General features: G+C 46.3%; 11 protein-coding genes, 1 long non-coding RNA gene and 1 other non-coding gene across 48 annotated transcripts in view; 8 read left to right on the top strand and 5 right to left on the bottom strand.

Moving 5' to 3' along the window:
- Positions 1–4,818: 4,818 nt before the first annotated feature.
- On the top strand, positions 4,819–30,690 carry Atp1a2 (ATPase Na+/K+ transporting subunit alpha 2). The gene is made up of 23 exons (NM_012505.3): positions 4,819–4,937; positions 9,078–9,182; positions 9,372–9,431; positions 11,321–11,524; positions 11,912–12,025; positions 12,238–12,372; positions 13,395–13,512; positions 15,063–15,331; positions 16,146–16,344; positions 16,459–16,568; positions 16,755–16,889; positions 17,581–17,770; positions 17,885–18,060; positions 21,834–21,970; positions 22,422–22,572; positions 22,668–22,836; positions 23,038–23,192; positions 23,521–23,644; positions 23,831–23,976; positions 24,168–24,298; positions 26,359–26,460; positions 26,606–26,697; positions 27,780–30,690. Exons 1-23 carry the CDS (start codon positions 4,926–4,928, stop codon positions 27,806–27,808), a joined length of 3,063 nt encoding a protein of 1,020 aa, NP_036637.1. The 5' UTR covers positions 4,819–4,925; the 3' UTR covers positions 27,809–30,690.
- A 124-nt stretch (positions 30,691–30,814) lies between these two features.
- On the bottom strand, positions 30,815–31,119 carry LOC148001815 (signal recognition particle RNA). The gene has a single exon (XR_015636397.1).
- An 8,550-nt stretch (positions 31,120–39,669) lies between these two features.
- On the top strand, positions 39,670–75,597 carry Atp1a4 (ATPase Na+/K+ transporting subunit alpha 4). Of its 8 annotated transcripts, none has more exons than NM_001429529.1 (23): positions 39,670–39,731; positions 40,007–40,175; positions 40,360–40,419; positions 43,180–43,386; positions 44,056–44,169; positions 47,001–47,135; positions 47,405–47,522; positions 51,302–51,570; positions 52,868–53,069; positions 53,464–53,573; positions 53,770–53,904; positions 57,757–57,946; positions 58,077–58,249; positions 62,540–62,676; positions 63,056–63,206; positions 63,489–63,657; positions 65,029–65,183; positions 65,307–65,430; positions 66,081–66,226; positions 70,273–70,403; positions 70,505–70,606; positions 74,956–75,044; positions 75,301–75,597. In NM_001429529.1, the coding sequence occupies exons 2-23, from the start codon at positions 40,038–40,040 to the stop codon at positions 75,327–75,329; spliced, it is 3,084 nt and encodes a 1,027-aa protein (NP_001416458.1). In that variant the 5' UTR covers positions 39,670–39,731; positions 40,007–40,037; the 3' UTR covers positions 75,330–75,597. The 8 variants fall into 8 exon arrangements, with proteins under 8 accessions (NP_001416458.1, NP_001416466.1, NP_001416459.1 ...); NM_001429537.1 differs by having other exon boundaries at positions 40,004–40,068; positions 74,956–75,047; NM_001429530.1 differs by having other exon boundaries at positions 40,004–40,175; positions 51,308–51,570; positions 74,956–75,047.
- Positions 75,598–79,025: 3,428 nt separating this feature from the next.
- Positions 79,026–88,715, top strand: Casq1 (calsequestrin 1). The gene is made up of 11 exons (NM_001159594.1): positions 79,026–79,467; positions 80,969–81,053; positions 82,043–82,143; positions 82,774–82,885; positions 83,232–83,305; positions 83,630–83,760; positions 84,919–84,964; positions 85,382–85,436; positions 85,647–85,747; positions 86,548–86,622; positions 88,089–88,715. Exons 1-11 carry the CDS (start codon positions 79,189–79,191, stop codon positions 88,248–88,250), a joined length of 1,221 nt encoding a protein of 406 aa, NP_001153066.1. The 5' UTR covers positions 79,026–79,188; the 3' UTR covers positions 88,251–88,715.
- Positions 88,716–91,876: 3,161 nt separating this feature from the next.
- On the bottom strand, positions 91,877–149,204 carry Dcaf8 (DDB1 and CUL4 associated factor 8). Of its 9 annotated transcripts, XR_015635314.1 has the most exons (15): positions 149,104–149,142; positions 147,965–148,037; positions 130,518–130,585; positions 123,701–124,356; positions 122,610–122,750; positions 121,037–121,131; positions 117,268–117,378; positions 111,403–111,475; positions 110,889–110,946; positions 110,320–110,427; positions 107,360–108,806; positions 106,638–106,873; positions 105,082–105,201; positions 104,379–104,495; positions 101,863–103,742 (listed from the first exon to the last, which is right to left on the bottom strand). XR_015635314.1 is itself a non-coding variant. In NM_001429915.1 (14 exons), exons 3-14 carry the CDS (start codon positions 130,564–130,566, stop codon positions 94,517–94,519), a joined length of 1,707 nt encoding a protein of 568 aa, NP_001416844.1. In that variant the 5' UTR covers positions 130,567–130,585; positions 147,965–148,037; positions 148,934–149,142; the 3' UTR covers positions 91,877–94,516. The 9 variants fall into 9 exon arrangements, 8 of the variants coding, with proteins under 8 accessions (NP_001416844.1, NP_001416843.1, XP_087437467.1 ...); NM_001429915.1 differs by lacking the exons at positions 101,863–103,742; positions 106,638–106,873 and adding an exon at positions 91,877–94,564 and having other exon boundaries at positions 108,676–108,806; positions 148,934–149,142; NM_001429914.1 differs by lacking the exons at positions 101,863–103,742; positions 106,638–106,873 and adding an exon at positions 91,877–94,487 and having other exon boundaries at positions 108,676–108,806; positions 148,934–149,142.
- Positions 91,925–101,547, top strand: Pea15 (proliferation and apoptosis adaptor protein 15). Its single transcript, NM_001013231.1, has 4 exons — positions 91,925–92,010; positions 97,985–98,158; positions 99,342–99,497; positions 99,658–101,547. The coding sequence occupies exons 2-4, from the start codon at positions 97,987–97,989 to the stop codon at positions 99,720–99,722; spliced, it is 393 nt and encodes a 130-aa protein (NP_001013249.1). The 5' UTR covers positions 91,925–92,010; positions 97,985–97,986; the 3' UTR covers positions 99,723–101,547.
- LOC148001814 (uncharacterized) lies at positions 105,608–109,215 on the top strand. The gene is made up of 2 exons (XR_015636184.1): positions 105,608–105,673; positions 107,419–109,215. It is a non-coding gene; the product is annotated as an uncharacterized LOC148001814 (long non-coding RNA).
- A 1,370-nt stretch (positions 149,205–150,574) lies between the features above and the next one.
- On the bottom strand, positions 150,575–167,047 carry Pex19 (peroxisomal biogenesis factor 19). 4 transcript variants are annotated; one of them, NM_001134777.1, is made up of 9 exons: positions 166,952–167,047; positions 165,104–165,213; positions 164,534–164,699; positions 163,882–163,967; positions 163,086–163,247; positions 159,866–160,042; positions 159,118–159,162; positions 153,639–153,694; positions 150,575–151,060 (listed from the first exon to the last, which is right to left on the bottom strand). In NM_001134777.1, exons 1-9 carry the CDS (start codon positions 167,019–167,021, stop codon positions 151,051–151,053), a joined length of 882 nt encoding a protein of 293 aa, NP_001128249.1. In that variant the 5' UTR covers positions 167,022–167,047; the 3' UTR covers positions 150,575–151,050. The 4 variants fall into 4 exon arrangements, with proteins under 4 accessions (NP_001128249.1, XP_087436424.1, NP_001100845.1 ...); XM_087580298.1 differs by lacking the exon at positions 153,639–153,694 and having other exon boundaries at positions 166,952–167,033; NM_001107375.2 differs by lacking the exons at positions 150,575–151,060; positions 153,639–153,694 and adding an exon at positions 157,488–158,955.
- Positions 167,048–172,488: 5,441 nt separating this feature from the next.
- Copa (coat protein complex I subunit alpha) lies at positions 172,489–212,874 on the bottom strand. Its single transcript, NM_001134540.1, has 33 exons — positions 212,729–212,874; positions 208,357–208,470; positions 206,540–206,613; positions 204,483–204,563; positions 202,406–202,482; positions 201,309–201,418; positions 196,122–196,231; positions 193,700–193,799; positions 192,395–192,530; positions 191,432–191,514; positions 189,757–189,907; positions 188,541–188,607; positions 187,646–187,721; positions 185,633–185,715; positions 183,940–184,079; positions 183,118–183,203; positions 182,876–183,014; positions 181,879–182,041; positions 181,636–181,782; positions 180,759–180,948; positions 180,544–180,639; positions 179,583–179,671; positions 179,258–179,381; positions 177,730–177,819; positions 177,448–177,557; positions 176,700–176,777; positions 176,470–176,538; positions 175,856–175,992; positions 175,421–175,607; positions 175,225–175,335; positions 174,783–174,944; positions 173,419–173,613; positions 172,489–173,141 (listed from the first exon to the last, which is right to left on the bottom strand). Exons 1-33 carry the CDS (start codon positions 212,766–212,768, stop codon positions 173,082–173,084), a joined length of 3,675 nt encoding a protein of 1,224 aa, NP_001128012.1. The 5' UTR covers positions 212,769–212,874; the 3' UTR covers positions 172,489–173,081.
- A 28-nt stretch (positions 212,875–212,902) lies between these two features.
- Ncstn (nicastrin) lies at positions 212,903–228,913 on the top strand. Of its 6 annotated transcripts, none has more exons than NM_174864.3 (17): positions 212,903–213,076; positions 214,405–214,509; positions 218,979–219,102; positions 219,500–219,621; positions 219,957–220,102; positions 221,451–221,601; positions 221,845–221,954; positions 222,177–222,329; positions 222,853–222,957; positions 223,114–223,191; positions 224,271–224,443; positions 226,011–226,113; positions 226,203–226,298; positions 226,573–226,660; positions 226,905–227,059; positions 227,341–227,553; positions 228,119–228,913. In NM_174864.3, the coding sequence occupies exons 1-17, from the start codon at positions 212,995–212,997 to the stop codon at positions 228,239–228,241; spliced, it is 2,127 nt and encodes a 708-aa protein (NP_777353.1). In that variant the 5' UTR covers positions 212,903–212,994; the 3' UTR covers positions 228,242–228,913. The 6 variants fall into 6 exon arrangements, 3 of the variants coding, with proteins under 3 accessions (NP_777353.1, XP_087436422.1, XP_087436421.1); XR_015635133.1 differs by having other exon boundaries at positions 212,984–213,076; positions 226,905–227,069; XR_015635135.1 differs by lacking the exon at positions 218,979–219,102 and having other exon boundaries at positions 212,984–213,076; positions 226,905–227,069.
- A 7,885-nt stretch (positions 228,914–236,798) lies between these two features.
- On the top strand, positions 236,799–241,997 carry Nhlh1 (nescient helix loop helix 1). Of its 2 annotated transcripts, NM_001436947.1 has the most exons (3): positions 236,799–237,110; positions 237,960–238,062; positions 239,861–241,997. In NM_001436947.1, exon 3 carries the CDS (start codon positions 240,031–240,033, stop codon positions 240,430–240,432), a length of 402 nt encoding a protein of 133 aa, NP_001423876.1. In that variant the 5' UTR covers positions 236,799–237,110; positions 237,960–238,062; positions 239,861–240,030; the 3' UTR covers positions 240,433–241,997. The 2 variants fall into 2 exon arrangements, with proteins under 2 accessions (NP_001423876.1, NP_001099440.1); NM_001105970.2 differs by lacking the exon at positions 237,960–238,062.
- A 24,749-nt stretch (positions 241,998–266,746) lies between these two features.
- On the bottom strand, positions 266,747–270,241 carry LOC134481533 (uncharacterized). Its single transcript, XM_087581883.1, has 2 exons — positions 269,702–270,241; positions 266,747–268,485 (listed from the first exon to the last, which is right to left on the bottom strand). Exons 1-2 carry the CDS (start codon positions 270,116–270,118, stop codon positions 268,405–268,407), a joined length of 498 nt encoding a protein of 165 aa, XP_087438009.1. The 5' UTR covers positions 270,119–270,241; the 3' UTR covers positions 266,747–268,404.
- Vangl2 (VANGL planar cell polarity protein 2) overlaps positions 269,948–282,066 on the top strand; it is a 26,658-nt gene continuing 14,539 nt past the window's right edge. For 2 of the 12 annotated variants that reach the window (XM_087580288.1, XM_087580286.1), the window contains exons 1-2: positions 270,517–270,658; positions 274,847–274,956. The gene's annotated coding sequence lies outside the window, so the exon portion shown is untranslated. Of the gene's footprint in view, positions 270,236–270,516; positions 270,659–274,846; positions 274,957–278,365; positions 278,641–280,421 lie in introns of those variants that run through there. The other 10 variants (XM_087580285.1, XM_087580291.1, NM_001105969.1 and 7 more) reach the window with 9 other exon arrangements.

The following is a 282,066-nucleotide window of genomic DNA, read 5'->3' as shown; positions in this document are numbered from 1 at the left end:
ACACCTGTACCTTACCACCAGACTGGGCAGGAGCAATTGGCCCCTCGTCTCCTCCCAGCCCCGAGTAACTGCAGGCTATTGCTCCCCTGAGCTGGGCATGAGTAAGAGGAAGTAGCCCAGAGTTTGGGGAGCCCAGGAAGTGAAAGGGATATCTCACAGGTTTTCTGGCAGCCCTTGTCACCCGGGAGACAAATTAGGTGACAGTCTGTCCAAGGTCATACAAGTGGCAATGTCATACAAGTGATTGGTGGGCCCACTGGGACCTGACTTTTAGGCAAGTGTCCACTGCACCAGTCCATGATCCCGACCCCAGGAAAGGCAGGCGCACCACCGAGCCTGAGACAGCAGACACGAACATCTTTTTTACTCTCCTTAACACCCCAACCTGTCTGTCCCAATGGAAACCCAATGCGGACCTTTCTGGAGCCAGAGAAGCAAGGAAAACAAAAAGATAATGGGGTCAGAGGCAGGTAGACCAGGAGGCTGCTTCCCCATGACTTTCTCTTTCTCTTTTCTAAGTTCTAGGCAATGTAATTTGAATAATCAAAAAAGGACAAGAAACCCAGCTGGGGAAAAGATTAAAGATGGCAGACAGCAGGAGATTCCAAGGAAAAGGACTTTTAAAGCTACACTGATGGCCTTTTTGGGCGTCAATGGGAGCAGCCCTTGGTCCTGCCAAGGCTCCATGCCCCAGTGTAGGGGAATGTCAGGGTGGAGAGGCGGGAGGGGGTGGGTGGGGGAGCACCCTCATAGAAGCAGGGAGAGGAGGGATGGGATAGGGTTTATGGACAGGAAGCCAGGAAAGGAGATAACATTTGAAATGTAAATAAAAAAAATATCCATTAGAGGCTACACTGAGTACGCCAGAAAGAGAGACTGAGGAGAAGACAGAGGAATCAATATCAAGAAGAAATGAGAAAACCACACAGTCCTTGTAGTTCAGTGGGGAAACTGAGGTAGTTGTGGACCTAGAACAGCTACACCTGTGACTTGGAGCCCAATATTCCCTCTGAAAGACCACGACAGTCTGAGGGGATATGAGCAGAGAGCTAGGAATGAAGGAGGGATGAAGCAAAGCCTTTTGGACCTTCTAGACTCCCAACTAACTTTTCACCCCATGATGGTCTTTCTTTAAAAGAAAAAAAATGTCACCCACACCCCAGAAGGTTCCCAAAGTCTGGCAGCCTTGACAAGACCACATTAGAAAAGCAGATGAGAGGTGCAGAGACCAGGAGAGACAGGACAGCCCAGGAGGCTGGCATCAGGAGAGGCAGGCAAGAGGACGGAGCAGAGGAGTGGGGTGAGGGGGTGGGGGCGGGGGGGGGGGAGGGACGGGGAGTGATGGAACCTCTCCCATCTCTTCCTTCCCACCCTCTGTCCCTCCCACTCTCTTCTTTCCTGATCTTGAAACAACCTTCAAGTCTGGGCTGGAGGCCCCAGGAGGCCAGTCACTTAGGAAACAAAACTGTTTCCTTTAGGAGTCCATCTGCAGCTGAGCGCCCACCCTCCCCCTTACACACTCTCCCATGGACTCTCACGTACACCCACAGTAATGGGCAGCTTTCTCTGTAGCACACGTGAATGCCTGCACACGGACACGTGCACACCACACACTCCTATGCAGGCGACTAATTTGTAATAGATGGAGCACACATCCAAGCACGCAGTGCCCCCGTCCCCGTCAACTTAAAGGTGGGGGGACAGGCTCTCTCATCCTGTCTGAGTTGACTTCTCACACTTGCTATGTAGCTTAGGGTGATCCTCCTGCCTCTACCTCCCAAGTACTGGTATTATAAGCATGTTCTACCGCCCTCAGGTTAGGGGCATTTGGGATAGAAGCCAGGTTTCCGTGTTTCCTAGGAAGTCACCCAACTGAGCCACTTGTCCAGACTGAAGCTCCTTTGGACTTCGTACTTGGTACATTCCTACTCACAGAATTCCAGACACGAGCGTCCCCTTCGGTCATATCTAGCACCCCACCTCCACAATAGTACATATTCCTCTCTCTCTCTCTCTCTCTCTCTCTCTCTCTCTCTCTCTCTCTCTCTCTCTTTCTTTCTTTCGGCTCCCTACCCTCTGTATACACGTTCTTACTTCTCAGATCTCTGCCAACCAAACATGGCTCTGGCCTTTTCCATTTGGTCCCTTGTGACCTCTATCTACTCTGAGTTTCCTGCCTTCTCACCTTCTGCACTCAGGTCTCTCTGTTTGAGTCTGGAACCCCAGGTACCTGGGTACTGGAGGTTAAAGGGCCAGATGTCTCTCTCCACTGTGATCTGGGGTCTGAGACAGACTCCCCTATTTCCACGAAGGGAGTGGTCAGGGAAGCGTGGAGGGGAAGTCGGTTATTGGTGCTCTGTCTACTGTCTCACTTGTTGCGGCTCAAGTACTCAAGCACAGTGTCCTTGGGACTGTGGTCACCCAAATGCAGGGCATGGCAGGGAGCCCTAGCAGGCTTTGCAAGCAGAAGAAGGGCACAACCCTTTCCGTTACTGAGCCTGGCTACAGACAGCAGATCCAGGACGTGGGAAAGACTGGACAACTCTGGAAGGTGCCAGGAGGGAGGAGGGGGACAAACACAGGAGCTCAGAGCCTTGTGTTTCTCTTCTGTCTTACCTTCTATCTTGAAGAGGCTAGGGAGATTATTCAGAAACTCTAGCCCAGGCCTATAGATGTCCCCTAAACCCCAAGGGATCATTTATTCACCCATAAACCCCACAGCTCCAGTAGCCTTTGGATAAATCTTCTAGAACCTTCTTTCCTAGCTTTACATAAGGGACTGTGTTTATTCCCTCTCATGATTTCCCTGTCGCCTCTACTCCAGACCCAAGTCAGAGCCTGGAACAGACCGCAGACCATGAGAGAATCCAAGCGTGCTTATACGGCCCATCCTTCCTGCCTAAGCCCAGGAGGAAGCAGTAGGGGCAGGTAGGAGCTGACCCTCTGATGCCTGTAATGGAAAAATCTCAGCGGCAGAGCCGGAGGTGGCCAGTTATTTAGGGAATTCAGATGTGAGCCCGGTGCTCTGAGAGTAGATTTCCTGAACAGGAGGTCCATAATCCCTCTACAGGGAGCTCCCTCCGGGGCCAGAGGGGGCTCAACCCAGCCAGCCAAACCAGCGGGTACCTTAGGCCTCCTGCCAGAGCCCCATTCCCTCCCTCCTCCTTCCCAGTCAGGGTTCTCAGACCAGCCCCTGCTCAGCGGGTATCCACTCACTCCATCTCTGTGCCTAGAGAAATGGGGACGCTACAGAAGAACCTTGTCCTCTAACTGCTCCTGGTAGATGGGGGCAGAAGTCTTTCTTCTCTCTGTCCCCAACCCCCTTCTGCTCTTCATCAAATGTTCGATAGCAGCACGGGAGCAGGTGGCCCGGTCACAAGTTATCTGTTCCCTTCCTGTTTCTATTGAGAACAATGTTGAAGACGCCTTTGCAGCTGGAGGTGAAGCCCCCTCTCGCTCCCCAGGCCAACTTCTGGGATCTCCCACATCATTACACAGGTCTCTCATAGTGGAGTCTCCCTGTCCCTTTCCTCCCAGAAGGAACTGAGGAAGTCCTTGTTCTTTCTAGCCCACAGCCTTGGTATCTGAGGAGATAATGACTTCCACACGCTCCTTAGAAATGCCACACCTCCCAGATTTGACTTCTCATACCATTCACCAGCCTCCGGATGCAGACTCACCCAGAGCTCCTCTGTAGCAGTGAAGGGGAGGTTCATCTGTTCCACATACAGAACGCAAAGATGCTACCAAATGCCTGCGTTGCTGGACTAGGGCTGCCTTCCTGGCTTTTCATATCTTCTGTCCTTTACCTTCCCAACTGCTTCTACCTGTCTTGCTGAGACTCTTGTAGCCTTCTCTGGGTTGCAGGTGTGTCACAATGTTGCCATCTACAACATTCACATCATCTACAAACCACACTGGACAACTATATAATCACACCATCAAAAACAAAAACAAAAAACCAAAAAACAAAAAACAAAAAACAAACAAACAAACAAACAAACAAAAAAGATCACGCTGGGAGGTGGTGGTGCACTCATTTAATCCCAGCAGAGGCAGCCAGATCTCTGAATTTGAGGCCAGGCTGATCTATAGAGCAAGTTCCAGGACAGCCAAGACTACACAGAGAAAACCTGTGTCGAAAAACAAACAAACAAAAATTGCTATAAAGTTACAAAGTATCAATGTTTGAAGTAAGTTTAGGATGTGTTGGGCCAAATTCATAGCTATTGTGGGGCCGGGGTGGTATATGAAGCAGCCAGAGGGCAGCAAGTCCGACTTGCCTGGCTCAGCACCTCCAGGCTTTGGTCCCTGCAAGGAGCTTCAAATATAAGAGTCATCTGTGTTCTAATTCTTTCTTGGTCACAACGTCCTTGCAGCCTCTACAGCAGACAGAGCAGGCTGTTGCTTCCTCTGGGAGCTTGGATGTGAGCTTGGCGAGATTCTGTCTTATCCACTAAGGTTGCTGAATTCTTAAAGCCTTGCTTCCTCACCTAGAACTATAGGCGGTTAGTCCTAGGACCCTGAGCTGTTAGCTTTCAAGGGGCCACTTCTCGTTTTTTTTTCCTGCTCCCCCCTCCCTAATCCTTTCCCCTTGCTTCTCTCTTGGTTGTAGCTGCCATGGGATGAGGAGCTGAGGGGGGTGGGGGGGACACACCAGGGACAAAACAGGACCATCAGCTGGGCCAGTTGCTAAAGGGGCGGGAGGGGAGGAGTCCTCAGGGATCCAGTTTCAACAAACGTTTCTTTCCCCAGAAGGGGAAGGCGGGAGTGAGGGGGAGAGGGACCTATTTAAAGCTACCCTGTTGCTCTGGCTCTCTCTGCCTGTCTGCCAGGGTCTCCAGCTGCCCCAGACAGGCGGTGTGGTCTTGGGATCCTCCTGGTGACCTTTCCAGCCTAGGTCCCCTCAGCCACTCTGCCCCAAGATGGGTCGTGGGGTGAGTATCTTCCCCAAGATCAGGGGCCACTCTCTGGAGGGTGGAGTAGAAATGGGATGTGGAGAGGGTGAGAGACGCTGACTGAACTGCGTGGGATGGTTTGAACTTGGAACTTGTCTCCCGACTTCACATGCATGTGGATTCATTTCATGGTGCTCAAGAACCTAAAGACTGTCAGGTTCTGCAGCCACCCTGCTCTCTGCCTCTCCCACAAGGAGCCCAGAAACCACCCAAGTGCCCTTCCAGACCTCCCCCGCTCTCCACCCCCTCATCTTCTCTCCCCAGATCCCTCCTCTTTCTCCACAGCTCCTAGCTTCCCAGCTGAAGGGACTTTGGCATTGTTCGTTCGCTGCTGTCCTTGTTACACACCGAAAATATCTATTGCTCTGAGGTCCTTAGCCCAAGAGCACAGGGGCCAGCCTGGGGTCGGGAAGGAGCTGTGAAACACCACACTCCTGGAGCCACCTAGCAGTTTATTACACCAGCTCTCAGAGCAGGGCATGCCAGAGTCAACTGGGAGAGACGGAGCAAAGATGTATCCCCAGCCCTCACCCCAGCACCCCTCCAGATGTCCCCAGCAACACTGTCCTGGGCTCCAGGCCATAGGCTTTGGGGACCTTTCCAAAGGCTGCTGAGAACTGCCCCTGCCCATGGCATTCTGAAGCAATGGATCTGCCAATGAAAAGATTAACAGTCATGTCTGGGCGAGCGAGTACAAGGCTTCCCAATTCTTAGAAATGAAATTCCCATATGAAGCAAAGGGACCCCGAACCCTTTACATACTGTGCTTGGCAGCCTTCCTTCTGTGGAACACTGGCGAAAGAGGGCATGGAGGGAAAGGGCTTGACAGGCCATTGCAAAATGTGAGGAAGACAGTGCCACAGGGGGGCTGTGGGCCAACTTCTGGGTCCAAGGAAGAGTCAGGCAAGGACATGTTGTTGCACTACGCTGAACAGCTGGAAAAAACTCTGATCCTGGACACCAGGGGTCCAGAGCTGGGGTGGGAACTGGAAATAGAAGAGTGTTGCGCTCCTATGCATACGTGCATCTGTGTGTGTGTGTGTGTGTGTGTGTGTGTGTGTGTGTGTGTGTGTGTGTGTGTGTGTGAGTGTGTATGTGTCCACAGCCTCACAACAGCATGTTCTCAGAAGGCGAATTTGCAAATGAAGAAAGAGCCTTTGAGCATACAGGGTCATGAGTGGTGGAGGGTAAGGTGAGGGCTGTGAGCCCACCCTCAGGAACTCTCTATGGTCAATGGGCTTCCCTGAGGAAGAGGCTTAATCAAAATAAGCCACACTGTCCAGGGACCGCCAGCAATATCTTTCCTGCTCCCCATAGAAAGAGCAGATCCAGCTGAGGGGCAGAACCTCTGAGAGGCCAGAGCCAATGAGGTCAGGCAAACCCTACCTCCATCTAAGTAGAGAGAAAGAGCAGACACTCCTCAACCCTCCTCTCTCTACCTTAGAGTAAGGTGGACCCAGCTCACAGAGTTCTATCTACTTGGAAAATAATTTGACCTTGACATCCCCATTCAGAATTCTCCCCTAGTACCCTTGCTGGGTCCAGAACCTGTGGCATTCCTAACCTAGCGGCTGTGTGCGGTGTGAAAAGCTGGGTTAAGTCTGGGAGTTCAGGGTCCTACCTACAAGGAAAGCCCTGCAGAGAACAATCCCACTCCCCACGCTCCACTCCGTGGTCTGCTTCACCTTCCTTCCAGTCCATGGCTCCGTGAAGGCAAAGGGCAGCGTGGGAGCTGGGGGAAGGAATCACAGTAGTGGGAGGGAGCCAAGCCTCCTCCAGAGGCTGAGGTGGGGGTGGGGGGAGCACTGGCTGTTTTCCAGCTACCCCCACTTTGTCCCAGTCTGAAAAAGAACTCTCTGTTCTCCTGCAGCATTGAAGAACCAGAGAGAGGGCCTTGTGCTAAGGGAGGGAGGGGAGGCCAGAGGGGGAGAGAGGGGTCCCCACTTCCTCTTTCTTTCTTCCCTGGGCAGCCACTGGCCCCAAATCTCTGCAGGCTCCTGGCCATGGAGTCTGAGGTCCTTGCCAGGACAGGAGGAGGGGGGAAGAGCAGCTTTGCACTTGTGGGAGAACAGGGTGGGAGCTGGGAAGAGAAAGAGCCACATGGAGTTATTTAGCTCAGCCACAACTCTGACACACCGACATGTAAGGGCCAGCACATTTCTCAGAGATGTGTACTTGTTTGTTTGAGACAGGATCTTACTATGTAGCCCAGGCTGGACTCCAACTTCCAATTTTCCTGCCTCTACCTCCGCGGGTATTATGGGATGTACACATCACCAGTCCCGGCTCCCTAAGTGGCATTTGATTCTCATTTTAACGTCTCTTATTTAATATCGAATGTGCAGAGGCTTCCCTGGGCTCTGCTGTTCGGCCTCTAGCCCAAGCCTCCCACCTCTCAGGCCCCCAAGGACCACACTGAAGTCTATCCAGATGCTTTCTCAAATTCAACCCCTTGGTGGCTTCCTATCCTCTGATCAGCCAGCCTCACCAAGCGTGGTAGAGGGCAAAACATTTCAATTTACCCAACTTAATGAAGCCTCTTGCAACCCCCCAGGGAAGGGAAAGGTAGAAATACTTCTGAGCTTTTTTCAACTCCTTTGGATGACCATTTCAGCTTCCCCCAAGATGCTTGGCCTTCAGAAGCTCAAGACCAGATTGCATCTTGGGTATTTCAGATAGAGATGAAAGCATGACGGGTCGGTCTTCTTTTCTAAATGGAGCGTGTCTGAGTAACACAGTCTCCAAGAGCACTGCATCTTGAAACAAATGCCCACCTTGTATTGTATGTCCCATGCCCAGCATTGCTCTGGATTTCACTGGACAGAATTCTATTACTCAGGGTGCTAAGCTAAAGATTCCTTATGATCACAGCAGCTGCCATAACTCCCAGATGGCTCTGATGTTATTCTGGAGTACCAAGGACTCAGAGGACCACAGCCACATGCTGGTGAAATGGCAGGTCCATACTGATCTGCATTTGCCCCTAGAACATACACTCACTACGAGAGTCAGCCCTGCCCGCTGGGAGATGGTGCTGAAACAATGTATCACTCTAAGGATGTGGGATGCGGATGCTGAGGGAGGGTGTCCATGGGTGGAAGATTCGTGAGAACTTCCTCTACTTTACCCTCACCTTTGCTGTTAGCCGAAAATCTGCTTAAAAAATACCCGACTAAAAACAAAAACACCCCCCAAATACATTATCTTGAAAAACAAAATAAACAAGCAACCCCCTCACCCCCACTGACTCTCCTTTCTACCAGGTATTCATTCATTCTTTATGGAAAACACAAATCATAACCACAGCATCAAAACCCACTCTTAAAAGCTCAGTGTAGCCTTTAAGGCCCATAGAAGAGCCAGAGGGACCAGCTATCCCCAGTCTCCTGAGGGAGGTGGAGGGACATGGAGAGAGACGATGATATTTTGTACACTAACCATAACACCAGGCCTTTCCTAGCCCCTGCTTAACCCCTTGCTCCAAGGCTGTCTCCATTTGAATGAAGAATCCTCACCATCTCCCCAAAGAAACTTCTATGTGACCCTGAAAACCTACAGTGGCCCTGAAAAGAAGGGCAAGCAGGGACCTCAGAAGATTACTCTTAAAAACATCGAGCTGACCTGGACAGATCCCCAAGGCTGACCCTGACTTACATGACTTCTGTCTCTATTTACTCTCATATATATTTCTTGACAGAGGGAACTCAATTATGCTTTGAAGTTGCCTCTGTCCCATCCCGGGCAAGCTGCCCAGCAGGCTGGTAAGGGTTCCCAGCATACCTTGGGCTCCCATTTTACAAACATACTTGAACCCGTCCCTCATAGCTTCTCAGCCCATCATCTCTACCTAGTCCATTTCCACCACCAAGCCTGCTTCTTTTCCTGCCTTCCTGGGACTTTTACTCTACCCAGTCCTTCTCTCTAAAGTAGACAGACCTCCCTACAGAATACCCCAGCCATCAACGCAATCCCTCTCCCCACCCAGAGTCCCCTCAAATCACATAGGATGATCTTTTTCAAAATGTGTGCTGCTTCTAATGGTATGACATCCTGGATGACTGGTGTGAACAGGCTCCCTCCAGTCTCCCTGATTATCTGGGCCCTCCCTTTCTTTTGCAGGCAGGGCGTGAGTACTCGCCTGCCGCCACCACTGCGGAGAATGGGGGTGGCAAGAAGAAACAGAAAGAGAAGGAGCTCGATGAGCTGAAGAAGGAGGTTGCCATGGTGAGGACCACAGTGCTTTCAGATCACAGGGCTATGATATGGAGCAGCAGCCCTGCTCTGGTAGTCACACACCGGCAGCCATGAGCACCCAAAGGAGCTCTGTACCCAGGCCCATGCTCCCCACATAACCCTGTGTCCCAAAGTGTGCCTAGCTCCTTTCCAAAAGTGTCTCCATTTCCCTTTCCCCAGGATGACCACAAGCTGTCCTTGGATGAGCTGGGCCGAAAATACCAAGTGGATCTGTCCAAGGTGAGTGGAGCTATGAGGTGAGAGAGGCAGGCAGCTTCAGGAGGGAAATCCCCAAAACTAGAACACAATGCTCTTTGCAAGTGAGGGAAGCAGCCCAGAGAGGAGAGACTTACCTACGGTCATGGGATTAGTTGGTGGCAAGGCCAGAAGTAGACTTTGGACCTCTGCTTCCCCCTCTTTCCCCATGTATCTGGAATCTAGAATTCCTTAGAACCCAGGGCCCCAGACCCTGGCACGGCTCTGTGCTCCTCCTCAAGCAACTGCTCTCAGAGATGACAGGCATGGACCAGCAAGGTGACTCATCCCTGTTGTTATAGTACTTGCTGGCTCCTGCTACATCATTGGCTCTGTAATAAGATGCAATGCAGACATTTCTTTAATCCTCACCATAGCTCTGTCAGGCACTGTCAGCCCGCTTAGTAAAGCAAGGAGACTCAGGAAGGGAGAATGACTTGCCACATCTGTACCCAGGCCCATGCTCTCCACGCCTCCAAGTGTGCTCAGTTTCCTTTCCCAAAGTGCCTCCATTTCTCCTTCCCCAGATGACCACAAGCTGTCCTTGGATGAGCTGGATTATATAACAAATGCAAGCCACACATCAGATTGCCGAGCTCATCCTTAAGAATTTTTAAAAATTGTTTCTCAAAGCTAGGTGTTCTGGTGCACACCTATTACCCCAACTACTTAGGAGACCAAGCAGGGAAGATTGCAAGTTCAAGGCTGGGGCAGACAACTTAAGAGTCCCTGTCACAAAATCGAAGAGGGCTCCAGATGTAGTAAAATGGTAGGGTGCTGTGTAGCTCGTGTGATGCCCTAAATTCAACCCTTAGTGTAAAAAAGTTATCTTCCAAGTGCTATGGTGGTCAACTGTAGTCTTAGGTACTTAGGAGGTTAAAACAGAAGGAACACTTGAGTCCAAGAGCTCAAGACCATGGTAGACAAGCTATTGAGATCATGGCTCAAACAAAAACATTGTTCAAGCTAGCAAGTCCAAGGCCAGTTTGGGCTATAAAGTAACTTCCAAGCTAGAACAATACCCTGTCTCAAAAAGACAAAAGATACAAAATTTTATGGTCAATATCCTTGACCCACTCCTTTCTGTCTCTCTGCTTAAACTGCTATGCTCCCATTCTTTAACCTTACTTTATTTTCTGTGACACGTTTTCCACTCTCTAGCAACATTGTATAGTTGTCACTGTGGTTTCCTCTTTAGATTGTGGGTGGGTACTTTGTTGATCTTGCTTGTCTGGAGAGTGCCAGGCATGCAGTTGGAGCTCAAGGCTCACATGTAAAGTCGGTGACTGTGCGACATGAAGATCAGTAACACGTGGTTCCTGCTCGAAGTCAGTAGCAAACATTTCAAAGACAAAAACCATACAAACAGAATTCCAGGGCAATATAGTAAGCACCCCTCTAGAATCAAACATGGGAGACTACCTGGATCCAGAAAGAGGCCTTTAATCTAGCGAACCTGGCTAGGCTTTCTTTAAAAAGTCATGGGTGGTTGCCAAAACTGCGTGACACTTAGGGTCAAAGCTGTGGGGCTTTTTCCGGAGCCCTGGAGAAAGGAAGGATCTGCAGGAAGAAAGGAGGGTGGTCAGACAAGGAATCTTTCCGGTGTGCTTATGCATGCTGTCCCAACAAAAACATCTTTCAACCCAAGAATAACCAAGGTGGAGCCACAGTGGGAGTCCATTTTAGCCTTCAAGGCCCTAGTCTCATTATGGACACCAGTTTCTCTGTGTGGTCCCTGGTGTTGGTCCCACCCCTTCTGACCAAGGAAGATGTTTCTCCCTCCAGAGGAATATCATTCTCCAAGATGCCCAGAGGTGTGATGAGGGTTGGGTTTGTTCCTTATGCCCACCCCCACACCTTTCCTCACTCCCCAGGGCCTCACCAACCAGCGAGCTCAGGATATTCTGGCTAGAGACGGACCCAACGCCCTCACTCCACCCCCTACAACTCCTGAGTGGGTCAAGTTCTGCCGTCAGCTTTTTGGGGGCTTCTCTATCCTGCTGTGGATTGGGGCGCTTCTCTGCTTCTTAGCCTATGGTATCCTGGCCGCCATGGAGGACGAACCATCCAATGACAATGTGAGCCCAGCACCTGACCCCTGGACTGGTTCACCGCCCTGCCCCCCTCCCCCTCAATCCCAAATAAAGTGATGGGAGGGTTTAGGAAACAAGATCACTGGCCCAGTACCTCAGGCTGAATTGAGGCTTCTGTTCAGACCCATGAGACACCCTCCAACACATGTGGTCAGCAATGAGAGAGACAGTCCGCCATATTCCTCCCACTAATAGGCTGGTGTGTATCCCTGGGTCTTCACTCCTAGAAAAGCCAGAGCCATGGGAACTCTCTTCTTAACCCCTTCCATGCTAGGAATGTGGGTTAGAAGACTAGGGGTGCTCATCCCAAATGTCACCCACCCCTGGACGTGACAAATGGCAGGTCTTTCAAACTCGCTCTCTCCGTACCAGTTATATCTAGGTATCGTGCTAGCAGCTGTAGTTATCGTCACTGGCTGCTTCTCCTACTACCAGGAAGCCAAAAGCTCCAAGATTATGGACTCCTTCAAGAACATGGTGCCTCAGGTAGATGGCAGGGACTGGCTCCATCCAAGTTGGGACGTAAGGTTTCCGAGATGGTCCATCTCTTTCTGTCTTGTGTTCTGAGGCGGGCAGAAATACCCTTGTCAGCTCTCCGTGCCAGAACCCAGTTTTGTTGCTATGAGATGTGGGGGTTTCTTCTTGGAGAGTAAAGGTAGAAATGAACAGTTTGTGACGGGCTCTTGGCCTTTCCACAGCAAGCTCTGGTCATCCGAGAGGGAGAGAAGATGCAGATCAATGCAGAGGAGGTGGTCGTGGGAGACCTGGTGGAAGTGAAGGGTGGAGACCGTGTCCCCGCTGACCTCCGGATCATCTCCTCCCACGGTTGCAAGGTGAGGAGGTCACCTGGAGCAAGGGGTTGAGTTTGTACAGTTAAGAAAGGTCCACGTGAAAGTTTAAAAGTTAAAAAAAAGGGCTGGAGAGATGGCTCAGGGGTTAGGAGCACTGGCTGCTCTTCCAGAGGTCCTGAGTTCAATTCCCAGCAACCACATGGTGGTGGAAACTGATGCCCTCTTCTGGTGTGTGTAAAGACAGCTACAGTGCACTTGTATACATAAAATAAATAAATAAATAAGCAAACCTTTAAAAAAAAGTTAAAAAAAACCCCAATTGCAAACATCAAGGTCTTCCAGCATATGATGGCTACATGCTACCTCTATGTATCTATTAGGAATGCTCTATGTCCTGGGATTTCTTTGACCTGGCCACTTTATAGCTATTCTATATTGAATACCATTTCTATGATAGAAGCCTTTACCTACACTAATTTCACTCTGAGAGATTCCAGGCCAGCCTGGGCTACAGAGACCCCCCCTCCTAATAAATAAAATTTAAGGAAAGAAAGATGAAGAAGCTGGATGTGGTGGGTCACACCTACGATTGCAACCCTCCACAGGTGGAGGGTAGAATCAGGAAGATGGAGATTGGTTCAAGGTCCACCCAGCCTGGCTACACAGAGAGGGTGTCTGGGAACAGGGGGCATAATTACAAAGGCTGCTATCTGTTGCAGCCCGGTAACCCTGGGAGGCAGCATTTTCACAGACAGCCTTGGTGGTGTCTCTTGAGTCGTGCAATGCAGTGACCCTGCTAACATCCCCCCTACTTTACAGGTGAACAAAGGCCTTGTGGGTTAAGTAAATAACTCAAAGACATTAAAAAAAAAAAGGCAGGAAGACTCAGTCATCCATACCCAAGTCGGGGTGATAGCTGAGTAATGTCATAAATATGTGATGAGGGCAAGAGTAATTTTGTCCCTCTTGTCATGAAGATTGAGGGGAGTTGAACCTGGCTCAGGAGGCAGCTGTGTGCACAAAGTGCTGCTGCCAGTTTAATGACCTCGCATCTCCCTCCTCAGGTGGATAACTCATCCCTGACAGGGGAGTCGGAGCCCCAGACCCGGTCCCCTGAGTTCACCCATGAGAATCCCTTGGAGACCCGCAATATCTGTTTCTTCTCTACCAACTGTGTGGAAGGTGAGAAACTAGCCTCCCGAGAAAACTCCTCATTCCAGCGCGGCGCAGGGAAGGGGCTGACTCCTCCAACTGTACTTATTTGGCTAAAGCGCCATATGTAAAGGTTGAGGGCACAGGGCCCTGATCGTTGCTGTAGTCATCTCTGGAGAGCAGGGCATTGGCCCAGGGCAGACTGACTCTGCTGGAAGTCACCTCTCTACAAGAAAGCTCTCAGTTCTGTTGATCTCCAGACTGAAAGCCTTCTACAAATCCCTCAGATGGTGAGTCAAGATGTCCCCTCACCCAGCTGTTAGGAGCATGGAGGTCAAGTGAGGTCTTCTAGTTGGTGGTTCTGGACCAGCCAGTGAGCTGAGTCAAGGCCGACTCTGGGAAGGAATCCAGGGGTAAGAGATGGTAGGAGAGAGAGGTGTGCCTGGACCACAGACCTCTCACAAGGTGATAAGGAATACCCTCTTGCATTCCAGACCTTCCCTGGCCCTCCTTCTCCTCAATACATTGGTTCTTTGGGCTTATTTCCTTCCGTCAGAGAATCGGAATTACAATAAAAGTCATTACACATTAAATTTCCTAAATGTTTAATGTGCTGCGATTCTGATTTGTCATGCCTTTCCCATAACTGAAGGCATTTGAAAGGTCAGATAAGGTATCCTTATTGCTTATGCAGCTACTAGCTCTGAAGAGAGGACAAGGAAAGAATGCAAGTCACATCCACGCCAGCTGTGTTACAGGCGATAGTTACAGCCCACTTGACTACTGACTCCTAAGTAGGAGTTCCGATGGCATCTGAACCCAGATTTGGCTGACTTCAACATGCGTGCTGTCCCCAGGGTACCACACCTCCTTTCCCAAAGACCCTTATAATGTCACATGTTTTAGATAATCACAAGATTATTTTATAGATTATAAATGTATAGAATAAATATGTAGATATAAATATGAAGGCTAAAAGGTTATTTTAGTGAGAAGGTCTTGGTTTTTCTAATTGAAAAATCTTTCATAAGTGTGTGTGTGTGTGTGTGTGTGTGTGTGTGTGTGTGTGTGTGTGTGTGTAAGTGAGCACACTCACGTCACAGTGTACATGTGGAGGACCTGCAGAACTTGGTTCCAACCTGGGTCATCAGGTTTGGCAGGTAGGAGCCCTAACACACTGAACCATCTTTCTGGCCCAAGAAAATCTTAAAAACCAATAAATAATTTACTTCTGTTTGTAATATGCTTTGGAAAAATATACCTAGTATAAAATTGATTTGCTGAAATGTTGTGAGCAATTTTTATTTCATTTATTGAATCTCTTCAATTTGAACTTCAGTAATACTTGCAAGATGTCTCCTCAGGCCCAAATATAAAAGAAAACAATTCGCCACTGTATTAAACCTAAGAATGGTGGTCTAGGCAGGGAGGTCCATGCCTTGTTTACTAAAAGTGGCCTCCAGGGTTTGAACCTTTGACTCATTTACTTTGTGATGGTTTTGTTTCCTTAGAAAGCGTGAGGAGATGTCAGTCACCGGTGAGTCCGGGGCACTCATCCTCTGCTCTTTTCTTCATGGCAGGCACTGCCAGGGGCATTGTGATCGCCACAGGTGACCGGACGGTGATGGGCCGCATAGCCACTCTTGCCTCTGGCCTAGAGGTGGGACAGACGCCGATAGCCATGGAGATCGAGCATTTCATCCAGCTGATCACGGGGGTGGCCGTGTTCCTGGGGGTCTCCTTCTTTGTTCTGTCGCTCATCCTGGGCTACAGCTGGCTGGAGGCTGTCATCTTCCTCATCGGCATCATCGTAGCCAACGTCCCCGAAGGGCTCTTGGCCACTGTTACTGTGAGTGGGTGAGGCTGATGCCTTCAGTGTCTCTGGCCTTCTCCCTATTCGATACAGACAGTGGCTTATTGCTTCTCAGCAATGTTCTTCTCTTCAGGTCCCTGCAGTCACATCGAGGACGCTGTACACAGAAATTGTTCAGGGCACGCCTCGGAGTCTTAAGATGAAAAATTGGGGGTTGAGCTGTAGCTGAGCATTTGATTTCTCTTTGGGGGCTTGTCACGGTCGTGTCCCTCACCATCTGTGCGCTTGTCTCCTGATGCAGTCTGGGGTTCATCCTGTCTCGTGTGCTATAAAGACTCTTTCAAAGGTCACCAGTGACTAACTAGCAAATCCACTGACATTTCTCGGTTCTCATCCTTAACTCTGCTGCTGAAATGAATACTTCTGTCCACCTTCTTGTCCTCTGTCCTTCATCAGCCGCTGTGATGTGTCACCACCCTGGTTCTCCCATCCTCTGCCCTCACAGCAGCTCAGTGGCTGTCAAGCCCCAGCCTCTGCTTTCTTCCTTGCTGCCCTCAGAGAAAACCATTTTCTTCCACAGTTTCTGTTGTCGCTTCTATGTGGGTGGTTGTCACATCTCTGTATCTGTCCTGGAGTCAGATATCGTCAGCTTTCTTCCAGGCATTTACCACTGATATCCCTAAGAACCTATTTAACACGCCTAAAGTTGACCTGCCACTGTTTCTTGCTAGGTCCCACACAATCTTTTGAGTGGGGTTAACGGAAAAGGATTAGAGCTTCAGAATGGGGAAAGTCATAGACAGCTGTCACTCTCGACTTGGCCGTTCTAATTCTCCTCTCTGTGTCCCAGGTGTGCCTGACGCTGACAGCCAAGCGCATGGCTCGCAAGAACTGCCTGGTGAAGAACCTGGAGGCGGTGGAGACGCTGGGCTCCACGTCCACCATCTGCTCGGACAAGACAGGCACCCTCACCCAGAACCGCATGACGGTGGCTCACATGTGGTTTGACAACCAGATCCATGAGGCTGACACCACTGAAGATCAGTCTGGTGATTGGGTGCTCCAGAAAGGGTGAAGGGAAGTGGATGGTCCTGAGGGAGAGGGAGACCAGGGTGTGAAAACTCTCTAATGGAGAGCCAAGCTTCTCCCTCCTTTCTTGCCAGGGGCCACTTTTGACAAGCGGTCCCCGACGTGGACAGCCCTGTCTCGGATCGCTGGTCTCTGCAATCGTGCCGTCTTCAAGGCTGGGCAGGAGAACATCTCCGTGTCTAAGGTAGGGGGCCAGCCAGAGAGTGCAAACAGATGTGTTAGAGGGATGTTTCCCAAGTCCCCTTGCAGATACCCAGCTTTCCTCTCACATCCCGTAGCTGCCTTGGTGACCTCAACTGACGCTGTCTCCTCCATCCTCCATTCCCTCCCCTCCCCCACCGTGACACTGAACTCCCTCTTCTTCTGGCAGCGGGACACAGCTGGTGACGCCTCTGAGTCAGCTCTGCTCAAGTGCATCGAGTTGTCCTGTGGCTCAGTGAGGAAGATGAGGGACAGGAATCCCAAGGTGGCAGAAATTCCCTTCAACTCTACCAACAAATATCAGGTCTGGCTGGGCTGCTGGGACAGAGAAAGTGGGGGACGAAAGCGGGGAGAGTGGGTGAACGGAGACTCAATAGCAGAAAGAAGGGATGGGGTATGTCTGAGGGACATGCTCTCCCACCTCAGTCCTAGGACAGCTGGCCCGACCGCATCACTCTGTAACAGGCAAACCTTACCTCACACAGCTTAGCACCTTCTCTTCTTCACATAGACCCCATCCACAGGCCATGGTCCTTCAACACTGCCATCCGCATGACTAACGCGCACTTCCGTAACGCTGCACTCCTCCTCAGCCTTTAGACACTTCTTTGTGCCAAGAATAGCCTCAGGTCTATTCTGCATGCACCGTGGAGGGAAAGTCCCCCCATCATTGGAGACTAGGGGACGCTAGTGAAAGCCATCCACCCCTTAGCACAGTGCCTATCCCGACTGATCCTAATGACTATTTGTTGAATGAGTCACTGTTCTATGGAAGTGACTCCATAGAACTCCATGGATTTTAAGACTCCGGATGACAAGCAAACACCCCCCCACACACACACAGAGTTTCTCCTTTGTTGACAGTCTTTGATGGATGAGAGTTAATGTTATTAAGGAAGGTTTCCTTCAAAGCAGCTGCTATCTGACCCTAGGCTAAGCAACAGAGCCACCAAGGTTATATGGCTCCCTCTGGTAACTGCCTTTCTCTTCTCCAGCTTTCCATCCATGAGAGGGAAGACAGCCCCCAGAGCCATGTGCTGGTGATGAAAGGTGCCCCGGAGCGCATCCTGGACCGATGCTCTACCATCCTGGTACAGGGCAAGGAGATCCCTCTTGACAAGGAGATGCAAGATGCCTTTCAAAACGCCTACATGGAGCTGGGAGGACTCGGGGAGCGAGTGCTGGGTAAGGACGCAGAAAGAGGAGCAGGGCTGAGAAGGTGGAGCCTTGGTGGTGTCTCTAGCTGCCAGGCAGCCACTCACTGTACTGCTCTCACTCCTCCCTCTTGCTCCTCCTCAGGCTTCTGTCAGCTGAACCTGCCTTCTGGAAAGTTTCCTCGGGGCTTCAAATTTGACACGGATGAGCTGAACTTTCCCACAGAGAAGCTCTGCTTTGTGGGGCTCATGTCTATGATTGATCCCCCCAGAGCAGCTGTGCCAGATGCTGTGGGCAAGTGCAGAAGTGCAGGCATCAAGGTACTGGCCTCCTTCCTACACACACACACACACACACACACACACACACACACACACACACACACACACCCGTGTCCTTGTATGCCTGGTGCCAGAGGTCAAGCGACTGCAGCAGCTGTGTCCTGAGGAGACACAGGCTCCTGGTGGCCTCCTTCCCACTGACCCAGAGGAGTTATCCATCTGCAGGGAGAGGCGCATGCCTGACAAGAGCGCTCATTTCTGTCTTTTGCGCATGCCTAGCATCTAGTCCAGCTCACTGCCCCATCTGCATGGGCCCCCTCCCTCCCCACCTCATTCAAAGCACCAGTCAACACTCCTGGCATGGATACTTAGTTATCTGACTGCCCCACTACTGCTCAGTCTGTCCATTTGGCTAACTTTTTTTTTTTAAGATTTATTTATTGTATATGAGTACACTGTAGCTGTCTTCACACACACCAGAAGAGGGCATCGAATCTCATTACAGATCATTGTGAGCCACCATGTGGTTGCTGGGATTTGAACTCAGGACCTTAGGAAGAGCAGTCGGTGCTCTTAACCACTGAGCCATCTCTCCAGCCCCGGGTCTGTCCATTTGGAATGGGACTAGTAAGCTCTTGTCTACACCAATGGGCTCCTCTTAGCACTTCATATTCTCCTCTCTCACCCAGGATCCCCCCTTTTCCGCCACTGAATTCTTGTCCAAGTGCGGTCGGTCATTTATCAATGACTACTCTCTTCTATTCTTCTATTTGTTTGGTTTTACTGCTTTCCGATATTCATCAGGCATCTTTGACATCCTCCTTTTCTAGTCACCAATTCTGGTCCCATCGCTTTTACAATTTTTTAAACAATGCAACTCAGCCTGCCCCCCAAAAGCAAAGTCTCTGTATCCCACAGAGGATACAAAGATGAGTAGAAACTGAGCTCAAGATCTCTCTGGGTGGGGGACAGATGCTTCTAAGCACATCACAGAACAGTCACAATTGGTTAGATGCCCAATAGTAAGTCATTTTAACTTTTTACATGCCTCAGACACTACTCTTAAGCACTGGGCATGGCTGTCTTCTGAGTAAGCACCAGCATTTCCCTGTCACAGAGAGAGAAACTGAGGCACAGAGTAGCAAGCCCGAGACTTAGTAAGTTGCTAAGTCAGAATTTGAAACCAGGCAATCTGTTTCTTAACCATCACACCAGGAAGACTCGGTGCTCTGTGTGTGTGTGTGTGTGTGTGTGTGTGTGTGTGTGTGTGTGTGTGTGTGTATGTTGAATGCAATTAGAACTCAGTATGGAAAATAGGCATTATTACCCCCACTGAAAAACAAACACGGAGAAACTCGGAGTTGGTAAATAGCTTGCCCAAAATAGAAATGTCGTAAGAGGTGAGATGGGAATAGGATGCCCAGTTGGCTTGTCTGGGAGCCATCCTCCTTCTGCCCAGTCAGGTGCCTCTCGGCATGATGAGAAATGGCACAGCGGCTGGGCAAGGGCTCTGTGGAAAACCAACTGGGAACTGTTAATTCTGCCTCAGAGAACCAGACAGGGTTTAGCAGAGGGGATGATATTTGACCTGGGCCTTGAAGGCTGATGAAGATTCAGTAGGCTCGAAAGGAAGGGGAGCAAGAACAGTATGTACCCAGATGTGCCCACACTCTCAGGGGTGTGCAGGTCAGCAGGGGGAGAGACGATGGGGGACTCCTGGGAATTAGGACTGAGACACTGGGTCAGGGCCAGTTGGAAGGATTTCCTTCAAATGCCAGACTTGTGTGCCACAGAAGGCCATAGATGTCACAGAGATAGCTTTAAGGCTACCTAATGGAGGACGGACGAGATTTGGGCAAGAGCTGAAGTCAGGGAAACAGGGAGACAGATTAAGACAGATTGAAGATGCACAGTAGCCCAGGCCAAGATGAGGATCTGAACACGACAGCGAGATAGGGAACAGAGACACAGAGTTGCATTTGAGAAGCATTTTGAGAAGTTGGTGAGCATGGGGTGCAAAGCTATGGGAGAGAACAGGACAGAATGGGTAGAACAGATGGTTCTAAGAGGAGGGGAGGAGCCGGAGGGTGAGCTGGGAGAACTGAGTATCTCAGCTTGGACCTTAAGCTTGAAGCATTTCTAAGGGGTGGGGAGGGGGAATGAGCATCTAGAGATAGGAATATAGTTTAGAGTTCAAGAAAGGAGGTCAGGACTGGAGATTTAAATCTCATTAGCACATGAGTTTAGGCTAAAGGTTTATTAGAGTATTTTATTACACTGTTCAGGAAGCAAACAGGAGTCAAGGAATGAGACCCTAGGTCCACCGACATTTCTGAGGAAGTGGAGAAAGAGAAGGGAGGGCGATGGGGCAGTAAAATGCAGCTAACATTTATTGTCTACATAAAGCCAGCCTGGGATGATTGTGGACCACCCCCTCCATTGTGCTGAAACAGAAAACTGGCTCCTCTAAGTTCCAACAGCTGGGAAATGCTCCTGTCCCAAGCCAGGACTTGCTCCATTCTGCCACCCTGAGGAAGCTGACTGAGCACGCAATGGAGTGGGGGATACAACTGGGGCAGAGACGAAGGAGGTGCAGAAACCAAGAGAGTGAAGGGTTTCGATATATTAGGGAGTCAAGGACAATGAGGTTTGAAGAGACACTTGTTTTTCAGTAGGAAGGTACTTTGGGGGTAGTTTCAGGTTAATAATAGGGGTGGGAGAGAAGGCAGTGGGGCCTGAAGACGTGTGTCTTGCTTCAGATCTGTGGGACTTCTACAAGCCCACATATGCAAATCTGTCCTCTTCTAGCTTGGCTCACTTTATGCTGATAATAGCCTCTTCCCAGGCATACGCCCTTCTCATCCCACTCCATGTATTGTGCAACAGTAAGAAAACATTAATTATCCCGGCGAAGGCACGCCTTGCCTCCCCCCACACTATGCAGGACAGTTGGAAGCAGACGAGCGTATCAGCGGTTGGACACTGTGTCCATCTTAGCCCTGCTCTACTCACTGCACTGTTGCAGTGACCACTGGAGACACTGGGGAAACCAAACCTTTGTTCTGGGTTCCTGTGACCCTGAAGAAACCATGAGTGCTCCCAAAACGTTGGTCTTTTAACTGTATTGGGGGGGGGAGGGGCTGACAAAGGCTGGCGAGGTAGCTCAACCGTTACGAGCACTCACTGCTCTTCTGGCCTCCAAGGGCACCAGGCATGTACATAGTACACAGACATACAGACAGACAAAACATCTCTATACACATAAAGTAATAGAAGAAGGAAGAGGAGGAAGGAAGCTGATAAAAAGGAGTGCCTGGCCAGCTCTGACTGTCTCATATCCACGTAGCCAAACTCCTGAAGCAGTCTCCCAGACAACTCAGGCAGGACCCTCACAGTACACACATAATCCCAGCACTTGACAGTCGTGGGCAAGAGGATCCTGGGAGTCTGAGACTGGTGTGGGCTGCATACCTCAAGATCTTGTCCTAGAGAGACTGGAGGAGAGAGAGGGGATGGGGAACATAGAGTAAGCAAGCAAGTGACAGACAGACAGACAGGGTTGGGGAAGAACACAGACTCTCCTCTGCCAAGGGACCCTCATTAACCTGTCATAGATGGTTTTTTTGGGGGGGGGCTTCTCCCTCTGAACACAGTTTGTTCTATCTCTTGCCCTTACTGCCAAACACACACACACACACACACACACACACACACACACACCCCTAGTAGTTTATCTTGACATAATTTGGAGAGAGGAATGGGGAGGGAGAAACCAACATAGCTTTCTCTTTCTGCCTTCTCCTTCCTATCAGGTGATCATGGTGACTGGGGATCACCCTATCACAGCCAAGGCCATTGCCAAAGGTGTGGGCATCATATCAGAGGGTAACGAGACTGTGGAAGACATTGCAGCCAGGCTCAACATTCCTGTGAGTCAAGTCAATCCCAGGTGAGGCCATTACAAAGACCCCATCGCTGGCCAACACATCACCTCCCAGAGAGGCCCTGGGTGTTCCTTGAGCATCTCTGGGACCCATAGACTAAGGTTTTTCCTTTAACAGCCCAACAGCTGGTTCCTCAGACAAGCTTGTGCTCAGGCTGTGTCACCTTGGAAACATCTTGCAGCCCTGAACTTCCATTTTCTCAGTTATGAGATTAAGATGCTGTCCACACTGCAGGGTTGCTATAGGGACAGGACCTGCCTAGCAAACAGAGCCTTATGCTTGCATGGGTAGGATGTCTCCTCTCAGAGAAATAGCAGGACTCGGCTTCACAGAAGGGAGCACAGAAGCAAGATGGAGTCCCACCTCCCAGAGAAACTCAGGCACACAGCGGGCAGGGAGGGGCAACAGGACTGGCCTGAGCGTAGATGGTCAGATGTCTCTGCCCCTACCCTCCAGAGAAGCCAAGGCATGTGTAGTGCACGGCTCAGACCTGAAGGACATGACTTCAGAGCAGCTGGATGAGATCCTCAGGGACCACACGGAGATCGTGTTTGCCCGGACCTCCCCTCAGCAGAAGCTCATCATTGTGGAGGGCTGTCAGAGGCAGGTGAGCAAGACGGCAAGAGGCAGAGACAGGGCAAAGTCAGGAGCCAGACAGACAAGGACTCTTCTCAAGGACCTTCGGTGTCTTCCCCATGCCAGGGAGCCATCGTGGCAGTGACTGGTGACGGGGTGAACGACTCCCCCGCGCTGAAGAAGGCTGACATTGGCATTGCCATGGGCATCTCTGGCTCTGATGTCTCTAAGCAGGCAGCTGACATGATCCTTCTCGACGACAACTTTGCCTCCATTGTGACGGGCGTGGAGGAGGGTGAGAAAGCGGTGTGGGCTGTGTGACATCCAGGATGTCTGAAGCCAGACCTTCTGCTTCCTCTGACTTTTACTCTAAGATTCCAGGCTGCTTCGGGTTTTAAACCTTCCTCTTAGAAAATTGAGCAGCCAGCCGAAGTCCAGGGGCTGGGGTGGGGAGGGTCCCTCTAATCTCCCTGATGCCCTTAGAACCTCTCCACAGGGCGCCTGATCTTTGACAACCTGAAGAAGTCCATCGCGTACACCCTGACCAGCAACATCCCTGAGATCACCCCCTTCCTGCTGTTCATCATTGCCAACATCCCCCTTCCCCTGGGCACCGTGACCATCCTGTGCATCGACCTGGGCACAGACATGGTGAGGACAGAGGGCGGAGTCGAGCCAGACCAGGCAGTCCCACAGAATAGGGGTGGGGTGAGCAGCACCAGGGCATCTGACCAGACCCTGACCAGTAGGCAGCAGATCATCACAGGCCTGGAGGGAAATAGGAAGTTTCCTTTTCACCACACTGCAGTACCGGGGATTGAACCCAAGACTCACTCAATGCTAGGCAAGCACCCCTAAGCTATGTCCCTCGTGATAACAGGATCTTAAATACCAGTGTACTGAATTCTGTTGGCACTTCACTGAGCGGTTTCACAGAGCTCTTCAGATACCTTCTCCTCCCCATGTCCTGTGTGTACAGGTTCCTGCCATCTCATTAGCATACGAAGCGGCTGAGAGCGACATCATGAAGAGGCAGCCACGGAACTCCCAGACGGACAAGCTGGTGAACGAGAGGCTTATCAGCATGGCTTACGGACAGATCGGTGCGTCAGGGCTCGGGAGGGTAAACCCCACCACCACCACCACCACCACCACAGGCTGCTTCTAGTTCCTGAGAGAGATGAGTGACGTTTCAGGAAAGAGTCCAGCTCCATCTCTGTCCCCAAGGGATGTCCCTTTCCCTCTCCTTTCTCTACTCAGGTCCTACCTTTTGCTTATACTACTTCCAGGCATGATCCAGGCTCTGGGCGGCTTCTTCACCTACTTTGTAATACTGGCAGAGAACGGCTTCCTGCCATCGAGGCTGCTTGGGATCCGCCTTGACTGGGATGATCGGACTACCAACGACCTGGAGGACAGCTATGGACAAGAGTGGGTGAGTGGGGCTGTGCAAGCGTGATGCTAATAAGAAGGGATGGGGCTGAGGCCCTGGCAGGAATTGGCTAGGAGCAGCCTGGGGGTAGAAGACGGTCACGTGCTGGGTTTAACAACCGCCTAAAGCATGCTCTTTCCTGGCACCATGCCTTCCTCTCACACTTTACCTTCTCCTGCCTCTCTTCTGCCCAGACCTATGAGCAGCGGAAGGTGGTGGAGTTCACATGCCACACGGCCTTCTTTGCCAGCATCGTGGTTGTGCAGTGGGCTGACCTCATCATTTGCAAGACCCGGCGCAACTCGGTGTTCCAGCAGGGCATGAAGTGAGCACCTATCACGATGAGGCCCTACCAGGCAGAGTCCTGTACACATGGGCACCAACCCTCGTAGGCCAGGATTCCAACGCCAGCTCACCTTAGCTGCCAGGGCTCAGGTTTGCTAAGGAAGTGTCTGGTTGTAATAAGTACTTAATCATGGCTGTGTTTGAAACAGACCAAAAAATGAGGACAGAATGGCAAGGCTCTTTCTACTGAGTTGTAACATTGCTCCGAGAGTTACTTTGTTATCGCTTCCTACCTTCACATTCATCTTCCTCGTTTTCTTCTCACCCTTCTTCCTTCCCCTTCCTCTCCCATTCCCTACTAAAATGGCGCCTAGCCACATCCTCTCCCCAGTTCTGGGTCAAGTCTCCTGTACTCTACACCAACACTTAGCAGGTAGCTGGGTTTATAGCACTCGTCTCATGTGCTGCGTCTGCCCAGGGGCATACTCAGGCCTTCCTACAGTGTGGCAGCGTGTACCAGGGAGTGAATCAAGTGTCTCATTCTAACCTCACAATGGCTCCTCCAGGTGGGTACCGTTGTACACTGTGTGGGCAAGAAGCTCCCCGAGGTTAAATGGTTAAGCTGATCAGCTGCTGATCAGGGCTGTCTGGGTTGGTCTCTCCACCCCACACTGCAGTAGCCTGCCTGTCGTGGGTATATCTGTCACCTCGACCACTTGTGATTTTAACACAGATGGTGGCAGAGTACTGAAAGGGCCAGGCTTTTTTTATTTTTTCTACAATAAAGAAAGGCCACCATTCCCCACGTTTTGTCCTAGGGAATCTAAGAAATTAGGCCCAGTGCTGTACGAGACATTCGTAAGGAAGCATGTGGGAGACGCAGCAAGGTAGAGACAGAGCCAAACTGATTAAGTCAGTCCACAGAGAGGCAGACAGGAACGAAACAATATGACTCTGGCTAAGCACAGGAAGAAGCATTGAGACCCACAAACCCACCTCGCCAGAGGCAGCCTCAGAGTACCCAGGCCTCACCTTCTGTCTCAGCTCACTAATAGTCCTCAGACATACTCTTCGCAACATTTCAAAAAGAGATATGCTTTTACTTACAAGAATCTGCCAGGTTTCCCAGTGGGTCATCCTTAGATAATCCCCAAGAAGACAGTGATGGCAATTAATCCATAATTCTGCTTGGAATCCATGAATATTTATAATATATTTTAATATATTCATCACTAACAAGTATAATTTGGGAGGCAAAAAATCAATTAAAATGTGGGCTGTGTGGAAGAGGCACAATGAGAGACGCATTCCTATGTCCTCCTCAGGCACTGCCTCATGCTTTTTGTAACCAAAGGAAACTTGTCTTCTCTTCCTCTTACTATACGTAGAGAGCAAACACACGGCTCCAAGAAATGAGGCACTCATCAATCACCCAAAGTCAGGAAGGGACGAAGCTAGCCATAGAGTTGACAGATCTGACTCTAGAAACTGCCCTCAGAACTTTGCTCCGTCCTGCTTTTGAATTCTGATGCAGAGAATCTATGGTAACCATCTCCTGTGTGGTCACACGGGAGCAAGCATTGGCTGGGATCAGTTTCTCCCAAATAGCCTCTTGAGTCAGTGTCTGTGATAAGCAACCACTCAGGTCAAAGGAGATGCTGAGAAACAGAAGACATCCATGGGCTCTGTCCAGAGCAGCTTTTAAAGCATCTTGTTGAGAAGATGATATTTTCCCAGTTCACGGGCCTAGAGCAATAACAATATTATATGTTGTCTATGGGTATTATATTAACAATATTGATATTTAACAACAATATTAAATGTTGACTACTATTTCTCTGGCACAGAATTACATAGAACTATTTAACGAGTATATGTATATGTATATAAAATAGACAGTAACCAGAGGTGAACAGAACAAGCAGAAGAAAACATTTGTTTTCTTTGGTTACATAAACCATGAGAAAAGGTCTGAAAAGGACTTGGATGAAGACTGATTCCCCACATTTCCTTGTGCTCCTTCCCTTCTGCCCCCAGGGGAGTCCCTGGAGCTCTCCCTCCAGACGTCCTCCCACAACGCTGCCTTCTTTGTCTCTCTAGGAACAAGATCCTGATTTTTGGGCTGCTAGAAGAGACGGCTCTGGCTGCCTTCCTGTCTTACTGCCCGGGTATGGGGGTGGCCCTCCGAATGTACCCACTCAAGTGAGTGTCTCTCTAGGTGACCGAAGGAGTGGTAGCAGCAGAGAAATCTTAGGCTCCTTCTAGGACCCAAGAATGACTTTAATTCTACCTTTGTGACACTGTGCCGCTCTCTGAAGGTCCTGACACTTCCCTCTGTTGCTTGCAGGGTCACGTGGTGGTTCTGTGCCTTTCCCTACAGTCTCCTCATCTTCATCTATGATGAAGTCCGAAAGCTCATCCTGCGGCGGTACCCTGGGGGTAAGCATGTCCACTCTGCAGAAGTCTGTCTGACCTAAGGTCCCAGCAGCCCTGAGCTACCGCCCGCCCCAGCCTCTTCCTGTAAACTATCTAACTTAAGGTCCTTTAAGGTCTCCACTTTCCTCTAGAGCAGTGGTTCTCAGCCTTCCTGACGGTTTGACCCTTGAATACAGTTCCCCATGTTGTCGTGGCCCCCAACCGTAAATTATTTCCGTTGCTACTTCATAACTGCAATTTTGTTACTGTTATGAATTGTAATGTAAATGTCTGTGAGACAGCAGTCCTTGGGAGGCCTTTGGGCCTAGCCTAGTACTTGTCTTGACCTTCGAGTTTTACTTTGACCTGTGAAAGTGTCATTTGACCCCCAAAGAGGTCATGACCCACAGGTTAAGAACTACTGCTCTAGAACCACAGGTTTTAACTGTCAGATAGAAAGGCCCTTCAAGGTCATCTAATCATCTATACACTTGATGATAAAAAAAGGATGCCCAGAGGTGACTTATCTACTACGAACACAGGGCTCCTGATTCCCAGGCATCAACTAAAATTTAGTTTGTTTTCCCTAGAAATATCATTGAGCATTTGCTGGGTTGAAATGGATAGCCTACAAACCACAGGCCCACATACAGTGTTTGGTGTTCAGTGGCCCAATAGGTTGCGTGTGTGGTTTTCTAATGGGCCCAATAGCTAAACTTTGATATTTTCACATAAAATCTGAAAACTGATTTTTAAAAGAAATAGTAAGGATGTCAGTCTTCGTAGCCACGGTGGGACAGCTGCCTCCAGGAGAGTCTGGGAGGCATTTTCAGCCTCTACTGAGTGAAATACAAGTTTACCCTGAAAACAGACTTGTCCCCTCCCTCCCAGTTAAAACTATATAGCCCACCCAGCAGGCCGGGGGCTGTCCTTTTCCTCTGCCCTACTCTCCTGGCTTCTCCTCGCTGACCTCAGCTATTCAAGCCCTGGTCTAACCTCAGCTATTCAAGCCCTGGTCTAACCCCAACTACTCAAGCTATAGGTGGGGTTGATCGTTTACCTCTTTTTATGCTCCTACTGCAATCTTTATCCCATCTCTCCAACAGGCTGGGTGGAGAAGGAGACGTACTACTGAGCTCACCGACAAAAGGAAGAACAGGGGAGATGGGGTGCTCCAGAGGGGCTGGTGGGTGTTGTGGTGAAGGGAAGGGCTGGGGAGACACAAGGAAGCGATGGTGGCGTGAACTCAGTGGGTAGGCTTGGGTAAATAAACTTGAGGAGACTGCTCCAACTGCTCCATAGGTCCCGCTGTGAACCCTAAGACAGTGCATGTTGGGGTCGCCTCCTCAGATCCTTCCCGTCCCACTCTCCCACATTGTCTACATTTTCTGAAGAACCGGGGGTCGCCCTAGCCCTCCCTGTGTCCCAGTCCTTCACCCTCACCTGCATTATTCCATTATTCAAACAGATCAACACCCAAAGGTTAATCCTGTCTAACCCTGGAGGAAAGCCTGTCAGACCACCAGTACCCACCACTACCACCACCACCACCACCACCACCACCACCACCACCACCACCACCACCACCCCCTGTTCACTCCTCTTCCCATTCTTGCCTTCCTCACCTTCCTGCCTGAGTCTTCCCTTGCTCCTCCCCTTACACCTTGAAAACACAAAATTCTGCTTCTGTGAGTGCAAGAGCCTAGGGCCAGAAAAGGAAGCCAGTTGGAGAGATGGGGCCTGTCTCCCAGCCAAGACCAGTCAGGAACCAGAGGGGAGCTGGGCTGGCAAGTGGAGGTTGGGGTGCACTGGCTGAGAAAGAAAGAAAGGAAGGAAGGAAGGAAGGAAGGAAGGAAGGAAGAAAGGAAGGAAGGAAGTGACCACAGGTGTGTCATCTCCAGCCTTCAGGTATATGGGACAGGCTCTGGATCTGTGAGAGACTTAAGAGACTAGCACACCAGCAGACCAAATTCCCATCTCATCAGACTAGCAGTAAGTGCCACCCAGTGCCCCTCTGACCCTTGGGTAGTGGTCCTCTCTGTCCACAAGGCTCAGATTTCACAGAAGGTTCAGCTATCTCAACCACATACTCTTGGGAACACCCCCCTTCTTTAGAATAATTAGTTCTCTGGGGCCTCGTGCTGTTCTGAGAGCCCCATTAGCTGCCACTTCTCCTCGTGCTCTCTCACTGCCTTCTGCTTCCTACCCACCTGCTGAACCCACGTTATGTCCAGTATCGCCTTGCTTGTCCTGAAAAAGGATCTCTTGGCCATTGGCAGGAATCAGTGTAGAAATGTTTCCAGGACATCCCTGACTTTCGGGAACATGCAGAATCAGTGTAGCTCATGACACAGTCAGAAACTTTAGACACAAGAGAAATTCTTAAGAGACCTATGCACCTTTGACCTCTCAGATTGAGACAGGAAGCTGGCTTCAGGTTCCTATGGCATAGAGTTATCTTTCCTTACTCTCTTCTCAACCTAACGTATTCGCTCTTCAGACAGCTGCCTGTTCTCTAATCCTGGCCTAGAAAGCATAGCATAGATGCACCTGGATGAATGAGGGAAGCAAGAGAGAATCAGCAAGGAAACTGGAAGGCTTGAGGTGGGAATATGAAAGTCAAGACAAGCATCAAGCCAGGCCCAAGGGCCTCCCAAAGGCTACTGTCTCATCGTGGTGGATGGAGTTTTGCCTTACCCTAAATACCTTGAAATTTGTCAGTCATGCATAGCCTTCAGTCGGAAGTCTAAATGGGACACCGTATTTATTTGGGCCTGACTAATTTGAGATCACTGACTTTGAACAAAAGTTTACCTTTGCACAATCAATAAAATCATCTGCTAGGTAATTCAAGAGCATAAACGATACTGCTAGGAGCAGCATAGTTAGTTTCAAAGTATGCTTTCCGAGCACTTTAGCAATCTCCCTTTAGAATCAGGAAGTGCATAGGCTAATTACTATCAGTCCCGATATATTTGTTAAAGGAACACCTACAAGATCCTTACTGGTGACCTTCTGTGAGACACTAGTTTGAGGCACTACATGTGTACTTGAAAATAATAAAGTTGCATTTCTTTATGAATAATTAAGAGCCGTTGCTTCCATGGTTGATTTCTCTACTCCATGTTGGCCTTCCCCTCAAACTGTGGTACTGGAGGTATGCAGGGAAGGACTTGGCTTGTTAGGGAAACTGAAAGAAATGGCAAATGTCGGGGTTGGGGATTTAGCTCAGTGGTAGAGCGCGTGCCTAGCAAGCACAAGGCCCTGGGTTCGGTCCCCAGCTCTGAAAAAAAGAAAAAAGAAAAAAAAAGAAATGGCAAATGTCCAGAGTGGCAGGGAAAGAATCCTGCCACAGACTGCGCTCTGAGGCAGAAGAAGTTAGGTTTCTATTCCCTCTTCCTCATAGCCAGTCCCACCGGGGAGCCATAAGAGTTTGTCCAGGACAGTGAAGAATGGCTATGGGTCTATGAAAGGCAAGAACGTTTCAGTTTCTTCTTTTTCAGACCAAATCAGTCCACTCCCAATCATAGGGTCGTGGACTGGAGGTTTTGTTCTGGGGACACGACAGGCAGTACAACAGTGCTGACCAATAGTCTACACTGTACACAGAGCCATCTTCAGGCAATGAGGTAAAACGCATACAGCTTTGAAATCTACCTGAGTAGGTGCCAGCGACCTTCTTGCACAGTGTGTATGAGATGGGCAGAGGAAGGGACACTGTGCACTGAGGTGAGGACCAGTAGGGTGACGCGCAATCCTGCAGGGGTCAATGGGGATGGGAGACAGAAAGACACTGGCTCTTACAACATACATCTGAATCTCAGAGGAACCATGAGACGTCTGCTTCAACCCAAGCTGTGCACCAGCCCTTTTGTTGTAACTCTCACTGTAGTCATGGTGGTGGCACTTGTCCTAGAGGCTGTCAGGGTGACTGCCACTCACTCAGTGCCTTTAAAAATACCAGTTTTCTTTGAAATGGTTAAGAATAAAACCAGATTAAAGTTTACTTTGACCTCACCTTGGGGCCTTGGTTCTTGATGGATCCTCTACCAAGAACACTTTTCTCTTCCATGCCTGGCTTTCCTGCCTCATTCAGACATTAGCTTAGACATTGAGTTTTCTGGGAAGCACCCTCATAGCTACCCTCAAGATGCTAGCATTCCTGACATTTATTTTCTATTCAATGTGGTTTTATTCATGAACACTAACTCCTGATCAGTGCAGGAGTTTCGACCCACTCTGTTTCTGACCTAGGCTGGTTCCCCCCTCCTTAAGCAAACTGGTGGTTCCCTGCTCCCGTAAGGTCACCATATTGGTGCTGGACTTAGTGTGAACACCTGATTGGCATAGTGCACTATAGTCCAGAACTCTTGAACTCAAGGGATCCTCCTTGAGTCTCAGCCTCCCTAATAGCTGGGACTACAGGCATGTGCCACCAAGCCAGGCCATAAACACTAACTCAAATTTAGGTTATGAAAATGGATAGATGGAAGGATGAATGGTGGACGGATGGATGGATACGTGAATGGATGGATATGATATGTTAAGTTGTACGTACATAGCAGTGGCTGCAGAGACAGCTCACTGGTTAAGAGCACTGAATGCTCTTTCAGAGACGAACAGGGTGCATTTCAGTTCCCAGCATCCATGTGGTGACTCACTGTAACTCCAGTCCCAGGTGACTCAACATATCTTTCTTTTTCTTTTTGCCTCTGTGAGCAGTGCATGCACATGGCACACAGACATGCATGTAGGCAAAACACCCATTGTCCTAGTCACTGTTGTACTCCTGTGAAGAGACACCATGACCAAGGCAACTTTTTCAAAAGGAAGCATTTAATTGGGGCTTGCTTACAGTTTCAAAAAGATAGACCGCTGTCATCACGGCAGGGAGCACGGCAGCACAGAAGCAGGCATGGTGCAGGAGAAGGAACTGAGAGCTACACATGCAGAGAGAGAGAGAGAGAGAGAGAGAGAGAGAGAGAGAGAGAGAGAGAGAGATCAAGCCTAGTTTAGGCTTTTGAAACACCAAAGACTATCCCCAGCCTCTTCCAACAAGGCCACACCTCCTAGTTGTTGACAACAGTCCATCACTGGGAACCGAGCATGCAAATACGTGAGCCCACAGAGGCCAGTCTCACTGAGACCACCACACCCATACACACGAGATGCATGAATATAAGAAAAAAAATGGAGAGACACGTCTGCCTGCTAGAGGATCTTGGCCAATGAATAAGAGATTTTGCTGGATGCAGTGCCAGAAAGTAGGTCCAGGTTTCCACCTCGGAGGAAGAATTCCACACAGCACGACTCCTTTACCAAGAGAACTAGAAAAAGATGACAGGCTGAAGGATCAAAATTCTAAGAACGCGCCCCAAAATGGTAGAAATTCGATAGCTCAATATCAACCACAAAGGAAGATGTTGAACAAAAAGATTGTTATTTTTTCCTTCTGAAACAAGGTCCTCTGTGTGGCTCTGGCATGCCGGAATCTAGAGATGTAGACTACACTGGCTTCAAACTCGGATCTACTTGCCTATGCCTCCAGTGCCGGGATTAAATTTGTGAACCCAATCAAATGAGTCTTCATAAGATATCCCTTGAGCTGGGCAGGCCTGATGGCATATGTCAGAAATCTCGTCATCTGGGAGGCTAAGGCAGGAGGAGCGTGAGTTTAAGACCAGTGTGAACCACAGAGTAATACAGGGTCTCAGCACCAAATGGGCTGAAGAGATGGTTCAGCAGGTAAGAACACTTGCTGCTCTTATGAAGGCCCCATCCTCAATTCCTAGCGTCCACATCCAGAGACTCACAAACACTTATAACTCTTCTGGCCCCTGATGGCACCCGCACACACATAGTGTATATACCTATACCTGAGTGCACATACTCATAATATAAAATGATCTTTAAAAACAACAACAACAAAGACTTTTTTCTTGAATTTTTTGAAGAATATTCTTACATTATTTAAACCCCACTAGACTATAGAAAGAAAACATTTTGAATTGCCTAGCTTAGTTTATGAGAGACAAGTGTCATTTTCATAAAATCTTATAATCTTATAATAACTCCATGGAAATTCAAGGAAGTATATGAGAAGAAAACTCTGAGGAACAATTCACATTGACTGAAACACATACGACCAAATACTCATTTCAACTGGCAGTGAGAAAGCCGTCCATAAAACTCAGTATCTGCTCCTGCTTCAAAGACTGAGGAAAAAACATCCTGGGAAATGTAATTGTGTTCAGGAAAGAGAAGAAGGAAAGAGGTCAAGAAAACTAATAACAGTGCCCACATCAAACCTGATGTCAGCCTTTGAAACCCGGAGTAAGGAAGGAATGCTTTAAAAACTGCAGTCACTGGAGAGACATGCTGGAGAGACACGTGGGTAAAGTGCTTGCCACATAAACATGAAGGATCTGGGTTCAGAACCCCCCCAAGCACACATGTAAAAAGCCAGGCATGGTTGGATGCGTCTGTGATCCTAACACAGGGAGGTGTACACAGGAAGATTCCATTGCTGCTGGCCAGCCAGTCTTGCTGAATCAGGGACTTCTGAGTTCAGTGAGAGATTTTTTTTTTCTCATAAAATAAGATGAAGAGAGATTGAGAAAGACAGCAAACTTCTACCTGTGCGTACACACACAATATGCACTCTAATCTACTTACCTACACATGAACACACACACACACACACATACACACACACACACACACACACACAGAGTAAAGAAACAATGACAAATAAAAAATGTATCGTTTTTTTTTTTTTTTTTTTTTTTTTGGAAGAGCACAACTGCTTCTAACACCGAGAAAGACAGCATGTGGTGGTTTGGATGAGAAAGTCCCACAGGCTTATTACATATTTGCATGCTTGGTCCCCAATTGGTAGAACTGTTTGGAAAGGATTGGGAGGCGTGGTCTTGTTGGCAGAGGTGTGTCACTGAGGGTCTTGAGCTGTCTATGCTGTTTTCAGTTAGCCCTGCCCCCCCCCGCTTTGTGGTTATCCTCTCAATGTGCACTCGCTCCCCTACTGCTCTAATACCCCGCCAGCCTGCCTGACTACCATGATGATCACAGGCTCTGGAACCGTAAGCCCCAATTAACCCTTCTTTCATAGGTCGCCTTGGCCATAGCATCTCTTCACAGCATCAGAAAAGTAAGGAAGACCCAACCCAAAGGAAAAAAAGCCCTGGAAGCAGGAAGCTCAAAGTCACAGAATGCAAAATTCAGTCGAAAGCATCTTCCAAGACTAGAGACAGAAGACTGGGAACAAAGGACTTACCTTTGCAACAGAATCAAAGCAAACCAGGCTTGGGGCTTAGTGTGGGCAGTACATTGTTTCAAAGCAAATTTAAAATAAGGATGACAAAAACAAAAATATACACACACCGACAGCTACTCCTGATGCTCTTCCGGAAGACCGAAGACATGAAGAGAAGCAAGTTACTCTAAAGAAGTCAGTCCAACATCAACCAAAGCCCTCACTGTATTTTTATGAAATATAACAGTTTGTGAAGTTCAGCTGTTTTGGTAACTAGGAAGCACCTGAGGCTTTTTTTTAAAAGAATTATATATTTATTTTATGTATGTAAGTGTACTAACTCTGTCTTCAGACACATTGGAAGAGGGCATCAGACCCCACTACAGATGGTTGTGAGCCACCATGTGGTTGCTGGGAATTGAACTCAGGACCTCCGGAAGAGCAGCTGGTGTTCTTAACCACTGAACCACCTCTCCAGCCCCAGCATCTGGGTTCTGAAAGAGTAAATTAATGAAGTCTGATGCGTAGCCTATTTAACTCAACAGATTTTAAAACACTTCCGGCCTAAGTGGCTTCATTATCAAAGACTAACAGTAATGAAATCTGAAAACTACCGCTCACTTGACTTTACCTCGGGAACTCCTTGTGGACTGGCTGCTCTGAGCCAGGCCGGCTCCACAGGCCTGGGGTGCAGCCAGCAAAGGCTCTGGGGAACAGGCAATTAATGCGTCAACAGATAACAGGGCAGGGACATCTCCGAGGGCGGAGTTCTGTAAAGGGTGGCTAGGACTGGCCAAGGGTCCTACTCTGTTCTCGAAAAGGTAAGCTTTGGGGCTAAGATCTGTGGATCGGAGTGAGCTTTCCAAAAACAATCTGAATGAATTATGTCCCCTCGGTTCTGCCTCCGCACAGTACCAAAAGAGGAACGTAAACACCCTCGTCTCTCAAACCCTATGATCTACAGTGCTCTCCTGCCTGCAAGATCGGCAATGATCCTGCAAGATTCTGCCTGCTAGGGCAATGGTGGCGCAAAGTTTGTGGAACTGACCAATAACTGATCTGACTTAGGGCCCACTCCATGAGATGGGACCCACACCCGACACTGCTTGGGTGACCAGGAACCTAAGACTAGGACCTAAGAATGGTCTAAAATTTTTGAAATATGTGTGTGCGAGTACTTGTGCTTGTGCCTGTGCTTGTGCGGGTGCCTGTGCCTGTGCCTATGCCTATGCCTCTGCGCGTGCGCGTGCCTGTGTGTGTGCGTAAGATGACTCCTAATGACATTCTGCAATACTCATAGATCAGTGCCTTGCTCAGCCATCATGAGAGACGCTTCCTCCCGCAGCAGATGGGAACAAACACAGAGACCCACAGCCAGACATTATGCAGAGACTGAGAGACCTTGGGACACTAAGCCTTAAATGGGACGTATCCATCAAATAAATCCCTCCTCTCAGAGCTCAGGGGACCCTGTGAAAAAAAAGGCAGAAAGACTGTGAGAGCCAGAGGTGATGGAAGACAGCAAGAGAACAAGGCCATCTAGATCAGCATGAGCAAAGCTCACATGAACTCAAAGGGACGAAGCAGCATGCACAGGGCCTGCTGAGAGCAGGAAAAACCAGTTTACTTCAGTGGAATGACACTGGGTACATCAACCAGAAAGTTAGGTTAGGTGGGTATGGAGAAAGAGAAGATCTGGAAGGATTTGCGAGGGGAGAAGAAGAAGATGATGATGAAAATAGATTTAAAATTGAATATAATCAAAAACAATATAAAAATTGTCTTATATAATAAAATATATTTTTTTAAAAAACCCATAAAGACTGTGAGAAAACATTTACAGCGTAAGTGGCAAGAAGTCTAACAATTCAATTTAAGAAGATGAAAACAATGTAAAGTTGAACAAATTATACTATAGTTGGAAAAAAGAAAAAAATGCAGTCCGGAAAACCTACCGCTATATTGAAAAAAACACTCGCACAGACAATAAAGAAATGTAAATTGGCCAACCCCCACCCCTCAGAAGCCAAGGTCACCCTGTGTAGAGTGTGGACTTTGTTATCTTACTGCTGAGGTCCAGGGCAATGCCCTTTTAATAGCAGTTGGCAGACTATCTTAAGATTTTAAGTGAGCTTACCATATGATTCAGCAAAGGAAATCGATTCCACAGAAATAGAGGCTAAGGCCACCTCTAACCAGTTTGCTAGCGTGGCAATGTTTTTCACGGTTAAGAAAGCAAATGGAAAACAGCCTCTCAGCGTCTCCGCTGCGGGAGTGACCGCACAAGCATGAACATTACAGACTACATAAGGAAAGCCTACAGGAGCTGACAGAGCCTCGCCCACCCGCTGAGCTAACGAGTGAAGGAGGCTTGAATGGTCCTGTGAAGACTTGGTTCTCTATATGAATAAACACAGGAGAAGCAGGAGAGCTGGGCAGCATATTAATACCTCTTGCGGGAAACTTCGGGAAGGGAAAGTGGATTTCTGCCTTTTATTTTATACTCTTCTTTTTAAATACAAGATCTCACTATGTAGTCCGGGCTAGTTGCAAACTCAGGGTTCTCTTGGTTCATCTTCTGACTGTTGGCTGAGACTATTACTTTATTGAATATATAGCAGAGATGTGTGTGTGTGTGTGTGTGTCTGTGTGTGTCTGTGTGTGTGTCTGTGTGTCTGTGTCTGTGTGTGTGTATGTCTGTGTGTGTGTCTATGTGTGTGTGTGTCTGTGTGTGTGTCTGTGTGTGTGTGTATGTCTGTGTGTATGTCTGTGTGTGTGTGTCTGTGTGTGTGTCTGTGTGTGTGTGTATGTCTGTGTGTGTGTCTGTGTGTGTGTGTGTGTTTGTAGGCCAGACATTGATGCAAGGAATCTTCTATGCCTTCCACCATATTTTTTTGAGGCAAGGTCACACTGAAAGGCCATCTCACTGATTCAGCTAGCCTGGCTGGCCAGCCGGCCCCAGGGATCCTCTTGTCTCCCAGGCCTGTGAGTACAGACAGGCTTCACCACAGTCAGCAGTTAACCTCGGTGCTGCGGATCTGTAACGGGGTCCTTCGACTTTTACTTATTTTACTCTTTTTGCTAAAGAAGGAAGACGATCTCTGAAGGAACAAGATGAACCTCTTTTTTGTTTGTTTGTTTATTTGACTGTTTTTTGGGTTTTTTTTTTTTTGTTGTTGTTGTTGTTGCTGTTGATTTTTGTTTTCCTGTGTGGTCTTGGCAGTCCTGAAGCTCACTCTCTAGACCAAGCTGGCCGAAAACTCAGAGAACCGCCGCCTCTGCCTCCCACATGCTAGGGTTAAAGGAACGTGTGGGCCACCACCCCTGCCAGGAGACTGACTTCTGTTCCATCCGGGAAGGGAAATAAGTGGGAGGGACCCCATTAGTACAGTGATAGATGTCTTCAGGTTCCGTTATAATCACAACCACACCCAGTCGGCCAAAATGCAATTAAACAAATACCAAATAAAAGAAATTTATGTGATCCCATAAACGAAAAAAATAGAATTGACAGAAATATGTAGCCGCTTCAGATCCTTTTGAATAACACATTAAAAATATAATTACCACAATGCAGTAAATAATTAGTGGGGGGAAAAAAAGAGGCCAAGAATTTGAAAGAGAATGGGAGGGGCAGATGGGGTTCTAAGGGGGGAAAGGGGAGGGAGTATTAAACATAATTACCACATAAATGTGAAGGCGCTTAGAGCAAGTGAACAGAAGGGCTAAACGTGTCATTGAATTTTGTGTGTGTGACGATCAGAAGACATCTTGTGGGAGTCGGTTCTCTACCAACTCTTCTACCGCATGCGTGGGTCCTAAAGATCAAACTTGGGTCATCAAGCTTTCCAACCAGTGCCCTTACCTACTGAGCTATCTTGCCAGCCAATACCGTGTACAGTAAGGGACTACTGTATATCATACAGGGCGGTTTAATTTTCACTGAGAGCTGTGCATCCAGGTGCATGTGAAACCGCTAACAGTGAATCCAAACTACTCATGGAACACAGACCACGGACTGCCAGGAGTTACTCTTCGTGTGGAGCGCGGTTTCTTTAAGTGTTCCACCTGTCGCCCCTTTTCTCCCGAGATATCGTTACACCAATTTACATACTAATAAGACGGGTGTGCTCATTTATTTTTATATAAAGAATTAAACCTTGGCTGAATATTTGATATTACCCAGCAACATTTTTCAGAGTTGATTTATTATTATTATTATTATTATTATTATTATTATTATTATTATCAATCACTAGTGCTAACGAAGGCATTGCCCATCGATATGTAGTGCAAAATAGCGGATGTGTATTTCAAAAATTGTTGTAAATGTTATCCTAATCCCAAGCCAAAATTCATTTAGTGATTTTTTTTAATACAATTTTAATGAAACTCAAACCATCAAACATTCCTGCACAATTCAACCCAAAATTATAATACTTCTACGACAAAGAATCCTGGGACGGGAATACTAGGGGTCATTTTCTGTCACGTTTCTGTAAGGACAGAAAAGTTTGTTTGTACAGTGAAAACACCAAGGGGGAGGGCGGCTCGGCAGTAAAGGAGCTGCTGCCCAAGCCTGAAGGCCTGAGCTCTCGACCACTGGGACCCAAGGGACAAAAGAGAGAATGACTCTCACGAGTTGTCCCCTGACCTCCACACATGCACTGTGTTGTATGCATGCATGCAGCACACACACACACAGAGAGAATTGAGCTAGAGTATTTCTGGCAACATTTGTTGCACCCACACAACAGTGCCAAGTGTGCACGGCATGTGTTTAAAACCAAGGCTCCATGACATAACATGAGTGGGCACTGGCAGCCACCCCTCAGATTCACCACATGCTCGATTTCAAACTAATCTTTTGTTCTTTTGCATTAAGAAACTTTTTATTGTTGCCAATTTTTGCTCACACTCACACACACACGCACACACGCGCGCGCACACACACCCATCTAGCTACTCAACCGTTTATAGGGTGGCCACGTACAGTTTGAGAAGCTAGGACATAGAGCACCTCGCTTTAATTCTGGCTATTGCTTCTTTACAAGGTAGACAGTGTTAGTCTAGACAGAATAGGAAAGTACAGAAAGGGCAGTGACTTTGTACAAAGTCACACAGATGTTAGATGAGGACTCAGTATTCGGACGCAGAGTTCACCTCCAAAACTAAAAAACTAAATAAATTCAGTATTGCTCAATAGCTGAGCCTGGGTAGAACTAAAAAGGCCAGCTCACAGCACTAACCCCAACACTCAGGGGATGAAGAGACAAGAGATCATCCTAGCACAGAGCAAATTCTAAACCAATGAGGGCTACATTCTAGGCTACATACACACACTACTGTTTTGTTTTGTTTGGTTTTGTTTTGTTTGGTTTGGTTTTGTTTTGTTTTGCTTTGCTTTGATTTGATTTGCTTTGCTTTGATTTGACGATTTGATTTGATTTGATTTTGATTTGATTTGATTTGATTTGATCGAGCCACCTAACTGGAATATTCCTAGCCTCAGAAGTCCCAAGACCATGCACACAAAGACTTTGTTCTATCTAACATTGCTGTCTGATCTAAATTCTCTCTGTGACCGAACCTGCTCCAATCCTCACCCAGAGGAGTGTGCGTTCTTGACTAGATCTTTCATGAGCCCATTATGATGCCACGCCTAGGCTGTTGCCATAGAACCCACAGGACCTAAGGCTGGGAGTACCAGGCCTGCCCAGAAGCTCACTCTGACCTCGGCTCCCACTGCACTTCCCACCTGCCGAGCCCCTGCATCTTCATCATTCAGGTACACAGGTACCCTCTAGGCCAATCTCTGCCCTTTAGCCCAGCCTCACTTTCAGAGTCTAGACTCACTCAGGTTGGCGCTTCCTTCTCCAGCCTTGCCACTCAGACTTTGCACCCCTCTTCACCGTTCCTTTCCCATGGGTACAGACCTCTCTCTACCTTCCCATTCATTGGCCAGCCTTTGCTCTTTTCACCACACTGATATCACCCCCCAACTCCTCCCTCCACTCACTCTCATACCCCCTTAACCCTCTTTTGCTTTCTTTCCACCAGTAGAGCCAACGCACCTATATCTAGAGATCACATGATGGAGCCTGGAAAAGAGACAGCGGCCACTAGTGAGCAGAAGCCAAGACCCACCCTTAGGGCTTCAAATACGAATAGACAGCCGAAAGTGAAAAGAAGGAAGAAAGATTTAGAGGAGTTGAAGAAGGAAGTGGTTATGGTGAGGATGTCCAAAGCAAATTGCCCTTGAAACACCCTCCAGCCTCCTGCCTGATTGTCTTCCACACCGGTGCTACCTGGAGAACAGAAGCACACTGCCAGGACTACCCCCTCCAATCCCTCCTTCCTCCCTGCACGAGACCTTAGGTCACTATCTCACCTTGATGACCCTTTTGTTCCCTCAGGACGATCACAAGCTAACGTTGGATGAGCTGAGTGCCAAGTACTCTGTGGACTTGACCAAGGTAAGAACTGCTTGAAGCAGAGGTCCTCACTGATTTGAAGCCACTGGGACAGTGTAGACGCTGAAAGTGACCCCCACCCCCAACTTCAAATCCAACTTTGTACCTCTTACCCTCAGCCCCGCAAAAGCTCCACATAACTCTACTTGGAAGTAAATGATCACGGTAACGACCCGAGAAAGAGGCTATGGGTGGTTGGACAGTGTGGGTGGTTGGGAATATGCCCTTCTTTGGTCCTCTAGACCTGTTTATACTCTTAGGATTCATCAAGGCCCCCAAAGAGCTTTTGCTTAGGTAAAAATAATGTTATTGGTATTTGCCATAGTAAAATTTAAATTGGCAAATTTTAAAAGTATTTCCTAGTTCTAAATAGAGTAGTTGCTGGAAATGTGGCTCAGTGGTAGAGTATCTTCAGCCTGTTTGATTCCCAGAGTCATGAAAGAAAGAAGAGAAGGAAAAAAAATGGTTTATTATAAATTAACAGCAATAATTTTTTAACCAAAATAAGTATACTTTTCAAAATAAATTAGTGTCATCTTACATTTTACAAATCTCTTTTAATACTTAACTTTCTTTCTTTTACATGTTTATTTTCTCGAAACAAGGTCTTACTATTTAGCTCTGATTAACTTGGAACCCACTACTATATAGACCAGGCTGGCCTTGAACTCATAGAAATACACGTGTCTCTGCCAGGATTAAAGGTGTATAACACTATGGCCGGCATTTAAAGTCTAGCTTTCTAATGGAAAAATCTGAATTCTCATAGCTTTTGGTATTAAATCTATTGGGATAAATCACGACATCTTTGGAAAACTTGAAGCATTAGCTTTTTTTTTTTTTCTTTTTTTTTTTTAAACATCTTTTTTTTTTTTTTTCGGAGCTGGGGACCGAACCCAGGGCCTTGTGCTCGCTAGGCAAGCGCTCTACCACTGAGCTAAATCCCCAACCCGAAGCATTAGCTTTCTATCAGTGTGACAAAATATCTGAGTCTGTGGTGTTTGGACGAGAAGGGTCCTCATAGATTTATGTTTGAATACTTTGTCCTCAGTCGGTGGGACTTCTTGGAAGAATTAAGGGGTATGGCCTTGTGAGCTCTCTCTCTGCCTGTGCCTGTGGATCAGGATGCATGCTCTCAACTACAGCCTGCCTGCTGCCATACTCCCTGTCATGATGGTCATGGCTCTCACCATCTGGGACTGTGAGCCCCGATAAACACGTTGTTGTGTAGGTTGCCTTGGTCATGGTGTCTCTTCACAGCAATAAAAAAAAGTAATGTAGGACAGAGACAAACAATGCAAAGGAGGAAAGAGTCGTTCTGACTCAGAGCTTTGAGGGTTCAGGTCAGGGTCTCTTGGCTCCACTGCTCACATTTCATCTGTGGGGAGGAAAGAAGAAGCCATGTGATGGAACAAAATGGCTTACTTCATGGCCAATAGGAAGATGGAGGAAGAATCCCAACATACCTTACAAGGATACCTTCCAGTAGTCCATTTCCTCCCCTGAACCATCTCCTGACAGCACCCTCACAACACCACCATCAGCTGGGTATCAGGTAATTTGGGGAATATCTAAGAGTCAAACCATGACATTTACCATACATATTCTTTTTGAGATCGGGCTGTCCTGGAACTTGGTGGCCAATCAACCATCACCAAGGATGAGTAAAGAAGACAATGATTTAGTATTGTTATTAAAAGCTTTAAATGCGGGGTTGGGGATTTAGCTCAGTGGTAGAGCGCTTGCCTAGGAAGCGCAAGGCCCTGGGTTCGGTCCCCAGCTCCGAAAAAAAGAACCAAAAAAAAAAAAAAAGCTTTAAATGCTTGAGAGGTTGAAGGCCCCTTAGGTTTGTTTTGAAGAGAGGCTAAGGGAATAGCTGATAGGCTTCAGTAGATTCTATTATCACATAAAATCAAGGAAAAAATCACAGAAATATGTGCATAAGGATAGAATAAAATCTGGATGTTGGTATCTTCAGTTTGATCGTTCCCTAGTTTCCCAATTGGAAAGCCAAAGCATGGACGCCGAGATGTTACCAGCATCATGGATCATAACCCCAGTTAGCCTAGTATACTGTAATCATTTCTATATGTTTGTTTCCCAACTTGAACTCCCTAAGAATAAGGCACATTCTTGAATTTCATTTATTCGATTTATTGATTGATTGTGAACACCTCAGTTTATGGGTGGAGATGTGATTGTGCCACATCATGCACATGGAGGTCAGAGAACCACTTGTGGAATTCAGTTCTCTCTACCACGTGAGTCCAAGAATTAGACTTAGGTTGTCATACCTTGCTGCAACCACCCTTCCCAACATGCCTTCTCAGAGTCTCTGCGTGGAATTCATCCCTATTGATGATGATATTCTCAGCTCCTATCACATGACCAAGCCCCAAGATACGATATTCAAGTTCAAAAGGTTTGTAAACCAATCCATACACGAATGAGCAAACAATCAAAAAAGCCCTATATAAGTAAGCATTTTTTTTTCCGGAGCTGGGGACCGAACCCAGGGCCTTGCGCTTGCTAGGCAAGCGCTCTACCACTGAGCTAAATCCCCAACCCATAAGCATTTTAAATGAAACCCCATCTACAAAACGAATTCTAAAATCCTACCTTATCAGAAAGACTCTTCAGAAGGATGTTCCAAGGCTGCTTTGGGGGTAGGCCTGTCCTGAGGCTGTAACTAGTAGGTCCTCTTTCGCTGTAACTGGTTCTTTGTCACAGCTTCCTCTCCATCCTTATTTCTTCTCCATACAGGGTCTTAGCGTCACAGATGCCCAGGAAATTCTGACTCTAAATGGACCGAATGTACTAACCCCTCCTCCAACCACTCCAGAATGGATCAAATTCTGTAAACAATTATTTGGTGGCTTCTCCCTCCTGCTGTGGACTGGTTCCTTGCTCTGCTTCCTGGCCTATGGCATACATGTATCTTATTACCAAGAAAACGCCAACAAAGATAATGTGAGCTTGCTCCCTCCCCCCAAACTCCGAATTCTTCTGGTCCAAATCCCCAATAGTTCAGAAGTGTCTGGGGAAGCTCTTAGTCCATCTTGGTCTCCTGCAAACTCTATCTAGAAAGTTTCTGGTTCAGCTCCCTAAGAGGCATTATTCTAATCAGTCTACTCACCAAGTGACTTGTGTTTTGTGGTCTCCACTTCCACCTTTTTTGAAAGACACCTTCAGACTGTAGCTGTCTTCACACACACCAGAAGAGGGCATCGGATCCCATTACAGATGGTTTTGAGCCACCATGTGTTTGCTGGGAATTGAACTCAGGGCCCCTGGAAGAGCAGTCAGTGCTCTTAACCACTGAGCCATCTCTCCACCTGCAGTCCCCCTTTCTTACTCAGAACACTGACCTCTTCATTTCTTGCTTTCCTTGGCTCACTGTCGTCCACCTGCCTATAGAGGGAGATAAATATTCATATTCTCTGGGAGTTTTCTGACCACTCAACCCATAGCTTAGGTCTTCATTACCAGGAAGTCAAGTGTGCCAACACTTCCCAGATCCTCCTCAGCCCTCAGTCCATGACTTCCTCCAGCCAGAGGAAGTTGTTCCCTTGGCAGTCTGTGTGAGGATGCAGAAGCGGGGAAGGATGTGCTAATGGCACCTTCCTTCTCTGTCTTCAGCTGTACCTGGGTATTGTACTATCTGCCGTGGTCATCATCACTGGCTGCTTCTCATATTACCAGGAGGCGAAGAGCTCAAAGATCATGGAGTCTTTTAAGACCATGGTGCCTCAGGTAGGTAGGACTCATGTGGGAAGAGCTGGTGGGAGGAAGTGCAGATTGTGACCAGTTGTATAACTGCTCAGTAGTTCCTGGAGACTGTCACACACAGTGGGTGCCCTGAATGAGGCTGGTGATGAGGGAGCCTGGGAGTTACCAGGAGAAATGTAAGCAAAGCTCCAATGAGGATAGCCACAAATTGTCTAGTCTGAAAGTGACAATGAAATGAAGAATGACCCTCCACAACTTAAATAAGGACATCTGCTGAAAGCCAAGCCAGTGGGGAGGCTCACATTAAAGGCAATGAACCTGTGGAAATGTTCCAGTTTTTAAAAAGCTAAAAAGATATGGTGATAGGTCTCGGGCCTGATGTTGTGTTGGGAGGCAATGCCCTAAAGCGACATTTTGGGTCAAGTGCCAAAAGCTAAAATGTACACAGTAAATGTGAGTATTGCATCAAAATCACACCACTTGAAACTCATCATTGTGTTGCCAGAGAAAAAGAATAATCTAGGGGCCAAGAGATGGATCCGCACTTAACAGCTCTTGGTGCTCCTGGTGGCTAATCTTATGTCAACTCAACACACGCTAGAGTCATTTGGGAAGAAGGGATTCAGTTGAGAAAATGTTCCCACAAGTTTGGCGTGTGGGCAAGCCTGTGGTACACTTCCTTGATTGATGATTGATCTGGGCGGCTCCAAATCACTGTGGTCAGTGCCACTTCTCAGCTGGTGGTCCTGGGTGCTATAAGAAATCGCCTGAGCAAGCCTATGGAGAGCAAGCCAGTAAGAAGCACCCCTCCGTGGCCTCTGCATCAGCTCCTGCCTCCAGGCTCCTGCCTTGAGTGCCTGAGTTTCTTGGATAATGGACTGTGATGTGGGGGTTGGGGATTTAGCTCAGTGGTAGAGCGCTTGCCTAGCAAGCGCAAGGCCCTGGGTTCGGTCCCCAGCTCCGAAAAGAAAAAAAAAAAAAGAAAAAAAAATGGACTGTGATGTGGAATGTCTAAGAGACATGAATCCTCCCAAAGGTAATTTTGATTGTGGTGTTTATCCGAGCAACAGAAACCCTAAGAATCTGTTCTTGCAGAGGACCTGGGCTCTGTTCCCATACCCTAATGGTGGCTTACAACCACCTGAAACTCCAGTTTCAAAGGAGTCTCGCCTTCCTTCTTTTCTGGTCTCACAAGGACCAGGCATGGAAACAGTGCATATCTATACATACAAACATACATACATACATACATACATACATACATACATACATACATGTGTGTATGTATGCATAAATATGTATGAACATGTATACATATGGGTGTGTGTATATACATATGTATATAGATATGTACATATGTATATAGTTATGTATATCTATACATAAAACAAGTCTTTTTTAAGACAACAAAGATTATGTAGTTCTTTGGAAATGCACACACAAGTGTTTAGGATAAATTACCGTGATGCATATAACTTAGAGACAGGAAAGGGTAAAGCAACTGAGGTGGAAAGTTAGTGGGTGAAGACAGGTGAAAGTTTTATAGATGTGCTTGTCACTATTCTTATTACTGAAATTTTTCTGAAATTTAAATTTTATTTTCAAGTCGAATGTTTTTTAAAGTATCTGGAAATAGTATGACGGCAGATTGGAGTTCCTAAATACAGGCCTAGAAGCTTTAGAAAATACAGTCTCCCAAATCATGAAGCAATATTACCATGCTCTACCCTCGCAGCCCAAGATTTTCTTCTACCTTTAATATCAACATAAGTTAAACCTTTCTTTGAGTAAGAGTTTTGACTAGGATCCTGGAGATTATCAGGTGGCACTGATTGCCTAATATACCACCCAAACATAACTTTGGTCACAATTTTGTGTCTGTGCTGCTGCTCTGGTCTAAGCTGGCTTCAGCTTGCTCTAGGGAGAAATATAAGATAAACTTATTCAGTTGTCAGCTGAAAGGATTGGGACGCTTGGGGCTCTGGTTTGTTCCTGGGAACAGAGGGTTTCCCAGGAACAGCAGGGCAAACCTTAATATGAACGATTTTTCTTAAACTAATTTATTTATTTACTTTACATTCAGATCCAAAGCTTCCCATCCCTCCTCTCCTTCCGGTCCTTTCCCCTTCCCTCCCCACCATCCACTCCTCCTCCCTTTCTCTTGAGAAAAGGGTAGGCTTCCCTTGGGTATCAAACAACCTTAGCACATTAAGTCGTAGTAAGACTAGGTGTATCTTCTCCAGTGGAGGTTAGGTGAGGCAGCCACTTAAGGGAAAGGGTCCCAAAGGCAGGCAACAGAGTCAGAGACAGCCCCTGCTCCCACTGTTAGGAGTCCCACACGAAGACCAAGTTACACAACTATAACATTTGTGTGGAAGGCCTGGGTCAGACCCCTGCAGGCTTCCTGGCTGTTGGTTCTGCTCCCTATGGGGACAAGTTGATTCTGTGGGTTTTCTTGTGTTGTCCTTGACCTCTCTGACTCCTACAATCTTTCCTCCCCCCCTCCATCAGGATTCTCCAGGCTCCACATAATGGTTGGCTGTGGGTTCATGAAATAATCTTTTAAGCCTTTATGCTTACTACATTTGCTAAAATCTTCTGGGCCATAAATACAAGATCGATTACATGGTCGATTCTACATTTAGGGACAAAGAGGTAGATCCCACGTCTTAATAGGAAGGCCATCGAAGTCACACTGCAAAGGTTCTGCAGACAGCAATAGTGGAGATAACACAGAAGGACAGAGAGGGCTGGAGTGGGACAGGAAGTGCAAGAGGAGTGGGACAGGAAGTGCAGGAGGAGCGGGACAGGAAGTGCAGGAGGCTGTATGTCGACCATACATTATCTTCCTACAGCAAGCTCTGGTAATTCGAGATGGAGAGAAAATGCAGATCAATGTAAGAGATGTGGTTTTGGGAGACCTAGTAGAAGTGAAGGGTGGAGACCAAGTCCCTGCTGATATCAGGGTTATCGCTGCGCAAGGATGTAAGGTGAGGAGAAGCTATAGGAGGAGGGAGCCTACGGCAATGTATGGCTCTAAGGCATGGTGAAGACCTGGACTTAGTCTTAATACGATCTTATAATTCAAAACCTTGAGACAGAGATGAGGGTGGTTTGGGGGGAAAGAAGATGAGGTGCTGGGAGTATGGCTGCCTATCTCTGCATGTTAATGGCATGATGGTTCTGACAGATAAGGTGGAGGTGCTGCCTTCATCCATGAATCCGTCCTTTGTCCTGAGACCTATCCTTCCCACCCCAGGTAGACAATTCCTCCTTGACTGGGGAGTCAGAACCACAGTCTCGTTGCCCTGATTGCACCCATGAGAACCCTCTGGAGACACGGAATATCATCTTCTTCTCCACCAACTGCGTAGAAGGTGAGTATTGTATCATACGCAGCACAGACTCAGAAAAAGAAGAAAAAAAAGAGGTGGAAACACATGGCTTTTACAACCTTCTGTTTTCCAAAGGGTCTGGAGTAGGAAGACAATACCAGGTTGGCTTCTCCATCACTCAAGCGCTTAGTGACTTCTGGCAAAAAAATTAAAACCATCCTTTCCAAATCTGCATTCTGTTAAAACTAAAAACTGCTACCCATGGATTGCTTATGGACTAAATGACGTAAAACACTTAGCACAAGGTCTAATACACTGAGAGCGTCCTGTAGTTGTGACAGTGGTTTGAACTGGTGGAGAAACCAGTTAATGTGTTGGAAATAGCACAGAATGCAGAAACGTTATCCAACCCTGCTGGGTCACCCTCCTAACTCCTTTTACCTTCCAGAGGAAGAACCAACCCCAGAAGCTTGAATTCTCAAAGGTGCCCTTCGAGCTCTGTCATTCAAGCGCTGGCTTTGTCCCTAGAATGAAAAGAAGACACTTTTGAACCAGGATTTTTGTCCCTCTCTCCTTTGCCCTTTGCCCTGGAGGAAACCTAAACTTATCCCAGATGCACTTGCAAATCATTATTAATGCTTAAGAATGAATGTCTTATTGTCTAAAGATAGATGCTTTCTGACAAATAGATAAATGCACCTAACTGTAGTGTGTCAAGTGCTAGGTTTTTTTTTCCCTGACTCACAATGCCACACACGAAACTCTATAAAGTCCCCAGAAATTGCATGCTCACCATAGTTTAGACAATGACCCAACAGAAAAGAGGAAGATTAGAGATTCTAATGAAAGTCTGCCTCCTCTTCCCAGGCTGCTTGCTCTACACAGAGAGTGCTAATGACCTCCTCTCATTAAATCACTTCACTTGAAGGTGTCTTAATAATGACAATAATGTTCAACATGCATGAAGAATCCAACCAGAAAGAAATTATTTGATCTGTACATGATCTATGAAACATAATTATTGAATGTACAGAAAAATGCAAATTAACAAGGTTCCTCTAAAAATGCTGTATTTTAGGAGAAAATTCACTTAGGTTTATCTTTCCGAAGCATGTGCTGCTGACAAGCAAACTCGGCAAGAGTGGGGGAAGGCACTGCAGTTGAGACAAGGGTCTATCTGAGAGACAAGGGATTTCACAGGAGACAAGCACAATCCAAGTGTAGCCAAGAGGTTGGAACTAGCTAGATTAGGCTAAGGGGTCTTGTTTTGTTTGTTGAAGCATGTCAGGTCTCACTATACAGCTCTTGGCTGTCTTGGAACTTGCTACGTAGACCAGGCTGGCCTTGAACTCACAGAGATCCTCCTGAGTGCTGAAGCTAAAGAAGTGTTCTCCCATGCCCAGCACACTAAGATTGTACAGCTTGCTGAGTAATAGCATCTGCCTTAGACCAGTTTTCCCTCTAACCTTCACGCTAGACCAATTTACAAATCAGTAACATAAATACAACTTTATCCTTGTCTCCCAGCGGTCAGTGCTACGAGCTTGACAGGCAGTGGCACAAACCCCTCTTTGTGTTTCCATGTTTTTGGGAGCCTGATCTCTCTCTGACAACACTACTCCATCTCTCGACACACAGGGAGCACTTGTTACATTTAATCTTTTCGAGCTAGATATATGCACAGAATAGATTTAAATGACAATGTAGCCACCTACACCCACCCTATCAAAAATATAAAATCCTTTCAGTTATTATTTTCATAAAGGTTCAGAGAACCCCTGTCAACCAGCTCAAAGGTTGTCTGTAGAGTGTTTTACATTGCGACCCTTTCTAGAGTCTCCCTCCCCATACTAGCCTAATCCATCTAAAACCTCTACTCCTAGATTCTTTTTTGAAATAGTTGTGTGTGTGTGTGTGTGTGTGTGTGTGTGTGTGTGTGTGTGTGTGTGTCTGCATACTTGTCCCACATAAATTCAGGAGCCCAAGGAGGTCAGAAGAGGCAATCCCTCAAACTCCACTTAGAGATGGCTGTGAGCCGCCATGTACGTTCTGGGAACGGGAACCAATCCAAGATGGCTCTTAACCATTGAGCTGTCTCTTCAGCTCCATGTCCCTTGACTGTTGCTGAACACAACTTTAGACTGGAGACCTCCAACTGCTCCATGCCCCTGTACTTGTGGGAGCTGCTCCCACTGAGACACATGAATAATTTTATACTGACTCTTTAGGTAATCTTATATTTACCTAAATGCCAGAATAAAGTTGAGTGTCTACCATATCCAGCCTTGTTCTAGGCTTTTTTTTTTTGAGACATTTGATTTCACAGCTTTGTGGATTCTTTGTTGTTTCTCTTCCTCTTCCTCTTCCTCCTCCTCTTCCTCTCCTCCTCCTCTTCCTTCTCCACTCAGCCTCCCCAATACTAGATTTCACAACCTCTGTGCTATGCTTCATCCCATGTTAACTATGAGGAAACCATAGTCTCAACAGGCGTGGTACTTGGTCTCAGGGAAGAGAGCTATTTGTTTAAGAAGTTGATGGTTCGGCCCTGTGCCCTTCTGCCTCTGAAATAAACATTCCTTCCATGAGTTCCTTTTCTTGGAAACTCTATGACTTGAATGGTAGGGGTGACAGGCACTATGGTGAAGTAGAAAAAAATGGCTTTAAACGATCTTTTTCAAAGTTCTGGGTGAGTGGATAAAGTCAACCACAGTGTCCTTCTACATAGGGAGCAGAACTGGTGGAAAGAAAGGGCCCTGTGCCCTGGTAAAGCACAGGGCACAGGTGTCATGGCTTGTGCCACCCAGCAGAGGTCAGACTAGCTCTAGTCAGAAAAGCAGGGAGGGGGCTCCTCAGGCAGAGTTTCTGGAGTCCTGACACTGAGGACTGGAGAGGTCTTTGTTGTGAGTGAAGAGGAGGACTCAGTGAACACTGTAGGATGTTTAGCAGCCTGTGGCTTGCACCCTTATTTTTCCTGTCTGCACAGAATCCCTATGTCTTACCATAGGGATTCCCCATCAGTTCCCCATAATTCAGTCAAACTTTGACACTAACTACCTCAAAATAGTATCAGATGAGGGTTCAATCCCATGAGAGTCTTCCTACTTCAGTCTCTCGTCCAAGCAATAGGCTGTCATCCATACTTGTGACAGAGTGGCTGTGAACTGGCATTCCCATGACTTTTTCCTTAAGGCTCACAGAAGTCAGGGAAGCACTTGGCCTACATTCTGTGCTTATTACAGATGGCAGGAGACAAGTGAACAGGCAGATGGGAGACAGGCACAGGGCATGGGGTGTGAGCAGGGATGTGGAGTTTCTGTATCTTGGGTATGCTATCCTCCAGACACCTCCATGTGTTTGCCAGCCTGGAAGCTCTCCAAACACAGTTGTCTCGGCTTTTTAACGAGTGTTTCATTACACAGATATGGCTGATTATATCACTCGCTGTTGGTAATCAACTCAACCTTCAGCCTCTCTTCCCCATCCCTTGTAGAGCTGAAAGCCCACCTGTAATCACATGGCTGGTTCCCCTGGCAACTTTCTCATCCTATGGCTACCTAAGAGCCCACCAAGAGATTTCCTCATTAAAGCAAAAGGTTCTCTTACCACCCAGGAATTCTATGGAATTTGGAAGCTTTCTGTGCGATATTCCTCTCATGCCAGACATTATAAAGTGTCAAGAACCAACCATGATAACCAAAGATTCTAGCAATACAACCAAAATATTTTAGAAGGTCTGTGTCAATAACTGGGGTGGCAATACCCACCCACGCATTTCTTACTCTACCACAGTACCGTGTTATAGCTTCTTCCTTCACTCCCAGGAACAGCCCGGGGTGTTGTGATTGCTACAGGAGACCACACAGTAATGGGCCGGATTGCTTCCCTGACATCAGGATTGACAATGGGCAAGACCCCGATTGCCACTGAAATCGAACACTTCATCCATATAATCACAGCTGTCGCAGTCTTCCTCGGTGTCACGTTTTTTTTCCTCTCACTTATCTTGGGCTATACCTGGCTGGATGCTGTCATTTTCCTTATTGGCATCATTGTGGCCAATGTGCCAGAAGGGCTGCTGGCCACTGTCACTGTGAGTAAACAAGGTTGGGGGGATGTGGGAGGGGTGAGCTCTGGGCAGACAAGTGGCCCCAGGGAAAGGAAGTCCTTACTATCACATCTGAAGTGTGGGGGTATCCCTGAGACGCACATACGCATCAGAAGCAATTTAGTTCCCAAGACACAACAGAGAGAAAGAGTGTGCTCTGGTCTCAGGTGCACTGGCTGTTAAACTCAGCCAAGATCATTTAAGATGATCAGGCCTCGAGCATTCACTAGTTTTTAAAGATTAATTTGGGATTACAGAATCCTCCTGGAAAGGACGCCAAGGCCATCTAAAACCGACCTTTGGTCAACACGGGATGTCCTCTATAAAATCCATGGAAGATAACTGTGGTTTGTTTCTGAGGATGGCGGACTTCACTCCTTGGTCTCAGCCTGTCTTGCTTTTCGTTTACTTAGTTAAACTGAGCAGAAATAGGCCTCACTGTTTCATCCCAGTTTTCCCAACCCCAATAGGTTGGTTCGTTGCCTCCTAATGGCCTAAGCCCTCTGCACCTCTTATGGCAACCATCGTGTCCCCTCAGATTCTCCAAGTAATCCCTTTTCCCCTAAACGTTCTTCCTGTGACACGGTCTCAACTCTGTCTTGCTAATAACTTGCTTGAGTATGCTCTAGTTTTTCAATATTCTTCTTAAAATAGAAATAAGGATAACGTTTGGGATATGCTTGGACTAGTTTTAAAATGCTGGGACTAGTGATATAATGTAAATAAATTGGAATTCCATGAATTGGAATTCTACACTTACATATCCATAGCACAATGGTTTGTTTATTTTTAAAAACCTTACCTTCAATTTATGATCTTAAAAATGCTCTGGTTTAAATGATCTCCCAGGGGCTTTTCAATACTGTGACATCCTTTTCCAAAGTCATTCCCAGTTCCTCCTGCCCAAACTTTTCTGAAACTATTGACCAGATGCCCCATGCGTACATAGCACTGTATACCATAATAAAACATGACCCACCGATGTGGTCCTTGAAGAAGTCGATCTGAAAGACAGGAAGTGGTCTAGGAGGGAAAGAGGTGTCTGAATGGAATATCTGAACATGTCCAGGGGAAGGAGCCTGTGCTCTGTGACAGACATCTGAAGCAGGCACACACTGAAAACTCTTGCCCTAAATCATTTCTTTGGTATCCTTTACGTAGAACACAGGTGAGATTTCTAAAGATTAGGTTAGGATAAAGAGTAAATAAAAATAATCAAATTCCCCAAGCAAAATAACGTGGCCCCCGCTCAATCCATTCTTTCTCCTTTCGGTGGCCTTAGGTGTGCCTGACGCTGACAGCCAAGCGCATGGCTCGCAAGAACTGCCTGGTGAAGAACCTGGAGGCGGTGGAGACGCTGGGCTCCACGTCCACCATCTGCTCGGACAAGACTGGCACCCTCACCCAGAACCGCATGACGGTGGCTCATCTGTGGTTTGATAAGACTGTGTATGAGGCTGACACCAGCGAGGAGCAAACCACGGGTAACTAGTAGCCTTGGTAGCCAAGAGCAGAAGGACTTGGGGCGGGAATGTTAGGCGAATGATGACACCAGGCAGACAGGAGAAAGCTGGAGCACAGAAGGAAAGGAGGTGTCTTACGAAAGAAATATCATGCCGGGCGGTGGTGACACACGCCTAGTCTCGGAAAACCAAAAAGGGAAGAGAAAAAAGAAAGGGAAGAGACGCTATCTCTGTGCAGTGTTTGGGTGCGAAGGAGAAACTGAATAACCCCTGCTTAGTTTATTGGATCTTCAACTTCTTATGTCGCTGAGAAAGATCTTGACCCTCCTAATCCCCTGACTGACCTCCCTGTCAAGGTCTAATCCCTTGTTTTAAACTCTGTGTGTTTACAGCTCTCCCCCTTCTTCTTCCCTAGGGAAAACATTTCCCAAGTCCTCTGACACCTGGTTTTACCTGGCTCGAATTGCTGGCCTCTGCAACCGGGCCGACTTTAAGCCTCATCAGGAGTCTCTTCCCATAACTAAGGTATCAAGTCGAAGTGGAAAGAGGGCGGTCATCTCAGTGACTAGTATCACCTGTCCCTTTCAGAAAAGTCTGCTTCCCAGTGGTTTTCTACACACGCCCTTCCCTCCCCGTTCTGCCTCTCTGCTTGAGACCACAGATAAATCCCATGCCTAGATGGTATACCCCTGAGACTTACTGTACGATCTTTTCCTTGCAGCGGACAACAACAGGGGATGCTTCTGAGTCAGCCCTCCTCAAATTCATTGAGCAGTCTTACAGCCCTGTGAGTGAAATGAGACAGAAAAACCCCAAGGTGGCAGAGATTCCTTTTAATTCTACCAACAAGTACCAGGTACAGAACTGACAAAGCTGGGTAGGAGGACGGTGTAGGGAATGGACTCGCCAGTTGGGGGCGCTATGCCTTTGCCTCCAGCTGTACTTTGGAGCAGGTCACTCGTTCAGGAGAGCCGGCATCCCAAGTAGGAGGAAGGCTCAGCTCAAGGAAAGTGACAAAGCTGAGGAGAGGAGAATTAGGTGATAAAGGGAGAGGGTCCAAGCAGAATGCTGACACATGTTGCTTGCAAAGAGAACACATCATAAAATGCTAAGACAGATAGAGGCAGCTGACGCTGTTAGTCTAAACCAGTGTCTGCTGTGAAATTCGCCACTGTAGACACTAGGCTGTGACTGTAAGGCACTCTGTTTCCTTCGCCATCAATTAAGCCTTTTCCCTCCCTAGTGCAGCCATCATGAGACAGTTAGGGGTTGACAGCACACGTGCCATGTTTTCCTCTTTTTTATTTTTTGTTGTTGTCGTCTGTTTATTTGGAGACGGGGTTTCTCTGTGCAGCCCCGGCTGTCCTAGAACTCATTTCCAGGCTTTCTGTGTTTCATTTTTTCAAAAGCATTGCTTCATTATCTAGGGAGGAGCAGGTAGGAGAGGGTGAGTGATGGCCAGGGATACAAACAATGAAATCCAGAGAAGCTATGTGTGGTGGCCATGCCTATAACCTCGGCAGCTGGGAGAGGGCTGAGGCAGGAGGATTAATCTGAATTTCAGGTAAATTTGACCTGTAGTGTGAGAGATCTTGTCTTTAAAAGAAGGAGGAGGAGGAGAGGGGAGGAAGTGGAGGAAAAAAGGGGAGGAGGAGGAGGATGAAGAGAAGGAAAAGGAGGAAAAAGGAAGAAGGTGGAGGAAGAGGAGGAAAAAAGAGGAAGGAGGAGGAAGAGAGGAAAGAGGAAGGGGAGGAAGAGGAAGGGGAGGAGAAAGGAGGAAGAGGAGGAGGAGGAGGAGGAGGAGGAGGAGGAGGAGGAGGAGGAGGAGGAGAAGAAGAAGAAGAAGAAGAAGAAGAAGAAGAAGAAGAAGAAGAAGAAGAAGAAGAAGAAGAAGAAGAAGAAGAAGAAGAAGAAGAAAAGAAAAAGCAAGCAAGGAAGGAAAGTCCATGGGGGAAGGGGGGATGAGGATTTCAGTAGAAAGTAGAGAACAGCCTTGCTGTGGCTGTGGCTGGAGGCCGACTAGGCCAGTTTGCTCAGACAACGGCTCCTCCAAGTACTTGTATTTCCATGAAGACCAGACATTTTGAGTGTGTGAAACAGGGTTACGAAATAAGACTCCTAAGTCAGTTTTGCCTTTCTGTCTTCAGGCATAAACAAAATGACAGCCTGTATGGATTTGAAAAACCCAGTTATTTGTACTCTGATGGAACACTAGGGATAAGTAGATCCACACTTCCGGTCTAAACTTGCCTTAGTCACTGTGATAAAATAGAGCTCCCAGATCTGCAGATAAGCTACAAACTTTGTTCCTACTTTTTTCTGACACTTGGTGGCCTCACTAACCAGACAGGAATTCCATGGCTTGGCAGAGGCCTTTAGATGAATTAGGCACCTTTCCCTCCATGTGGTTAAAAATAAAAGTCAAACATATTCATGACATTGTTGGAATGTCTAACAAGTAACCATGTTCCCCCAAATTACCATATGAGTGCTTCTGAGCTACTGAATAGCATTCAAGCAGCAGGCCTCGTCTCTGTGGCTCACTGTGTGGGACAAGCCAGCCCCACTAGCCTCAGCTCCAGCCGGCCCCAGCTCTGACAGGCTTTGAGTGAACTACTATAATTAGCTTGCTCCAAGGGCAGAGACTCCAGTCTTTGAAAGGAATGTGTCTTACTTAGCCTGTTAGTCTCTTACCATCTCTGAAATAGATTGTAGTCTGAGTATTTCTGATCTCTCTCTCTCTCTCTCTCTCTCTCTCTCTCTCTCTCTCTCTCCCTCCCTCCCTCCCTCCCTCCCTCCCTCCCTCCCTCCATCTTCTTTATATCTTTATAAAATCTTTGGAGGGGGTGGTGGTGGTAGACAAGGGTCTCACTGTGTATCCCTGTATGTCTCTGTAAACCGGGCTAGCCTCAAACCACCTCAGAAACCACCTGCCTTTGCTTCCTGGGATTAAAGGCGGGCACGACTACCACCTTGTTCTTTCTGTAATCTTAACAACAGTAACAACAAAAATTTGTTTGGATAAGTGTGGAGGTATATGCCTTTAATCCCAAAACACAGGAGACAGAGCCATGAGGCTCTCTGTAAGTTTGAGGCCAGCCTGGTCTACAGAATAAGTTCCAGACCAGCCAGGGCTTCATAGTGAAACCTAGCCAAACAAACAAACAAACAAACAAAAAACCCAAAACAACAACAAAACCCCCACCTATTTCTTTTTCCTTTCTTTCTTTTCTTTTTTAATTTTCGAGACAGTGCCTCTCTACATAGCCTGGATCTCATCATGCAAATCAGGCTGGCCTTGAACTCACAGAGATACACTTATCCCTGCCTCCTAAGTGCTAGAATTAAAATAGTGTGCCACCAGGCCCAGCCAAAACCCTTTTTTGGGGGGAGGGCATGTCATGGATTCCCTGCAGCAGCCAGAGGACAGTCTGTGAGACTGGCCCACTCCTTCCACTGTCAGTCCAGAGAGCAAATTCAGGTCATCAGATTTGGCTGCAAGCACCTTTATTTGCTGAACCATCTTGTAAGCTCTGTCTGTAGTCTTGTATCAATATTTTTATTCCCTGTGACCAAGTTAGTAGAGTAAGGAGCTCTCGTGCTCACTTGAGCCGTTTTAAATCATTCAGCCAATATTCACTGATCACTGAAAATAGTGAGCTTTGTTAATCTTACAGCTTCCTCCTTAAACCACGTTTTCTCCCTTTAACGACTTGAGCATATGTTCGACATAACTGATCATTCTTTAACAAGTCCGCTGTAACCACATTTTACGCGTCAGTGGCTCACCCCACTCAACATTCAGGAAATGCAGTCTGGTCTCCTCTGTGTTCAGTTCCTTTCAGTTTGCTGATTCTGTCTCCAACTGGGGCCATAGCAGGCAGTTCCTATAAGTCAAAAAGAGGAACTCTACGGGGTGCCTTCTCATAGACAGAGATCCAAGGAAACGGCAAACCCAAGCTGCCTGATTTCTCCCTCTGCTTGCTCCAGATTCTTTTCATGAACATACATACACACCTTGCCTTCCGTCATCAGACATCCAGCCCGTAGACAGTGTCTCTCGGTGGCATCTCCTGCCTGTAGGAGAATGGCTACGGGACTTCCGTGCTTCAGTGTCAAACCCTGGGTTTTGATTTTGCTTGGCAGCTCTCATTAGAAAAACAAACAAACAACAAACAAAAACAATAAAGGGGGCTGGAGAGATGATTCAGTGTTAAGAACACTGGCTGCTTTCCCAGAGGACCTGGGTTCAATTCCCAGCACTCGAATGACAGCTCACGAGTGTCTGCAATCCGAGTGATCTGATGCCCTCACACAGACACTTGTAGGCAAAACACCAATGCACATATTAAAAGTCAATAAATCGTTAAAAAAAATAAAATAGCCAAGACACGGTATTTTTACTTTCTATAGAATAGTGTATGGGAGCTGAGGTCTTGCAGGACTTAGCTGAGATCTCAAAGCAGATAAAACATGGATACTGGCTCTAGAACAGTGGTCCTCGAGTTCATGTGAGCCGTCCCGTCAGCAAGAGTCAGGGAGAAAGAGTAGCTGCTGTGCCCTCAGAGAACTTCTGGGCAGACGAGGAGCTGGACCCAGTCTAGAGTCCAGCCTGGTGGAGGGTGGAAGGTGTGTATGAAGCCGGTTACTGGTCTCTTGCCCTGCCCCCCCTCCAGTCTGGTTCTATCACTACATCTCCTCTCCCTAGATGTCTATTCACCTTCTGGAAGATAACTCAGAAGCCCACGTGCTGCTGATGAAAGGTGCTCCAGAAAGGATCTTGGATTTTTGCTCCAGTTTCCTGCTCAATGGGCAGGAGTACCCTATGGACGAAGAAATGAAGACAGACTTCCAGAATGCCTACATAGAACTGGGAGGTCTGGGCGAGCGTGTGCTGGGTGAGGAGCTGGGGAGAGGGCTCTGAAAGGAGGCCATCAGGATGACTATTTGTGGGGTGAACAGTTCAGAATGTTGGGGCTGTGTCGGGTGACACACTGGATGACAGCTGAACCCTTTGTCTCTCTGCAGGGTTCTGCTTCTTGAATTTGCCTAGCAATTTCTCTAAGGGATTCCAATTTAATACCGAAGAATTAAATTTTCCCATGGAGAATCTGTGTTTCGCCGGCCTCATATCTATGATCGACCCTCCTCGAACGGCTGTGCCTGATGCTGTTAGCAAGTGCCGAAGTGCAGGGATTAAGGTAAATCCCTGCCCTTCCCCAAAGTCCTCCACTTGTCACAATGGAAGGAACTGGTAGGACACTCAGTCTAGAGTAGGCCCCATACCCTTGGTCTAATTGACTGCCGCCTCCTTGAGCTTCTGGTGTCTACTCTTCGGAGATGTCAAACAGGAAGTTCCTTCCGGACGCCTATCTCGAATTGAGTGTTAAAACCACCATGGAAGTTTGAGAAGTCGGCTTTCTAAACCAAGCCCCAGACCTTAGGAAGACTCTTAGGCATCAGTATCTCAAAAGCTTCAGGAAACTCTGAGTATACAAGTTTGAAACTTCTGTCAAGCACAGTGCTTCAACCGTGTGTGAATGACCTTTCTGTTTCTGCCTCTCTGTCCCTGTCCCTCTGTGTCCTGTCTCTCCTCTTCTCTCCCTTCTTCTCTTCTCCTCTCCCCTGCCCTCCCCTCTCTTCCTCCTCCTCCCCCCTTCCCTCTCTCCCCCTCCCCTCCCCTCTCCTCCCTCTCCTCATCTTGATTCCCTAGCTGTGACACTGGAGAACAAACTCCTATACTGTGTTACCGCTGCTCTTCCAACTGTAGGAGGAGCTAATGCTGGGCTGGGTTATGATCCTACAAAGCTAAAGCACCTGGAGGCTGGAGCAGACAACAGTGAGGCTGAGGTTATAGAACTGGGGAGCTCTCCATGGGTCTGACTTGCAGCGCACAGCTGCAGTAACAGGCATAAACCTCCGACCCTGGAAGGAAAACTAGAAACTAAGAATGAAAGTCCACTGTAAAGCAGACCCAGGAGTCGAAGTCTTTGATGAGGTGGGCCTTGAACTTCACAGGGAGGTAGCGATGGGATTTTTCCAGTTCCGAGATTCTGTTTATTCATGTTTCTAGGTCAAAGATTTGTATCTTTTTTTTTTTAAAGGTTGAATCATTGTGCGTGTATCTGTAGACACGTGAGTGTGGGGACACACAGGCCACGATGTTCACGATGTTCAGAGAATAACCTTTGGAAGTCAATTCTTTCCACCTTCTGGGCTTCAGGATTTGAACTTGGGTGGGCAGGCTTGTTCAGCAAGCGCTTTTACTGAGCCACCTCATTGGGCCAAGATTCACATCTTAACAGATTAGATCTTGACACTTTCTGCTCCTACCTTATATTCTGGATGGCCTGCATCTAAGCCTTGGGAAGAGCTGGCTACAGCAGGGGAGTTGCAGTCACTTAGGGGCGTTGGTGCTCTCAGTGGGAGCTGCTCTTACAGAAGATCTTAGTTAAATGACGGTTAGCCGGAGTGGAGACTAAAGAAGTGATACGGAAAATTACAACGTATCAAATGTTTAATTACCACCTTAGAAAACCTCTGAGGCAGTGAGTTCTTTGTGGAGAATATCTTTATTACAGAACATCTCCATAGAATAACCAATGCTGTTTCCCAAAAGCACTGGAAGCCACATCGTGGAAGAAGGCAGCCAGTCATCTGCCGTCTCTGAGCTTTGAGGTAGACTCTTAGAGTGAGGAGAGACATTGTGAGTGCAGTCAGCTGTCGTAAAGCTTAAAATTCCAGCTGCCCGTATAAAAGAGACACCGTCCAGGTATTTATTTACCAGCCGGAAGCCTGGACGGGGCAGTCTGGAGCTACTGTAAATTATTTCCCACCATATTTTCCCTTCTTGCTATTTTCCCTGGCCACGTGCTCAGGCTTCACCTCCTCTCCTCCACGTCTGTCTCCTTTCTTCCCTGTATTCAACTTTATTTAAATTCCTTTCCCTCCTAGTGCCTAAGCACACCCTCAAGCATATTGCACTTGGTCGAGGCGGTCTGAGTGGCCGCCCATTCTCCCGTGGGAGCTCCACATTGCCAGGAGACAGGCTGGCTGCTCAGAGTAGCTTGAGACCCAACTTCACGTTAGCTCTCACTAGCTTAGCTTTAACAACCCTGCCCCACCCCCAGCTCTGGGTCCTTACATTGGCGAGTAGAATATATCTTTCCTAGGGCAAAATGCTTTTTGGCAACAGGAAAAAAAGCATTATCTTTCCAATCGAAAGTAAATCTACCTTGTGTGGATAAATATACCTCCATTGGCGATTTATCTCACCTGGGGATTTGTGGGTCTCTTTGGCGAGCCACAACAGGTGGGGAGCCCCAAAGAAGTAAAATGAGTCAGGATACCTACCAGATTAGGGTGTCACGACAGCTGGAGGCATAGCTGGCTCATTGTAGTCGGTGAGGACTCAGAGGGCTGGCTGTGAGCTCGGCGAACAGCGTCATTTTTCAAAATGTACAAAATGTAACTGACACATGGGAGCTTGTTCTGAAGCAGAACCTTCCAGAGTCAAGCTCCCTGCCCCGACGCAAGTGGTGATGACACACAGAAGACTGATGACTGTTACAGACTACAGAATAAAAGAAGCCATATAATTGTTGCATGGCCCCAAAGCCTTTTACCAGGGAACGACTGGAGGACTGAGCAGGTAGTCCAGGTCTTTGAAATAAATGTGATTTTAAAAATATTTAAAAAAAAAACCACTTCCACCATATTTAGCACTAAAGATTTCAGTAGAATGAAAATACTTGGTGCATTATAAGCCTGGTTCTTTCTACAAAGAAGCCAAGCTTTGAAAGTTATCCTGGGGACATAGCTTTCTTACTTTGATGGTTTCAGATGGTCTGATCTGGAAGAAGAGTAGACGGGAACACAAAGATAGTTGGTACAACTCTGTGAAGTATAAGGCAGCACCAACATGTGGGAAATCAAATCCTTCCAGAACGTAATGAATTCCAAGAGCAGCTGGATACCCTTTATGTCAAAAGGAGCTATTTTTTTGCTTCTTATACTTCTGCTGTATGAGTGTGTCTCTTACAGGAGTACCCGACTTTTGTAACATTGTGTCAAGAAGCTCACTCTTGGGACAGTTAGCATTGTGTTGTTATTTCCCTGACTGTATGAAGTGCACCTTATACATGAATATCTGAGTGTTTTGTAACACTGTATCAAGAAGCTCACTTTCAGAATAGTTAGCATTGTATTTTTACTTCTCTGACTTGGCCTGGTGGTGGTATGGTGGAAGCCACTAGGCAACAGTCGGTGTAATTGTCAAACATGGTAAGAGACTAGGAATGCATGAGGAAGACAAGCATGCCTTGTGAAGCAGGTCCTAGGCTACCATGGATGAGCCCCTGGGAAGTTTGCATCGTCTTGTAATCCAGAATCACCTCACTAAGGGTTCAGTCTCAGCCACATGTACAAGGTAGTTCCTCTTATAGTTGTTCCTTTTTAGCGCCTCACTATCAGGCAGCCCTAGCCTGAGCCTCTCTCTGGTGATCTATTGTCCTGCCATAAAGCTGAATGATCAACATCAAAGAGTTGGGTACCAGCTCGGTGCAATTGCAGCTTAGCTAGCACTTGGCTGCCTTCTTCCACTAAGTCAGGGGTGCTAGTGATGAGGAACGATGGGGTCTGTGAAACCTGAGAGTCGAGTTCTTGGAGAAAGTCCACTTCAATGGGTGTTTCTACACCTTGAAAGCAAATAGATCTCTTCTGGGCCTTTGTCCCTGAAAGCAGTGAATTCTGTTGCCATCTTCAGATATTTCACTTATCCCTCCTATGAAAGCTTGAAAAATTGTGTGGATGCCTGGAGGACAGCTGGGACCTTGAGAAGGGACTTCCCGTCAACCCTCATCCCAAAATTATTTGTGGATGACTTGTTCAGTGCAGGACACTGTGGTGGGGCAAAATGCAGCCCCCTCTCCTCAAAGCCCTCATTCCAGTGGGGAAGAGGTCGCTACACAGAGAAGTGCTAAGTGGTAGCACGTGGAAGGAACAGGATGCTAAGAGAGTCAAGAACACAAGGACCTCATCTTTGGGTAGGAAGAGGATGCAACGAGCTTCCAGATTAAAAGTGCAGGGCAAGGCAAGGGGCAGAGTCAGGCTCTATATGCACTGAACCTTGATGAAGTTTTGTTAGGTGACATATTATTGTAGGCATCCCTTCATAATGTTTGGTATGTATTTCCATGTTCTTGCTTGAAATTGCAAACGGCTTCTGGAACAAAGTGAATAGAATTCTGAATTTTGTAAAACTTCCCAGTGACTGGCTTCTTCCTGGCCAATCTAGAACCTGAAGCATCTGTGTCACATCGGCTGATGCCCCAGCCTCCAAGGAGTAAAGCCACCGTAGCACAGCTCTTGACGTGGATGAGCTGTGCTTGGAATTGATCTACTAAATGGGCTATTATGGGGTGGGGGGGGGGGCCATAAAGAATCCGGAGCTCATCTAAACGTTCTCCTTTTCCTTCCTCCTCCCAATTCAGGTAATCATGGTAACAGGGGATCATCCCATCACAGCCAAAGCTATTGCCAAAAGTGTGGGCATCATTTCAGAAGCTAATGAAACGGCGGAGGACATCGCTGCTCGGCTTAATATCTCCATCAGTCAAGTCAGTAACAAGTGAGTCCCCTAAAGAACTCAGATCTGACAAGCGCACCTCCACCCTCAGCCTGTCCTGCCCAAAAAAATCACTTCACGAAGCTCCTGGGGTCTCCCGCAGCAAGTAGGATTGTGGGGTTTACACTCTGCCAAGTAAAGTATAACAGAAAAGTAACTAGGTAAGTAGGTCACTGGGTTTTCAGAGGAAACAGGAGACGAGAGAGAGCCAAAGGCAGGAGGGGTTGACAAAGAGGGTCAAGGAAGGGATGAGTCAATCTGAGGACGGTACACACCGGGAACAAGGAGAGTGGGCAGGGAAGAAACCAGAACTTAAGAGATGGGTCGAGGGTCCTGGAACCTGAGGAGAGTCCTCTCAGCCTTTGGAAACGCCTTCCCTTAGGTCTATTAAAGCCATTGTAGTGCACGGCTCAGAGCTGAAGGACATGGACTCAGGTCAGCTGGACAATATCCTCAAGTCCTACAAGGAGATCGTGTTTGCGCGGACCTCTCCTCAGCAGAAGCTCATCATCGTGGAGGGCTGTCAGAGACTGGTAAGGGAGCCGAGGAGCCCTGGGGAGCCTGACAGAGTCCAGCCACAAAGCCAGCAGGGCACACGTGGAATGTAGAAAGGTACCCGAGGGAATCCCATCTTGAACCTCATCGATAGCCTTCGGGTTGAATGCTCTCTGAAGGCTTAAATAGCTCAGAGAACAGAATTCACGGCTGAGCACAGACAAACACGACTGCAAGATGCCGGAATCGAGTTGACCTCTGGTACTGATCCTGACTCTAACACACATTTTTTTTTTCCACTCTTGTCTGGATTTTACCAGGGAGCCATTGTGGCAGTGACTGGTGACGGGGTGAACGACTCCCCCGCGCTGAAGAAGGCTGACATCGGCATTGCCATGGGCATCACTGGCTCTGATGTCTCTAAGCAGGCGGCTGACATGATCCTTCTCGACGACAACTTTGCCTCCATTGTGACGGGCGTGGAGGAGGGTGAGGACGCAGGACACCTAATGGTTTGACTTTATCCTTTGAGTGGGGCTTAGTGTGCATTACCTTCTTTGCCTATGGTCACCACCCAACCTCCTAATCTGGTATGGACTGCAAGACATCACAAGACAAAGCCTTGAAAACTCCATCAGCTCGGGCTGGAGGAGCATGGCTGGTAGACTACTTATCCAGCATAAAGCTTACGTCCCAATACCACATAAAATACCTATTTATGTGGTATTCCGATGAAGGAGGCAGGAAGATCATGAGTTGAAGGTCAGACATCCTTGGCTACATAGCAATTTTGAGGCCTACCAGTGAAAAATGAGAGACCTTATATTAAAAAAAAAAAAATCAGCTAATGCTTAAGTGTTCTTTTTAAAGATGAAGTGTTGTCCAGATTTGCCAGGGAGACTGAGACTCTGGCATACATCGTATCTTCTTTATGGTCTCGCTGGGATCCAAATGTATTTACTTCAATACATTTTTCAGAGGTAGCCGTACCTCAGAAACTGGATGCTTCTGTCCTCAGCAGGGCCCCATAGAAACTTGTTCATCTGAATGATGCAGACATGTTAAGACCAATTGGAGATGATCTGCAAATGAACTGGGTGAACTCGGCTGCCCTCCTTCCAGAGAATTCTGGAAGAGAATGCCCGTTGGAACAGAACCCCATGAGGTTCCACATCTGGTTCCCTCATTTCTGTTGCTCATTGTTTTAAATCTATTTAATTCGATAAATTTTTCTAAGCACCATGTGCAAGATGACTATCCCCAAGTGCAGGAGACAAAGACACAAATTCCTGCCCATGAACAACTTTCTTTGTAGTGAAGAGAGACAGACAATGAACAAGGCAGATTTCACAGTATGTTAAAGCAATGGGGGGCGGGGGAGGATGCAGGGAGTTAAGGGAAGAAATGACAGCCTGTGGAAGAGTAGCCAAGGCTAGACCCCGCCATCTTGCACTCTGAGGGATAAGCAAGGTCACAAGTTAAGGCAGAAAAATCAGATTCAAACCTAAGCCTGGGCTCTTTCCACTCAGTCTTAATCTTGCAAAGACTTTAACGCTGGTATTTTCAGACACCTCCAGGATTAACTCTGCCCAACTCTGCCTAATTTTCAGAAATCAGGTAACACTAGCCATGGTGAATCCAAGAACAAAGAGTACAAAGTCTTCCCATGGCTAATACATCATGGCTATACTTGATGGGCACACGATTTGCAGACAAATCATAGACCCCGCCCCCAACCCCACTCCCACCTCCAAGGTCTGGGACTCCCTAGCATTTTCATGGACCAATCCTTTCTAACGATTTCTCTTCCCAGGAGTTAGTTTATCAGAGGTGTGTCCCCTGGTTGCTTCTCCTCTCCAGGTCGCCTCATCTTTGACAACCTGAAGAAGTCCATCGCCTATACCCTGACCAGCAACATCCCTGAGATCACCCCCTTCCTGCTGTTCATCGTCTTAAGTATACCCTTGCCTCTGGGTACCATTACCATTCTCTGCATTGACCTGGGTACTGACATGGTGAGCACCAGGCCTCACTCTGGGGATTCCTAAGATCGATCAAGTGTAGGGAAAAAAGCTGTCTTAGGATGGGCAGTACTGAGCTAGAGTGATGGACTCTGAACTCCACCGTGCACCCTCCAGGTCCCTGCTATCTCCTTGGCTTATGAGACACCTGAAAGTGACATCATGAAAAGGCTTCCACGGAACCCCAAAACTGACAATCTCGTGAACGACCGTCTTATCGGCATGGCCTATGGGCAGATCGGTGAGCCCAGGGAAGTGCAAGGGGCAGAGGGGTGATGGGAGTGGCTGTGGCTGGCCACTTAGACACCTCTATTTAGACGTCAGGGAAATAGTTTTTCAACAGCAAACTGTGGGACCGCAGAGAACTGTTGATCTCTGAGATGCCCTTACAGACCAGCAGTAAAGGGGAAAACCTACACAAAACAATAGCGCCCCTCTCCACATGTGAAACAAGGACTAAAGAGGTAACAACGGTACAGTAGCTCTGAAGCTCTCTTCTGACCTCTGTAGGCTCTGTGCTTACATACATACATACCCGTCCCCTCCCCCTCACACATACGCATGATTAAAATTTAAAATATGTTTCTAAAGAGAGTATAGGATTCAAAGATGACCCTATATGGCCAAAGCAAGACCAAAATCCAGCGAGGCAAACTCCAAATCCTATATAGCTCTCTGATTCATGCCAGAAGGCTTAAACAGCTCTTCTCTGCAGGCTTAGCATGGTTAGAAACAAATGTCAGGGTTTTGGAAACAGAGATGGCAAGGTCAGATCACCATGACAAGACTCTCCATCGTTGTGCAAATACACAGCCCCACAACTGTTAGGATCCGCCTTTTGGGACCACTCTCTGAGCAGACTCTCCTCCCTGATGCCTCCATCTCTCACAGGGATGATACAGGCGCTGGCTGGATTTTTCACCTATTTCGTGATCCTGGCGGAGAATGGTTTTAAGCCTCTTGATCTTCTGGGTATCCGTCTATACTGGGATGATACAAACCTAAATGACCTAGAGGACACCTATGGGCAGCAGTGGGTGAGTGAAAAGGGTAGACTCTGAAGAGGAACTAATGAGACTGTGGGTAGTAATCCCAGCACTTGGGAAGCTATGGTAGGAGTACCACAAATTGAAGGCCAACCTAGGCAACATGGTAACTCTAAGATTAGCCTAGGCTATTATGCTATGAGACTTTGTCAAAAAAAAAAAATGTGTGTTCAAATCTTAGTTGTTGAAGAGAGATACTTTTTGTACACCTGTGGCTTCGGCCAGTTGAACCTCATAAGGCCATCAGAAGAAGTCCACATTCCCATGCTCTAGGAGTCAGTGACGCCCAGAGTCCTTACTGTTCACCACACCAACATCTCCCCAGCCCTCAACTCCAGCCCCTGATAGTTTAAATTCTTCATGTCTTCCCTACAGACAAGGCATGGTGCGATACCTATTTATAATAGACTAAGTCTATTTAAAGATAATTTCACATGACAAGAATTTCCCTTGTATACTGGAGACATATAAAGTATTATAAAAATGGGTTGATAACAGCTGTCTGGCACCTCCCAACATTTTGGGGTCCTGTGCAATTCAGGCTTCACTTTCACAGACTCATACAATGGCCTCTCAGGGCTTTTCTGCATGGACTGCCTTGTCACATGCCTGGCCTCAGTGGCTCTCTGTAACCATAGAATATTCCATACTCCCTTTTGTGTCCTTCATGACCTTAAAGCCAACATCACATGAATGACAACTTGGGACAAACCCCGCCCCCACTTGGATCACATTTGCAGCAGCTTCTGTTACTGCTTTATAGAAGCAGGAAATTCCTTAGGCCGCTTCCTTTTGCAGGGTGGATGCTTCGTGTCATGTACGGTCTTAGGGGCTAACAGTAAACTTCCTGATAAGCCTTTTCTCCTCAAACTGTACATTTTCTATTTCTTCCCCCCGCCCCACTTTCTCTTTGTCATTGTACAAAAAAGAAAGAGTGACTACTAATAATTACTAATAAAGTCAATATTAGGCTATCTTGAAAGCTCCCCTGCCTAAGAAATTAGTCCGTTACTTCTAAATTTACTTTTTAGGATGAGAGCAGAAAGCAGCCACATTCTTTGCCAAAATATCCCAAGAACAGTGTCTGGTCCAGCAGCTAATCCCCTTGACCTGGGCCACTGTGATCCACATAGACTTTGACCCACTACTGTCTTCCAAACTTCTTTGAGATTGGCCCAGTAAGCTCTGCTTACAGCATTCAGCCAGTTTTCTAGTCCAAAGTACCAAAGTTTTCATTTTGCCTCCAAGAAAACCACGTGGTCAGGTCTGCCACAGTGATCTCTTACTCCTGTTACCAACTTCTGTTTTAGCTACATTTCTCCTCTTTTTCCCTCCATTTATTTTATGTGTGGTTTTCCTTGCAGGGTCTGTAGAGGTCAGAAGGGGTCATTGGACCTCCCGGAACTGGCGTTAAGCTGGATGCGAACTATCGTATGGGTTCTGGGAACTGAACTTGGGTTCTCTGCAAGAGCAGCAACTGCTCTTAATTAACTCCTGAGCCATGTCTTCAGCCCTTCAGTCACTATTCCATTGATGTGATAAAACACCATGACCGGGCTGGAGAGATGGCTCAGCGGTTAAGAGCACTGACTGCTCTTCCAGAGGTCCTGAGTTCAAATCCCAGCAACCACATGGTGGCTCACAACCATCTGTAATGGGATCTGATGCCCTCTTCTGGTGTGCATGAAGACAGCAACAGTGTACTCACATATATTAAATAAATAAATCTTTAAAAAGAAAAACAAAACAAACAAACAAACAAAAAAAAAAGCACCATGACCAAGAAAACTTAAAGGGAAAAAAAAAAGTGTATTCTAGGCTTACAGTTCCAGAGCATTAGAGTTCGCGATGGCCAAGCTGTGAACTCTCCACCCAGAAAGGGCAGTACTTTCAGTCCTAAAGTAATAGTTCCTTATCTTTTAGGAAACTCATTAATCCTACTTATCACAACTTATACTACTACAGGACCTTGGGATATGACAGTAAGGCAAAATGATCAAGTCATGAGCTTCTTCCCATGTTCACCAAGGATGGCCTCTAAGTCATCATACCTGCCTCTTGCTTCAGCCTCTCAGGGCTGGGATTAAAGGTGTGCTCTACCACACCCAGCCTGTAAGCCACAAGTCTTATGGAGTTTACTCTAGTTATGGGAGGAGAGGAGGTGTGTGTGTGTGTGTGTGTGTGTGTGTGTGTGTGTGTGTCTCTGTGTTGTCTGTGTGTGTCTGTGTGTGTCTGTGTGTGTGTGTCTGTGTGTGTGTCTGTGTGTGTGTATGTGTCTGTGTGTGTCTGTGTTTGTGTCTCTCTCTCTCTCTGTGTCTGTGTGTGTGTCTGTGTGTGTGTCTGTGTGTGTGTGTCTGTGTGTGTGTGTCTGTGTGTGTGTGTCTGTGTGTCTGTGTCTGTGTGTGTCTGTGTGTGTGTCTCTGTGTGTGTGTGTGTCTGTGTGTGTGTATGTGTCTGTGTGTGTCTGTGTTTGTGTCTCTCTCTCTCTGTGTCTGTGTGTGTGTCTGTGTGTGTGTGTCTGTGTGTGTGTGTCTGTGTGTGTGTCTGTGTGTGTCTGTGTTTGTGTCTCTCTCTGTGTCTGTGTGTGTGTCTGTGTGTGTGTCTCTGTGTGTGTGTGTCTGTCTGTGTGTGTGTGTGTCTGTGTTTGTGTCTCTCTCTCTGTGTCTGTGTGTGTGTCTGTGTGTGTGTCTGTGTGTCTGTGTGTGTGTGTGTAACACATCAGGTTAACAATTTTAAATAAGTCCAAGGGAGACCAGGAAATATTGAAATTGAGATTCTGGAGTGAGATCGAAGGGTAAACATGAAAGACAAATACGCCTGAAATTTAAATTGCAGAAAAACTCTAGGTTTCGCAAAGGGTGTAGGATAGTGTCTACAGCCTAGCTGTGAGAGCAAGCTGCCTACTTAGAGTGTGGAGGATAACAGAATTAGAGGGGATAAAAAAAACTGGGGAGCCATGGTAATGGAAGATTCTTCATAAATATGAAATTTAAATAAAAAAAAAAGAGGCCAAGAGCAGGAGTAGAGTTAACAGTGAACCAGACACTAAGGCCTCTGGCACTGGCAGGGGCTGGCACGGGTGGTAGTGAGAGCTCTTGGGCACACAAATACGCTGGCTGGGCTTGGCCTGTGTTCCTCGTTTGGCTCAACAAGTTTTTGTCTGTTGTGTTTGCTCGTTTGTCTGAGACAACGTTTTACTATGCAGAGCAGACTGGCTTGGAATGTAGGGGGTCCACCTGCCTCTGCCTCCCAAATGCTGGGGTTCAGGGGGTACACCACCTTAACCTTAGAGTTCTGGTCATTTAAGGCTTTTTCATTTCTATCCAAATACAACTTGAGGTGCGTCCCAGTGGCTTTACCGTTAGTATCTTAACAGGGTGCGAACCTACCTACTAATTTCTTATTATCTAGGTTTAGAAACATGATGGTTTTAGACTTGGGGTCTTTCCTCCCGCTTTTCCCCCCAGTTCCTACCGTGCCCTTGGCTCCTCTGTTATGACTTATCTATGGTACTACCATTGTTAGCATTGTTATGCCTCCTGCCAGATTCCAAGTCCCTTTCTCATACAATGCAGGATTAATGAGGGAGTGCTTGCCTTCTACAGGGCAAGCATGCACTGTACAACTGAGCCGCAGCCTCAGGCTCCTGTCTACCACTCCTCTCCGACAGTCCTCCCTGCGCTGTGTTCATAGTGCCCTCTGGTTCTCCTTCTTTTCTGACTTATGACCTCTGGACTCTGATGGCCTAAGTCCACCTCCTTTTAATCACATTCCTAATTTATTCAGTACTTACTGAGGTGCGCTATATAATACTTAATAGGCAAAGTGTGGTGAAGGGATCCAAAGCACTTCCAGTCAGGTAGGGAAAACACACAAACGCTGTAAGAGAGACAGCTATGTGCACAGCGCTGGAGGCATTCAGAGAAGACAAAGCTCAGACTCTGGGTTCAGAAAGGCAAGAAAAAGGAGAAAATTTTGGGTATATCTAAACTTCTGTCTGACCCAGATGCCACCTTTTTTGCTCATCCTTCCCCCAGACCTATGAGCAGCGGAAGGTGGTGGAGTTCACATGCCAAACAGCCTTCTTCATCAGCATCGTGATCGTGCAGTGGGCTGACCTCATCATCTGCAAGACGCGCAGAAATTCACTCTTCAAGCAGGGCATGAAGTGCGTGCCCGAGAATCCCTACCAACCCTCCCATGCTCGAACTCGCCCTTTCCTCCCCTTTTCTCCCAGTGTCTATCACACCCATCACTCTTTCTTCCCAGAAACAAAGTCCTAATATTTGGACTCCTTGAGGAGACGATCCTGGCAGCTTGCCTGTCCTACATTCCAGGCATGGATGTAGCCCTGAGAATGTACCCACTCAAGTGAGTAAGGGAAGGGGCACCAACCCAGGCAGGACGTTTGGGAAGACATGGGAGAAAAGGACAATCGCCAGGTGGGGGGACTGCCCAGTGGAGCTACCCACAGTGACTTGCTAGGTTCTTTCACACTCGTACACGGCCTCTATTTAGGGCAGCCTCAGAGACTGTGTCAGGAGACAAGCTGCTGGACTTGCAAATTCAGCAGACTTAGCAGTGTTTAATTGAGTGGAATTTTATGACGGCATCTGACAGCTGGGCAAGGATACATGTTTCTTGGTCCTAATATAATCATGGCAATAGTCTAATTACCAGGTAGAATGGCACATGCCTGTAATCCTAGGACACAAAAACAGAGGCACCAGGAATTCAAGGACATTCTTGGTGACATTTTAAGTCTGAGACCAACCTAAGATAGAATCCTGTCTCAAAACAAAGCCAAATTTATGACTAGCTTACCTAACTAATTCTTTTGGTCTCTTTCTCTCTCTCTCTCTCTCTCTCTCTCTCTCTCTCTCTCTCTCTCTCTCTCTCACACACACACACACACACACACACACACACATACACACACACACACATCTGTTTTTTTTTCTTTTTCTTTTTTTTCGGAGCTGGGGACCGAACCCAGGGCCTTGCGATTGCTAGGCAAGCGCTCTACCACTGAGCTAAATCCCCAACCCCAACACACATCTGTTTTAAGGTGTGAATGTTTTACTAGATGAGATTGAATAACATATCCATCTGTTTCAATATGTGAACGAGCACTCTGAAATCCTCAATGCCTGATTTCTTGTCTTATTCAAGTCTCAGACTGTTACTCTGTATACTTTGTTTTAACATTAATGCATACCCATGGAATTTTTTGAGCAGGGTCTCATGCTCACGGCCCAGGGCTGGCTTTGCACTTACTGTGTAGAGAGCATGACCTTGAACTCCTCCCACCTCAGTCTCCCAAGGATGGTAGTTGTGTGCCACCTCGCTCAGCTTTCCTTTGGAATCTTAGAATTTACAGAGCGACTGCGGGTGTAGCAGTCAGGGAGGGCTCGCCTCCCATGTTCAAGGCCCTAGAGTCTATCCCCAGGATTGAAAGAGTAAATCCAAAATTTACTAAGAAAAAAAAAAAAAAAGTACCTATCCTATAGCCACGGTGTCACCTGCACTAGAACGATTTAGTGTGTGTTCTTCTAACTCATTGCCTACGTGTTCACATGGCTGGCTTACCTATCCCTCTCAGTGCAGTCTCACGGCTTCACATAATATAGGTGCTCAATTAATAGTTAATGACAGAAACGGCCTTAGACATCGGCAAACCTAAGTTTGAAGTTCAGCTCTTTATATTTTGCGACTTTAAAGAGATATGCCACTATTCTGAGCCTCCGCCATCAGCACACATCTGCCGGGGCTGGGTGTAGAGTGTAACGGCAGAGCACAGGCGTAACACGTGTGGAACTATGTGAGACTTCTTGTATGTGATTAAATGCTCTGGCTCTGTTCCCTGACTAGCTCATGTCTTAATTACCCATTTATTTTATTCTAAGTCATGCCATGTGGCTGATTACCTGGTCCTCGGTTTCACATGACTGTCTTCCTTTGTGTCTGGGGAGAAATCTCCCATTCCTGATTAGTATTCCAGAATTCCCCTCTCTCTGCCAAACTCCCCACCTCCTATTTCCGGCCTCAGCTCATTGGCCAAAGGCTTTTTTATTGACAGGTGAGTGCTTTTACACAATCACACATATGTGAGGCCCTGCGTTTGTGCTCTAGCACTGGAGAAAAGATGGAATCCGGCAGAGCGTTGCGAATTACATGGAGAACTGGGTTCTAAGCACTGGGCATATCTGGAGATGGAGACCGTTTTATTAATGGTGTCAATGCTTTTGTTGCTGAAGGTGTCAATAACAAATGGAAATGAACCGACTGCACTCTTGGACACACACTTAGCACCTAGTATTATTTTGTGGACCTAGTCAGCTCTTTTTGCTGATCTCTCTGAACTATTCAAGATAAAGGAGCATCACTGAACCATTTTTATTTCCCCAATACCTTACACACACCCAGGGTATTCAGAACTGCTGTTCAATGAGTGGAAAGGTATTTGTATAGCAAACAAACGCTGGCCTATGTCTGTACTGTTCAAGGTGGTTGCTGCTCTCCATGTGTGACTACTGAGCTCTTGAAAAGTATGACTACTGCGCGTGAGATGTGTATTTGTAATTTTAATTTCAACTCAAGGTTAAAAATTAAAGCAAGAACCGGGCGGTGGTAGTGCACACTTTTAATCCCAGCACTCGAGAGGCAAAGGCAGGCAGATCCTCTGAGTTTGAGGCCATCCTGGTCTACAGAGTGAGTTCCAGGACAGTCAGGGAAGGCTACATAGAGAAATCCTGTCTCAAAATAAAAACATTACGTATGTCTATAAACACGGGTGGTGCTATAATCTGTAATTGCAGTTTTATAAGAGATGAAGACTGGAGAATCATGATTTTTGAGGCCAGCCTGGCAACCTAAGACCCCATTTCAAAAAAAAAATTAGAAAAGAAATGAAAGGAAAAGAAGGACACAATAATTTTATTCCTTTAGGTGACGTTTCCTTTTAGCCATTGGAACTCATATTCTAGAGTGTGGCCGGATGCGTGCCTGTGATCTCAGAAGGATCATAGTTCTGCCCGGCTACACAGCAAGTTCAGAGCCAGTCTGGATGATGAGAGCCTGCAGAGGGGGGTGGGAGTGGGGGAAACGCTTAGCGGCTGAGTCAAGACAGGTGAGCAGAACACGGACACCCACCAGATCTCCAAGATTTAGTATTAAAAGAAGCATTTAAACTATCTGATTAGTCATGTTTATATTGATTAGCATGGGAGTATATGCCTGCATCTCAGCACTCAGAGGCTGAGGCAGGAGGATCATGAGTTTGATGGCAGTTTGGGCCATGTGGAAAGAGTGTGTCTTAAAAACCAAACAGAACAAAACAGTGTTTCTAGTGATTACACACATGTCAAGATGGTATTTCGATATATTGAGTTATATTGGGTTAAATACATTTATATATTGAGATATATATTATATAAATATATTTATATATTGAGTTAATGTATTTATATGTTATACAACATATATTGAAATATTGATTTAAATAATAAACATACATTTTGATATATTGAGTCAAGTAAAATTATTAAAATTTATCTCTTGTGTTTCGCTTACCTTAATATGGGTATTAGAGAACTTTAAAGTTTACATGTGGCTTGCATTACATTTTTCATTTTTTTCTGTGTGTATGCATATCCATGTGTGCATATGATGTGTGCTCCTACAGGAGGGCAGGTGCCCATGTACCACAGCATACCTGAGAAGGTCAGAGGACACCTGCTGGTCTTTGCCTTCCAGCTTGTTTGAGACAAGAGTCTCTCTTGTTCACAGCTGCATGTACTAGGCTAACTGGTCTACCTGATACCGGAGATTCTCTTGCCTCAGCCTCCCATCCCCCATTAGGAGGTTATAGAGGCTGTGCTTCCTCACCTGGCTTTTACATTCATCCTAGGGATCCGAACACAGGTGATCAGGCTTGTGTGGCAAGCACCTTATCCGCTGAGAAATTATCTCCATCCATCTTCCAGCCCTGGCATATTTGCACTGAACTATTGAACAGTGGTATTGATTTATACCCAGTTCTCTATGTCACTAAAGGGCATAAAACTCGTTAAATCCATTTTCCGTTCCCTAATTATAGAAGAGGCACAAAGAGAAAAGCGGACGTCCCTTTTGCAGTATGGAAGCACATGTAAACATGTGAATTAATGTATAGATTGCATTCTTTAGCCACAAGGCTTCAACAGTGCAGAAAAATGCAGCAGGAGGAAGAGGGGACTCTCAGCAACTCATTGCCAGTTGGCAATATTTATAAATGCTACATCAGGGGCTGGAGAGAAGGCTCAGTGGTTAAGAGCACTCATTGCTCTTCCAGAGGTCCTGAGTTCAATTACCAGCAACCACATGGTGGCTCACAACCATCTGTAATGGGATCTGATGCCCTCTTCTGGTGTGTCTGAAGCGAACAACAGTGTACTCACATACATAAATCTTTTTTTTTTTAATTGCTACATTAACTCTGAACATGACGTTTATCCTATGGCCATTGGCATTTTACATTTCTATCTTGTGTCTTTCCTCTCTGCCCCCAATCGCTTAGCATTAGGGCTCTCACCTCCTCAAGGGGAAAATCAGGTGTATCTCAGTTTGCCTTCCCATTGTCGGCACCCACTCAGTCTCCACAGTTCCTCCGCCCCATTGCTGCTCACCCTTCTTTGGCTTGTACCTTTCGAGACACACTGACCAACTCTTGCTCTCTGCAGGATAAACTGGTGGTTCTGCGCACTTCCCTACAGTGTTCTCATCTTCATCTATGATGAAGTTCGAAAACTCATCATCCGCAGACGGCCCGGTGGTAAGGCTACCTACCCTGGACTTTGCCCTTAAGTAGTCACTGGCCTTCTAATGAGCTTTCCCATCCCACGCACTGGCTCTCCCTACCTCCCTGTCTGTCCTTTGCTCTTCCTGGACCCTGGTCCTCTACTCCTGACCTCACTTGTTCCTCCCAAGGCTTGGACCCTGTTGCTCATGGCAGCCTCTCCACCTGCTTCTTGTCTGCGTGGCTCCCCTGCTACCTTCTCTCAGCTCCCTTTGTCTCTTCTCCACAGGATGGCTGGAGAAGGAGACGTACTACTAATTGCATCAGAGAAAGATCTTCACATGACATCAGTCTCGAAGCCAAGACTGAGTATAACAATGACATCTGAGATAAAGCTGAGCAGGGGGCGCGATTGTATGGGTTGAATTTACTTTGGATGAGGCGAGTTCTGGGGCTGGAGCAAGAGCATCTGGTAGGAGATGGAGTGGAGAGGAGGCCCAGCCTGCTCTGCCTGGGGCCCAGCGAGTAGGTGCAGTTTTGTTATATCCAGCAGCCGGTGGAGAGTAAACACTTGGAACAACCCTCACATCACTTGGTGTGCAGAAGTCTGATTTGGAGGGAACAGGCAGGGTTCAGTAAAGCTCGCTTCCTACACCTGCATTGTAATTAGGCAAGGGAGACCTCCAGGGACCTGAGAAGAGTAAAAATGTCCTAGAATCCAGGATCTGGGGCTTGGTGTGAGGGCACATCCTCTTAATACCAGCATTTGGAAGGCTGTGAATTTGAGGCTAGCCTGTCTGCATGGTGAGTTCCAAACCAGGCAGGGCTACATCGTGAGACCCTGGCTTTAAAAACAGAAGATCAGGGATACTTAACCCTGAAGGGTATTCCCCATTTTAAGATCAATCTCTGATATTCTGTCAGTTGTAAGGGACGAAGAGCTGCCCTCAAAGTCTAGCTAGAACCAGATAATGAAAGAAAGACAAGACCGGCTGAGCTATATCTCACAGGGGTACCAGAGCACTTATACCTGTACCCACACTTGGGGCTTGTGGGCTTAAATAATCTAGACCCTGACTTGGATTTTCTCAGACCAGACTACAGACCATAGCAATGTGGTTCAAAAGGAGACCTAATAACATCAGGTCCAACAAGATCCAATGACTGGGGAATGGCAGGGTAGGGATAGGGGGTTCCCTCCTCTTGTATGGTAGACTGTGATTCCCGCCCTTTAACCCCATCATCAACATTTCTACACTAGTTAGCCCACCTTTAGCCTTTTCTCTCTGGTATAGCCTTGAAACAGTTGTGTGCATGCTAGGCAAATGCTATATCACTGGCCTACATCCTGGGTCCTGGACCTTTATTGATCTGGTCTCAGTAAAGAGGTACAAGAAGCCACTCCCCTATCCATGCTCCTCTCTAGATTCTCCCTCCCTCGTCCTGCCCCCTCTGGAACTCATTTCTGCTCAGTGAGCCTCTCCTTTGTCTCTGACTCTCAGTTCATGTCAGGAACCTTTTAGAGAGATATCTGGCCAAATGATAGAGGAATGCTGAGGAAAACCGTGGAGGGGGTGGGCCAGCAGCTGTTACCAAAATGCCACACACATCCCGACCCCATGCAACTGCACACTTTCTGGCATCGGGCCAAGGACCAAACCCACCATCAGTTCTCGGCACCATGTTTCCTGCGTGCTGGTTCATAGACGAAACCAGGGGCCTTATTCTGAAATGTGTACCCATAACCACTTTTCAAACTGGTCTTACAGTGGTAACTCGGACCAAACACAGTTACGAACAAGGCTAAATAAATACATACGTAAATAATACATGGGACACTGACTGGTAGAGTTCTGTGGCTCACAGAAGACAAAAGACAAGAAACTTTCCCACTGGAAGTGTAGCTAACCCCTCTTTCTCTGCGTTAGGCCTCTTCCTCAGAGGTTTCCTTCTACTCCCTCCCTCTTCTCACACAAGGTCTCCTGGGGACAGAGCTATATCAGTTTGGGGTCCACCCCGGCTGCTGACAGGGCTGAAACAGACCCTGGAAGATGGAAGCAGGGTGGGGAGGTGTGTGAGTGAGGTGGGGAGGGGGAGGCGGAGGGGCCAGCTCCTCAAGTTTCAGTAGTGAGGAGCTTTGAGTGTCTGGTGGGTTAAAAATACAGACGCCCCAACTCAGGGTCATTTGATACGGGTAGCTGAGGCGTGTTAGATCCAGAGGCCTGCACTCAGGCAGCCTGGAAGGAAGGGGACTGAGGAGAAAGCAGAAAGCATAGCATGAGGAAGGGCTGAAGTGGTCAGGGTCACCACAGAGTCCTGTCTCACTCCAAAGGTCCAGTTCACGATGGAAGAGGTCTTGTGCTCCAATGTCTGTTCCGATATTTCCCTCTCCCCAGAACCCTGCAGAAATAGACACTAAAGCTAGACCTTCTAAGGAGCAGGCCTCTGCCTGGCACATCAGTCACGCTCCTGGGAGATGAGGAGACGGGGTTCTGAGATCTCCTTAGCTCCAGTGCCATGCTCGGACTATCTCTGGCCTCTCCTGCTCCAGTGACAAGCTGTCCCTCTTGGACCCACTCCTGTCACGTTCTTAAGAATGTTAAATTAGAAAAAAAAAAAAGAATGTTAAATTAGCTGTGTTAAGTTCTACCCCATGGGAATGCAAAAAGTTATTTTGCTAACATAACTTTATACTTCTACCTAGATGCGAATTAAACACCATCCTTCTAGAATGAGAAATACATTGCACTGTGGACAAGGAAGTCCTCCACATGATCCCCCTTGAGCCTCAGTTTACCTATATATAGTATGAGTCCTAGAAGGCCATGAAGGAGTCCTTGCTAAGTACTCAAAGCTTAATTCAACTCTTTACCTCCAAGCTAGGACCCCAAAATGACAGCTTGCATGTGCCCAGCTCTGCTTTAGGCCTCAGGTGCACAGAATTAATCCACAGCCTCCCGGTAAGGGCACATGGCCCACCTCTTCCTGTTTACTTCATGTTAACTTTTTCCCATACTTATAACTGATCATCTGTGCCTTGTCAAAGACATAGTGATGAATTGTAGCTATTAGCTCTCTATAGAACCATGCAGCCTGGGGAATCCTCCCTGCCCCCTGTGCCCTAGAATCCGAGTCCCACAGGATCAGGGCAGAGCGCTTGGAGGAGCAGCAATGAGCAGTACAGGCAGAGAAAGCCCAAGTCGCCATCACTCCAGGATGGAACTCAGGCCAGCCCTGTCCTTCCCCCCTGCATTCCTGAGTTGGGACTGTTGAGTGAAGCAAAGGAAACTGACTGGAGCTAAGCCAGGTTTCTGGTCTTGGACTCTGCTCCATCTTTTATTCAGAGAATGATCTCATCCTCCGGCCGGCTGCGTTCTTTAAAGGGAACTGCAGGGGGTTTCTTTCCTGGAGCCTGGAAGGTGCTTTTATTGCCCACTTCTTCTAAGTAAGATCAAAGAAATACACTTTACCTATTGCAGAGTGCCAGATGTTAGGAGTTAGAAATGCCACATTCTCTCCCTGTAGTATCCGTTTAGCCTCTAGCCCTAACAGTCTCGCCCTCTCTACCTGTACTTCTGATCGGCCTTGTCCTACGCTGGGATCCCCGGCCACCCCTCCATCTCCCCTCCTCCAGCCCCAGCCTCACTTACCCCTAACTCATCGCGTCTTATTTTTAGATCCGGCATCTCTCTCTCTCTCTCTCTCTCCCTTTCTTAATATGGCGATGAGCTCTTAGGCCTGCATGGGGCCAGGGGCTAAGGAGTCCTGGACACTGGGGGAGGGGGAAGGAACCAGCTGCTGGGAGCCTAGGTACAGGAGGTGAGAGGATTCGGGCTCTCATGGAGCTGTCCTGGCCTCAGAAGGTTACCCATCTCTCTTGCCAACCACAGGGACATATTTAGACAGGACCAGGTGGGGACGGAGGGGTGCCAGTTTCAAGGGGCAGCTCCAGTTCCCTCCCCGCCCCTGCTCCTATTCCTCCTCCTGACCCTTTTTCTCTTGGCTCTGTCAGCAGTTGCTCCAGGACCCAGCAGTGTCCACTGTCCACTGCTCTGGCCCACTCTCTACCCCACCCCCACCCGGAGCCCCTAACTCAGGACTCTGTATCCGGGGGCTCCTCCCTATTCCAGCTAACCTCCTCTGGACCAGGAGAGCAGACCCAGCTCGTACTACCTCCATGAGAGCCACTGACAGGATGGGGGCCAGGGCAGTGTCCAAGCTGCGGCTGGCACTGCTGTTTGTACTGGTGCTAGGGACGCCCAGGTCAGGGGTCCAGGGGGAGGACGGGCTGGACTTCCCTGAATACGACGGTGTGGACCGCGTGATCAATGTGAACGCAAAGAACTACAAGAACGTGTTTAAGAAGTATGAGGTGCTAGCCCTCCTCTACCATGAGCCCCCCGAGGACGACAAGGCCTCCCAAAGACAATTTGAGATGGAGGAGCTAATTCTGGAGGTGAGTAGAGAGGAGCAGGCCCGAGGAGCATGCTCAGTCCCCTCGGTGAACCCCGTGTCTGAGGGCAGGGGCTAGGTTAAGAGCAGCATCGCTGGGCCTCTGTCTTCAGCCAGAACATGACTGGAATGTGGCCTTAGCAAAAAGAAAAAGACTCAGGGACCAAGGTCCTACCCTTCTGTTGGTAAGTTTAGGTCAGGTGCTGTAGGGGGCTGCCCTCCATGCCCAGAAGGCAGGGGCACTAGGTTTGGCTGGGGGGGGGGGGGTGAGGGGGGGAGCTTGCATAGTAGCCTGCCGTGCTTCATACCACCAATGTACTCTTCTAGCCAAAAGATCCCCCCCCCCCCACTCCACACTCAGTCAGGGCTGTGCTCCAATCCGCAAACAGCGGAAACGGAAACACAATTGCTATTTTATTTGCCTGCAACTGACTTAATGACTACACAGTTAAGTATCTTCTAGAGGCTTCCCACGGACCTCCCAGCCAGCCTTCTGTTGTCCCTACTGGATCAAACAGATGTCCTCACTAGACAACTCTTATGAAGGCTTCAGCGTGGCTCCCCATTTTTTTCAGCTGGGGGAGAGACCCCCAATCTGACTTTAGGCCCAAAGCAGAGATGGTTAATACAAAAAGAAACGAGGGGAGGTGGCCTTCTGATTGGAATGCGTGGCCACGCACATCCCTAGGGAGTTGGATATATTTGTCTTTGTCTGCACCTCCCTGGCTTGCACACAGAGGCGCCCCACCTTGAACAGAGCTTGGAACATTTCAGAGTAAGACACCAGGCCCCAGGCTTGCATTTCGGTGTGCCGCCATCGGGCTCTGGAAACCGCTGTCTGATTAATGAGTCAAGTATTTTTATCCTCAGTGCTCTGGCCTCTGCCATCCACCTGCCTCCCGCACTCCCATTCCGCTAAGAATCACTGCAGTGCTGGGTGGGGTGAGGCTGCATAGTATGCCCACAGCAGAAAGAACCAGTGGATGGCTGGATGGCTGGGGAGGTCTGTGGGGCAGCGACCAGCCTAAAGACTGGCTAGAAGTCCCATGGGAAAGGGGGAAGTGGGGCCTGGAAGAGGAATGGCTGTCCCTCCAGGGATGATGGTGACCTCTTGACCTTCTGGTCTTTCCTACTCCTCACCCCACACCCTGTCCTCCACAGCTCTCGCTTTGGGAGTTACTTGAGGATTCCAGGGTCCCACATTCCACTCTGCTGAGTTTGGCCTTTGATCAGGATGGAGGGTAGGATGGATCATGGAAAGGGACTCCTCAGCGTCCCTCGGGGACACTGCAATGAGCAATAAATACGCATGCTCTTTTAAAAGGCTGAACCAGAGACAGGCTAGGATTATGAGGTGCCTGGGGATAGTCTGCATCTTAACAGATGGTCAAGGTCAGTGCTTGGGTTTCTTGCACCTCAGTTGACCCCATGATGGGAACGTATTACATGGGGAAGGGGTTCATAAGAATTCTAGGGGCTAATTTACTCTTGACTCCTTCTTCCAGTTAGCAGCCCAAGTCCTAGAAGACAAGGGTGTTGGCTTTGGCCTGGTGGACTCTGAGAAAGATGCAGCTGTGGCCAAGAAACTAGGTAAGGGAGGGCAAGGAGGGCCAAGAAGTAGACTCTGCAAGACCAGAGAGGCCTAGATGGGAACTTGGGGAGATTTGAGGGGCTTGGGAGCCCTTCCACCACATCTATTCGGAGTTGGCCGGGGAACTTGAGATTAGGGACCATTCTGTATAGGCACCTGTACCCCGCTCCCAGCATGAGGTGGGGTGGTGGGGTGATGGCCTTCTTGATGCTCATCTAGAAAATGGCTAAGTTTGGGCAGGGGCTTATGCTTGTGATACCTGTATTTGAGAGGACAAGGCAGGAGGATTGTGGACTCAAAGCTTCCTGGGCTACATAGTGAAACTTCTTTTAAAAAAATGCATGGAGATTCTTTGTATGCTAGCCTAAAAAAATGTAGTTAAAAAAAAAAAAACACAGCTAGGTGTTGGAAGGGAAAGTAAAACTGAGAAATAAAGGCAGAGCCAGGGAGACCTTCTACAAAGTCCTTTTTCGGCTCCTCCCCCTCGTCTCCCTGCCCTCCCCTTCCCTCTCTGCTTCCTCCCTTTCTCCTCTTAGCGGAGCCCAGATATTACACCACCCAGCCACCAGGCGGCAGCACAGGCTGGACACCGGATGTGGATGGGGGAAGGGTAGTTAGCAACAAGTCATCTGGACAGCAATAGCGAAGAATCAGCCACTAGAGCCTTCAGAGAAGCTGGCAGGGATATTCGTCCCTGCCTGTGTAGGCAGAGCAAGGGAGCTGTGTTGCCAGAATCTGAACCTTCCCAGTTTCCTCCCCTCAAATCCTACCCTACCCCCACCCTCACAGGCCCCAGCTTCTCCCTAGCTTTAGCTCCTGAACTAATGGGAATGAAGGGTGTAAAGGGTTGTTGAAGGTCGATGGGGAGGAGGAACGGAGAGGTGGAGGAGGACGGGTCTACCAGAAGTATCAGGTGGGCTGTAACCAGGCGCGACTCAGGTCCATGGGAAGGCTGCCTTCACAGCTCCCCTCTCCGTGTGTCCCCTAGGCCTAACTGAAGAGGACAGCGTGTATGTGTTCAAAGGAGATGAAGTCATCGAGTATGATGGCGAGTTTTCCGCAGACACTTTGGTGGAGTTTCTGCTCGATGTGAGGATTCCCCTGAGCCTGATAACCTTGAAGTAACCAATGCCCCTTGATCCCCACTAATCTACCCTACACTCCTATACACACACCTCAGACACACATATACTCCATTAGTTCCACATATACTGCGTAACAGATATCACATACATATATCACATAGAGCAGACACAATGTACACAAAACATACACATACCACATATATGTGCCCACACATAATATATATATCGCTCATATATATGTACCATATATACAAGACATAATATATATATATACAATGCATACTCATATGTAACATGCATGACATAGCACACATACAGCGATAAAACATGCAACATATACATTTACATTATACATATACCATGTATATCAGAACCATAAATAAACCACAGATACAACATATCACAAACACATACCCCATGCCAAAGAGAAGATACAAAACATGCATACCACACACACTCTACAACACTCGGACTACACACATACACCATTAACAGTGTATAGCACACAGCCCACATACACACACTCTGCAAACATCTAGTTCCTATTCCAGTTCCCTGTCTTCCCCCTATATCTCTCTCTGGGTCCTATCGGTGAGAACAGAAATGGTCCCCTCAATGTTCGGTTTTCTTCCAGGTCCTAGAAGACCCTGTCGAATTGATTGAAGGTGAACGAGAGCTGCAGGCATTTGAGAACATCGAGGATGAAATCAAACTCATTGGCTACTTCAAGAGCAAAGACTCAGAGCGTGGGTAACAGCTCTTTCTGACCCTGCACTCCACCTATCCTCCTTGCCTCCCTCCTTTGGCCAGAGGCTAAGCATGTCTGGTTCTGACCTTCCAGGCCCTCTCCTTCCTTCTGCACCGTCAGCTCCACCATCTGTTCTATCTGCCTGCACTCTGGGGCATTCCCAAACACCCCCAGCATTCCACTGCTTCCTCTACAATTCGATTGTATTTTATTCTCAGGGAATTAGAGCTTCGAGGGGATGGGTCTCGGGCTGAGACTCACATGTTGGGGAGGATCTGTAGAGAAGCCAAGGGGAATGACTCTCTGGCAGACCCTGAACGTGACTGTCCCTTCCTCCCCTTCAGATTACAAAGCCTACGAGGATGCAGCTGAAGAATTCCACCCCTACATCCCTTTCTTCGCTACCTTCGACAGCAAGGTTCTCTTCCCTGCAGCTACACTGGGTCTCCCTACCCTCTTACGTTTCCCTCAGCTTTCCCTACCAAAATGGATGGGGTCTTGGTCCCATTCTTCATGCTGGTACTCCCCACCCCAAACTCATCGTCCTTCTCCTATAGAATTGAAGATGGACATTAGGCTGTATAACCCACCTTTATCATGTTAAACAATGCCCAGAGAAGACACTCGCCTGGTGACCCAGAGTCACATTTTCTAACTCCTTTTCTGCAACTAGTTCCTTTATACTATTTCTCCCTCAGCCCCTGCCTCTCCTATTCCATAACTCGAGTCTGCTTCCTCAAAGGTGGCAAAGAAGCTGACGCTGAAGTTGAACGAGATCGATTTCTATGAGGCCTTCATGGAAGAACCTGTGACCATCCCAGACAAGCCCAACAGTGAAGAGGAGATTGTCAGCTTCGTGGAGGAGCACAGGAGGTGGGGATTGGGCAAGCCTCTCGGTGGAGCAGGCTCCTCCCGGGGCTGGCACATCAGTTTGTGAGGTCGGCTGGGAAACAGGCCAACCTGGAAGCTTCCCTGCACTGGAGATAAATGCACTTGCACGTGTTGGTGTTCGCTGATGCACTAGGAGTTCTGTGTTATATTTTGTACCCCAGCCCTTAGCTCTGAGCCCTACACAGAGAATGTCCTCTGTAAATGTGCGTGGGTTGAGGGGCTGGTTCTGACTTAGGGAGTGTCAACCAGTGAGTAGTGAGTGCCTATGTTCTGACCAGGCACTGTGAGGTACCTTCTATTACTGAAGTTAATTCCTTTAGCATCCTGGGTGAGAGAGGCTTCAGGGGAAGAATCAGAACTGGGATTCAGGCCTTCAATCAGTCCCTTAACCTTTGTCTTTCTGACGCTAGCAGTTGTCAACAGGGACACAGGGTTTTGCCTTTTCAGTGGCTGCAAGGCAATGTTTCCAGGACATTTTTGGCTGTGAGGGGTGCTGCTGGTATTCAGTAATTAAGAGGCCAGAGATAGTATTAACCATCCTCCGGTGTGCACGACACCCCTCCCTCCTGTCTGCAGTGCTGATGCTAGGAAACCTGCCCTATACTCACACACAATTCTCTTTCTTCATTTGACTCCACAACCGGAGATACCCGCTCATCAGTCTAAATACTGCTTACTCTCTCTCACTAGATTTTGGCCTCTTACATCAGGGCACAACAGATTTGCGTGGTTTAACTCTATCCAATGCCTAACTCAGTATTTATAACCTATACCTGCCCCCAACCCCTTCCTGTCCTGGGGAGTGGGGAACCTGGCATACATTAGGCATGTAATTCTATCTTGAGTCCAGGCTGTCAGTTGTACTGAATGAGTGAACGAGAAAATGAATGACTGCTGATATCTGGTTCATACCTTTGCCCCCGGTGTCTCTCTTCCAGCCATCCCCTTCCCACTAAACATTGTTTCGCAGCCATGCTGTGGTCCGGGCCTGATGCTCAGAGCTTAGGTTTGCTAACTGGCTTTGTTCTGGGCTACAAGCTCTTTATGCCCTGGGCCTAACCCAGTGGTGGCTTCAGCTGTGGGGACCTTCTGGAGAGAGGTGTCCTCACCCACTGAGTAGGGGCCCTCTGTCTCTCCTAGATCGACCCTGAGGAAACTGAAGCCTGAGAGTATGTATGAGACTTGGGTGAGTGACTACCAGGCCCAGGCCCTTGGGGAGCAACAGTGGGTAAAGACTTGCATCTTAGAAACAGCTGTCCCTGCTCCTCCTTGTGCCCTCTGCCAGGAAAAACCACAGTGTCTCAGCCAAGGGGCAAGTGGGTTGGTGTTTTGTTTTGTTTGGTTTTGTACCGAAGACTATGTCAGGTCTCAAGCAACAGGCATAACTGAATGACTATGACAAGACGGACAAAAACTCTGGAGGTAATGGGATTGCTAGAGCTGAAAGGGTGACATTAGAAAAATCACCATCATGAAAACCTAAGCTGCCATTTCCGTGAGTCAGACTCAAGAATAGCAAGGAGCAAGGCAGGAGGACAGTAAGCCACTCCCCTCACCCTCCAACCCCTGGCTCTAACCCTGCTCCCTCCTCACCCTCCAACAGGAGGATGATCTGGATGGAATCCACATTGTGGCCTTTGCAGAGGAAGCTGACCCTGGTGAGGAAGGAACATTGGAGTGGCCTGGGGGAAGTTGGTGTATTTGTTGGATCATAGGCCTCACACAGAAGGCATTCCTGGGAGTTTGCAAGCAGCCTAGGGCTTGAAGTGTGTTGGTGTAGGAGGTAGGGAACTAGGTCTGGACTCCTGCTTCCTGTGTTCCTTTCCTGTCTGTTCCACCTCACTTTTCTTACTTCTGTTCCCTCCAAGATGGTTATGAGTTCTTAGAGACTCTCAAGGCTGTGGCCCAAGACAACACTGAGAACCCTGACCTCAGTATCATCTGGATTGACCCTGATGACTTCCCACTGGTAAGAGGCTCTGCTCAAACGCCCCGTTGTCCTAATGTGGGGACTTGGGCTGGGGCCCCTTCTTTGTTTCAAAGTTCCTATCCCTGCTTCCTAGTTGGAGATCCAGAGAGTTACGCCTGCTGCCCGCTCATGAGCAGTGTAGACACAGAGGGTCTCCTGAGCAAGGGAGGAGAAGGGATATAATGTGTGACTCCCAGAGCAGAGGCAGACAGGTAATGCCGAGGTTGAAAGGCAGTGCTCTGGTGAGCAGCTGAGTACGACACTGCACAAACGCACTTTCAGAGAATCAGCAGATTCTGTGTCACAGGAGATGGCTCTGTTTTCAGCCCAATCCCCAGCATCAATGTGTATTGTTGGACGAGGAAACAGAAGTGTGACAAACACGGATGGTTGCCAGGCTTAAGTACTTAGGCTAAGAAATGTAGGACCTGGGCTGGAGAGATGGCTCAGAGCTTAGGAGCACTTGCTGCTCTTCCAGAGAACTTGAACTCAGTTCTCAACACCCATGTCTGGTGGATGTTCAGCTACAGGGGACAAAGGTACAAGGTCAATCATAGGCAGCCTTGGGGACAAAGGAGGGGTTTCTGTGCTTCTCCTCAGAAGGAAGAGGCCTCCTTCCTCATCTTTTTCCATTGGGGTTTCTCTTTCACTGATTAACTTTCCCTACAACCTGGCGCCTGGGTGCTTGGCTACCCTTGCCCTGCTTCATGCATTGCCAGCTCCTCCTACCTTCTTTTATCCCTGGACGACGTGTGTGCGCCTAACTTCTGTTCAGTCCACGTGTTCGGTTCTCTCTACAGCTGGTCCCGTACTGGGAGAAGACCTTTGACATCGACTTGTCAGCTCCGCAAATAGGAGTTGTCAATGTTACGGATGTGAGTCTCCCTTTCCTCATTCCTGCCTAAGTATCAGATCATCTCCAACCCAAGTAATAACCAGATTAGATGGGACTGGGTGAGGTGAGGGTGCTGTGGCCTCAGGCAGAGAGAGCACCAGTGCTTCTCAGCACAGCTAGTTGTCTTACACAACACTGCTGTCAAGGAAACAAGCACGGCCCAGAAGCAGGAGACATCCATCCGGTCCAATGGCTGGACCTGTGGGGTGGCAATGCATGATCTGAACATTTGAATCATCCACTCACTGGAGCCATCTGCCCATTCTTCAGAGTCCAGTTCAACCTGCTGTCCTCCACTACGTTGTCTTTGGAAGTATTCCCCCTGTGGGGAACTTCTTTGGAGCATGCTATCTCTTCTAGTAGGTTTTGAACATTTTGAAGGCAGAAATCTCCTGGTGAGCACATAGCAGATACTTTTTTTTTTCTTTTTTTCGGAGCTGGGGACCGAACCCAAGCGCTCTACCACTGAGCTAAATCCCCAACCCCAGATACCTATTTCTTGAGTTGAACTGAGAAGTGCAGCTTTTGATTTCATAATGTTCATAGTCTAATGGAGTAGGCAAGTATTTCCATTAATTATTAGGCTGACTTTGGTAAATTTTATAATAAATGGCACCAAGTCGGGAGTAGAGTTTAGGAAAAAGCAGCATTACCATGAAGACCATGGAGTGTATGAGTTTTCAATAAGGGACAAATACGTGTCTCCAAACTGAGGAGGAAGGGTGAACATCAAAGGTCAAAGGCAAAGCCAGGCATGGTGGCACACACACTGGAAAGGCAGGGGCTGGACTAATAGCTGTGAGTTCAAAGCTAGCCTGAGCTACACGGCAAGCATGAGAGGCTAGCCAGCCAAGGCTATTAAGCAAGAGCACATGCTGGCCTTGAACTCAAAGATCTCTGCTTACCTCTGTCTCTGGAGTGCTGGGATTAAAGGAGTGAGCCATCAAGAACACACCTCAAAAACAAACAAACAAACAAACAAACAAACAAACAAACAACTACCACCACCACCAACAACAAGACAGCAAAAAAGTGACATCAGGGTTAGGAACAGGCGAGTATTTCTTAAAATACACTTTTAGTTTAGAACTCATTAAAGCTAGCACCAGAAAATCACTTGATGAAAATCCATGACTGTTGAGTTTCTGGCTTGGTTGTGTTGGCCACAAGGAGCCACCACTGCTTCCACATCACGGCTATGGTAGAGACGCATGGCTTTGGGAGCCCAGCACGCAGCAGTAAAGCAGACAGACAGATGGGATGTCTTTGGCCAAGGCCTTTTCTTCCCACACACATCGATCGCTAGTCTAACTCTCGTCTGCACCAGGATACTTTCTCTCACCTTAAAGATGCAAGCAAGGGGCAGAGGACGTACAGTACGAGGGGAGGGGGCAGGTTCAGATCTGTATTAAATTTACCTCCCACCCCCTCCCTGTGCCTGCCCAGGCGGACAGCATATGGATGGAGATGGACGACGAGGAGGACCTTCCTTCTGCTGAGGAGCTGGAGGACTGGCTGGAGGATGTGCTGGAGGGTGAAATCAACACAGAGGATGACGACGACGACGACGACGACGACGATGATGACGACGACGACGACGATGACTAGTTGCTATGGCAACTCCTTACCAGCCCCCCTTGCTCTTTACATGTACCTTCCTACCGCCCATGCACTGCCCCGAGCTCCTTGGGACACTAGGTCATTCTCTACTATAGGGCCAACTGTGGTCTACATGCAGGGTGCTCGAGATCCTGGTCTCCCTCGCTGGAGAAAAGGAGCTGCTTTATCTCCGATACCAGCCCAGTTCTCTCATCTGACTTGTTTCTTATCCCGTACCTTATCTGTATCTACTGTTTCTCTTCTACCACTCCCCATACTTAACGATTTGCAAACTCTTCTCTGTCCCTTCCATCGGTACAGTCTCCCATTACTCAAATCTTAAACCTTTCCGACTGTCCTGACCCTGGCTAGGAGGAAGGGAGGTACTGTGTTAGGGGCTATATCTTAGCCATCTCCTGTTAATGTATTTGGGTCAAATGCAAGGCCTTAATAAAGAAATCTGGGGCAGAATGAGCAAGTGTCTGTTGTTGATGAAGTCTCACCCTTAGGGCAGGAGGGAGGTGACCACTGAGGAGAGTTAAGTGTGGGTGCCTTGTTAGGAATTCATTAGAGGGCTGATCATGGGCTTGGGGCTCTCTCTCCAGGCAGTTGCCCCTGGGAACCCTGGATATTTATCTGCCTCCAGTCAACAAGCCTTTTCTGAACACACGGTGTTTGTCCAGTGCTGCTGTCGGGCTCTGGAAGAACAGGGAGTGCCAGGCCTGTCCCTGCTCTTGAGCTGACTCGTCTGCCTGAAACATCGAGACACGCACCCTAAAATAGCAATATCTAATTGATTATGTGCCGCTTAACAGTGCCCTCCCAGCCAAGTCCGACAGGTCCGCTCTCTTTGAACATGAGGACTGAGTCCACTGTCCTTTCTTAGTGCGGTCACCCCAGACTCCGACGGTTCCACTGTCTGTCTCCTTCAGTGGTCCCACTGCCCTTTCTGAATAGCATTCTTGAACTTAATGCACCAATGCGCCCGTTAGTTCTTCAGTTCTACGGCTGCTGAATTGGGTCCTGAGGGCAGGAACCCGGGCTTCCGTTCTATTTTCCTACGGCCCGGTACATAAAGAACTGTCCTGTGTTTGTTTAATAAAGGATGGAAAAACGAGGTGGATGGGAGGAGGGGTAATGGGCTTGGAAGTCTGGATGACGGTGGAGCACACCTCTAACCCCAACACTCCAGAGGCAGAGGCAGGTGGATCTCTGTGAATCGGAGGCCAGGCTGGTCTACAGATGGAGTTCTAGGACACCAGGGCTACATAGAAGAATCCTGTCTCAGAAAATAAACAGCAACAAACAAACAGCAAAATGGGCCCGGGGACTTCCACAATGGAAACAAACCTTCTCCTGGTTTTGACTGGAGGCAAAGGAATTAGGACATTCTAGTCAAAGGAGCGAGCAAACAAAAGCCTCAAAGCATCGGCAGGGCGTGTTTGTCATAACAGAGATCTGAAAAGTAAAGAGAAATTCAAGTTGTGGCCATGAGGTTGGGTAAGCATAGTGGGGTTGTTTTGTAGAGATGTCTGAACTAAATCCTATGAACCGGGAAAGGCAAAGTTTCATTTGGCAGCAAAAGCCACGGTGGACTTAAGGAGGGCAGGTGATGTCAAGAGGCAGGGGCAAGGAGCCCTGATCCTTGTCAGAAACTGTTTAATCAGAGTAAGTTCGGGAGACTCTGGCCCTGTGTGGTGACCGTGGTAACGGGGTGGTATTGCTGTTTGAACCAAGAGCATCTCCTAGACGTGGACCTGTCGGACTTGTCTGAAAAGGACGTGTGCGATCCCCAGGACAGGCTCAGGTGTGAGTAAACACATTCAAGTTGGAAGCATGAAAGGACCAAATCCCAAACAAGCGTCTAAGGAAGCAGACACAGTTTGATGCTGTTTCTAGAGAGGCTATCGCTATGTAGCCCAAGATGAGAATTTTCCTGCCTCAACGTTCTAAGTCTTAAGATGACAGGCGTATGTATACCACCGTGTTATACATGATATGAGCTTTTGGTAAGGCAGTGTAAAGTTATTTGATATCTACGTATAGAAGAATGAGCCCCGAGATTAGAGACGTTTTCACTCTCCACAGTCAAATCTAGGGAGTACTGCTAGAGACAATTGCAGAAGTCTATAAGGCAGAAACCAAATGTTTAATCAGCCTATTCACATGTACTGGATAACTAATAGGTAATTGGGTATTAGGTTACATCATAAAAATATTATGGGGTTTGCTTCATATAGATCAGCAAAAAATACTAAACTTAAGTGACTTTGACTTTCTTTTTTGCACCCATCTGGTACCAATCCCTAAAAGCTTTTTATTCCTGATTCTCAGAAGAACCCTATGAAGACAGCATTGGTAGCCTTAACTTTATGGACTTAAACTGTCTAAGGAAACAGAGTAAGTATAAAGTCCACATTCTCTGTGTCTTGCTCTGCCTGATTTCATTTATACAGTACATGTCTGTGCACAAGTGTGCCATCACTCTGGGTCTCAAAGATGGGTCAGCCAGATAGATTACAGCACAGAGCGAATAAGAAGCAAAAGCAAATTCTGAGGGTTATGTTCGTTATTTTCAAAGGGGCAATGGGCAGCCACGCCGGGGGAGATTAGCAAAGAGAAGTGCTGTACAGGAAACCTAAGGTGCAGGACCAGGACCTGCTTCTCCCAGAAGTGTGGCTCCGAGAGAGAAAGGGCTCATCTGAGAATGAGAAGAGGGGTCTCTGGTCAGCTGGAACTGAAGGCAAGATGGGGTGCTCCTGGTGGTGCAAACACTGAAGACCCTCTCAGGGTCAGACACTTCCAGAGCTGAGCTGAAACCCCTTATGCTTCTCCAGGTCTCCCTTCCCTCTTTCAGCCTGGCTGAGAATCTGGGGGAGGAAAGTCCCTGAGGTGTAGGGGAAGTGAGAATTATCACACTGGCCTAGGCAGAAGGACAGAGCTAGGAGACAGCTAAGTGTGGCTTTGTTGTCTATATTTGCATGCTGAGCTCATGGCTTTTTTCCCCAGAAAATAAAATTACATCATAGTGTGTGGGGGTGTGGGGGTGTCGGTGTGTGTGTGCGGGGGGGGGGGGTATATTTGGGAAAGGCAGGAGGAGCACAGGGGTCCAGCTGCTGTTATATAGAAGAGATCATGGCTCCGGGCCAAGTAAAAGCGATTCCCCTGTTGCTGCCTGTGCCTGCCCCTGTCCCATTTCTATCGGAGCGTGGATAAACTTGATCGTTTCCTACTGATTCTCTCTCTGATCTATAAGGCTAGGAAGGAGGTTTTTCTAAATACTAAAGCAAAGTAGCTAAGAGAACCCCAGAGGCCACAGGCCTTCCAAATCCCCCAATCCAAATTGATTTGCCTTCTGGGGGTCCTGGCCATCGTGGTCATCCAGAGGTCAGAGGGCAGGAAAGTGACCCACTAGGAAAAAAAAAATCTTCCCACAGTTGAAGGGGAAGAGGCAGAGTCCATACCATCCCAGTCCTGTCCCCATCCTAGGAGCCTTCCAGAACCCCAGTCCCCAGTCCCTGTCCCCTCCTGCCTCCCCTCCCCCTTTCCTCACCGCTCCCCGCCCCCCGCCCCTCCCCGGCTCTGACATCACCGGCCAGTCGGGTGGGGTGAGGCGGTGCTGGGCTCAGGCTCTGCTCCACGGGCGGAAGAGGCGGCGGCGGCAGGATCGGCGGCAGCGGTGGCCGGAGCCAAGGAGCAGGCTCCAGACGCTGCTTAGGAACCGGGGATCCGGGAGTGCCCGCACCCTGAGCTCTCAGCTCCGGAGGCGGTGAGAGGGGGAGAGGGGAGACGTGTCGTGGGGAGGAGGTAGTTTGGGGGTCTGGGTTTGGAGGGTCACGATCCCGGACGCAGGGGACAAATAGGGGAGCTTGAGAATTCAGACAGGTCCACGGTGTCAGGCCCTGTGGGGTCCGTCTCTGTCGATGATTCCAGAGACGGGTGTGCTACAGGCAGCGTGGCTTCATCCGCCCATTCCGTGCTGAACAGCAGTTTGGGAGTCCGATGGGGCCTGAGGATTAGGATGTAGCCTGCTTCCCGCCCAGCCGGCCAAGCCAGGCCAGCTCCCGCCCCTCCCTCCTCGCTTTAGCTTCGGACTCGCCTCTGCAGGCGTCCAGGCTCAACTCAGCCCTGCCTCAGTTCCTCCGGCAGCTGGCAACTGGCGGGCAACTGGTTCGGGTACTCTCACGCCCAGCTTACTGCGTCGGAGGAAAGTGGGATTGGTGGAAGCTTGCCTGTAGGAAAGGAGCTGGGGGGCATGATGTAGGCATGATGTAGCCAATATAAAGACCCTAGTTAATTTTTAAAATAATCCGTGTCAAAACCGACAGGGGCACAAACACACCTTTAAGAAAAAAAAGACAGCCAACCACACAGTGACACACACCCATGTGACTTACACACATCCTCTCATACAAACCAAATCACAACATCCCTGCACTATGCATCCACCCACCCACCACAGCCCGTTTGTTACCTCCCATGTGGAGTCTCCTTGACCAGCACCACCTCTAAGACATCAGTCTTAACAGGAATGGATGTTCAGTAGTGGGTGGAAAGGGCCACTGTCCACAAACACACCTAGATTTTGTAGTTTTAGTGGCAATACCTCAAGGACTGGTGAGCCCGTGCTCTCACCTGGGTGAGGGGCTTCTTGTAACCTTTGTTGCTGACTGAAAGTTTAGAGTGTACGGTACCTGGGAGTGGCTAGATTCTGGACATCAATAGGGCCAAAGGATGGAGGAGGAGTAGAAGCCAGGGAGAGGGTGAAAAGAATGAGTCAGCTGAGGATGGAACCCGAGTCAGAGGGAGATGAGAATGAGAGGAATGTGAGAGAAGAGAGAACCACAGAGAAAAGGAAAGAGGTGGCCAGGGGAACAGGAAGAGTGCTGGAGAGGAGGCTAAAGAGAATCACAAGTTAGGGAGGGTGAAGGCAGGGAGGTAGGAGAAACCTGTGAAGATCGGAGTCTTGCTTCTCTAGGTTATGTGTCTGGCCCCCGGGCTGGACATTGCTTCTCTAGGTTATGTGTCTGGCCCCCGGGCTGGACATTGCTTCTCTAGGTTATGTGTCTGGCCCCCGGGCTGTAGGAGCGATTAGTGTTAATTGCCCTTCCCTTTGTGGTTAAACACTCTAGAGGGGAAACTGCCAGCACGCCTTAAGCTGCCAGCATCCCTGGCTGCCTGCTACTTGTGTGACACCTGTGCTCGGCAGGTGTACATACACTGTCATACAGAAGGGCACAGAGCCACACTGTTCCTCACACACATATCTTCATGTACAATGTCACGATGGCCATCTCCGTGAGCTGAGCTGATCCGTAGCCACCCAGCATGCACATTCAGTTCCTCCCAACCAACCTTTCTCTTTTTCCATTCTGAGGCTCATCCCTTCCCTATGGTAGCTCTGGGTATTTAGGTGGGGACACTGGGTATAGGAAGTTCAAATGTATCCATGGCTACCCCCAAATGGGGTGAATGAATAGAAGAACTGGAAGGTCTGAATGCCCATTAAAAGAATAATAAAAGGGGGTTGGGAATTTAGCTCAATGGTAGAGTGCCTGCCTGTCAAGCCCAAGGCCCTGGGCTGGGTCCTCCAAGGTGGGAGGGGGGTGGGAGACAAAATTACAAAAAAAAGACACACACACCCCAAAAGGGTAGCTGAGATAGAAAAACTAAAAACGACTGGGGAGAGAGGAACTAGACGAGGAAAGGAAAAGCTGGGAAAGATGTGAACAGCTAGCTAGTCTGGGGAGAGTCACCCAGGGCCCATCCCTGCTCACAACCACGAAGCCTGCTCTGCCCTGTCTAATCCTATGCCAGCTATCTCTGGCTGCCTCCATCTTGGGCATGACCTTTCCCTTCCCAGGGGCAACCTGTTCTTCATTTTAGATGTACATTTTGGAGCCCTACTCCCGGGCTGACCTTGGGACCGTAAAAAACTTCGTCTTTGTTACAGGAAGAAAGAAGAGTGTCTGCTGAGATACCCAAAGCTAGATTAAAAGGCTGGGGGAAGAAGCCAGTTAAGATACTGAAAGAAACACTCGCTGGCTCTCTGGACTTGAGGCCCAGGTAGCACTGAAATCACAATAGCTGCGGCCTTGCTCACGCCCTTCCCACCTGTTTCCGTTGATTACTTCCTCCAGTTCCCAACTTCAGACGAGGCTGGCTGACTGGAGTGAGTGCCTAGGAATCGACCTTCTAGTGTCTGCGGCTGCAGTAGCATGGCTCCTCCCCTTCAGCCTTTGGCAGCTGTGCAGATGTGGAGGAAGGGGTAACATTTACTCCTCAGGCTTCCTTTTCACATTTCCTATCTGGAACCGAATGCTCTGGAAAAGGGGATAATCTACTAGCATTTGACACTACCATTAGTGTCAAATGCTCAGGAATTCTTCTGGTGCTGCCACCTCCACCACAGGTGGTTATCTGTGTTAGGCTGCTCTGAGGCTAACACTCAGGGCTCGCATCTGCCTCAAAGGCCCCTTCTCCGGCATTCTGGCTATGCCTCCAGGCAGCTTGGGAGAGGTAGGTGTGAGGAAGCAGTGAACAGAACGAAGAATGAGATGGGAAGGAACTAACTTCCTGGCAGCCTGAGCTCCGGTTCTCAGTTCCTGCCCTGGTATCCTGTCCCAAGAATGGCCTCAGCCCAGTGCTCCAGAGATGGGCATTTTTTAGAGCCAGGAGGGCAGACTTCTCCTTAGGCCCTTACAGATCCTAAATCTCTGTATGGTATCGTGAGCCCCACCATAAGCAGACTGACCAGCCAGGGATGACAGCAGCTGGTTAGTAAAACCTCAAAGTCATGTACAGGAGATTCTGCACCCTAAAACATGCTCCCTAACTCCTCTGCCCATGCCTCTTCCACAGCTGGCCATGGGCAGACAGTAGCTTCGATTCCTTCACTGCTCCCTAAGAGCCCCATTCCTATCCTTTCTGGCCCCTAACACTCCTCACACTTCCCATGGCAGTGTCATTGTTCGGATGACTGGGGGGTGGGGCACCCTGAATGAGGTTGCTATGGTAACAGCTGAGTGGAGCCTTCAGCCTTGTGGACTCCGTGCTTAGTCCCCCCTACACACACACACACACACACACACACACACACACACACACTCACTCTTTCTCTCTCTCTCTCTCTCTCCTCATGTGCAGCCTTTCCCAAGGCCAACTCTCTTCTGTCACAGTGTAGGTTCCCCTGGATGTAAATGTTCTTGCCTACTCTTAACTGGTCCAAATACAAACATACAACTCACATAAGCTCGAGGCTAGTGCTGCACTGATCTCCATTACCAGAACATCCAAACACACCTACGGCATCTTCCACATGGCTGTTCTCACCCAGTGACATTCAAGTGCGCGCACCCGGGTGTGTACATCCACGGGTGTGCACACCATCTCTCCGTAGCCCACCTTGTACATTTCTGCCCACAGTCCCCATAGGGCCTTTTTGTATGTTTTACTCTGGGAACGCTCCTACCTACTGCCCCCAACCTTTGTGGGTGTGTGTGTTATACACATTAATCCCTTCCCGCCTACCACCCCAGTAGAACTGTGTTTTAGATCCAGAGCCCTAAATCTTTAACTCCTCCCAAGAGAGTCACTCACAGCACTCCACACTTTCCTCCCACAGCAGCTCTCATATTTACAAACTCTCCTTCCCTGTGAAATCAAGGCAGTGTGACCCCCTTTCCAAAGAGGGTTTGGTCCTAGTGCTTCATTTGGGGCAGGGTCTTCTTGTCTCCATCCTTTGCTACTTTTCCAGCCCCTCCCCCACACCCCCTTTTCTGCCCTAGGATTATCAGTGGAGGCGGGGCTGGGCTCCAGAGCTGCTGTGACCTAGATTTCCAGGCAGAGATGGTTCCTGGTGCTGACAGTCAGAGAGCATTGTCCCTGGCCCTGCCTGGCAGGACCACTGCTGGGCCCTTCTGTCTGGTGGCACCTGGGTGTGCAAGTCAAAATGTTCCCTGCCGATTCTTCTGGGGGTCGTGCTAGCCCTGCTGTCTGGCTTATTGTTTGTGTTTGTCACGGTGCCTGCCAACAAGGGTGGTTTGTTTATTCTGGTCAAAGTAGGGGGTTGGGAATAAGGACTTCTGGGTCCATGCTTACTATGCAATCTTCATGGCTTTGCCTCAGTTCCCCTACAACAGAGGCTAGAATGGAGGAAAACAGGTTTGTCAAGCTGGCCCCTTTGATCTGCCAGCTTCAGCTCAGAGTTGGGTGGTGCATGGGCAGCAGCGGTCAGGTTTAAGGTCATTCGGTTTCTTGCCCACCTTTCTGTCTAGCCACAGAATGTTTATGATATAGTTTACTGTTTCAGTGCTTTAATTTTCTGACTATAAAAAAGTGGACTCGTTGCAGAAAACAGGTCCTTATATGAAACAAGATTTTGCTGTGTAGTCCAGGCTGACCTTAAGCTTGCAGCAATCTTCCTGCCTCAGACACCTGAGTCCTGGAATTAGAGGCTAAGTTACTATGCTCAGATCTCTGAGTTTAGCTTACCACTGGAGTTTTACATTTTATCAAATCCATGGTCCAAGGGTTTTTTTAAAAAACAAAAAAACAAAAAACATCGGTGTTTTGCCTGCACATATATGTCTGTGTGACGGCGTCAAGTCCCCTGGAACTGCCAAGTGTAAAGTGCCATGTGGATGCTAGGAATTGAACCCAGGTCCTCTGGAAGAGAAGCTAGTGCTAACCTCTGAGCCATCTCTCCAGCCCTAGGTCTGACCTTTTTATTTTTGCCATAGTTCCTATCTCAGCGAAGAGTGTCCTTGGGTGTTTCCTTTCTCACCTAAGGATCATGAAAGACATGGTACAAAGGCCTAGGTCAGATCTAGCCTTGCCTGTGGGAGGCCAGACTCAAGGTAGTATCGAAGGATGTTGATAAACGGTTAGCAAGCCCCCTTGCTGCCATACTCTGAAAGCTACATCTAAACTCCCCTCCCCCTATCACCCAGACTGCCTGGGAACTGGGCAGGGGGCCAGAGCCAGCCGCTTGGTATTCTTGGGCGCGGGGGCTGCAGGCACAGCACAAAGGCTAGTAGAGGAGGCCGAGTTGGGGCCCAGTAAACTATCAAGGGAGAAAATGGGTTTCACAAAGGGGGGTGGCCCACTGCTCCCTGCTACCCTAAGACCCAATAATCTAATGCAGAAGCAGGCATGGAGGGGCCATCCAGCCATCGGGTCGAGTAACCAGGCGCACATCCAAGATCATCTGTGGAGTAGTGGGAGGATGTGATGAGGGACCCCCTTTGCTTCTGGGGAAGAATGGTGGGACACATGGGCTTGAACCAATCCTTCCAGCTCCTTTTTAGTGTCTCACTGCCAGGCAAGCCTGTGACAGGGGGAGGAGTTGTAGGTAGGTGGGGCTATTGGGGAGGGGGTACTTGGGAGACTGCAAGAAAGTCTGGAGAATAGTTGCCATGGTAACCGCCTCCTCAGTCAGGGGAGCTGTTGCCAGGGTTACTGTTAAGGGAGGGAAAAAGAAGAAAGATTGTGTATGGGGTGGGGTGTGTGTGACTTATCACTCTAGGCTCCATGCTGGCTCCTAGTTTTCCAAAGTTTCTTCCTGCTACACAGGGCTTTCCTTTTCTCCCTCTCCTAAATCTCTCTCTGTGAGGCTCTCTGGCAGGACAAAGTGTATGTGCAAGTGTGCATGTTGCTGGAGTCCCTGGTAAGTACTTGAAGTAAGTGACAGACCCCACAGAAAGCTCAGGCTGCTCACTCCCTTCTGTCATCCTCCCCTCCAGTCATGGCAGAGTACGGGACTCTCCTTCAGGACCTGACCAACAACATCACCCTTGAAGATCTGGAACAGCTCAAGTCAGCCTGCAAGGAGGACATCCCCAGTGAGAAGAGTGAAGAGATCACTACAGGCAGTGCCTGGTTTAGCTTCCTGGAGAGCCACAACAAGCTGGACAAAGGTTGTGGACGGGGCTCTGCTCATTCAGCAAATAGGAGCGAATACAAAGGGAAACCCTATGACCAGGCCGGGTGCAGTGATCTGCTCTGAGAGTGTGCAGGGCCCTAGACAGTCGTCGTCAGACAGGTTTCTTTCATGGGCCTTATCAGGGCAAAGCACTTTTCAGTGCCCCTGTGCTATCATTACAAGCACAACAGCACATGAAAACAGAATTTAAAGGTGGTAAAGCCACTGTTCTAACGATTTCTTACCTACTTTTAGAGGTGGGAGACAGACACTGGATTAGAGCAATACATGCAGCTGGGGCTTGCGGGGTCAATTGGTCTGTAAGCGAGCCAGCCCAAGTGCCAGCAGGATAGCAGGGAAAAGTACTCGCCATGTATGCTTAGCAAGAGGACCCAGGGCTCAAGCTGCTGCTGCTGCTGCTGCTGCTAATAGGCTGACCCCAATGGCAAATGGGATGTCTAAGGTAGAACCCAGAGCCTCTGAAGCAAAAGAACACAGTCCACATTAGCTGTGCTAAAAATATTGGGTCTGATTAGAGGCAGCTGAGTTACAGGTGTGTGAAAGTGAAGTTACCCTAGAGTCCTTCGTGTGAACTAGTCTGGCTAGAGTCCGACAGTAGGGCGGAAAGCTGAAGGAGGACCTATTACAATTCAGACTATTGCAACAATCAGGACAGGAGCCACATGATCTGATGGCAATCTTAAGCCAGCCTGGTGGTGTCCGTGCTTTATCTCAATTAAGTAACTTTCCTTACTAGGCTTGGAGTGTCTCTTTGACTGGCTATAAATCTCACCTCCCTGTTCCAGGTGGTGTCTGGGATTTCTCCCTGATACTCATTTGGAAGGAAAGTGGGAAAGGGACAGGGTGGATGTGGGTTAATTTTGAAGGCAGACTTTCTGTTGTCCCTTCCCCCAGGATGGACTTGATATCTAGCCCAGAGTCTGTATTTCCCATTTATACCCTAGAAAATCTCATTGGCTAACGGCCTGTCCTCTAAGGAGTAATCCTCCAAGCTGTTTGGCTGCCTCAAACTTTTCCTGGCTTGGTGGCCCATTCTTTCACTGTTGTCCCCTCCAAAAGCCAAAGTCAGCAACTCAGACATGGTCCAAGAGTACCAGTTTGACAGGGTAGGCGCTGACTTCGAAAGCCTAACTCTGACGAAAGCTGCCTTCCTCCAGACAACCTCTCCTACATTGAGCACATCTTTGAGATCTCCCGCCGTCCTGACCTACTCACGATGGTGGTTGACTACAGAACCCGTGTGCTGAAGATCTCTGAGGAGGATGAGCTGGACACCAAGCTAACCCGTATCCCCAGCGCCAAGAAGTACAAAGGTAAGAGGCCATACCATTGGCACAGCTCTACTTCTGCCTTTTCTGTCTGACTGACTTTCTAGAGTGGAAGGGTGTTTGAATTTGGGGAGAGGAGGTTGATACTCAATGGGCCTGCCTGGCAACTTCCATGCCTGGGCACACCCCCTCTTTGTTTTTTTAGACATTATCCGGCAGCCCTCTGAGGAAGAAATCATCAAATTGGCTCCCCCACCAAAGAAGGCCTGAGCAAGGGGGAGGAAGAGGAGGAAGGTTGGATCTTCATCAGACCACTCCCTTCCCCATCCTCAATGGGAGGGGCTAGGGCAACACCCTGCTCCGTACCCACTTACTAACTTGGTCCTAACCCTTACTATGCGCGTGTGTGTGCGTGTGCGCACGCTCTGGCTGTCTGTCTGTCTAGCTCATCTAGTTCCTCCTCCTCATGAGGGGATTGGAGTCAAGGGAGGGGGGCTTAGCTGCCCCCACTGTAAGGGGAGGTGGACGCTTTTTCTATGTAAACAGAAACTGGCACACTCCTCCTCCTCTCCTCTCCTCCACTCTTCCCCACATCTTTAAAGTATGGAAGCAGAAAGGGCCTGCGTTTTCCCACACTGAGGAGCTATGGTGAAGATGAGGTATGGCGGAGATGATTAGATCTAAAGAAAACCAGTGGGGAAGGAAGGTCAAGAGGCTACCCAACCTCCACCTGAAGGGGCTCCTGAGTGCCAGCGGGCCCTCCTTTATGCCCTTGTTACGGGCCTGGGATGTGGATAAGCAGAGATCCTAATGAGAAGACCACTAGCTCCTTTCCTGGTCCCAAAGATCAAACCCCAGTGGAGAAGCCAGCTTTTGATGTCCCCAACTTCTGCTCTGGAGAGACTATGCTGGGACCATGCACTGCTGAGCCTGAGCCAGGGATGCAGGCAGAGACAGGCCCACTCTCGCTCCTCAGTTTCTAGATACAGACTGTTGGGATATACTGACCCGGAGCCTAGGAATTGGGGAATGAGATCCCTTAGGTTTTAACCGCAACCTGCAGAGTCCCAAAATGGGTATTGTAGGCAACCTTTCCACTTTCCAGTTCGGAATTCTCCAAGCAAGAGATAAGTTAACGACAGTGTTTCCTTTGCACTGACTACCACCCCATTCAATCCAGGAAGGGACTGGTCACCTTTCTCATTTGGGTTTGTGAATGCCACACAGCCAAGCCACTAGAGTACAGTGAGTGAACCCAGCCTCCTCCCTGTCCCAAGATGCCCTTCCCCATCTTGACCGTGCTAACTGTGTGTACATATATATTCTACATATATGTATATTAAACCCGCACTGCCATGTCTGCCCTTTTTTGTGGTTTTTAGCATTAACTTATTGTCTAGGCCAGAGCGGGAGTGGGAGGGGAATGCCACAGTAAAGGGAGTGGCAGAGCCAAATTGCTAAGTAGTCAAAACAGAAAACATTTCCACCAATCACAACAAACATTGCATTTACATTTGAGCTAAGAGACAATTTAGAAAAAGTTGAAGGTAGGAGCTTTTAGGATGTGGGAGCAAAACTTCACAGGGAAGGGAGGACCAGCTGTCAGAAGAGGGCTCTTGAAGCCAGACTGGCTAGAGCACCCTCACTTCCTAGCTGAGCCCAGTTTGCCCATCTCCTCTGGCCACTGCTGCAGACACCTGCCTTAACACACACACCTCTAAGACTCCAGTTTTGCCTTAAAGGCCCTTCCTAAGTCTCCCTAGTCCTGCCTGGCATCTCCTTTGAGACAAGAAATCCTTGTACAACTGGGAGAAAGGAACTATGGGCAACATCCTTCCATCTGGGGTGTTACGTGAGAGCAGGAGTTAAGACGGAGGCTTTCCTTATGAAGACACAGGAGAGAGAGAGGGTGCTTCTCAGCAGTTTCTCTGTAAGGCAAAAAACACAAACCTTAAACACACTAACCTGCCCTAATACACTCACCTACCCTGCTACCCTCGTGCTGCTGTGAGGTTGCCCCTAGCCTGTGTTCCTCTGTCTGCAGCGTGCACGGCCTTGTTCTAACCCTGGAATAAAGGTGACTGACTGTACTGAATCTGACTGATTCAAGAATCTCTGTGGGTCCCTGAGACATTGGGAAGCTCTGAATGACTGGGAGGGATGTGTAGTCATGTTTCCCCCATTATCACTTACTGCAGTACAGAATAAGGAACTAGAAAACACCCCCAAATAATGTGGCCCCATCTCTCTAAGTACCACCGATATCAACAGACCTACTGCACATACAGCATTCTTTTATAGCTCAAGCACTGGAAAAGGGGCCATCCCAGGCTTTAAAGCATGAGCAAAATCACGCGTGTACACTGAAAGCACTATATCACAAATAAATGGACCACATACCACACAAAGCAGCAGTCAGGGGAAAAGCTTTACTGAGAAAAAATACAACAAATTCCAGAGTGCATGGTTTTAAGCCCACCTCATCATCCCTCTAGCAGTGAGGACATAAGACTACTCAGTTACCACACACTCCCCTCTCACGAAGGAAGACCAGCAGCTGGCATCTGGTCTGCGCTGCTGGACGGGGTCAGGAGGAAAGTGTGTAGGGCATCACCCTCCACTCTCCCCCTTCCTCCTGGCCCAGTGAGGTCAAATCCAGCCATCCCATGATGCAGGATTCCTGACTGGATCTTGTGAACACCATGGGTATAGGAAGAGTAGTGCAAGCATTTAGGGTAAGAGTTCCACAGGGACTTTCATACTCAGTGGCCAGTGCTGAAGACAGGTGTCTAAGCCCCAGTCACCAGAATAAATCCTTCAGTTACTGGCTTGTCCCTTGATTCCCGGAAGTTCTCCCTTCATCCTTCCATTAGGAAGGGAGCTGGTGTGGAGTTGAATGCTTAAAGAATCAAGCAGCTAAAGGGAGGGCGAGAGTGCTTTCTGTCATCTACAGAACCAGGAGACAGTCTGTAGCAGTGATGCCCCTTCCTGAAGTCACGCTTCAGTCATGTTTTAAGGACAGGCCAGCCTCTAATGAGAGGAGCAATCTTGGGAGCCTCCACAAGACTTAAAAAAATTAGGAGACCTGAGGCAAAGTTGAATTTGTTTTTCTAAAGCTCAGCGCTGAGGCCGAGAAGGGCACAGCTGAATAGCCTCCCATCCTTAAGCGTTGTAAAAGCTCCAGGGAAGCCCTAGGCTCTGCCAGCAACCATGATGGTCAATCGGCTGGCCCACCCCACCTCTACAGCATCACTCTCGCTCATTCGTCTTCCAGCCCCTTTATTGCATTGTGTTCATAGAGAATATATAGGTATTTAAACTTCTGACAATAATTTTAACTTGATACATCCAAGTTTAACTTGCTTTTTAATATATTTATAGATATAAAATTAGGCCTCTAACAGTGATAGGGACAGGGAAATTGCTGCCACTGAACAGTTAAAAACAAAACCAAGAGGTAACTTTTCCTGTTCTTCCACCTCTTGACCCTCCCACATCTCCAGTCTCCATCCCAGACCCCATTTAGAGGGTGACGGATGAAGAGAGAGCAAAGTACTGTGGTAAGGACAGAGAATTAAGTGTTGTGGGAGGGAGAGAGAGGGGGTGCTGGGATGGCTGGGGGCTCTTAAGGATTTCCCAGAAAAACAGGATCCTGGGATGTGCTTGCTCAGGGGCAACCCCCCCCCAAAAAAAAACAAAAAAAAAAAAAAACAAAAAAAGAAAACAAACAAAAACCCCCCTAATGCAACTGTCAGACTTCTTAAAAAACAAAGGGAAAAAAAGGTGAAAACCCTAAACCAAAGAGAGCGGCCTTCCTACCCTTCTCTCTGGCCCGTTGGTACTACACCCCCCACCCTCCAAAAGAAACAAGGGAGGTTAAAGAAAAAGAAGAAAAAGAAGCCAGTTGACGAAAGGCTTCAGGGAAAGGCCCACTTCTCTGAGTCCTTCGCACCTTCCATGGAACCTCATTCAGGGCTCGGTCTCATCTCTCACTTCTAGGGGTTCTCTGCTGGCTCAACCTCCCGTGCTCTGTCCTCCTCAGATAGCTTTCTTTTATTTAAACAAAAAGTCCAAAGTGCATTTCTGTTGAATGTAAGGGCCTGGGGCTGAAAAAGAGCTGCCCAGGCAGGAGCGGGTCAGCAGCCCCGGCCCATCCCTCCCAAGTTTGGGGCCTCAGGATGGCATGCACTGCACCCGGTCAGGGCCCTCCTCCTCGTCCGATGTGTCTGAGGAGCTGGGAGACTCATCAGAGTCCGCATCTGTGGCCCCAACCCCAGGTTCTCGCCAGCGCTGTAGAATGGGAAATCCTTGTTAGTAATGTCCCTGGATCAAGGACAAAACTGTTAGATCTAGATTGAGTCAGGGGTCAACAGAAGGTTTTTTTTTCCCCTAAATTAAAAAACTCAGGGTGACCTGGTTACTACCAATCCTACCCCAGCCTCCCTGGTAGCCAGGCTTATGGTGCTTACTACTGTACCTGGCTCAGATTTTCCTTAAAAGGCCAGACAGGAAATCTTTTAGGCCATGTGGTCTTTGTTGGAACTGTTCAGCTGTCTCTGCACCATGTGAGCAGCCCGAGGTAATACAAAAAAAATAGTATGGCTGCATTCTCAATAATAATGTGTTTGTTTGAGACCTGCCCTAGACCTCTTTTAACATGACAGTTAACACAGTCACCCGAGCAGTGGTTTCTTCTCTACTCTCCCCACCCTCCATAAGCTAGCCCTCTGCATATACGGTGACAGGACAAATCACACACCACCTCCTTTCTACTAGTTCCTCTCATGCGGGTAAAGGCCAGTGGGTGGGACACCCGACCAAGACCACTCCATTCCTCTGTAAAGCAGTAAGGAAGTGTGCCATGAAACTTTCAGCTTTCTGTGAAGGAGCACAGTCCGTGGGAGCTCACTTCCAACTGAAGCTTACCCGATGATGGCGTCTCTGTCTCAGGTGGTGCATAAGGAACCACAGCATGTGACTATCAAACAGGTCAGTGTGATGCAAGCTGTCCTCATCCCGCTCTCGCTTGTTCTTCTTGATCACCTGGAACCCAAAACGGTTGGGGGAAGGTATGTGAATAGAAACTCTGTGCTTCATGCAGACTGGTGCTGCTGTTTGGACGACTGTAACCCAGCATGTGAAGACAGAGTTAGGGTTAGCCTGAGCTAAGCATTGAAAGTCTATCTCTGAAAACCAAGGGTTAGAATGTAGCTCAGTGGTAGGTCATTTGCAAGGCATGTGTGCGTGTGTATGCATACACGCGTGTACACACACACACACACACACACACACACACACACACACACACGCAGACTGTGTCTTCTGTCCCAATAAATTGTTCTTTCAGTTATCACTAGCTAATGGAGAGCTAGATTAGACTAGCAATGGACGCCCAAGGTCAGCCATTGAGAAGGTTGGATGCTTTAATGTAAAACAGTTTTTCTGAGGATGCTTTCTACCTTCTAACTAGAAGCATTTCAGAGGTCAGGACTGCCCCACGGAAGCAGGGAAGAAGGCAGAAGATGGTGTGAGAGCAATGCCTTCAAAGAGCTGAGTAACAGTTGCTCCTCCCTATGATGTATGAAGGCTGAGAGTTAATAGACACCAATGTCTTCAGGTAGCCACTTACATCCTTTAACCCTGTTAGCTCAGTGGAGGCTTCTGCTGTTGGTGCCCAGATCTTCACATCATGGTCTAGGCCACTGGTTGCCAAAACAGGTAGGTGAGGATGGGGCTCAAGACAGTTTACCTGGGTTAGGAGAAACGAGAGCATGGGCTCAGGATCATACATATACACACATGGGAGTATAGCTTAAAACATGAGAGCCACCTTGAGCCAAATTGTTGCCCTTGATAGCCCTGGCAGTAGAGGAGATAAAAACTGGGTATAAAATCAGCCTGTCTAAAACATTTCCAATATACAGAGGAGGGGAGGCTGCATCCTTAGATATAGCCCCAAGAGCAGGCAGAGACTGGACATGCTTACTGCTGGCTTCATAAGGTAATGAGGTACAGACCCCATTCACTCCAGAATCTAAAGCTCCAACTTGCCCAAGGCTGGAAAACAAAAACAAACAAAAAGTAACCAAAAACAAAACAAAAAACCTCTTCCAGTAGTTTTTATCAAGTGACATTTTTTCCCCTCTCAAAATTAGGAAAGCAGCAGCTGTCACTGCACTCCCAGAGAAGATTCAGAGGACAATTATATGCACACAGCACTGGTTAGTAACTGAGGATGTCAGGGCTGGGAGGAAGATGAACTGGGGCTGGGGATCAGAAGGGGGTCTGTCTAAGAACTCTGTTATCATAGAGGGCAACATCTTGCTCCCTGCTCCTCCAAGGGCACAGTAAACGCTGCTGCAGGAAAGCACAGGTAACAGCAGACTCTGCACTGACTCACTCTCAGCCACCCTCATCCACTGAACAGTGGAAAACACAGTGGACGGCAGACATTGGGTCTCAGACAATTTCCTTTTGTCTGAAAACACCCATGCCCTCTGCTGTCTGACTTGAAGAAATGAGCTTCCAAACAGGGCAGGGCAAGGCAGGGCAGGGCAGTTCCCATCCCCACCGGAAGAGCCAGTCCCAGATGTAGCTGCTAAAGCATTTTTAGGCGTTTAGTCAGATGAGGAACTGATAGAAAAAGCACCCGCCTTGCAGCTGCTCTACAGTCCAAGAAAATAAACCCTGGCAAAAAGCCTGTTCTAGTTCTCTCTGGACCAACCTTAGCTGCTGTGCCTGCACATTCAGACCACAGCTAAGGAAAAGACAAGACAGGCATGGAGTAAAATAAAGGTGACTTCATTTTCTTTAGCTTTGAATTTACAAATGAAATAGGTTAAAGAAGGCCAAATCTAAGTCTGAGTTTGAGAGCCCCGTATTCCTCTCCCATTTCACACGGGGGCTCACGGCAGTTCCTTTGAGGCTATGTACTTGGGAGCCTGAGGAAGTACTAGAGAACAAACTCCAGTAGGAACGTTTTCAACAGATGACCTGACAATTTATACAGACAAACCTGACCTCATTCATCCATCCATTCACTCATGAAATCTTGCCCAAGACCTGCCCTCTTGAGCTACCTCTGCTTTATCAACAAGTGGGTAAAGGAACAAACAATTCCTTGGGACCTAAGCCTGAGGACAAAGCCAAAAGCAAGAGGATGAAAGAACAAACTTCATACAATACCTGAAATGGGGCCTGCAGGGGAAGCAGACAGAGAACCTCTGGGCCAGGGGGGCCAAAGGGCCTGGTCACTTCACCAGACCTGTCTCAATGCCAGCACTTACTCTGTCAATAATGCTTGCACAGAAAAGAACCCTGGCCTCAAGACTGGGCGAGGGGTGTAGGGAATGGGCCAGAGCATGGAAGGGCTCTTGGGACAGTAAAGAGTTGCTGTGTGGCATCGTCTCCCACTCTTGTTCCTGTGAAGATGAATGGGGACAAAGAAAGGACCCCAAAACAAGAATTAGGAGACCTGAACAAGGTGGGCAATAATGTCTAAGATTCCTCTGATACTAGCGTTCTACTTCCTGATGGAGAACGCTTCATCATCTATGCCTAGACTGGAGCCTGGTAACCTCCGCTGCTGGGAGGTTGTAACAAATCCAAATGATCCTACAGAGAACTAGGTAAGATCACAGGGATCATTCTCCTTACACAAAGGCAAAAACAAGTAAAGAAACGCTCTTCAGGGGTCATCACTACATCTCTTAAAATCATAGAAACTCTGGCCTAGGACCTAACCACCCCAAGTAGAGGCTCTTCCCCACCTAGCACTGGATTAACCAACGAACCCTGGTGCCAGCCAAACTGGAAGTACACTGGCCAGCAGAATGCTTTGCTTCTGGAGCAGAGTGCAAGACAAGAGTTTAGGATCAAGAAAGACTCACCAGTCCTTTTGGACTTACTATGTGCGTACTGCAGACTTTTCATTAAGACTCCAATGTTTTGAACTTGTTACCTACAGGTGAGAGGAGGGACCTCTGAAGGAATGGAAACTGAAGCGGAGAGAGAGCCTCTTACATTCAGACTATAGAAGATGTAATCTATATGTCCTAGGTCCAAACAATTTAGAGGAAACCAGAATTAAGTATCAAATATCCTCAGAAGCAGACCAAGGAAACAAGAAGAAATGGGACCCTGCCTGCCAAGGAAGCACCTTCAACTCTAAACCACTCTCTGGTAAGCAGCAGCACTGAGTCATAGCTGGGCTGAGGCTCCAGCCTGCAAGACTGAGAAGGATGGGGACAAGCAGCCCCAGCGTTTCTTAGAGGACTCAGGTAACCTTGTCTTCACTGGTAATCAGTAAAGAGGAATCTTCCAAACTCTCTACCCTTTCTTCAGTGGCTCAAAACCCTTGTTTAAACAAATGGTGTTTAACTCTCTCCAAATGCTGGAAGGGAAGAAATAAGGTCATTGAGATATATCCTGAGAGCAGATCATTCCTCAGTCCTTGATTTGTGTGATTCTTTCTTGACCATTAATACAGAGTGTGCTTGAGAAACTCAAAGGCCAGGCGGACAACAATGTAACCATATTACCTAGCAGGCTACTCAGCAGTTCTCTCCAAGAAATATATGAATTATTACATCTGCTTTCCATTCTACACACACACCGGTACATTAGCTGTACTTGTATCCACTTAACAACAGGCATGGCACTTTAATCCCTAAATACAGCATGCATCTGTTAAGTACAAGAATATTCTCTTAAACAGTACATTAAATAAGTTTAGTATTGAATACCATGTTATCTAACTTACAAACCTTACTCGTATCTCCCCAAATATTCAAAATGTTTCTCTCAAGTAAATGTGCATCTAGCTTTTATCTGTTGATCCAGGAATCAGCCAAGCTCACTGCTTACCTTACTTAAAGGGACCAGGCCCAAAGACATCTTCTTTTGACATTGTATAGAAGGTTTGTCCCAAACTAATGTTTTCTTTTTTGGAAAAAGCCCAAGCTTAAGAATTTTGCTCAGGCTATAAATTCTTCCAAAACCCTTTCTTCTTTTCAATAAACTATTCTTTATAAGGGACGAAGGAAGGAATAAAGTATTCCATTCAAAATCTCAGCACTCTCAAGGCATAACTCCTTTCCTTTCGCTATGTGGAACTCTAAAATATGGTACCATATAGTGACAGTGAAAATTTGGTGGCCCACGTAAGACCTATCTTACTGACCTGAGAAACTAGGGGACAGCCAGTCTAACACAGCATACTCACCACACCTCCCTTGTCCCCTTCCATGAACTGAATGATCTGGCAAGATGACTTCTCCCAGAGGAAGATGTGACCACAGTCACTACCGCTCACCACAAACTCACTCTTGGGGCCATAGAAATTGACGCCTTTTACTGAAATGATAAATGAGGGAAGAAACCACATAAGATTTGGCACTGGGCCTGTATTTATTTACCTCACTGAGAATTTAGTAATTTAGTAACTCTGAGTCAGCTGAATGCCAAATAATTCTTTTCACTGCTACAAAACAAGAGAGTGTGTGTGATAGACAATTATTAGAATCACACCAGTTCCAGGCAGTATTTGCACTCTCTTAAAGTGCTCTGTTGGATTGCCAAGTGCAGCAGTCTGCTTCCCTGGGCAACAGTCTGCTTCAATTACACTTTTTCAGGAATAGACCTCCAAATAATAGCCTATCTGTAATTTCAGTTCTGCCCACCCTGGGCCCTAAGATTATTCTTGGTATGTATTTTTATTTATTTATTTTTTTTTAACTTTGAAAAATGACTTTTATCTTCTATACATTGGTGTTCTGCCTGCATGTATGTCTGTGTGAGGGTGTCAAGATTCCCTGGAACTGGAATTACCGACAGGTATGAGCTGCCATGTGGGTGCTGGGAATAGAACCCAAGTCCTTCGGAAGGAAAGCCAGTGCTCTTAACTGCTGGATTTTATTGTTACTCAGTCATAAGTTGATCTGAGACTGACAAAGGTATGTGGCACAGTCACATGCACCAGACGCACATGAACAAGAAATCGCTACAAACTAAGTAAAAACACCCAAGTCCTTCGACTTTGTCAACGACAGGGGTCCACCTATTAAAGCCAGTGCCACATACCAGCCACAAGACTGACACTTTTCCTTTTGCTTGACCACGTAATGAAATCCAAATACAGAACCCTGCCCCTCTTTCCTTCTTACCTGTTCAAGAGAAGTAGTAAAGGTTTTAATAGTGTTTCAGGATCAAATGGTGACACGCAGCTCAGAGGAGTGGTACCAACAAAGTGCAGGAATTCCTTGCCTTCTCTACACTAGAACCAGTTAGGATACTTTTCAAACATCCCAATGTTCCAGCTGCATCCAGCATCGATTAAATACAATGTGTGTGGGAGGAGGCAGGCATCAGTGCTTTTATTAAAAGGCGGAGGTTAGTCTAGTGAACCCCAACATTGGAGAACCAGACACAGAACTCAAAAGCCAAACTTCATTGGAAATAGGCCAGATACTACCACTGTTCCTCCTCCTCTGCTTCATGCACAAGGATCCTTCCCTTCTCCCCCTAGACAACTCACCCGCACCTACAGGACTACATCAGCACCACAACTTTCCGTGGCTTTCTTAAAGGACCCTGTGCCTACGCTACAGTATGTGAAATTGCAGAAAACAAACAAGTCTAGCTTCATGCTTAAACCAACTGGTGGCAACATCACGGCAGTGCAGATGCTACTGAGCGCTCCCTGAATCACAGTGAAAAAAAGAAAATACCAGCCCAACTAGGGACAACCCTCTCACTGCCCAAGTTGACACAGGCAGTCTACTCAGGTAGCACCCATTTATACAATGAAGTTAGATAATGTGGGCTGTCACTGTGACCTGGGTCACAGAAACATAGGAAGGCGACTGACCTGTAGCATTATTTCTATGACCTTTATATCTCTTAATATACTGGGCCCCATCACTGTGAGAAGAGTTGAAAAGGTAAATGTCTTCATCATTGTAACTGGCCAGGAGCTCTGCCAAGAACAAAAACACAGCAATGAAGGCAAAGGCTGACAAGTGCAGGACAAAGAAGTCTGGGGCAAAGGGAGACTGTCTAGGACGGGGTTTCCTGTAGGCAGTGTGTCCGTCCTCTTAAGTGCCCAGATATAGCATCCATCCATCTTAGTTAGGTACAGCAGGCATGGAAGCTTATGTAGGGTTTACGAGGAGCACATCAGCAGCCCAGGGGCAGCAGAACACCAAGGAGCTCACCCCCTTTAACTCTGCCAATGATTGAAAGTGTAAGGACAAGCCCGTGGGCCACCACTGCCAGCATTTCCCAGGTCATCTGCTGTGGTCTCCCATCGGCGACTGTTTCCAGCGGCTCCACCTGGAGCTATACAGTGGTGAGCCTGGGGAGCACGCGCCTCACTGGTTCAGCAGCTCCCTAGAACCTGGAGGCATCCAGCCTAGGAGCCAGGCCCTGCACACATACCTGTGCCGTCGTGGCTGTACACAAGACAGGTGATGTTTGCTTTGGACTCACTGTTCACCTGCAATGAGGAGCAGATACCGACTGATACCCCCACCCCATTTGTTAGACCACCTTCAGGAATAGGTTTTTCTAGAAATTCCCCTATATCGTTTCCCAAAGACAGATAGAGATAAATAGAAACAAAGAGGTAGGGGCAGGGTGAATGAGTGAGGGGTCTGTAACCGAGGAAACGTATCCACCTCATAGCAGAGTCTTAGTGTGCCCTGTCTTGGCTCTCTCTGGTGTGCTAGCCATTTCAGTTGCATTATCTCATTAGGCCACACCATGATGGGACAAACCTCCTTTTTGTTGCTGAGAACATTAGACTAATAAAGGTCAACTGGCTCCAAGATCATAAAACCTTTTAAGTGAGAAAGCTAGGATTAAAATCTCTTCACATTATGGCCAGTATGTTTGAAAGCAGCTCCGGATAAAGTCAAGGAAGGCAGGAGCCACTGCCCTTCATGAATCTTACCAAGTGGTGAGGACAGAATTTTTTCAGGACACCATTGTTCTCATTCTCATCAATTTTCCTCTGGTCATAAATCCTATAATGAAAGAAGCAATCAAAGCGTCAAAGCGCACAGTGGTCCACCCCTGCAGAGTTGTAAGACAAAGGCTCTCCCTAATCAAGCCTTTGCTTTGTTCTTTTTAGCAGAGCTGTTCCCCTCCAATCCACTTCCAACTCTACCTCAGCCAGGTACTTTCCACATCCTTTGCCCACAGAGCTCAGCAATCAGACTAGACGCTGACAAGTGAGTTCCGGGATCCTGCTGTATCTCCCTGTCCAGCTCCATCTGCAAGTATCAGCCCCTCATGTTCAAACTCAGGTTCCGTGTCTGAGAGCTGCGTACTTTATGGAGGCCACGCTTTAGAGAAGGCAATAGGCCTTAAAGATTTTTTATTTTTGTGTATGAGTGTTTTACCTGCATGTGTATATCACATGTTTAAGTATAGTGTTGCAAAGGTCAGAAGAGGGCCCCAGGTATCCTGAAACTGAAGTTAGAGATGGTTATGAGCTGCCTTGTGGGTACGACAAACTGGACCCAGGTCTTCTAGAAAAACAGAAAGCGTTCATAACTGCTGAGCCACCATCCCATCCCTCCTTCCTTTAACTTTTTTGGGCTAGTTTTTTCTCTCATAAGTCACAAAAACTATCACCAAACCACCAATGTCCTGAAGTTATCTACAGTCAACTACAGTCAAAACACTGAATGAAAAACAACAACAAACCCAGGATACTAATGTTACATAGCTTCCATTACTGTGCTTCTCTAGCAACCCACTTTACTATTAGCCATTGCTGCCACTGAACCACTGTGCCTAACTCGGACACTTCCATAGGTTTATATCACACACACGCACACGCACGCGCACACGCACGCACAGCACCTTCCAGGTTCAGTACCATGCAGAGGTTCAAAGCTAACCAGGGAATACATCCTCTATAAATCAGGGCAATTACTGTCCTTTCTTCTGTGATAAAATTCCATTTTCATGCTTTACCTGCATCTCCTGACATCCGGAAATCTACTTTAAATCTGTGTCTCTTACTCTGTGCTTTAGACTTACATGTACTTAACAGATACTGTAAAAATCGGCTGTCCAAAAGCAAACTCATTTTCCTTTCAAAACTCTTTCTAAATCATCCCTGTGCCTTCAGTCTGTCAGTGACACTATCCTTACCACAGATGAACAAACCAGATATCAGCTGCTTCATGCACAATCTCTCTTTCATCGAGATGCTTATTTTGTGAGTTCTTTGGCACTCTCATCCATGAATTCACGATCACGTTCCTCTCCCACTCCTCCTCGGGTATTTTCTGTCTTTTATAACTAATTTACTTCTTGCCAGCTCCTCTCCCTGGGTGCAGTGCTCTGGTTATATCTGCTCCTCCCACGTCCCTCCATCATACTCTGCCTCCACTACTATGGTATTTCTTCTGATTTTCCTATTCATGTTGCCATCAGAATTGTATCCAAAACGCAAAATGTCATATGAGTGCCCTACTTAAATCTCTTCACTAATTTCTGAACACTACCGAAAAACAAAGTTCAAACTTCTTAGGATGGCTACCTATAGCTGCCTTAAGGCCTACACATTACACACTCAACAAGCCAAAGGCAACAAGTCTATGATCAAGCTACGATGGTGACCCACACTTCCAATCCTAGCACTGGGGACATAAGGTAGGAGTAAGAGTGTATAACAACAACACAGAGTACAAGGCTAGCCTGAGCTACATAAGACACTGTCTCAAAATTTAAAAAAGGAAAGTCTCATCATTACTGCCATACCTCTCCCTACATTGTTCTTTTTCTCTCAAATACTAATTATCCAACTGTCTTTAATACTTTCTGTATACAAACAAAAACTGCAACATAGTGAAATGCTTTCCAGTGTGTTTTAGTTTGACTTGAGTTCAAATAGTCACTTGAATAATACTGTGTAAGTTACAGATACCTTATATTTTTTCCTATACCACAAATGCTAAATAAATGAATAAATTGATATGTTCCTGACAATATCTAAATACTCTGCATAAAAAGAATATCCAGGAAAATGGGTTATATTACTCCTAAGTAAGTTTATTAACTGTCAACTTTTCTCTCTTAACTAGTTAAGTCTCAATCAACAGCTCTTAAAAAACTGTAAATCAGGGGCTGGGGATTTAGCTCAGTGGTAGAGCGCTTACCTAGGAAGCGCAAGGCCCTGGGTTCGGTCCCCAGCTCCGAAAAAAAAAAAAAGAACCAAAAAACTGTAAATCAACAGAGCTCAAACCCATTCAAAAGTTCAGTGACTAGCCAGGCATGATAGGTAGCACATGCCTGTAATGTCAGAACTCAGGACGCAAAGACAGGAAGAGCCCCCAGTCAGGACTACAGTGAGACCCTGTCTAAAACAAACCCAACCACCAGCACCATCACATTAAGGTTAGTGTCAGCAACTGAGCAAAAGTACTAAATACTCAGAGCCCATGGGGTGGTGTGTGTGTGTGTGAACTACTCTGTCCCTTAGCACCCAGTACTCTTTATTCTTTGTTTTTTGTTTTTTAGGCAATACTTATTTTTCTTTTCTTCTAATCATAAAATAGGATGCCGGACTAGGTAGGGGCTGGCAACTGTTAAACAGACAGAAAACCCTGGCAGGGCACCAAGCAGCCTGGCTGAACTCTTGTCATCAGAGCACTGATATGCTGGTCGGCAACACGGAAATGATTAGTCATGGTGGGTTGGGGATTTAGCTCAGCGGTAGAGCGCTTGCCTAGCGAGCACAAGGCCCTGGGTTCGGTCCCCAGCTCCGAAAAAAAAAAAAAAAAAGAAAAAAAAATGATTAGTCATGGCTATGTTCCAGTAAAACTTTATTTTTTAAAAATATCTTTAATTGTGCATATGCCTGAATATGGGTATGAGCATATGAATGCAGGTACCCACAGAGGTGAGAGCGCTGGATCCCTAGAGTTGGAATTGCAGGCAGTTTGAACTGTGATGCTCTCTCTGCCCATCCAGTGGTGGGTCTATGGTCTCTGCCACAATGCCCACCTAGTTCTATGGGGGCACTGAGGATCTAAATGCAGGTCCTCATGTTTGTGTGTAAGTCATACCAACTAAGCCATCTCTCTAGCATCCTTCTCAAAGCCTTCTGTAAGCTTTCAGGCAGCCTCTGATTTGTTACCCTGGACTGCTTACCCCTGTTTGACCTTACTCTGATGTTCTTCTAATGTGCTATTCTCACTCTAAGGAGAGGGGCACTATCTACCAACTGTGCCACCTTAGGAACCAAGGCCTAGCCCAAATCTTATAGTAGTAGGTTAACAAGACAGCCAACTAAACTACCAATTTACCAGTAAAGGATTCATCCCTGATACTCTCCTTTCTAGTGCTAGGGCTCTAGCCAGGGATTCAAACACAGTAGACAACTGCTCTTACACCATGCTCCTCCAAACTCTTAAATCAATCTATATACAGTTTAATCATAGGAACTCACACTTTATTGTCTCCACTTGATAATTTCTCTTTTTTTCCACTTGTTAATTTCTTTTCCTTTTGTCTGCTTTGGCTTTAGATAAAAATCATGTCTCCCTAAACCTGCCTTCATTCCTAAACCTGCCTTCAAATGCTTTTTTCACAACCCTAAAATAAAACCCAGCAATAATGATGTGAAGTCCTGAGGCTAGTTCTCTGTATTCCTTTTCTTTCTTGAAAGGAAACTGCAGGAACTCCTTCAGGCCAGTAGTAAAAGCCACGGTGTTATTATACCACATGAAGTATTTAGTATGTCTTCAATCTGTACCAGAAAATAAAGATTCCAACAACATTCAGGAAGTTAGACTGAAGAACTGCCAGCGAAACTGAGATGAGCATAACTCCCGCCAGAGATTTGGGTACCAAAAGGACTCTGTGCTCATGCAGAATCAGTGTGGCTCAAACACGCATATGCACTCCTGTCAAGGAAGCAGGCTGCCATCTGCTAAGGCACCAGGGGTGCACAAAAGACGGAAAACATCGACGCCAAGGAAAGGAAAGATCCGAGTATTTTATTCCTTTGTGCACTGAAATGCTAAGATCAATTCTCAGCCTTACTTTGAACCTTGGGAAACGATAAGCCGTGGAACAGGGCACTGGGACTTTATGCTCTGTAAACATCTTGATCCTCATGGTTAAATTCTTCATAACAGACTTTTCAAGCAATCTATTTCTTCAAGGAAAAAACCCAACTAGAAGTTCAGTGACTGTATGGAGCTTAACCCAGGAAAGTTCTGACAACAGCCTTTTGATCAACAGTATCTTACATAAAAGTAGTGAGGGGGCTAAAGAACTGTGCCAGCAGCTAAGAGCTCCCAGGACCCACATGTTACACGGTAGCTGACAAACACCCCAGACTCCATTTCCAGGAGATCCACAGCCCTCTTCTAGCCTCTGTGGGTGCCAGGCACACACATGATGTACACACATACATGCAGGCAAAAGACTCACGCACACAATATAAACACATAAAATATTGCTATATATTTAAAGACCAAATACACACATAGATATTTGTTTAAAGACTGAATAAAAGAAATACATTTTGAAAGAGTAACAATTGGGCTGGGGATTTAGCTCAGTGGTAGAGCGCTTACCTAGGAAGCGCAAGGCCCTGGGTTCGGTCCCCAGCTCCGAAAAAAAAAGAACCAAAAAAAAAAAAAAAAAAAAAAAAGAAAGAGTAACAATTGTCCAGAACTCTTGAAAAGGTAAACCATGTTTTCCTGAAAACATATCTCATAATTCTAATGAATAAAGTAATTTCACAATAGTTACAAAAAGGTGCTTTCATTACAAAAGAAGAATTTCAACTACCAGCAGATCAGAAAAGGAAAACACCATCTTTCTAATCATGCTATCCCTCCTTTTTGAAATTGAAATCCCAAATGTAGAAATGTAGTCAAAATACGGCAGCCAGCGAATGTGGGTCAGAAGGAGAACAGCTGGTGCGGTGAGGAAGAAAGAATGGTGTATTTTCCCTGAGTATGTCTCAATACCAGTGTTAAAAACAGATGTTCACAGCAACAAAGATATCACTGCAGATAAAGAACAGTGACTCAGAACAACAGAAGCGAAAATCCTTAGTCCCTCTAATCTGACCACTGTTCAAAGCTGCCAGTGAGGCGCTGTCAAGATGACTAACTGGGTAAGCACATTGGTGCTCAGTGATGCGAGATTCACGGACTGAGTTTGATTCCTATAACAAGTGTTAAGGACGGAGCTGACTTCTGAGTTGTCTCCCGCCTTCCACGTGCACGCTAAATACACTGTGGTATACACACCCTTATCTACTGTATCACAGCCACACAGATTAATACAAAAATTAAATTTAAATTTATCTGAAAAGAGTGCTAGTACAACATCGATTTATCTAGGAAAATAGTGGAAGACACATATGGGTTCATGTCTTAGCCACTATGTGGGACAATCTTATCATTCTTTAAAGTGTGATCATTTCTTTAAAACACGATAATCCCAGGATTGGAAAGACGGCAAATCATCAATGCTCTCTCCTCTGGCTTCCTCAAACACCACTCAAGAATGTGCTGCTCAGTTACACATATGCAGACCTTCATGCACATAAAACAGATTAACTCTGAAAAGGACACTTCCCCATAACATGAAACTCCTCCGGCTGTTGTAATAGGGAACAGAATGTCTCACAGGTGCTTGAGCAGTTCCCAAAAGGGGAAAATGGTCAACAAGGTATTAAAGGATTCCACAATTTGCTAACTTAGCATTGGGGAGCATCTGGCAATATACAATGTATCCTAAGTCTCAAACTCTCAAACATCCAAAAGACTGATGAACTCACCTAACAAACTGATCGCGTCCACCCACTGCAAACTGGTGGGTATTGGCAGGGTTCACGTAGATTGTATACAGCCCCACTTTCTTCTCCTTCTCCTTTGTCACCACCAGTTTCCTTCAAAAAGTAGAAAAAGTATACAGTTATATTCTCCAAAGACCCAGGGGGAGCTCAGCACCACAGCTCAGATCTGTAATCATGGCACTGAAGAGATTCACTACCTGAATTCAGGGCCAGCCTGGGCCTCAGAGAAATGTCTCAAAAATAAAAATAAAACTAGCACCAACAACAAAAAAACCTGAAAGACCCAAGATGGTCATGAAAAGTGGGGGGGGAAAAATCAACAGAGTAAATGCAGACACGGCTAGTAAATCAAATTCTAATCTGTACCAAAAAAAAGGAGGTGTTTTTGTTTTGTTCTATTCTGAATTACAAAATAAGAAAATGCACTATGCTACTCTGAGGAGTGGGGAAAACACGAAGACATGGTCTAGTGTTGTCTCAAGAGCATAGGCTGGCAATCATCGTGGTGAGTGATTGAGCCAGAGTCATAAAGACATCCAAGACTTTCTTCCATGCAGGGGATGGGAAAGGGAAGGAAGGACAACAGGAAAGAGAAGTGGCATGTCTGTTATCCCAGCATTTAGTCCCAGCCAAAGCATAGCCATGACATCGATCCTTAGCCCCACCTCATCTGGGTAGGTGGCACATAGCTGCGATCCAGCACTCAGAACAGGAAGGAAGAGACGGAGCTGAAGTCATCCTCAACTATCTAAAGGACTAATGACCAGCTCAGGTTACATGAAACTTGTCTTTTAAAAAAAAAGAGATGAGGCAGGGGGTTGGAGAGATGGCTCAGTGGTTTAGAGCACTGGCTGCTCTTCCAGAGGACCTGAGTTCAATTCCCAGCAACCACATGGTGACTCACAACCATCTGTAATGGGATCTGATGCCCTCTTCTGGTGTGGCTGAAGACAGCTGCAGCATACTCAAATACATAAAATAAAATCTTAAAAAAAAATTGAGGAAGATTGTAAAGAAAAGGAAGATGTTTTAGGGGGCAAAGAGAAGAATCTAGAGGTGACAGTGAACAAACTGTATTATATGCAATAATAATCCATCATTTTGTACCATATAGGAAAGCTGGAAAGATGGCTTAGTGGTTAAGAGCACTGACTGCTCTTCCAGAGGTCCTGAGTTTGATTACTAGCAACCACATGGTGGCTCACCACTGTCTGTAACTCCAGTTCTGGGGGATCTAATGTCCTTTTTGGCCTCCCTGGACACTGCACATATGTGGTGCACAGACATCACACATGTAAATATCCATAAGTAAAGAAGCAGCACAGCGACAGTGAGCTACGAAGTCTGGAAAAGTAAGAGTCGATCTCCCAATTTTTAGGGGGAAAAAAAGGAAGTAGATGAAAACCTGGCTTTGGGGTTAAAGAATGGGGTCAGTGAAGTGTCTGCCATCCTAAAACAAGTGCCTGAGTTAGAGCCACAGCTCCCATGACAAGGCTTGACAAGATGTGCACCTCTAATCCCACTGCTACGGAGGGAGGCAGATATAGCTGATCCCCAAAGCTGCTGGCCACTTAGTCTTTACAATTTGGTGAGCTACAAATTTAGTGACAAAAGATGGAGAGCTGGCAAATAGCTCTGTGGTAAGTGGGCTCCCTGCCATACTTAACAACCTGAGTTCAAGCCAAGGGAGGAGGAGAACAGACTCCCCCAACTGTCTTCTGACTTTCACGTGCACACCTCAGCACAAGTGCTATACACATAAACAAGCAAACGAAGATTAATTGTTTCTAAAAAGTGGGCGCAAAAAAATATGACTCAGTGGGTAAAGGCAGGCCTGATAATCTGAGTGTTGTCCTCAGGATTCACAGGGTAGAAGAAAAGAACCAACTCCCTCAATCTAATGTCTGATCTGCACATGTCTACTGTGCATGCGCACACACAAATACATGTAATTTAGAAACTAAAAGGACACATACACATTGGAAAATGAGTTACTGCTTTCTAGAACACAATTCTAAAGAAAACAGCGTCCTTTTCTCCTATGTGAGGCAAATCAGGAGAGGACGGCTTAATTGAGACAGCTACATGCAATGGAGAGCACTTCAACAGAACTGGCTGTAACACAGAAGCATGGTCTTCTGACGACCTTCACAGCATGGGCCCAAGAGAGCCCTAGGGAACCTCAACACCTTGGTTAGATAAGTAGCAGCTAGCCAGCCATAATTTAGCCCATAGTAACAGTAATTTTATAGAACTTCTCCTAGATCTAAGTGTCAATTTGTCAAATATGATATCGTGAAGATTAGTAAGCTTATAGGAAAGACATAAAGAAACTATAAAGGGCCTAACTTCAACTTTTGTCTTTTAAACTTTTATTCATTTTGGAATAATGAAAATGGAAACAAGAAAAAGACAAGCACTATAACAAGTTTCTTTGTAAAGAAATAAGTTTAGTATTTTCTCTACATGATCAAAGTTACGTGAGCCTAGAACTGCTCTGGACATGAGATTCTGATTTTAAAATCTATACAGCTTGCAATTAAAAGAATACAGAAGACAGGCATGGTGGCACACATCTTTAATCCCAGCACATGGGAGGCAAACATAAGATCATTAGAAACTAATGCCATCCTTGAATAAACTGTGAGAAAGCCTGGGCTCCATTAGAACTTATCTATAAAAAAGAGATCATTGAAAAGCAAAAAGTCACATACCGCGTGCGTGCGCACACACACACACACACACACACACACAGGCACACACACACACACACACACACACACACACACACAGGCAGGCACGCACACACACACACACACACACACACACAGGCACGCAGGCACAAATAGCAAAATATAAAAAAAGGTGCTTTGTTCTCCTGTGGCATTACACAGTTAGAAAAGGACTTCCGTGCACAAATGATTTATAGTGTAACAAAACCCTACTGTAGCATCAATCTTATTTTCAAGATTTTTCATTATTAATTTTTTTTCTTTTTTTCGGAGCTGGGGACCGAACCCAGGGCCTTGCGCTTCCTAGGCAAGCGCTCTACCACTGAGCTAAATCCCCAACCCCCATTATTTTTCTATATGTGATTAACTGAAAATATATAGAACCATATCTCTAAGCCAGATTGTAGAGAAATGTGCTTCTTTTGTTAAACTGACTGGTAGGTAACTAAGTGAATGGAGAACAGAAGATCATCAAATTACTAAAGTCTACCTATAAAAATTGAACTTTCTTTGAGAAATAAAGGTAGATTAAGCATTTCGCTCCATGAAACCGACACAGGAAGCAAGAACTCTCCAAAACCTTAAGCGATCTCCTATAATACTTGTGGGAACCTGAGCGGTCAGTATTACGATGGCATGTGGGGCATCTTCAAAGTCAAGGAATACAGTTCCGTAAAGAAAACATGACTGTGGGCTAGAAAGATGGCTCAGAGGTTAAAAGCACACACGCCTCTTGCGGAGAACCAGAGATTGGTTCTCAACATCCATGCTGGGTGGCTCATAATCACCTGCAACTCTAGCTTCTAGGGGATCAGATGCCTTTGGACTCTGTGGACATCTGCATTCAGGTGTACAAATCCCCAGACAGACAGACAGACAGACAGACACACACACACACACACACACACACACACACAATTTAAGACAAATTAAGCCATCATTTCTAGGCCTTTGGCTAAGATTAAAGTATAAAAATAAAACAAACCTTAAACAAAAGAAGGTATTATGGCTAAACTTACGAAGCTGGCCGGTCTTGTCTTAGGTCGATGGTGAAGACAACGGCATCTTCACCAGCCGACAGGAACGTGCAGGGAGAGTCTGGTTCTAGGGCCAACTGAAGGAGAAAGGGAAAGAATATGGCTTCTAAAGATCAAGATGGAATATAGTTCATTCACTTACCTTTAAGAAGGGAAGTGATTAAAATGCCCTAGTAGGCTGGGCATGGAAAAGAGGATCTTTGTAAGTTCAAGGGCAGCCTAATCCACACAGTGAGAACTATATCTCAAAAAAGTCTGAGCAAGTGACATCCAACTTTTTTACTTTGTTACAAAATCATAAGAGAAATAGTTTAAGCTTCATTCACTTTTACTGTGAGAGTTGATAGATAGCTCATTTATTCTATACAGGTCAAAGGACAGGTAATTTGACAGCAAAGGAAAAACATCAACTACTGAGAATTCACTCGAAAGTGGGCAGAGGAGATCCACACCTTTAATCACAGTGCTCTAGAGGCAGGCCGATCTTTTCTGAGTTCAAGGCCAGCCTGGTCTACAAAGTGAGTTCCAGAACAGCCAGGGCTATAGAAAGAGAGAGAGAGAGAGAGAGAGAGAGAGAGAGAGAGAGAGAGAGAGAGAGAGAGAGAGAGAGAGAGAGTGTGTGTGTGTGTGTGTGTGTGTGTGTATGTATGTATGTGTGTGACAAAGAGGGGGGGAGAAGAAGAGGAGGAGGAAAAGGGGGAGGAGGAGGAGGAGGAGGAAAAGAGAAAAGAAAAAAAAGAGTTCATTCTAAAATAAAATCTATAAATAATACAGATGTTTCTCTCTTTTTCAGTCCCCATATTTTAACTCTAAAATATAGAGTTAAATGTTTACTATCTTAAATATAGTAGGTGGGAATGTGACTTAAAAACCAAAGAAGTTAGAGAGGAAAAAAATTCAAGAGGTGGGTCTTTTCAATATTTTTAAGCCTTCCTTTGCATGGTATGGAAACTCTGGTGTCTACCCTGACATTGGGCAGCTCTGAGCGCTTCACTGGCTACCATCTTCACTGCCCTCTCTATATTCGCAGCTCTAAATAAAGCTTCTAATAACATTACTATTTTTAGGCTACTCGTGGAGAGTAGGAAAATCAGGAGTTTCCACATCTGAGGATCTAACCCCCAGCACCTTGGAACCATGAAAATGATCTAAAAACAATCAGAGTAAACTTCAGGGGTTTAAAAAAGACACAGGAACTCAAGGATGTCTCAACTAACCATGACTCTAGCTTGGGGCTAGGTGTATTTTTATTTTGGGGTTTAAGGCTGTCTCACTCCATAACCTAGGCTAGCTCTGATCTCATAAAGGATAAATCCTGCCTTAACTTCGCAAGTTCTAGGATTACAGGTATAAATAAGCCAGCACACCCAGTCAGGGGCTAGGGATAATCAACCAAGTACTGTAAGGAGCTAAGGGTCCCTTAAATGTTTGTTTCTCAGGAACTTTAAGGCAGCTAAACACAACAAGGGACGTGACAGGGACAGAAGGAAAGAATGTACTGGCTGAGATCCACAGAGGACCTGGATTCACAATCTTGGATACAAAGCCTCCTTACCTTGTGGGATGCTCCCTTGTGCTGGGCCACACGCTTGGTGTTCTTGCAGCACTGTGTAGCAGACAGTTCTGCGACTCGGACCTGCCCATCCCGGGCACACATAGCCAGGGTGGAGTCACCACTGTTAGGAAGGAACTTGGCCTGGAGTATTAAAAAAGGAAAACAAAAGAAATTAGAGGTGACTCTCCGAGAAGAACGTGTGAGGAGCCCTTGTCACCTTCTTCCCGTGTACAACTGATGTGCTTCTCCTGCTCTGGGTACAGATGTTTAGGCCCAAGTCCTTCCAGAAGGAAGAGAAAGGAAGTCACTTACGAATACACATTCCAGATGGCTCTGGAAGGATGAACACTACACAATTCAACAAATGAATTGGCAAACTACAATTATGCCTTACAGGGGAAAAAGCAAGAAATAAACAAGGACAATCTTTATCAAACAAATCTAAACTTGCCACAAAAGGAAAGAAACCTGGGAAGAATGTTAAAGAGTTCATTCTTTTGGATGAGCGGTGAGTTATCAGTATGGAGTACAGGACGGAGGTGTAGAAACTCCATAGAATAATCATTATTAGCCAAATCTTACCAAATGTAATTAAATGACAGCAATGAATCTACCTGCTTAGCTTCCTTTACAGTACTGGGGAAAAAAGCCAAGAGTCTCAGCATGTGCTGGATCACAGAGCTACCTTCCCAGTCCATGCACACGCTGACAAGATGTGTTACAAGCCCTGTTTCATAGATACAGAGACCCAGAGCACAGATTAAATACTCGTCCAAACCGATCCAGGGCCAGGATCTGACAACTGAGCGGTGTGGGTCAGGAGCCTGTGCTCTCTACTCCACCGCCTTGTACGATGCACCTTTACGAGTTTCAAGTATCCCATCCACACTCGACTTAATAAAAGTTCTTACATACAAGGAAGCAAAAGGCTGCCATGGGTCTCTCAGTGTATTACCATGAAGTCAGAGTTGGATCAAGTCCTGATATCTCATTCCAATCACAACTTGCTACCATCTTCTGCTCTAGGCAACAACTCAACGATCTACCTCATGCTTGATTTCCTCAGTTGCTATTACGTCTCTATGCCTTACCTGGAAGACATTACTTTTGTGGCCACTCTCAAAGTCCAGTACGGGCTGCCGCCGCACCCAATCCCACACTACCACCTTCAGGTCATCACTGCCACTGGCCAGCCAGGTGCCACGCTGGTTAAAGTGCAAAGTATTGACACAACCTGTATGGCCCTCAAGCCCATGCTGCAGGCGGAAACGCTGTACAAAGACTCTTGCTCCACAAGCCTCATACACAAAGCGGGCACTTGAACCCAATTCCCGCTCCCGAAGGGCAGGAAGGGCTTGCCAGCGAGGCCGGGGTAAAGCTGTTGTCTCTGAAGATACCCAGTCTTCCAGGGCTCGCTCATCATCTGATGAGTCCTGGTCACGGCTGGCCCGTTTGCGCTGGACTCGGTGCCGAGGTTGCTCCTCCTCCTCCTCTTCATCTGAGTGGCCGTGAACTCGGTTTTCATCGTTGATGGAATAATGGCCTGTGTCCTCCATGCTGTCAGAGTCCTTTTCTTCACCTGAGCTCTCTGTGTCTGTGCCACGACTTTCTGTGCTGGTGCGGTTGGGGCCACCATCGTCCCCAGTCAAGCTCAAACTCAGGTCTGAGGCCTCTACTTCAATCCCCGAAGATGTTTCCCTCCCTTCTTCAGCTCCAGACATTTCTTCTGGACTGCTAGACAGGCTTCCTGAATATTAGTGGATAGATGCAGAGAAAAGAAGGAAAGTCAATTAGGGCAGTGATTAGCAAGATTTTCCACCTTGGTCTAAAAAAACCACACTAAAGACCAAGAAACAAATTTCAGTAAATGTGTTTACTTTCCAATGTTTATAAAGAATAATTTCTAGTCAGGCATGCTCATTCATGCCTGTAGTCCAAGTACTTGGCTGATAGAGGCAGGAGGATCCAAGAGTTCAAGGTCAGCTTCAGCAAATTTAAGGCCAGCCTGGGCTACATGTCTCAAAAAAAAAAAGAGAATGGGGGAATTTCTGAGTGGAAATCTTGGTTTTAAATAAAAGATTAAGAAGATCAAAGTTGCACAAGTACTAGGCATGGTGGCACACACTGGTAATTCCCATACTCAGAAGGCAGAGACAGGAAGATTACCCCAAGTTCAAGGCCAGTAAGGGCTATATACACACTCTCAAAAAAGCCAAGTCTCACATAAACCGTAATTTGAAAAGATGCTAAGCACTGGAATACGATCTGAGAAGTGCCTGTAACTTAGGCCTGTAAAAAATACCACATACTCTCTCTTATGTAGAACCCTAGCTTCAAACTTTTAGAACTAGGTGTTTAGTTTGGAGTATCTATAGAGGTCAGGAAGCTAGATAGGGTTTGTAAGGCATACCTCCCTAGGTTATAGTCAAGGGATGATGACAAAGGCTATTGCTGTTGGCTGTCCACCAAAACTAGATGGTAAAAGTCTACCGCTAAAGAAATCATACAGTTTCATTATAGGACAGAAAAATAGAGCTGGAACTAGCCTGGCCATTCCCTCCGTGTTGGCTGGTTTTCACAGTGCCAAAGGAAGAGTGGGTGCTTGGTGAGAAGAAACACCAATGGGCTGAAGACAGCTCAGTGGCTAAGAGCACTGACTGCTCTTCCAGAGAACTTGGGTTTGATCCCCAGCATCTACACATACATCTGTATCTCAGTCCCAGAGGATCCAATGACTTCTTCTTGCCTTTTCAGGCATGCAGGCAAAACACCCATACACATACAATAAATCCCCCTTCCCCAAATTTTAAAAATATACCAATGGCCAGGCGTGGTGGCACACACCTTTAATCCCAGTACTTGGGAGGCAAAGCCAGGTGGAGCTCTATGAGTTTGAGACCAGCCTGGTTTACATATAGTGAACTCCAAGCCAGGCAAAGAAAATAAGACCAAAAAACAAACAAAAAAACCCCCACCACTACTTTTATGCAATGCTGGAACATGGATGCTACAGTACTGACCACAGCCCACTGATGCAATAGTGGTACAACTGTCACAGGGATAACCAAACCCTTCCTGAGGTTGCTCAGAAGGGAACTCTTCATAGGAGGGAATTTACTCGTAATAAACCTAGTCAAAAGGTCATGGCTCCAGCGGCCCATAGGGGAAAACCTATTATTATTATTTCACTGAAGTGTGGACATGTCAAACTACCTTCTAAATACCTGTTTATATTTACGAATATGTGTTCCTTCTTTTTTCAGTGAGCCATGGTTAATACAGAATTATAATTGATCAAGGCACTAAGAATAAATGACTATTCAGTGTTTAATCATAAATACAACATTTCTATAAACTCCCTACCAAGGCTCAGTGACTATCACAAAAGGGGGAGCAAGAATACAAGAGCTGGAAAACGGGGAGGATTATTGAGAACTATTTTCTTTTGGACAAGACAACCACTGCACTCATGAACTCAAAGCAGCCATGGTTACCTGCACAAGATCAAGCCAGTTAGGATTCCAGTATAACTGGGGGAGTGCTTATGAGGTCCTATATTGAACAACCATTGGCAAATGATGGCTGCTGGGAAAGGAAATCACCTTTCTTCAGGGTACAGCAACTGGTAGATTGCCCCCACTCCTGTGGATGGTCCCACATCCATGTGACTGCTAGAAGCACAAACTAAATCTAGCAGGTTCTTTAAAAAAAAAAAAAAAAAAAAAAGACTATGACAGTATGAAGGTTGGAGGAAGACATGTGAAAGGAGTCAGAGGAAATGGGGAAAACGGGTAGATATGATCAAGATATATTTTATGCATGCATGAAATTGTGAAAAGAATAAATTTCTACAATATTTCTTTAAAAAAAAAGTGTGTGTGATGCAACTACCTTAGATTCTGCCTTGTTTGAAACAGAGCCTCCGAGATAACCCTAGTTAGCCTAGAGCTCATGATGTGGACCAGGCTGACCTCCATTTGTGGCACTCTTTTTTTCCTTCCTGAGTGTTGGGATCACAGGTACACACCGGGCACCACACCTGGCTTTAGGCTATGTTCTGTTTCATGAAGATCTATCTCAAATGAACAATGTAGGGATAATCTCTTATCCAACATATAAAGACATGGCATGTTAATAAAGGCAAGAGACAATAGGTAGGACATCCTCCCAGAGAGGAACTCTGGGAAAGAGAGACACAGGAGATTCACCAAGACCAGCCAAATGGCAGAGCTTTAGATTAGTACATATGGGTTAATATAAGAGCTAACTGGGGAGCAGCCTAATTTAAGGGCATAAACATGCAGATAACTCTAAGCCTCTGTATCATTATTCAGAGCTAGGACAGGCATAGAAAAAGACTAAACAGTTACAGAAAAATCTCAGAAGAGAAAATTTCTCAGGGAGGACTGCCACACCCTCCCTTTTGTTTGAAAGATGGTAAATAAATGACAAGAGAACACACTGGCCTCTGTCACGTCCCATGTCAGGAAAGCACTGACCTCCTGCCCCTAAACTGCTTTCTTTCAGAAAGTTTTTTTTTATTACCATGGCATTTATTTATTTGGTGTGTGTGTCACAGTGAACATCTGCCATAAAAGAACAGCTTGAATGGGTTCTCTCCTTCTACCGTGTGGGTTTTCAGGACCAAACTCAGTCATCAACCAGGTGGCAAACAACCTTGTTCATTGAGCTGTATTACTAGCCAGTCTATCAGTTCTTAAAACCCAGGAAAAGGGGACTTGAAGGATTTTAAACTGGTCATTATGATCACTTATGCAGGTTCTCATCCCTTTTCTAGCAAATGTATTTTAACTTACTTCAATTAACTTGTCTTTAGATAGGGTCTCATTATATGGCCCACACTAGCCTCAAACTCAGGAAGATTCTCCTGTTTTAGCTTCTCAACTGAGGATTACAGGCACAAATTACTAAAAATAATAATCTTTTTCTTTTATTCCATGATGTCAGAGATCAAACTTAAAGCCTTGTACTTGCTTAAAGGAGCTCTACCACTGAAGCTACATGCCCAACCCTAATTTAAAATGTTCATACGATTTAGACACATTTTCAGTTTCTTTATTGGGCGATCAAACAGTTGTATTGAGAAACATATGAAGCTGATAAAAAGCAGGCCTACTCTAAGCAGTTCTAGAGAAGTTTGGTATAGTCTGGGACTGTTATATAACTGGGTGACTTTCAGTGCTTACAATTAAATGCTTCACTGTCACCTAGCAAAGAAATCATGCAATGAGCACTTGAACAATGTTTATACTCAATATAAGCACAATCTCCAAGCTAAGGTCAAGGTTTGGAAAAAGGAAGGGAAGAAAGGTTTTAAACCACTCTAAGACTGCTTACTGTTGTCTCCTTGCCTCAGACGAGCACACAGTTACCTGACAAGTAAGTCATGAGAGGAAGGCAAACCAACTGTGTCATCCTAGTATAAGTAAGCTACCTGGGTCCAGGTCTAATGTTTAACGTGCCAAAGCTAGAGCACCTCAGACTGTCTGCTTGTTTGGATTGCAGCAATCACTTGTCAAGTCTGTTGAAGAAATAAAACCTCTTTTCAATGAACTCTGAGGCAGAGCCCAACACAGAAAACAAGTGTTTTGTCTGAAGTAACAAGAGAAGGCTGAACAACACAAAAGCCCCACCAAGGAGCATAATAGTAAGAAAACTGGACTAGAACATAGAAGGAAAGTACGTGTGTGGGGAAAGACCCACAGAAATCTGAACTTAAGCAGCAGACATGCTGAGAAAGTATAACACATGTGGTTGAGTGCAACTGGGCCTAAGCTTCAGGGTGGCAAGAGGGGATAAAACACCACATGCAGGGAGGGCGAGGGAACAGCTCAACGGTAGAGCACCTTTCAATGTGTGCGAGGTTCTGGACTGTCCCAGTACACAACATGGAACAGAGCCCTAGAGGCAAGCAAAAGTAAAACCCCCAAACTTCTGGAATTTACTGTTAAAACTGTGATCAACGAGGGCCAGCAAGATGGCCCAGCAGGTAAAGGCTCTTGACACAGGACAACAGGAATTTTGAGCTTCCAGATCACAGGATTGAAGAACCTGTTTCTACTGAAGTACCACAGCACACGACACTGAATATGTACATGTAATATAAAATTTAAAACGCTGTGACTAACAAATGCAGACTCTGAAGGTGGTGGCACATTAATATAAGGGACAGAGTGTGCCACAAACTTGAAAAGGGGCCCAGGAGTCACTGACCAAGATCTAGCTTAAAATCTGGCAATTTTTCTTCTGTACAAGCCCAGAGGGTAAAAATTTTAAGTATAGAAAATCATTTAGCACTGTCTTAACTACTTGCACAAAAGTAACTCAAAGATAGTACATAAATGGGTATGGTTATGTTTTAGTGAACCTTTTTTAACATACATGTGTGTGGTGTGTACATCTGAGTATATACCAACGGGTCACAAACGTGTGAAGGTCTAAGGTTGACATCAGGAGTCTTACTCAATCACTCTCCACCTTACTGAAGCAGAGTTTCTCGAGCGAACCCAGAGCTTGTTGATACGGTTAATCTAGCAAGCTTCTCACTCAGACTCTCTCCTGTCTCTACTTTCTGAGACTGTAATCACATGGGGGCCATCATGCCCACCTGCTATCTAATCTCCAGTCCTCAAGCTTAGGCAGCAAGTACCCCAACACAACTTTTTACAAAACCAAGAGGCAAGCAGGTTTGGGTTTGAAAACCAGTTTGCCAATCTCCATGGATAAGCTGCAGTTCAAAAATATCCCTGTGAGCTAGGGATATAGACCTGTATCAGAGGAGTTGCCTATCATGTCCACAGCTTGATCCTCAGAATGTGTGAGTGCGTTTATGTGCATGTACACAAGCACACACATACGTATGTCCGTATGTATGTATACACGCACACACACCTAAAATGTCTTTAGAATTCTGTCCTTTTTAACTAAGTAGAGTGTAAAGGGACAGACCCAATTCTAGATGGTTTGGGTTCAACCCTTTTCTTGTTTGCTGTCTGCCCTTTTGGCACTGGAGACTGAACCAAAGGTCTTATGCACTCTATCAATGAGGCACACTCCCAAACCAGTAACTTCATTTCTTATTCTCTGAAACTATTATCTAACATAGAAACAAACATCTCAATTAACAGAGGAACCTCAACTTCCCCTAAACTTCCTCAACCTTACTTTTCTTCTTAGTAGTATTTCATAAGTCTGCCTGTCTGTAAATTTTCAAAATCCAAACCACTTGGGACTTTTAGAAATGCATGTCTACGGGCTGGAGAGATGGTTCAGCGGTTAAGAGCACTGACTGCTCTTCCAGAGGTCCTGAGTTCAATTCCCAGCAACCACATGGTGGCTCACAACCATCTGTAATGGGATCTGATGCCCTCTTCTGGTGTGTCTGAAGACAGCTACAGTGTACTCATATATAATAAATAAATAAATCTTTAAAAAAAAAGAAAGAAAGAAATGCATGTCTAAGACTCAAGAGATGGCCCAGCAGTTAAGAACATGGGCCACTCTTTCAAAGGACCCAGATTCAATTCCCAGCACCCACATGGTGGCTCACAGTTGTATGTAACTCCAGCTCTAGAGAATCTGGTGTCCTATTCTGGCCTCTGTAGGCACCAGGCACAAAAGTGGTACACAGACATACATGAAGGCAAAATAACCACACACATTAGAAAAAATTTTTTAAAGGAAGGAAGTTTATCTCTGTATTGATTTTCTGAAAACAATCAGATAAACTTTTAAGTAGCAGAAGTAGCAGGCAATCCAAGATGATTCCTGTGTACTTTCCCATCCTCAATCAATACACAAAGAGCTCTTTGTCCCACTAAATTCAGGTCTTGAGACCTCGGCTAAGAGTAAAGGGAGCCCCACCTGTTTCCCACGCCTTACCCTTACCGTTAGCCAAGTCTCTTCTCCCATCTGTGCTGGGCCTTTTACTGGACATCTTGAATATGGTAGCCAGCCTGGATGTGGGAAGAAGAGAATAATTAGAAAGCCCTGGGAAAGTTAATAAAATAGACAAGGAGATTCAACAGTTCATAGATTTTACCATTTTCATAAGAATGAATTTTTTTTTATGCGTACACTTAACAAGGCTATTCAGTCGATAAACCCATACCCCAGCTTCCCTGGTTGTAATTCCATAAACATACTTGAGGGGAGGTCAACTGCCATCTCTTTGCTTTCTTTACTGAGTAGAGGAATCGTGTCTTTTTTCAGATGGGAAGGAAGGGGAACTGAACTAAAGCTTGAAACAGCAGCCATATGTCTAATAACATGCTGTTAGCCAAGAACCTCAAATTAACACAGAAGCTACTCAGCACTGCCCTAGGAACAAGAATCCACCGTAGGTAACAGACATGTTTCCACAGACTCTAAGTACATGAGTCATGATTCTGAGTCTCATTTCACACACAAATCAATAGGAGAAGAATCAAGCTACTGGAAAAAATCCTGACCTCCCGTCACTCAGATACATACGGCCAAGCCTATCTAAGCAAAGACTATCAGCAGCACACCTTTGATAACAGCACTCCGGAGAAGCAGAGGCAGGTGGACCTCTGTGAGCTCAAGGCCAGCCTGGTCTACAGAGGGAATTCTGGGACAAACAGGGAGGGCTACAGAAAGAAACACCAACTCAAAAAGTTAAGAAAAAATTATAAGGAAAGATTGAATTTGAACCTAGGAGTATCTTACTATTAAGAAATAACCTTAAGCCCCGACTTAGGAGACAGAGGCAGGCAGATCTGTGTGCCAGACTGGCCATACAAAGGTGTGTACAAGAGAACTCCCATTAAACCATCTCAACTCATTTTACATCGTAGCAAACATCACTTCAACAAATGTTACTCATTTTCGCCAGACTTTGCTCTGTAGCAAAGCCCTAACTAGAAGTAGGGAACACATCTCACTCTTTTATGTTGTTATAACTCTCCCCATCCTCTCCAGGGCCTTACTGCCACCTCCAGCAAACGCCAGAGAGAATAACATTATTCAGGCCAGAGTTTGTTTAGCCCTTTCAGTGTCTTGAACAAAAGGCAGTGGTAGAAGACAGAGTATGATTATGATGCCAGACCAAGTGCCCAGGCACCGTCCTCCAATCTTTCAACAGCCCTTTCATTCCCCTAACAATTACCATAGGAGCCCATCCTTATCTGCTCTCTCTACTTCTCTCCTTCACAGAAACCTATGCGGTTTCATTAAAATACAAAACTTGTTCTCTGCAGAGACAACTGCCCAAAACTACTAGAAGCAGACCATCATGGCGAAGCAGAAACGCTGCAAAAACAAAAAACACCACCAAAAAAGTAAAAAACCCCAGCACTGAACCTGAAAAAGCACCTGAAGAGAATGACAGCACAGTGTAAGGAGGGAAGTGGACAGAATAGGAGCCACTCTGGAGAGGACTGTGTTCTTCCTCTCACTTCTGGTCTGAGACAAGGCCTCACACTGTACCTCAGGCTGGCCCCGAAATCACAGGAGACCCTTCTGCCTCAGATTTCCCAGGGCTTAGATAACAGCTGTGAGCCACCACAAATTGATTTTCTCTTTGATATGTAATTTTAAATAAAGATTTATGTATGAGGTTTTTGCCTGTATGTATGCATGTATATATGCATGCATGTATGTATTTCTGTGCACCTTGTGTGTGCCTGGTGCCTGAGGTCAGAAAGTGATGTTTAATCCCCTGGAAATGGAGTTATGGAAGGTTTGTGAGACACTGTGTGGATGCTTCCCGTGTGGATGTATTCTGGTAAAGTATTTCCCACACAGCTCTTGGATTTGTCTCCCAACAGTCACTATATTCTTTAGCATTTCCGTAATTTCCCCACTATGAATCTACAGTTTAAAAATTAGACTATTGTAAAAGTCCTAAGAAATAAGGAAAGTCATTCCATTACTGGCCATAAAGCGAACCACTGTTATCATGGTAAAGTAGGAGCATTTTCCACTTCTAGAATTAAACTGTCTACCATATCACATCCTCACCCCCACTATTATCCATTTGCAGAGGATAAAACACCAGCTCCCCAAAACTATTCTCATAACTGAATAGCATCAGGAGGTCTGGACTGTGCGGACTTGTCACACTGCTCTAAAGAAGGTATCCGTTTGCCTAGTCCCTGTGATGAAGGCTCTGAGAACTAGAGAAAAGGCGCCATAATGTCCAACTTATATCCAGGGTGTATAGTATAGTCTTTTGGAAGAGAAAATGGCTTAAAGGGTCTTTAAAAAAAGGATCTTCTTTTTGAAGTAAAATTGACAAACCTCATTACTAAACTAAGAACCAGAAAACCCTGTGGTTGCTTATGCAAACCACAGCAGATAGATTCTAAAAACTAAACTTTAGCAAAATCAGTCTCAGACTAAAAAGTAAAAGTTCTCAGACTCTAGGTTGATATCAAGGTGATACATGATTGGACAGTAGAGAGTGGGGCGGGGACAAAGTTTTTTTAAGGCAGGAGAGAGAAGGAAGGAGAGGATCAAGATGGAATCTATGGAGGAGGATGGTTCAGATTTAGGTGAACTAGGGGGTTGGGGATTTAGCTCAGTGGTAGAGCGCTTGCCTAGCAAGCACAAGGCCCTGGGTTCGGTCCCCAGCTCCGAAAAGAAAAAAAAAAAAAAAAAAAGAACCAAAAACAGATTTAGGTGAACTAGGTCGATTTTATCTTGTCTAGGTGGGTGGTTTATATCTTTATCAACTGGCAGTGAATTTACTGTGTGGATGAATTGTGGATTGGGAATTTAACATGTAAATCTAATTGATAAATTACAAGTTTCTGGAACTTTGACTTTACTGGGCTAAAGAGGACAGTGTGTGAAAGAAATGGCTGAGAGACAGTTGGAGCCTGCGGATCTGGTTAGTGCCCCACAAGGAGGGAGAACGTGCAGGGCCCACAGAACGAGATACATGTGGGGTGTGTGCATGCATACGTGCATGTGTGAGGCATGGTAACTACTGCCTAGGGGACCACTCAGAGAAGGGGGCTAAAAGGAGACAAACAGGAGAGGGTGGCTTGTGGACCTTGTGGCAGAGCAGCAGTGGGAGCAAGCAGATCTAGCTCTCGGGAACTGACAGAAAACAAATGTTCTTTGATAATTTTTACTGCAACACCAGGCAGTGGTGGTGCACACCTTGAATTCCCACACTTGAGAGGTAGATTTCTTTGGAAATCACAGGTGGCTCTGTGAGTTCAAGGGCAGCCTGGTCTACATATCGAGTCCAGACAGCCAGGGCTGCACAGTGAAACCCTGTCTCAAAAAACCAACACAACAACAACAAAAAAAAAGTAGAAATTCAAGAATTCAGCAGATGAGTGAATCCAGTAGTTCATTGTACCCTGATGTTCCTGACCCTCACTGGCCCTTGCTGTCTTCATCTGTGAAATATCGGACTGGAAGCTGGACATGGTAGCACACGCCTGTAAACCCAGTGCTTAAGAGGTGAAGATAGGCCTATGAGTTCAAGGCTATTCTCAGACACATAAATTCAAAGTCAGTGTGGGCTACATGAGACCTTGACCTCAAACAACAAACGAGATGACCAAGTATATCTAAGTTTAAGTATTCAGATGCCCCAAATTATAAGCCTTTTTGAGAATTAACAAGATCCTCAGTTTCAAATTTTAGAGTATTTCAGATGTTCATATTATTTATATGCAAACATTCCCGAATCTAGGCTTGAAGTATTTAACAGTAGAGTGCTTAGCCAGCACCTATGAGGCCTGGGCTCAACTCCCAATGCTGCAGCAACAACAATCCTAAAAGCCGAGTCAGAGAATGCTTCTGGTTCTGACCACTTGGTAACGGATATTCAACCCGTATCCCATACTTTAGTAAAATTTTATGCTAAAATATATGCAGAGGGGTTGGGGATTTAGCTCAGTGGTAGAGCGCTTGCCTAGGAAGCGCAAGGCCCTGGGTTCGGTCCCCAGCTCCAAAAGAAAGAACCAAAAAAAAAAAAAAAATATATATATATATATATGCAGAAAGGGGCAGTGATCAAAATTTTATTAATGAACTTCAGCATATAAACTTTGAGCATTTACCCCCAATCTGCATGTATACACATATAATCAGATTGCACAAAATAATAAGACTCATCAAACACGGAAGCACACATTGGTAATCCCAGCACTGAGAAACCAAGGCGAGAGGATTTCCAAGAGTTGGAGGCAAACCTGGATTATATATTAAGCAACAGCCAGTCAGAGCTACATAATACAGCCCTATCCCAAAAATGCAAAGTAGGGGGGCTGGAGAGATGGCTCAGAACACCGGCTGCTCTTTTTTTTTTTTTTCCTCTTTTTTCTTTTTTTCAGAGCTGGGGACTGAACCCAGAGCCTTGCGCTTGCTAGGCAAGTGCTCTACCACTGAGCTAAATCCCCAGCCCCACACCAGCTGCTCTTGAGGATCCAGGTTCAGTTCTCCAAATAACACAACACACCCCAGAGTCTTAACTCTAATCTAAGGGACAGGATGCCCTCTTCTGGGCTCCACAGGAAACAGGAAACTTGCATGAATATGAGGCACAGGCAGGAAAACACCCATACGCAAAATGATAAAATAAAAGTAAATTTTACAAATGCAAAATAAGGCTAGCAAAATAGCTCAGTAATGTGCCTGACCCAGCACCAAGCTTGCAAATCTAAGTTTGACCCCTGGAACGCACTTGGTGGGACAACTCCTACAAACTGTCCTCAGACTTCCACAACCATAGCACATAAAAACAATACGAAAATTTTAATAATAATTCTTAAAAAGTGTGTTATTTTTCTAGAATATATACCAAACAAATATTTCGGCATTTTTTTTCTATACACTACTGGATCTTATATATATATCCTTTAATGAATGTATAAATTCTCGTTTTGGAGCTATTTCTCTAGAAAACCAAGAAATTATGGGCTTAGGAGAGGTTTAGTGGGTAAAATGCTTGCCTCACAAGTGTTAAGAATGCATTCAAATCCTCAGGCCCTACAGCAAAAGCAAGCTATGGGAGCTCACATCTGTCATGCCAGTGTTCCTAAGAGAATGGGAGCTAGAGACTAAGTTAACTCCCAGAAGCTTCAAGTCTAGTTAGCCTGGTGTGCACAGGTGCAAAGACCCCACCACAAACAAGGTGGAGGTGAGGGCAGCCACCTGACGTTGCTTGCCTTTGCCGACAACACTTGTGGCATGTGTGCTCACTTGCTCTCATGTGTGCACGCTTCTCCCCCAGCCCTTCTACACACGCATGCACGCACGCACACACGCACGCACGCGCGCGCGCGCGCGCGCACACACACACACACACACACACACACAATGACAATACAACCACTTTTGAGAGAAGCTCTAAGCTTCAGTCAAAATGAAAGATAACCAGTTCAACTCTAGTGGAAAAGCTACAGTAAACACCTGCAATTCTTATACTGAAAACATGCTCCCAATGTGACAGTGTTTAGAGATGGAGTCTTTAGGATACAATCAGGTCTAGATGAGGTCATAAAAATGGCTATCCTCATGATGGGATTTGTGTTTTTTATTTCTCCCTTTCTCTCTGGCATGTGAGGGACAGTGAGGAGGGAGACACCTACAAGCAAGAAGATGGTCATGACCAGAAACCGTCCACAATGTCGCTCTAGACTTTACCCTTTAGAACTGTTAGAAATAAAGTTCTGTTGCCTAAGGCAGCAGTCACTGGTATTTTGGCATAGCAGCCTGAGCCATTTTAAGACACCATCCAAATTAAAGCAGGCAGACACTACAACTGTGCACTATAACTTAAACACTATAACCACTGTAGAATCTCTTCTATTCACCAGCAAGAAAATACCATTTGATTCAAGACCAAACCATCATTTTCATTTTTCAATGTATTATATAACCCAAAACTCTGTTTCCACTCTGATCAATTAACATGTCAAATCTGGTCCAGAACAAACCATTCTTAGCTGAGAGCTGATGAGGTCACTGTCTCAGGTAGCTGGAGGAGTTTAGCTTAGCTCTCCTGCCTATACTCTAAAAATAACCATGACTCCTGCCAAAGTGAAGGTTAAAGAGTAAATGTTTTGAGCATGAGGGTGGGGTGGGGGTGGGTTATTTCAAGTTCATTGTAAATCCCAGGGATCTAGTTTGTTCTCTTCTGTTTTAGTAATAACACCACCTTAAAATTTTAGCTAACTATATGACGGAATAATAACTAAAATTCAAGCAGAAAAATAACTGAGAATCTCTAATTTAAAAATTGTTGGGGTACACCTTTAGCCCCAGCATTCAGGAAGCAAAGGTAGAACCTCTATGAGTTTGAGGACACCCTGGTCTATAGAGTGAGTTCCAGGGCAGCCAGGGCTACATAGAGAAACTCTGACTCAAAAAAACTAAAAAACAAAAAACAAAAACAAAAACAAGGGGTTGGGGATTTGGCTCAGTGGTAGAGCGCTTGCCTAGCAACCTCAAGGCCCTGGGTTCGATCCCCAGCTCCAAAAGAAAAAAAAAGAAAAAACAAAAACAAAAAACCACACACAACAAACAAACAAACACAATGGAAAAGAAAACAACCAAAGTCATGGCCTCCCGACGACAAACCGCTCGTGCTGGAGTGGCTGGCTTTGGATATCACAATGGACACACCCTCAACCCCTAAGCTGCACCACATCTGCGAGCTGAGAATGGGTGTGGCATGCAGGTTAATGGTAGAACATGTGCTTAGCAACAGAAAGCTTTAGGTTCGATCCCTAACATCCCTCAAAGTAAATAAATCAAAAAATTTTTCACGACTTCACAAAGAAAACCCCAGAGATAATCTTTATACATATCTATAATTAGGTAACTATTTCTTATGATAGGAAACAACCACAAAGTTTTAAAATAAATACTTGGAGTTAATACTGAAATGAAAAGTCTCTCCAAAAGACTAGACAATGAATAGGTAAGCTATATAGACTGTAAAGAAATATCTAGGAACAAATGGATGGCGAAGGACAGCAGGCTGTCCTGTGTAACAACTTACAAGGCCTGGCACAATGGGATACACTTCACGCACTAGGAAGCAGACCTCTGGGAATTCAAGGCTAGCCTGGTCTACATAGTAGGTTCTAGGCCAGCCAGTGCTACAGAGTGGAACCTTCCTCAAAACAAAACCTTCAACAACAAAAAACTTTTTACAACATATAATGATCATTTAAGGAAAGAGTCTGAACATTATTAATAATTAGGGAAATAGGGGTTGGGGATTTAGCTCAGCGGTAGAGCACTTGCCTAGCAAGCGCAAGGCCCTGGGTTCGATCCCCAGCTCCGAAAAAAATAAAATTAAAAAAATAATAATAATAATTAGGGAAATAAACTAAAACCAATGAGACTTCTCTAACCATCTTCAGAATGGTTAAAATACTGTAAGAAAATTTTACTTTATATCTAATATAGACAAGACAGACATTAACTAAAAGTTTCATATACTGTTAGTTGAAATACCAAATGGTATAGTCAATTTATAAATTTTTTTGCAATTTCCTAAATAAAATATAAATTTACTATACAATCCAAGAATCTCATCATCTAGGCATTCACCCTACCTCCAAAACTAAAAATGTCTGTCCACAGAATTAGCAAAACCTACAGCTGGTATGCATTTAAAACACTAAAAATAGGGCTGGAGAGATGGCTCAGCAGTTAAGAGCACCGATTGCTCTTCCAGAGGTCCTGAGTTCAAATCCCAGCAACCACATGGTAGCTCACAACCATCTGTAATCAGATCTGATGCCCTCTTCTGGTGTGTCTGAAGACAGCTACAGTGTATTCTTACACCTAAAATGAAAGAATCTTTAAAAAAAAAAAAAATTCAAAGTATACCCAGCAAGAGAGTATTAACTTGAACTTTATTTACTGATGCTGAAGATGGAGATCAGGGACTTATCAGGCATTATAAACATACACCGCCATCAAGCTACACTTCCATTGCCTTATTACTGACATTTTTGGTTTTGTGACTTCCCTTAGATGCTGCTGTTTAAGTCCTTTGGTGTCTGGGGCCAGTAGAAACTGGTCTGTTAAGTGCACTTTCCCTTGGGCTCGACACGAATATCAGCATCTAAGTAGTATCATGGTAGCTAATGTCCTTCATCCTTTTACTGAGAACTCAGTTTTAGTCAATTTTTTGTATTTTATTCTTTTTTGTTTTGTTTTTTAAAGACTTATGTTTGTGAGTACACTATAGCTGTCCTCAGACACACCAGAAGAGGGCATCAGATCCCATTACAGATGTTTGTGAGCCACCATGTAGTTGCTGGGAATTGAACTCAGGACCTCTGGAAGAGCAGCCAGTGCTCTTTTTTTTTTTTCCCGGAGCTGGGGACCGAACCCAGGGCCTTGTGCTTGCTAGGCAAGCGCTCTACCACTGAGCTAAATCCCCAAGCCCGCAGCCAGTGCTCTTAACCGCTGAGCCATATCTCCAGTCTTTTAGTCTTATGACTTACATTTTCCCAGCATTCTCTCAAGCCAATCCATGTCTCATTCTGCTATGCAGCCAAAAACTCTCCTATATAAACTTCTATATTAAAATGAGGTATGGTTCTAGAATTTCTTCTGAAATCAAAAGGTCATTTTCCAAAAGTTCATTTACTAGTCAGCCACACTGTTCTCAATTCCCATGGAGAAGAAAGCTGTCCATACTCCTCATAACTGAGCAGCTGCTCAAGGCAAATCTCCACCCAAGGCACAGACTTGTTTTCCTAGACCCATCATCATCTGGAATTAGCCCTCCGCCCCTATTTCCAATTCTTGTTTTCAAACAAAAACAGCTCATTTAAAGCTCATTTTCCTGGCTGGAGAGATGGCTTGATGGTTAAGAGAACTGGCTGCTCTTCCAGAGGTCCTGAGTTCAATTCCCAGCAATCACATGGTGGCTCACAACCACCTGTAATGGGATCCAATGCCCTCTTCTGGTGTGTCTGACAGTGTACTCGTGTACATAAAATAAATAAAACTAAAGAAAATGTTTTTCATTTTCTTCTGGTTCTTACATTCTCCCTGTCCTCTGAGGCGATCCCTGTAGGATGATATCATACAGGTGAAGGCAGGTACAAGATAGAAGGCCTGTCATTGGACGAGAAAGAAAGATGGGTGGGAGAGAAGTTTTAGAGAGAGGAGACTGGAGCGTGAGAAGAGAAGTGGCTGGGAGAACATGGAGGCGGATGTTAAGATTCCTCTCTACACCTTTACAGGTTGTTATGAATGTTCTTAAGGGATGGATGTGTACAGGGCTTTGTATGTCTAGATGAGCAAATTATATCTTATCAATTGGATCAGAGGTTATTGTGTTGTGTGTTCTTTCATGTGGTGAATTAAGTTTAAGAGAGTCTGTGGTGGTTGGAGACACTAAGCCGCCATGGAATTGTGATGTATATGTCTGGCATGGTGGCAACCTGCCTTGGGAACTAGATGGGTAGAGAGATTGTTGCCAGGCTCAGAGAGAAGCCATGGCAGTGTGATATGGGATAGAGCAAAGTGGGTGAGAGGCTTTGCTGACTGAGATGAAGGTATCTACCAGACATCTTGGGGCATTGCGGTACCAGACCTAGTGCGGGGTAAAAGACTTTTTTGTAATTTTCAGCAACAGATCCTTAAGCCTTCGGTGCAGGAATTGTGTTGAGCTGGACACCACATGGCTGCTGGTTTTCTATTACCAGATTATGTCTAGAAATTCTAGAAGCTACACCGTCAAGTCTCAGCAGTGTGACTGCACAAGGATGACAGCACAGACGTGCAAACATGGAGCCCTTACCAGGCCCCAGCACAGACAAGAGGAGGGAACAAGAGAGAGTTGACAAGAGAGAGAGAAGGGCGTGGAAGAAAGCCCTCCTCCGAAGGGAAAACACCCCTATCCATTATCCAATAACAAGTTATCCAATACCAAGTGATCAGACCTGAGATCACAAAAGTACAAGTTAGGTTAAAAGGACCCAACAGGTTATATTTATATATTTAGAGATTTGTGTATAACAACAACTAAATAAAAGAGGCCATGAATTTGAGGGGAGGAGTATAGAGAGATGTTGGAGGCAGAAAAGAGAAGGAAGAATATTATATAATTACAGGGCATGGTGGCACACGCCTTTAATCCTAGCACTCGGAAGGCTGAGACAGGCAGAGTCTGAGGCTAGCCAGGTCTACAGAGTTCAGGACAGTCAGGGGTACACAAAGAAACCCTATCTCGAAAAACACTAAAAACAAACAAAATAAAAATGAAAATAAAGACACTTTAAAAAATAAACTTCGTTATCAAGAGGAAATGTTCATTTTACTTACTTTAATATTCTAATATTAAATTAAGTAATTTCATCTTCATAATAAACAATTCTCCAAGCCAATTTTCTACTAATTCTGCTAGACACATTCTAATTTACTATTCAGAGAACTTAACAGCACTGAAATTCAAAGCAAGAAATTCATATTGCATAGAACAGGGCCAGGTGTGCTGGTACACACCTTTGACCCTAGCACTTGAGTGGAGGCAGAAGCAGGGATCTCTGAGTTACAGGACAGCCAGGGCTACCCACTGAGGTCCTATCTCAATAAATAAATAATTGGACACACAAAATGTTAATGGGAGGCAGGACTGTGGGCTACTTTCTGTCATTACATTTTTAAATGGGACAAATAACATCTTCTCCTTTGGTGGGCTGGATGCAGAGCAGAAGGAAAGCTGGTTATTTCTCGTTCAAGGAAATTAACCTCTATTTCCTAATATACAAAAACCTGACAGCACAAGGCAACCCAACTGTACAGAAGTGCTGGGTAGCCCACTCAAAATGTAAGCCCCTGGCACCACCCACTAATCCACTGCATACACATGCTGGCATGTGCAAGCGCAGAAGAATGTACCAGGCCTAAGAAGCTCAAAGTATATTGTTAATTATTTTTTTAAGTAAGAGTCTCAATATGTAATTCTGGCTGGGTTCAAACTCACAGATTCTGCCTGCTTCAGCTTCCCCAGGACTGGGACTAAAGACCACCATGCCTGGCAGAAGCTACAAATATAAACAATGCATCTGTAATCCCTTATCAAGTCAACTAACCAACTAAGAAAAATAACTATACAACTATAATACAAAAGACAACACAAATATCAAGATCATTAAAGATAAATAGAAGAGGGCTGGAGAGATGGCTCAGTGGTTAAGAGCACTGGCTGCTCTTCCAGAGGTCCTGAGTTCAATTCCCAGCAACCACATGGTGGCTCACAACCATCTGTAAATGTAAAGAGATCTGATCCCCTCTTCTGGTGTATCTGAAGACAGCTATAGTGTACTTATATATAATAAATGAATAAATCTTTAAAAATAAATAAATAAATAGAAGAGACTGAGGCTTACAATCATAAGTAACAAGTTTGAGACCAGCCTGGGCTATGCAATGAGACCCTATCTCAAAAAGAAAATAAATAAAATAAATAAAATGTTACCATTAAAGAAAGTAAAGCGCTTTTTTCACTTTTGAGAAGAAAGGAAAAGCTTCTGGGAAAACAAGCCTTTAAGGCACTTTGAAGGCAGAATAAAATTTCAAAGAGGAGGAAGAGAAAGCCAAAAAACAGGAGGACAGCCTGACATTGATATTCTGACAGCCCACCAGGAAAAAGAAAATGGAAGATACAAATCTGATAAATTCAAGAAAAACATTAGTATGCGTTAGTTAAATGTTAAGAAGAGCTGGACAAAAGGAGGCTAACAAAAGGAGGCTAACAAAGAGCATAGGTCTGAGAAGTGTGTGTGTGTGTGTGTGTGTGTGTGTGTGTGTGCACACTCGTGCTAGAGGGAGGTTATTTTGTCAAAAGTAAGACAGTCTGAAATGGAAGGAGAAACAAGTTTAAAGCTACTGTACTGGTGACACATGGAAATAAAAAGGAACAGACATGACAAACACTGGAGGATAGACAGTATTTGGCTTCATAAACAGTTACAAAACAAAGTTAAAAAGACCCATTTTGAGGACAGAAATCAAATGCCACAAATGACAAGCTGGTACCTAGAAGACTCATTCTAAATCATTCTAAAATCAATTTAAATCCTAGCTGACGTATTACAAAGGTAGTGAGAACCAATGCAGTAGATGTGGAATTTATAAACTAGAAGCTGGCAAGATGGATTCCAAAGACCCACAAGGTAGAAGGAGATAATCAGCTCCTGCAAGTTGTCCCTGGCTTCCACATACCACCATGGCAAGTGTCTACCCACACACACACATACACCACGCACAGTAAGTAACCACAGAAATTTAAATGTTGGGAAGAAATGAATGAGAGTTTGATATACACACTTATACATTATCTAAACGGAAGTTCAAACCCAGATACCTTGTAAACTAAACCTTACTAAAACAACTCCATCAGTACCTGAGAGTATCTATGCTCTAAGAAGAATCTTGGGATCCTTAACAAAAGCAAGTGTGGACAGAAAGGGTGAGAGAAGTCAAGGACAGAAGATTTCTAATGGTTCATGTGTCCTCTTACTTCCATTGCAAAAAAATGCAGAGACAGAACTATGAAGAGATCTTCAGAGTGAAGTCAGGCCGGACCATGGTGGCACTCACCTTTATTTCAGCACTCAAGAGGCAGAAGCAGGTGGATCTCTGAGTTCCGAGGTCAGCCTGGTCAACAGAGCAGTTTCCAGGACAGCCAGGTCTATATAGAAGAAACTCTGTCTTGAACCCCCACCCCCAGCCCAAAAGAGTGAAAAGCTATTCTCATGGAATTATCTAGGGAGCACCATTTTGAGGGGGGAGATTGGGGGATGTTAAGACAAGGTCTTATGAGCATATACTGACCTCACTTTGTCATCTGCCTCGGCCTCCAGAGTGCAGATTTAGGATAACAGGTGTGTGCCACTGTGCCCAGCTAAGTGACTCACTCTTATTCAAGGACCCAGATATTTCTCTTCCCCATCCAAAGATGATAAACCACTAGGATTCAGTTAACTCAGTCAAGTCTGTAATGGTGGCTCATACCAGTAACTCCAGCACTTAGGAGGTGAAGGGAAGATTATAAGGTCAAGATTATTCTCAAGTAGTTTGAGACCAGACTGGGCGCCCTATCTGGTGGGCTTGAATAAGACCTATGTTGTCTCTTCCAGGAAAACGTCTGTTGTACAACACACATGAAATATTTTCTTATTTTCTTTTCTTTTCTTTTTTTTTTTTTTTTTTTGGTTCTTTTTTTCGGAGCTGGGGACCGAACCCAGGGCCTTGGGCTTCCTAGGTAAGCGCTCTACCACTGAGCTAAATCCCCAGCCCTTCTTATTTTCTTGAGACAAGAGTTTGTCCATTTAACCCTGGCTGTCCTGGCTTGCTCTGTAGACCAAGATGGCCTCAAATTCAGAGATCTGCATGCCCCTGACTCCCAAGTTCTGGAAATAAAGAGGAACACCACCACAGCGCAGTTGCAAATAAATCCTTAAAAATTATACCAATGTAAGTTCACAGTGTTGTCTCTCTGAAGATACTTTATTACATATCTTAGAAACTATAGCATAAGATTCTTGTTCTTTTCTCTGGGGGCGGGGGGATTGGGGGGACATTGGACTTGAACTCAAAATTCTCTTGCCTCGGGCTTCTGAGTATCTGGTATCACAGGGATATTCCTACCTTTCCCTTCCTGAGAACTTTGCTCTTTTCACTTAAGGAGGCCTTCACAGCCTCTTGTAGCCCGAGTCGCATTTAGCGCTATCCACTTAACACACACTCATGTTTTACCAATTGTTACGAATTTTTTAATTCTGTACTTTACCAATTAATATTTTTATTCCACAGTTGACGAGGAAAAAAAAAATCCAAACTACACATAACAGAGGCTTACTGTTACAAATGGTTATAAAGACACCCAGGCTACCGATTTCATTCACTCAGGTATCTGAGTTCTAAATACAAAGAGTGAATAATAGATTGTCTCTTGTTTACTGATAATCTACTTAAAAAAAAAAAAAAAGACAGATTCAATCTCAAAGATTAAAAAGTCAACTCCATAAATAAACAAACATAAATTTAAATACAACTCTAACACCAATGTTATATAATAAAAACTTCAATTTGGATCCTTTATCAAACAGGGTCTCTCATCATAGTTCTGACTGTCCTAGAACTCACTTTGTAGACCAGGCTGGCATTGAACTCTGCCTGCCTCAGCCTCCAGAGTGCTGGTGATTAAAGGCGTGTGCCACAACACCCAGTACTTGGATCCTTGTTGCTTTTTCATAATCTAGCTATTTCCTGAATTTGGTTAGAATAACTTTTATAGCAAAAACAGTACAATAGTAAATCTACTGAAAGCATAGTTTAACTAGTCATTTGATTTTAAAGGCCAGTAATGTAGAGTCAGGCATAGTCATCCGTTCCTATAATCCTAGCACTCACATAGCAGGGTGAATTTCCTAGTCTGAGTTACACAGTGAGCTCAAGATGAGGCTTGGCTAGTGTGAGACCCTGTCTCCAACAAGTAAACCCAGGACGGCAGAACATGCCTATGGAGATATTAAGAAGGTAGAGACCGGAAGACCAGATGTTCAAAGCCATTCTCTGTTACATACTGATTTTGAGGGCAATTTGGGCTATACGAGACTCTTAAAAAGAGAAAGAAACAACAAAACTCTTGTTCTTTGGCAATATTTATAACCCTGAAATAGTCTGAGACACAAGAATTTTACAGTTGTAATACACAGACTAAGAACATGATTCAATGCATAGATGTCACCGGAAATCTTTCCTGCAAGTTTGAGGAGTGGGTGGTGGGGTATTTATCCAGTACATAAGGAATAGTCAAGTTATTCTTTCAACAGATTTCCTTCTCACCTCCACCCTCTTCATGAAACACAGAAACCAGATCTCATAAAATATAACGCCTAGTTCATGACCACTGCCAAGAGTCTTGTCATTACAATAGGAAATCTAGCCCCTGGGTGATGGTGACAAAAGCTAGTCAGCCCTCACCTCACTGATCTGAATGACATTGCCTTTATGCTGTCCTGTCATCAAACTTAAACTTTTCTGAACCCTCAACTCTTCCAAAACACACATAAAAGAAAAAAGCAAAAAAGATGTAAAATTCTTTACCTGCACTGTCTTAAGGTGGTGCGGCCCTAAGAAGAGATGAGTGTTTGTTTCTAGCCCTGATTCACATTAGAAAATACAAAGCATTTTCTTATCACCTTCTTAATAATCTGTTGGAGAGGTTCACCACAGAGCTCATAACCTGGAGAAAAATGTGTCTCTCTTGGTAGCAAAAGTTAAGCACACAGCGGGCAGCTGCAGCACCAGGTGGACATTAGAGCAGAAGGGAAAGGAACAAGAACGTGCTCTGATAGGCTATGCTAACAGGCCAATAGGAAGAAGTCAAGGAACAAAGAAAGAGTTGATGTTTAGTTTAAGAATGCATTTAGAAACACACATATGTAAACATTTCCGATTCCTACACTCAAAAATCAGGTTTAAAGGCACCCTACAGGACATTGACAACACAAACACATAATATGAACAATAAAACTGAACGAGGGGACAGCAACTGCAGTGCTATCGCAGAGGCCCCGAGTTTAGTGTCTGGAACCCAGTGATAGTTCACCACTGTAACTCCAGCTCCAAGGGATCGGGTGCCTTCTTCCGTTCCAGCCTCCATAGGCACTACCCTCGAATACATAAATTCCCACAGACACTGGCACATAAACCTTAAAAATGAATCTGAGGGTCAGGGGCTTGTGGTTCAGAAGCAGAGAGCTTGCTTAGGTTACCTGAAAACTAGGCCCCAGTTTTTGTTTCTTTGTTTGAGATAGGGTCTCCTGGAACTCACTTTGGAGACAACGCTGGCCTCAAACTCTGCATCTGTTTCCAAGTGCTGGGATCAAAGGCACGCACTACTACCATCAGCCTAGGCCCCAATTCTTAAAAAACAAAACAAAACAAAACAAAACCCCAAAAAAAACCCCAAAAACCCTAGGAAGACCGGTGCAAAACAAACACGTGTGCTATGTATTTCCTATGATTGGTACCTCACACCTGTATGCCCAGTGCTTGGGAGGCCAGGCGAGACAAGTTTGCAAGACCAGCCTGGTGTACATTGTGAATTTCAGACCAACCTGGGATAAAATGAGTTCCTGTCTCAAAACTCAAATAAACAGGCTGAAGAAACGGTTCACTGTTTAAGAGCACTGGCTATGGGGTTGGGGATTTAGCTCAGTGGTAGAGCGCTTGCCTGGGAAGCGCAAGGCCCTGGGTTCGTTCCCCAGCTCCGAAAAAAAGAACAAAAAAAAAAAAAAAAAAAAAAAAAAGCACTGGCTGTTCTTGCAGAGGACCCAGGTTCAATTCACAGCACCCACACGGCAATTCACAGCCACCTATACCTCCCGTTCTGGACCTGACACCCTCTTCTGACCTCCAGCAGTTGTCATGCAAGTGTTGCACAGCCAGCCATGCTGGTAAAACAGCCATATACATAAACTAAGTTAAACTGTGAACGCTGTACCTTTATTCTTAGATCTTACATATATGCATCTGCATTAAAGTTTTCATTTTAGTTCATACTGAGCATTTTCTAGTTTGGGCACCATGTGGAACAAAACTTACCATAGTCACTCTCAAACTTTTCCCAGCACAAATCCTAGAGGAACTAAGGAGTGGCCAAACCTACCTGAGTTTCTCTACCAGTCCCAAAAATGACCTACCCTCTGCTACCAGTAATCTACAAGTCTTACAGAAACCACACTGACAACTGTGTGTTTGGACTCCCTCTTTGGCCCGTGCTGCTGAAATTTGCAAGCCAACTGATAATTTGCAAGCTAGCTACAAAAGGAGCTACTTAAAAAAAAAAAAAAAATCCCACTATGTTTTGAAAATTTGTGCCTCTGAGACTAACTGGACTTAAGGCATCAACTAAATGGAGGCTCACTCACTGCTCCTAACTTCTGGTCAGGAGTAGTTAATTACTCTCCAGATGGCAAGGATGATAACTTTTGGGTTTGGGAGAAGAGATCTGACTTGACAAAAGGCTAAACAGAATTCAGGGAAATCAATCCTCAATTTTTAACAGTCTAAGACATGACCCACACGAAGACAAACTACAATGCAAATAAAGGAAGGAATGAAAAAGAGGCAGAGTGCTCACTCTAGGCTTAAACCATTTGAAGACACACAGCCATAGTACAGGGCAGCAGGTCGAAACACAGCCAATTAAATTTTGTAAGTAATTTAACCAAAATTATAACAAAGCTGTGAACAATATCCAAACTTTTGGAAACGGGGGTAAAACTGTTGAGTTTAGTGGTCTGCACTTACACATCAAGAACAGGTCTTGAATTGAGGAATTAAATGCCTTCAAAGCCACTCACCTTGCTGTTTTTATCGCCGACCGAAGTCTGGCCCACGATCCTGAGAAAACTGGTCTGAAGGTTCGCTGAAGAACTGAGAAAAGTTAAAGTTTACATGGCAAAGGTGTCTCTTCCGAACGTACCCAAAATATTTATGACCACGCTTTACTATTTTTTTTAGTCTCCTCAGAACTATTTAAAACCAAAATAACTTACCGAATTCAATTCTGACTACTGAACAAAACCCATGCCAGTAATGGAAACACAAAGGATTAACACAAGATTTAAACGCCAGGCAAATTATCTCCCAGCTCCACCAACACTAAAAAGTCACTTATGAGGAAAACCTGCATCTTTTCAACTCTAAACCAAACCACCCCTCTCGACAAACTACAGAGCAGTGGGGGAGGGGAGAATCCGGGGGAGAATGTGATAGCTCTAGTGCGGGTTTGTTTACAGACTACACCAACAATCATGAGTCAGAAATTCAAGCCACCAGATGCTTTCCAACTAATAAGGACCAAGCGGGACCGTTCTAAGGTGTCCTAAAAGATTTCGGGACAGGGGCAGGTACGCTAAGAGAACTAGATCACAAAGCACTCAAGAACAGGCTGCCAGTTTCTTGGACCTCGGCCTTCCGTACGAGGTGCTGGGCCTGAGAACTTGGGATGGGGGAAGGGGCACATTGCGCGGTGGCCCTGAAGTGACTAGGAGACACAGACAGAGCCGGGTCCCCAAATTATAAAGGAAGAAGAAATGAGAGTTTACGAATAGGTCACCGGACGAACAAGAAGTCCCTGTGAATCATGGGGGTGCCCTAGGGGGCAACCCAGACTGACCCGGGCAAAGGACAGGTAGTCCTCCCAGCACTGACGCGGGTGAAGGGGAATAAGACCTAAAGTCTGGGAGTTTTAGGAAAGGGATCGGGCCTGTCCTGCGGGAGAGCAGTCAGGGAGAGGGGAAACAGGCCGAGCCGGACTAAACACGGACCCGGTAGGTCAAGGGGAGGGCGTCCGGCTGGGGCAGTTACAAGCACGGGAGCTGGCGAGGCCCGGCAGCCCGCTTCCCATCTAGGGTCATCCTTCTGCCAGCGGATGCTCCAACTGTTCCAGGCCCAGCCGCCCCGTCCACTGCCGCCACCAACGCCGCCGCCATCTTACACTGGCCAGCGGCAGCCACCACCACCGTCTCGGGTCTCCGCGCCTGCGCCTGCGCCGTCACGCTTTCCGGCGGGGTTTGCGACGCTGTGCTGGAGGCGACTGAGCGAGAGCGGTCCCGCGAGCTCTGGGCTCCCAACCCTCCTGGTGGCCGCACAGGGGGCGGAGCCTAAGGCCAACCGAAGCAGCGAGGGGCGCGTGCGCGGGGCGGAGGAGTCAAGTTGTTTTCGTAGTTTCAGAGTGATGGCTTTTCTCCTGGTATTCAAAACACATGCGATTTAGGGGCTCCTTAGCGTTGTGATGGAAAACGAACCTCACTCATTCCAAAGGGACTGGCAGGCAAACTACTAGTCCTCTATGCCTGAGGTTCTAAATCTTGCCACAATTTTTTTCTTGTTTAAAAAAGAAACAAGGGGCTGGGTATTTAGCTCAGTGGTAGAGCGCTTACCTAGGAAGCGCAAGGCCCTGGGTTCGGTCCCCAGCTCCGAAAAAAAGAACCACAAAAAAAAAAAAAAAAAAAAAAAAAAGAAACAAAGCAAAACCCCTTTCCCCTTTGAGGCTCAAGACTGCACTTCCTTCAGTGGTTTAAGAGGCCTTCTGTCGAGGGTCACTTCTGCCTGACAGCACCCATTTGTCCATTTGTTTAAAAGAGCCTTAGTAGGTTTGGGGATGTTGGCCAAGTGTTGGAATGCTTCCTAAGGGTCTAAAAAGTTTGGAAAGTTTGACCCCAGACCTGGGGGTGAGAGTGAGACAGCATAGAAACTGGATTTATTTATTCATTTGAAACAGGGTCCTTCTACACAACTTTGGCTGTCCTGGAACGGTATAGATCTCATAAAGATCACCCACTTGCCTCTGCCTCCCAGGTGCTGGGATTAGGATTAAAGGCGCTCAACACCGAAGAGTTTAATTTTTAAAATTAGCATACAAACTAATAGATTACAAAGTAGCACTCAGGAGGCTGAGGCAGGATATACAGTAAGTTCTGGGCTAGAATACGTCCTTCCCCCACCTCCAAAACACACACACACACACACACACACACACACACACACACACACACACACACACACACCCCATACACACAAAACAAAATAGGTTTCCATGTGGCATTTTCATACATATATGTGTCAATACCTGGTTATTCCTGGTCCCCTCCCACTCATTTTCCCCTTCTTGTTGGTTACCTTCCTCCAATAATTACCATTAGCTTTTGTGATTAGGGTTTACTCCATTCTCTTTTCTTAGCTCCCCTTCCACTCTTTATATATCTCTTCCTTGCCTCTCAGTCTTCCTACTTCTTTGTTAAATATGAATAAGTATGTGTAATTAAGATATCTGTACACGTAAATTTAAACCCAGATTCTGCATATGGGAGAGGACATGTCATGCTTATCTTTCTGAGGGTAATTTATGTTGCTTATAATCTGCAAATACTATTTCACTCTTCATAGCTGAATGATTCCATTGTGTATACGTTCCATATTTTTTATTCATCTGCCGATATTCAGGTTTATTCATAATTTAGCTGTTGTGAAAATGCAGCTGAAATACGGATATCCCAAGAAACTTTGCAGGTTGGTGGCTTCAGGTGACTTTTGTACACAGCTTTGTGCTGACACCTAAAGGAAATCTATACAGGATTCTAGGATTCCAGATTACTCCTAGTTAGCAGGCTGGAGCACCTTATTTATTTGTAGCAGAAAAATCTAATAGAATCATTATATCCAGAGTAGACAGCAAAATAAAACAGTTTTTTTTTTTTCACTATCTAGGGTAGACATCAGAATGAAGAGATGTTTTCTGAGAGTAATTTAACCTTGAAGAAATCCTTGTAGAAATCCGGGGTGTTTTCTCTCATCCATGGGGTTATTTTTCTGAAGGAGCTTTACAGCCTTTGAGTGACTTCTGGGTCACAAGTTGGTCCTGGCACACCTGGAATGTCTTGCATTATCGAGCACTGCAAACAGTACACAGTAAGGACTAAGGTTGTAGGGTGTTTTTCTTCAAGAAACAGAGCTATTATAGGGTCTTTAGTATAAAGGAATTTGTCTTACCCCACCCCCAACAACATTTTCATAATAATAAACATGCTTTGGGGTACCTGTTCAATATTCAGTCCACAGAGGCTGGCTTTCCCTGCTGCCTACAAGGCCATATTTCCTCCTGCCATGTCTCTCTTTGGTGTGACTCAGAACACCAACAGTTGTTGAAGATGTCTTTTTAGATAAGGTCTCCTGCATCCCAGGCTGTATCCCATCTTTACCTCCAGAGTCAGACTACAGATCACTTCTGTAACTACTGCCTCCATCTCCTGAGGGCCAGGCATGTGCCACTATGTCTGATTTTATTCATTGTTGGAAATCAAACCGAGGGCTTTATGGATATTAGGCAAACACTCTATTAACTGAGTTCTATCCCCAGATACATTCTATTCCAAGCTGTCTCTTGTTGACTACTTGCTGAAGTAGACATGTGGTAATTAATACTGTTAACTCGACAAGATCTATAATTAGTTAGGAGGCGAGCCTCTAGGCATGCCTGTGAGAGATTACCTAGATTAGGCTAATTGAGGTGGGAAGACCCACCTAATTGTGGGTGATATCATTCTACAAGCTGGGGGGCTTGACTGAATAGAGAAAGCGAACTGAGTACCAGTATTTTTTACTCTGTTTCATGACTGGGAACACAATGTGACCAGCAAGCCTCATACTCCAGCTGCCATGCTTTCCCCATCATGATGAACTTCCCCTCAAACTATAAGCTGACATAAATGGCTCTGCTCACATAATTTGTCCAGCAATTTGGAAAGTAACTAACACAGCTGGTTTGGGGGGAAAGTGTAGAACAGGAGTTCAATCTGTAACTGACTGAACAATCAATTGAGATAACTCACTACCTTCAAAGCAGCCCAGCTGGTTTGGCTATTTCCATTAGTGTCCTGATGCAACTAAACATAAGACAGCCAGAGTGTCTTTTAAAATGTAAGTCAGGTCATAGTCCCTTATCCAAAACATCCATTACTTTCTCATCACATAATGAAAATCAAAACTATCTGAACTGACGGCTCAGCAGTTAAGAGCACTAACTGCTTTTCCAGAGGCTTCTGTTTCAAGTTCCAACACCCAACATACTAGCTAAACACTCCAGTTTCAGGAGATCTGATGCCCTCTTCTGGTTTTGTAGGCATTGCACACAAATGGCACACAGACATATATGGAGGTAAAACACCACACGTTAAATTTTTTTAACCAAAATTATCACAGTTCTACATTACCTGGTACCTATCTCATTCCTGACTTTATCTCTTCCCATGATGCCTGGATCTGCTCTAGCCTCATTACCCTTCTCGCTATCAGAAGCGCCACATTATGTTCCAGCTCCAGCTTGGTGTTATACCTTGGAATGTTCAGCTATGTTTATTATCCTGCATCTCTCCTAAGTCAGGCCTCTATACCAATGGTCCTTTGGTATAACACATCCTTATCTACATATACAGGTTCTGCTTTTATTTATGAGGCAGGGTCTCACTGTGTAGCTCCAGCTGGCCCTGAAATCACAGAGACCTATTTGCCTGCCTCTGCCTCCAGCACACTGAGTGTAAAGGCATGCACCATCATACTTGGTTCTGCTTTTATTTTTACAAGATGAGGTCTCACAGGTTGAGTGTGGTGGTCCATGCTTGTAATTCCAGTATTTGAGAGGTGGAAGCAGGAGTGTGAGTACAGTGTCTGTGTAAGCCACAGAGGGCATCAGATCCCCCAAAACTGGAGTTACAATCAACAGTGAGCTGCCATGTGGGTGCTGGGTCCTCTGGAAGAGCAGCCAATGCACTTAACCACTAAGCCGTCTATCTAGGCTTCAATTATATATTACAAATCTAACTATATTATTAGAATGTAAGTTGTTGAGGGCAGGAACCATCACTTTTTCATCTCTGTAATGTAATCTTCACCTAGAAGAAGGCTAATGAGCAAAGTAGTCAAAGTCCTGCCATCCAACCTCATCCTTTCATTCAGTCAGCAACCATTCATTGTAGTAAATAAATTGTATAGAGGCCTTTATCTTGGTACTACAGCAGTGAATAAAACAAACCAAGATTCTTTTGTTTACAGAGCTTTTAGTGCACGATTGGGAGTGCAGAGAAAGAGACACATAGAAACTAATATAGAGGCTGGAGAGATGGCTCAGCAGTTAAGAGCACTGGCTCCTCTTCCAAAGGTCCTGAGTTCAATTCCCAACAACCACATGGTGGCTCAACCATCCATAATGGGATCTTATGCCCTCCTCTGGTATGTCTGAAGACAGCTACAGTGTACAGGAGTACGTATGTATACTCATAAACATAATTATTTTTTAAAAATAAAATAATATAAAGTTATGAAAACTATTGTGAAGGGAGACAATGTAAAATAAGTTACTAGGGTTACAGGTTACAGGGCGGATGTGCTCTTTTTTCCCATAGGAGTTTGCAGAGACCCATTTGCTGAGGTATCCTCTGAATAAGGACTACAAATGAGAAAGTGAACAATACTCACCTGGGAAAAAGTGTTCCAGCCAGAAGGATCAGCAAAGACCCTGAAGGTCCAGTGTACTTATAGAGGAAGCCAGATGGTGGGAGAAAAGAAGGTTCAGATCGATTACAAATTTATGAACCAAGAAGAGAACTGATTTTCTTCTACATGTGTGCTAGGGAGTCATAAAAGATCCTGAATAAAGGTGGCATGACCTGATTTACAACGGAAGAAGTTCACAATAGCTGGCTTCTTTAACTGCCCTCAGGGAGGTAAAACAGAAGCTGGCAGACTCGTTAGTTAGGAAGGGATTGTAAAAGACCTGCAGAACTAGTACTGCAGGACAAGTGACAGAAGTGGCTGCACTGAGGTGCTCTCAGGTGGCATAGAGGTGAGTTTGCTAACAGACTGAGCACAGTGTGCAATACGAGGACAAAGCAAGGATGTGTTGGATTGTCTTAATTAAACACACAGTCAATCCTACTGAGGTACACGTGGGAGAAAAGGCGCAGGAGTTGTAAGGGGAAACACTCAGTCCTGCTACAGAAATACTCTCATTTCTTATTGGTGAAGACATGTTGGTTGCAATGGTTCCTATTTTGGTTAATGTGTTTGAGTCTATAGTGATTTAAAATTTACAGCCCAAAGTCACAATTTCTTTTACATCAACCTAATAAAATGGACACTTCAATCTACCCAACCTTATGACTTAGTTGGTGTGACAATAACCAACTGGTTAAATGGGGATTTGGTTAGTCACCTAAGTTGTTTGTTTTTTTGTTGAAAGGAAAGATTTATTTTGGCTTATGATTTCAGAGGATTTGGTCCATTGGTTGCTTGGCTCCATGTGCTTGGGCAGAGCAGTACAGCAGGAGGCGGGGTGGAGACTGTCCTTGGTTTCTTGGCAAACAAGCAGAGAAACAAGATAATAAAGGGAGAGGCCACGTAGATATATAGCTGTAAGGATAGGTAGGGACCTACTACTGCCTCCGGCTAAGCCCCACTCCCTCCAGCCTTTTATCACCCCTAATAATACCATCATATTGTGAATATATTAAGTGAAAGCTCCATTGATTACATCAGCTCCTTGGGATCTGTTTCTGGAAAGCCATGGTATTCACTAACCCCTAAGGTGTTTATTAACATTTTTATACATTTTAATGTTTCCCTTCCCTCAACTCCTCCCAGATCCTCCTCACCTGCCTACCTACCCAACTTTATATCCCCCCTAAAACAAAAAGAGCAAGAAACTCACAAACCCCACAAAAACAGTCAAAACCGTCTAAAGATCATAAGTCAAAAACAAAAGGCAAAACAAAGCAAATCAAAACAAAGTCCACAAGAAAACCATTGAATTAACTTTGTACTGGCCAACTGTCCCTGGGCTTAGGTCTGGGTAGTGACAATTTGGAATTTTGGGTTCTTTAAAAGTACAAAAATATAAGAATGTGTTTTAATTTTAATGTGTGGGGATGTGGGGCTGCTTTGGACTGACTGCAGCAGCTGACTGTGACGTGCCTCACGTTCTAGCAGAGGCATGGTTTTGCCAGCTGCAGACTGTGTCTGCGAATGTGGGACATTTGGAATTCTGGCAACTGTTCAGAGGCTATATAAATGCTGGGCCCCAAAGGTCTGGTTGGACGATGGTCATTCATGGGGGTTGTTTGTGGTGTGTTAGTAATCGTCCCTGAGAGAGGAAGGCCCTCCCTCCTGAGTCAGAAGCGCCTTCCGCACTAGCAGTATTGGCTGCCTGTCCTGACTCTTGCAGATGTCTGTTCACTGTTGTTGCTACCACAAGAGCCCAGCTCCTTCAGTGTCCAACATGCACTTAAGACCATGGCTCTCCAGAAACCTTCTAAGTAGGTCTCCAACACCACTCTGGGGCTGAGGCATCTGGACTCCTCACCTGAACGCTCCCTAGTTCTTAGACTTGTCGTCAGGTTAACAGACACTGCTGGCCTACTTATTACGTGCCATGTAAAAGCCACCTGATAAACCCGTTATAATATATTCATTCTATGGGTTTTGTTGCTCTAGAAAATCCTAATGCTGTTTTTCAACTCCTTTGAATGTTTTTTCCTGAGTCAAGTAAATGGTTCTTTGAATTGATAGTCTGTCTTAGAACTCTTTGTGATTCAGACACTGACCAAAACTTAGGACTTTTGACTTCAATTTTGAAGGCCCTATTTACAGATCTTGGCTGCCTATCTGTCCTGCTCCTAGGAGTACCTGTGTGCTATTAGCAGTTTCCACTCAAGCTGTTACCGTGGGAAAGCTACCAATCTGCTTCTGACAGTTAAGTACCTACTGCCTTGGCTTTCCAAAGGAATATGGCTGTTGTTTCAGTTATACAGCAAACGATGCATTCCCCTTCCTGCATCCTTGTACATTTCTGTATTATCTGCCATGTCGACCAATGTGATACCAGGCTAGAGGAAAGAGCTCAGTGGCTAGGAGATATCTGCTCTTTCAGTGAACTAGAGTTCAGTTCCCAGCATCCACATCTGGTGGCTCACAACCACCTTTAACTCCAGTCCACACACATACAGTCAGATTAATAATAAACCAATGGCCTAGTTTTAGCTTATGGGGCATTGAGAGGATGTTCTGGGGTTTCTGAAAACATTATATATCTTGTATGAATTTGTTTGTTTCATGAAACCATCTACCAGAACACACAGAATTTTGGAAGGGCAGCTCTTGTAAACTGTGAGCACAGCTTAGACACTTCACTAAAGTTTAGCTATGCAATTTATTTCTAGTTATCAAGAAAGAGAAGCAAGCTAGAAAAAGTGCGAGATAACCATATATGAATAGGTGTTTTTGTTAAAGACCATGTTTTTTCTCCACAGGTGACAGACACATGGGAGAAGATTTCAAGTGTAAGTACACATTTGCCTAGGCCCTATGGAGAGCCTAAGGAAAGCCAGAGCAGCATTAGTTCATGAAGGGGTTTGGTTTTAATCACTGAATCAACTTGTGACATTAGGAATCAGAAATAGACTGTCTAAAAATTTTAGTATTTGATATTGCTGTGAAATTCAATTATGTGACCAGTGGGCTTCACCTGTAATGGCGTCTAGACAGTTTAAGTGGTTTCAAATTTGCATGACAGGTTGTAATATAGTCTCAATTACATACCTGTCATGGGCAACAGGTCCATACACTAGATGTTTAAAGATAAAAACTCTGGTCCTTTACCACACATAAGTTGAGAAAGGCTGCCTAGAGCACCAGGTTTTATTCAGCTGTTAAGTCCCAGAGTAATTCAAATGGTATTTAGGAAAAGAGACTTGCTTATATTCAAGCAAAATGAAAATGGAAAAGTCTCAAAAATAAAATCCCTGTCAACCACAGCATCACCAGCAGAAATGAGAATAAAGGACAGCCAGCATGGCACAGAGCACAATTCCAAGGGCAGGTCATTCTTGTTCCTGTCTCCTTACCTGTCCTTGTCAAGTTTTTGTCAGGAGCATCAATACAATATTGGCAATTCAGGCCCCATTCATCATCACAAGTCAGCTGGTACTTTTCCCCTTTCTCAGAGGATGGAGGAATCTGAAATTCAGATCCTGAGACTTCGGTTTGATGAACTGTGCTTTGGGTAGTTCCCAGCCTGAGGCCTCAAGCACATTTCCTTCCATAGAATATGTGGCATCTTTAAACATGGTTTTAACCCAGGGGAGATGTGTTACGAGCTTAAAGTGACTCAAATGATAAATGTGAATTCATTCTTGCCAAGGTTATTTTCCAGAGGGGTGGATATGATCAGACTACATTGTATACATGTATTAAATTCCAAATGGTATTTAGGAAAAGAGACTTGCTTATGTTCAAGCAAAATGAAAATGGAAAAAAAAACAGTCTCGAAAATAAAATAAATAAAAAATATATTTTTAAAACGTTATTTTCCAGGTGAACCAGGACAGCTAGGTGACCTAAAAAGAATATCCATAAACTACATGGCAACCATGGTCCTTAACCCCACTGTGAAAAGGCAGCTCAATTCAAAGTTAGGTAATTTAGAAAACATGTTAACAATATATCATTAGCATCAATTATCTTGTAAAGAGTTAAGACTGAAGTACCAAGGAGATGAAGACAGTATTCTTTTGCTGAAAGTGCAACCTGAGCGGGAGGGCTGGGTCGTGGCAGACCTAACATCACCACCACACACAACTCTTCTGACATCTCTCACTCTTCCCTAGCAGCCTACACAAACTGAGGAAGAGTAGAATAGACCTGGATGAAAAACAGCCCACACGCTCGTCAGAATATTTATTGGACACTGCCCCATGGGGCTTGCAGGAAAAAAAAGAATCTGGCTACACCCCTTTCCCAAGCGCCTTCCTGAACCAAGGATTCTAGGGAATCTGATGTCTTAAATAAACCAAAATCTATCTGGGTAGAATGGCCATTCATGTACCAGATCTGACACCACAAGTATGTGTTGGCCAAAGAGGCAGAGAAGGGTCTAGTGAGAATGGTCCAGGTACTAGATGAAAGGAAACAAGATTAGCCTCCATCCATCACAGCCCTAGTTAAAAAGAGCAGAATAAATAAGACTCTAAAGAGAGGAGGTAAGGATAGTCATGGGGCAAAGCAAAGTCAAGAGCGGGGGGTCCCCTAAATCATGGAGTTGTAGAAAGAACCAGGGTATCAACTTGAGCTCTCAGGAGGAAAGGGGAATTAGGGCGCAGCACCTAAGGACAGGAAATGCCCAAGGCTTTGCTTTCAACCTGCTGACTAAGTGCAAAATTCCTTTCCCTTCGGAGAATTCCAAAAGAAGGCTAGCAGATACTGTGACAAGCCTCCAGCCCCACCCAGGCTACTTTTCTCCTCATTCCCAGAGGCCCTGCCTAAGAGAAGCGCAGTCTTAGGACTTAGCTCTTGCTCCCAGACACAAGGGAGGGAGTAGAAACAAGGCACAAAGTCCCTGGGAATCAAGGGGAACATGAGTACCACCACATGTAACATTATTTTGGAGAGTGGGAAGAAGTAAAATGCCCCACAAGGGATGCCTTCCTTCACCTAGCAAATAATTGGCCCGTTTCTAACAGCAGACACCATAATGGAGTAGGGCTCATAGAAAAGGCCTACAACAGGTCCTCAGCTGGTATGGCACAGTCTTGAATGGGATGTAGAGAGTGTGGGGCAGCAGCTCCCACAGATGATACTCCTGCCTCAGTTCCCAGTGACTCTGTTGATTCCAGATGTTCCCCATGGCTGGGACTCAGGGAGGAAACCGTGTTGTGTTTCACATGATCAGACACTGTTCGCCATTAGCACCTGGTGGGCCCGATAGATTGAGGGCATCCAGGTCAAAGTTGAGGCCAGGAGGCTGGAGAAGAGACAAAGGGGCTGAGAAAATCACTCATATTTCAGGTCAGAGCTTCTGAAGGTCCGTCCTTAGCAGCCACAATGATCACCTTATATGGATTACCTAAGGATTACTGGCTTCTGCAAACTGGGAACTGGGTTAAAATATACAAGACATACTCACCATCTCCCCAGCCAGCTCTTTCGGAGGGTGGCCCAAGTCCTGTAACTAGAAAATAAAAAGAATATAAGAGTAAAAAAAAAAAAAAATTTGAAAATCACAGAAAACACAAAAGCAACAAAAAGAATTGGATTAGTCATCTGATTTTTTTTTCTGATCATGGTATGCAGTCATTGTAGTGACATTTTTGAGAATTCTGGAATTTCGTTGCTTTAAAAAAACCACAGAAAGGGTTGGGGATTTAGCTCAGTGGTAGAGCGCTTGCCTAGCAAGGCCCTGGGTTCAGTCCTCAGCTCCGAAAAAAAAAAAAAGAAAAGAAAAAAAAAAGAAAAAAAAAAAACAAAAACACAGAAATATTTTAAGAGTGTGCTTTCATTTTAATCCCAGGTATGGAGATATGGGGCTGCTTCAGACTGACAGCAGCAGCTGACCACGATTTGCTGCATGCTCTGGCGGAGGCATGGCTTTGCCAGCTGCAGATAGTTTCTGTGATTGTGTGAGGTTTGGAATTCCAGGAACTTTTTTGAGGCTACATAAACTCAAGGCCCCAAGAGGGGCGAAGAGGGCAGGGCTGTTGGTTGTTTAGGGAGGTTGGCTGTAGTTTGTTAGCAGCCGTGGTCAAAGAGGACACAAGAGAAATTAGATTCAGGGACTTCTTTCCCTCTGTTCTTGTTTCTCTCTTATCTCCTGTTAGTGGTGAATCCGGGAGTGGAGGTTGTTAAGGGTGGGAGGCAGTGTAAGGAGGCCTTACCTGCTGCATAAGATCGAGTACCGCCTCAAAGCGAGCCCTGTGAGTAGCCTCGCTGTCTGTGGGCGTCTCTGCCTCGAACTGCTCGCAGATTTTGCCCATGACACTGTGCTGCTGCTGATACTTCTCAAACTGCTCTGGGGGAATAGACTCCTGGTGACTCTGTAGCCATTCTGGATACTAAAGAAAGAGAGGAGAGGGATGGGAAGGGATGCAGCAAGCAAGTTCATCATGAAAAGCACAAAGTACTGTTGACTCCAGCAGATCATCTGGACACACTGGTATACATGGTAACTGCAGATTAGTAAACTATGCTTGTGAAAAGCAAGATTTAGCCTCTAAGGGTTGTTTAGTTTCATTCTTATTGCTGTGATAAAACATCAAAAATAACTTGGGAGGGGAAAGGGTTTATTTCATTTGACACTTTCAGGTAACAGTCCATCACCAAGGGCAGAAACCTCAGTCACCATAGAGGAATACTGCATACTGGCTTACTTGGTTGGCTTTTAGCCGTCTTATATAGTTTAGGCCTACCTGCCTAGGGTTGATGCCACCCACGGTGGGCTATGCCCTCCCATACCAACCATCAATCAAGGTAATTCCTCACACACATGGCCATAGTCCAATCTAATCTGGGCAATCCCCCAACTGAGGTTCCCTCAGATGACTCTGGGCTGTGTAAAGCTGACAGCTGCAGCTAACTAGGACAAGGGTCACATATGGTCTTAGTTAACACTGTTGGGCTATTGTTGCATTAAGATTTATTTACGTTTATTTTGTATTCATTAGTGTTTTGCCTGCATGTATATATTTGTACCATGTGCATAGCTGGTGTACTTGGAAAGAGAGGTGTCAGACACCCTAGAACTAGAGTTATGGATGGTTATAAGCTACCTCGTTGGGCCTGGGAACGGAATCCAGGCGACCAACAGCAAGTGCTCTTTAACAAACCCCTCTGTTGTTGTCATTAATTGTAATTTTAAAAAACTCTTATCTCATTTGTATGAATATTTGCATGTATTTATATCTGTGTGCCTCGTGTGTGTCTGGTCTCTCAGAAGATGGAAGAGGGCATCGAATCCTCTGGAACTGGAGCCGGCCATGGACCTCTGTGACTGCCATGTGGGTACTTGGAATTGAACCAGGTCCTCTGGAAGAGCAGCCAGTGTTCCATCTCTCCCTAGCCCTGTTGTTTTTAAACTTAAAAATATAAAAACCAGGGGTTGGGGATTTAGCTCAGTAGTAGAGCGCTTGCCTAGCAAGCGCAAGGCCCTGGGTTCGGTCCCCAGCTCCGAAAAAAAAAGAAAAAAAAAATATAAAAACCAGGGCTGGAGACGGCTTGAGTGGTTAAGAGTACACACTACTTTTGCAGAAGACCCGAATTACTTCACGTTTCATTCCCGACAACACCCTTATCAGGTGGTTCAGTGCCAGCTGTAACTCCAACTCAAAGGTGGTTTGATGGCTGTGGCCTCCAGTAGGCACCTGAACTCATGTGTACACACACACACCCCTAATTTAAAAACTGTAATAAAAATAAATCTTTTAAAAACAGTGTAAAAAATACTCTCAACTTGAGAGTCAGACTGAGGCTGTACAAACACTGAGAGTCAGTCAGACTGAGGCTGTACAAACACTGAAAGTCAGTCAGACTGAGCCTGTACAAACACTGAGAGTCAGTCAGACTGAGCCTGTACAAACACTGAGAGTCAGTCAGACTGAGGCTGTACAAACGCTGAGAATCAGTCAGACTGAGCCTGTACAAACGCTGAGAGTCAGTCAGACTGAGCCTGTACAAACACTGAGAGTCAGTCAGACTGAGCCTGTACAAACACTGAGAGTCAGTCAGACTGAGGCTGTACAAACACTGAGAGTCAGACTGTCAGACTGAGCCTGTACAAACACTGAGAGTCAGTCAGACTGAGCCTGTACAAACACTGAGAGTCAGACTGTCAGACTGAGCCTGCACAAACACTGAGAGTCAGACTGTCAGACTGAGCCTGTACAAACACTGAGAGTCAGTCAGACTGAGCCTGTACAAACACTGAGAGTCAGTCAGACTGAGCCTGTACAAACACTGAGAGTCAGTCAGACTGAGCCTGTACAAACACTGAGAGTCAGTCAGACTGAGCCTGTACAAACACTGAGAGTCAGTCAGACTGAGCCTGTACAAACACTGAGAGTCAGACTGTCAGACTGAGGCTGTACAAACACTGAGAGTCAGACTGTCAGACTGAGGCTGTACAAACACTGAGAGTCAGTCAGACTGAGCCTGTACAAACGCTGAGAGTCAGTCAGACTGAGGCTGTACAAACACTGAGAGTCAGTCAGACTGAGCCTGTACAAACACTGAGATTCAGTCAGACTGAGCCTGTACAAACACTGAGAGTCAGACTGTCAGACTGAGCCTGTACAAACACTGAGAGTCAGTCAGACTGAGCCTGTACAAACACTGAGAGTCAGACTGTCAGACTGAGCCTGTACAAACACTGAGAGTCAGTCAGACTGAGCCTGTACAAACACTGAGAGTCAGTCAGACTGAGCCTGTACAAACACTGAGAGTCAGTCAGACTGAGCCTGTACAAACACTGAGAGTCAGTCAGACTGAGCCTGTACAAACACTGAGAGTCAGTCAGACTGAGCCTGTACAAACACTGAGAGTCAGACTGTCAGACTGAGGCTGTACAAACACTGAGAGTCAGACTGTCAGACTGAGCCTGTACAAACACTGAGAGTCAGTCAGACTGAGCCTGTACAAACACTGGTCCGCAGCTCCTGCTCTTGCTCTTCGGCCACAGGTTGCCTGTGATGCTGTAGAGCTTGTATTTCTCTACTTCATTTCTCTGGTCAAACTATAAGCTCTTTCAAGCATGAACCATCATCGCTTAAACACTTTCCAACACCACCACTAAATCATGTGAGTCCTTACTGGCGGAATTAGTAAAGAATATAAGAATGAATAAATCAGTCAAACTCAAAGTCTTGAACTCATTTATAGAAAACTAGAGTTGGAAATTTCCCCTTTTAGCTGAGACATTCCCAGTGTGGATAGATGATCAGATCACCAATGTAGCTTAATTCTCTCAGTAACAACTGCGAGAGTGTTTTTAAAAATTGTACTTGCCCACTCAAATTGCCTTTACTATGCATAGTCTGAGCCAAGTGGCCCAGACTATTGATATATTGAAGTGAGGAGAAAAGACAGAAATGGGAATTCACAGACCTTTTCGGTGATCTCCTTCAGGGATGGATACAATACATCCTTAGACAAGAGGTTCTGCATGAGGCTCTGCATGATGGGGAGAATGTTCCCTTCCCCGTCTCCTTCATCCATGCCCAGCCCTTCCATGGCTTTTGTCAGTTCTTCTTCAGACATGCCTGCGTTCTAGACAAGACAAAAGAGAGGTGAACAGGCACACTGCCTTCCTGAAATGCTTACCACACTTTCAGGTGGAAACAACTATCGAAATTTGCCTGTAACAAAAATCAAAGGGGGCCAGATTTGGGGAGATATGCCAGAGCTTTTAGAAGTAGACTTTTTGGGGTTGGGGATTTGGCTCAGTGGCAGAGCGCTTGCCTAGGAAGCGCAAGGCCCCGGGTTCGGTCCCCAGCTCCGAAAAAAAGAACCAAAAAAAAAAAAGAAGTAGACTTTTTTTTTCTTTCTTTCTTTTCTTTTCTTCGGAGCTGGGGACCGAACCCAGGGCCTTGTGCTTGCTAGGCAAGCGCTCTACCACTGAGCTAAATCCCCAACCCTTAGACTTTTTTTTTTAAGTTTAATCTTATTTATGTTTTTTTTTTTTTTTCCGACTGCATGTACATCTCTGTGAAGGTGTCAGAAGCCTTGGAACTGTAGTTATAGGTAAGTGTGAGCTGGCATGTGTGTGCTGGGAATTGAACCCCAATCTTGTGGAAGAACAGCCTGTGCTCCTAACCACTGAGCCATCGCTCCAGCACCGCCCACCTCAAGAGCATCTATTTTGAGAGAATGCTCAGGAAACATCTTATTCCTTTCCCTTTACCTGAAGGTCAGTGGCATTTTTGGCTAGCCCACTTAATGTCTCCTTTAGGCAAGAAGTAAATTCTTGTTGAGAACTTGCATCGCTGCCTAGGAGAGATGGAAAGAACGAGGATTACCTAGGATTTTAACTGTCAGCTTGTCTACACTGCCTAGTTACCAGTCTGGATATAAAGCATTTCCTAGGAAACTACTACCTCTTCCAAATCTCCACTGTTCTGTACTTACCTCACGGTCATGCCGTAAGTCTATATTGATAACGTGTTGGTTGTTCGCTACAGTAACACTCCTTTACAAGGGTTGGTTTGGGAGAATCATATTTATTTTTGAGGTAGCGTCTCACTCTGCAGTTCTAGCTGTTCTAAAATGCACCATGTCGATCATGGTGGCCTCAAACTCACAAGATTCACCTCCCTCTGCTTCTCAAGTGCTGGGATTGAATGAATACGCCACTACGCCTGACTGGAATAACCTTTTTTTATTGCTTCCCAAAACATCTTACCCTTTTCTTTTAGTAAGCAAGCTTCCCATGTCTCTTCCTCTTGCCTTGCCCCACTCTGTGACTGTGACATCGTGACTGTTATCAACTTTACAATCCTGCTATTCTTAAGCGATTAAGAGGTCTGTCCAGCATTTTGTGTTTGGGGCTTCCTCACCCACTCTCCCAGCTGCCTCTGAGAGCTTCTGGAACTGCTCCACCAGATGGGGCTCTTCCTCAGCCAGCTCCTTCATTGCCTTCTCAAACTCTGCGGTGGCTTGGGAAGCCAGCTCACTGTCGAACAGTTCCTGGAAAAATTTCTCTTGGGAGGCAAAGAGAGCATCCTGCAGGGGAGAGGTTTACAAAATTTGCCTCCTACAGCATCACCCTGGGTCTAGCCTCTTACAGGAGCTCAGATTGTAGGTTTTGGGAAATGAAACATCTTCCCCCACAAGCACCTCCACTGAACATTCCATCTGCCTCTTTTCAGGAGGACAGCAAGCAAAGACTTTGGCCATTGAAGGAATAATCTGAGGCAGCACACAAATCCAACCACTTAAAACTGCTCTTTACTCGAGGCACTTCCTCGTTATCCCTGTTTCATAGGAACTGAGGCCTGGAAGTACACTCAGCAGTATGAGGCAAAGGTACCCTCCCAGCCACCCCTCTGGCCCACAGGGGCCTGCCCCACCCCTGCTCTGAACTGCATACCCATCCTCCCCCTCCCTTAAGGGGATAGAATTTATACTTTGGCAGTGTCTCCTGGCGATCTCTTCTGGGGCCCTGAAGCATCGGGGGCCGAGATGGTAGGAGAGGGTGCTGGGGAGGGTTTGGCTTTATCAAAATCATCAAGAGCACCTTCGGAGACAAGAGACATGGTGGGTATGTTGGGGATGGATAAGGCTAGAGAGCTGTGTGATTTGAAGCAAACTACTAGGAAAATGATATAAAGTGACCACTCTCCTGAACTTCTCTCTCTCTCTTCCTGCTCTCCTGTCTGGACCACTCGTCAATAGGCTTCCCCCCTTCCTTGGGAAACATCTAGTTTACTGTGACCAATTGGGAAGAAAACCCTTTTACACAGAACCAGTGTTCACCTCAGAACTAGGAGGAAAGAATTAAATAAAAGCTGGGCAGAGAAATCTTTAAAAGGGCAAATTGTAAAATTCCCTTAAGGGTTGGGGATTTAGCTCAGTGGTAGAGCGTTTGCCTAGCAAGCACAAGGCCCTGGGTTCGGTCCCCAGCTCCGAAAAAAAAAAATTCCCTTAAAAGTTCGACACATTTCGTCTAACTTGAAGAGGGGAGAGCCTTGTTTCTTTTTTTTTTTTTTTTTTTTTGGTTCTTTTTTTTTCGGAGCTGGGGACCGAACCCAGGGCCTTGCGCTTCCTAGGTAAGCGCTCTACCACTGAGCTAAATCCCTAGCCCCGAGAGCCTTGTTTCTTTGAATTCACTGAGGCCTTAGCTAATTAACTTCTTGTAAGAAAGCACAGAATATACCACCCAGCTTTCCACAGGTCTAACTACTAGTATGCATTCTACAGGAAGGTATTAACTCTTAAGTTATGTTCCAATTAGTTCTCAGTAGGCACCTATAGCCTCCTTGGCCTCATATGCAGTATCCATGGGCCAATCCAGTCACTGAGCACTCCTCTTGCTATATCTGTTCATTTTCTACTTGTCTACATCGTTGTGACTGAGCAAGAGATAAAAGGTTCACCTCTGCCCTGAAAAGCCTGTGTTGTAACCAACACTCTGCTTGCCAGGACTAGGGAAAGGGCACTGGCTTCACTCGGGCAGAAAACCGGAGTGGAGTGCAAGGCCAAGACAGAAACGAAGGTCCACCATCTTTTGAGGAAGAAGAAACCGTTTCCTCTGGGACTGGCTCACTTTGTTTTTCCAAAGGATAAAAAAGGATGCCAGGCATTCTGAGGAAGGGACCGGAAAAAATCACAAGTTCAAGGCTAGCCTGCAGTCCTTAGTGTGAGGTCAGCCTAAATAGACTACACAAGACAGGCTCTCAAAATCACACTACTTGCAAGAAAGAACTAAGGGTCTGATAAAAGCCTGAGGGAAAAAAAGACTGTGAGGTAAAAAGGCGTTTCGGGTTAAGAAAGATTCTACCACGTACATATAGAGCTTAAAGGTTATTTTGTTCTGAGAATCCTGCTACTGAAAGGGGAGGTGATTTCAATAATTTACTGAAGCCGATCATGGTGAGTCCAGCCTGTGATCTCGGTACTCCCAGAGGCAGAGGCAGAAGATTGTCGCGAGTTACAGATCAGCCTGGGATATCGAGAACCTTGCCTCAACAACAATCCGACAGTCTAAAGCAAGAGAAGTTTGTAAGGGGGTCGTGAAACAGCTCATTACGGTTAGTTTTCCCCTTCGCAGGGAGATGTACGGTTTGGATAGATCATTGACTAAGGTGAACACCCAGATTCAGCTAATAAAGAGGGCCGGGGTCGAACTCAGACCACCTCCCCCGCCAACCATTGAAGAGATTCTCCCGCCCCGCCCAAAAATCTCAAGTTCACTTAACCCCCATGATGGGTCCTCTCCCCCGATACTTCTGGACTTTCCCATTTTGGGCTCTTACTTTCCAAAAGCTCCTCCAATTCCCGGTCCGCTTCGACCCCAGCACCGCAACCTCCTTCAGCAGCCGCCATCTTGCTGCCTCCGACTTGCCGTAGGAGGTGGAACCACTGGCGCCACCACATGCCCCACCCTCAATCCCGCCCCCATGACTTGAGCAGCCAATAATATCGTTCGACCTGCCGGACCGCCATTTTTAAAGGGACAAGAGACTGGATTTGTTTTTGTTTTTGTCTTTTTCTTGTGCTGGGACTCCAACCTAGGACGTACTAAGCAAGCACTCCATCACTGGAGCTACACGGCCTTGAACTAGATAAATTGCTCAAGCTGGTCCAGAAATCGGGGTCTCCCGTCTCCACTTCCCAAATACTTGACCCACCAAGCCCAGCTGGATTGAGGGGACGGGCAGAAGGGGTGGGAGGGATTTATTGTGTGGTGTTTGTCTCTTTAATCTGGAATCTTTAATCTGGAGAGGTTTTGTTTTCAGGCAGGGTTTTCCAATCCTACTGTCTCCACTTCCCAAAGACAGAGATTACAGCACACGGCTTAGCTAAAATATGAAATCATTAAACGAGCAATTTTTAGATTGAGACAGGATTGCCAGATTGAGGCAATCTTGGTTTCATCCCCAGAGCACACATGATAGGAGAGATTTCTACCATGTACTGGACTCTGACCTCTGCAGTATGCTCCTTGACATACACACAAAACAGATAAACAAAGATTACCGAATTTATTTTTAGCGTGTAGTGAGCATCGTTGTATACAAGCATGCTGAGCACAGTGAAACCTACAAATGAATCAGAGTTGGTCCTACCTGTAAGGGTTGACTAGAAATAGAATTGGAAACACAGATGTTAATTAAGCAGACTAAAAACAAACATGATTCTTTCTTTGAATTATTTCTCTTTTCCTTTTGTGTGTGTGAGCTTGTTTTGTTTTTATTTTATCGAGACGGTTCCCTGTGTAGTTTTGGCTTTCCTGGAACTCACTGTGTAGACCAGGGTAGCCTTGAACTAAAAAATACCTCTGCCTCTGCCTCAAGGGTGGTGGTATTAAATGGGCATGCCACCATACCTGGCTCTTTTTTCTATTCTGTATTTCTAGCATCCTACTTCAATGCTTACTTTCTCCCCTCAGCCCCCATGGATCTTTCTGCCTTCCTAATATAGAGTGGGTACTGATATTATTTTATAACATCCTCCTCCACTTTTTTGCTTACTTCAACTGGGGGCTCACTTAGCCCAGGCTGGCTTAGAATCACTCATTCATCCTGTTGCCTATACCTCCCAAACAGCAGGATCACAGATATGCACCACCAGGCCTTATCCTGCTCATGAAACTTTTCCATACAAGTCCTAAGGACTTAATGGCTCTCCACCACATATTGATTAATCTCAGATTCTTGATTGATATTTACAATTATTACACATACATCCATTCTTTCCCCCAGTTAGATAAACTTCAAGAAGCAGAGATTGTCAACTTTGTTTACAAAACTCCCATTAGAGTGTTTTATACAATTGAAATTTAATTTGTAAACTTATAAAAAGACCATTTTTTGAAACAAGGTCCCACTACATAGCACTGGTTGGCCTAGAACTCAGAGATCTGACTGTCGATATTTAAAAGTATTTCTAATTATTTAAAATTGTACATGCATGCACACATTATGCTTTCAGGGCAAGAGGTGGCAAAGCCCTTTGGGGTAAGAGTATAAGTCGTTGGTAGCTACCAGACGTGGGTGCTGGGAACTGCACTTGAGTCTTCTGTAAGAGCAGTATTTACTCTAAACAGCTAAACCATCTCTCTAACCACCAAGATAGCCACTTCTTAATGTCTTTTTATAAAGATTTATTTATGTATAAGAGTACACTGTCGCTGTCTTCAGACACACCAGAAGAGGGCATCGGATCTCATTATAGATGGTTGTGAGCTGCCAAGTAGTTGTGGAGATTTGAACTCATGGCCTCTGGAAGAGCAGTCAGTGCTCTTAACCGCTGAGCCATCTCTCCAGCCCGAGATATCTGTTTCTTTGAGACAGGGTCTCACTCTTTAGCCAATTGTTCTGCTTCCAAGAATACGAATTATGGGTGTGAACTGCTGAGCCAGATTCTTGCCTGAACTTGAAGAATGTATAAAACTTGAGAAAATGTTCTCATAATATACAAATTTTTGAGAAAGTAGTCTTAGTTTGAGGATTATATTTAAGAAAGCAACTCCTAAATCTGGAAACACTAAAGTCCTGTGTGCTCTGTCCCAGGCACACTTCCCCCACCCACACAATGTATGTTCAAGTTTCTTATTGCAGCAATGCTGATACCTGCAAAAGGTTACAAATAATCCAGAGACTATGAGGCATTTCCATAACTTACAATATACGATGAGAAAAACCTAAACATATACATACACATATATACGTATGTGTATATATATATATGTATGTGTGTATACATATGTGTGTGTGTGTGTGTGTGTGTGTATACTTTAAAATGTGTTGAATGAAAAACAGATTATGTTCCTGACATGTACAAAAGAAAGGTGGGGAAGAACATAGTTATATCTGCTCATACATATATACTTTTTTGAAGGCCATAAAAAAACTGGTAGGTAGTTACCTGTTTGGGGAAAAGTAATAGGAACTGAGTGGCTCAGGAAAAAGGTACACAAGGCAAACTCATCAGAGAACAGTTTTTTGTTTTTATTTTGATTTTTTTCCTCTGAGACAGGGCTCCTCTGTGTAGCCCTGGCTGTCCTGGAACTTGCTTTGTAGACCAGATTGGCCTTGAATTCAGAGATCAGCCTGCCTACGCCTCCCTAGTGCTAGGATTAAAGACATGTGCCACCACCACCGGGCAGTATAGTTGCATATTAATAATTTTTTTTAAAAAGGCTGAGTGAGTAGGTGGGGTGGTACATCCACACCATGATGCTTGTGTAAAGGTTATATGATGAAATTGGGGGAGCAGCTTCTCTCCTTCCACCATGTGGATTTCTGGGATCAAACTCAGGTTGTCAGTCATGTCCCCAAAGTGCCGTTGCTTTCTAGGTCATCTCACTGGCCTGACAGTGTAGTTCTAAAGACTGGTGTTTGAACTTCATGAGTATATTATTAGTTGAAAAAACAGATTTAAAATGGATTAAAATAAAAAACTCAAGTAGTCTCAGCACTAAAGAGCTGGAGACTGGAAGATTAAAAATTCAAGGTCGGGCTGGAGAGATGGCTCAGCGGTTAAGAGCACCCGACTGCTCTTCCAGAGGTCATGAGCTCAATTCCCAGCAACCACATGGTGGCTCACAACCATCTGTAAAGAGATCTGATTCTCTCTTCTGGTGTATCTGAAGACAGCTACAGTGTACTTATATATAATAAATGAATAAATCTTTAAAAAAAAAATTCAAGGTCATCCTTGGCTGCATAGTTCAAGGCCAGTCAAGTCCGTAGGAGAAGCTGTATCAAGAAACAACACAAAGAAACCAAATACATACTTTGTACATCTTTTTCCTGTGGCTATAGAGAGCTTAATAGTAGAAGACTTCCCTAGCATGTACAAAACCCCAGGTTCAATAAAAATAAAATAAATAAACTAAATAAAATGTCTGCATTTATCTGTTTTTAGGAAAGGGGTATACTACCATATGGAGTGCTGGGATTAAACCCGAAACTCTGCACATCTAGGCCAACACCCTACCAATGGAGCTATGTCTCCAGCTGTGCATTTATGGACAGAAGTGCAGGTGTCCATGAAGGTCAGCAGAAAACACGAGATCCCCTGAAGCTGGAGTTACAGGTGGTAGTGAGCCACCTTGCCTGGGTGATGGGAACTGAACCCAGGCCGTCTGGAAGAACAGTACTTGCTCTTAACTGCTGAGCCACCTCACTAGCCTGTTTTGTTGTTTTTGAGATAAGGTCCTTCAGGCTGGCCTTGAAACTAGCTGGCGTTATCCTAGGCTTAGAAAACTGTATTTTTTGTATACAAATGTTTTGATTGTGACTGTATGTAGATCTGTGTACCATGTGCATGCAGTACCTTTGTTTACCAGAAAAGTGAGTTAGATCATGTGGAACTTGAAGTTATGGATCGTTGTGAGCAACCACGTGGGTGCTGGGGAATTGAATCCAGCTACTCTGGAGGAACAGCCAGTTCTTAATGGCTGCTGAAGCACCCTCTCCAGCCCCTTGTTTTGAGCTTTTGGTTTTTTAAAATTTTATTTATTCTATGTATATGAGTACACTGGTGTGTCGGGCACACCAGAAGAGGGCATCAGATCCCATTACAGATGGTTGTCAGCCACCATATGGTTGCTGGGAAATGAACTCAGGACCTCTGGAAGAGCAATCACTGCTCTTAACTGCTGAGCCATCTCTCCAGCCCCTCGTTTTGAGCTTTTGGTTTTTTAAGACTAGATTTCACTGTGTAGCCCTTGGCAGGCCTGGAACTATGTAGACTGGACTAGGTTGGTCTTGAATTCTCAGCCACCCAACTGCTGGGATTAAAGGCACATGCCACCATGCCTGGCTGGGCTTAAACCCTTGATCACATTCCCACCTTGTAAGTGCTAGAACAGATGAAGCTACCAGGCTAGGTCTGGATTATGTATTTTGAATCAAACAAATAATACACATTACTTATCCAATTACTCTTAGAAGCAAAATGCTGACAACTGTGATAGTTCCATCAACCTGACACAACCTAGAATCACCTGGTGGAAGGACCTGAGTCAATGTCTATGAAGAATGATTTTGTTAATTGATACGGAAAGCCCCGCCCTCTGTGGGCAGCAGTATTTGCTAGGCCTGAGGTCCTGAATTTAAAGGAGAAAGCTACCTGCCTCTGCCTCTGCCTCCATAATGCTGCTATTAAAAGGAGGTAGACTTCTCCCTTCTCTCCAGTCTCAGCAGTCCCAGGCCAGCCAGGTCTACACATTAAGCTCCACACCAGCCAAGTGAGGCTCTGTCTCACAAAGAAAGAAAACTGGCTGAGGACTGCAGGAAGGCGTGCAGTCAGTGCCCTCTGCTCCTGCCTGAGGTAGAATGTGACCAGCTGCTTCAGGTTCTACCACCTTCCCTTCCCTGCAATGATGGACCTGCCACTTCGAGTCAAATGATCCCCATCTCCGTAAGGTGCTTTTGTCAGCGTCTTTTATCACCGCAGAAGCTAAGACAACTCTGTACTTACAGTAAATATGTAATTTATTATATACTCATTCTCTTCTATGTGCATATAATAAGTAAAACACGCAGAGCCGTGATGGGCATTAATAGGGGCTCAGCAAATACTGGCTGTAGTTAGAAACGAACAGAAAGTTGCAGTAAACGTGGACTCTTTTTACCAGTCCCCAACAATGTAGACGTTTCACATGTCTCCAAGAAAAACATTACCATTTTCCCCTTGTTGTGAGTATTAATTTAAAATGTATATAATGTATATAATGGTTAAAAAGTGTTCCTGAGGCAAAGAATCTGCTCTGGTGAGATAGATACATCGACATGAGCAGGGTCGTGAAAGTGAGTGTGCAAGAAGTAAATGGCAGCCAGGAGACTCTCAGAAATTTACTTTATTTGGTGAGCAACAGGATATAAGAACAATGGTAAGTTATAAAGGACAGGAACAAATCAGTGAAAACTGGTACAGATTTTGCAAAACTAAATGACTTCTTCTCAGCCTGCAAGTGTGTGGGCCCACATAAAGAAGGAACTTATTTATGACATTAAATGCACAAGAAAAATATGGGATAGTTAACAGTTCGTTTGGCTGAGGAAAAATGTCATTTCTTGCATCCTGCTGCTTGCTAGTGGAATTGGACCAAAGGCGGTAGTTAAGGAAGGAATAAATACTAAAGAATTTGCTAAACAAATGGCCAGCACAGAGTTTTCATTTGTTCCTTGGAAGGCCCAAGCTGAAACGCAAAGTCATCTATGATCACAAGCACAGTAAACTTCAGGAGAGGTCTGCAGGAGCAAGAAAATCAAGCTTGAAACTTCTGATTTGCCAACGAAGAGAAAGAACATGACGTTTTCAGGGAGAACCAACCTCAACAAGTCGAATCGTGGCTGTAGGGGAGAGTGAGGGTTTGCAGCTAGAGACTTTAAAGAACAGTGTGTGATTAACCATGCACGTGAAGGGAGAACCTTAGCGAAACTGAAGAGGACTGATCCTCAGACCAATCACATCTTTGCCAATCTCTGTCACCTGTGAAGTGAAAAACAGCATCAGGTTAGAGAACCCCAGAGAGCTTATTCCCTATACCCGCCGACGAGCAGGCAGAAGGATGCTTGGTGCTGAGAAGTGAGCAGTGAAGGAAGCACTAGCTTTGCAGTGTCACTGCCTGAGGGAGCCGCAGCAAATGCAGGGAGAGAGCCAGCACCAAGCTTCCTTTGCCCCTTCCCTCAATATCCCACACACTTTCTTTCTTTTGTTGGATCCCCACCCCAACCCTGATAGACACACTCTTGAGGACAGTACTTACTGTAGTGACCCTGCAGATCTGCCCTTTGAACTCAGGGGAATAGCAGGCCCCACTGAGTGGACACTTCTCCACTGGTTTTCCACGGTAGATGGGCCGGTAAGATGCAGCACAAATGTCAAAGGGGTTGTGCATGTCATAATTGAGCTGGCAGGCATCTGTGGGGTTTTTCTCACAGGCAGACAAGATTTTCCTTGTCTAAAGGAAGGAAGGAAGGAATATTTACGAGTACAGAAAGCATCATGATCTCCGATGCGATTATACGTTAGGCATGGTGGTTTATTTCTATAATCCCAGCACATAGGAACAGGGGGATCCCAAGTTCTAGGACAGCCTGAGTTATATACCCAGTCTCAAGAAACAGAACACGACAACTAAAGTAACTACGCCATGAGAATACAGGGCCCATCCTCTGTCTAGGATGTATGTGAAAAAATGACAATTGCCACTGTGCTGGTTGTACCAGTACATCCCAGAGCCCAGAAGGCAGTAGGAGGTCAGGAGTTTGGGATACACAGTGAAATCTTTCTCTTTCTCCAACATGGCTCCATGCTCTAAAGCCATAATCCTGTTTACTTCTGGGATTAGATTATCAGGATTGGGCCCCATAAAGAGCTGAAACAGGTTTCTAGTGCCCAAGGAGAATGTTTTTAGGTGGCATGGATCCTGGACTATGAATGAAAGTATAAGAGGTAAAGAGGGGTCACCTGGAGCTGAAGAACAGCTGAATTATCTGCAGGTGCCCGGAGTTTAAGGCTAGGAGCTCACCTGCAGGCCCACTGGGGCTATTCTAGGTTGCAAGGCCACAAGAGAAGGGCTGGTAAGCCCAGCACAAATGTCAAATTGAAATTAAGTCAAAATTAACACAGCACTTGGGAGGCAGAGGCAGGCAAATTTCTGTGAGTTCTAGGACAGCCAGGGATACAGAAAAAAAACTGAAATCAAACTTGGGCAAGGTTTTTACTTCTCACTACTAAAATTTAGTCAAGTCAACTACAGGATCTACTCCATTTAAACATCTATATAGAGTATTTTAGAATGCCATGCACCCAATGCCATATCTGAATAAATTATCACTCCGGTTTCAAGGGGGAAAAGATGCCCCAAGGTAAGTAACCAGAAGGCAGCATTCTATTGGCTTTCTTGGGTGGAGTGCTGTTCTATTGTTTCAGAGAGAAGGATATTGGCTTCTGCTCCTCAATTTTTTTTTTTTTTTTTTTTTTTGGTTCTTTTTTTCGGAGCTGGGGACCGAACCCAGGGCCTTGCGCTTCCTAGGTAAGCGCTCTACCACTGAGCTAAATCCCCAGCCCCTGCTCCTCAATTTAAGATCTGGTTCCCCCAAAGGCACTGATGGAATTCCCCTGTACCTGTTGGGCTACTTCAGGTTTGGGCCCAAGTTCCAGCAGGCGTCGGGCAAAGGTGGCAGCTGTCTTGAAGTTCTTGAGCTTGAAGAAGAGGTTGAGGGCTGTCCTCAGCACCAGGATCATGTGCACAGGCTGCAGGTTTGAGTGTGTGAAATAAGCCGCCATCTAGTGAACAGAAAGGAGCACCGAACAAAGTGAGGTTCAGCTGTGGTTTATAAACAGCTACACAATTATAAAAGAACAAAACAAAACAGCAACACAAAGCCAGCACAGGTAGCTGTAAGACAGACTAGTTCGACCTCTTAAAATATGAGAACTCATGATCTGAGGAATGACAGTGAGAAAAGGAGCACCTCTTCATGGAGATGACTCCAATTTCTCTTCCTCCCCAAAGCCAAGACACTTCCAATCCAAACAATTTAGATGGAGGTCTCACAGATCTTACCTCACAGATGCGCTTCTGCTGGTCTAGGGTCTCCTTAGGTAGCTTCTTCCTTTCTATCTCCATGCACAAACCCACAATGTACTCACGGCAGATGGTGATGAGCTGCTGGGCCTGAAGAGGTTTGCAGAAGACAGTCACGACACAGACAAGAATGTGGAGGTGCCCAGGATGGGGTAAGTGGCCAGATTCCTCCTACCTCTGCAATCTCCTGTTTATTGTCCACCACAAGAAGGGGCACACTGAGTAGGATGGAGCGGAATTTCTCCACAGCGTCTTCAAACTTGCCGACTGTGCTGAGCTGGTAACAGAGCTGCAGCCGCTGGATCAGGTCGTTAAGCTTGAGGCCCACAGCCGGCACACCATTCTTCAGCCCTGCGTCCTTCCTGGAAGGGGAATGATGAAGACAGCAGATGGTCAACAGCAGAGCAGGACTCATGCTCTGCTTCTATCCAACACAATCACCAACACCCTACTGTAGACATAGCTGGAAACAGGAGGGCAGGTGGTGTAAACCAAAGCCCAAAGTAACAAGCTGCAGATCTTCCCCTAGCTCTGGGGAATCCTGTCACTGTGAGAATCATCTGCACTACTTCCTCCGACGGAAACCCACAGCACGGAGAAGGGGACTTACCAATTGCGATTAGGGTAGCTATACATGGAGGGCAAGCAGGGCAGTGCTTGGTAGGTGGTGCGGCCTCGCGCGTATGTCTGTAGAAACAGTTGCTTATAGGGGCCAAACTGGACTACTCCCACCTGGTCATGAAGAAGCTAGAACAAGAAAAAAGAGAAACATAGGGATTTGTTTTCTACCAACTAAAAATAAATCAAACTTAAGCAAGGTATTTTACTTCTCTGTATATAGTCAACTATAGGGACTCCTCCATCTTAACATCTACAGAGAGCATTTTAGATTGACCAAGAGTGACAGCAAGTGTTCATGGCTGTTACGTCATCGTAACATGTGGTACAGCGTCTGCAATAAACACCCATTCAGAAAGAGGTGCTGATTTTACTAATGAAGCAGCAGAAATGGCTGACTGGCAAACACAACCACAGACCAAGTGGAGAGCAGATAAAGGCCTTTATGAAACCAGTCTCTTCAGTAAGGCAGCAGCCGCCTTGCAATGCACACCGTGGGCCCGTGGGTCCGATCATCCCCACGGGGTTAAACAGATGAGTTCACCGTTCTCCCTAAGCCTCTGGAATACACACTCAAGAGGAGGCCAAGGCTTTCAGGAGACTTACCCGCATAGCTGTTTCAAAAGAACCTGCCAGGATGTGATCCACTGGAAGCTGGGAGTTATTGCACCAGATCTAGTAAGAAATAGAAAACATAAGCCAAATGAAAAATTTCCTTTCTCTTTCTAATTCTTCTCCTCCATATCTATTAAAAGCAACCAATATTTTTACACAGCAATCAAATATTAACCAGCCCGGAAGCACTCATCTCTGTGTAATTGTGTTTTCCTGCTTACTTGAGTTGGGCTTGTTCCCTTGGTTGGGGGCACAAAGAAACCGTCTTCAGCACCACCGGCAACCCCAGAGGGTACATCCTAGAAGGAAAAAGAAAATTAAGGCTTTATTTATTGGTTCAAATAAGAGTTTGACAGAGTCTGAAACTCACTCTGTAACAAGGATTGAATCCTCCTGTCTGTACCTAAAGTGCTAGGACTATATAGTCTTTTGTCACCATGCCTGATTTACATATAGTGGGGAATCAAATCAAGGGCTATGTGTATGCTAAGAAAGCATCCTACCAACTGAGCTATGTTCCCAGGCCGCAAATTAAGACATTTAAATAGCCATTCAAGAACTGTGTTCTGATAAACTCAAGATACAACATTTAGATGCTAACCTTGGCTTGAGCCATCTCCCCAAGACCAAAATGACATTCCACAAGATGCCATTTAGATATTAAACACATTCCTCTTTCAAATGCTGGAACCCCCTCTTTTGTGGACCTCAGGATAGGCATACTACAAGTTGTGGGAAGGGGAGGGGAGGGGAGGGGAAGGGAGGGGAGAGGAGGGGAGAGGAGGGGAGAGGAGAGGAGAAGAAGAGAAGAGAAGAGAAGAGAAGAGAAGAGAAGAGAAGAGAAGAGAAGAGAAGAGAAGAGAAGAGAAGAGAAGAGAAGAGAAGAGAAGAGGGAGAGGAAAGAGACCCACCTATTCTTTACAGGGGTGGTGGAAAGGAGAGAAATCCCAGAGCAGGAACTTCACGTACCAGCTCAGGTGGGAGCTCCAAATCTTCTTCTACGTCCCAGCCACCTCCTTCCTCTTGTCCCTTGCCGAGAGTATCCTCCCCCAAACCTTCCGGAGCCTCCACAAACCCATCTGTAAGGACAACCCATGATCAAACAGACTTAGGTGGGAACATCTGCCTCCAAAGACAAAATACTAGGTCCCGCTGGCTCCATGAATTAGAAGCTTGTAGACTGCTCGCTCCACAGATAACTCCTCCCCAGGGCGCCAAACACCTCAGCACAGTCCTAGGACACATTCTTACCTTCGTCCAGCTGCAGCTCTGCGTCCTCTCCCCAGCCTTCAGTACCAACAGTGTCGATGTCAATGTCGGCAGCCAACGCGCCTCCCTTCCCTATCATGGGAAGACAGAGGGAACTTCTCAGAGCTTAGAGGTCTCAAGTGCGACCAATCGCCTCTACAGGCAAGGTATGTGCTTTCAGAAGTTGTGTCCTCAGAAATATGTGCTGTCTACTTAGAAATTGCTAACTGTGGATGTCAGTAAATATGCTTTAGTGTGTTGTTAAATCTCAAAACAAACCAAGCAAAGACAAAAATAACTGCCAAGGTTCTGTCTTGTTCTGCTCTGTGTGTGTGTGTGTGTGTGTGTGTGTGTGTGTGTGTGTGTGTGTGTGTGCGCGCAGTGGTAGTGGTAGAGAGCTTTTCTAGTATTCATAAGGCTCTGGCTTAAATCCCTGTTGAGGTAGGAAAGAACTACCTCCCTGTTACCAAAACCTGGCTGTCCTTGGCTGCCCACTCTTAGAGTTTCTTTGTGAAAACTTTACTAAGTGACTATTACTATAGTCTGTGCAGAGAATGAAGACATGGTGGGTCCAGGAGGCGAGGATAGAGCAGGGCCAGACACAAAATGCTTGAACTCAGCTTAGGCTCTTGCTTAGATGTGAACCAGCAGGAACCAGCAGGAAGATCCAAGCAAACAGGGGGGCTTGGGTGCTGGGGAGAAGCATGTGACGAAAAGGAAAACACAAAGTGGAGATGCCTGCATGTGAGGTGAGCTAGAGACACCGAGTGTTGGAGCTGTCGGTGCAGTGCAGACGCTCACTTGCCGTCATTCTCTACATCTCTTTCTTTTGTGGCAGGGGCTAGAGAGCAAAGGAAGGGTTTCACATGGGCTGGCCAGACCTTAAACTAGTTACTGCTCTGTGATGGCTGGCTTTGAATGTTTTTTCTCCTGTTTCAACTTTCTAACTGCTGAGAACACAGGTATGTGCTAGGTTGAGCTCAAGTTCTCTTTAAAAAGATCTCAAAAACTTTCCTCAGTTTGGAGACGTCCTAGCCTTGGCTAGCATTTTAGTGCTCTGTGAAACTTCACACGGAAAGAAGAACAGGAGAAGCTGGTAAACATTTTTTTTCTTTTTAAATGTAGAATTGGTGGTCAGCCTCCCAGGTGTGGTGGTTTCAGATTCCCCTGGAACCGGGGAGTTGCCATGTGGCTGCTGGGAATTGAACCGGGTTCTTTGGAAGAGCAGTCAGTGCTGCTGAGCCATCTGTCCAGTCCCCTTTTTGTTTGTTTTTAAGAAATAGTCCCACATAGTCCAAGCTGTCTAAAAACTGACTATGAAACCAAGGATGACCTTGAGTTTTTGATTTCTTACCACCATCTCTTTAGCTGGTATCACAGGAGTTGGTCAGTTATGTATATAATGCTGTGGATTGAATCCAGAGTTTTGTACATGCTAAGTAAGCAATCCACTGAGTACAAGTCAGACCCAATTAGGATAGTTCTCTATAAAACAACGTTTAAAACCCATATAGGAGTAATGGGCACTCACCCTTGCTTGCAATGGAGCCTTCAAAGAACCCTTTGGACACAGTCAGTAAGGGCCAATTGGTATCCAATGGCATGATAGGTGCTGGTGGCTGGAGCAGCTTGGCATTAGGATCAATATCTGGGATCTGAGGGGTGGAATAATGAAAATGTTAAACATGAATAGCTCTCATGAATCACACACAAAGGGTTACGCTGTTTCCTCTCAACTTATCTCTCCTTCCCAGTCCCAACTCTGGTAATTAGGTGGTAGAGTAAAATTTATGATTTTAAATTATCCCAAGATGGGAATGGATCCTGTTATCAGAAACATCTGTGTAAATACTCACTGTCTCCTTCTCAGGGTCAAATGTCTCCTTCAGGCTCTCAGCTTCCTCATCTAAGCCATGTGTAGCAGCTGTGAGGTAGGCCAGGGATTCTACAGAAAACATAAGTTTGTGGTGTGGGTACATTTCCAAGAGAATGTTAACTTGGTAGACTGCTGAGGAAGGGGTGACCCTAGCTCCTAGGATGCAAATGCATACTAATACCCAACCAGAAGAGTAGGCTGCGGGGCTTAATCAGCCTCTAATGGACAGAATCTGTCAGAGTTCATGGAATGTCACAGCCGAGAGTGGCTTACAGTAACTGTGGACTCTGTTGTGGGTGTCATCTTGTTAACCTGTCCTGAAGGAACTATTGTGAACTTTGTGATGGCCAAGGTAACATGGCAAGATGATACTGTTTCTCAGACAAAGGGAGGCAAAGACCCAAGGAATGCCCACACCCATGAACGTGGAAATGAATTCTTCTCCTGTTGGGTCTCTGTGTGTCTGCAGTCCTGAGAATACTCTGACTGCAGCTTTACACACACTGAACAAAAGCTAAGCACACTCTACCTGTGAGGGATGTTTGTTTTCTTTATTAAAAGTTTTGTGTATTTATTGTGTGTGAGTCTCACAGTACACATGTGGAGGTCAGAGGACACAATCTGTTGGGAGTATTCCCTTAGTTGTTTGTTTTAAAATATAACTTGGAAAGGAGCAATAGACACCACAAATGTGGCAATCCTCTGAAACAGCCCAAGAAATATGTCAACAAGATGGATTTTAAAAAAGGTAAAAGAGAAGAAATCTGAGGAGCTAACTCAGTCTGAGTTCAGTACAGTAAATGCAAGGAAAACACAGACAGACAGACAGACAGACAGACAGACAGACAGAAACACACACACAGAGTCCAATAATACAAGGCAACTTCCAGAAAATCCTTCCGAAGGTCTCAAAGGACAGGAAGTCCTGGATAAATACTTACTCTGCCCACAGTTCTTCAGGATTCGCACTCTCTCTGACACATCACCCAGGTACAGGGCATTCTGATAATGGCCACTCATGTCCTTTCGGATCTCAGCTGCATCAAGTCAATGAGAAACCTACTTAGGCCTTCTCTCGAAAGATCTCCCTCCTCTATTTACCTTCCTCCTTCCCTACAAGCCCCACACTTCCCAAGCATAGTTTTAGAGAGCTCACCAATCTTCATCATCTTTCGAAGCTTCTCCAGGTTGCCAGTAATAAGGTACAGGAAGGAGAGCTTGTCAAAGTTTTTGGTGCGCTGATAGCACATTTCTACAATCTGGTGATTGCCCTGTAACAGGGCCACTTCTCCCAGCTTCTCCCAGCAGTTCTTGTCATCCAGAGCTTTGGCTGCCTCTAGAGCAATCTGAAGAATTCCCATGGCCAGTGTTTAGTGTGGGCATTATGATTCAAAACCAGCCAAGTTTATCAAAGCATTTGTCTCTAAAATTTCCCAAGGAATTCTCCATGCTTGCAATCACTACTTTCACACTATTTTTCTGGAGAATTCTATCTACCAGTGTGACCCCTCCAAAGGTCGCTAGTACAGTATCAACGCCTATTGGCTGCGGACTCCCCAGAGCCTTAGCTCTGAGGTTGCACAGCAGTTTCAGGCAGGGCAAAGGAATAAGGGATGGAATACGGGACTGGAAAAGCAGCATTCCTAAGCCCTTTTCTCCTTGAAGCAATGTCTGGGCCTCAACACTGCGTGAGTACTTCACCCAGCAAGACCAAGGTGTCACGGAAAATGTGCAGAGTCTTTGCATTTCTAGCTATCTAGCTCTGTCCTAGAACTTCTTAAATTCAGTTTGAAAATGGTAACAAGAGTGGAAATACTGGGCAGAAGAGGAGACAGGAAGATGCAGAAACAGAAACAGCAACAGAAAAATGGTTCAATTTAAACTAAAAACTTCCAAACTTCCACTCTGGCTAAAAATGCAAGCACAGGAGAGCACCTTCTGTGGTCCGGCCTCCAGTACATTGTTAGGTTACACTGGCCCTAAGCCTCCCTTTTCTCTACAGCTACCTGGGACTGATGACTCATTCCTCTCACCTCAATGTTTCCACACTCCAGGGCCAAGCTGAAACGAGTTTTCTCATCCTTTACAAAATGCAGTGCCACTTCAGGATAACCCTTCTTCTGGAGGTAAGCGATGATCGACTGGCCTACTAGTTTGGCGTTCCTCACCATGTGCAGTACCTAGACATTCGGGTTGGTAGGCAGAAAACAGATTACTCCTGAGGAGAAAGGAGCACTGCCCCCTTTAGCACGTCTGTAGGTTGCTTTGCTTCATACCTCATCATACTTCCTGTTGATCAGGGCCAGTTTGAACTTGAATTCGGTGGGGTCAATGGTGAGCACCCGAGGACGACACTCCCTGTCCAGGCAGTATACGTTATTGCCCTTCACTCTTGTGACATAGATGGGCAAATCCAGAGTTCGGATGATCCCATGGTCCCTAGGAAGAGGGGATAAAAGGCACAATTTTCAGAAGGGAGAAAATCCAGCTTGTAAAAATGAATAAAGTTGAAATAGTATTTTCTCATTTTCCTTTCATCAAGTGCTACTTACACACTGATACAGACAAAAAGTGTTTCAAAACGATTTAATTCTTTTCTATGACAGAACATATGCTATGAACCTTTTATTTTTTTTGCAGTTTGAGTTATTGAGTCTAGAGCCTTGGGCATTCTAGGAAAGCATGCTACCAATGACTAGCCTCCCTTCAAAAATAAAAAACTCATAATTATGTATGTGAGCATTCATTATGCAGTATAGATGTGCATGCTGCAGTGATCTGTGGCGGTCAGAGGACAGCTCTTGGCACTCAGCTCTCTCCGCCCACCATATAAGGACTCTGGGGTCAAACTCACGCCTTGTTTTTAACCTGCTGAGCTATCTCACTGGCCCCTCCCCAGTCCTTTACAATGTTTCCCTAAATTTTGAAATTTTTTTATTTTATGTGTGTACACAATGCAGGTGTGTGTGGGGGCTACAGGAAAACTCTCAGGACCTGGTTCTCTCCTGCCATTTGAGGAACCTGGGGATTGAATTCAGGTTGTCTGACCTTAGAGAAACTGCCTGAGTCACTGAGTCAGCACAGAGAGACAGAGAGAGAGAGAGAGAGAGAGAGAGAGAGAGAGAGAGAGAGAGAGAGAGCCCTATAGTACATATATGCCCTGTTGGCTCTTTTATGAAGAAAGTTAACGGAGAACTGCGGTTAAATCTCTTGAGTTAGCACAGTGATCGCAGGAAGCCACCTTCTCCCACTTGTCCCAGATAATTAACTTACCCAGTGGTGACAGCATATTTGATGTGGTTGCTTGTGGTATAGATAAACACCCCACTTTCATCCCAGGCCCCACTCTTGACACGAATGTTCTCATGAATGTTACACAGAGCATCCAGCTTGCGGTTACAGATCACAATGGCTGTAAGAGGCAAAGGGCATGAGTGCTCTGTTGGACAGGGTGAGTGCAGTAAACTGGCAGGGAGGAAGTGGCCTCTAAGACGGTGGATATAATGAAGCCTTACCATGCTTGGCCAGGAGTGCAACATGAGACATGTCTGCCGACCAGATAACATATTTCACCTTGGAAATCTTCACTGATGCCAGAGTTCTGGGATAGCAAGAGAAAGGGAATCATGAATGGGCCTAATTGTGTTGTCTCAAGCTATGACCTATGCCGTTTCCATCTTTAATTAATGCAGAACTCAACTTCTCAATGTAATATCAGAGAAACACTGCCTACGCTGTAGGTCAGTAAGCTAAATGCTTTGGTTCACACTCTGCACTTCCTCTTCCTCCCTCTCTGCCGCCCCGTTCCCTCCTATATTAGGCCTTTGTCTCTATCAATTTTCACCACTGGACTTACTAAGTTCTTTAAGAACAGGAACTGTGCTATTCAACTTTGTGTTCTTCCCATCCCCAGACCCAAACCCATTCTTTAAAGATAGCTCAATGTCTGGTAGCCCTGGCCACGCTGCTAGAACGCATGCACTCGGGGGCAGGATAGACAGGGAAAGGGAAAAGGATCGCAAACAGCCTCGCAGTCGAGTGTGTAAGCAGCAGCGAGGCCATGTGGCAAGATTAGAAAACCCCCCTATTAAAGACCCCCACTCTCGGGCTGGAGAGATGGCTCAGTGGTTGGGAGCACCAACTGCTCTCCCAGAGGTCATGAGTTCAATTCCCAGCAACCACATGGTGGTTCACGGCCATCTGTGATGGGGTCCGATGCCCTCCTCTGGTGTCTGAGGACAGCTACAGTGTACTTGTATATGATAAATAAATAAACCTTTAAAAAAAAAAAAAAAGACCCCCACTCTCCCTCATTACAAGTTTGTCTGCCATGTTACCGCTTCTGCTGGACATCAAAGAGTGTGATGGAATCTGCATCCCGAAGCAGGAGGTTGCCTGTACCAGCATAGAAGATTTCATCACAGTTGGGCACCTGGATTTTCTTGGTGATCTCATTTTTCAGGTTTTTAATCAGAAGCTGAAATGAATATGGGTGGAGTCATGAGAAGTAAATAGATAAGGTAACCACTAATGATGTCCCCCAGCAATTGCTCCTTTAGTAAAGAAGTTTGTCCCTTATCCAAGTCATTTATACATCAGGTTGACTACTAATACTCTCTCCAGGGCCTCACAGTATTCATTCATTCATTCATTTGTGTGTGTGTGTGTGTCTGTGTGTGTGTTTCTGCGTGCGCTCGAGAATGTGTGGGTACATATATTATATGTCATGGTGCCCAAGTGTGTGGGTCAGAGGACAAATAGAAGAACTCAGTTCTCTCCTCTTACACATGGGACCTAAGGACTGAATTTAGGTCATCTACTTTGGTGATAAGGGTTCTTATCCACTAAGACATCTCATTGACCTCTAACCTCTCTCCTTTAGAGAGAGGGGGTGGGGTGGGGAGAGAATCTGGAGAAAAGGTTCAGCAGTTAAGAGCACTGACTTCTCTTCCAGAGTTCCTGAGTTCAATTCCTAACAACCATGTGGTGGCTCACAACTATCTGTAATGAGGTCAGATGTCCTCTTCTGGTGTTTCTGAAGACAGCTATAGTATATTCATATACATTACATAAGTAAATAAAACCTTAAAAGGGGAAGGCGCTAGAGAAATGGCTCAACTGCTGAGAGCACTGGCTGTTCTTCCAGAAGACCCAGGTTTAAATCCCAGCACCCACATGGCAGCTCACAACTATCTGTAACTCCAGCTACAGATGCAATATCCTTACACAGACATACGTGCAAGGAAAATACCAATGTACATAAGATAAGAAGAAAAGAAAGGCAATCCTAAAAGGCTGGGTCTCATAGCGCAGGCCTGTAATCTCAGCCACTTGGGAGGCTGAGCCCTGTCTTGGCTGCAGAGTGAGTTCATTCCTAGTCTAGGCAGTTTCTCACCAGACTCAGTGAGACCCTCAAAATTACAAAAATGAACAAGTTAAAATGAAAGCCTTGCATGAACAAGGCCCTAAATTCAATCCCCTGTACTTAAAAATAAGCAAACAAAATATTCGCCTAGATCTGAGTTTCTCAACTAGAAAGAAAATAGTCAAAATTTAGGCTTTTGTTGAGATTTTAATGGAAGACCCTTGCTTATCTTGCATTGAGCCTATCACAGGTATGCAAGTATGTATGTATGTATGTATGTATGTATGTATGTATGTATGTATGTGCATATTGTGTATGCATTTCTCCTCCCAGGCAAAGGGATTAAAGGTGTGTATCACCATCTGGCTCTCTAAATCTATTACATTTTAGGTACCAATTAGGGGAGTGGGACAAGGAGGAAAAGCTCCCTCTTATCTAATCCACATACTTAAATCTGAAGGTTTTAGCTCCTGCACGTGCAGAAGCCAGAGGCCTACTAATGTCACCCAATCATCAACCTTCCCTCCCCAGGTTAGCCTATGAGTAGGGCTGGAGGGAGACCCAGTACCCAAGGATCACAACTGCTTTGGAGACTAAGGGAAACTGTTCTTTATCTTACAGTGTGGACCACTGTTGCTGTACTCCCTGAACTGGTTTCTACTTACCGAGTGCATTCGATCTAGGACAGCAAACCGATTCCGAGCAACCCAAACCGCTGTCAGGCCCGAGGATCGTTTCCCTTCAGGGGCTGAGGAGAACAAAACCAAAATGTGGGAGCATGTGGTGAGCCACTAGCAGGTGACAGAGTCAGGTGCCATGGAGCTGCCATTTTGGCTTTGCCAGTTCAGCTGCTTCCTAACTAATTCAGCCATAACCTCAGGCTATTGTCAGTGACTTTCCCTATCCTTCTCTCCAAACTCCAGCCCCCACCCCTGCCAAGCCTCTTATCTCTAGGCCAAGTGGCTGCATTTCAGCCAGCACCACACACTGGCAGAAATGCTGCCCATCTTGGGAGACAGCACACTCCATCAAGCTAACGAGCAGAGCCTTCCTAGCCAAGCTGAGGCACAGCAAGCAGCCTGTCAAAGTCTAAGACCTCCTATCTACACTGCTGGAGAAGCGACAGAACCCAACCCCAGGTCGCAGCTGCTCTGCTGCTTTTAACATGCTAATGCAGGCCTCCCGCTCGGGCAGGGTGGGACACAGCACTCCAGCTAAATCTTGACAGGCTCAGTGCTGGGTAACACAGTATCAAGCTGTTGCTCTGTGAATGTCAATTCACTATTATCGCCCTGAGGAGAGCTATAAACTGTTCCTTAGTTTGCAACTGATTAGAATTTTGAAATGGATACTCCACTCTCTGAGAAACTTGTAAAGAATATATTGAAACAGTCTTATCTGTTTTAGCAGTGGAAAACAGAACAGAACATGCTGGCCAGACCTGTTTTGTATTTCTCTCATACCTGGAGTGCCAAAGACTTAACAAAACAAAATTTTGTTTAATTTTGTTAATACCACAACCCATACTACTCCAGCTTCTGCTTTCTCCTCTCTGGTGCTCACCACTAGACAACACCTTGATAATTATCATCCCTCCAAAGGATGGAGAACAGAAGTTCTAGTAATTGTTAACGGATATGGAAAAACAACAATAAAACCCAAGCTGGGTTGGGCAGCACCAAATCACAGGTTTAGTTAAGAAGGCCTAACTGATTACTCTGTGAGGAAGACTTTGCCTTACGGATCCCACACATATATAGGTCTCCTGCTTCTCCCGTCTCACTCCAAGCACACTTATAAGGCTGGAACGAGTTGGCATAATGTGTAACTCCATTACCAAGTGGAACCATGAGTTCTAGGCTAACCTGGTTATATAGAGACCCTGTCTCATACACATACATATCCTCTCCAAAAATCAAAATAAGCAAGAGTACTACAATAATGACCTGTTGTCACTCATAAAGGGAACAGAACTAGCAAAATATTTCGCAGAACTTTGGAAGGCATACAGTATCAAAATGTACTAGTAAAAGGGAAGGCCTGTGGAATAAACTTCAGGCTGGTAAGGCCTGCAAACCCACTAGAAAAACTGCATTGAAAAGAACATAAATGAGATTCCAATCCATCCACAGAATGTTCTGTCAGCAAGTTCTAATAGTAAGGATGTCAACAAGGGATGGTGGTGATGAAAGAGGCAGGCAGGGGTCTCAGCTGGATCCTGGGATCCCAGGTGGGTCATGGGGCTGTGAGCAGCCCCATCTTTTTGACAAGCAAAAGGAAGCAAATCGGATCTGGATATAGATAGAAGAGTATAAATCCCCACTCCCAGGATGAGACACTGCAAGACTGGAGCCACATTTTTAAATAAATGAAACTACCAGGGTGAAAGTCATATCAGCTGACAATAATCTAGGGTAACATGCTGTGCTGAAAGGGAAAATGGAGAGTTTCTAATAACCAAATTATAAAATATATATATCTAGCTGGGGTAATAAAATGGAGGCAGAGCATGAATATTTCACACCACAATTGCCTCTGGTGCAACTGTCAGCGGCACCTGCCAACAGACAAGAGTGATGGAGCCATGGCCTGGGGACGGGATGTGCAAAACTTGAAAAGAAGTGATGCTACAGATGAGGAGAGCTGGGAGCATCGTGGAGGAGACAAACAGCACCTACCATCAGGATTCTGGGAGTCTGCATCTTTGGGGATGGTGTACAGATCATAGGTACTATTCTCTAAATTGCTTGCTCTCTGTGGGGAAAAGAAGAAACATGTTTAGTTGGGGACACTGAAGATACTGTTTTATCCTGACAGAAAAGACATTTCTCCTACTTCTGTTACCTGCACCCAGAGGGTATCTGAGCGATCTTCACATGTAAGAATTGCAGTGCTCTCACCCAAACAGCTAAGCACTGATGGCACTCTTCTCTTTATCCTCTAAACGTGTAAATATTATCTGAATAAAACCCAAGATTTCTCTCTATTCCACAAATTCAAAGATGATGAACCTGATATGTCTCATTTGATTACACTTGTCACGTTAAAAAGAAAAAAGAAAACAAAACAGATCCAAGAAGACATTCAAGAAAATCATCGTGAGAATATGGTAGTGTTAGACACTAAAGGACATTCCATATGAAAAGTTATCCAGGGGACAGTTTTCATCCAGCCACCTGGGTCCTAAAGTTAGAATGCCACTGCTTTTTTTTTTTTTTTTTTTCTTTGCTAATTGTGTGGCAGGAAGCGGGAAGGGCTCTGACAACCCTGAGAGTGACTGACTGACTTCACTTCTAACACAGTTCACCCAAGCAAGACAGAAAAGGCCTTTTCTGCACAACAAACAAGTGCCAACGTTCCTTCTGATCACCTCACAACCCTTAACAGGCTATGACAACTGAAGCCATCTAGTTTGAGCCTCTGAGTGTCTACTGTGTTAGCTCTTTCATGCCCACATGTTTAATTTTCAGTACCAGGAAAAGAAATTTTAAGAGGTCATTAGAGGGCAGTAAGGGCAGTAAAATACTAAGGAAAACTAAGGAGAGCGAGTGCAGAGACCCCACGATTACTTACGGTGCACAGCAGCACGGCGTTCTCTGCTGGATTGTATGACATGTTGAACACTGGGAACTTAGAACCACTAGATAAAGAGGAGGAAAGAGAATGGGGTAAGAATAGAGAAGAGAATTATCCCTTCCACGCCTACATACTCAGGACACATATGCTCACCACTTCTTTATAAGGAAATACAGCTATTGTATTCTTCCTCTTTTCATTAAAATGACTACTTAATCGTTCAAACAACAAAGCATAACAGAAGTTACATTGTCATCAGAGGTGGCGAGCCGTGATGGTTCTTCCGCCTGGTACAAACCGCTCCGCATAATTGCAGTGGACACCACAGAGTAGCATGATATGATTTCTCTGCCTGTTTTCTATCCCTGGGACTGTTCCCATAAACCTATCTTTCTGTCGCAGTGAAGCTATGGGTGGTTATCAACCCAGATGCCAGTGTTTGCAGCCATGAGTGTTTCTGAATGCCGCAGCTGGCATTCCAATGCTCCTTTGACCGGGAATCCCAGGGGTTACCATAGCCTGAGTTAACAGTTCCGGAGACACAGTTCCGCTTTTGAGGGTTGTGGTATTTTGCTGTAAAGGTAGAGTTATGGGTTGGGGATTTAGCTCAGTGGTAGAGCGCTTGCCTAGGAAGCGCAAGGCCCTGGGTTCGGTCCCCAGCTCCGGAAAAAAAAAAAAAAAAAAGGTAGAGTTATGATAAACTGCAACTCTTCTAAAAACTTCATTATTGTCTTATTATTCTGTACTATAGTCATTTAAGGCTATCACCCCTCTCTGCCACAAGGTTCCCGAAGGCATAAATTGGGCTACTTTCTACCAAGAACTTTCTGTAATCTGCAAGATGGTTTGCAGGCATCAGTAGTGGAATGCCCTCACCACAGGGTCACTGGTAGTCCCAAGAAGGGGCCTCTCATTCTTCCCATAGACACCTCTGAGTCTATCATAAAGGGATTTAAACTGAGGAGGTTTACTCTGTAGGGAGTCCATATCTGATAGCTTAGGTCCAAAAGGTTGGTTTAAAGAGCCCTGCTTGAGGGGTTGGGGATTTAGCTCAGTGGTAGGGCGCTTGCCTAGGAAGCGCAAGGCCCTGGGTTCGGTCCCCAGCTCCGAAAAAAAAAGAACCAAAAAAAAAAAAAAAAAGAGCCCTGCTTGAGGACAGGGCGTTATGACAACAGATGAGAAGATCTGGAAAGGAGGAGAAGGTCAGACTCACCTCCGCAACTGCATCACAGCTACATCTTTGGAGCTGTTGAAATCCAGCTGACGGAGGAATCGGTCCTTCACATAATGCAGCATATTGCCATGAACAGCATAGGCTGGACGCTCCCGTTCCAGCTTAAATACAATCATCCCACCATCATGGCCTAGAGAGCAGAACAGACAATCAGCTGTTGGCAAAAAGGATTGCTAGAAATAGGCGATAGGCAAGGATGATTACATTCACATGCTAAAAGGGTAAAGGCATCTGTTATGGCTTGGAGACGCTCGGAGACGGGTTGTGCCTCAGGTTCCTGTGGAGAAGCTCCGTGTGTGATATCGAGGGGGCAGAATCTTTAAGAGATGAGGCTTACTGAAATGTCAGTAAGCCATTAGAGGAGCACTCGGGGATGAATGTCATCTTAGGATACAGGTCAGGAGAATGCTAACATACAGTGAGTATCTTGAACTGTCTCTGGATTGCTGACTGGTCATGTGATCTCTCTCTCCCAACCACTCCTTTCATGATGCTCCATGTCATGCTGTGACTGAGCCAAAGGAACCCTTACCAAAGGACAAGTGGATTTTCAACCTCCAAAATGGTGAATTTCAGATTTATTTACTTTGATTTTATATCCACATGTGAATGCCTACACTCTATGTACACACTGTATATGCTTGGTGCCTAGGAAGGGCAGAAGAGGGCATCGGATCCCCTGAAACAAGAGTTACAGGCAGCTGTGAGACACCATGTTGGTGTTGGGACAGAGCTCTAGTCCTCTGCTAGAGTAGCAAGTGCTCTTGACCACTGAGTCATCTCTGCAGTCCCCCACCCCCATGTCCCCACCCCCTTTTGGTTTTTCTCTGTGTAGCCCTGGCTGTCCTGGAAATTGCACTACAGACTAGGATATTCTCAACCAGCCACCACCGCGCGGCTCAAATCCCTTTTTTAAAAGTACACAGTATGAAGTACTTTGCTACAGCTATAGAAAACAGAATAATACAACAGCTAAATGCATTCCTAAACTCACAGTTTTTAGCACCTTTTCCAAATAGCTCCTGTCACTCTCCTGCCTTTTCTCCTTCTTTAACCCGGGACCTCACACACTAGGAATGCAGCTGGTGACAGCAGTCTCCCTTCTCTCACTCACTTTCACTTCTCTGAATATTCACAATAGACCTGGAGGCCACTGCTGCTGTCACCCTCCTTTTGCTTGACTTTTTATTCAAGGCATCGTCAAACACACCTCACTTTCTATACTTAACGGTTTACGGACTTCTCCCTTAAAGCCCCACCAAGACACGCAACATTTTATGCACTGCCCTGACACCAGCATCCAGAGTGTGGACTGATATTTTATTATGTATTTGACAGATGAATGAATAAGACTTGGCTTCTACTTTCTCAGTCAGAATTCTAAATGTTCAATATTAGTCTCCTATGAGCTCCTAAAAGCACATCAGAGAGAACGAGCTTAACATTAAACAGGTCTTTGCAGTGAAGAGCACTAAAGAGCACTGTCTCCCAAAAGAGAGATAAAAATGAGGAAAGCTTCCGTTAGATGGCTCTGAAAATTATGCTTCTCTTTGTTTTCCTATTACCACTTACGAGAGACAAAGCCAATGAAGAATCAGTTTAAAATCTTACAAACTTTCAACTACACCTGAGGAGTGAAAGAAATGGTCCTTACCTGCTGCAAAGAGGTTAAGGTTGGGATGGGCAGCCAGGACCCAGAAGCGATCATGATCCCTACGGAAAGTCTGAACCCCAGTCCTAGGAAAGCAAAAGGTACACAGAGAAAAACGTTAGTTAAGATGGAGACAGACAGTGAATGGTGTCCACGACCAAAACTAGGGACCAGTGTAAAGTCGACAAGGAACACAGGTCGAAGGCTTCCCCTCCTCATCTCTGACCGTACTTTTAGCTCACATTTCTTACCTCTTTAGCTGAACAATGAAGGGAAGAAAAACATCCTCAAATTCAGAGGAGATAAGAATACATGGAGATTTCTACCTAATAAATATTGTTGATATCTGAGTCTCTAGGGTTTTTGTTGTTGTTTGCTTATTTATATTTTTCATAGTAGCAGGGATTACACTTAGGGCCTCATGCATGATAGGCAAGCACTTTCACCACTAAGCAACATAGTCTTAAAACTTTGTAACACTTCATAGCGTGATTTCTCTTCAGGCTGAGGAGAAAAGGAAATATTCTAAATTTTCCCTTTCCTTTTACAGATATTAGTATTCTATGTGGAGTGAGAAAGTGTGTGTCTGTGTGTGTGTCTACACATGTGTAGAAGACAGAGGACAACTTTTTGGACGATGCCTCTCTTCTACTATAGGTTAGGGATTAAAGCAGGGCATCAGGCTTGTGTGGAAGTGATGTTTCCTCCCTTGCCTGCTGAGCCATCTCACTAGCCTTTTTTTTTTTTTTTTTTTTTTTTAAATTTTTGAGCCAGTGTCTCAGGTAGCCAAGGCTGGCCTCCAACTCACTATGCAGCAGAAGATGACTCTGACCTGCTCCTCCTGCCAACACCCTCTTGCTAACACTATAGGTATGTGCCGCTGTGACTGGTTTCTAATCTAATTTTTAAGACAAAGAAAGGGTCCTTCTCTTGGGTTTGGTCACATGACATAAAGAATTCCCTTACCGCTTAGACATATCCCAGACTCGAATACTCTTGTCCTCAGAATTGCTGAGGATCAACTCTTGGCGAGGGTGAAAGACGGCACAAGACACATTGTTGTAATGGCCCCGGCAGGTGTCAACCTCCCATGCCTTTGATTCTGAAGAATAAAAGAAATTGTTATCACAATTCTCTATCATAACTCTGGGATCTATAAATCCAACATCCTTTCTTTAAAAAAAGATTTTATTTGTGTTTTGTGTGTGTACATCTCTATGTGGGTTTGTGCACCTGAGTGTAGCACCTGTGGAGGCCAGAAGGCAGCCGTGGGTCTCCTGGAACCGACGTAACAGATGGCTCTGAGCTGCCTGACACAGGTGCTAGAAACCACACCCAGAGAGACCGCAGTGGGTCACTGAGCTATCTCTAGTCCCAATTTTTAAGGAGACAAGGTTTTGCTATATGGCTCAGGCTGGTCTTGTATTTGTGATCCTCCTGCCTCAGCCATGCATGCTGATACTGCAAGGCTATACCTACATCATGTACAGCCATGATGCTCTTTTAATGAAGTGCAAAGTACTAAATTGGACAATATTTTTCACATAAGTTTCTTCATCTTTTATTATTTTTTTGGTTACTTAAACCTCCAAATCCTTTTTTTTTTTTTTTTTTTTTTTGAGGCGAGGCAAGGCTTTGCTGTAGCTCAGGCTTTGAGCTCCTAGGAATGCATAATTGTACTACCTCAGCCTCTCGAGTAACCAGAGCTATCTTGGCTCCAAAATTCTATTTTTATGTGCATCTCTGTTCTTTTATTATGTGCACCTACTGACTGTGAAATCCATACTAAGTAATTCTTTAGGCCTCTATTCTGTTCTACCCTCAGAATATAAGTATTATTTGCGGACATTTGAGAATACATATAAACTCTACAGCAGTGGGGCTTTGAGTCACAGTAATACACATAAAGTCCTGAACACAGTCTAGAACAACGCAGTTACTATTTTTCCCAAGAATTTTCACTCTTTTTTTTTTCCCCTTTTTTTCGGAGCTGGGGACTGAACCCAGGGCCTTGTGCTTGCTAGGCAAGTGCTCTACCACTGAGCTAAATCCCCAACCCCAAGAATTTTCACTCTTGACTATGCTTCTATCTCTCAAAATCAAGATACTGCCATAGGGGTGGGGGGGGGGGGGAGGAAGAGACAATGACCATGCACTTAGTAATAGTAGTAAATAATCGACTAAGGTATATGGCAGAGAACCTGACCACCTCCCCTTGCTGGCCAGCAGTCACTTTCTTGGATCTGGCAGCATTGCCAGTGCCTTACTCACCATTCATGCGCCATATCTTCACTTGCCGGTCATCTGCCCCCGATACAATAAGGGGCATAGTCGGGTGGAAGGCAGCCCAATTCACTCCACGGTCATGGCCCTGTGAAAATGAGAGAAAACAGCTTTAAAAACACAATCCAAAGAAAACCATGCTGGTGCTTATAACAAAATGTGTCTGTTTCTTTTTCTGTGATATGGGCAATCAAACTCAGGGGCTTAGAGGCGCTAGGCCAGTACTCTACCGCTGATCTATTTCCCCAGTCCTCTGAAATACTCTTCAAGTAAAAAGGTCTAAGGGACTATGGTACTGTAAAGTTCATGTGGTGGTGTTTTATTTTCATCTGATTTGTTGTTTTGTAACAAACATCTGTTTGTTTTTTGGCTTATTGTAAAACTTTGAACATTAGAATAACCATGTCAATGTTCAAATTCTCATGGGATGTTGCAAACATTTCCACCAGGAAATTCAGCTTTATTTATAGTTAGGTTTTTCCTTACTTTTCACTTGTTTATATGATTTTTTTTCTGGAGAGGTATCTTTTTTTAAAAAAAATCTATTTATTTATTATATATAAGTACACTGTCTCTGTCTTCAGACACACCAGAGGAGGGCATCAGATCCCATTACAGATGGTTGTGAGCCACCATGTGGTTGCTGGGATTTGAACTCCTGTCCTCTGGAAGAGCAGTCAGTGCTCTTAACCTGCTGTGCCATCTCTCCAGACCCCTATATGCTTTATTTTTACAGGGATTTAGCTCAGTGGTAGAGCGCTTGCCTAGCAAGCACGAGGCCCTGGGTTCAGTCCCCAGCTCCGAAAAAAAGAACCAAAAAAAAAATTCTCAAACTATGATCTGGAATCCCTAGAAAGAATCCCCAGAGCCCACTGGAAAATCTGCAAGTTCAAAGCTATTTTCCAAATCCCACTAAGATTTTACTTGCTTTTATTGTTATTATCCATGACTACACAGTGGAATTTTTCACAGGACACGTTATAGGTGATACATCATTGCTCTGACAGCTAATAAAATGTATGCTGACAAAGTCCATGTTTTTAAAGGTTCTCGGGTTTAGGGTGGGGTGTCATTCAATGGTAGGGCATGTGCACAAAACACACACACACACACACACACACACACACACACACACACACACACACACACACACACAAAACAAAAATAAGGGCTGGAGAGATGGCTCATTGGTCAGGAGTACTGACTGCTCTTACAAATGACCCATGTTTGGTTCCAAGCACCCAGATATGACTTATAACTGTTTGTAACTTCAGTCCCAAGGGATGCAGTGCCCTCTTATGGCCTCTGAAGGACCCAGACATTACATGGTACATGGAGAACACATGCAAGTAAAATACTCCTATACATAAAGATAAACTAATTAAATTTTTTAAAAAAAGCGCAAGGCCCTGGGTTCGGTCCCCAGCTCCGAAAAAAAAGAACCAAAAAAAAAAAAAAAAAATTTTTTTAAAAAAGTTTATTTCAAATATGGCTAAAATTGAAAGATATAGCACACATAAATAAACTGAAATTCTTAGGAAGGTTTAGAGTATAAAGACTGAAATGTTTAAGGACACTCCTCCATGATGGTCCCTATTCTACTTACACGGCCTCCTTCATCTCTGATGGCTGTATGGACATGGAAATTTCATTCAGAGATTTTAGGGTATTATGTATGTGTGAAAACATTTGGGTTTGAAGTTGGAGCCCAGGATTTACCACATACGTTTGGACTTTGGGGAACTGTGTAATTTTTCTAAGCCTCGTTTTTTTGTTTTTTTTTTTTTTCTGTGAGATTAAACATTCACATTTCAGCAAGTAGTTTTATGGTTTAGACTTTAATTTTAGAAAACCTAGTTTCTTTTCTTAGGCTTTTCTACTTCTCACCACGAACAAGTTTCTCATAGCTTATCTAGAATCAGTTCTTGGTACTTCTTGATTTCCCTCGGGATCCCTCCGTCTACAAGGCCTAAGGATGGCTTTGCTCTGTGACTGTAATGGAGCTCGTGCCCAGCCTTCTTCCTCCTCCCTCCTGGATTTACAAGATGGATAGAACTGAGAGGACTTATATTCTTCCTTTCTTTGTTGGTTTACTTACAATTCTATTCCTCAAATCTCAAATGGTGTCCGACACTTTAATAACACTTTAATATGTGCTGCAAGACTGAATAAGAATGTGGGCCAGTGAGACGGTGCAGTGGATAAAATGCTTGCTACCCAAGGCACAGTTCAAATCTCGGGACCCACAAAACAACAGAGAGAACTGACTGCACAAAATTATCCTCTTGGACTCCACACGTGCTGTGACCCCCCCCCGCCCCCACACACACACCGCCCACTCATGTAGAGATGACAATTAAATGTCCCTAGAGGGCAGCACATACCCACCAACAGCGACAGAGATAAATACCTCTAGCACATGCTTCACCACTGCATCTGTAGTTCCAAACAGATCGACCCCAGTTATTCCTCTCACATCGGACTCCACCGCACCAGGAGACAAGTTTTTTTTCCTTAGACCTTTGGAGGGTTAAGGAGTGGGATGAAAGATGCAAATATAATGTTATCAATAAGAGCAGAGTGGCAGAATCACAGAAAGGTGCACTGAAAGACTAAGATAAAACGAAATGGGAAAATACAGTTAGAAGGAAGGAAGAGACACACTCACGAGCACCTACTTATTCCTCACTAGCTCCTTCCTTAACACTTCAGACGATCCCTTATTGGGAGCCAACCCAAATTCTGACCAACTAAGTTCATTAAATCTCACCTCAAAGGGCTGTCTATTCTAGGTCAGTAACACTTTGCATTTCTTTACTCTTCTCAAAATGTGGCCTCAAGTGCTAATCATTCAATGTCCACATTCAGGTTCATAAAATCTATACTTTTTCCCCTCACCTTAAAATCTTACTTTTTTATTTTATTTTTACCCTAAATTTTTTAATGTATTTTATTATTCGATGTGTATGGATGTTTGCCTGCATGTACATCTGTATAACACATGCATGCCTGGTGCCTTTGGATCCCAGGAGAGAGCTACAGAGCCCCTCAAGTTACAGGTGGTTGTAAGCTGCCAAAAGGGTGATGGGAATTGAACCCAGGTCCTCCAGAAGAGTGGTCAGTGCTCTTAACTGCTGAGCCATATCTCTAATCCTCATAATAAAAAATTTTTTAAAAAATGCTCTTGGGGAAGATCACACTTCAGTGTTTTCCAAGCTGGAAGCAATTTACAGGAAAGTTCCCGATGCACTGAAGATGTAGACATATCTAACAAAACAGCTGTCTAGTTTGGAAGAACTATTACAAATACTGAGAAGATATAGCAATAAAGTACTAGCAAAGTGTACTCCACTTCCTATTTACCTCCTGAAAAGGGCATGAAATAATTAAAACTGTCATGATTTTTCATGTTCTTACATAAAAGGCTGATTATAGATATGAATATATGTATTTTCCATTAAAATCTACAGTGACTATTTTTCACTGGGAGGAATTATTAGCCCATAATTTTTAAATGATAGGAAAAAAAGACAGCAGGGTAAGTGTCTTATTTGTGGACGACCCATGCTTATGATCCATCTACACATCTTTAAAGCCTGATCACTTGAATTAAGGTGTGGTGGCTCAGACATGAAATTTCTGCACGCAGGAGGCAGAAGCAGGAATACTGCCTTATGTTCAGCCTGGCTTACAGAGAAAAGCCCTATTCCAGAAGCAGGGAGGAGAAGGGGAAAGCTGACTGTGTTAAAACCAGAACCAAAGTTAGAGTACGAGTACCAGTACCATCAGATTTGATTCTGTTGACAACCCTTAAACATAGGTAATAATCATATATAATTATACAAAACAAAATTAAGACTAAGTTCCTACCTTTTAAAATATTTGGGAGCGAAAATGGTAAGATAGAGTTACCTAATACTTGTTGAATCTTTTTAGAAAGACAGTAAGTATTTTAAAGCAAAGACTGAAGAAAACATATCATTGAAACTAAATCCTAAGAAGCTTTGCACTAGAATGTGTAGAGAAAGAAAAGAAATTCAAATGACTCGTTTTCTTGCCAGTGTTGTAAACTACTGTGGACTCTGCTGGAGTAGGTGCCTAATGTCAGCACTGCACAAACCATTTTAATTATTTTATGCCCAATTCAAGAGATGCCTTAGCCACAGGCATAGAGACATAAACTGGGTAAAAAAAAGGGAAGCTTTTTCCTCAAGCTTCATAAATACATGATCACAAGGAAACCTTACACTTATTCCATTTGTCCCTTTAATAGGATCTGTCAACTTTTTCTACTGAGTGAAGTGTATAAAACAGGTTCAAAAAGATACAAAGCCAGACAGCTGTGCGGAGCTCCACCTCCAGTGAGGGTCTACAAGCACATTACAAGGAAAGCTCTTTGACAGAACTGAGGCCTTTGTTGCCCTTGCCTGCAATGATCCAGGGAAAGGGGAAGGCGAAACAGATGAACAGTGACAGGCAGTGAAAAGATACTTAGAGATGAAGTGTTTGAGCCTTCAACAAGGCACTCACTAGGACTGAGCGACAGATGGAAAATTTCTACAGCAGCTACCCAAATCCAGGGGGAGAAGAGCACACTCTCAGAATGGACCAGTTACGTACGCCTCCCAGTGGGGACCAGGGGAAGCAGTAGAGAGAGACGGATGAGGAAAGGATTTGGCAGCATATTAATATATTTTAGCGGATATTTGAAAGAGTGAGCCTGAATTACATGGGTTTGACATGCAAAGGTGTAAGCATATTAAAATAATTTAAGTGACAGTTTACTTGGAAGCACAAGCTAAAACAGTAACCCATCTTCCACAGTTAGTTTTTAAAACTCTTCCCCTTTAAACACATGACTTTTACCAGGCTAACAGAATATTCAGGTTACAAAGGCCAAATCCAAATGGAGAGCTGTTCAGGGGTTGCTCTGCCTTAAAGAGGCCTCTCTACTTTCTCTTGATGCTACCCCTCCAGCTCAGGGTGTTCTTTTTAAAAGAGAGAGTCATTATCAGAATTTCACCAGTATCCTAAATATGGGAGTATTCATCCCCTTATTTAAAATGTACTTTCCTGTCTTGAAAATGTTAATATCAGACCCTAAGAGACCAGAAAGCTGGTTTGTCCTCCTGTGTTCAGACTTACCAGGACTAAAGCAAAATGGACTCCTGAAAACATGCTAATGTTGAGGAAAGGACAATCGATGTGAGTGTAAAAGGCTAACCCCAGAGCACCTCCACTTAAATACCAAAGCATCTCCTTCCACTCTGGTTAAAGGATTTCAAGTCAACAGAGTCAGCAGAGAAACAATAAAGAACATTCATATTAGTAGAGCAAGTTAGCACAGCATTCTCAATGTAACATCTACAATTTATAGCAATTGCAATACCACATAGCAATCCATGCGATTCACACATTCAAGAGCAACACAGACCCCAGGAAGGTCATATTCTCCCTCACACCTCTAATCTAAGACCCTTAATTTTGATGTAAACACATTTTCTTCCTCCAAACGGTGACAAAGGTACTTCTTGCCTTGGGCATTTCATGGCCACAAATGAGAACCTGGGCACCTTACTTGCCCAATTTACATTATTTTAATTAACAGATTCTTTTAAAACGTTATTGCTCAAATCACTTTATCTAGACCACAGGAACATGCTGTGCTAGTAGCAAGTAGCACAAAACAGTAACTTTAAAGTAGAACAGAACAAGGGCCTTCTCAGCCTGGGGATGAACCCCTGGAACCTACAAACAGCAGTTTAGGCATAAAATTAACCTATGTCTTAGGATGGGATTAACTGTACCCATTCCTGGGAGAACTGAGAAAAGTCACTCAAGGTATTTCCTAGAGCAACTTTCTCATGGAACTCAGACTGTTCTACATAAGTGTCCCCGATCAGCTGGGACAGCAGGCGCTGGGAACCAACCTTGTTAGGGGTGTCTCCTAGACAGAGAAGGTGTCTTGAATGTGTGCATGAGACCCTACAGAAAGCCACAGCCAGGTTACGGACAGAGTGTCTGCTAAGCTCCCCAGTACTGGCAGTGAGGAGAGGGCACAAGCTCACAGTGCCTGTACCAAGCTCCTCCTGTTGGCATGGCTGGTCACATCTGGGTGTACTTCAAATAGCCTAGTCAGTCTGACGGAAAACTGCAATGGCAAAGCCCTGGAGGATGAACACCCTATCTCAAAAACAATCTTGCTTACAGCACTGTCTTGTGACTCGAAACTTGTGGAAACTCCAGAGACAGCATGGGACAGTGTTTCTACTGTCCAACTGCCCTCTTGTCTCTTTGGCTCCTTTAATTTATTCTTTGGCTTGGTTCTTTGAGTTGGGTTTCATGTAGCCCAGGCTGGCTTTGAAATCATTGTGTAGTCAAGAATGACTTTGAATCCCTGATCCTCCTGCTTCTACCTCTCAAGTGCTGAGATGATAGCATCCCCTTGGTTTATTTCTACAACACATAAATTGTAATTGCTGTTACCACATCCCAAGTATTGTATTCAAGAATTCAATGTTTTTACTTGCTGTTCATTAATGGTTTATAAAAATAGCAATTACTACACTGCCATACCCCAGCAGTGTTACAGAGAAGTTGGGTAGTTACCACCTTAGGGATACAATGGTGAAAGTTAACTCCTTCATTTCCACAAAGAAGCAGGTAAGGGCCTAGAGGGCCTTCCTGTTTTAGAAAGAAACACTAATTTGCACTTATCACCACTGACTTTCTGGAGAACTCAATCTCTAAGAACTTCTGAGGTGGCCAATAAAGATGATTCAGTGAGTGGTTTTTAAAATAATGTAACTGGGTAGAGAAGCACAGAATTTAGTCTCAGCACAGTCCCTATCCCAAAGCAAAGCTCCTCCTACCTCACAGAGACTCTCAGTGTTTAAATTCTCTGTGGAGCAACATCTGAGATCTCTGTATGGCACTCAAATCTCCACCCTTATCTCAAAATCACCATGTGTGAACTATGACAGGGAAATTAGCCTATTACCCAAAGTCTGTAAAGTCTTAGAAAGGTTATTAAAAAGTTGAAACTTATTTCTGTTCTATGTCCCTTACTACAGAAAAAAAATCTAATAGGTAGACTTTTCCATTTATAAATAAGGCAACAGGGTTCACGAATCCTGTTTACCTGCAAAGTCTCAATTTTTATTTTTTATTTTTGTAAAATATGTGAACAGAAAGCTTGGCTCTTTTTTTTTTTTTTCTTTTCTACCCGGAGCTGGGGACCAAACCCAGGGCCTTGCGCTTGCTAGGCAAGCACTCTACCACTGAGCTAAATCCCCAACCCCTGAAAGCTTGGCTCTTAACCAAGTAACTCGATGTACATATTTTAATGAAGATAACTAAAGAAGTTAAAAGTTATTTAAATCAAATTACCTTTCTAGAGTAAGCCACTTTCACAGAAAATACTCTAACATGAAGAACTTACAAAGCAGATTTGATACCTTCAAAAAGAAAGATGATATTATATTATATAGGGATATTTTAATTTTTGTTGTTCTAAGCCAAACACCCTTGCTATTCTAAGCAATTGCAGTTTTGCGCCAGACATGACTAGATTGTCCCCTGAACTTGGGCAGCTCACCAGAAATATCCCAAACGCGGACAGTCTGGTCCAGGCTAGCTGATACCACCAGGTCTTCAGAGGGGTGGAACTGAGCACACATTACATAATGGTTGTGCCCCGTTAACACACTGCAAAGGGAAAAACATATTAAATTAAAGTTAGAAATCAATAGCCCCCCTAAGCTAAATAAATATCTTTCTTCATATTCAACAAATGCTTATTTAATTGTATTTTTTGTGGCAGCAAGTAAGTCATCCTAACCACTTTGTACCAGTAATAAGCAACCTGTGTTAACAGCTTCTTTTAAAATCACTTTTTGTCCAGGCAGTGCTGGCACATGCCTGTAATCTCAGAACTCAGGAGGCAGAAGCAGGAGGATCTCTGAGTTCAAGGTGAGCCTGGTCTACAGATAGAGCTCTAGGACAGCCAGGGCCACACAGAGAAAGCCTGTCTTAAAAAGCAAAACAAAGGTGTCTTCTATTAGTGCTATTTTCTTATGGGGAAGCAGCATCAGTGAGCACCGTGCAGTCAGCTCTCCCTCCCCTTAGATGGACCACACTCTGGGCGCCAGGCTTGCACAGCGCCTTTGGCCACTGAGCCATCTCTGCCTGTGCAGCAGTTCTCCTCCTGACACTGCTGTTTAATATTTAAAGGACATTAATTTCATGGAACTGAGGTTATACAATTCTCTCAGATTAAAGACATAAAAACATGAAAATAAATGCAATCTTAGTAATTCTTATTGGAAACAGACTTTTTAGAATTTAGTAGGGTGCTTCTGAAGGCTGGGGCTCTACACAGCCTTTGTGAAAATTCCAGAGGACCAGTTCAAACAAAGACTCCCTGTCCAGATCCCACCTCTGTTTTATAGAAACAGGATTGAAAAGCTGCTAAACATCCTTTCCTAAAAGCCTACTGATATGCCTTTCTTCCTGTTAAGATATTACAAAATCCAGATTGATACTATTGTATTAAAGGGATCCTAAAATAGGACCAGCAATCAACCAGCAGACATGGCCCCCCTGGGAAGGAAAATGGCTGACCTGAAAAGCAGCTGACTATAATAATCTAGGATCAAACCAACCCGCTTTTGAGGCTACTGCCTCTTGGTTTACCAGACACAGGTTCTAGACTGCCAGTTCCACACCCGAATGGTCTGATCATCTGAGGCGCTCAGAATCCAAGGATACTCCTGAAAGACATTTCAGACGAGGCTCTGAACAATCTTGTTCTTCAGGCCAGAGCCTTGTGCATGCTTGACAAGGGTTTTATCATCCCCAGGCCTCGGTTTTTCAGACAGGTCTCATTATGTGGTTTAGGCTAGTCTTGAAACTGTGTGGTCACAAGTGCTGAGGTGCTAGGACTTTAAAAGTGTATACTACTATGCCAGTTTAAGAGCGTAACTTACTCTAGGAAAGGCTCTTCAGCAAGTCTTTTATGATAATAACAAATGAGTATTTATATCATTTTATGCTAAGATTTTTTATTACAAACAAACAAAAAATTCCTAGCCAGGTGTGGCACACACCTTTAATACCAGTGCTTGAGAGACAGAGACAGGTGGATCTCTTTGAGTTTGAGGCCAGTATGGCTTACCTAGTGAATTCCGGAACAACCAGAGCTACATAGTGAGTATTACAGGATATTTGATCACACTGTGAACCCCAATATTGTGTTGTTTACTGGAAAAATCTGTTTGAAAGTGATGTCTAATTGAGTGGCAGACAAAATGACAAATCAAAGATTGACAGAATAGGGCATGTCCAACTCTCACAAGAAGCGAAAGGAAAGGGAAGCTACTGGAGGGGCAGTGCGGAGAGAGGAAGAAGGCAGTTTTACCAGGATAGTTAGATGGTGAAGAGAAAACAAGCTAGACACAGGTGAGGACAGAAGATTAGGACTGACTGTCAAAGTCAGTATGAGGCCAAGCAGAGCAATTTAGGAGAAGTCCAGAGAAGCCAGATTGAATCAGTCAGCTTGGAAAGGAGTTTGGGTCAAAACAGCTGAGTTGAACCAGCCAGCCAGAGATCAGAAAGAACCAGGAAGGGGTGAGCTTATTCAGCAGTTAAGTCTCAGAGACTGAAAACATTCTAGAGCTAGATAAGATTGTACAAAGGCTAGAAGCTTTTAGGACTATTAACAGACTGAGGCAGTAAGTCTTAGAGACAATTACAACAGGAGAATAAAAGATAAAATTACAAGTGAGACTATGTTTCAAAAAACAAAACAACCCATGTCCCTCATCTCCACCCAACAGTTGGCCATATTTTAAATTAAGGAAATAAGTAAACTCAATCAGTAAATACTTGTTTCATTGAATTATTGCACTAATTATAGGAAGACTTTGTCATAACAGAATTAGATAAGAGGCCAGGAGTCTCTCTAATTCATTCTCAAACCTACCATATGAAATCAGACAAATGGCAAGACATGATGGCTCTCATCTTTAACCGGTCACTTGGGAGACAAGTCAGTGAACCCTGTGACTTTGAGGCCAACCTGGTCTACATAGTGAGTTCCAAGCCAGATATGACTACATAGTAAGACCCTGCCTCAAAGGAGAGAGAAACCAGACAGACAGACAGACAGACAGACAGACAGACAGAGAAACTTGAAGGAGCATGAGACTGGCTAAGGGAACAGGCTCCACCAGATTCCCAAAACCCTTAGACAGAGGAACCTGATCATTAATACTCCAAAATGTTTATTAGCTCATTTAATAGTGTCTTAATTTTTCTGGACATATCTACTGCTTAATAACAGCACCACACATGGGATTAGCCTACAAACTTTGGTTTGGTAGCTTGGTAAACAAAATATAATCTCTACATTTCTGTAAATGTAGAAAAGCAATGACTTCCTCTTGGAGCCCATTGGATCCAATTAAACTGAATTAAAACCTAGTTTGTCTGGCTCTGTCTCCCCAACACTGAGATCAGAACTGTGTGCCACCAGGCTTGGCTTTGGGGATTGAACTGCTATCTATGCCTGTGTGGAAGCACATACCAACTGAAGGACTCCCCTCAGCCCTACAGCATGGGCTCCTGAGGACAAGGAGACTACTGCCGGGATCAATGGCAGAGGATTTTGCTGGTATTTGTGAGGAGGAGGTCAGTAAGTATGTCAAGTAAGGCATACATATTACTATGGAGAAATTACAGTGCTGCGTAATGAAGGTCAATAGCCACTTACATGATGAAAAAACGTCGTGCGGATATAATCCAAGTGCCCAAGCAATGTGAAGAGGCAGCGCCGAAGTTTGTAATTCCAAACCTGCGAAGACAGAAATTCAACCCAAGAGGAGGATGTAAATGTCTCAGACTTCTTCTTTTCGTTTGCTTGTTTGAGACAGGGGTTTCACATGGCCCAGGTGGTCTCTGAACTTGCTGCAGAGCCAACAATGACCTTGAATTACTAATCCTCCTGCCTCTAAGTCCTGAGCGCTGAGAATTACAAGTATACATACCCAGTTTTCCACGGTGCTGAACTTCATGAACACTAGGTAAATATTCCATTTGATGAGCCCTGTCCTCAGCCCCCGAAGCTGCTGCACTCTTGCACCTTTGCTAAGGGCAGTCCTCACAGAACTGCGTCCATCCCATTTCCAACCTCACCTGACAGTAAGCTACTAGGATTATCAACCAGCTCCTAACGAGCAATCTAACGGTTTCCTCTTAGTCTGGATCTCATTCTGACCACTTTATCTTCCCCAAATGTCCTTCCTCCTTGGCATCTTAGAAAGTTTTGCTTTTCCTTGGTTTATCTCCAAACTATAAAATTACTCTTTCCTATACCAATACTTCTTTTCCTCTCTAGAGTTGGGGTTTAATAAAGATATGTTAGTGCAGACTTAAGCACAAGGGTTAAGAGAAAGAGAGATATTCAAAAGAAAATAAGACATTCCCAAGAACATGAACATAGGCTCCTCAAAGAAAAGTCACAGAATCTAAGACAGATCCACGTGTGGGCATGGGCTCCTCAAGGGAAAGGTGCCTCTCTTTCTATATGATCATCTGCCCATTATTCAAACTGTTCCCCAAGCAGCGTCTTCTTTCTGCACTATGACTTTAGCTCCCTCTTTTTACTGACAAATCCCAACTATCATCAGTGAGTCTCTCAGGTACCTCAAGCATTTCAGAGCCAATATGGAATTATCCATTCCCCTAACTCCAGAAAACTGTACCTACTCCAGCATTGTCTTTCCAAGTTAATGACATCCTCTTAGGGCTGGGGATGTAACTTAGTGGTAGAGGACACGTCTAACACAGGGGCCCTAAGATCAATCCCCAGCACTGACTGGAAAAATACAGCAACGATATCTCATCCACTTTTCTTTCTCATCCCTCAGCGTTCATCACAAATACCTACTCTTGCTAAGCTCCTCTCCGTACCCTTTCTACTTCAGATGGTGCCGCTGAAGTCCAGGCTCTGTTCACTTGCCCATGCACTTCAAGATAATCTCCTCATGGGCATCTGTCTACCTCTCTAGTCCTTCCCAACTCACCCAATACTTCCTTTGTTACCATCTGAGTAACTTAAAAAAAAAAAACCCACCAGGTGGCGGTGGTGGTGGCGGCGGCGGCAGCAAACAACTTTATCCCAACACTTGGGACGTAGAGGCAGGGGGACCTCTACGAGTTTGAGGCTAGCCTGGTCTATAGAGCAAGTTCTGGGACAGTCAAGGATACACAGAGACATCCTGTCTCAAACAAACAAACAAGTTCCATGTAAATCTTATAGCAATTCTATATTTAAGGCCCAGCCAGTACTGGTTCTATGTCTTGCAACCACCGGCGAACTCATGAGCACTGCAAAGACGCTCACGATCTCATCCCTCTCTATCTTCTGTTCCCCGCCCCACCTTCTCCAGATCTTAACTCTCTACAACCAACTGGAGACTTACAAACACTCCAGTGATGCCATGTCCATATCTGCACCTGGCCTGCTCTGTCTTACTCTGAGTATTTATTATATCATTCACCACACTACGCATATTATGTACATTTATCCTCTGTATTAAAGTCTCTTTGAGAATAGAAGTCACTTTGTATTTATCTTTCAATTCCCACACAAAGTAAGTTTCTGATATACAATTAGTATTCAGTAGGCATTTGCTGGGAAAGTGCTCTGGACAATGTTAGAAGTCTAAGTTTGTGTACATGAATTCTGTCTCTCAGTTCTTTCCTTAATTCTCAAACCTTACCACCTTCTCCCATTTATTGCTCCCAGCCGTGACAGATCCCCTGTACCTTAATCTTATAGTCATCTCCTCCAGAGACGAATAGGGGCTGCTGCTTATGGAAGTCAATGCCACGCACTGGACCTAGGGAAGAAGACAAGCAATGTCTGGTTCGGAAAGTATCCTCCAATGTCTTTGTCAAAGGTTTTTTAAAAGTGATTTATTTGTGTATATGTGAGCGGGTGCACATGCAGAGGCCAGAGACAAGCTGCAGTCAATTCTCTCCGTCCACCACTGGGTCTTGGGAATGGAGCTAAGGTATCAAGCGTGGCAGCTACTTTATCCTGAGCCATCTCACTAGTTCCTAAGACTCCTTTCCTTCTAAACAAAAGCACAGAGCACTTTATAGATTTAATTTTCTTTAGTTTAAATCCGGGAAAGGTAGGGCATCACATGGACTCTGTCCAGTGGCCTTCGCAGGAAGGCTGCTTCAGAATTTGGCACAAAACATGCCATTTCTCGGGCCCGAGTTGCTTTCCCCGGACCACTCTGGTTTTGTTTGGTTTGCCCCCAGGAGTCACTGCACTGATTTTTGCTTTATACACATAAGCACATCTCTCTTGGCCAAGTGCGATTCAGTTTCATCTCGGGCATAGACACCTTCAGGTTTACGAAGAGCCCTGTGCTCTTTGGTTTCAGAGACCTCGCTCCTAGCCAGGAAAAGTGGCCTTGCACCACAGCCTTCCTGGTGTATCCGCCTTTTAGAAGTTCTACTTCCAGCAGGCCTCCACAAGCACCAACACTGTGGAAAGAGCACTAATAAGATCTTCAATCTTCTTCTTTTCTCTTCCTCCTCCTTTTTTTTTTTTTTTTTTTTTTTTTTTTTTTTTTTTTTTTTGAGACAAGGTCTCTGTGTAGCCCTGGCTGTCATGGAACTTACTCTGTAGACCAAGCTGGCCTCAAACTCAAGAGGTTTGCCTGTCTCTGCCTCCCAAATGCTGGGATTAAAGATGTGTGCCACCAACATCTGGCCCTTATAAAACCCTTATTTGCTGTCTTGGACGCCATTGGAGAGCAACAACCATAGCCCTGTACTAACCCATGGCCCTGGGCCTCAACAAGGGCCACAAGGTGAGGAGTGGGCTCCTCACCAAGCACACACCACATTCGTGTGGGACGTGATCCAGGAGGTGTGTGGCTTCGAGCCCTACAAGCAGTGAGCCATGGAGTTGCTCAAAGTGTCCAAGGACAAATGCGCACTCAAGTTCAACAAGAAGAGGGTGGCCAGGCACACATATCAGCCCAAGAAAAAAATGCGGGAAGAGCTGAGCCACATGCTGGCAGCCATGAGGAAGGTGTCAGCCAAGAAGGATTGATGAACCCTCCCCTAATACAAGATGGTTCCTACAAAACAAAAACAAAACAAACAAACAAACCCCTCTTATTTGTGCTATGTTTGTTTATTTGTACTCCCTTTTACTTCCACATTCTCTACTTTTAGGGGGAATTTGTATCAAACAAGGATTTTTATTTGGGTGATGATAAATACTTGTCCTTAAAAAAAATTCACGGGGTTGGGGATTTAGCTTAGTGGTAGAGCGCTTGTCTAGCAAATGCAAGGCCCTGGGTTTGGTCCCCAGCTCCGAAAAAAAGAAAAAAAAAATTCACTTTTATTTTGTATATATACACGTGCAATGTGTTCAAGTGTCAGTGGAGGCCAAAAGAGAGCATCCCACCTCTTGAGCTACAGATACAAGTGGCTGGGACCTTTGGATTGATATAGGTATTTATTTGAGTTCGGGGAAGTGAACTCAAGTCTTCTGAACAGAACAGCTAGCACTTTTCACCACTGAGCCATCTTTAATTTTTCCCTAGAAATTAACTTACCATCATGTTCATCAAATTTGTCAATGAGGGTGCACATCCGATAGTCCCATAACTGGATGACCCCATTATGTAAACTGGTCAGGATCCAGGGTCTTTTAGGATGAAAACTAAGGCCTGGGGAAGGGGGAAAAAAGGCAGAAAATTATACAATGAGGTAAGGTCCCTGCTATTTTCTTTTGTCACATATGCATGCCTGGTATCCGCAGAAGACAAAAGAGAGGGTCAAATCCCCTGGAAGTAGAGTTTCAAATGGTTAAGAACCATCATATGGGTGCTGAGAACTGAACCTCTGTAAGAGCAGCAAATGTTCTCAACCACTTTGCCATCTCCCCAGCCCCACAACTACCTTTTGATGTCTTTCTCCCCTGAGTTTTGGATATTTTTCTCACATGCTTGTACCTATCAATACTCTGGCAAACGCTCAAGGGAACCCATACAGACCTCCAACGCTCTCCCTTTCCTGGGATTTCCAAGCATATTCTAACCATCTTTGTTGCCCCAAATGCTGAGCCCTGCTCCTCAGCTGGACCACAGGATTCTTCCCTCTTCCTTCACTGCAGCCTGGCCTCGCTCTCTAAGCACAAACCTAAACAAGCAGAGGATCCACCCTGTTTATTTTCCTTCCCTCAAAAAAGAATTTCCTGTACTCTCTACCGACCAATGTCTGAAAACAACCTAGTCCTTGTTACTCCATCAGAATGACAAAGGGAAATACTAGAAGAAAGCCCTGTTAACAGCCTGAAGTGCTTTATTACTTACGAACATGGAATTATGTTGCTATTTTGGAAACCTTTCTTACTTAAATATCTGATGTAAATCTTTTTATACTTCAGTTAACAGAAACTCATTCTTTTGTACAGCTGTAGGGAACAAGGGCACTACACAACATTTTTAATGATGCTTATTTACTCTGTGTGCATGACAAGTTTTCACGTGGGTACACACAAGCCGCACTGCATGTGTGAGGACAACTTGCAGGTGTCAATTCCCTCCTTCTACCATATGGGCCCTGGGGACTGAACTCAGGTCATTAGCCTTGGGCTAAGCACCTTAACCACTGAGCCATCTCACCAGTCTATCACATTTTAAGCTGATTTGAAGATGGAGATTTACTTCAGTGGAAGAAGATTGGCTTATCTAGCTCTGTGTATGATCACGAGTGTGTGTACATGCACACCCACACACACTCACAAGCTGGGCATGGTACTATACACCTATAATCCCGCATCTGGGAGGCTGAAACAGAAATACTGTGAGTTTGAGGCCACATGGTGTAAATAGTGAGACACGGTCTTTAAAAGACAAAATAAACAATACAAACAACAACAACAACAAAGCCTTACTCTTAGGAAACACTTGAATTCACCTTTAGTTTCTGGCTATTAAAATAAAACAGTTACTGAAGCCAGGTGGTTGTGACACACGCCTTTATTTCCTTGGGAGGCAGAGGCAGGCAGATCTGAGTTCAAGGCCAGCCTGATCTACATAGTAAGTTCTGGGCAAGCCAGGGCTACATAGAGAAATTTTGTCTGGAGGGGAGTGGGGGGGGGGGACACAAACCAAACCAAACCAACAAAAATGTCTACTGAAGATACTTCTATAGATAATATTGGCCAATTGCTTTAATAGTGCTTTAGGCTAAACACTTGAAAACTGAATGGCTATAAGATAGATTATGTCCATTAAAAAATTTGTGTAACATTTACTTGTGGGTGTGTATATATGTTTGTGTCTAAATATGTTTGTGTCTAAATGCACACATGTATGAGAATCAGCTTTCTTTTTTTTTTTTTTTTTTTTTTTGGTTCTTTTTTTCGGAGCTGGGGACCGAACCCAGGGCCTTGCGCTTCCTAGGTAAGCGCTCTACCACTGAGCTAAATCCCCAGCCCCTAGAGAATCAGCTTTCTTATTCCACCATGTGGTCATGGGGAATCAAGCCTTGGTGACAGGCACCCTTACCCACTGAGCCATCAGCCCACTGGCTTAGAACATGTACGTTTAAAGTTTTGGTAATTTGGGGTTGGGGATTTAGCTCAGTGGTAGAGCACTTGCCTAGCAAGCGCAAGGCCCTGGGTTTGGTCCCCAGCTCCGAAAAAAAGAAAAGAAAAAAAAAAGTTTTGGTAATTTTTTTCAAGTTTTTTTCAGAGCTAAAGTTTCTCTGTGTAGTCTTAGCTGTTCAGTGCAGGCTGGCCTCAGACTCAGAGATCTGCCTGCCTTATCGCACCAGGAACATTAGGGTCTTTTACAACATGGCCTCACTTTGTAGTCTAGACTGGTCTCCCAACTTGCAGGGACCCTCTTGCCTTAGTGTCCCATGTGCTGGGATTACAGGTGTGAGTCACCGCAGCCAACTCTGGTAGCTATTGCTTAGCTGTAAAAGCATTAGAGGAATATACTCTAATAGCAAGTTAATGAAAACACTTATTTTGTATGATGTTTTCTTTATTTTTATTTTTATTTTTTTTTTCGGAGCTGGGGACCGAACCCAGGGCCTTGGTTTCCTTTATTTTTATGATATACGTGAACCCCTCCTGAGACAGGCCTCATTATGTAGTCTCAATTTGTAGCAATTCTCCTGCCTCAGCTTCTCACGAGCTAGGATTTACAGATATGAACCACTACATCCAACGTAGCACTTTTATATTTTTAATTGTGGGTACCTGTGCAGAGGTTATGTGCACAGAAATGTAGGTGCCTGAGGCAGAAGAGGGCACTGGAGCCTGTGGAGCTGGAGTTACCGGCAGCAGCGAGCCACATGCCTTGAGTGATGGGAACCAAACTCTGTAGGGACAGTATGCCCTCTCGGCTCTGATCCAGCACTCTTAATGAACTCTCAAGTACTGATTTCCCCCACCCCTTTCTAGTACCCAAGAAGAAAGCTGAAAAGAGCTCATCGAAAATGAAGACTCATTTCAACTACTTAAATACCAGAAGCTGGTTTTTGTTTGTTCTTTTAATTATGTATATGTACATGGAAGTTCAGGTGCCCACAGAGTCCAGAAGAGGGGTCAGGTCACCAGGAACTGGAATTACAGGTGGATGTGAGCTGTTGAACTAGGAACCAAATTCAGGTCCTCTTCAAGAACAGTAAATTTTGTTAACCGAGCCTTCTCTCCAGCCCATAGCACCTTTTTTGGGGGGGTGGAGTGGGGATAGGGTCTCAGTGTGTAGGCTTGTCACTAGATATGTAGACCAGGTGGCCTCCAACTCACAGAGATCCACCCTCATCTGGCTCCTGAGTGCTGGGATTAAAGCCATCATGACTGGCACCAGAGATGATGATTCTTTTCTCTTCTTTCTTTCTTGCCATTTTGAGACAGGGTCTCTCTGTGTAACCCTGGTGGTACTGAGAATTCTTAATGGCACCCTTTACAATCAAATTTCCCATGAGACTTAGAAACTTCTCAGAATATAGTCTCACATTAAATAGCCTCCAGTTTTTGAGGTACTAAGTCTGGCCAAGGCATATCATAATCACATTAATATACTTTCTCATTTTAATTCTCTATAAGAAAATGTTAATTATCCTTATTTTTAAAGATAAGCATATAGAGATTTAGAAGTAGTTAAGTAAGCCACATAAGGTGGCTTGTTTAGATGTTTCAGAATTCCTAAGCAAGTTCGATTGACTCCAATGAACACATTCTAAACCACTTTACTATAATGCATATTACAAAATATTCCAGATATATTTTTATCAGATTTCTGTAGACTTAATTCCCTGCTTTTCTAACATCAACATTTTGAAAGAGTGTGATCTCAGGCCTTTGTCTTTCAGATTATCAAAAAAATTGTTTATCTAGTATTCAAATCTAATACAAAGCATCTTGTATTTCATCGGACAATCCTACCAGTAGCAGGGCTTTACGTTCCCTAATTCCAAATAGGCAAAAAAGAAAAAAAAAAAAAAAGTCCAACGGAAGCGCTGGACATTAAAATGGTGCAGACAGGCTACTGGAGTAGCCAGTGACTGACTCCGGAAAAAGCTACAGTGACAGAAGGTGAGAATCAATCCCCAAAAGTACTCCATACAACATGGTCATCAAAAAGCGTACAAGTCACAAGACCTTAAGAAAAGAAAGAGCTGGAACACACCCCCATAAGAAATGGACGGAAAGAATAGGAAGTGGGCCTAAGAGCTCTCCTACAAAACACAAACGAACCATGACACGAGTAAATCCAAGTCCCAGGACCCACTAAGCAGTGCAGACTGCAGAGACTCCACTAACCCTAACCCGCCTCCCCTCGGTTATTCCTCTGGGCTCTTCCAGTAGGCCCAATTCGGTCAACGGGTCCTCCCATTCTCTCTTCCTTGGTGACAGCACCTCCCCTACCATCCAACCTCCGTAGTTCCCCTCTTCTTCTTCACTACCTTTCACCCGCGCGCTTTTGGTCTCGAATTTGGTTAGCATCCTTCAGGCCTTCGGCTCCCAGGTCAGATTAGCGGATCCCGCCGCTCCCGGTTGCACTCCCAAAGGCTCCACGTCAGCTACCCCAGGTCGCGGCTCCCGGAAGCTCCTCAGACACGAACTTCCGGTTTGGGGAGCGCTGGGCCACAGAGACGATGCCAGCGGAAGCCTAGAGAGACCGCTAAGAGACTGGAAGGGACCCGAGGCTTCCGCCCAGCGGAGAGGCAAGATGGCTACGGCTAGGGGCGGCTCTGGGCCTGACCCAGGAAGTCGGGGTCTCCTTCTTCTGTCTTTTTCCGTGGTACTAGCAGGTGAGGTCACCCCACCCGGACCTCTGATCTTTAAGAGGAACCGTGCGGAACAGCTCGTCGCAAGTGCAAGCGTTGCCCTTCTGGTTCCGATTTCCCCTCTGTCCCCAGCCCTGTAAATCCTTCTTGTCTTTCGTTCCCATGACATAAGTTCCTCCTTTACCTGAACCTTCATTTCTTCTCTCCGGAGGCATGTCGTTTCGCTTAGTTCTCCCCAGCCCTTTTCTGGGTTTCCAACCTGCTTCTCTTCAACCTTATTCGCATGCCTTGTATGCCTTGTTTTATTTAAAGCCCAGCCACCCCAACAGCAATTAAAAGGGACAGGTGTGAAAAGCTCATCCTCTTTCCTTTGGTTTAGTGTTTTTTTAGATCAAAACAGTCTTGTTTTGTGGTCTCCGTGCAACGTTGCAAAATAAGAGCTCTCATTTCCTCCTGTTGGTTCTAGCTTAAAGTTGTGTTCCTTATTCTCTTTACTTATTAAAGTGAGGCTAACGTTAGCTTCGCTGCTCTAAACTGTTAAGAGGAAAGTAATGATTCAAGGAATTTAAGACGTTTAATGTATATGAATATTTTCGTTTTTTCTAATCTAATGTCTATTTAAGTGATCTTGCAATTGTGAATTACAATCAGTAACACACCTGTAATTATTTATAATGCGTTCAACTAAGAGTTAAGAAAAGCTATACTTTTTTGGAAATGTATGGCTTACCAGTTAAGCCCTGAAATGCAACCATTTCCTTGTATAACCATGACTCTATATTTCTCTACACTCATATTGCTTTTGACTAGCTTCAAGGGAGAAACTGTAGCTGCCCCATACTCTAGGTGTGCTCCCAAATGGTCTGATGTTTCATTAACTGAACAGGTGTGTGGCATAAGGTTTCTTCCCCCCAGGTCTGTTCAGATTCTGAGGTGGTTTTTATTGTTGTTAATGCTTTTCTTTGTTTGGTTTTGGTAATCAATATTCTTAAACCAGAGCTCTTTTCATAACTAATTAGTAATGTATCTATACAAATTAGAAAAGCAGATTTGTTTACCCTTGCAACTAGACGCTGGCACATCTGAAGTCAAAGACTTTGGACAATCATCTTTTAGCTTATAGTTAATTGATCACCATGGAGTTCAATAACTTTCTAAGATACACAGCTAGGTAGTCTTTACAACTCTTAATGCTCCAATAATGTGGTCAAGTAGTAAGAAGAATGATCATAACTCTCGTGTTAGACAGTGCGGTAGTGAACAATTTACCTAAACATGAATCAAGCTGATGATGGTAGAGGTTAATACAAATATCTTTCACTTTTGCCTAACACATTTTATCTTCCGGTCAGGATTGTGTGGGGGAAACTCAGTGGAGAGGAAGATCTACATTCCCTTAAATAAAACAGCTCCTTGTGTCCGCCTGCTCAATGCCACTCATCAGATTGGCTGCCAGTGTAAGTTGAACTTGGGATTTGTGTTTGTGGCCATTAATAATTCAGTTTGTATCCTGGATACTCAGAAGTACTCATGTCCTGCTCAGGAGTCCTGGTGTTCAAATTAGAGTAGATGTCTAGGAGGTGTTTATCATCCGTCCAACCAGGCAAGATAATAAGAGGCGGAATTTAGTAAATGCTATTTTTTTTTTTAAGATTTATTTATTTATTATATATAAGTACACTGTAGCTGTCTTCAGATACACCAGAAGAGGGCATCGGATCTCTTTACAGATGGTTGTGAGCCACCATGTGGTTGCTGGGAATTGAACTCATGACCTCTGGAAGAGCAGTCGGGTGCTCTTAACCGCTGAGCCATCTCTCCAGCCCAGTAAATGCTATTTTAAAGTGTGCATTTTATTTTTACCCCTGCAACAATCCTTGTTATTAACATTGTACAAATGATGAAACTAAAACTTGGGGAAAATCGATTAACTTTCCCGGCATCATCACCATGACGGTAAGAAATCAAGCTAGGATCTGAACCTGGCGGGATTCTCAACTGTCTTACCATACAGTGCTCTAGGAAAAGGCAATCCCATATCCTATGGAGTCAGGTCATCACTGTCACTCTGAATGTTGAACCAAAATGACCCCTTTTCCCCCTCTGAGACACAGTCTTGCTACGTACCCCAAGTTAGGTTTGGCCTTCTGCTGAGTTCTGGGACTGCAACTGTGTGCTTCTCTTTGCTAAGTTTTGGCCACACATGTGTCACTATTCGCTGTTGTTATTTTATGATGCTGCTGCTTGAATCCCTCCATCGAGCTAGGATCCCCCCAACCCCCAAATCCACCTCTTCAAGGGCAATAGACTAGCTGCCACAAAGGCATGCTAAGCAGGGTTGGAGAAGGGACGTGGTGATTGAGAGCACTTGTTGCTCTTAAAAAGGACTGGTTTTGGTTCCCAGCATTCACATGTGCTCTCATCCATCCATCATCACTCCAGTTCCAGGAAATCTGATGTTTCTAACCTCCACTGGCACAGGGCATGCCACTGGGCATGCCCATACACACATGCAGGCAAAACACTCATCCACAAGAATATGTTTTAAGTTATTTTTGTTTTCTTAAACCAACTAAGGGCTGGGGACATGGCCTGGTAGGTAAAAGCTCTCGGGCATGCCTGACAACCTGAATTTGGATCTCTATAACCCATATTTTAAAAAAGCTATAGGCATAATGTGACTTCTTATTCTATCACTTCTATGAAGAGATGGGAGACAGAGACAGGAGATCCCTGGTAACTTAACAGGCTGCATAGTCTGTTGTGTACAACAGAAAAAACAAAAAGACATTTGTCTGAGATCGTCTTCTGGAGGGCATTTGCACACAGGAATGTGCACACACATACACACAAACAAGGGCTGGGGATGTAACTAATTGGTAGAGTGCATTCCTAGCAAATACGAAGTCCTGGTTTCAATCCCTAGCACCATATAAATTGTATACAGTGGCACTGCTGTAATTGTAAACTCAGTAGGTTGCTAATGCCAGCCTGAGCTAGACCCTATTGTTCCTCCTGTCTGCCAAATAGTTGCAAGAAATATAAATGAAGTATTTGGATTTATCCTTGTGCTCTGTAAATGTGTTACAAAACAGAACACATGACAACACTATCATTCTCAACACTGTGTAAATTGCTGGACGTGTAACTCAGTGGTAGAACGGTTGCCTACAAGGCCCCGAATTCAATATCTAGGTACTATATATATATCAATAAAATAAAATGAAAATCACAGCTTGTTTTCTGCTTAAGCTATAATCAGATTTTAGTCTTCCATGGTTAGTAGCTCCGTGGGGATATAATTTTGCCGATAAGCAAGGTCTGATCTTGGCTTCACCACCAAATTGATCAGAAACCCAGTTACTGAGAAGTAAGGACTTTGCTCAGGGAGGTGGGTCTTATTTTATAAGCTTACCTCTGAGCTAGCTATAAACTCATTGGCCCATTATCGCCATACAGGAGGTACTGCAAGTAGATTCATTGGTGTCAAACCACCTTAAGGTTTTTGACGGATTTAATTACTTATCTGAGTTGTGGATGAAGGGAAACCAGATCCAGGACAGACTGCGATCAGACCTGACTAAGGACCCGTCTTCCTGAAGCTAGGCTCTAAAGACTCCTGGAGAAGAGGAATTTCACTGCAGGTTCTCTCTAGCAAAGCAGTAACCTCTAGAGATCAAGCCAAGACCAGAGCGGAGAGCGGAGGGGAGGGGCTGGACTCTGGCCATTTCCTCATGAGGATCTTGTTTCCTTCTCAACCTACTTACTGCTTCATCATACCTGCCTATTCCTTCACAGGCAACGCCCTCTTTAATTAGGGCTGGGAGCATAATGAAGCTAAGGGGAAAAAAATGGAACTCTGGGTTTGGTTTTCTGATTCTAATGGCCTACTTCTATGGATCCTTAAAGTCTCAAAGAAAGCTGTGGAACTATGTTTCCCCTCCATCCCTCCTGTATAAGGCGAATGGGCTAGCAAAGCTGTTCTTGCTGAAGGTCCAGAAAAAGCAAACATGTTACTTAAAACTCTGCAATCATAAGCTGGGACCTTGGTGCAAATCTAGGTTTCTCTAGTCCAGAGTTACAATTTGTTTCTTCCCTGTCCTCCCTGGAGCCGAAGTTACCTTTATTTACTTATTTTTAACTCACCACACTAGTGGTTTTTTTTTTCTCATGTCTTAAGAGCTTTAGCAAGTATTTTCTTCTTTTTGTCATTGTTTTTCTGAACACGTTAGTATCGCGATCTTAACTAAAGCCATCCCAGGGGTTGGGGATTTAGCTCAGTGGTAGAGCGCTTGCCTAGAAAGCACAAGGCCCTGGGTTCGGTCCCCAGCTCCGAAGAAAAGAACCAAAAAAAAAAAACTAAAGCCATCCCAGGCTCTGCTACTCTTCTATATTTTATTATTGCCACGGACATGATCCTGTTAAGTATTTACTGTGCATAAGCCATAGGCAGATGTTGTAGACCCTTCTGCTGCATTTACTCGTCAGAGCTCCTGGGAGACGAATCCTGTTTGGTTAGCAATTGTGAAGTACTTAATGTTTTTTAATCTTCTGTGAGTTACAAGCATTTTAGTGCTGCGGCCTAGAAGCCTGGTTCTCAAATCTGATTGTATATATTGAAGAATTATATATGGTAATTTTAGAAAATGCATGTGTCCTCCAAGAGAAGGCCTAAGCATCTGTGTTTTCCTAAAGGTGCAGTGGCTGGGGTACAGCTGTCTGGTAGCAGGGTATTATACATGAGGCCTTTGACTGGGTCCCTAGCACCAAAACAGCAGAGCAAAGAAGACCTTCCATTGTGATTCCATCCCACAGTCCGTTTGAGGACTAGTATCTAAAATAAGTCTTGAATAGCACAGTCTTCAGCGAGGAGAAAATTCTCAGGGAAATCCTAGGATCTCTCTGCATGGTTTCCTAGAGACTCGAGATATTATGTTAAACTCCAGGCATGCCGGACTGTGGCTTGTCAGTCCTCTGAGACAGTATTTCCAAGTCTTGGTCACATCATGAGATGTAAAGAATATTATAATTTAGCATCCTAACACATATAAAAATGGGCACTATTCATAGGCTATCCTGCATGAATGAGGCATGTACTCATTTGGACAACTGAGGGGCTTTTAAAATCTTAGACCCAGGAAGAAGTCAGTGTTCATCAGCACATCTTCAATCCATTCCAGGCCTACCAGTTGGGAAACTCTGCTCTAGAGAGCTCAGAGTTCTAGATTAAAATCACCTAAAACTGGCCAGGGGCAAATAAAGATATTCCCAAAGGAGGCTGGAAAATAGTGACCCAAGAAAGCTACTACTAAGGCCACGGAATCTATGCCTTTTCAAAGGAAGATCAGAGCTGTAAATCTGAGCTGGAATTGTACAGGCTGGCATTTTCTAAAGGAAAATGTAGATTTTGGAACTTGAGTGTCTAATGTTCTTGAATCTTGTGTATATAGGTAAGTGTCGGAATTGGGCAAAAAGGTGAAAATTGCAGAACTTTTCCAGCATCTAATTAAAAGGCCATACGGCCAACACAGTGACAACATGTGAAAGTGCTTAAAACCCCATGACCCAAGTCCAAACTGTTAAAATTTTTTCAGAAAGACCTCTAATGAATCCACTTGGGCTTTTGTTCTCCTTTTCCTGCATTGGGGTAATGCAGCTCTTCAAGTCTAGAAGTGGCGGTGTTTACCCTAACATTTTGTGACATCTTTAGAGATAAAAGATCTGCAGAAGCTGGATATGGTGGCCTTGAATCGCAGGACTTGGAAAGCAGAGGCAGGAGGATCACTGCAAATACAAGGCCAGCTTGGTCTACACAGTCAGTTCAGGTCAGCCAGGGTTACATAGTGAGACCCTGTTTTTAAAAAAAAAAAAATCTGTAGACTTGTCAACTGTGGGAGCTTTAATTTGATCCATTCTATCCTGGCAGCTTCAATTAGTGGGGATACAGGGGTTATCCACGTAGTGGAGAAAGAAGACGACCTGAAATGGGTATTGACGGATGGCCCCAACCCCCCTTACATGGTTCTGCTGGAGGGCAAGCTCTTTACCAGGTGAGAACTGGGTGCCAAGAACACTTCCTGGGACTGTGTGGAAAGAAAGAGTTGGTCCTTGTATCGATGAGAGGCAACTTCTGCTGCTCTGGTTGATAGGGGACAGGAAGCAGGGTTTGTATTCAGAAAAGAGGAGATACCGTCAAAAGGAATCATCTTATTGATCTCAAAATTAGACCTTCAGGGAAGAAGGAGTGGTGTCCAAAATCTCTCAAGGACAAGGTAGATGAAACACCGAACACGGGTTGGACCATAGTTCAGACTCAGAGGTTAAGCCCCAAAGTGAGAAAGAGTGAGTTGGTAGTTCTGAGTCCCTAATTCTCCAGTTGTTTCCATTCTGAGTATCAATCTGTCTGATACCTTCCTGTCTTCATTTCTGTCCTTCTCTCCATCCTAGAGATATAATGGAAAAGCTGAAGGGGGAAACCAGTAGAATCGCTGGTCTTGCCGTGACTCTAGCCAAGCCCAATTCAACGTCAAGCTTCTCTCCTAGCGTGCAGTGCCCAAATGATGGGTTTGGTAAGAGCCTCAAAGATCCCGAGAACCGTCCGTTGCTCCATAATAATTGTTGCTCCCGGGGCAGGGGCAGGGGCAGGGGCGGTCCACACATATCTCTGTTCTCTTTTAATTCCACACTCTGCCCTCCCCCTTCTTTGACACATGCTCAGATACTGAATCTGCCAGCCTAGACATCACTGGTACTGGTTTCTGTATTTTGGCAGGAGTCACTGGCTCTTTTTGTACCCTTACCCTCAGACCAGTGATATCCTAACCTTCCCACCTCTCCTGGTCCCTCAGGGCTGGGTGCCTCAGTAAACCGTTCCCGACACTGCTCCCTGCTTCCCTCCCTCTAGGTATTTACTCCAACTCCTATGGGCCAGAGTTTGCTCACTGCAAAAAAACATTGTGGAATGAACTGGGCAATGGCTTGGCTTATGACGACTTCAGTTTCCCCATCTTTCTTCTTGAAGATGAGAACGAAACCAAGGTCATCAAGCAGGTACTGACTCTGGCAGCTCTAGTGAGAAAGAATTATTTCCATGTTCTTGTGTTATTTGGAGGGAGGCTTGTTCAACTCATACACACCTTGAAAAATGGTTCCTCAAAACATCCAAGGAGTTTGGTCAAGTGTGGAGGTGCACACGTCATTACTCAGGAGGTAGAGACATACCAACCAGGGTTACATAGCAAGACCCTGTCTCAAACAAACAAGAACTTGGAGGTTTCTTATCTAGTGTCCTCACAATCTTCTCTCATCATTTCTTTCTTGTCTGGTATTATAGCAATGGAAACTTTGGACTGGACAGAAATACATGGAAGAAGAATATAAAACAAGGTGTTTAGCCATGGTTAAGAACAAGATAAAAAGAACATTGGACCAGGCATAGGCAGGAAGATGGCCAAAAGTTCAGGGTTGTTGTTCTAGGCCAGCCTGGGCAACAGTGAGACCTTGTCTGATAAAGAGCAAAGCAAAACTAGACAGAGAGAAATGGATTAGGAGTTGAGCTTAGTAAATCCCTGAGGTTCTCTCTCTCTCTCTCTCTCTCTCTCTCTCTCTCTCTCTCTCTCTCTCTGTGTGTGTGTGTGTGTGTGTGTGTGTGTGTGTGTGTACATGTGTGTGGGAACACAGTGTCAGGGCCAGAGGAGGACATCAGATGTCCTGCTCTCACTCTCCACCTTACGCCTGGAGTCACTTACTCCCTGGCCCTAGGCTGTCAGCCTGCAAGCACCTACAATCCTCTTGTCTCCCATCATTGCTGGGGTTTCAGGTGCACGCTCGGCCTCCATGGGTGCTAGGATTAGAACATAGCTCTTCATGTTTGCCCAGCAAACACCCTTGCCCACTGAGTCTTCTCTCCAGCCCCTTGGATGGGTTGTTTGTAGCTCTAATTTGTCCTAATTCTGTCTAGTCTAGCTTCTTCATTTTAAGATCAGTTAAAAGGTCTGTCTTTAGAATGACAAAATGAGTGGCTGGCCAAGCTGTTGTGAATTGTTATTTTTAGCTGATACTCCCTCAATCCAGACACACCAAGAGCAGTGGCTGAACTTGGGCGTGATAACACACACCTATACTGTCAGTGAACCAGGTTTATGAGGTTAGGGCCACTGTAAACTGTGCAGGGATACGTTTATCTACTCCGACCAGTCTGTTGAGTCCATGCCATTTGTACTGATTGAGGAATTTTTCTCTTTGACCTTATATGGTTATCCCAGGACACCTGTAGCTTGGGGACTTAATGTCTCCCAAAAGGGGGTGGCTTAAGAATGGAGCTGGGCCTTCCTCTTCCTGGAAAGCCAGAGAGGGCCTCCACAGCTAGCTGTCTAAGTGGGGTCCGTCTCCTCTCCAGTGCTATCAAGATCACAACCTGGGTCAGAATGGCTCTGCACCGAGCTTCCCACTGTGTGCTATGCAGCTCTTCTCACACATGCACGCCGTCATCAGCACCGCCACCTGCATGCGACGCAGCTTCATCCAGAGCACCTTCAGCATCAACCCAGGTAAGCAGATGCAGCCGTGCAGGTGGGCCAGCCGGGGAGCTCGTGAGATACAGCCAGGGACGGAGTGGGCCCGGGCAGCAGGCGCTGGGCGGGAGACTTCTCAAGAGAGCCAGAGCTAGACCAGTTGAATGTGGAGAAATGGCCCTTGGGGTGGATGAGGACTGGTCTGGAGTATCTTGAAGGCCTTCTCCATAACTCCCTCCCCCTTAGCTCTATCGATCTCATTGTTTGTGTCCTACTCAGAAATCGTCTGTGACCCCTTATCCGACTACAACGTATGGAGCATGCTTAAGCCTATAAATACGTCTGGGGGATTAGAACCTGATGTCAGGGTTGTGGTTGCAGCCACACGGGTGAGTTTTGTCCCTCTGCAGCATGGGCAGGGCTCTCTAGGTCTCTCTGATTTCAGAGTGAACCCTACTGGGGAGCCTTGAAGGAGGGGGAGCTGGGCTGTCAGACTCCCCAGCTCTAATACGTGTCCTGTCACACATGGGTTCTCTTGGAGCAGGAGAAGGAGCCTGGGCTTGGCTCTCACAGTCCAGTTTTTAAATTTAGCCCCCTATCTTGTCTTCCAGCTGGATAGCCGGTCCTTCTTCTGGAATGTGGCCCCAGGGGCAGAAAGTGCCGTTGCCTCCTTTGTCACTCAGCTGGCCGCAGCTGAAGCTTTGCACAAGGCACCTGATGTGACCACCCTACCCCGAAATGTGATGTTTGTCTTCTTCCAGGGGGTAAGGGCTTTTTCCCTAGGGCATGATGACAAAGAGGAAGGGGATGGTCATGGTAGGAGAGGAATTATTGATCTGAGCTGATAATCAGAGTTTCTGCATGGCTTTCTCTATTTTCCTTTGAACCTCCCCCCGACTCCCTTTTTTAAGGAAGCTTCTATTTCCTGAAGTTATGTCTCCTTTTCTCCCCTCGTTGATAAGATTACTTTGAGGCTTCCTTTCTTGTTTTATCATCCCAATCGCTGTGGTGTGACAGCTGGGCTGTAGTATAAGGTTAATAGCAGCCAGAACTTCGAAGAGTAGTAGAGTCTAGAACTCTGTGACAGCTGGTGTTTGCTTTGAGCCCTCACAAAGGCTGCTCTCCCCATGTCTAGTCCCAAGAAATCCCATGATGCATCCATGTGAGAGACAGCTGGTTAAGTTGCTGGTGGGGGATGGTACAGCACATGGCTATAAGATGGCTAGCGACTGAGGTGACCTCAGACTGCCCTATTCCTTGGGAATTTCTCCTATCTCCACCCCTCAGGAAACTTTTGACTACATTGGCAGCTCAAGGATGGTCTATGACATGGAGAACGGCAAGTTTCCTGTGCGGCTAGAGAACATTGACTCCTTTGTGGAGCTGGGGCAGGTGTGTGTCTATCCAACCCCTTCCTTGAACTTAAGCTGTCCGTTTTTATGGCCTGCGCTGCAGGCACTGCCCATCTCTCCCCTTGACGTCTGTCTGTCTCCCAGGCATGGGTCGCAGCAGGAGACAGGTCATACATGTTACTCTTCATCTTCCCAGGTGGCCCTAAGGACGTCACTAGAACTCTGGATGCACACAGATCCTATGTCTCAGAAAAATGAATCTGTGAAGAACCAGGTAATCCACAGAGAAGAGAAAGGGTGGAATTAGGTATTGGCTAAAGATGAACCCCACTGGTGTGTGAAAAGAATCATAAACTCAGTGGTACCCATTGGTTCCCTGGAACAGATAGTTCTTGTGGTCATTCCATACCTGAATCCTACAGCTCATGAAGGATGGATGGCTGAGTACTTGCTCCTTTTCCTTTTTTTTTCTTTTTTTTTTCTTTTTTCTTTTTGGCTTTTGAGATAGGATTTCTCTGTGTAGCCCTGGCTGTCCTAGAACTGGCTCTGTAGTCCAGGCTGGCTCAAAAGATCAACCTTCCTCTGCCTCCTGACTTCTGGGATTAAAGGAGTGTGCCACCACCACTCAGTGTGACTTACTCCTTTTCTTGCTGTCCCATAGACTCAGTTGTCAAGACTGCCTGTCGGAGTCCTGCCTGTACCAGGCTCTTGTTCAAATTGCCCTCCACTTTATTGGTGGGGCACTGGCATAAATTTATTTCATTTTATATGTATAAGCATTTGCCCGCATGTGTATGCACCACATGCATATACATGCACAGGGAGGTCAGAAGAGGGCATATCCTTTGAACTGGAATTGCAGATGCTATGAACCACCATGTGGTACTAAGGATCAAACCTGGGTCCTCTCCAATAGCAACAAGTGCTCCTAACCACTGAGCCATCCCTCCAGCCAATGCCCTTCTCTTCCTCACATGTAGTCAAGGCTCTTACTGCCTGCCAATGCAGCTGTAAGCCTGCTTTTCTCCTTGGAGCACTCCTGTTGCCACTCCAGCCTCTGCTGTGACCCCTGCTCTGGGTTCCTGTAGCTCTCAGAGAATTCCTTACATATTTGACATTCCATTGTTGATTGCCCCCCTTCAGTTCTGCACAACAAATCACACAGGAAAGGCCCACTGTGGATAGGGATGTGGAAAACTCAGGCCCCTTTGTGCCTTATCCTCCTAACACATGGACTGTAGAAAGTTCAGAGAGACTTGTCCAAACTGAAGATTGTTCAGGAGAGCACAGGGCCACAGAGCCCTCCTGCTCCTGTGCCCCGCTCCCAGCAGTCCGCTTCTGTGCCGTTCTCAGGTGGAGGATCTTCTGGTCACTCTGGAGCAGAGTGGTGCTGATACCCCTCAAGTTGTCCTGAGCAGACTAGTCCAGTCCCAGGCCCTTCCACCATCATCTCTACAACGATTTCTTCGGGCTCGAAACATCTCTGGTGTGGTCTTGGCTGACCACTCTGGTTCCTTCCACAATCGGTGAGTCGCCTGACCCTGTATCCTCTGTTTTCAGAGGAAGTCTATTCTTTTTTTTTTCTTTTTTAAGATTTATTTATTTAAATTTAACAACAACAACAAAAAGATTTATTTACGGGGTTGGGGATTTAGCTCAGTGGTAGAGCGCTTGCAAGGCCCTGGGTTCGGTCCCCAGCTCCGGAAAAAAGAACAAAAAAAAAAAAAAAAAAGATTTATTTACTATGTATACAGTCTGCTTTCATGTATGCCTGCAGGCCAGAAGAGGGCATTGGATCTCCTTACAGATGGTTGTGAGCCACCATGTGGTTGCTGGGAATTGAACTCAGGACCTCTGGAAGAGCAATCAGTGCTCTTATCCTCTGAGCCATCTCTCCAGCCCAGGAAGTCTATTCTGTAGTGTGGGAGGAAGACTGCTGTCCTCTCCCACCCCATACGCTGCCTCTAAAAACCTCCAGGAAGTTTGGTTCTTTTTTTTTTTCTTTTTTTCAGAGCTGGGGACCGAACCCAGGGCCTTGTGCTTGCTAAGCAAGCGCTCTACCACTGAGCTAAATCCCCAACCCGGAAGTTTGGTTCTTTACACAGTAGCCTATTCATGGGAGGCCTGGGACCCTGGTTGTTAACCTTTAGCACCTCCTAGTACAATCATCCTCTGAGATGGTTCCACTTTTCCCAGGTTCCTCTGGCACCTGAGTTCCCAAGGACTACTACAAAGGGCATTATCTCAAGCCAAGCATAGGAAGATGGAGGGTAGTTTTTTGGCTGGAAGACAGGAGTGGTCCCTCTCCGGGATCCATGAACAGTGTTTTACTTTGTAAATGTGACATGTTGTTACCCTGTGGTAGTACACGTGACTGAAGATAAGAAGGCACTGCTAGTCACCTCTCTCCTGGTTCTGGATTCCCTCATGCTGCGCCTAACTTGAGGCCAGGGAGAACAGGGGACTTCCCACTCAGGCTAGACGGCTCTCTCCCCAGCCTCCTTGGAGCCAAATGAGGGTTTAAGTAAAAACGTTGAAGCAGATTCTCTGATCCTACCAAAGATCCTTTCTCACTGTATGCAGGGAGTGACAGTTCTAGATTACTCTCTGCTTTCCAAATCTTGTATGATTCTCTTGGTTGTGTTGTTGATTTGGCTCTGTATGGGAGCAATTTATTCCTGCATAAGAGGCATTTGAGTAGGAAGGCTAAGGGTGCTCTTTTAAAGTCCGTCACAGTGATTTGATCCAGAATATCTGTTTGTGGCTGTGAGCATGCCTGATCTTAGTAGCTGACAGTTTCCCTGTATCACTGAGAGCATTCATTAGAACACTCGCACAGGGTGGCAGTTCTCTGAAAAGCCAGCCCAAACAGTCCCTAGAGCTTGGGGATTGCTTACCTTGTATACTGTGTCCATCGCAGAGGCTTCAAAGTCCTTTACCCACCACATTCCTGCTTCCCATTTCCAACTCCTCTTTTCTTTCTCCTCTCCCACTGAAGAGTAAGATAGCAGGTTCTACGTGAGGGGTGTTTAGATAGGAAAGGAAGAGGGCCTGGCTCCCTTCAGCCAGGGCTCACGCTAACTTCCCTGACAGGTATTACCAGAGCATTTATGACACTGCTGAGAACATTAACGTGACCTATCCTGAGTCGCAGAGCCCAGAAGAGGACCTCAACTTTGTAACAGACACTGCCAAGGTAGCACTGACCTGGGCTGGGTGGGAGAAGTACAAGGGAGGTGCCTGGAGACAGCTGAGCCATCCAGCCCTTCTCCTCCCCTGCTGCAGGCACTGGCAGATGTTGCCACAGTGCTGGCACGAGCTTTGTACAAGCTTGCAGGAGGAACCAACTTCAACAACTCCATTCAGGCTGATCCCCAGACAGTAAGAAAAATGGGCCTCTGGTCCGTTCTGTTTCTGTTAACCCGGGCTTCCCCCTTCCCCAACGTCCTAAACTTTGGGATTTAGCATGCCCCTTCATGCCTGCGAGGGTGATACCTCTGGGAGTTCTTGAGTGGCTTGATCTACATCCTTGTGACTGGCCACCGTCTCCCAGCCCCAGTAGTAGAGTTCCTATCTTGTAACTGGGCTCTGTTCACTGTTTCCTTGGTCTTGTGGAAAGTCGGAGCAATTTTTTTCTTTTGTGTGCCAATCCTAGGTTACACGTCTGCTCTATGGGTTCCTGGTCAGAGCTAACAACTCATGGTTTCAGTCTATCCTCAGACATGATCTGAGGTCCTATTTGGGTAAGCATCTGCTGTGAGAAGGGGGATTCCCACCTGATGAACCGTGCAAAGAAAAGGGCATTGTTTTGCTTTAATCTTTTTTTTTTTTCCTCTACTTTCTTTCTGCCTGTCTTCCTTCCTTTTTCTTGATGTTGGTTGGACCCTCTTCTAACATGCTCCCTTCTGGCCAATGCTGGGTTCTTTCTGTTTCTGCCCCACTTGACCTCACCTTCCAAATCCCCCTTTCCCTTTGGCCCGCAATCAGATGATGGGCCTCTTCAACACTACATCGCTGTCTCCAGCCCTACCAACACGACTTACGTTGTGCAGTATGCCTTGGCAAACCTGACTGGCAAGGTGACCAACCTCACCCAAGAGCAGTGCCAGGATCCAAGTAAAGTCCCAAATGAAAGCAAGGATGTGAGTGGCGGTGGGTGTCGGAGATATCCTGGGGCCTCTTTCCCTTGGAGAAGTTGGGAGACTCCTGGGAAGACGGGGGGACTGGCATGGAAAGGCAGAAGGCTAGTCTTAGGAACCTGAGTGTTGAGGAAGCTGTGGCCTGAGTGAAGTTAGGCCACCTGTGGGAAGAAGAGTTGCAGCCAGTTGGTGAAGTTGGTTGAAATATGGTACCAAAGGGGCACAGGGAGCAAGAGAGAAGAGTGTCAGCTCAGCCCTATGCTGTGACCTGTCTTCCTGTGCAGTTGTATGAATACTCGTGGGTACAAGGCCCTTGGAATTCCAACAAGACAGAGCGGCTCCCACGGTGTGTGCGCTCCACAGTACGACTGGCTAGGGCCTTGTCCCCCGCCTTTGAGCTGAGTCAGTGGAGCTCCACAGAATACTCTACGTGGGCCGAGAGCCGCTGGAAAGATATCCAAGCTCGGATATTCCTCATTGCCAGCAAAGAACTTGAGGTAAGCATGGCCTGGAGGGAGGTGGTACACTCCCATGGCTCTCCTCACTCACTGCCTTGCCTCTTGTCTGTCAGGCTCCTTGCTGCTGTTTCTCATTTGTCCTGGATCTGTAGCAGAACCAGTACAGTCTGTGCCTGGTCTGTCCCTGCCTCACATTAGAAGTCTTCTCCACACTGATAGCTAGAATGCACTTAGGAGAGAGCCCTGTTGGACCTAAGAAAGGTCTTCCGTGTCTCTCACTCTTGGCACAGCTGGGACAAGTCAGTCAGATAGTTACTGAGCCCCTGTTATAGTAAGTCACGAACATAAGCAATAAGCATAAGCAAGACAATGCCAGACAACCAAAGCCATGGGTCCTGCCTACCTCAGATCACCTAAACAAAGAACAGACACTGTCACCGAGGAGAGTCTGGTCTGCTAACTGGGAAGGTGCTGCCCGTGGTTGTTGCTAGTTCTTGGGCACTTGACTTCAGTGCTGAATTATGATGGCATTTCTTCCTGGTTACCTAAGGCTATGACGTTCTGACAACCCTTTTCTCCCCTGCCCACACCTTCACCCTCACAGTTCATCACGCTGATCGTGGGCTTCAGCATCCTCGTCTTTTCTCTCATCGTCACTTATTGTATCAACGCCAAGGCCGATGTCCTTTTCGTTGCTCCCCGAGAGCCAGGAGCTGTGTCTTACTGAAGAGGACTCCAGCTCTCCCTGCCAGCTCTGAACTTTCCTTCCCAAACCAGGTGTCTGACTGGGAACAAACCACTAATTTGTCACTGGACTGTCTCTGGGCCTGCTTAGACTGGGATTGACAGGTAGATGGAAATGTGAGTGGAGAGATAACTAAGTTGCCTCCCCTTCTCAGCCCCCCTTTCCCATTCGTTTTTCCTTCTCTAATACCAGGGATTACGACAGAGGCCTGCTGCTCCTGTCTAACTCCCAGTTACCCTCTCCCATCAGCCCTTTCTCGGGATTCCTCCTGTCTTTCATCCTGCCCTGTACTGCCCTCTGACCCCACTGTCACCCGACCCCCACAGCCTCCTGTGTTCAGCCACCTGCTGCACCAGGAAGAGGGTGTGAAAGATTGGGCATCGGCATCCAAGCACCCTGAACCTGAGGGAAGGAATGGGTTCCCTGGCTGAGCCAGTGTCTCTTTCTCACTGTCCTTTCTCCAGGCGTGCAGATGGCATGTTAGTGTGGGCATGCTGTTAGGTGGGTATCCCACCTCCAGCCCACAGTGCTCGGATGTACTTTTTATTATTAAACTATAATATCTATTTTTGTTGGGCTTTTTCTTTTTTTTCTTTTTTTTCTTTTTTTTGTAAATATATAAATAGCAAGTTTCATTAAAATTATCCAATACAATTTGTACTTGTTGTTTGGTATTCTTCCCAGGTCACCATGTCCAGTGACGCTGGACTAGAGTGCAGTGTGTGCTGCTTCGCTGTCCAGAGGAAGACACTGTTAGAACGCAGGCCAAGTGAAGCCCCTCTTAGCACAGCACTAGCGTAGCTCCTGTATTCACTGACTCTGAGCAGGAGCAGAGATGAAGCAGACACTGCCCGGTAGACTCGGATTGCTCAGGGTTGGAGTGAGAGACAAGGACAGATTTACAACTAGAAATAACATTTAGTGTAATGAGTGGAAGCTTGAGATGTGCTCCTTCTGGGACAGGGCACTGGAAGTGACTGTAAGTCAGGATTTAAGAATCACCACACGCAGACGCACAGCGAGCGAGCGAAGGCACACGCTTAGGAAATGATAAGTTACCTGCTGTGCCTGAGCCCCTGGGATGAGCACTAGGTGATGAGGTGGGGGCCACGGCAGAAGGTTCTGTATGGCATGCTAAGGAGTTTGAGCCATCCACTGAATGGCACACGCTTTGTGGGTGAATATAGGAGTGTTTTGGGACTTCTTTAGAAAGAGCCTCAGCTCTTGGATAATGATTCCCCACGTCTTCATGGAGCCAACACTGCAGAGCCGCAAGTGAACGTGGGCCGAGGCTGAGTCAGCTGAGGCCAGGAGAGGAGAACCGGCAGCAGTGGAGTCCTAAGTGGGGCCTTCTCTCCTTGTTGCTAGCCAGAAGGCCGTTGCTCACACATGCCTAAAGACCAGCAGAGCCGGAAACTGGCTGTTTTCACAGTCCAAACACTCCGTGTCCTGTTCACCTTTTTGAGAATCCTGCTGAGAGGAAATGGTTTTTCTCTAGGTTTCTCTCCAGGCTCCCTGGAGGAGGCCTGTTTGGGGTTCTGAGATAGGAAACATACCCTGCTGCTTCCCCTGCAAGCCCCCAGTTGGAGCTGGAAAAGCTGTATGTTGTGCTGGCGCTGGTGGGAGCCGCACACAGCTGCTGCCATAGTCTGGACCAGCTCCATGCCTCCCTTGGCCAACAGGTCTCCCTGCGGACTGAACAGTAAACTCCCTCATCCTGCTGGCAGCCTCAGGAAGTGCGGACTCGGCTGGGTACCAGAGAGGGGGCCAAACAGAGAAACAGGCTTGGGCAGAGTCAAGAGATCTGGGGGGGAGGGGGGGTAAGGAGAACACAGAATCTGAGCTCGTGTTCTGTCTTCCATGCTCCCTCCATATTGCACCATTCCACACCAACCTCCCTGCCAACAACAGCAGAGCCCACCCACTTCATGGGTTTTGCAGAAGTCAGGCTCCGTAGAAAGCACGGCCACCGAGACTCTCACTCCTCAGACCACTGTGCTAGCCCATGGCCTGCAGCATCTTAGGGGCCACACAGTTTGTAATACCTTAGCTGTCCCCTAGACAGGCCTCATCACCCAGTGCCTTCTGGAATGCTTCATTTTCTAGCCCCCTTCCATTCCCTAAGGGCTTCCTTCCTGCCCTGCTTTTGCCGGGTCATATTGACCCTGCTCTTCCAACCCAGGTAGCAAGTTCAGTGAATGACCACTGGGACGCCTCCTCCCTCAAGTCTAACTAGGCTTTCCCTCCTGCTGGTTGAATAAAGAGGTGACTCTTCTTTTTCTAACTTCTCGGTTGCTATCCAAACGGACATTGTAGGAGGAGATATGTTCTTTGTGTGTGCACACGTGTGCCACAGCATGTATATGGTCAGAGGACAACTTTGGGGTGTCGAATCTCTCCTGTCATGGGACCTAGGGTGGCCCAGTCTGCATGGCAAATACTTTTACCAGCTGAGCTATCTACGGTCCAAACCTTTTAAACATCTACACTCTGTTCTATACTAAAATCCCTCCTTATTCGATAGAACTTTGTGCCTTCAAGGGAATGTGTTTGTTTGTTTGTTTGTTTGTTTGTTTGTGGCAAGGTTTCACTATTTAGCCCTGGCTAACCTGGCACTTGCTATGTAGAAGAGGCTGACTTCAAACTCACAGAGATCCACCTACCTGCACTCCATGTCTGCTTCTGCCCTGGGGAAGCTTAGCAGGGTGTGTGGGTGGAATGCAGGCCCCTGGTCCGCAGAGAGTGTACCAGTAAAGGACATATACATCCTGGGAACTGCTTTGGAGAACTGGTTTAGTTTAACTGGAGGGGAGAAGGTGGCATTAATCCCTCTGGGGGGGGGGGGGGCACAGTGTCTGGGGCAAGGTTTGTGTGACCATGTACAATTGGCCAGGACAGGGGTGTGGGAAGATACTTCATCTGCATACTAAGGGGCTGGGGGCTCGAAGGGGGGAAAAATCTTATAAAGCCAAACAAGGATGAGGCCTGATAACTCTCAGGGTAATAAATTCTTACTAGGGTTGATAGTGGGGACGACTTTCTGGCGCCAGGTTGGGGGAGGGGAGGGAGCCAGTGCCTGCTGTCCTCCTGTGACACATCTGGGGTTGAAGCTCTTCTCGACCCTTTCCCCATATATTCTGGGCAATTAGGTCCCACAGGCCACAGGCCTGTACTTTCTGAGTGGTAGGTTTTAAGGAATGTGCCACAGCCAACTTTTTTTTTTTTAAATTAGCATGCAAAGCAACTAGTTGTGGCATTTTCATGTGTGTGTGTGTGTGTGTGTGTGTGTGTGTGTGTGTGTGTGTGTGTGAGAGAGAGAGAGAGAGAGAGAGAGAGAGAGAGAGAGAGAGAGAGAGATCTTCCTCTCCCTTATTAATTTCTTCCATACTCCCTGTATCCAGGGACTTATAATTTCTAGCACCTTAGAAATCTTTTTTTTTAGACATAGTCTTTCTTGATAGCCCAGGTTAGCCTCAAACTCAATCATTCTTGCCTCAGTATCTCAGTATCTTGAATACTGGAGCTACAGGTAGTCACCACCCTGTTCAGAGAATCAACTCGTTTGATTTGATAAATGGCAGCTAGCATAGAGGAGTGAGGCTGCTTGTCCAGGGACAATAGGGAGAGACTGAGATAAGACTAGAATGTCTTAGATCTGTGCCAGTGCTGGGCCTGGCTGTAGGAGTAGCAGTTTGCCCATGCATGGTTAAAGCATAAGAGATATGGCATCTTTTCAAGACTGAAGTTTAGATATAGGGAAGGGACATGACCCAGGATAACCCAGCAAGGCTGTGTATGCTCCGTACCAGATCAGTTCTAGATAAGTTCTACCCGAGTTCAGAGGCCAATGGAGAAAAGCCTCATGCGTTATTAAGAGGTCAGGACCAACCAGAGTTTTTGCTCTGCTGCTTGTGTGACATTGGGAGGGGCATTGCCCCTCTCTGGGCCCCAGTGTTCTTTGTAGAGTGTAGACTTGGACAAGAGACTGCTCTCTAGTCCGAACTGGCTCTGTCTGGTTCTAGGAAGGAACAACTGAGGGTTTAGCCTCCTCTTGTCCCTAAGGCCCTCAGGGAAGGTTGAAAAGATGATCAATTCATGGACTCTCAGAGACAGCACAAGGATCAACACTAGAAAGGAACAATAGAAATTTGGGAAGTATGGCATCATTTCCTCAAAAGAAATAAAGAGAGAGGGGAGGGGGAAAAAGAAGGGAGGGAAAAAAAGGAATAAAACAGAAGAAATAAAAGGCTGGAGAATCTGGAGCCCTTGGAAAGCCAGGGATCCAATGGGCTCCTGGATAAATTTTTATTCTCCATGAACTTAAACTCAGGGGATAGAGGAGGAACCTCACACTTCAGGGTAGAGAAGAGCAGTGGAAGCCGTGGGCCCAAACCCACAAACAGCAGAACTGGAGGGTCATCTCAGGGGGCCTAAGGAGCCATTCACCTGAGCTGATGCAACTGTGAGCCAACATTACCATCCTCTGCCCCAACTAAGTGGTTGCTCAGGGCTTAGGGGCTGGGACCCTGGAGTCCGCACTCTTCCCCCAACTCACAAGGAATGGTCAGAGATGATAGAGAGCTGGGATTAAAAACAAGTGAGGGAGAAAGAAGATCCTGAGAAAGCAGCTTATGAAAGGAAACAGAGGAAGTAGGGTTCCTGCTAGGACTGAAGGAGGAAGGGAGAGAAGGAACTGAGTCCGAGGGGAGAAAGACCAGGCGGGTGTGGCCCGGAGGGGAGTAGGCCCAGTGCTGGTGGTGACAGATGGGAGGACACAAAGACGAGAGCTTCAGGGAAGACAGATGGATGGGGGAGGGAAGAGAAGAGGCTGGGGGTGGGGGTGGCACAGTGGTTGGAGGCTGAGGCTGTAATGAGATTGGAGATGGGCTCTGAGCTGAGGAGAGGTGAGGAGAGGAAGAAAGGGGAGGCCGCCTTAGGAGACAAAGGCTCAAAGGCCTAGGAGGCCAGGGGCAGAGGGCTTGGGCTGGGTGCTGAGAAGGGGGACTTCCAGCTGGGCTGGCAGCACAGAGAGCGACAGATTGTGTAGTTAGCCAGAGTGGAGACCCGCTGTTACCTTCTAGAGGCACAGAGAGGTGGAGACAGAGCAAGACAGACTGACAGAGACCATGTGGAAACCAAGGACAAGGCGAAGACACAAAAACACTGCTGCTGTTTCCAAGTGATGGTAGCTCCTGCCCAAGCTTCCCTGCCTGTGTTGCCTCCTGTGTCCCAACACACCTCCAGCCACTGACAAAACAACACCTCAACCACAGCCCACTCTCAGAGAAGGGTCAAGTGGTAGGTATGGCACAGCAAGAGTTAACACAGTCTGCTCTCCCTGCCAGCCAGTTTGCCTGGTTGGGTCCCCAGGGCTCCCCACATATGTCATCCCCTCTCCTGCCAAGCCCACTGCTTCCCAGCTTCTCCAGGCCCTCCCCTTACCCTCAAGGACTAGCCCCAGCCCCTGTGTCTAACCTACCCTTTGAGCTGGGGGAGGGAGAGAAATCTGTGAACCACAATCTGAAAAAGTGAATTCTATAAAATGCAAAACAACAACCACAAAGGTATAATCATTTTCTCCATCCCCAAGGCCTGCTCCTCTTGTCTTCCCTTGCAGATAACACACACACACACACACACACACAGAGAGAGAGAGAGAGAGAGAGAGAGAGAGAGAGAGAGAGAGAGAGAGAGAGAGAGAGAGAGTTCCCAACATGGAGAGCTCTCCTCAGCTTCCCTCAGTCATATTTCTTACACACATATATGGGTGAAATTTTCTAAACCCTCTGACCACCATGCAGGTGTAGGGAGTCTCCCGTGAACTGTTTCACTGGGTGTCACAAGAGCCCTATGGCAAAGGTGACATTATGCCCATGTTACAGGTAGTGAAAAGGATCCATTGAAAGTTACATAACTTTCCAGGGTCACAAGGACCTGGACTCAGGTCCCACAGACTCGGGGCTCAGTGCTCACAGTGCTTTCTACGGTTTGATGCTGGCAACTCCTCTTTGTTATCCTTCAGCAACTGCCCTAGGAGTTCCTGAGTAAGGCCTGGGCCTGGGAGTCCCCGGAGTCTAAGATCTTAGGATGACAGATGCAGAGGAGGAAGAAATAGTCCCCTGAGTACATGGGACAGCTAGGGCTGGATGCTGCAGGGACAGAGGTTGTGGGGCTGCAAGTATCTGGGCTAAACAGCATGTAAGAGGAGAGGCTGGCACCAGGGGCTCAGCTCCTGCTTCTGCCACTGCTTTCTGCTCTGTCAACGTTCTTCTGTGTTCTTTACCTGTTGGGATCTCCATCCCCCATTTGGATGACATGGTAATACTTGATTATTGTGACTCCCTACCCTACCTTTTAGCCCACAATTTTTCTCTTCTTGACAACTGTCTGCATTCTACTTCCATATCTGCATTTCCTTTCTGCTCGAGGCCTTCTCTCAGACTTTCTTACATCTCTCTGTCCCTGAATATGTCCCTCCATCTGACTCTCCATAGCACTCTCCCTTTTCAGGTTTCTCCCCAAGTCTGTCATCTGTCTGTCTCTCTGCCTGCCTCTCTCTCTCTCTCTCTCTCTCTCTCTCTCTCTCTCTCTTTCTCTCTCTCTCTCTCTCTCATTCTCTCTCTCTCTCTCTCTCTCTCACACACACACACACACACACACACACACACACGCACACACCTTACATCTCTACCTTCTGCAAAGAATTGACAACCTGGCCCTATCCTCCTTCCCAACCTCTCTGTCTCCCCTATGCTGTCCCCCTGTGACTACATCTTCCCACTTCTCTGTGTCTCCTCCGTGTCTCAGGATCTCCTCGTGTCTCCATCATTTTCCTGGGCTTCTCCCTATCGCCTCCCATCTCCCCCATGACACTTTCTCCCACTTCCTTGGATGGGTTGGAGGGCGGGAGGGTGGGGAAGTAGGATTGTTGTTGCTGGGGGCTCATTAGGTGGAGATTGGTTTTTAATCAGCACCATGGCAATGATGATGCAAGAACCAAGCCGCCACCTGATCCCCTGCCCCCCCACCCCCTCCTCAGGCCTTCTTTCCCCTCCAGCTCAGCCCATCTGCTGGCGCCTGGGCACCTGTCTGGGCCTGCCCAGGTGGGAGTTGGCACCTCCCAGGCCTGGGGGTGGGGAGAGGAGGGTGAGCTTGGGGAGGAATTATAGGACTCCCTGTAGGGAAGGCCTCACCCTGGAGAAAGCCCAGAAAAGGTTGAGAAAGCACAGGGAAGTAGCAAATCCTTCCCATCGTCTGTGCTCCTACCAGGGTCTACCCTACAGCCAGCATTATCTCACTTGATCTCCATGGCAACCTACACAGTTATAATTTACCCTATTTTAAAGAAAAAGGACACTGAGGCTCAAAGGTCATTACTTGTCCAGGGTTTATACAGCCAACAGAGCCCCTTTTACTGTAACTCACTGTGCCCGGAGTCTCTGATACTGAGGCTCAATGAAGATGTCCTACCACTGAATACACAGGAGAATTTCCATGCTGAAACCCAGCCTACTCTTTCTCTGTGCTTCCCTTAGTCCCCAGAAACTGGCTCCCCTCTCAGGCCACCCTGCAACACACCCACACAGACAGAGCCACACATATGAGCAGGCACAAACCCTGGAGGCGGTGGAGCTATTGACGTGAACGTAATCAGTGTTCCTCTGCACACAATTTTGTATCTGGTTTTCTTGTTGCTCATTTGATGGTCTGCACACTTAGCAGGCTGCATCGTCTTCTCTCCTAGGGTCCTTCCAATCTCTGCCCTGCCTTTCTTGGATCTTCTCCTCCCTCTCCTGTTACCTCTTCCCTCCCAAGTCCCTGATTCCCTGTAGATCAGCTTGGACTGGCCAGCCTAGAAAAATTCTTTGTGGTGGTCTCCACCCAGAATCTGACTTCACTGCTGGCCTGGTGATGGGGTAGGTAGACTGGGGCCTGAAAGAGAGATGATCAGGTTGCCGAAGTCCCAGGATGACAAGGGCTAGGACCTGAACAGCAGCAAGAGGCAGCCAGTTAAGCTCTGGGCGCTTATCTGTGTGAGAACTTACTTAGGGGAAGGACTTCCAGGTTACTGGCTACTTAGTCTTTTCATAGCTTCTCTCCTAGTACTTTGGAGAGCCTTCTTCCCAGGAAAAGGGAGACGGAGAAGGGGCAGTCAGAGCCATGCTGGGACTTAGAATGAAACTAATACATTTAAACGCAGCTTCTTTGGAGTCTCTGCCCTGCTACCTCTAGTGTGGGAGATGGAGGGGGTTCATCTGTGGTCCTGCCCTGGCTCTTGCCTCAGCCCCACCCCTTCCCCAGCTCTCTGTTTCTTACTTATGAAATATGCATGGAGAACAGATGTCCCTGCTCCCCCACTCCCCCCCCCAGGGCCAGCCCCCCACCCCCAGCTCCCAAGGGGTTCCCAGATCCCTCTGCCAATGGCTGCCTGGCCTGGATGTTTAATATTGATGAGGGGGGGGTGCCTGGGCCAGCCAATAGAGAGCTGGGGGTGTGTGTGTATCTCCGTATAAATACACACAGAAGGCTGGGCCAGCTCAGGTGTGTGAATGTGCGGTGAGTGTGTGAATGTGTGGGTGTGTGAGTGTGTGCATGTACGTATGAGTGTGCGTGTGAGTGACTCCAGTTCCGGATTGAGGCCATCCCTCCTGCCTAGGCCTTCAGGATGTGTACCCTTCTCATCCGTCCTGGATCCTGTTCAGCCACAACAAGCTGCCCCTAAGAGCTCTAGAAACTGCTCACTAACTTTGCAGACAGATGACCCTTGAGCAGCGAGAAGAGACTGGGGCTCTCCACGCTCGCTTGCTGTCCCCCTCACTTGTCACCTTGGATTCCTGGAGAGTCCTTCTAGGTAAGGGGAAGCCATGCACTGGGGAAGGGTGGGCACGCCCCTCCTGATCTCTGACTGGAGTCCCCTCCCAGGAAGGGTCTCTCTCCATCTCTGCCTCTTTCTTGCCCACTTCTCTTGGATTCTTTGGGCAGCGTCTGTGAGGGGCGGTTGGAGGAAGCGGGCTGAGAATTCCTATTGGATGCTTGGAATTGTTGCTCCCCTGCTTCTCGGAGCCAGAGACTTTGAGAGCAGACACGGAGGAAAGACTTGAGGAGAATATAGACTATAGACTCTGCTGCTGGGAGTGGAGGTGGGGAGAAGGGAGGGGCAGGTGGAGATGGGTCGTGACAGATGGGGAGCAGGAGAGAGAAAGGGAGGACACCAGAGAGAGATGGAGGACTTGGGAACAAGGGGACTGGGCAGAGGGGGAATCTGCTTGCGATAGATATCCTGGGAACCCCAAGGCTGAACTCTTGGTTCCAGTTCACTTCGAGAGTACGAAATTAGGGACACTGAATGTGTATCGGAAATGCTCCCCCAACACTCTATGCTATTTCTGTTCTCTTCCTTTGGACCCTACAATGTGGAGGATGTTCAGAATTTCAGCATTAACTAGGTTGTTTTATGTCATAGTCGGTGTGTAGGTGTCTCTCCACCATCAGATGCTGGTGGTCTTGTGCGCGTCCCCTTAAGAGCTCAGGAACTGTTCTGGTCTTGAACTCATCTTCTGTGGGTTAGGGTGGGGCAAGCCCAGGAGCAAGGGTGGCTCCTGTGAGAGTGTGTCAGCTGTCAGCTGTCTAGAGCCAGGGCTGGGGATGGCGGCTGGGAAGGATCCCAAGAGCTTCTCTCTCTCTTTCTGTCCCTGTCAAGGCTAAACTCACTGGGAAAGGCCCAGTGGTTATGAGACGGGCAAACTTAGCTGAGCTCCAAGAAGCTTATGTCTTCTTCCACAGGCCATGCCACGGACTATGGGGTGAGTTTCTCAAGTCTTCCTTACAGCATCACCAAGAAGGCCAGGGAATAGTAAGGGCTAAATGTGCTAAGGACAGAGCTGGGGCCTCTGGTAGTCTTGAGCAGGTGCTGGTACTGAGAAGAAATACCTTTCTTCGGTTCTAATGGGCAGGGGAGTAGGGCCTAACGTCTGAAATGGTGACGCTGGGGAGTTTGAGGGATTCTGAGGGAGCTGAACCAAGGTACCTATGCCAAGGTCCTTATATCTCAGCCCTCTCGACCACAGCCATCTCTGGGTTTGCCCCCTCCCTCAGCAAGAAACTGGGGTGCAGAAGGTTCCTAAGCCAAGGTTTGCACCCCCCATTGTTGCTCTGCCTTTCTCTTTATTTATTATTATGCAAAAAACCCCACAATAACGAAATTGCCATCACTACAAGTAGGTATAGAGCCTGAGTGTATTAAATGTATTGTCATTTTGTGAAACTGATCTCCAGAACTTTTTCACCTTGTGAATGTGAAATTCTATACTGTTTAAGAATGGCTAGCCCCCCTCTACCTCACCCTCCAGCAGCCCCTGGCAACCATGGAGCCACTTGGTTTCCGTGAATTAGACTACTTTAAAAATGTACATGAGCGGAGTCACAGTATTTGTCTTTCTGTCACTGCTTACTTCCCATGGTGCAATGTCCTCAAGGTTTAGTCTCCTTTGCAGTACAACAGGAATCCTCATTTAGGCTCGCAGTTTATCATTATGTATACATTGTATCTACGTGGTGTTTGTCCAGTCCTCCACTGGTGGGCTATGGAGTTGCTTCTGACACTGCTATGAGCATTCACCTACCAATCCCTCCGGAGTCCTGGAATATCCTGTATTTCCGCTTTTAGTTTTTTGAGGAACATCCAGGCCATTTTGCCTATAGTAGGTGTACCACTTTACAGACAAGGGTTCTCATTTCTTCATACGCTTGTCAACATTGATTTAGATTTTTGTTGTTGTTTTGTTTTTAAATACATTCTCTGCCTCTAGTGGATATGAGGTGATGTTTCACTGTGGTTTGCTTCACATTTTTAGAGATCCGTGATGTGCCACGTGTTCACAAATGTATGCTGGCCATTTGTGTACTATCGTAGGAGAAATGACTGTACAAGTCCTTTTCTCATTTAAAATTAGGTTGTTCGATATTTTGGTTGCTCTGGGCTATCCTTTTTGTTGAGACTGACTATCTAGGATAGTCTCAAATTCACAATCCTCCTGCCTCAGCCTTCTGCTTGCTGGGGCTGCCACACTTGCCTAGGAACCTCTTTATATGCCTTGCATATTAACTATCACCAGAATCCTGGTTTGTGACCACTCCCTTATTCCATAGCTTAGATTTCCACTGTGGGAATCGTTCTCTTCAGTGCTCTGTAGTTGTTTGGTGTCGACTTTTTTTTCTTTTTCTTTTTGCTTATGCTTCTGTTCTCATATTCAAGAAAAGATGGCCAAGTCCAGTGTCTTGAAGGATTTCTCTGTTTCCTTGTAGGAATTCAGCAGTTTTAGCCTTTGGTCCTCTCGTTCAGTTTTAGCTTGCCTGCTCTGTCCTTCCTAGGATTTTCTGTTTCCTGTTATTCTTCCCGCTTCTTTCCAACCTGCTGGTTTTTCTAGCCTTGGACCACTCTGAAGCCAAGTTCTGCTCTCCTTTACCACGACTCCCAACTCACCCCCACAACCCCCACCGACCCCGACCCGACCTGACCCACCCCCACCCCCACCCCGGCGCCCCTCTGTGAGCTGCTCACACCTTCTGCGGCAGTCTCTCAATTGTCTTTCTCTGTTTCAGGCTCCAGGCTGGAATCTTGACCATGAAACTTTGAAGTAACTGCTTTCCAGAGCTCAGTGGCAGACCCTAGCACTCGAGGCCCTTCCTGCCTTTCTCACAACCCTCTTTCAAGCTCCCAAAGGGAGGGGTGGGGAGAGGATCCGCATTTCCATAGGTGTGGATTTTCCACCATGATGCTCAACTCCGACACCATGGAGCTGGATCTTCCTCCCACGCACTCGGAGACCGAGTCGGGCTTTAGCGACTGTGGGGGCGGGCCGGGCCCGGATGGTGCTGGATCGGGCGATCCGGGAGTGGGCCAGGTCCGGAGCTTAGAGCTCGGAGAGTCCGGCCGCAAAGACCTGCAGCACTTGAGCCGTGAGGAGCGCAGGCGCCGGCGCCGCGCCACGGCCAAGTACCGCACAGCGCACGCCACGCGGGAGCGCATCCGCGTGGAAGCCTTCAACCTGGCCTTCGCCGAGCTGCGCAAGCTGCTGCCCACTCTGCCCCCGGACAAGAAACTCTCCAAGATTGAGATCCTGCGCCTGGCCATCTGCTATATCTCTTACCTGAACCACGTGCTGGATGTCTGAACTCAGTCCGAATCCGGCCCTGGATTCTCCCCTTTTCCCTGGGCCTCTCCAGAGCCCCTTGTCACCATGCATTACTTAGAATGGCCGGCTGCTGCCCATCCCAGAGCACCAGGCTCCCGTCCGTCCTGAAGGCCACTTTCTTTTCTTTGGCCCAGGAATGTGAAGGATGTTCTTAAGGGTTCCTTCAGAGAGTTGTTCGGGCCTAGCTGGTCAGGGTTGCTTGTCAGAGTGGTCAGAATGGAGTCCTTGCTGGGTTAACTAAGCCTAGCCTCTACTCAGCTGCTGCCTTTTCTGCCCCATGTCCAAGTTTTCAGAGACCCCAGACCCTGACTCTGTCTTCTGACAATGGTGGGACTCAGCAGAATAGGAAGGGGAACTGACTAGTAGCAGAGGTTGGGCAAACGGGGTTCCTAACTCCCAGACTTGTCTGTCCATGCGGGGGTGGGGGAGGGAGGGCATGGACTCTTGGGAAGGCAGAGAGATGAGGGAGGTGACTCCTGGGTAGCCAGGGATTATAGGAAAATTCTTCCCTTTGTCTCTCTTGCTCCTGAGGCTTAGGATATATAGACCTCAGATCTAACTTGGTAGTGAGTGCCTTGCCTTCCTGGAGCTGACTGGCCACTCCCCGGGTCCCTTCCCACACCTGCCATCCCAGAATTCTCCCTTTCCCTGTGCTGTCTAGAGAAAGGAACACCTCAGCCCTGGGATAAGGAGGACACCTCCAAACAGCCCAGGGCACCTTGCAGAAGGCTCAGGCCCTGAGTGGGGCAGCTCTTCAGCCGCTGCTTCTGTCCCAGTGGACCCTTGAAAACATGCGAACCCCACCAGCTCCTCCCTCAGACGCAGGAGGATGCCTGCGACTGCCCTCTGCGAAGGATCTAGGGCCTTATTACATTTCCCCCTTCCATTCTTAAATTGCCGTGGGCAGGAAGGTGCCCCTCCCCCCCCATGCTGCTGAGCCTACCAGCCCTTGTAGCCTGTGACCTCGGTCTCTGGGCTTTAGACTCCCTGTAGATGAAGTCACTGCTTTTCTCTGCTCCGTCCACTCTCACACCAAACTCCTAGCTCTACAAGGATATTTATTTATGTATTTATTTATTCACTTATTTATTTATTTATTTATAAATATTACTATTTATTACCGAGTTATGCACTTTGGGGTAGGGCGAGGAGGGCTCCTTGCAGCGAGCTCTAGCTAGGGTCCTCTTGCTTTCTCCCGGGTCACTTCTTCCTTCTCCAGTGCAAGCGTGGGGGTGGGGATCCCTTCACCCACCATACTGGTACGCCTTCCTCAGCTCCATCTGTCTCTGTCCCCTTTCCTCTGGAATAGTGCCCCTTCCCAGCCTCCCAGCTTCCGGGGGTCTCTCTCAATCTCTGCCCCCCAATCCTGACAATCCCACTTCAGTCCTATCTACTCCATTCCTCTTTACCAGCCCTGCTTTTTCCAATATCACTAGGAGCAGACCCCGGGCTCTGTGTCTAGTGTCCTGTGTGGAAGTCTTTGTCTGGTTGCATTCCTACTTTCTTACAAAAAGAAAAATTAAAGTGACCTCGATCTAGTACCAGATATGGCTGTGGCTCCTTTGTGTTGGGAAGCTGGCCTGATGTCAGGTTATGTAGGGTGGCTGGGTATTGGCAGTCCTGGTTGTGGAAGCCTCTTCCGAGAGCATCTGTATCACGAGAGCTTCATGTGGTGCATGAAGACGAAGAAGAGGGGCTACAGAGAAAAAGAAGGTATGCATCGTCAGCATTCATGGAGTGATTCTGCTTTTCAGGTCCTTTTCCCTGTGGTCTTGAGAGAAGGCAGCTGAGTGTCCTAATGGAATCCAAGTTAAACCTGTGTCCATGTGTCCCTGTGTCCCTGTGTCCCTGTGTCCATGCTGCTGGAGAAAGCCAGGGCGTGACATTGACACGTTCCCTTTTTAGTTTGGCATCTCTAGGCGGGGCCAAAGTTGCTTGGAACCTCAGCTCCTGGTGTATGCTTCCCAGCATTACAGGAAGTGTGATGGAGAACATGTCACTGAGATAATGAGGAAGGGGGTGGTGCTGAGTGGCTGGGCTCGTATGACTGAAGCAGGTAGTCACGGATGCAAGTCTAGCCCCGACTAGAATCCAGTTTAGCCCCAATTCCTGCCCAAAACACCAAAGTGGGAAAAGTGCTGAGCTGGCATCCGAGGGATTCTAGAAAGTCCCTAAAATCATTTTGTAAAGACAGTTAAGCCCAGAGAACACCTTACCCAATGCCACACAGTTATTAGGGACACACTTAAAACCCAGACCCCAGATGTAGCTTCTTTTGGGGGATGGGTTGATTGGAGACAGGGTCTCATGGACCTGTGGCTGGCTTTGAACTTGACATATAGCTAAGGGTGATCTTGAATTTCGATCTTCTTGCTTGGTAACCTCTCAAGCACTGATATTGCAGGTGTTTACTGCTATAGCCGACCTCCCTGAAATGACCCCGTCTGATGGGTCCTGCTCTTCTGGATCCCCTAACTTAACAGGAAAACTGAGAAACAGGGAGGCCCACCCCATGGGTAAAAGGGCAAATGTCTGGAGGCCACTCTACAAGGGAAACAGAAGACACATTTGGACTTTCATTTTACTTTTGGTTTGGTGCTGAGGATGGGACCAAAGGCCTCACATACTTGTCTTTCTTGATAAGAGTATATTTAGGGGGCTGGGGATTTAGCTCAGTGGTAGAGCGCTTACCTAGGAAGCGCAAGGCCCTGGGTTCGGTCCCCAGCTCCGAAAAAAAGAACCAAAAAAAAAGAGTATATTTAGGCGTGTGTGTGTGTGTGTGTGTGTGTGTGTAATACACACACACACACACACACACACACACACACATATATATATATATATATATATATATATAACTTACAGTATATATTAAGGGCAGTTCAGTTGGTAAAGTGTATACCTAGCAAGGCCCCAAACCTGGGTTTGTTCCCTGGCATTGCATAAAAGGGGTTGTACTGACACCTCTAATCCTGGCACACTAAAGTAGAGGCCATTGGATCAAAGTTCTTTCAGCTACAGTTGAGGCCTTACGATATGTGGGAGTCTGTCTCAAACACAAAGCAAGCAAAGAGTAGATTTAGAGGTAAAACCATTCTCCTCTTCGAATACTAAATGAAGAAATGGATGTTCTGTGCATAGCTCCTGGTCACTGAATCGGAGCTATAGGATAATAGATTTTAATTCCAAGTAAAACTTTGCGGTTTTTGTAGTACCTGGAATCATTGAGCCTCAGAATCGCCTGGTCCTACAAAGAGGAATTCAAACAGAGAGGCTGGAAAAATCTAGTCTGTGTAGCGACACTTAGAGCACATTCCCACTTCAGACGAAACACTCTGGGTAGAGACCCTGGGAGAGCTTTTCCTGACCTGAGGCCATGGAGAAGGGCTGAAGGCAAAGTCTGTGGGAAGAAAACCTCCTCCATCCTGCGGTACCTGAGGGATGACTACCACATGCCATTAGCAAGAGGGGTTTAGATGAGAGCTAGGAAGGGGGGCTGGAGAGATGGCTCAGAGCACTGACTGCTCTTCCAGAGGTTCTGAGTTCAATTCCCAGCAACCACATGGTGGCTCATGATTATCTGAAATGGGGATCTGATGCCCTCTCCTGGTGTGTCTGAAGACAGCAACAATATACTCACATAAAATAAATCTTTAGTGCTAAGAAGGAACTCCCAAGATTTCATGTCTGCTTTCTTACGTGAGTTAGGTGAAATATTTTATGCCCAGAGCCTGGCAGGAGGGTGGGATGAACTGAGACCAGGGAAATCTGAGAATTACAAATGACTACTGTCCGACAGACCCTGGAAGATCACTGGGTCCAGCTTCTTCCTCCCACCTCCTTACCTCTCTTCCTCCCTGCCTTCCTTTTTTTTTTTTTTTTTTTTCTTTTTTTTTGGAGCTGGGGACCGAACCCAGGGCCTTGCGCTTGCTAGGCAAGCACTCTACCACTGAGCTAAATCCCCAACCCCACCTTTTTTTAATTTATAAAAAATTCGAGACCGGGTATCTCTGTAGCTCAGGTTGGCCTCTGACTTTCCATCTTTCTGCCTCAGTCTCCCCAGTGTTAAAATTACAAGGATGCACCGCTGTATATGCCTAACAACTTTCATTGTTCATTTATTTATTTACTTATTTTGAGACAAAGTCACAGTAAATAGCCCAGGCTGGGGGTTGGGGATTTAGCTCAGTGGTAGAGCGCTTGCCTAACAAGCGCAAGGCCCTGGGTTTGGTCCCCAGCTCTGAAAAAAGAAAGAAAGGAAAAAAAATAGCCCGGGCTGACTTTTAACTTGCCACCTCCCTATTTCTGCCTCCAGAAAGCTCGAATTACAGGCGTGTGCCACCATGCCTGCTAACAACCTTTGTTTCAAAGACAGGTGCCTATCCAGAAAGGTGACGTGATTCCCATGATGATAGACTGATATTATAACCCAAGCCCCAGGGTCCAGGGTGTGATTCTAAGTGGGAGCACTATGCCTTGTGCTCAGGGAGCATCTCCATCCCTCCCAGGCTGGAGAGCAGAAGGGTTAGGGGCCCCTCCCTTCCCAGGTCCCTCAGGGCCTGAGGGTGGTGAGAGGGGACCGCTGCAGCTGTTCTGCTGCTAACTCCAAATTTCTTCAGATAATCAATTGGCCTCGGCTGCCGCTTGGCTGTGCATGGCAGGACAGGGAAGGAGGGGGGAGGGGCGGGAGGGGCACAATGCACAAATCAGAGTGGTGAGGGAGATGGCAGTCTCTGGACTGAGGGAAGGAGAGAAAAGTGGGAGCTGCAGAGCTAACAGGCAGGGAGAAAGGAAAGGGAGAGAACACCACAGTTCATCTCACGCTGTTTCAAAGTCCAGCTCAAAAGTATAGTGACTCATGCCTAGATTCCGAGCACCAGGGAGGCCAATCAGGGTTACATAGCAAGACCCTGTCTCAAAAACCAAAAAAAGAAACAACATCAGAGACAGAAACAGAAAAACAAAACCCATATGCAGAGGTAGCGGGGTGCCTCTGTGTGTGTGTGTGTGTGTGTGTGTGTGTGTGTGTGTGTGTGTGTGTGTGTGTGCATATGTATGTGCATGCATATGTGCATGTGTATGCATGTGTTTATGTGCTTGTGTGTGTGCATGTGTGCATATGTATGTGCATGCATATGTGCATGTGTGTATGTGCTTGTATGTGTGTGTGTGTGTGTGTGTGTGTGTGTGTGTGTGTGTGTGTGTCTGTGTGTGGTGGTGTAGGAAGGGAGGTTACTTGGGGACCCAGGTGGGGGACAATCTGATTCCCTCTTTCCTCTTCTAGCTCCCATGCACAGCATGGCCTCTTTCGGCTGTTCATGCCCCGGTGACCACAAGCTCCTGATCTTCTCAGTCCTATCTGCTATAATAATTGCTTCCCTGCCCTCTGTCTCAGAAAGCCTTAAGTCAGTGACAGCAGAAGACAAAGTTCCAAGGGCTTCATAATGTGTCTCTAAGCCAGTCCTCTCTCTCTCTCTCTCTCTCTCTCTCTCTCTCTCTCTCTCTCTCTCTTCCCCTTTCTGTCACACACACACACACACACACACACACACACACACACACACACAGTGCTGTAGACTGGCAGACATATGGCTCCTTTGTGCCCACACAATGGGGGTCCTGTTGTGCCCCTTTACAGCCTGGGCATAGAATGCAGGTCCTTCTCTCTCAGCTTACCCACCCCTTCCTTCTCCATGCCCTGTGGAGTGCTTGCCTTTCTTGCCTCTTCTTCTTCCTCTTCCTGGAAGGCTCATCCTTTATCTTCTGGCTTCTTTCTAAAGACTTTTCTCAAGTTCCACTAGCTGGGGAAGGTGAGTTGACAGGAGGGTTGCCAGGTCATTAACACAGAAGAACACAGAAACCCATGGGTCTGTAAGAGTGGAAGGAAGGGGGAGGGGGAGAAGCAGGCCCAGGTAGCAGCAGCACATTGTGCTAGAGGGAAAGGCCAGCCCATACCTGGGAGCCAGAAGACTGGTGGTGATTCAGTTCCCTTCCCTCCCTCCCTTTTTTCCCTTCTTCCTATTAGTATTTTTGAAACAGAGCCTCTCACTCTTCAGCCCAGGCTGACCTTGAGTTTGCTGCAATCCTCCTGCCTCAGCCTTCTGCCTGCTGGGATTAGGGGTTGTTGGCCACCACATACAAAGATAAACAGACTGCCTGCTCACCTGTCGGCTCCTTCACTTGTGAAGTGAGAAGATAATCAAGGCCTGTCAGAGTGCTAGGAGGATTAAATGGGGTCTACATGAAAGTGCTCTGCGGGTTTTTAATCCCAGAACTCCAAAGCTGGGGGGTGGAGGGGGAAGGAGTGGGGAATCTCTGAGTTCAAGGCCAGCCTGGTCTACAAAACGAGTTCTGGGACAGTCAGGGTTATACAGAGAAACTATGACTCAGTGAAAGAAAGAGAGGGAGAGGGAGAGGGAGAGGGGGAGAGAGAGAGAGGGAGAGGGAGAAAGGGAGAGAGGGAGAGGGAGAGGGAGAGGGAGAAAGAGAGGAAGAGGGAGAGAGGGAGAGGGAGAGGGAGAGGGAGAGGGAGAGAGGGAGAGGGAGAGAGAGAGACACACACACACAGAGATTTATACATGTTCATCAAATGATACCTCGGGAGCAGTAAGTAGCAGGGCTAACCTGTACTTCTGTAAAGTTCTTCACTGTGCAGGGCAGCATAACTGAAAGGTCTGACATTCTTCCACCAGACCAGCTCTGCTCTCAGGAGGAGGTATACATCTTTAGAGAAGAGGCCCTGAATTCAAGCCTCTCGTATGCTTTCCTGAAAATTGGTCAGGAGGTAGTCTTCTTTGGGGAGTTGGGAATAAGTCATCTGCGAGTTATAGTAAACTAGGACTGGAGAAATTATAGCCGAGGAGGGGGTGGGGTCAAAAAACCAGGAATGGGAGTCAGAGGAATCTGTAAGGACTTTACTTTTCACCTCCTTCCCTAGTCCGTCTGTAAATCTTGATCATTGCTTGTTGAACACTGCCCCCTGCTGGCCACTAGCAGAGACGCTCTCCAGTCTTCGTTTTCCTGATGGAGAGAGCTGCTAAGAAACTGAAAATGGGGACAAAGAAGAGAAATTGCTGGTGAAGCAAGCAACTCAGGACTCTGTTCCTAGAAGGTGAGGGGAGACACTGACTAGGTATATCGACTAGACTTTGTGTTTTATTTATTCATTGACTAGAGTTTCAAATCCTTTTTGTCTGTGGCTGTTTTCATTTGGTGTGTGTACGCCCCCACACCTTGATGCTTGTTTCTTGTGCCCTTACCCCCAAAATTATTTTTAATTGTTCATGTGCACTTACACACACGAACATACGCGCGTGCGCGCGCGCGCGCGCGCGCACACACACACACACACACACACTGGCACCTGCACACACCATCGTAGATGCTGGTGGAGACCAGAAAGGCTGGGTACTCCAGGGCTGAAGTTAAAAGTCATTGTGAGCCACTCAACGTGGGTGTTGGGTACCGTACTCCTTTGCAAGAGCAGTAGACACTCATAACCTCAGAGCCGCCGTCCAGTCCTTTCCTACTCTTCTTTAATGTAAGAACCCGGGCGGCAGCTGGCCAATAGGCAGCAAGAGCAAGAAACTGTTTTCTCTCCTTCCCTGGAGGCCGATTCTTTCCGAGTTTTACTTTTTTCTTTCAGCTCCATCAGCCACATGGCTGTTTGCACGATGCAGTGTTTGGTCCCCCCTCCACCTCCCCCGTTTCTGCCCATTTCATTCTCACTTCAGATTCCAGCTTTTCCCTAACATGGACCCCTCGGATCTTCCAAGAGAAGCAAGGGGAGAGATAAGGGTCTGAGGTCACAGCCTGTCTGCCATCTACCTCTTTCTTTTCCTTTCTTTTATCCTCCTTGGCATTCACATCCAGCCTTCCCTTTTATAATCTTAGAGGATTATATTCCGTCCGGTGCAGTGCCCGTCTATTGCAAAGTCCTGTGTGTCCAGCCTTGCTGCAATTCCCACTACAGGCTCTGTGCCACCTCGGCAAATCTGCTTAGGATGGGATGTAGGGGCGTAGACATGGAAACGCGTGAGTCACACGTAAGTAGCAGAAGTGGGTGCAGGGAAGGCTGATGAGGGTGGGAACAGGTAAGGTTCAAGCTTGATTCTGAAGGTTAATGGGCTCCTGCAGGTCAGCAAGGTGATTATAATGAGCTCTATACCATGCTGCCAAGAACCCTGTCACAGATTCCCGTCTCTGGACAGAGGCACTCTCTTCCCACGTGTAGGAGTGCTGACTCCAGGATTCTCTCCAGGACTTGCCTTGGGAAGGAGAAAGCTCTCTCCCCGGGGCATCTGCGTGCAACGACTGGTTGGTTCAGGCTATCCCAGCCTGAGAGTCCTCGTGGGATCATCAGAGACCTCTGTAGCAATCCTGTGATTACCTCACACCTGGGAGCACTCGCCTGCGTGCAGCGTCAGAATCAAGGAATCCAGCTCCCACCAGGGACATGGCTCAGCAGTAGAATGCTTACCACGCCTGTGTGAGGCTCTCTCTGGGTTTGGTCTCCAGAAATGAAAATAGCAAACAGAACACATAGAGCAAAAACAAAACAGGATTTTAGCAGGGCCTGGACAATCCCAGTGCTTTTGTAGCTAAGGGGGAAACAAAACAAGACAAGCCACATCTGTTTCCCAGAGAACAATCCCAGAGGAATATTCCACGTAGACGGCATCATGGATGCGAGGGGTGTGGGTCCCTGAGAAGGTGGTTTTTGTTTTTGTTTAATCAGTTTGATATTACTGGGATAAAACCACCACGGGCTGATGGGATAAGGGAGGGGTGGTCAGGTGAGGTAGATAGTGTCCAGTCCTTTGCTACACGCTGATGGGAAAACAGCGGACAGGCTGTAATAGGGTATAGGTGTCATCATCATTTTTTTATGTTAAAAATGTCACTTTAAGGGTCTGGGAAGATGGTTTAGCAGTTGACACTGCATACTGCTCTTGCAGAGGTCTCTTCCCAGCACCCAAACTTACAACTGCCTGTAACTTCAGGCCCAGGGATTTGACTCCCTCTTCTGGCCTCTACAGGTATTACATTTGTGTGCACATACACATATAATTAGAAACAAATGAAAATCCTTTAAAAAAAAAATGTCACTCTGGGGGCAGGAGAGATGGCTCAGAGGTTAAGGGCACCTACTGCTCTTCCAGAGGTTCTGAGTTCAAGTCCCAGCAACCACATGGTGCTTCACAACCATCTGTAATGAGATCCGATGCCCTCTTCTGGTGTGTCTGAAGAGAGTGACAGTGTACTCATATATATAAAAATAAATCTTTTTAGAAAATGTCACTTTTAGGGCACGCATACTGATGCACTCCTATAACCCAGGTACTCAAGAGGATCTTGGGTTTGAGTTTGAGGCCAGGCTGAGATACATAGCAAATAGGATGGTTTGAACAAGAACGACCCCCATAAGTGCAAATGTTTGAATGCTTGGTTCCTAGTTGATGAAACTGTTTGGGAAGGATTGGGAGACGTGGCCTTGTTGGAGAAGGTGTGGCCTTATTAGAGATGTGTGCTGGGGGTGGGCTTTGAGTTATAAAAAAGCTTATGCTTGGGGTTGGGGATTTAGCTCAGTGGTAGAGCGCTTGCCTAGGAAGCACAAGGCCCTGGGTTCGGTCCCCAGCTCCGAAAAAAAGAACCAAAAAAAAAAAAAAAAAAAAAAGGGCTGGAGAGATGGCTCAGCGGTTAAGAGCGCCCGACTGCTCTTCCAGAGGTCATGAGTTCAATTCCCAGCAACCACATGGTGGCTCACAACCATCTGTAAAGAGATACGATGCCCTCTTCTGGTGTATCTGAAGACAGCTACAGTGTACTTATATATAATAAATAAATAAACCTTTAAAAAAAAAAAAAAGCTTATGCTATTCTGGTTGGCTTTCTCTCTCAACCTCTTGTTTGTACATCAGACATAATCTCTCAGCTGCTGTTCCAGTGTCATGACTGCCTGTCTACGGCCATGCACCACCATGGTGGTCATGGACTCTACTGTCTGAAACTGTAAGCAAGCCCCCGATGAAATGTTTTCTTTTATAAGTTACTTTGGTCATGGTGTCTCTCTCAGCAATAGAAAAGTAAACAAGACCTTGCTTTCAACCCCTCCTGTATATGTATATGTGTATATGTATATGATGTATGTATACATGTATGCATATGTATGTGTATATGAATATGTATATGTATGTGTATATGAATATGTATATGTACATGTATATTTATATGATGTATGTGTATGTGTACATGTATATGATGTGTATGTATATGAAGATATAGGGATATATATGTGTGTATATATCATACACACAGATTGTATATAGTGAAATGTAGAGGTACATTCTGATATCACTCACACACACACACACACACACACACACACCATAGGGGTTAAGCTTAGGTAGGGAGCAGTTTTAGGCAGCTGTTGCTAAGCTAATTGCATAAGGCTGTGTCTTTGGCCTGTGGCGATTGGGAAGAGGAAACACAAGTTTAGGACAGCACTTTAAATGGTAAACCAGCAAGCTGTGGTAACTTACCACCCAGGTATGGTGGAAGAGGGCGGCTGAAGGAAGTGGGTTTCCACTTTCCAGAGCAGAGCAGGAAGGAGAAGGAGCTTTCCATGGGTTGGGATGGGTGTTGTGGCAGTAGAGACAGCATCAAGAGAGCAAGCCATGAACCAATGTCTGAGGCTCCTTCTAGGGAGCGGTCCAGAAGGACATTTGCTTCTTGGGTTTGTAACTGAAGAGCTGGGTCTCTTTACTGGAGATCATTCCAGATACTTCCAACTCTACATACCCTAAAGAGGCTATCTTATCTTCTCCTGCTCCCTGCACCTCTCCTGACGTGGCCCACCAGCGCTGACAGTGGGCAGCACTCGTCGTCTAGGCTATCACCATTTTCTTCCCTTTCCTGCCTCCTGCAGCCTGTCATCAACCTGTCATCAGAGGCTACCATGACGATGAGGCTGAACACTGCTGTGTGACACCAGTACCTCTGCTTTCTTTTCATACTTAGATGCCCCCCTTACCCCCCGGGTTACTCTTCTCCAGTCCACTGTGCAGTCTGATGTCAGACTTACCCATTTATAATACAAAATCTAAGCAGGACACTTCTGTATCCAGGTCTTTTTCATGGCTACCCATTATTTCTAGAATAAAACTCACATTCTTTAATGTGGGAGGACGATTTCTTCATGGTATCTCTCCTGCCACTCCCTCTGCCCAGCCTGAGATGCCATTCTATCCTTTGGTGTTTTGTTTTTTGACTTTGTTTTTTCAAGACAGGGATTCTCTGTGTGGCCCTGGTGTCCTGGAACCAGCATTGTAGACCAGGCTGACCTGGAACTCATAGAGACCCACCTGCCTCTGCCTCCCAAGTGCTGGAATTCAGACTTGCACCAGCACTGCACTGCACTGTATGGTCTGGTAGTTTTCCTAAGCGCAGCACTCTCTGGCTTGTGCCAGGGTGTGGGGGTTTGAATAGAAGTGGCCTCCATTGTTGTTAATAATATCAGATACCGGCCACACGCGTGTGGAAAGAGTACACCAAACCAACACCAACACGGTTCCACGTGGTGAGATTTAAAGGGAGAACGAGACAAGGAGAAAGGGTGAGAGGAAGAAGAGAAAAGAGCGAAGAGAAGAGAGAGAGCGAGGGCAGAAGGTGTCTGCCTTTTATTTGCAATGTGACATAAAGGTTCCCAGGTGGAGGTTCGAATTGAGCCAAAAGGAATGTGTGGCCATTGCCATGGCAACGGTGACCAACCGGTGTCGCTCTAAAGGCAATTCCTGATACCAACACCCACAGACTCATGTGTTTGAATGCCTGGCCTATGGGGAGTGTTACTATTAGGAGGTATGGCCTTACTGGAGGAGGTGGTCTTGTTAGAGGAGGAAGTTTGCTACTGCACAAGTGGGGCTTTGAGGTCTTAAATGCTCAAGTTCTGCCCACTGTGGAATTCCAGTCTCCTCTTGGCTGCCTGCAGAACACAGCCCCCTTCTGCTGCCTGACGATCAACTCCAGCATCATGTCTGAAAGCGAGCTGCCAGGCTTCCCTCACAATCATGGTGCACTGAACCTCTGAAAGTCAGCCAGCCCCAGTGAAATGTTTCCTTTATAAGAGTTGCCTTGGTCATGGCATCTCTTCACAGCAGTGGAAACCGTAACTAAGACAGGAAGTCTTTCCTACTTCAGTGTGTACCTAGCAGGGTTTCTACACCAGCTCTTTACCTGGTAGCGTCTTCGCTCTGACCTTCATCTAAGTCTTACTCATCCTTCAAGACAGCGTAGATGTCTTCATCTCCACGACCTGCTTAGATGTGGCTCATTCCTCCAATAGCCCCAAGGCAGACCCCACTCCACTGCCGTCCGTCTCTGCATACCCTGCTCTCCACGGTTGCCCTCTCCGCATGGAGATTTATCACACTCTCATATGGATGTCTATGTGAACTGGGATAAATTATTTAAAATCTCTGAGCAGCTATTTCTTACCAGAGATAACACGTATGGTCCAATGCTGGTACCCAACAAAATGGCACCCATATCCGGGTGATTAATGCTTTTATCGGCCAGCATTTCCGATTGTTGAGTTGCCTCAGCATCTGCTTGCTGCCACCCACCTTGAGAAGATGGGTTTGTTTCTCTCTTCACATGAGGCTTTCATGAGTTATTTCCCCCAGAGCCCTGCTTGTTTTTTTCCACTTCACTGGGATCTACAGGCTATGTATTTCTTTAAAAAAAAAAATCATTCTGAAAAATTAACAAAGCCATACACGCCTATTACATACCATTCAAGTAGTGCCTAAGTATGTAGAGTTCAAGCAAACATCCGAATCAAACAGTCTACCCCTGAACTGCATGCATGTGTGTGCATGCTTGTGTAAACATGTACATGCTACTGTGTGTGTGCATGTGAGTGTACGCATGCACATGCAAGTGTGCCTGTGTGTGTGTGTGCATGCGTGTGCCTGTCTTGAGCCATCTTGTTGCCTCCCTGAAGTAATTGTCTCTCCCTCTCTCTCTTCCTTCCTGTTAGGACCAAGGTTGGTGTTTAAATCTCGGTCGGCGTCCGCACAAAGCACACCAAGCCAACATGGTTCCATGTGGAGAGGTTTAATGAGAGAAGAAGAGTAGAAGAGGGGAGGAACAAAGGAGGCTGGCATGCGCACATGGAGAGGGGGGGGTAGAGAGAAGAGACAGGGAAGAAGGGAAGAACAGGGAAGAGAAGAGAACAAAGAGCAAGAGAGAATGAGGAGGGAGCAAGAGGCCCCTTTATAGTCAGGCACAGCTGGCTGTTGCCAGGCAACTGTGGGGCGGAGCGTACCTGGCTGTGGCCAAGTAGTTGTGGGGGTGGAGCTTAGACAGAATACCAACACCTCCCCTCTGTTTTTTTGAGATCCAGTTTCTCTCTGTAGCTCTGGACATCCTGGAACTCATTGTATAGACCAGGCTGGCCTTGAACTCACAAAGATGTGTCTGCCTCTGCCTCCTAAGTGCTTGCATTAAAGGCATGGACCATCAGGCCTGTCCCCTAAAGTAATTCTGGTTAGCCATTTTGAAAAGGATTCTTTCAGACTGTATTTTACACGTACTTGTATACCTTGGTGCGCTAATTTAATATTATATAATAAATTTATCATTAAGGCCCGGAGAGATGGCTCAGCAATTAAGAACACTGTTCTTCCAGATGACCCAGGTCTGGTTGCTAGTCCCCACATGACAGCTCACAACTGTCTGTAACTTAAGTTTCAGGAGAGACCCACCATTATGAAATAGGAGAAAGCGATACCAGTTGTCTCTCTGTGTTTTCTGACTTCAGGCAATATGGTTAGCCTCCTTATCCTCCCACAGCTGTGTCTGCTGTGTGTGTGCATGCGTGTGCCTGTGCGTGCGTGTGCGAGTGCCTCTGTGTGTGTGTGTCTGTGTGTGTGTGTGTGACCGTATCCTGTCTTAAACCCTGAGTTGAAATCTGTTGCCCCTGTCAGTCACAGCAACAAGAAAAGAAACTAACATGCACACACTGCTACTTAGTCTTCTTCTAGGAATCTGTTACAAACACTCTTCTATAATGTCTTACACAGAGACAAACAGCACTTTTACAGTCCATACACGAGGCATGTATTGTAATCTATTAAACTATTTCCCACTGAGAAGCGCATTAATCATGCACACAATTAAGTAATTGCGTGTTTTGGTTTTTTTTTTTCCAAGACAAGGTTGCCCTGTGTAACCCTGGCTGTCCTGGAACTTGCTCTATAGACCAGCCTGTCCTCGATCTCAGAGATCCGTCTGCCTCTGCCTCTGCCTCTGCCTCTCAAGTGCTGGAGTGCACACCACCACAACTAGCTCTGTGTGCACGTTTTTTTTTTTTGAAGGTAGATTCCTAGAAATGAATGTAACGAGAATGTGTATTTGGAAATTTTAATTCAGTCATTTACGTGCGTGTGCGTGAGTGCAGGCCTGAACGTGCCACGGTACATCCGTAGGTCAGAGGACATCTTTCTTGGCTGTTACCTTGCTCAGGCAGACTCTGTCTTATTTCTGCTGCTGTGTGCACACGGCAGGTTACCTGGCCTGGGGCTTCCAGGCGTTCTTTGTCTCCGACTTCTCTCTTGCTGTAGCAGTTCCAGGATGACAGATTTAGGTCACCACATCCAGCTTTTTACGTGGTTTCTGGGGAGCAACCTCAAAGCACTAGGCTCACGTTGCTGGAACTTTTACCCACCAAACCTCCTCCCTGATCCCCATTTAACATTTGGATAGGTACTGATGAGTGTTCTTCAAAAAGGACAGTATTTTATTTTTTACTGAGTCAGGGTCTCACTATGAAGCACTCACTGGACAGCTTCAAGCTTACCGTGTTGTTTCTTGCCTCTGCCTCCCAGGTGCTGGGATCACAGGCCCGGGCCATCATGCCAGCTTATACATCTTCTCTCTTGAACCACGGGTGAAAGTTCACATTCTTCTACATGCTTGTCCTATGGAGACCATCATCCTTTTTTATATTGCCAATCTGCAAGAAAAAAAAAACAGGAAATTTGTTTTTAATTAAAAATTTTCTTGTTATTTGAAGTTGATGCATTTATGCCTATTTTTATTTCTTCTATGTATCCTAGGCTTGCTGAAGTTTTGTTTCGGTTTGTTTAAAAGAAGTTCGGCATCCCTTTAGCCTAGCACATCCCTTTAGCCTACCCCTAGGGGAGGGGTAGGGGCAAGGGCAGGGTCAGGGCCAAGGACAGGGCCAGGGGCAGGGGCAGAGGCAGGGGCAAGGGGCAAGGGGCAAGGGGCAAGGGGCAAGGGGCAGGCAAAGGCAGAGGCAGAGGTAGGGACAGGGGCAGGGGCAGAGGGGCAGAGGGGCAGAGGGACAGAGGGGCAGAGGGACAGAAGGGCAGAGGGGCAGAGGGGCAGAGGGGCAGAGGGGCAGAGGGGCAGAGGGGCAGAGGGGCAGAGGGGCAGAGGGGCAGAGGGGCAGAGGGGCAGAGGGAGGCAGAGGCAGATGGATCTCTATACTTATGAGGCCAGCCTGGTCTACATAGGAAGTTTCAGGCCAGTCTAATGACATAGGTCTGTATTTCTAGCTACTCAGATGGCTGGGGCAAGAGGAATCCAAGTTTAATGCCTGGTTGGGTTGCAGAGTAAGTTCAAGGTAGCTATCATTTACAAAGGGGAGGGAAGGGGCTGGAGAGGTTGTTCAGTGGTTAAGAACACTTACTGCAGTATCATGAGGACCTGGATCCCATCACCCACATCAGGTTGCTCACAAACACCTGTAATCTAGCTCCAAGGGATTCAGTGCCCTGTTCTGGCCTACACACACACACACACACACACACACACACACACACACACACACACACAGAGACACACTCACACACACAGACACACACACTTACACTCACATACACACACACAGACACACACACACGCACACACACTCACATACACATAAATAAAGACTAAACCCTTTTCTTTTTAAAGAAAAAGGGTTGGGCTGTATCTCAATAGAGTGAAGTGGAAAGTTAAGGATCTTTTAGAACGTCAGTTAGATGGTGTTGTGGCAAACACGCGAAGAAATGTTTAGCTTAAGAGGACACAGATGAAAGAAGACATTCGTAAAAGAACGTTTAGTTAAAACAGACACAGGAGAAAGGATGTTCTGTTAAAATGAACACATGAAAGAACACGTGGTAAAAGAGTTTTTAACAACACACATATATTGGTCTGCCTTATACTGCGTAGCACTTATACTGAGTTACACTTGCCCGGACTCTATAGAGAGAAACGTGTCAAAACCTTTTGGTGGTGTTTCAGGTTTTTTTTTTTTTTTTTTGTCACTTTTGTGGACTTCTGTGGCTGACTGGCAGAGTGATGTCAGCTGAGACAGACGCATATGCTGAGACAAGACATGTGATGTTTACCAAGGATATAAACAAAACGCGGCAGACGGTGACAGATGCTGACCTTGGCTTGCTGTTACAGCTAGCTGTGCAACCCTGGTTTTCGCTTCCCTGAGAGGGGCACAGCCGAGAACTTCTCCAGCGTTCCTGTTGGTCCCTCCTGCTGACTTAGCCTGACTGAGACAGAGGCCTGGCTGTCTCTGCTAGGCAGTGCGGCCCCTGCTGATTCCTGTTTGCTACCCCAACTCTACCGAACTGGACTGTTTGCGAGCGATCGAACTGCTGCTGCTAACGTGCGAACTGAACTGCTGATTTCCAAACAACACAGACGGAGTTGCTCTAAAGAACCTTTCTAAACAGATCCACTTACCCTCCCAACCCCCCACCCCCCGTTCTGTATCCTTTCTTTTCCAGTACTTCTGGTGGGTAGTGGGCTAAAAGAGAGTTTAAAACGTTTTAAAAAAATCATCATTTAAAAATAGATTTAAGAAAAAAATTAAAGTTACAGTAGAGTGCTTGCCTAGTATGCACCAGGTCCTATATACGATCTTTTTTTTAATTTTGAAAATTAAAAAAAGACATTTATCCATATATTATTATCTCCGTATATGTATTTATTGTATTTGTTCATTTATTGTTATCTCTGCATGCGTGTGTAGGCATGAGAACACAGGCACCTGCCATTGCACATGTATGGAGGTCAGGAGACCGTTCACTAGAGTTGATTGTTTCTTTCTACCATGAGTCTCAGGATAACCCACTTGGGTCATCGGGTTTCCGGGGCAAGCTTCTCTACCTGGTGAGTCGTCTCTCTGACTTCTAATTTTTTTTTCTTTAAACTTTGATATTGCTGCGTGCACGCGCATGTGGTGTGCTGTGTGTGCTAGGTGTGTGAGGATGTCGACGCCTACACGCCATGGTGTGCGGTTTTCTCTTTTTAATTTCAAACTCAGGTCCTCAGGTAACAGAGCTGTCTTGCCAGCCCCATTTTTCTTTTTAAATTTAAGGCAAAATAAAAATATTCATGTTCTTCATAAAATTTAACTGCTATGACCACTTCTATTCCTTACTTTTTTTCCTCTCTCTTTTCCCCAGCCGCCTTGTCACCCTGCCCGTAACGATCTACACTTTATTTAGTCCATGCTTTTAGCTCCTTTCCTCTCTGTGTATAGAAATGGCAAATGCATTAGTCTGCATATTTTACATTTCAAACAATATTATATTGCACACTTTACAATGCTTTCTCCTCCTTTTTTCTTTTTATGTGTTTCAATGTTTGATTCTTTTACAAATTATAATGATTTACTGTTCGTTTTCTAAATTACGATATAGTTATATCACCCCCTTCCTTAACCTTCTTCCTCTGACCCTCCCATAAGCACCCTCTGCTCTCTTTCAGATCCGTGGCCTCCTTTTTTTTTTTTTTTTGGTTCTTTTTTTTTCCGGAGCTGGGGACCGAACCCAGGGCCTTGCGCTTCCTAGGTAAGCGCTCTACCACTGAGCTAAATCTTCAGCCCCCCTCCTTTTTCTTTAGTTGTTGATATACGTATATATGTATATATCTTACTCAGTTCAAATAATGCCACCTTCTGTGTGTTATTTCGGAGCTGACCACTTGGTACTGGTTAACAAATTGGTGTGCTCTTCCCTGGGAAGATTATTTCTCTCCCTCTCAGCGTTCCTTAGCTGCCTGTAGCTCTTTGTCTAGAGTGGAGGCCTCTTGAGCTTCCTTCCGGCTTGCATGCTAGCATGTCCACTGGTGTCATTGTTCAGGTCTCGCCTGGGCAGCCGTGTTGGTGGGGTTTCAGGGATGCAGCCTCTCTAGCATTTCTAGGTGACACGATCTCACAGCAAACTTTCTGTTTCTTAGCCTCTTACAATCCGTTCCTTCTCTTTGCAATGATCCCCAAGTCTCAGATGCAAGAATTGTGCCGAAGGTGTGACAACTGGGACCGGCCACTGCACAGTCTCTTGTTCTTTGCATTTTGGTCACGTGATTCTTGTAACATCTCCTTCTATTGGAGACAGAAGTTTATTTGAGGAGGGCTGTAAACTACATTTCATCTGTGGGTCTAAGGGTAAGCATTTAGGATACAGTTACAGTTAGGATACAGTGTTGGTTTAATAAAGTGGGCTTTAGATTCTCTTCTGGATTGTTGGCTATATTTACAGTACCAGACATGATTTTCCTCTTGTTTATCGGTACCTAAATCCAACTGGAGGTCTGTTGGCTCCCTCCAGGGAATGTGTGCCACGGTTGTCCCTTATGGTACTGGCACATGCTGGTCATTGTTGTGGCTCATAGGTATTATGGCTGGATAGCACTGTTGATTGCTTCCCTCTCTTGGAAGCTTGCATGACATCTTCCTGTACATGAAAGCTATTCCTCAGGGAAGAGATTTCAGGTTAGGTCCTGCTCAGGTCCTCTGGGTCCTGCATCTTCAGCAATAGGAACTTACTTTCACCTCTGAGAGGCAGATGAGGGCAACAGCAAACAGGCAATGATGTTTTGAAAGTCATGTGAACCGGCCAACAGTGCAAAGTGGGGTTGGTTCTCATGCCTGGTATTGGGGTTTTGTGAGATAGTCTATGGATCTTGAGGAGAGTATTTTAGCACAACTGTCCTGTTTTTGTACAGTGGATGGAATTTCAGATGCAGTGTATGGGTATACAGTTCATCATTTACGTCTGCACACACTATGTGTATACTCTCCAATCTGTCATGTGACGTTTACCCCTTGTTTTCTGCAATAAACATCCTTGATCATGCTACTTTGTGTGCCACAGGATTAGTTAAAAATATGTAGTGGTTTGAATATGCGTGGCCCATGGGAAGTGGTACTATTAGGAGGTGTGGCCTTGTTAGAAGAAGTGTGTCGGGCTGGAGAGATGGTTCAGAGGTTGAGCGCACTAACTGCTCTTCCAGAGGTCCTGAGTTCAATTCCCAGCAACCACATGGTGGCTCACAACCATCTATAATGAGATCTGGTGCCCTCTTCTGACATGCAGATCTATATACAGAACACTGTGTATATAATATAATAAATAGATCATTAAAAAAAGAGAAAGAGGGGTTGGGGATTTAGCTCAGTGGTAGAGCGCTTGTCTAGCAAGCGCAAGGCCCTGGGTTCGGTCCCCAGCTCCGAAAAAAAGAAAAGAAAAAAAAAAGAGAAAGAAAAAGTGTGTCACAGTGTAGGTGGGCTTTGAGGATGCCTAGTGCTCTAGCTCTGCCCGGTGTGGAAGAAAGCCTTCCTGGCTGCCTTCTGAAGACAGTTTCCTTCTAGCTTCCTTTGGATCAAGATGTAGATCATACAGCACCACGTCTGCCTGTGGGCTGCCACGCTTCCTGACATGACGATAATGGACTGAACCTCTGAAACTGTAGGGCATCCTCAATTAAATTGTTTTCTTTATAAAGCTTGGCTTGGGCATGGTGTTTCTCACAGCGATAAAACTGTAACTAAGGAATAATATATTCTTAAAAATGAAACTGGAGGGGCTGGAGAGATGGCTCAGTGGTTAAGAGCACTGGCTGCTTTTCCAGAGGTCCTGAGTTCAAATCCCAGAACCACGTGGTGGCTCACAACCACCTGTAATGGGATCTGATGCCCTCCTCTGTTATTCAGGCACACATGCAAACAGAGCATTCATAAACATAAATAAATTGATCTTTAAACAACAGAACTGGACCATAGACTGTACATATACTCAATTTTAGTAGATGCTACTACATTGTCATATAAAACACACAGATTTGTATCTACACCACTAAGCTCATGTCGAGTTCCATTTCCTTGATAGGAAGACTTGGCTAACATTTGATATTATCCAACTATGCAAATGTACCACTTAGGAAAAATGATTTAACATGAAAGATATTTTTTTTCTACTTAATTGTTTGGAATTTTCTAACTCGTTCTAGGGTCTTTAGAAATTTGAAAGAGCCACAGGATTATAAATAGTAACTTTTGCCGAGCCGGATTTAGTTAGTTAATTAATCTTTGTGTTATTAGGGATTAAACCGAGGGGAGACAAGTGCTCTCTCGCTCAACTAGATATCTGGTCCCAGTTTTACTTTTTATTTTGAGATGAGATGATCTTACCAAGTTGTGCAGATGGGACTTAGTAACCCAGGTAAGATTTGTGCTTAAGATGCTCCTGCCTCAGCCTCCTGGGCAGCTTGCTTACGGGCTACAGTTACCAGTGCCAAAATTATAACAGCAAAAAAAGAAACCTTACATGTCCTTATAATTATTACTGTTTTGTTTTGTTTCTTGTCCTTTGGTACTGGAGGCTGAACCCAGGCCTTATGCATACTAAGTATGCATTCTCCCACTGAGTTTTTCCACAGCCCCACTGTCTGTGTTTTGCTAGGTGAACAGTTCAGGTAGCAATCCAACTTTATTTTCTCCACAGGCCACTCTATTATCCCATATATTTAATAGAACATCAATTTTAAAAATTCTTTTTTTTAAAGATTTATTTATTTATTTTATATAAGTACACTGTAGATGTCTTCAGACATCAGAAGAGGAAATCAGATCTCATTACAGATGGTTGTGAGCCACCATGTGGTTGCTGGGATTTGAACTCAGGACCTCTGGAAGAGCAGTCAGTGCTCTTTTTTTTTTTTTTTAAGTTTTCCACCTTTTTTTTTTCTTTTTCTTTTTCTTTTTTTTTTTTTTTTTTTTTTTCGGAGCTGGGGACTGAACCCAGGGCCTTGCCCTTGCTAGGCAAGCGCTCTACCACTGAGCTAAATCCCAACCCCCAGTCAGTGCTCTTAACCACTGAGCCATCTCTCCAGTCCAATTTAAAAAATTCTTACTTTGCAATGTTTTTATAGATTTTTTTTAATTTTCTAGCCATTTTATTTTATTTTATTTTATTTTTTTTGAGACAGGGCCTCATGTAGTCTAGGCTGATCTCTAACTTTCTATATAGTCAAAGATGTCATTGGACTTTTGATTCTCCTCCTGTCTCCTCTCTTCCTCCTCCTCTTCCTCATTTTCCTTCTCTTCCTCCTTAGCGCTGAGATTATAAGCGTACTTAACCACGCCCAGTGTTTGAGGGTGAAGGACTACACCCAGGCCTTCACTCGTGCTAAGCTCTTCACCCACACTCTATCAACTGAGCTACCTTTCCAGTTCCTGCTGTTCAAAACATTAGAAATGTATAAGGTTTTGAAAGATATTTATTTTTGCACGTGTGTACACACCCACGTGTATCTTTGCACATGCGCGTGTGCCATGGTAAACATGTGGTCAGACAACCCACAGTCTGTTCTCTCCTTCCTTCAGGTGGGTTCCAGGGATCAAACTCAGGCACCAAGCTTTGCAGTAAGTTCCTGTGCTGGGTGGTTTTGTGTCAACTTGACAGAAGCTGAAGTCACCAGGGAGGAGGGAATCTCGTGAAGAAAATGCTTCACTAAGATGAGACTTCTAAAATAGGGCATTTTCTTTTCTTTTTTTTCCTATTCTTTTTTTCGGAGCTGGGGACTGAACCCAGGGCCTTGCGCTTGCTAGGCAAGCGCTCTACCACTGAGCCAAATCCCCAACCCCGGGCATTTTCTTAATTGGTGATTGATGGGGGTAAGGCTTAGCCCATTGTGGGTGGTACAATCCCTGCTTGGATTCTATCCTGATTCTCTAAGAAAGCAGGTTGAGCAACCTATGGGAAGCAATCCAGTAAGTAGCACCTCTCCCTGGCCTCTGCATCAGCTCCTGCCTCCAGGTCTCTGTCCTGTCTGAGTTCCTGTCTGGAGTTCTTTTGATGATGAACAGTGATGTGGAAGGGTAAGTCAGATAAATTCTTTCCTCCCCAAGTTACGTTGGTCATAGTGTGTTATCACAGAAACGGAGAAAGTAACTGGGCCATTTCACTGGTTTTTTTTTTTTTTTTCCTTTTCTTTTTTTCGGAGCTGGGGACCGAACCCAGGGCCTTGCTACCATTGAGCTAAATCCCCAACCCCCATTTCACTTGTCTTTAAGAGTTACTTTTAATAACGTAGTTAAAGGTCTTTATCAAATATATACTTTTCACTGATTTTCTCCCTAATCTTCAGTTGACTGTAACTAAAAGTGTCTCAGTCCCAGCATTCAGGAGGCAAAGACAGACAGAACTCTAAGAATTTGAGGGCAACTTGGTCCACAAAGGGAGTTCCAGGCCAGTTAAGAATACATAATGAGAGGGTTGGAGAGATGGCTCAGAGGTTGAGAGCACTGACTGCTCTTCCAGAGGTCCTGAGTTCAATTCCAGCAACCACATGGTGGCTCACAACCATCTGTAATATGATCTGGTGCCCTCTTCTGGCATGCAGGCATACATGCAGGCGGGACACTGTGGACAAAACAGACAAATCTTAAAAAACAAACAAACAAACAAACAAACAAACAAACAACCCAAAAAACATAGAGATTCTGCTTTAAAACAAACAAAAGAACAAAACAAGATGAGAATCGTTTTGTTGTTGTTTTTCAAGATAGGGTTTCTCTGTGTAGCCCCTGCTGTCCTGGAACTCACTCTGGAGACCAGGTTGGCCTTGAACTCAGAGACCTGACTGCCTCTGCCTCCTGAGTGCTGGGATTAAAGGCGGGTTGCCCCCACTGAGCAGCTTGAAAACGGAGATTCTTAATTTTAGGTAAATTCAAATTTATCATTTTCTTTCATGCATCTTGTTCTTGGCATGCCACCTAAGAAAAATTTGCTTATCTTGAAGTTACAGAGATTTTTTTTAATCCAATTTTTATGTTGCTGTTTTGAAATGGGGTTTCACTATGTAGTCCTGGCTGATGCAGAACTTTACATGATCCCCTGTCTCTGCTTTTAGAGAGCCTTGTATTCCATGTTTTCTTCTAGAAGTTTCTCTGTGCATGCATACATATGTGCTTGTGTACATGGTGCTGGGCACTTAGCCCAGGGCCTAATGCATGCTGGTCTATCACCAAGCTATACTCCAACTCTGGTTTTATAATCAATTCTGAGTTAATTTTTATGCCTGTGGTGAGTTATTAATGTTGCATGTGGAAGCCCTTCTGCCTTACTAAAAAAAAAAAAAAAATTGACCAGGAGGATTTGTATATGGGACTTCCTGTAGAGTTCCATTCAATGTATCTGTTTTTATAATTATGTTCCTATTGTCCTGATTAATTATGTCATATAAGTCCACTTTATTCTTTTTCAACATTATTTTGCTCCTTGGAATTTCTGTGTAGTATTTAGAATGACTTTGCCGATTTCTTCCTTCCCCCTTCCCCTGTTTCATTCATACTTATTTATTTTTATAAAAAAAAAATCTGTCAACTATGTGTACAACTTACTTTTGGTTTTAAATTATTTGTGTGATCTACATAGTTCTGCACATGTACGTAGGTGTTTTCAGATGCCCCGGAACTGGAGTTATAGGCGGTTATGAGCCTCCACGTGGATGCTGGGAATGTAATCCAGGCCATCTGGAAGAGCAACCATTGCTCTCACTGCTGAGCCATCTCTCCAGCCCATTTATTTTATGTGTATAGCTGTTCGGCTTGCATGCATGTCTCTGTGCTACTCGTGCTCCTAGTGCCCACAGAGGTCATAAGAGGGCGTCGGATCCCCTGGAACTGGATTTACAGTCGTTGTGGCTGCGGGTAGTTGAATCCCAAGTCCTCTGGAAGGACAGCCAGGCCTCTTAATTGCTGAGTCAGCTCCACTCTCCCTGTCTCCCAACACTGTCCTGAGGCAGATTCCACTTGTAGCCCAGGCTAGCTCGGTGCTTACTCTGTAGTCCTTGAACTCATGACAACTCTCCTGTTTCAATTACAGAAATGAGCTAGTGGCTAATCTTGTCAAATTGTATTTTTTAAAAATTCTTTTGTCAAATTTTATATCCCAACTACAGTTTCCCTTCCCTCCACAATTCCTGTGTTTTTTTAAAGGGGTGTTATGATTTTATTTGGATTGAAACTAATCTATAGATCCATGTTGGGAAGAATGAGATAGTCTTTCCTCTCTCTCTCTCTCTCTCTCTCTCTCTCTCTCTCTCTCTCTCTCTCTCTGCCTGAGTACATTGTAGCTGACTGTAGACACACCAGAAGAGGGCATCGGATCCCATTACAGATGGTTGTGAGCCACCATGTGGTTGCTGGGAATTGAACTCAGGACCTCTGGAAGAGTAGTCAGTGCTCTTAACCACTGAGCCATCTCTTCAGCCTTCTCTCCAGCCCTCTCTCTAATATTTTGAGACAAATCCCTTGCTGATCCTCCTGCCTTGGCCCCCCACATGCTGGGGTTTCAGGTGTGTACCATCACACCCAGCTGGAAATTAAAATCTTAATATTACCTTGTCTTTTAATCCACGAAAGTGTGCACCGCTCCATTGATTTAGATCCTCCTCGATGGTTCTGATTTGTGCTTTGTCGCTTTCAGTGAACTTGACTTGGACGTCTTCTGTTAGATGTAACCCTAAACATTTTATTTTATTCACATTGTATATGTTTTATGCTCTTATAAATAGTATTTTTAGAATAGTTTTATGACCTATTCCAAGGCCTCATGACCTCTGCCATGGGGTTACTATGTCTTCTAACCCCACTCGTGCCCCTGCTTCCGAGACAGGGTCTTGCTATGGCCTTTAGGCTGGCCTTGCATTCCTAGACCTTAGTCATCCTTTGGACACTCTCCCAGGTGGTTGGGAGCATAGGTTTGCAATAGTGGCCCCCGGCTAAGCTGTGTTTTTCATTGTGTGTGTGTCTTCATTTCTAATGTTAAGGGTTATGTTGTAGTCCCTTAAGAGATCTCTTGAGGGCTGGAGAGATGACTCAGGTCAGGAGCACTGGATGCTCTTCAAGATTTGATTCTAGCATCCGCCTGGTGGTTGGTAACTGTTTGTAACTGCACTTCTGGGGGATTTGAGCTCATTAAATCTCCCCTGATAGACGAAACCTCTCAAGGTTTTGTGGGAAACCTCTGGGATGTCTGCCTGGTCCATTCTTGCTGTCCAAGCCCATGAACTGGTGAGAAGTTAAACAAGTCACTGAAGGCCGTGACTCCTTGACTAGGAGTCTCCCTCCCTGAACAAGATTCCTGAAAGAGGGGTGCCCTAGGCATGGAACACGGAGGGACAGGAAGCTTGACTAGAAATTCACTGGGGCACTGTGGATATATGGAGGGGTTTCTCTTATCTCATCACCGGCTTTTACATGAATAGAATTGAGGTTTGAAGAAAAAGTAAGTGTCTGTGCATTCAACATCCAAGAATGGTAAGCCAGACATGGTGGTATTTGGGAAGCTAAGAGAGGAGACTTTTACTTTTCTTTTCTTTTCTTTTCTTTTTTTTGGGGTTCTTTTTTTTGGAGCTGGGGACCGAACCCAGGGCCTTGCGCTTCCTAGGTAAGCGCTCTACCACTGAGCTAAATCCCCAGCCCCTTTACTTTTCTTTTTAAGATTTATTTGGGGATTGGGGATTTAGGTCAGCGGTAGAGCGCTTGCCTAGCAAGCTCGAGGCCCTGGGTTCGGTTCCCAGCTCCGGGAAAAAAACAAAACAAAAAACAAAAAAAAACCCCAAACAAACAAACAAAAAAAAGATTTATTTATTTAATGCATGTGAGCACACTGCTGCTCCCCTTAGACACACCAGAAGAGGACATTGCATCCCATTACAGATGGTTGTGAGCCACCATGCGGTTGCTGGGAATTGAACTCAGGACCTCAGGAAGAGCAGTCTCTCTCTTTTTTTTTTCTCTCTCTCTTTTCTTTTTTTTCCGGAGCTGGGGACCAAACCCAGGGCCTTGCGCTTGCTAGGTAAGCACTCTACCACTGAGCTAAATCCCCAACTCCAGAAGGGCAGTCTCTTAACTACCAAGCCATCTTTCTAGTCTGGGGTTTTATTTTTTTTTAAAATTATTATTTCTTATTTTACTTATTCAATTTGCATTCCACTCACTGCCCCCTCCCAGTCACCCCTCCCACAATCATTCTCCCACCTTCCTCTCCCCTTCTCCTCTGAGCAGGTGGGGGTCCTCCTGGGTATCCCCCTTACCCTGGCATATCGGTTCTCTTTGAGGCTAGGCACAGAGGCCAGACAAGGCAGCCCAGCTAGAAGAACATATCCCACATACAGACAACAGTTTTTGGGTCAGCCCCCACTCCAGTTGTTCAGGACCCATATGAAGACCAAGCTTCACATCTGCTACATATGTGTGGGGAGGCCTAGGTCCAGCCTGTGTGTGCTCTGTGATTGGTGATTCAGTCTCTGAGAGCCCCAAGAGTCCAGGTTAGTTAACTGCTGGTCTTCCTGTGGAGACCCTAAGCCGTCCGGGGCCTGCAATCCTTCTTGTTCTTCCATAAGAGTCCCCAGGCTCCATCCACTGTTTAGCTGTGGGTCTCTGCCTCTGTCTGAGTCAGCTGTTGGGTGGAGCCTCTCAGAGGGCAGCCATGCTAGGCTCCTGTCTGTGAGAATAACAGAGTCTCATTAGTAGTGTCAGGGATTGGTGCTTGCCTATGGGATGGGTCTCTGGTTGGGCCAGTTATTGGTTGGCCTATTCTGTAAGCTTCTGCTCCAGGCCCTGTCCCTGAATTTGTTGTAGACAGGATAAATTTTGAGTCAAAAGTTTTGTGGGTGGGTTGGTGTCCTTATTGCTCCACTAAGGTTCCTGCCACCTCCTGTAGCCTCTTCAGGTTCCCCAATGTTGTGGATCACTGCTATGAACACCTCCATTGATTCTTAGTTGCCTCCCTCTCCCTTATCCCAGGTCTGTCTCATCCTGGAGATAACCCCTACCCCCCCATCCCCCATCAGTTGCAGATTTCCATTCATTCTCAATCCCTGACAGGAGGGCTTTACATTCTAAGCTAGCTTGACTACCAGTAGAGACCTATATAAGGAAAGGAACAAAACCCCAATGTCCATTTGTCCCCTATGTATCCCTTCAGGTTCCTGGCCTCCCTGGTTTCCAGCCTCCCTCTGCTTCTGCGTGTTGTCCTCCTAGGGAAAATTGTGGTTAGACGTCACCTACCTGGGTGCTCTTCTTCTTTCTAAAGAACTAAGCTGAGGCCTGAATGCATGACCCTTGTCTTTGGGTCTTGGCTTCACTATTCTGTGATTTGAGGATGTGTGACATTCATCCTAAGGGCGAGGGTGGAAGCTTGACCCGAGAGCTGTTGGATAGGACACACTAGAATGATTACATTTAATGTCAGAAACCTCTATAAGGCAGTGTTCTCCCTGCAGATGTAATTTCTGAACCTCATCCTCCAAGGAGAGGAAGAACTGAGTGAATCCCAGTGTCATTCCCAATGGACGTCAAAAACCTAAAGTCTCCTGTATTTACATGACATCTTGACTTCCATTTCAAGCTTTATCTGGGGCCAGTCTACAAAGTCCTTTGTAATTCCAATTCTTTGGGGCCTTCTCCAGACTGGGAAGCAAGCTGGCAGCAGGAGAGTCTAATTTACACTAAATGTAAGCAATCCTACTGTGTGCGGCAGCTCCAACACTGTCAAGTCATAAACCAGTGCTGACATCGGAGGTGTGCTTTGGACAGGTAAGGGAACTCTGAGGTCTTTCTGTCTCCTTTTACCGTCTCCCGATGTCCTGCTCTTCCTTTGCATTCCTGGTGCGGTTACAGAATCCCCAGAGCAGTCCAGTGCCTGGCACCTGGTAGACATAGGTAGATGAAGGTCATCCCGTTTGCACAGACTGTGGTACTTGAAACTATGGCTGTTATTTCGGGTCTTCTTAGTTAACGCGTGTGAACAGCGACCGAAGAGAAACAAGGGTTTGGGCAAAACAGAAGGGAGGGGTTTGTTTAGATTCCCCACCTTTGAACAGCCATTTGCGGGCAAAGACAATCTGTCCTCACTTGGGGACTCTTTAGATGTGACTGAGTTTTAGGAAGGAACGGAGGCTGGGAGTCGCCTTCTCTGGGATTTCTTAATCACAGGGTTGGGAGGGGCAGGTATCAGAATTGAAAGGTGGAGGTGGTGGGGGCGTGCGGACGTGTGAGAAGATGCTTTTGAAGCGGCACTGTTCTAGGTAAGTGGCAGGTTACAGGGTAAATAACACTAGCGGCAATGTAATAATACGTTTGCTTTCACTCACTCCGGGGGCAACCTGGCCTTCCCACAGCCACTTTATGGTGGGCTCACCCCTGTTGGATTCCTAGGCACTTTAGCAACTCTAACTGGTTTGTTTCTTAGTGTGCTCTGAGGTGGAAATGCCTTAAATGTGCCAGATATTTTGTGCTAACCTACAATCCTTGGGTCCTACCTGCAAAGCTAAACTACCCAAAAGTTCTATGGTGGAGAGCTTGGAGTTCCACACTGACTCAGGAGTTTCTTTTAACTCTAGGCTTCCTGGGAGAAGGCTCCCCTCTCCTCCACTGCCCAAAGTCCCAGGGCCCTCGTAGTCGTCTCTTCCCCCTCCCCCTCCCCCCCAGGGCAGGATTCCCTTTGTAATTAATCCCAACACTCAAACCAGAGGGGAGGAAAATGTGTTAATGAGTGAGCGTCCCAGTCTGACTAGGCGGTCTTCGCTCACAGCTAGAACACCGAGTAATTAAATTATTTTTGGAAGAAGGGGGGTATGGTGTCAGGGAAATACCGTATACATGGGAGAGGGGCCTGTCTCTTGTCACTAATTAATATCGGGGATGACCCTTTTCGCAGCTCTAGGCCGGAGGGGACCAATCTTCCCACGTGTCAGATTCCACTGGAGTTTGTGAGGCCAGGTTTGTGGTCCCAAAGAAGAGACTATGGCCAGCATCAGGGCCTGGAGGAAAGGTCTTGAATCGCAATCGAGGGTCGAAGAAGACAGCTCCAAGAAGGGCTGCGGGCTGGACCAAAGCCAAGAACCGAGGCAGCATCAAGCATACCTTCCTGGCCAGGTCTGCAAGCCAGGCGCAGATTCCCAGGATCCAGAGGGCGCAGGGCATGGCTAGGCGCAGGGCTGGGGGTGCGGCGACTCGGGGAAGAGCCGGGCCGCAGACAATGGACGCAGCAGCGGGAGGGGCGGCGGCTGCGGGAACAGCCGGGAGGCGGCACCTGGGAGCTCGCTCCCCGCCCCCTGCCCCCTTCTGGTCCCCTCCCCCTCTGATCCCCTCCCCCTCCGCCGCCGGCTCCAGATCTGATTCCTGATCCCCGATTGCTTGGTCCTGGGTCCCGCCATGGGAGCCTGAGCGCCCTGCAGTTCCCCCGGCCCCCTGTCCCCGGGGCCTCGAGGGGGAAACAGCCGAGTGGTCTGGGACGGAGCCGGGGTGAGCCACCTCAGGAGCCCCCTCGTCAACCCCCATCGCCCGCGCTGCCGGTTCTGGAGCGCGGAGTTCGGAACGACCCGGTGCGCTGCGGATACAAAGGCGCGGAGCGGAGCGGGGCGTGCGCCCAGTCCACCCGGCTTTTCGCAGCGGCGGGTGAGTGGCGGGCCGCGGGGGCGCGGGCAAAGTTTGCAAAAAAAAAAAAAAAAAAAAAAAAAAAAGGAAAGAAAGAAAGAAAGCAACAGAAAAAGAAGGAAACCATGCAAAAGACCAGGGAGCGCCCGGCCCTGGAAAAAGCAGGGTGGCTTCTGGGGGAAGGGGGGCTTGAGGCAACCTCCTTCCGGTCTGTCCCCCACTGCACAGCGGAGTAACCCCAACTTTGGGGAGGGGAAGGGGCGCATGGGGAAGGGGCGGAGCCCAGGCCTTAAGAGCCGGGGACTTTCCTGGGCCGGGGGGCCCGGGGCGGGCGCCTGAACGATCCCAAGGGAACCCATTGAAGCCGGGAATTGGGAAGCGTGTGTTGGAGGTGGTGGGAGAGGCCGTGGAAGGATCGGAGGCTGGAGGTATTGGAAGCTGAAGGTATGTAGGGATGCATACACACCTTTGGAGTGTGGGGAGGAAGGGGCAGGTATGTGTTTAGGGTATAGAGTGGATCCCTGAGAGATAGCCCCGCACAGCAGTGTGTGTGTGTGTGTGTGTGTGTGTGTGTGTGTGTGTGTGTGTGTGTGTGTGTGTAAGTCCCAAGGATGGGACTTGCAGCGATACTGGTGAATGTGTGTCGGGGTGTGTGTGGGGGAACCAACGACATCATATCTGTCCCTTGTCCTATTTACTCATCGAAGGTCCTAAGCACTGCATAGTGAGTTTTAAGGGTTGGTTGGGAGATCGGTATGCATGATTCTTTGTTTTTGTGTGTATGTGTGCATACGCCTTGATGTGCTGCGTGTTCCTGCAGGTGGGCCCTGGGTTTGAATGTGTAGATCTCTCTCTCTCTCTCTCTCTCTCTCTCTCTCTCTCTCTCTCTCTCTCTCTGTGTGTGTGTGTGTGTGTGTGTGAGAGAGAGAGAGAGAGAGAGAGAGAGAGAGAGAGAGAGGGAGAGAGAGAGAGAGAGAGAGAGAGAGAGAGAGAGAGAGAGAGCTGACCACACATCTGCTGTGTATTTGGGTATGTATTTGTGTGTATACTAAAGGGAAGGTGTGTGTGTGTGTGTGTGTGTGTGTGTGTGTGTGTGTGTGTGTGCTGAGAGAGGGACTTATGGGAAAGAGGTGGACAGGTATTAGAGAAGGTGGGTTTATAAGAGCAGAATGGGTGGTAGGTTTATATGTGGGTAGCTGTGTGTGCACATGTGTGGTGGGAAGGGGTGTGTGTGTGTGTGTGTGTGTGTGTGTGTGAATCTGTGCTCTTGTAACCTGTACTGATGGATAAATATGTACCTGTGTATTTTGAGTGTGTATTGGTGGTACCTCTTGTCTCTGCAGGCAGATTTTCTTGGCAAAAAGCCCACAGGGAAGGCTATCTGCAGGATTTCAATGGCCCTGCCTATGTCCAAGGGTAGTGTCTCCAATATGTGAGACCCTTGTGTGGATTGTGCATTGGGAGAAGGGGGGGTAGTGAGTTGCCTTAGTTGATGCTTATTTAGGGAGATAGACTTTTCTGGAAGATGGTGTTTTGTGGGGAATGGGGAGGTGGAAGAGCCTTGTAGTCTTAAAGGAATTTTGGGATTTAGGAGTCAAGGACATAATAGTGGTCTTCTTTGCTGTCATAGGCTTTAGTGCCCTCTGAGGCCATATGCTTGGCCTCTCTGACCCAGTTACTCTCTCTGAGGCCACGGCTGTTGTGGAAAGCCATCTTGAAGGTGGCTACTTCAGAGCCCTCCAACTCTGCCCTGACCCTCGGATCATGAGGGGTGTGGGCTGGAGGCTAGAAGAAGCATAGACCAAGGCACGAGACCTGGTAGGAGGCAGTAGGATGGAGAAAGTGACATGGGGTGCTTCTCTGGGAGTTTCTGCAAGTGTGTCCGATTAGTTTATCCTGCAGTTTCTTTATTAGAAGCACACTCTGGATGGAGTGTGTGTGTGTGTGTGTGTGTGTGTGTGTGTGTGTGTGCATGTGTGCATGCATGTGTGTCTGAGAGTGTGCGTGTGTATGTGTTTGTGTATGTACGTGTATGAAAATGTGAGTTGTGTGTGTATGAGTGTTTCTGCATGAATGTGTGTGTGTGTGTTGGAGTTGAGCTTTCGAGAGAGCAGATGTCCACTTGGTGGGGAAAGGGTGGTCTGTATTCACCATCGTGAGATTGGTTGGAAGTCAGACTGGGGAGTAGACATCTCTTTCTCTGAGAAGTAGCAGCTACCTCCTTTTCTCTTGGCCCTTGTTCATTCTCTTTTGGGGTGAAGGGAAGACTGGGGTGAGGGGATCATTTCCTCTGGGACCCAAGCCTTCTTCCCAGCTGCATGTTCTTAACTCCTCCTTGCTGCCAGAGGTTAGTTAGGCGGAGTCTCTGGTTTTAACACAGGGGCTGGAGTTGCACATGCCCATTAGGGCCCTGGGTAATTGCAACTGGAATGCTGGTCTCTCATGTTGGTCTCGAGTGCAGCTGGAATGTTCCATCTTTAGCCCTCAGAGATCCTACCCATCCTAACGCCTGGGGAGAGGTTTAGACAACCTTGGAGTAGGAAGAGAAGGCTATGAAAAGGCTGCCCCTGGCCAGCGTTCCATTTCTTCAAACCAGACACCTATCAGATGGTTTTTCCCAGGGACTGCAAGGTGCCCCTGTCCAAGGCTTTCTGCATACCTTGTTTGCTCAGTGTATGCTCCCTACCAGTAGGAGTTGTCTTCCAAGGAGGAGGAATTGTGGTCAGACAATAGGAAGTGCCATTTCAAAGAGTGCTTCCAGACTGGGAACCAGTGGCCACACTGGCCCCTCCTTCTCTATTGTCTGGGTCCTGCTTTGTACTTTCTCGAACTCCCTCATGGGGCTGCCTTCTCTGGTGTCTTTTCCTCTGCTCCCTGGAGGTCTTGAGGAGGAAGACCATCCCTTTTCCCCGTCCTTCATTCCCTCTGAGGCTTAGGAACTCTACTTTTCTCCTTTGCTGGCTCCTACACTATGAGGCCCAAAGGAAGAGTTTCACTCAGTGCTAAGAGCTGTATGACCTCATGCTTCATTCCTCAGCCTCCTGGGCTTTTTAAGACACCATCCTCCAAGCCCACACTGACCCCCATCCACAAGGAATCCTAAGTCCCCAGCCTGCACTGAGACCTCTCTCCTTTGATGACAGTTTGCTCTGAACTTCTAGCTTCGCTGCATCCCAATTCTGTGACCCGAGACAAAACGGCTAACTTTTGGAAGCCTCACCTGTACATGCGGTTGGTGATAGGTCCCACCTCGTAGGTTTATGACGACCCAGTGAAATAACCTGGGAAGAAAGTGTTCTTCAGTGTCCGGCACAGGGGAACTGACTTAGTAAATCCTGGCTGTTGTGGCTTGGATTTTGATCCACAGATGCAGTAGGTAAGGAACGGAGGTCTGGGCAGTAGGGCAGCGGAGTGAGGCTGTATGTTGTACTCTCATTTGGCAGACCACATTCAGCACAGTCCACTCTCTGCCAGGAGCTGTGTGAAACCCGGGGGATGGAGTGGGGAAGAGACACTGTTCACAGGGGAAACACGCTTGGACATGTCGATCCCCGGAACCCCCAAGTTCCGTACGGAGGTGTATTCTGGAGGCCTTTGCGGCAGAGTTTGGTTCTGAGGAGCAGTATTGGGCAAGGTTCCTGAAGGAGATGTGTTGGCCACTGTTAAAAGTTAACACGCAATGAACTTCTTTCGAGAGAATGGGGCTTGGCGCGCACACAATGCGATTCAACCATCTCTGTGTAGTTGTGGAACATTTTCACTAGCTCCGAAAAGAACTGGGGACATATTAAACCGTTGTTTCCAGTGCCCTCTTGTTTAGCCCTTGGCTACCCTCAACCTACCTTCTGTCTCCATGGAGTTACCTGTTCTGGCTTTTTCCTTTACACTTCATCATTTTATGTCTGGCTTCCTCTTCTCAGAATGTTTGCAAGGCTCAGTCATATGTATTATGTATGTACACACGCATGTACACACGTACATACTTATGCATGTACATTATGTATTCACAGCATATGTGGTGCTTCTTATGGCTTAGTGATACTATCTACTACTCGGATATTCCTTGGCTGTTCCCATTTATTATTTATTTATCTGTTTATTTGTTCATTTATTTATTTATTTTGAGGCAAGGTTTTGCTTTTGATCTTGGGCTGGCCTGGAAATCGCTGTGTAGACCAGATTGGCCTGGAACTTGTAGAGACCTGCCTGCCTCTCTGGCTCCTGAGGGCAGGTATTAAAGTCCTGCTCCATGATGCTTGGCCGTCCCTAACCATTTTTAAAGGAGAGGAAGGTGGGGAGGGAGCTGAGGGGCTTGTTTGGTTGAGACTGAGCATGCGTGAGGGCGTCTGTGGGGTAGTGCTGGATCTGGAAGTACAAAGTGGAGTTGTGGCCTCAGTCTCCCTAGCTGTAAAACAAGGTTAATGATCCCTTCCCTTCCCCTTCCTTCAACTTCCCCTCCCTTTCCTTCCCTTCCCTTCTCTTCCCTCCCCCTCCCTTCCCTTCCCCTTCCTTCCCTTTCCTGTTCTGTGGTATTTTGTGGTGGAGGTGTAGGCATCAAGGAGAGGAGAGGCTGGGATATATTGTCAGATTATTATTTTCTTTAACCCACCCTTTCCTCCTCTTTCCTGGCAGCTCCCACCTGGGTGCTTCTACTCTGATCCCTGTGCGATTCATCTTCCTGCTTTGCCTCTGGTCAACCTCCTCTCTCTCTGAGTTGACCCGAAACCTCTCATACTCTACAGGTGGGTAACCCTGTGCTCCATGTGGTTTGATAGCAGATGTGCAGATGGACTCTGTCCGCTTTGATAGCGTATGTGCAGATGGACTCTCTCTATCCTCTTTGGCCTTTGACAGCCCTTCGTCGCCTTCTCCGTGGTGATCTGGCTAGGACTGCAGTGCCAGGCAGGACCTTCGTATCTCTTCTCTCCCCCACCCTCCTGCTTAGTGCAGAGTGGGAGGCAGAGGCTTCTACGGTGGGGCCCTTTGGAAATGAGCTGTTGCAGTGCCAACCTTATGCCCCTGGCAAGGTTGGTAATTACAGACAAGACAGCTGGGAGTGGGTTTGGGAAAAGCAAGCTTGGAATCCGCAGTGCTGGAGTTATCCTGGTAATCAGGGTGGGGCCCTGAGAGGGGAGAGGGGCAGTGTCTGGGGGCTGGGGTGGGGTAGGAGGCTTGGAGCCTCCTTCCCTGCCCATCGATGAATAGCTAGGATGAGAGACTGGAAAAGAGTGGGAAGCCATTGGGTCCTAGGCCTGACCTCACTGAGGAAGAGGGAGGAGGAGAGAGAGAAGCTGGGGGATCAAAGAGTCCCTGAGACAGGGGATGGATCTGTCTGCGATTAGTTCCTGGCCCACGCCCCTGTTGGGGAGGGGCCATCTCTGCATCCAAAGATGGTTCTTCCTTGTGAGAGGAATCTACTTTTCATAATGAGACAAGAAGGAAAGGAAGCAGAAGGCTTGGCTGCACAGTATCTAAACGCTGGAAGACCCACACTGTACCATCGATTTTAAAAAAACAGTTTATTAGTTTGTATTTCTTTTTTTTTTTCTATTCTTTTTTTCGGAGCTGGGGATTGAACCCAGGGCCTTGCGCTTGCTAGGCAAGCGCTCTACCACTGAGCCAAATCCCCAACCCCTAGTTTGTATTTCTTATGTCCATTGGTGTTTGGCCTGCATGTATGTTTGTGCGAGGGTGTTAGTTTCCCTGGAACAAGAGTTGCAGGGAGTTACGAGCTGCCATGTGGGTGCCGGGTATTGAACTTGTGTCCTCTTGAAAGAGCAGCCAGTGCTGTTAACCGCTGAGCCATCTCTGGCCCTGAGCATCAGTGTCTAACCTATCCATCTATTTGTCTATTTACCTCTTACCTACCTTTCCCTCCCTCCCTCCCTCCCTCCCTCCCTTCCTTCCTTCCTTCCTTCCTTCCTTCCTTCCTTCCTTCCTTCCTTCCTTTCTTTCTTTCTCTTTTGTTTTTGTTTTTCGAGGCAGGGTCTCACTGTGTGGCCCTGACTGGCCTGAAACTTCCTTTGCAGACCAGATTGGCCTCACACTCAGAGATCTGCTTGTCTCTGCCTCTCAAGTGCTGGGATCACAGAGGCCTGTGGCCATCCCACCTGTGCCTCATTGAGTGCTTTCTGTGTTTCAGCTTCTGCGATTTACTGGATACATTATTATAGGGAAAACTATTGTCCCCATTTTTTTTTCTTTAAATAGACACTTTAATTGTCCCCATTTTACAGACAGGAAAACAAGCTTAGAGAAGGCAAGAAGTTCTTCAGAGGTGGTGTAGCTCCTAACTGCTGTTCTTGCTCTCTGTGATTTCTTTGCTCTTTGGGCTTCCTTTTCCCAAAGTCCCTTTGTCTTTCCATGATGCCATCTTTGTTCTGATTGCTCAGTGTTGACTTTAATCTCGAATGTGGTTAATCCCTTGTCCCCCTCGGAAAGCTGGCACAAATCTATATAGCCTGACCAGGAGAGACCTCTAAGGATGAGAATCCGTGCGTTCTTGTGGAGGAGCTCCGCCTTTTGCCAGGAGGAGCTCCTCATGTCTAAGACACTGCAGGGCTCCTGTGGGAGCTGAAGTTCTTCCTTCCTGGGTGGAGTAGGAGCCTCACTCAGCAGAGACTTAAGCTCACCACCCTAAATCAGGGAGTCTTTGTGGAGAGGGACCCGGCCATCACTGTTGTGGAGAGGGACCTGCAGTTGTGTGGTTTTTCTCCCTGTCATAACTGTAGGACTTCAAGTTCTACTCTTGCCAGTGCCTGGCAATTCCCAGCCTGGACAGAAGGCAAGAGGGGGTTTGCGAATGTGGGATCTGGCTTTTTAGGGTGAGGGAGGAGGTCAGACAGAAACAGGCGCTGAGCCCGAGGTCTGATGTGGTAACTCAAAGACCAGCCAAGTGTGAACAGAAACACGTATCTTGTCACCTGCTCTACTCCAGGAATGGAAGTGGCGCCTAGAAGGATGGGGGAGTTGCTAATCTTCAGAAAGAGTGAGAAGCTCGGGTGAGGGAGGCGGGTGTTGTCAGGAGGGCGGAGGCTGATTGCAACTCTTTTGGCCCTCTCCGTGTTCCTCGATATGAGTGGCCCTGGGCTGAGGTAGGTGGAGGAGGTTTTATGGAGAAACCCAGCCCTCCCTCCCCCCAACACACACACACACACACACACACACACACACACACACACACACACACACCCCACACACATTGGTCTCACACCTTGAGGCTCACTCTACTGCTTCCCCATACGATCCTGCCTTCACCCACAATGTCCCATATGTCTTTCTTCCACACACTCTTTCCCCAAGTCTCAGCTCTCCTGGTCCACATTGCCAGCCTGAGGCTGGCTGACTTCCCCTTCCTAAATAACTTCCTGCCTTGAGGCAAGAGCTGGGCGAGCAGACTTTGATATCTCTTAGGTCCAGGGACAGTTGAGGCCTACTTAGGACTGAAAGACGGGGTGGCATTTTGTTGGACTGGGTGTGTAGGAAGTAGGCCTGTGGGTCAGTCAGCACAGGTCACGTACTTCCTATTGCCCTTCTCCTATCTTCCGGCTTAGTCCTTCCACACCTCACCTGGTTCGTGGGGGAGGGGCCCCCTCTGCCACAGCCTGGGAGACAGCAGCTCAAACCCCTGTGGGTGGGGGAAATGAAATAGAGCATCCTGGCATTTCAGTCCTGGTTACCTCTGTGTCCTCTCTCTCCCTATAGCCTCAGCCTGGGAAAGATGCCAAAGGGAATATTCATCCCTCAACATCCTGCCCATGATTGACCAGGGGTGGGTCTCAGGGATGGGAAACTAGGGGATGGGATGCTGTGGGGTGGGTGTGCTTGTGTTTGTGAGCATATGTGTGAGTGCTGGATTGGGGGCAGGGACTCTGAGAGCTGCATGGGGGTAGGGGTGCCAGAGAGAGAACAGGTCTCTACAGAACCTGCCTGGCCAGGGTGGGTGGAGCTGGGTGAGGCAGGCAGGAACCATTCCAGGTTTCAGAAGGGGAACTAGGGTGTGTGTGCGCATGCGAGTGTGTGTGTGTGTGTGTGTGTGTGTGTTTCAGTGTCTGGATGTGTAGGGTACCCTCTCCAATACCTGCTTTACACTGAGAGAAGTTACAGAAGGTGGGAAGGGGTGGGGCTCTGCTCTCTAGCTTTTTTTCAGTCAGTATCAGGTGCCCTGGCAGGAGCCTATCTGTGGACTCTTCCCTGCTACTCTGCCCCTCCCCTGCTAGGAGAAGGATCCTGCCCCAACCCTGGGGCTGTGAGGATGGTGAGCTCATGTCTGGCCCTCCTAGGAGAGTGCTTGGTTAGCAGTACGGGGGTGGGGCTGTTGGTACCAGCTCCTGGGCACCTAGTCCTACAGCCTTCCCACTGGGCTCCCTGAGATCCTGCCTTCTTCGCTCTCACAAGAATTACTGGGTTTTTCTGGGGGTATATGAGTGAGTCTGGGAGCCCATTTTAAGGATTAGGGTGGTTGTGGTCCTTGCTCATTCTATGCCTTGATTCTTTCTCTGATAGGAAGGATCTTAGTGTGAGCGTCTTGGGGTGGAGTCTCGTCCGTGTCCAAGGCTGGATGGAGACGAATGGAGTGTGAAAGTTCTTTGGAGCAGTGACAGGTTGGGTACAGAAACTGTCCATTCTGCAGGTGGATCCTTTGGTGTTGGGCTTAGGACTGCCTGCTGCCTGGCCTCTGACCCTGTGTCACTGGTGGAAGGCGCCGGGCAGGAATCATGGAGTCTTCCCCTCTCCTCAGCGTCTTACAGTGTTGTCTGATAAAAGAACCAGAGCCAGAGGGAGGCTTGAAGAATTTGCTCACCCTTTAGGGGATCCCCTCCAACCCAAGTGCTAGCAAGGTTTTCCCACCAGAGAGAGGCTAGAATGGGCCGTGGTGGAAGTAGTGACCACTGAGCAGCCATTTACTGCCCTTCTGGGCCTTACTTTATTATCTGTAAAACTTGATTGGTTTTATGGCTGAGTCACCATTCCGCTAGTGATAGCATCTGCTGAGAACTGGGTGGGTCAGTGCACTGTCCCCCAGTGAGGGAGAGAGAGGGCAGAAGCAGAGAGCTCCAAGTTAGGTGTCTGTATTTTTACTCAGATTGAAAGCCTTGAGAGTCTCTGTTACTGCCTGACAGGGCCACCTGTTTGGACTCATCTTTGAAACTCTGAGGATAGCATGGTGTCCGCAAACTTTTGAACCTTTGTTCTGCTTTTTGATGATCAGCCTTATGACTAGTTGCTCTGCCCCTGGGCAGATAGTTAAGTTACCCCTACTCCCAAAGTAGGACCTCCCTGCTTGAGAGTGCAACTTGGGAGTCATTTACCTACCATGGGTCGTGGTGCAGAAGGGCGGCCAAGCCAGACCCCTATTCTTGTGTAGGAATCAGAGAGGTGGTAACAGATGAATGCCTCCTCCGGAGAGCTCCGAAGGAATAACTGTCCAGGCAGGACTACCCTTCCTCATCCCCAGCTGAGAAGGGGAAATGGGGCCTACCAGAGACAGACCCCAGTCAGAGCAGAACTTTTAGCTTCTTTTCCACTTTCCCAGGCTCATCTTCTTTCTGGCCAGGTACTTTCACCTCACAGGCCTACTTCCACCCCTGTCACACATTGGTGGAGAAGAAGGGTTAGCCTCTTTTGAGGTGTGCACTTGTGATTCACTCCTTCCTTCCCTCTCTCCCCTGGCTTCTGCTTTTTCTTAGATACCCTCATTCTGTTTTTCCTCATGCCTCCATCCCTGGTCTGAGGACGTGAACTGTACTTCAGGCCTAGAGCAGTGACAAAAGGACACAGTGACCACACACACACACGCACACGCACACGCACACGCACACACACACACACACACACACACACACACACGCACACACACACACACACTGAGCACTTGACTGTCCACTCAGCTGAGGAAGAGTCAGTTGGTCCTGGTCTGTGTTTACCCTGCACCCCTACCTACCCATGTACCCTGCACCCCAGGGCCTCTTGCCAGGTTTTCGGTTTATATTTTCTTGAGGCCTCCAATTGTTTCCATGAAGAAACCCGATCCCAAGCGCAGACAAAAGCTGGGGCTGCCAGAGGAGAAACCCCATTCTCTCCCCCTCTGTCCCATTCCCCCACCTCTATAACCTTTCTCGCTTTGGATGCTGGGTATGGGTTCCAGGACCTGGCTGCCATCACCTAGGCAACAGGGGGCTTTGGTTGCTATGGTGATCAATGTGGGAGAAGCTGGGCAGCCGGGACAAAAGCCCCCACATTCCCCTCAGCCCTCCTCCCAATTCCCTTGGGATGTCACTGAGACACATTCCATTAATTTTAGTTCTGAAAGGCCTTTGGAGGGGAGAAGGGTCTCCTTTTTGTGTGGGGCTCTCTCTGCTCCCCCCTTTCTCTTTGGCCTCCTTTTAACCCCAGATAATCCATGGCTGGTTTGAGCAGGGGACTCAGTGCCTGTGTTTGTGTCTTGAGGAGTGGGGGGCGAGTTGAAAAACAGTGGGGCACATTGGCTTTTTACAGCCTCTGCCCCTCAGCTGGGCGCAGCTCAGCCCTGTGCCAAGTCCAGACTTCTGTCTCCTCACTGCTCTGACATTTCTACTTGTTGATCTCATCCACTGATCCCCTCCTCCACTTTGTTTCCTGGGAACTCTGCCCACCCGAGAGACCCTCCAAACCTGAATCTTGAGACTGATTCAGAAAGGGGAACTTCTGTCCATCTCTTTACCTACTTTTCATCCTTTCCCAATGCTGGGATTAGCTCCCTTGGGTACCCAGAGGGACAGCAGGCAAAGGCTTCAGAAGTTGTGATCCTTTGGGACCCCTCTGTTTGGTGGCTGAGGGAGGAGCATGTTTTGCTGCATTTTGGGCAGCCCTCTGTGTGCCAGGGCTGCGGGGTCTGTCTTTGGCTGGGGAGGAAAGTAGGGGGCTCCAGGCTAAGTAGCTCAGAACAGAGTTGAAAGATGACTGGCACCTTGTGTGGCTTGAAATTTATCTGCAGGGGAAACAGTAGCTTCACCTCACTTCTGGGTGTGTTTGAAGTAGTAGGCTGGGGTGTGTGCGCTCCAGAGTTCTTTATTTAGTCCCACGATTTATTTATACCGCCGCCTTCCCTAGTTTCAGAGGAAGTGGTTGGGGACTGGAGTTTGAGAGCTTATTAATTGCTTAACTATCAGTAGCTACACAGTCTATGAAAGCGCTTCTTTCATCCCCGTGTTTCTTGCAGCTACCCCATGAAGGGGGTATCTTCCCCAACCTCTTGTTTCACCAAAAGGCCCACCAGCCCATAAGCACAGGAGGGTTAGTAGCTTGCCCACAGTCGCGAATCTCAGCCATGGAGAGCCAGGTTTTAAACCTTCTCTTTGTGTAAATCTCAGTCTCCTTTTGCTGTTGACTCTGAGATGGGGTGCAGGTATTTGGGGTGAAGACGAGGAAGGAGTGGGTTCCAGTGTCTGGGTCTCATCCGTATCCCTTCTTTGTCCTTTTACTTCATCATCCCTTCCGTGATCCGTTGGTCTTTACCTCCTGGCAAAGCACAGTCTTTACGGGCAGGCTAGAAGGACCAGGTGGGAACCACATCAAAAGTGGCACAGCCGTAAGGTCATAACCGTCTGGAGCAGGAGTGAACCAGTAGAGTGGGTTCTCCGGGGGAAGGGTAGAGGAGCTCAACATGTAATTTGTAGACAGAGGGGTGAGCACGGGCTGGGCCCTGTTTGTGGCCCTGTTTTAGAGAGGTTCAGGTTTGTTGGAGTATATCTGTCCCCAAAGCATGTGTGTATCACATGGGGCTTTGATGTGGGGGATATCGAAATCACTGGCTCCCGGATTGTCTCCACATAACTCTGTCAGGAGGAGAGATGAGTAGATTTCACGTCGAT

Source organism: Rattus norvegicus, chromosome 13 (assembly GCF_021556685.1).
Source record: "Rattus norvegicus strain SHRSP/BbbUtx chromosome 13, alternate assembly SHRSP_T2T, whole genome shotgun sequence".
NCBI classification, from domain to species: Eukaryota; Metazoa; Chordata; class Mammalia; order Rodentia; family Muridae; genus Rattus; species Rattus norvegicus.
The sequence above is the reverse complement of the archived record's forward strand: the minus strand, read 5'-3'. Positions and strand labels throughout refer to the sequence as shown.

Bases quoted from the DNA above. Each gene is read 5' to 3' on its own strand.
- Atp1a2 (NM_012505.3), top strand. The intron at 18,061-21,833 runs GTACTGGCCTCC...CCTTCCTATCAG, and splicing joins GCAGAAGTGCAGGCATCAAG to GTGATCATGGTGACTGGGGA. The intron at 23,977-24,167 runs GTGAGTGGGGCT...TCTTCTGCCCAG, and splicing joins ACAGCTATGGACAAGAGTGG to ACCTATGAGCAGCGGAAGGT.
- Atp1a4 (NM_001271030.1), top strand. From the start codon at position 40,038: ATGGAGCCTGGAAAAGAGACAGCGGCCACTAGTGAGCAGAAGCCAAGA. The intron at 53,574-53,769 runs GTATCAAGTCGA...TTTTCCTTGCAG, and splicing joins AGTCTCTTCCCATAACTAAG to CGGACAACAACAGGGGATGC. The intron at 70,607-74,955 runs GTGAGTAAGGGA...TGCTCTCTGCAG, and splicing joins CTGAGAATGTACCCACTCAA to GATAAACTGGTGGTTCTGCG.
- Casq1 (NM_001159594.1), top strand. From the start codon at position 79,189: ATGAGAGCCACTGACAGGATGGGGGCCAGGGCAGTGTCCAAGCTGCGG. The intron at 82,144-82,773 runs GTGAGGATTCCC...GTTTTCTTCCAG, and splicing joins TGGTGGAGTTTCTGCTCGAT to GTCCTAGAAGACCCTGTCGA. The intron at 82,886-83,231 runs GTGGGTAACAGC...CCTCCCCTTCAG, and splicing joins CAAGAGCAAAGACTCAGAGC to ATTACAAAGCCTACGAGGAT.
- Pea15 (NM_001013231.1), top strand. From the start codon at position 97,987: ATGGCAGAGTACGGGACTCTCCTTCAGGACCTGACCAACAACATCACC. The intron at 98,159-99,341 runs GTTGTGGACGGG...GCCTTCCTCCAG, and splicing joins CCACAACAAGCTGGACAAAG to ACAACCTCTCCTACATTGAG. The intron at 99,498-99,657 runs GTAAGAGGCCAT...TTGTTTTTTTAG, and splicing joins CAGCGCCAAGAAGTACAAAG to ACATTATCCGGCAGCCCTCT.
- Dcaf8 (NM_001429912.1), bottom strand. From the start codon at position 130,566: ATGTCCAGTAAAAGGCCCAGCACAGATGGGAGAAGAGACTTGGCTAAC. The intron at 124,357-130,517 runs GTAAGGGTAAGG...ACTAATATTCAG, and splicing joins GAGAAGAGACTTGGCTAACG to GAAGCCTGTCTAGCAGTCCA. The intron at 108,807-110,319 runs GTCAGTCGCCTT...TTATCATTTCAG, and splicing joins TCATAGAAATAATGCTACAG to TAAAAGGCGTCAATTTCTAT.
- Pex19 (XM_087580297.1), bottom strand. From the start codon at position 167,021: ATGGCGGCTGCTGAAGGAGGTTGCGGTGCTGGGGTCGAAGCGGACCGG. The intron at 163,968-164,533 runs GTGAGGAAGCCC...CATCTCTCCTAG, and splicing joins AGAGGCAGCTGGGAGAGTGG to GCAGCGATGCAAGTTCTCAA. The intron at 158,976-159,117 runs GTGAGTATGTCT...TGATTTTCTCAG, and splicing joins AAGAGCTGGCTGGGGAGATG to CCCCTTTGTCTCTTCTCCAG.
- Copa (NM_001134540.1), bottom strand. From the start codon at position 212,768: ATGCTAACCAAATTCGAGACCAAAAGCGCGCGGGTGAAAG. The intron at 179,672-180,543 runs GTAAGTATTTAT...TGTTTTCTGTAG, and splicing joins CCTGAAGAACTGTGGGCAGA to AATCCCTGGCCTACCTCACA. The intron at 176,539-176,699 runs GTAAGCAGGAAA...ATTTCTTACTAG, and splicing joins AGGGAACAAGCCCAACTCAA to ATCTGGTGCAATAACTCCCA.
- Ncstn (NM_174864.3), top strand. From the start codon at position 212,995: ATGGCTACGGCTAGGGGCGGCTCTGGGCCTGACCCAGGAAGTCGGGGT. The intron at 214,510-218,978 runs GTAAGTTGAACT...CTATCCTGGCAG, and splicing joins TCATCAGATTGGCTGCCAGT to CTTCAATTAGTGGGGATACA. The intron at 224,444-226,010 runs GTGAGTCGCCTG...CTTCCCTGACAG, and splicing joins TCTGGTTCCTTCCACAATCG to GTATTACCAGAGCATTTATG.
- Nhlh1 (NM_001105970.2), top strand. From the start codon at position 240,031: ATGATGCTCAACTCCGACACCATGGAGCTGGATCTTCCTCCCACGCAC.
- LOC134481533 (XM_087581883.1), bottom strand. From the start codon at position 270,118: ATGGGGGTTGACGAGGGGGCTCCTGAGGTGGCTCACCCCGGCTCCGTC. The intron at 268,486-269,701 runs GTATGCTTGATG...TATGTCTACCAG, and splicing joins TTGCAGACCTGGCCAGGAAG to GTGCCAGGCACTGGACTGCT.